At 38.1% G+C, this 251,077-nt stretch overlaps 5 protein-coding genes and 3 long non-coding RNA genes across 22 annotated transcripts in view; 3 read left to right on the forward strand and 5 right to left on the reverse strand.

Annotated features, from left to right (window-relative positions):
• Nucleotides 1–6,576, reverse strand: part of LOC5576730 — a 14,407-nt gene extending 7,831 nt beyond the window's left edge. The window contains exons 1-3 of the mRNA XM_001656189.2: nt 6,014–6,576; nt 5,815–5,948; nt 5,486–5,746 (exon numbers count right to left, since the gene is read on the reverse strand). Coding sequence (XP_001656239.2) covers nt 5,486–5,746; nt 5,815–5,948; nt 6,014–6,258 — 640 coding nt within the window. The 5' untranslated portion in view covers nt 6,259–6,576. The remainder of the gene's footprint in view (nt 1–5,485; nt 5,747–5,814; nt 5,949–6,013) is intronic.
• Nucleotides 6,577–10,114: 3,538 nt separating this feature from the next.
• On the forward strand, nt 10,115–102,026 carry LOC5568540 (syntaxin-binding protein 5). Of its 9 annotated transcripts, none has more exons than XM_021851930.1 (24): nt 10,115–10,307; nt 10,790–11,248; nt 56,578–56,675; nt 56,805–56,993; nt 57,070–57,204; nt 59,185–59,248; nt 61,474–61,681; nt 61,757–61,832; nt 61,893–62,053; nt 62,120–62,582; nt 65,931–66,009; nt 66,072–66,188; nt 67,764–67,906; nt 67,976–68,162; nt 75,998–76,346; nt 78,792–78,908; nt 78,990–79,112; nt 79,807–79,932; nt 79,992–80,186; nt 80,264–80,372; nt 80,648–80,734; nt 100,320–100,415; nt 100,903–101,027; nt 101,296–101,922. In XM_021851930.1, the coding sequence occupies exons 2-24, from the start codon at nt 11,105–11,107 to the stop codon at nt 101,556–101,558; spliced, it is 3,654 nt and encodes a 1,217-aa protein (XP_021707622.1). In that variant the 5' UTR covers nt 10,115–10,307; nt 10,790–11,104; the 3' UTR covers nt 101,559–101,922. The 9 variants fall into 9 exon arrangements, with proteins under 9 accessions (XP_021707622.1, XP_021707626.1, XP_021707653.1 ...); XM_021851934.1 differs by having other exon boundaries at nt 10,911–11,248; XM_021851961.1 differs by lacking the exon at nt 75,998–76,346 and adding an exon at nt 77,875–78,097 and having other exon boundaries at nt 10,116–10,307; nt 10,911–11,248.
• Nucleotides 102,027–107,938: 5,912 nt separating this feature from the next.
• On the reverse strand, nt 107,939–137,815 carry LOC5568539 (protein phosphatase PTC7 homolog). 3 transcript variants are annotated; one of them, XM_001652319.2, is made up of 6 exons: nt 137,698–137,815; nt 137,400–137,634; nt 120,608–120,787; nt 110,489–110,802; nt 108,136–108,274; nt 107,939–108,073 (listed from the first exon to the last, which is right to left on the reverse strand). In XM_001652319.2, the coding sequence occupies exons 2-6, from the start codon at nt 137,602–137,604 to the stop codon at nt 108,024–108,026; spliced, it is 888 nt and encodes a 295-aa protein (XP_001652369.2). In that variant the 5' UTR covers nt 137,605–137,634; nt 137,698–137,815; the 3' UTR covers nt 107,939–108,023. The 3 variants fall into 3 exon arrangements, with proteins under 3 accessions (XP_001652369.2, XP_021707675.1, XP_021707677.1); XM_021851983.1 differs by having other exon boundaries at nt 137,702–137,814; XM_021851985.1 differs by having other exon boundaries at nt 137,400–137,772.
• Nucleotides 137,816–140,288: 2,473 nt separating this feature from the next.
• On the reverse strand, nt 140,289–140,839 carry LOC110678730. Its single transcript, XR_002501890.1, has 2 exons — nt 140,623–140,839; nt 140,289–140,549 (listed from the first exon to the last, which is right to left on the reverse strand). It is a non-coding gene; the product is annotated as an uncharacterized LOC110678730 (long non-coding RNA).
• Nucleotides 140,840–149,092: 8,253 nt separating this feature from the next.
• LOC5568538 (transcription elongation factor SPT6) lies at nt 149,093–172,065 on the forward strand. 2 transcript variants are annotated; one of them, XM_021851995.1, is made up of 10 exons: nt 149,093–149,428; nt 149,531–149,615; nt 159,718–159,920; nt 160,125–160,244; nt 160,306–160,478; nt 160,549–162,209; nt 164,068–166,422; nt 166,499–166,632; nt 171,322–171,683; nt 171,744–172,065. In XM_021851995.1, exons 1-10 carry the CDS (start codon nt 149,390–149,392, stop codon nt 171,952–171,954), a joined length of 5,343 nt encoding a protein of 1,780 aa, XP_021707687.1. In that variant the 5' UTR covers nt 149,093–149,389; the 3' UTR covers nt 171,955–172,065. The 2 variants fall into 2 exon arrangements, with proteins under 2 accessions (XP_021707687.1, XP_001652370.2); XM_001652320.2 differs by having other exon boundaries at nt 149,534–149,615; nt 171,744–172,018.
• Nucleotides 172,066–177,176: 5,111 nt separating this feature from the next.
• LOC5568537 (contactin) lies at nt 177,177–207,636 on the reverse strand. 4 transcript variants are annotated; one of them, XR_002501895.1, is made up of 7 exons: nt 207,425–207,636; nt 206,096–207,154; nt 187,495–189,761; nt 184,150–184,552; nt 183,992–184,086; nt 177,725–177,831; nt 177,177–177,402 (listed from the first exon to the last, which is right to left on the reverse strand). XR_002501895.1 is itself a non-coding variant. In XM_021852008.1 (7 exons), the coding sequence occupies exons 1-6, from the start codon at nt 207,429–207,431 to the stop codon at nt 177,725–177,727; spliced, it is 3,927 nt and encodes a 1,308-aa protein (XP_021707700.1). In that variant the 5' UTR covers nt 207,432–207,635; the 3' UTR covers nt 177,177–177,402. The 4 variants fall into 4 exon arrangements, 3 of the variants coding, with proteins under 3 accessions (XP_021707700.1, XP_021707706.1, XP_001652371.2); XM_021852008.1 differs by having other exon boundaries at nt 184,003–184,086; nt 207,425–207,635; XM_021852014.1 differs by having other exon boundaries at nt 177,205–177,831.
• Nucleotides 207,637–208,453: 817 nt separating this feature from the next.
• On the reverse strand, nt 208,454–209,331 carry LOC110674535. The gene is made up of 2 exons (XR_002498961.1): nt 208,625–209,331; nt 208,454–208,559 (listed from the first exon to the last, which is right to left on the reverse strand). It is a non-coding gene; the product is annotated as an uncharacterized LOC110674535 (long non-coding RNA).
• Nucleotides 209,332–224,066: 14,735 nt separating this feature from the next.
• LOC110678740 lies at nt 224,067–239,014 on the forward strand. The gene is made up of 2 exons (XR_002501897.1): nt 224,067–224,582; nt 238,841–239,014. It is a non-coding gene; the product is annotated as an uncharacterized LOC110678740 (long non-coding RNA).
• Nucleotides 239,015–251,077: the final 12,063 nt, after the last annotated feature.

Genomic DNA, 251,077 nt, shown 5'->3' on the forward strand with positions numbered 1-251,077 from the left:
TATCAGTGTTCTGCAAATTTGATGGCCTTAAATATGAGTCTATTTTAAGATCATAAAATGTTTGGGTCATCGCAATAAATTTCAAGTTATAATTGAAAATGTATTTTTTCTGTATTCTACGCAGTTTTGTGAATATATTGTAGTTCTTTGAACAAACAGCGATCAACGATGTTCAGGAAATTTGTTTCTCATGAACATACGAAGAATTTAAAATTACAAAACTGATGAGTCATTGCGATAAATATGAAATTACTGTAGAAAACCTGTATTTTCCTGAATTTTTCACTATTTTGTGAAAATATTGTAGTTTTTCCAACAGAAATTCTTTTTCAGTGTTCTAAAAATTTGATGATCTTAAATATGAGTCTATTTTAAGATCATAAAATGCTTGGATCATCGCGATAAATTTCAAGTTATAATTGAAAATGTATTTTTTCTGTATTCTACGCAGTTTTGTGAATATATTGTAGTTCTTTGAACAAACAGCGATCAACGATGTTCAGGAAATTGGTTTCTCATGAACATACGAATAATTTAAAATTACAAAACTGATGAGTCATTGCGATTAATATGAAATTACTGTAGAAAACCTGTATTTTCCTGATTTTTTCACTATTTTGTGAAAATATTGTAGTTTTTCCAACAGAAATTCATTATCAGTGTTCTGAAAATTTGATGGCCTTAAATATGAGTCTATTTTATGATCATAAAATGTTTGGGTCATCGCGATATTTCAAGTTTTAATTGAAAATGTATTTTTTCTGTATTCTACGCAGTTTTGTGAATATATTGTAGTTCTTTGAACAAACAGCGATCAACGATGTTCAGGAAATTTGTTTCTCATGAACATACGAAGAATTTAAAATTACAAAACTGATGAATCATTGCGATACATATGAAATTACTGTAGAAAACCTGTATTTTCCTGATTTTTTCACTATTTTGTGAAAATATTGTAGTTTTTCCAACAGAAATTTATTATCAGTGTTCTGCAAATTTGATGGCCTTAAATATGAGTATATTTTAAGATCATAAAATGTTTGGGTCATCGCGATAAATTTCAAGTTATAGTTGAAAATGCATTTTTTCTGTATTCCTCGCAGTTTTGTGAATATAGTGTAGTTATTTGAACAGCTAACAATCAAAAATTCAATGCCAATTGTTTGGTTACACTAAAACGATCATCATACAATAAAAAATCTATAGGTTATTGCGATAAATTCTATGTTATCTACAAATTACTAGCGGTTAGAAATTTTTTTAGGACTTGCTCCGGTGTTTTAAGTACTACAAATCAAACAGTAGTTTCCAAAAATATTTCAAAAACCTGACATGAATCTAGCAGCCCATACATTTCTGTAGGTGCCAAAATTTTGTAAATCGGACTTAGGACAGCCGAGATATAGTGGGTTGAATTTAGCGTTCCAACTGATTTTGAGGCTTAGTCGTCCGTGTAAGTGACGAATATCTTAGGCGGACAAGTGTTAACAAAAGTGCTGGAGACACAAAATTGCTCAAATTAATATTTATGCTGCAAATAAACTCAAAACGTGAGTGTCCAAAGTAGCTTCGTCCGTCGGTATCATTAAATCATATTTATAGCAAAATGATAACTGAATATGTTATACAGCAATAATATTAAATAACAAAATCATTTCAAGTTACTAATAGTAGGATGATCAAAAAATGTGTTATCCATTATGACTAAATGCGATAACTGAACTTGTTATAAGTGTGTTATCAGTGATAACTGAATCTGTTATCAATTTAATTTGTTTGAAGGAAATTTTTGTTATAATTTTGTTATATTGGCTTTTAATTTAACCCAGTTGATAAAACATTTAGTTATCAAATCAATTATTACTGGATAACTCAATTTGTTATCATATAGGTATGCGCCTTTGGGAAAATGTACCAGTTATGGCCATAGTGGTTCCCTATTTGGCCGTATGTGACATTTTGATAAATTTCACATTTTAAGTCTTTTTGAATGCTTTAACATCAAGATATATCTTAAATCTAACTACTAAAACAAACAAAATTTTTCAAAATTTGACGACATTGAAATATTTACTTATGGCGAAATAGGGAACCACTTACCTCAGTTGTCCATTAATAATGTAATAATCACTTAAATCGTTTTCAAGATCACCAAGCAGGGATTTTTCCAACAAATTCTTCAAATAGTGTACCATCAGTTTTTTCAACATTGCATCTTCAACAAATCTTTCAGAAAACCTCTCAGAAATTCTTCAAGGATTTAATGAAAAAATCACAGCTCAAATTATTTAGGATTTCCTTTGAAAATAAACATTAAACTACTTTTCCAGGTTACTTTAAGGACTCCTCCTTATAAACCACAAGACATAAACAATTAAACAAGATTAAATTAAGAAAATGTTCTAAGCGCTTTCTCAGAAAAGTTCACCACATATGATCTGTATTTTTTCATAGAAAGTTCCTTAAGTGTTTCTTAAGATTTATCTAAAAATCAATTTGGAGATAAATACCACAAAAATCCCTACCTAAGAAATTTTTTAAAAGTTATAAAATTCTCATCAAGTTTCTTGGAATACGTTCAATTGTTCTTCCAAAAAACTCTTCCGCGAAATACTTAAAAATTCCTGAGTAATTTGTTCGGCAAATTATACTATTGCTTCCCCTGGGATGTCGTCCTGAGGATCATCCGAAAAATTTACTAGATAACAATCCAAGAATTTCCCAGAGATTTTATAATGTTATTATAAGCGATACTTGTGGGGATATTTTAAAAGAAATTTTTCAACAGAATTCGATCTTGAACTTCTTGAAAAATAAATTCTCCAGAAATTCCATCAAGTATTCTCTCAGGATTTAACAATTCCTCCATATTTTTTCCAAATATTTATTCAATGATTTTTTTCATAAATAATATAAAAAAATCTATCGAATCTCTATTTTAGTACAAAAACTTCATCAGGAATACCTCATAATTTTTTAAAAGATTTCTTCACATATTACTATTTGAATCACTTCATATTCATATTCAATTTAGATTAAATTTATAGACTTTTGGAGAACTTCAAAAAAAAAAACTTTTGAATAATTGCATCAAAAATTTAATGTGGAATAAAAATAATAAATTATTGTTGAAAAATTCAAGAATTCATCAAGAATTTCTTAAACTTTTTGACGAAATACCTGTACTAGTGAAATTGCAAACTTAAAGTTTATATACAAGGAAATCATATATTTTATTTGATTGCTTTTATATGTACAAGCATAAACATCATTATTAACATTTTTAGTCAATATACGACACTAAGACATAAGGTACAGTGGGGGAAGTGTATCAGTGGGGTAAGTGGATCATTTGTCTATATTGAGCATAAATACTTCAATATGTTGAATGTTTTCGCAGCATTGCTTCGTTTTAGGTTATGTTCTTACGTCCACAATGATACTAATGCAAAACTGATACTACACCAACACTAACACAAGAAAACTTGTTGGCTGCATAAATCAATTAATTTCAAAAATGTTTTCCGTCAATCATAAATTTATTGTATCTCTGCCTTAAATCAAATTCCACTAGATTTTTCAACGCATGGTGAACATTTCAGTTCTAATTGTATGAATCAAAATGAAAAATATGTGAATTTTATAAATAAATACAGATATATTGGACATGGTACACTTACCCCCACTTTTTAATGGAGTGGGGAAAGTGGATCAAGTTCTTCTTCTTCTTTCTGGCGTTACGTCCCCACTGGGACAGAGCCTGCTTCTCAGATTAGTGTTCTTATGAGCACTTCCACAGTTATTAACTGAGAGCTTTCTTTGCCGATTGACCATTTTTGCATGTGTATATCGTGTGGCAGGTACGAAGATACTCTATGCCCTGGGAATCGAGAAAATTTCCTTTACGAAAAGATCCTCGACCAGCGGGATTCGAACCCACGACCCTCAGCATGGTCTTGCTGAATAGCTGCGCGTTTACCTCTACGGCTATCTGGGCCCGCAGTGGATCAAGTATTATTACCATCTATTGGCAGACTGCTTACGATAATTTGAATAAGTTTGAATACTCGCAAATATTGTTTTGTTTTTACTGTTTCTCATTACTAGCTTAAATTTGTCTAATTGACTGTAGATAATTTGAATAAATCCACCTAAAATTTATTTTAATCTTTCTGGTATAAGAAAATATAAAAGAATGAATATTGCAAAATTCTAACAAAACTTTTCGTGGTTTATTAAAGCTGAGTTGCAAAAGAGCAAAATATACAAATTTTCCAATTGAAAACATATTATCATACCATATTTGACCATATGAATTGTTCTAGACAGATGATACAAATACATTCAAAAATAGAATAAGAAGATTTCAGTTTGATAAACAAAAATAAATGTATCTAATATTTTTAAATCTTTTTGAACGAAATGAAACTAAAGATTTTGACTTTTCAGGAATAATATAAAATTTCACAAAATTGATTTTTACCTTAAATAAAATCAATAATTTCCGTTTTTCGTGTTTTGAAGGCCTTGGGACCAAAAGGGCTATTGCTGTTCTCATTTTTTCTTGAAAGTTCAGAAAATTTTACGTCTACTGTCAAATTTTCAGCGATGTATGTTTTTTTAGTTTTTGAGATATATATTTTTGAAAATAAAAAATCAGTCATTTTCCATCGGCACACACTGTAGGTCTAAGCGCATAAGATTATTTATTTTTAAAAATTATCATAACTTTTGAACAGCTCGACCGAATCCAATCTTTTTCCATGGAATTAAAACTTAGAAGCTTTCAGAAAAAAATAAAAATCTTTGAAAAAATATATTTTTTTACATTAAAATAAATGGAAATTTCTGAAAAAACTAGATATTTTATTTTTTGTGATGTAATATAATATTTATATATATTTTTTCCAGATTTTTCAATGATGTTGTTGAAGTTGAAATCTTAAGCTTTAATTCCATAAAAAAAGATTGGAAATCGGTTGAGCTGTTCAAAAGTTATGATAATTTTTAAAAATAAATAATCTAATGCGCTGAGACCTACAGTGTATATATATATATATATATATATATATATATATATATATATATATATATATATATATATATATATATATATATATATATATATATATATATATATATATATATATATATATATATATATATATATATATAAACTATGCGTCGTATGTCAAATATCAACCTATCTGTAACTTTTAAACCAATAGTTTTAACACAACTTTTACAATAGTTTTCAAAAATTGAGGAAATTTGTAGTCCGTCACAGAAAAAATGAAAGGAATCGGTTGAGAAACGGCAGAGATATAGCTCTCTGAAGTTGGCCATCTGTACATCTTGGTCTATCTTTGGGTCTACGACACTGTTATAACTCTTTTCTATGAGTTTGAGCTTTCGAATGATATAAATAGATAAAACTACGAAAATGTCTACTCAATGCCCTACTCACCCTAAACCCTAAACTCACCGTTGTTGAGAAAATCCTGCGAAATTGTTGACAAAGGTGACCGGGGAGATTCTGGCTCGGACACCTGTGTGTACAGCACACAATATTCGGAATCATCATCCAAGAGTTCACCTTCGAAATCTTCCTTCTCTTGCAGATCCATGCTTTCTGCCGGATTCTCCGGATCTTTCATGCCTTCCGGATCATCTCTCATGCTTTCCGCAAATTCCATACATTCCGGTTCTTCTATGGCTTCCGGATGTTTGGATGCTGCTTTCGAGTCTGGAAATGCATAGGAAAAAGCAGAACTATGAAACATATCATCCTGGCAGCAAAGTATGTTTCCTTACCGGCAACAAAGCTCTCGTCCATTAATTCGGTCATATTGTTTTGCTTGAAGCTTTTCAAAAAACAATTGAGGGCCTCAAAATAGGTCCAGGTTGACCGTGTTCCTCCGGACACTCCCATTTTGTTTTTCTCGGCCCTGCAACAAAATCATGTTTATATGAGTCCTATGTTTTTAGTGTTTCAAAATTGAAAATATATTACCTGTATCTTCTGGACAAATTGTGGATTCGGTTGCGCAATTCGGTTGGAGTCAAACGGATGCCATAGCTCCGTAGTTGCTCACACATTTTTAAGTAAATATGTGAGTTCTTGCAAGTTTTGCGCAAGGCGTCCACATTTTCACTCCACACATCGATGACTCTGTTGATTTCATCGGAACTTAGCACTTTTAATGGCTTTTTCTCACTAATCTTCTCGATCTTTTTCGTCACCTTCTGGGAGCTCATGTTCTTCGGCACTAAAGCTAATTAAACTGATTTCAAACAATTAAACTGAATTTAATCGTAATCGTAATTTACGATCTCGCTAGTGCTAGATTGTTTTGGATTTTTGTTTATGTTTACTTTTCACAAACGTCAAACGAATGGAAAATTTTAGTTCACGGTTTCGCTACTGGCTGGAAAAAGCGCTGATGGCACTTCCATTTGCTGTACGTTGGTACAGTACAACGCCCGCAGACCATGATACGGTACTAAGATGCTTGCGTGATACCACCTTGATACTGGGTGACAGACATATGATATCACGGTGTACAGTGGTTTTGGTATCACATGTCTGTCATAAGTATTTGAAATTGTGCTGCAATTCAATTTAAGCGCTTTCTCCACGGATACTACGAGTCAGTTGGATGTCCTTCGGTATGATGCTGACACGCTTGGCGTGGATCGCGCACAGGTTGGTATCCTCAAACAAACCGATCAGTTGGGTCATTCGCTTCCTGCAGGACCATGACGGCCGAGCTCTGGAATTGCAGATTTGTTTCTACTTTTCCCTGTATACCACGACAAAGCAGAAAAAGTTCTTCATGGTGCGGAACTTCTTCGAGTATCAAAAGGAGATCATGCCAATCATCGTGACTGGCAACTTTAACATCGATTTGAGCAAAGAGGAGAACATGGAGCTCGCGGAATTCATGGAGAAGTACCTCAACCTTAAACAGGCTTCGGAACCCACTCAAGCAACCAATCTTAGTGGACCTAACGTTCAACCGGAATATTTGTTTGGGGAGCAGGAGTTATCGCTCATGCTTCTTCTTCCATCGACCGGTTCTATCGGTGTTGAAGTGTTAACCGAACCAACCAAAAAATGACACACAATGTCCATAATAAGTCAGAATTGACATGCAACAAATAGTATGAAAATTGATTGGATTTTTAACAGTAGAAATCTTTCATAAGTTCGTGACGGTCTCAAGCTAGGAAATAGAAGAAGCTAACGTTATCCAACGTCAACTTGGCGGTTCCCGGTCAACCATTTCTTCAATTTTCTTCACATTTCTTTATGTCGAGCTTTAAAGATGCTCATATAACAAATCGATAGCGATCGTCATCGATTCATAAAGAAATTTAACGCTCATTAAGTAGCATCGTGAAATGTTGATACAGATTTTTATCAAAATTTCGAGACCAAAATCTCCTACTTTATCGACTTGCAAAAAATTTTATCGTGAACCAAAACATTTGTGGGGTTCTACACGCACTTTGTCAATTTGTTTATGTTTATGATGAACTTTTTTGTCACTTTTTTAAATTGAGATTTAACTCTAATGATACGGGAAATCGGAGGATACTTACCAACTAAGCCAAACTTTATTTTATAACTAAGGGTGGCAGAAAGTATTCATAAACTATTGATTCATTTTCAGTTCAATACAGGGGAAGAGTTGGCCTCAAGAATAGCCAGAACTTTAACTGCAAGCATGCTTACTGCCGAAAAATATTTGTAATAATACCTACTGGTTAAATAGCATCCTTCTGGTAATACGAAAGCCGATAATCCGTAATGCTTTGGATCTGAAAAGAATGATTTAAAAGAGTCGAGGAGAATCATCATTGGTCTCAAATAGTTCGATCTTTGCAAAATCAAAACATCGAAACCTGTCATACGATATACCAGAATATCTTTACGCTGATTTACGAAATGATATTGAAAAGAGTAATAAAGGTGCCTCGATACCAAGCTTAATTTTTCGTTGTCAATTTATGACGTTACTTTGGCATCATTCGTGACACATTTTCCGATGAATATTCATAAAGGTAACTGAAGTTCCACCGATAAAAGATGATTGAACGAAATTTAGTACCGTTTCGTTGAAGATTTATATCGTATGCTTGATAAAGGAAGTTACTTATGAAGTGTTATGGATCGATGAAGATACATAAATAAACGTAACAAAATTATCAATAAAGTAAAAACGACAGAAATCTATATTATTGGATAAAGATATTTAAAGTAGCGCATACACGCAAAAAAATTGTGCGGTAAAAACTACCATTTTAGGGGGTTAACTTAAGCGCTCGCACCGGCAATTTTCAGCAGACCAGAAATGCGCTTGATTCTACCATGCCTGTAGTCGGAATCAGATTGTTGTAAGTTATTTCTGTCAAATGTACCAGTAATGCGGTGGGGTGTACCGTAAACATAGTAAATTGGTCTGAATTTCCATGGTAGTTTCAAGAATGGGCGTAGTCAGCTAAAATAGTTATTTTTACCACAGATTTTTTTCCCGTGTAGGATGGTTGACCGGGTTGTATCTCGGAAGCAACCTCTTACTTTTTTGTCTTTTTATTTTTCAAAAATCTGAGTCGTTTTAGATTACCGTGTGTGTGAAAATTATTGAGTAGAATTTTTTACGTATACTTTCTCTTATCAAGTGAGGCAGTGCCACCTACACGTTTAGATATAAAACGTATAATATGAGTAAAATATACCAATAAAAATTGGTAAATTTTACCCATATTATTGGTTAAGTGGATTTACCCAAATATGGGTGATTGTGATTACCCATATTTGGATGAAAAAATTGAATTGTTTACAGTCATAGTGCGACGAACAAGATAGAATTCCTTGTTGTAAACAGTTTCTAATAAATTGATTTAGAACCCTGAAAAAAAATATTAATTCCTGTCGGAGGTGAGTAGGTTTAGTCATTTAGTTATTGTTTTGCGCAGCCATAAACAGAGCCTTGACAGAAACTGAAATTAGAACTATGTATTTTTTATTTTCAGTTTTATCAATTATGTGAATATGCTGCCCGAATATATTTTGTCACGGTGCCAAAACAACTGGAAATGTCGGGCCCGCTGAAAGGCTAGATTAAATATAAAACTGGGAGACAGCAATTCTATAGAAGAATGGCATTTCTGTACTGAATCGTCTGGTGGTGGCAGGTTTCGTTTATTTCAAAATCGATGTATCACGATACACTTTCTAACTTTTGGCTGATACTGATATTAGTTCATCTTATTATATCTTTGATTGAAGTTTGGATTCGTGTGTATTATGAATAAAGTTTGGATTCGTGTGGTAATGACAAAATACTATTTCTTTTAAAACCATGAAAATAAATTAAGCGAGTGAAAAAGTCTACTGAACTACGCATTTTTGCGTATTTTTCGAAGAATTGCTTCCGTGCTATAATACCCATATATGGGTACTGGCAGTTTACCTATTTATAGGTAAACCCACTTTACCCATAAAATGAGTGTGTGCACTTTTTGACGATTATGGGTAAACTTTACCCATATTTTGGTAGACTGATCTTTGCGTGTAGAAATCCTTTATAAGAGAGATTCGCGGAAGGTGACACTTCTGTCAAAGTGTGAGCCAATCGAGCAGCGAGTGCTGTCAAAGTGTGAGCCAAACGAACATGCGTTATGTTTGTTTTGAACTTTTCTTGAGAAGTAATGTAATCCGTTTGAAATTATTTCGGTAAAAGTAATTTTGCACGAAGCAAAAATATGAAATATTTTTCTATTTTAAATTTTTGTCAATTCAATTTTTAGTTGCTGATGTTTTTAACTGTTTATTAGCTTGGATATGTAACTCAAAGATCTTTAACGAAACAAAATACACTTTTTAGCAATGAGGAAGTTATGTCCGTGTTACAATATTATTCTCGACGCCGAGCAAAAACAGCACTGCTGGTCTGTTGTCAAATTATTCCATTTTACTTCCGCCTATCTCTCTATAAAGGATCACTAGTGCCACCTAGTGTCAATTTTCAAGTGACATTTCGAGCCTACTGTGATCTGGCTCTAGTACTTCGCAGTGATAAAATATGTGATTGGCGAAATCTGGTGCAGTTTGATATTTTGTTCGTACAAGAGTGTCGTTGGGTGTCAAACAAACATCGGGAGAAACAGAACATTGTTGTGCAAAAATTGTCAACGCAGAACCGGAACGCGATAACGTATAGTGAAATTTCGACCGGAACTGTAAAAGTTATCAATCGTGATCACCAAGAGTGGAACTATTTTGATATTGTGCCAAAAAGGTGATAAACGACGTTTTCTAGTGAGAATCGTGAGCTGGATTTATGCGCCGACATCGGAGAGGTGTTTAATGTGAACAATTTTCTTTGTTATTGATAAGAACCGCTTTGCGCACACGTCATGCTTGGAATTTTGTTCTGTTAAAAGTGGTTTTCGCAATTTGAGGGGAAAAAGGCATCTCTCCGGTAATCGGTGCACATTCCCAGTCCGAACTTGCACACGGTGGAAACACAGCAAAGAACTACACGGCCAACAGCAGCAGTAGGCGACGACGACCTTGACGAGAAAATGTACCTGTACTTGGCTTGCTGTGATCAGAGAAAATTTTGCAAGAGCCATTGTCGGAAATTTCGCGCAAATTTCGTCCGCAGTCCGCTGAAATGTGGTGTTTTTCAAAAAGTTTTTCCGTTCTAATGCATCAGATTCGTTAAACGAAACAAAAAATCATGCTCATTATTCATACCATTACTTGTGATACTCGTAGTTGCTGGATTATGCACCGCTGTCTTGGATGATGAAAAATTATATGCGTTGCTAGTTGTGCCAGAAATGTCATTAACCGTGTTCATAATGTAAATATTATTTGTTGAATCATTCGTTATTAGAGCATTAAAAGTGGAAAAAGTTCACAAAAAAATAGTGTGTGATAGTGAAAAGAGAAAATAATAAGTGTTGAAAACGGTTTTGTACACGTCGACTGAGCTCTATATACCTACATATTACAAAAAAAAAATAAGCAACAACATAAAAGTTAAAAAGCAACAAACAGTGAATTTTCTGAGCTAGTTTTGCTTGTAAAATGAAAAAATTCACTTTCAAAGGAGTTTTAGATGGTTTTCGAAGTTCTACAGTGAATCAGCCCTCTTCTCTTGGACCAACAAGGATCTGCACGGAGCAAGAAATACAAGAAACATTACGACCAGAACATTTTCAACTGCGCAAGGTATTTTTTTTTCTTCTGTATCTCCGACATCCTCTCCCGAAAGGGTGTGGTCTTCTCTATTGTCCTCATCCTACCTACTGGTCCGTGGTGCGTTCGATAATCATAAAACCGCGGCTTTTTTACTAAAATATAATTCTAAGTATACTATATGGTATTTGGGTAAGCGAAACGCAAATCCATTCCACTGAGACGTACAACAATTGTGTTATTAAGAATATTTGCAAGCTTTACTACGATAACACTCTAATCATTTAAATGTTGAAGTTCAGCCTTTCTTGCAAAAAATCGAAACTGAAAGCAAACCTATTGAAGAAAATGTCCCATGTACCATATAAAATTGAATGACTAGTAAAAGTCAGAAAAAGATGATAAATGTTGGAAAATCAATCTCTCCGATCAATGATCTCATTGTCTTCTCACGTTTAAAACTTTGATTACCTACCTACCTAGAGGAACCCTGCCCTTGGGTGATGGGATTGACGGTGATTTATCAAGTGAATACATATTGTTGGTATTGTGAAACTACTCTAATGCTAATATATTGATCGCGAAAATTAATCGTAATTATAACTTATAAAATGTAAGCTAGTCTAATAGTTTTAAGTTATATAATGACATGTGTTTCAATGCTTTAATATATTTTTCACTTGATTTATCACACCTTCAGCCTGATTTGCTGCTGAACAGGAATCGCTAAAGAAATTTCCCGCCGATTCCTTGCAGAAATTTTCTACAGCAACTCCCGTTTGAACTGACATTTCTTTTCAGCTGCGTACTGCAATCAGAAAAAAGAGCTTTCTTGATCGATTCCTTGCAGGAATTTCCCATGCATCAATATAGGCCGAGAAATTACTTGTCAGCAGCGAACCAGGCTTTCAGTATGAGTTTAGTTACTGTCGCATGATCTAACACCAGATAACTACGCGTAATGCTGGAGGGACCGGCAGGGCCTACTACCAGTCTCTACTAACACTCAAATCAATAACAAGACTGGGAAACCAACGATCACCTTCATCAGTAGCACTATTTCTAATAGTAGTATTTAGTTCAATATACATAAATCTTTTTCAGTAGACCAAGAGGCGCAAGAGTGGGTGCGGGTGGTCTCTGCGTCTCACAGGTCATTGAAAATAGACTTTTATGTTAGGTTTACTAACAATGTAGTAATTATTACCTTAGTAATACCGTAAGGTACCGTAATTCAGCGCATCGCCTAAATCCGCGTATTTGGTCCATTTTTTTGTTGAAATTTAAGAAAATTTTTGAAATTTGCCCATACTGCTATTTTTATATGTTGGTAATGCATCATAATTCCAATTAAAATTTTCATTAATAATAATTTACGATTTTTGAGAAATATCCCAAAATGTGAATTACGGCATTCTACGGTATTGCGTTATCTAGTAAGGTAGGTTGTAGCGGTATTAAAGATAGTTTAGAAGTGTTATTGATATATGTATAATAATTAGAAAACTGATGACGCTGTTGTTACTGAAATGTTTAATTTTTTACTGTCTTTTATAATATGATATAATATTGTTGAACAAAATGCTGTAATTTATAGCTTATTTAATTCTCTAAACATTTTTGCACTACTTTGCATTTATCACACCAACACTGGCGACATTAGCGTTCTTTGGGTAGTATTTCTGGTATGTATTAGTAACCTCTATCGTTTTTATTCTAACGATCATAACATAATTATCGTGAGCGTAGTAGTGGAAATAACATAGAATTAGCTTTTGTATTTGTAGTTAAAGTATTATGGTATTAGTTGAGATGTGACACTTTGTTATTGTCTATGAATATACCGCTTTGATGATATCACATATATTTTCTAATTCTCTATTTCTCGGTACACCGGCCACGGGAACGTCCCTCGGACTCAACGGACCAGCGATGGACCGCATCTCAAGCTAAGTAGAAAAAATATACTGCATACTATTTTTGTTTAAACTGAAACAACAACTTAACTTTTCGGTCCCTACATATTCACCCGCCCGATAATACAGCCTTTCCAATCTGGAAACTAACTTGAGACATTATTCAATTGAATTCTCATTTTGAGAAGACCTCAGAACAATAACAATACGACGAACATAAAACACATCGCTGACCATACCGAACACATTTACAGTACATTTCGATTTGATACTTCTCATAATTATCTATAACTTGGAATCGGTACTGCAAGTTGTCAACATAGATAGTCATCTCTCCTAGAAATTGTATTGATTAGCATTCCAGCGCGACCTTTGGAAGATAAGACTTTTTAAAACCAAACACTTGACTCATATTTTGGAATAGATTAGAACAATAGATTGCAACACATCATTGACATTGTTTCATACTAGTAGCGTAAACGACTAAAATACTAGAGAATACATGACATACAAGACCTGAAAAATGACGAGACACTTCAGATAGTTCTTGTTCGCGTATAGATGGAAGCACATTTCATGTTTTTCACTTCAATAACGTTCATTCGGGAAAATGGGTATTCCATCAAATCGCTATCGTTTTAAATTCGACCGCAATCTATATAATTAACATTTTCTGTCTATCATGGTCAAAAGATGCTTGGAGATGACATTTGTGCTACAATTTGTCAACATAGACTACTACAACATAGCTCTGTATGTTATTTCCAAGAAGTGCATTCATTATCAACATATATTTTCATGTCGCTTCTCCATGCGTAAACAAGAATCCAAATTGCTCAGGACTAAAGGCTGACTATACAAACATGACTACGGGAGGGAAACTGAAACAAAAACAATTCAATAAAACTACTTCTGCACAATATTCAAACAAAATAGTGTTAAAGCGGGCAACATAGCCTATTCCGTCTAAATATTGGCAAAAGTAGAGGTAAAATTTGCACTACGGGGTCCAGCACAGACAAAGAAGCTGTCATACAGCTCCAGCTGGAAACCCAAAAAAAAAAAAAAAATTACCTACCTACCTAGAGGAAAGGAGCAACTTCTGTCTGACTCATGGTGAAGTTTCGAACAAACAAGTTGCATTTGAATAAATTTGCTGGTTTGCTGTTGACAAGAAGAGTAATCGCCTATCTCGATGTGTGGAAATTCATTTCAAGAAATGGTCAAGAAAATCAAATTTCTTTGATCGCAGTACATAGTTGAGAAGAAATGTCATTTCAATTGGAGATCGCTGTAGGAAATCTCTTGACCCACTCAGTCAAGTAATGCATTACATGTCTTTACTCTTTTGAGCGAAACAGCATACTTAGCTCTTGGAATGTAGAAGTGAACACACTGCTTGTTTCAATAGTCCTTTGAAATTTGATTTTAATTTTCTTCGAATCAATCGTGTGCGCGAGGGCGTAAGTCGCATGATCGATTTCTCTTCATCGATCCTCTCTGCTGCGAATAAAGGTGACAAGATGCAAGTTTGCATCACTGCCTAGCATCCTGAAATGCAAAGCTGCTAAAAAATTGTTCGTAGAAGAGGGGATCGATGAAGAGAAATCGATGGTGCGTTTTACGCTCTTTTTCTAGCACACGCTTGAAGTACAAATCTCGCGTGTAGTATCATACAGGCGTATCTGCATTGATCGATTTTGTCTTTAGGATAATACCTAAAAATCAAACGATATTTGATATTGAAGAAGGGCAATGAGTGCTTTTTACTGAATCGATAAAATCAGATTAAAACAGTCACCCGTCCGAGTAATCAATTAAAGAGTAAATCGATGAAGAGAAATCGATCACTGCAGTTACGCCCTTATGATACTGACCGCGAGAATTGGAATATAAGCAAGGAGGTGAAATAATCTGAATTTTGAGCAAAGTAACGCACCCAGCGAAGTTTTTTCCTGCCGGTATGATTGTTGGGGTGCTCCCCAAGTAATACTTATGACACACTTGTGGTATACGTACCATTGTACAATTATCTTGAAATGGGTTCCATATACTGATAATTGTCTTCATTCAAGATAGCCTTGGAATAATTTTCTTGACAACTTGTACCATGGTATATGTATCAGATGTCTGTTCAAGGTATAACAATTCAACAGCATTGGCTTTCGTGTTTTTAATGTTTTATGACAGTTACGTGAGTGCTATAATATTTGGTGGCGACATTCAACGTTGCCAAAAAATCTCGATTAATTTTTCAAATCGGCCGTAAGGCTGATACAAATATTAATTTTCTTTTATGTCACCCCCCCCTTCAAAAATCCGAAAATTTTGAAGGGGAGAAAAAAAAAGATTCATAATTTTTTTGACATCAGTTAGGTTTTTTCAATTTTTAAAGTAAAAAACAAGTAAAATAATGATCCAGAGAACGTTTGAAAAAAGTTCAACAATTATCGTTAAAAATAAAAATTCGAAAAAAATACTTTTTTTTTATTTTTATTTTTTTGTTCCTTATTTATTTTTATCCCCCCCCTCGTACCTTCCAAGTGGTCTCGGACATAAAAGAAATTTAATATTTGTATCAGCCTAAGTAACTTTCATCCGGTTTTGAGAAAATTAATTAAAAAGAATCACAACCTTTCTTCTTTCAAAACAGTTTTGAAATGAATCCCCTTTTTTATATTTTTTTTACCGTGTATATCGCTTAAATTTTGCATGCAATCAGCTCGCGTTAAAACACTAGGTGGTTCCTATCATTTCCCACAAAAAATGTATGACAAAATGATAAGCCGTTTCAATCAGTTACTTACGACGTTTTTGTACCAGTGTAAAATCGACTCAAGTAGTGTTTTGTTTTGATTCGTGGTTAAGTCACTTTGTCTCCCATACAACGGAGCGGCGAAAGTAGCGGTTAGCTTGCGAAAGTGGAGAATCTTACTTTCGTCGTTTTGTAAATTCGGAAATTAAGCGTTCTAAAAGTGAAAAATCGATTTGGTTTAGAGCGGAACGTGTAGAATTTCGTCTGCGAAACACGTAGGATTGATAAAGTAAGTTTGTTAACTTTTCTGACTTGAGTCTGTTTGAATAAGTCTTCGAGAAATGATATTTTGTAATTCGCCTCTTGACTTTTTCCTAAACCTTTTAGAGCCAGAATATAAAGTCAAAATTGTGTGGCTACAAAATCATCTTTATTGCACCGTACAATATCTTATTTAAACTACTTGGCGTGGCTGAATGACTCTTACTTGTTACGACTATGATAAAAGATTCATATCTCGATTACTTTTTCAAATCGACGTAAGTAACTTTTATACGGTTTTGAGAAAATTAATTAGAAAAAATCACAATCTATCTTCTAAAACTGTTTTAAAATGAATCACCTTTTTAACATTTTTTTGCCGTGTACTTCGCTCAAAATTTTGCATACACTCAGCTCACGTTCAAAAACTAGGTAGTTTCTATTATTTCCCACAAAAATAATTATAAGAAAATGATAAGCCGTTTCATTCAGTTACTTTCGACGTTTTTCTACCAGTGTAAAATCGGCTCAAGTAGTGTTTTGTTTTGATTCGTGGTTAAGTCACTTTGTCTCTCCATACAGCGGGGCGGCGAAAGTAGTGGTTTAGGTTGCAAAAGTTGAAAATGTTACTTTCGTCGTTTTGTAAATCCGGAAATTAAACGTTCTAAAAGTGAAAAGTTGAGTTGGTACAGAGCGGTACGTGTAGAATTCCGCCTGCTTAACACGTAGGATCGATAAAGTAAGTTTGTATACTCTTTTGACTTGAGTCTGTATGAATAAGTTTTCGAGATATAATACACATTGTGTTCATAAAAGCTGCTTTTAAACTACATGACTTCCACTTGGCTTCTGATAACCATTACAATTGCAATTTATTAATCACCACACCAACAACATCATTAATATTGCGTATTTAGAAAAGAACACTTATTCCTAATGGGAAAATGCAAAACTTTCGATGTTTCTGCGTATATTCTTCAAAACAGCACCTTCAAACTTTGATGATAATAAATCTTAGAGATGTTTAGTAGAATAAATGAAAACCCGGATTTAGTCTGCATTGCAGTCTGCAAAATTTGCAAACAAGTACCTACGATGCTACTCAACAGAGACCAATACCAGAGACCAGAAGCAATACATGACTTTTCAATATGATACCTACTAATAGTTCCCGTGATGTACCTAACAGCTCTTAAATTTAAAGTTTCTACAAAAAAGGGTAAGGAATTATGACTATACCCATTTAAAATATATAATGTGTGCATACGATGGTTTTCTTCAAGTCGTGCCTATTACTGACACGACATGCATATCTGTTAAAGGATACATTTTATTTGCTTAATTATCAGTGATATCCATTGTCTATCGCAGGTGATGGATGATGTTGATGTGACATAAAATGCAGAACTGTATCGCAGTAGGGCTGTACACATCAGCAAATTTTAAGCCTTGACAGTAATTGAAATTTCAAATAGACCGTCAATTGCACAATTTTTAGAAGTTTTATAAACAAAAAATGGGGCCTTCCTTAGCCGAGTGGTTAGAGTCCGCGTCTACAAGGCAAAGCTATGCTGAAGGCTAGGGGTGGGAGAGCTTTTGCTTTTGAGCTAACTCTTGAGTTAGATTCAGAGCAACTCTGAGTAACTCTCGTTGCTTGTTTGGGAGTGCGCATAGCAACCCGTGCGATAGCTTACAATAACAAGTAAATCTATGGCATCAATGACGTGAGTTTACGTAAATAGATTTTTTTTCTCTGATTGTAGATTGATGGAATGGATAGCTGCTGTCAGAAAGACGTTGTCTACGAACTCCCAGAGCAGCAAGTCCACATTTGACGAACGATTATTATGTGTGACATCGAGTTCCAGAGCTTCAGGGAAGGAAGAAAGTTGATAACAGCTGTTACAAAATGTTCTAGTGCTCTACCGAATACTACTAGAAGCTAAAGGACTGAGCCAATACGCGTTATCTGATGTGCTGCAATCGTTATTTAATTTGGGATAGATCAAGCAATTTATGGAGTATAATAACGTGTTGATGGTTCCTGTCGTCAGCTATCCGGACTCTGTTTGTCTTGGAAAGTGCATTTAGAACACCGCTCCAGGACAGCACATATTTCTCGAAGAACGTTTTCCGGCTGCTCCAATGGGTACTGCAAGCTAGTCCATTGTTAAAGGCAAAAGTCCACTAGGAGCAAAACGTTCGAGTTTTTAAATTTACAACAGCATTTATGTTTTTCAGCATAGAGTGGATGCCATCCTTTTAGAGCGCCTAATAAAAAGTTTTTCACGTGAGCGTGAAGTTGAAAACTTGTTCATTATTTATAAATTAATTTGTTTGACTTTATTTAGGATTCTTTTCAGATATGAACAATTTCTTTTTTCGATAATAATATCGATATTTCTTTCTGGAGTTCGCGAAGGCAATGTAAGGTTATTGTCAGACTTTTCTCATTATGTTGGGAAATGTGATTGATGGATTTAATTATTGGCGTTACTGAATTTAAGATTCAGTCACTTCATCAAGAACACCCAAATTATGACTATCGCCGAAATTCATTATTGTGGTCTAGAAATTTTGAATTCGTTCGGTTAAATGCTGCGAAAAAAAAAACGATTTGACATATTGAATAATGCGAACACGTGATGTCGGATGCTTGCTAAATCCTAGTAACCCGAAATAGTTTTGAGTAAAATCTGAGTTACTCAAGCTTACTCTGTGTTCAAAGTGTTGCTCTGAGCACGGCTGTCCCACCCCTAGGCTGAAGGTGTCTGGGTTTGATATGCCACAAGACCTGCTTCAACCGGTCCCTATATGGCCACTTTCCTGAGGGGACCAGGTGCCCGGAGGATTCCCGGAACGTGGCCAATGTGTCCAAAAACGATTGAAATAGTCACCAATATGATTGGTTCATGAAATCTTGAAGATTGATATGTCGCAAGCCCTGCTTCATAACCGGTCCATATATGGCCACTTTCCTGAGGGAACCAGGTACCCGGAAGACTTCCGGTACGTGGCCAAAATCAATTGATATAGTCTTCAACATACTTGATTCGTTAAATCTTGATATGCCGCAAGCCCTGCTTTCATAACCAGTCCGTAAATGGCCACTTCCCCAGGGGAACCAAGTGACCGGAAGACTACCGGAATGCAGCCAAAGTGGCCAGAAAGACCCAAAGTGGTTTAAAGTGACCTCTTCTTGATAAATCATGAAGAATGACATTTTTTTTTTTTTTACTTCATCATTTATTTACAAGGCTCATGCGCCTTCAGGCATTACGGAGCCGTATTCTTTGAAATTTATTTTGACAATTTCATGTTTTGTTCTTAATTATAGTGTTAGCTTTGGGGAACCGTAAAACTCGCGGTTTGGTCGAGGTTAGGGGTAACAATAATATACAGGAAGGGATAGGATAACGGGGCGCCCACCTTGGCGAGCGAGTCCGCTTTCTCATTGCCCGGAATTAAACAATGGGAAGGGACCCATACCAAGGTGATAGTATATGATTGATTCGATAAAGCACTCAGAGTAGATCGTATTTCACTAAGGAAATACGGAGAGTGCTTTACCGGCCTCATTGAACGAATAGCCTCTATAGAACTGAGGCTATCTGTAAAAATGAAGTATTGATCAGAGGGAAGAGAGGCAATTCGCTCTAATGCGTAATGTATAGCCGCCAATTCTGCGACATATACGGAGCAAGGGCTTTGAAGTTTATGGGCGACGCTATGAACCTCATTAAATACACCAAAACCAGTGGAATCATTTATTTTTGACCCGTCGGTGTAAAACTTTTTGTCGCAACTGACATGGCCGAATTTGCTTGCAAACATTTTTGGTATGTGCTCCGAGCGAAGCAGATCTGGAATTCCCACGGATATCTTGCCTCATAGACAGATCAAAAACTACAGTGTTATTGGAGAAGACTGGGAAGCAACTACGATTGGGAACATTCGAAGAAGGGTTAACCTCCAGAGTCATGTACGTGTAGTACAGAGTCATGAATCTTGTTTGAGGATTACGTTCGATTAGCTTTTCAAAATTCTCAATCACCAATGAATTCGACACTACACAGCGTATGAGAAGCCTCAACGACAATTCCGCGAAACGATCTGATAAAGGCAGTACTCCTGCTAATACCTCTAAACTCATAGTATGAGTCGAACTCATGCAGCCTAGTGCAATCCGAATACAGCGATATTGGATACGCTGGAGTTTGATGATGTGTGTTCTCGCGGCGGATTGAAAACAAAAACTACCATATTCGAGGACCGAGAGAATTGTTGTGCGATATAGCTTTATTAGATTTTCCGGATGGGCTCCCCACCACGTTCCTGTGAGCGTACGCATGAAGTTGATTCGTTGCTGGCACTTCTGGTACAGATATTTAATATGCTTTCCCCAGGTGCATTTAGAGTCGAACCAGACCCCTAAGTACATATGTGAAAGGCCTTGAGTGATTTCCTTACCCAAAATTTGAAGCTCAATCTCTGCTGGGATTACGCTTCCTAGAAAAGACAACCAACTCAGTTTTCTCCGGAGAGAATTCGATACCAAGCTTCGCAGCCCAAGTGGATAAATTGTCCAGAGTATCTTGCAATGGTCCTTGCAGATCGTCCGCCTCTGGTCCTGTAACAGAAACAACGGCGTCATCCGCAAGCTGTCTTAGCACGCAATTTCCCATGAGACAATCGTCAATATCTCTTACGTAAAAGTTGTAAAGAAGAGGGCTTAAGCACGAGCCCTTGGGGAGACCCATGAAGCTAATTCTTGAAGTTGTTGAGGATCCATGAGCGAAATTCATTTGCTTCTCAGACAACAAATTATACAAGTAGTTATTTAGGATAGGAGAAAATCCACATTGGTGGAGTTTGTCTGAAAGGACATCTATGCAAACTGCATCAAAAGCCCCCTTAATGTCCAAGAAAACTGAACCCATTTGTTCCTTTTGAGCATAGGCCAGTTGAATTTCTGTAGAAAGCAGCGCAAGACAGTCGCTCGTTCCCTTGCCTCTGCGGAAACCAAATTGAGTATCTGAGAGGAGACCTTTCGATTCAACCCATTTTTCCAGTCGAAAGAGAATCATCTTCTCTAACAACTTTCGAAGACATGACAACATCGCAATAGGACGGTACGAGTTGTGGTCCGATGCAGGCTTTCCTGGCTTTTGGATAGCAATAACTCTCACTTGTCTCCAATCATCCGGAACAATGTTTGCTCTCCAAGAAGGCATTGAATAAGTTCAGCAAGCGCCTCTTCGCGACGTCTGGGAGGTTTTTGAGCAAGTTGAACTTAATCCTGTCCATTCCTGGGGCAGAATTATTACATGAAAGAAGAGCAAGTGAGAATTCCACCATCGAAAAGGGTAGGTCCATTTCGTTTCGTTCGAGTGGATGGTCACGACTTATCGTTTGCACTTGGACGGAGTCCGGGCAAACTTTCTTCGCGAAATCGAGAATCCATCGAGAAGAGCTTTCTCGATCCTCATTTACCGATACCGCGTTGCGCATTCTTCTACCGACCGTCCAGAGAGTTCGCATCGACGTTTCTCGTGTTAGCCCGTTGACGAAATTTCTCCAGTAACCGCGTTTCTTCGCTTTCACGAGGTTCTTGAATTTGTGATCAAGAGAAGAATACCGATCGAAATTATCCCGAGTGCCTCGTTTTCTGTATTCTTTAAACACGACGGATCGTTCACGATAGACTCTGGTGCATTCGTCATCCCACCACGGAGTGGGAGATCGTCTTCGTACCGAAGACCCCGGGACCGGTTTACGCTGAGCTTGTAAAGCACTGTTGATGATCAACGCGGACCAAAACTGGTATTCTTCTCGCAGAGGAAGTGTACATACCGATTGCTCACCTACGGAGATCTTCTCAGCGTATAGTTTCCAGTCGATATGTTTCGTAAGGTCATACGCGACATCGATCTGATGTGTCTGACGCGAGTTATTGGTAACTGAGATTTTGATAGGCAGGTGATCACTACCATGGGGATCTTGGATTACTTTCCACGTGCAATCCAATGATAGTGAATTCGAACAGATTGAGAGGTCTAACATGCTCGGAGGATCTGGAGGTTTAATTCGCGTTGCTTCCCCAGTGTTTAAAATTGCCAAATTGAAGTAGTCACAGAGGTCATAAATAAGGGTTGCGCGGTTGTCGTCTCTCGGTGACCCCCAGGCTGTACCGTGAGAATTGAAATCTCCTAGGATCAACCATGGCGCAGGCATAGCTTCGCATATCACTGCAAGGTCTCTTCGTGACATTCTGGCATTTGGCGGAATGTATATGCTAGCTACACTGAAGCCTTTACCTCGGGCAGTAATATGACATGCAACTACTTCAATACCTGTCATCGGGGGAAGGTCGATTCTATAAAAGGAGTGGAGTTGTTGATTCCCAAGAGCACCCCTCCATAACCATCCCCTCGATCCAGACGAATAGTATTAAAGTCATGGAAAGTAAACATCATTATCCGAAGTAAGCCATATTTCACAAAGGGCAAATACATCACAGCGTGTGCTATGAATTAAAAATTTTAAACGCATCAATATTTTTAAGAATGCTTCTATAATTCCACTGTAGCACTTCGATCATATCTCCGACCTCATTGGCTAAATTATCCATCGAAAGATATGAAAGATTCAAGAATCGGCCATTTGGAAGCCAGTTGCTTCAAAAAGGTTTCACCAAAGAAAGTGCCATGGTAATCAGCTGTCTTGTAGCGGGTGAGATTTCCAACGTTTCGAAGATGATATCCACTATCCCAGAAAGAGTCAGTTTTCCGGAAACATCATTTTGTTCCTGCTGACGAGTTTGATGATTTTCTGGGCGAGAAATTGGTACAACTGGGGTTTTAAATGTTCCTGGAAGTGCCGGAAAGTCTTCAGCTGAGAATTAAAGCCTGGAGGAGCTTTTTTGCTTTTTCCGTCACTTCTTAATTTTACCAGAGGGATTGAAGAGTTTGTTGACCAGGAACGTTATGTAAAGCGTGCTTTTGCGAGTGCCGTTTTGCAACCGCTCGCTTCCTCTTCGTTCCTGTCTCAATTACGGTATATTCTTCTCCACCCTCAGAGTCAGATCCTTGATCATTATCCGGCAGGGACGTGAAGATATTATTACTAGTATTAGAATGGGCCGATGGAGCAACAGTCGGAGCAATCTTTTTCAGCATATCTGCATAAGATCGCCTAGACCGTTGTTTTAGCGAGTTAATTGTATGTTTCTCCCGCTCTATGTACTTCGGGCAAGCGGTAAGCTCGTGAAAAGCTTGACCACAAGTTGTACATTTTGGTTCCGTCTTGCAGGAACCCTCGGCGTGTTGATCACCGCACTTTGCTACAGCGAGGTTTATTGCTGCAGTAGAGTGCAGTGTGGCCCAACTGCCGGCATTTTTCGCAGTGCATTACCGTGGTACATAAAGACGAACAGGTAACCGAAGACGACCTATCACCAGTGCACTTGGTAGAGCGGATCCAGAGAAGGTCACTCGAAAAGAATTTGACGGCTTTTGGAGCCATCTGGATAGGCTTTGTTCATTTGGCTGGCGTCAAGCACTGGAACTAGTGGAACGGCACGATTTTTGAATCCACCAGCTCCAGACATGATATCAGCTCGAGATAAGTTATGTTCGGTGACCACTCCGTAGCACTCGACCTCGTGACTAGGAATATAGACTTTGTACTCCATAGAAAAGAGCTCAAAGGCAGCAATCTTGTTCGCCTGGTCGCGATCACTAACAGTGACACGCAACTTGTCCCGGCTAGGTGAGTCTACCTCGAGGATGCCTCGAAACGACTTTGACAGATCTTTTTCGATTTGTAACTTGTTTAGCGGTTTTCCATTAGCTTTGGGCCGAAAGAAAACCAGAAAGGGGCCCTTAGATCCGGGTGGATAAGCTTTTGCACGGGGGTCGCCGGGTTAGAAGAAAACCTAGAGGATGAGGAACAAGCAGGAGATTGATTCAGACTGGCTTGTGAACCAAAATTGGTATCCATTGGCTTTTGGGATAGGTGCAGTGTATTTTGAACGATTGGGTGAATTGGATTATCTTCGAGTGGAGCAGAACTCGTTTGCGCCTCGATTCCAACTCCGGTAAGCAAGGGAGGAGGTTTGTCGTTTTCGGTAATCTCCATTACCTCCATATCATGGGTTTGGTCTGTTAGGACAGTTGTCTGAACCGGAACTGATTCATCATCCGAAGAAAAAATGTATTCCGGCGAACCCCCGCCAGTATCATTCGGTTCCATTGCTGACGGACTATGTTTGTTTTGCCGCAAAAATAAATAAGAAACAAAAAAAATAAAAACGGTAGCAAAGGCAATAGAAAAGTTATCAAAAACAAAACCTTAAGAATTATAACTATAAAGAGAAATAATCTTCACCAATAACAGAACGGTGACCAGAATTTTTGTTTTTGAGAAAAAAAAAATACAAGAAGAAAAAAAAAATAAATGCTTACAAAAAAAAATTACAAAAAATATTTCAAAAAAAAAAAAAATATTTACAAAAATATTAAAAAAAAAAATATTTACAAAGTTTTTAATAAAAACCAAAAACTTATGAGCTATGAGCCACTGTGATTTGGTTGTAGTGTAGCGACAAAGAGAGAGAAGGGGGTAAGCGAAGAGAATAGAAACGACGTTTGTTTACCCACAGCAACGATGCGATGATGTTTGGTGATCTTTGCCGAGATTATCACACCATGTGCTTTTGGTCCACAGCACAGCAGAACAATGCATCGACCGAGTGCCTTGTCTAGGCAACGTGTTTTTTCGCACTCCCACGAGATGTGTGGACGTAGTCAACGTTGATGACGATGTTGTTTATGCCGGTTGGCTTCCTATAAAGGCACCAGCAAACGGCGATCAGGATCGATGGTGGCCTTGATTTGGTTATCCTCTCTGTTGGCGTTTGGAAAAGAACGTCCCAATTTGATGAATAGTTAACACGTCAGACTAGACTGGCGGTTAACTACTTCCCGTGGTACACTGCGGGACACACGCGACGACTGGAAAAAAACCAACTTTGTGGTGAAAAAATCCAAAAATTTCGCGATGAACGGAGCAACAAAATAGTGCTGTTGCCGTTAAGAGTGCACGACTAGGAATGAAGAATGACATGTCGAAGTCCAGGTTTCTGAAGCACTTTGTAAGTGGATCATCATCCGGGAAAAAACCTACCCCACTGCACCCCGGAATAACTCCGGAACCATGTGGCCAATATCATATTCTGTATGACATATTGAAACTAGAGAAGTGACCGGTTGCATTGGTGGTAAAATTTTAAAAAATCGCTCCAGAAATAACGGAGATATGATTTTTTGAGTCCTTTTACGAATGCTCAAAACGTATCAAGAGAGGATAAGGGTTTAACTGTGGAAGTGCTCATAACAACACTAAGCTGAGAAATAGTCTCTTTCCCAGTAAGGACGTTAATGCCAAGAAGAAGAAAATAAACAAAAAATAATAACAATGGGCCGTATGAATAAAAATGTAGTAAAGTGAGTTTACTACATGATCGGTAGTAAACGCTAGATGTGGAACATGAGTGGAACATGTTTGTGTCATTTCTCTTTCTACACCTTTCGAACATACTACAAACAACGCGTTGCTATGAATAAAGGTAGCATTTACTACAAAGCTACTGGTAGTTAGCTTCAGAGCTTGCTACTCATGCATTGTGATTGTTGAAATGAATGGAATAATTAAAATTTGAGTAAATATCATGGGAATACGATATCAGCTTTGGTATTTCGAACGGTATTTTAAGATTTCCGTAGAAATTTTGATATTTCGAAAGAATTTGAGATTCCGGTAAAGATTTTTTATTTTTTTTTTTTTGAGAGATCTGGTATTCTTTTCTGACGTTAAGTCCCAACTGGGACAGAGCTTAACTCTCAGCTTCAGCTGTTCTTATGAGTACTTACTATGAGCTTTCAATGTCAATTGACCATTTTGCATGTGAATATTGCGTGGCAGATACGAAGATACTCATTACGGATAATTATGCTCAATCTGGCATTACGATAATTATGTCGTTTCTTAGGAATTCTCGGATGTCAGATGGATTTCAGCTAATTATAAAGTAATTCTTAATTTTATGTAAGAATTCTGACATCCCAGATTCTCTGATTTTCTTTGGAATTCTGGAATACCTATAGAAATTCTGGGTTTCCGATAGGCATTCTAGATTTGTTATAACAATTATGGGATTCTGTAAGCTATTCTGGGATTCTTTGGGTAAATCCGATATTTGACCTGGCTATTAATCTTTTGAAATTATTCGGCGTATCTTTAATGAACGGTATTTCTGTAAGAATCTTCTGAGATTTCAGTGAGATTCTTGCAAACTCTGGTCCGAATCTTTGGAATTCTTGTAAACTTTAGATCCCCATTGGATTTCCAGTTCCGTTGGGATTTCAGAAAAATCTTCAATTATAGTATAAACCTTTGAGCGTCTGAATGTAAAAATGTAAAAGAAAATCCTTAATTCAACCACTATTGTGAGAATTTTTATTTCTAAGAAGCCCAGGGATACTACCAGGAAACCTATCGAAATAACGAGAATACCACAGAAATACCAAGAATCCCATATCCATCAGCGGAGTCCGACATGCTGTTTTTTTTTAATTCACAGAGGAAGCTCAAAATTCTACCGCTATTTCTTCAAATTCTCAATACTGGAATCTTGAAAATGTTAGGAACTTTATAATGTCACAATTGCTGTTATCTCAAGATTCATTCATAGGATACAGATTTCTAGCTAAAATTCGAAAATTCTAAGGAAAATCCTTGTTGTCAAATCATTATAAAATTCACATGCACATAAAGGGAATACTGTAAAGTTACATAACCAACATAAATTTCATGATCGATTACGCGATGCATAGCGGGAATGTAGTAATATTCATATTTTCACATAATTTGTCACGTGAATAAGTGACAAATTTGGCATATATGCATGATTTATTGATTTCAAGAGTCACTCTGAATGGAATTTTCTTAACATGCAGCATTAGGGTAACGTATATAACTTGGACATGCATATAATTTGGACAGGCTGGTTGTTCTATGCTCATTTACAATGAGATGATGAGGAATTTATGTACGGAAAATCATGTATTGCATTATTAATACACTATGCTACTTATTAATGACAGCCGTTTTCATAACAAATTACAAATTGGCTTCAAAAATATAAAAATTGTAAATTGTATCAACAGAACACCTGTGAAACCTACGAATGCAAGAGGATGTACGTTTCAAGAACATACATTAAACGCAAGTAATAGCGCTCAGAATAGGCTTTCATAAAAAGTTAAAAGGCGGCAATGATGATAAAATATTTCTAATATTAAAGCTTAGTTCATCTAAAATCTTAACATGAGTACATAAGGCATAAAACAGGTGGTGTCCAAAATAGATTACGGTTTTTGCTCAGTTGATATAATTTGGCCATCTGATGAAACGCACTGGAATGTCGCATGCATGCATACTTGCAGGAGTATTTCGTGAATCTGATGATATTGCTTGCATTAAATGAAATTATTGATTATCACTAATATACACATCCAATAAGCGAAAAAAATGCATAAGTCACATGTAAACTCTTTAAACATTATGATATGATCGTCTTTTTAAGAAACCATAGAATAGATAGTGAGATAAAGCCCCTGTCCAAATTATATTCACATGAGGGTGTCCAAAATATATATTTGATGTCCGAAATGTATAACAGACAGACAATTAAAAAACGCTATTTTGACAGCTAATGCTACAGTTTGTGAGCTTTTTCTCTCCAGAAACTCAAAAAACAATGATACATTAAGCATATAAGTATCAAAACGTAATAAAATATTAGTATCTAAGGCAGTTAATCGATCGCCGTTTCCAGACATATCCTTAGCCTGTCCAAAATACATAATTTACCCTACTCTGTACTTTGAATTTTCTTAAAGTGGCAGCATCAGTCACTGCTCATGTTCGAAAGTAGTAGGTACTACATGTTCGAAAGGGGTTTTTATTCATACCAAAAGTGTAGTAAACTTTGTGGATTTTGTTTTTGAGTAGATGCTACATGTAGTAAAGTTCAACGCTTTTTATTCATACGGCCCAATATGAGAGTGATGCAGATGACTAAAGTCTGCTGATGCGACGTTTTAGGAGCTTTTGATAATGATTGAACATTACTATAAAGAACGCAATTCAATCGATCAACTTTACAAACTTTACATGTTTATCATGTAATAATATAAAATTATAAATCAGTGCATTGATTTATATAGACCAATATTTGATATTATTAGTTCATCTGTTTGTGTGATCCAGGAGAAAGTTTTACTTACTCTTGATGATAATTCTCTGAGCTGAATTATCCTATTTTGAGCACTCTTTTCGAAGTTATTCCATCCAGTTATCTTTTCACTGCTTACAAGCCTGAAATATTATCAATGAAACATGCAACATATATGAAGGTGAGAAAGAGAGAATATAGGAACAGTGATTAGTAATGAGTTTATTATGTAGTTTTGTTAGAATGTAAACAATTCCACTAAATGTCGTTAACTTTATTTAGTGGATTAATTACAGTAAAGCTATATTGTACTTATTAACTTAATAATATTAAGTATAAGATATTATTTTTCCATCATTATTGATATTATCATGGCCAGAATTCCCAGTGAGTAAAAAATGTTATAGTATTTAGAACACCATAGGAGATTGCTAACATTACCTAATCAGAGAACGGCTTTTTGCTGTATTATTTTATGCTATTAACCTCTTCTACCGGCAGCTTCATTTTTTTACCGCTAAAAAAAATATTAAAATCGCGATAACTTTTTTATTTCTCGATATTTTTGCACCATTTTTTCACAATATCTCAAAAAACTCTTCTAGTTTAAGAATCCGTGTCGATATTAATCATTGAAGATCTAGTTTTGAAGACATTCCGATATTCCTTGGGGGACCGACTTTCTCCATATAAAATGTCTTTGGCGGCCATTTTGTTTTTGGTAAATTTATCGAAAAAATAAACGTGTACTATACAATGCCAGATAATAAGGAGCTACTCTGAAAAAAATCATACAAATCGGTTCAGTATTCTTGGAGAAATCTGAAAATTACGATATGAGGTTTTTTAGAGTCTTCAAGATCTTTATTTGTCCAGCGTGGGTACCAGAAACATAAATGCTCATTACTCAAAGACGGCTGCACCAAATTGCTTCATTTTTTCACAACATACTCGCATTAATGTATCATCCCGAGGAGTGAATATCCGAATACGATAAAAAGTCTGTAGCCTGAGAAATTAACGTGGGTTATGGTAAACGCGTCGGTCCCCAAGGAATTTTGGAATATCTCCGGATCCAGATGACCAATTATCTATTTCGACACAGATTCTTAAACTAGAAGAGTTTTTTGAGAACTTGTGAAAAAAACGGTGCAAAAATATTAAGAAACTGAAAAGTTATCACGGTTTGAATATTTTTTTACGGTCAAAAATGAAGCTGCCGGTTGAGGGGTTAATCTCCCTTTTATCCTTTCCGCAACCCGGTGCACGCGCCCTGTTGGGTCTCGAAAAACCTCGTAGAAGATCACAAACCGTCAATGGCATTTCCCATATACCAAAGGCGCGTCCACGTTTATAACCATGGGTAGGACAAACGTTGGTAAACCTTTTGTGTACAGTGAAGCTAGCTACGATTTTTTTAACCCTGGGCTGGAAATTGAAAGTAACTGAATATGAGGAGCTCAAACGTAAAGGGATGTAAAATGACAATAAGGTTGGTTTCGAGTTGAGGAAATTTTACTATTTCCAAGCGTTCTAACAATATTATCAGTTGATTTTACTGCTCAACAGATTAATTATTAGAAGACTAGCTTTTTTTTGTTTCCCATACAATTAGTATGGAATGATAAATTACTGAAAAAACTACAAAGTACATTTTCTTAAAACTAGGTGTTGTCACTAATACCTCTTTGCTTCTAACCCCATCATTTTCATTACCGCAAAACTTTTGAAAACTTTTTCGTCTTTACAGAATTGGTAAATTTTGAGTATTCTGAAATATAGGAAACTTAGAGATCTCTTGCCTGAAAAAGAGACCTAAACCAGACCTAAGAGCCATAAACCAATAAAACAAAACGAAACCTAATGGGAACCAGGATATAAGAGTTCGATTATGCATAGTTTCAGAGCAGATATCAGCTTCCTTGTGATATTAGTATTACTGTATGTGCTCTCCATGATTTTCTATAGAACAGAAATTTAATCAGTTATTTGCTCTATTGTTCAGATATTAGTTCGAAAATTTCTAAAGAAGTTCATTTAGTGACTATTGCTCAAAAACTGTCTCCATGAGTTTCCCTAGGGATTTTTTCCAAGAATTTTGTTAAGCGTACCTCAAGAATTCAACCATAATTTTCCCAAGGATAACCACAGACATTAATGTATCCAAAGATTATTGCAGAAATCATCTGAAATCCTCAGAAAAATCTTTGAGAATTTTTTTAAGAAAGTTCTAATTTCACCAAGGGAATTCTAATTCTAGGGATTTCCTTCAAGATTCTTCCAGATTTCCTCATGTAAGCTTTGAAATCTTTTTTCAGGAATTCTTCCAGGAATGTCGCCAGGTAAATGGCAAGCATTTTTTTCCTGAAACATTAACCCGGGAGGAAATAACCTTTGATAAAACTTGTGTATGCTTTGAAGTCACCCTTAATGAAAAAGGATCTCTGAAATAGCTCCTGGACTCTTGATGTAGTGTTAGTAGATTTCCTAGATAATTTAGTAAGATAATCGAAAAAAAACAATAAAATCTAGGGAAAGTATTCTCCAGGATTTTATAAAGATTTTTTTGAAAAACATTGGACAGAATCCCTATTGAAATTTATATAGGAATGATCGGAGGAATTATTGAAAAAATTGCTATAGTATTAACCAATGGAAAAATATAGTACACTTTTGTAGATTGCATGGGAATTGTTTGAGATATTTTTTAAGAAATGCTTAATAAAACTGCAGAAGTAATACTTGGATGATTTGCTGGAAAAAAATATAGTTAAAAATAGAAGTTCGAAGAACCCCTCAAGAAATTTGAATTCCTGGAAGGAAACGAGGATGCATTCTTGAAAAAATCCACATGAACAATCGGAGGAATTCTTGCAGCGTTTCTTAAAAAGAAACAACCCTAATGCTATTTTTAGAACAATCTGGAATAACCCTGTGTGGGTTTCTTTGGAAGAAATTCTTTAGATACCATGCCCACACAGTTACGGATCACCCACAGTGACGGATCACTTTGGCGTTTAACATCGGATAACTCGCTCAAAACATAAACAGTGACGTAAAACATATTTTTCTCATGTTATACTGTTTGTCTTCTACCATTTGTAATATTAAGCACAACATTCAACCGCTAAATAACGGTGTATTTGACAAATATTTATTTGGTACCACACAGATATCATTATATGGTCGTTTTCTGTAAGAAGTGCCGTCAGCATTCATAAGCTCCCACAGGTGGTAAAATTCAAATGTTATAGCATAAACCATGCTCGTTCGCTTCAATTAAGTATGAATTCATTTTGGAAAACCTTTTTCTTGATTGTTGATTCTAAATACCGAATATTAGCACTTCTAACTAGTGATCCATAATATGGATCAGGAAATGATTGTTTACCACGGTTATGGATCACTTCCAAAGAATGTAGATTTCTGCCATTTTAAGCATTGGATTCGACATTTTCAGACAATCGCACTAAGGATAAAACTAATAAAACATCAAGGTTTGTAAATTTCATTTTTTAGCAGACAAAAATGGGTGGAAAACTTGATGTGGAGCGAAAAACAGTTCATTTCTCAATTACTACAACGCAGTATCACAAAATAAGGGCATTTTACCCTTGTTTACAGCTCTAACACTGCTATTTTTTGCAGTAATATGTGACACATTGTTAACTTTCGCCAAATCATGCAATACAAATGCATTGAGTTTGAAAATCTCTTGATTTTGCGCACTGATCCGTAATATGTCACAATTTGATCCATAATATGAAAATTGATCCCTAATATGGTTTTCAGAAACCGATACAATTTTTAATGTTTATGCAATCCTATGTAAATATTACACTCAAAACAGTTTACTAACCGAAGTTCCAATTTGAAACGATTCAATTCATGCATTTGAATTACAATTTCACGTTTTCCATATCGTTTTATTGAATTTTAAAGGTTGGACTCCACACTGTTTGATCCATAACTGTGGGGTCATGGTATCTTTGGAAGATCTCCTAGAGTAACAACTGCCGAAATCGGTTGAAGGATTAGTGAAAAATATCTGGAGGAAATTCTAGGATAGTTGTAGGAAAAAATATCAAAGTAATACCTGTGAAAATTACTGGAGGTAGTAGCTTTGGAGTTGTCAAGGATTTCATGGAGCAAATTCTGGGGCTATTCAAAAAAGTTGAAATTTAGCGTGACATAATTTGTGTACCATCCCAGAGATCCCTGTAGGAGACCCTAAAGGTATTCTAAATAAAATAACTATGATAATTCCTGAAGTGTTTCCTCGGGGAATCTAAGACGAATTTCTTGAAGAGCCTGTTGAACCCGTTAAAGTATCTGGAGGTTTCTTTGGAGCCTGTACACATTTGCATCAGGATTCAAGGCAAGCAACATTTTGATTAAAATAAATACTTTAGAGACTTTAGAGACAAGCAGGGTTGCCTATATATATTTAATATATATAGGTAGATTCTGTATACAGAATTTGGCCAAAATTATATAGACTTATACAGATTTTTGAGAAAAATGAAAATTTGTATTTTTGAAAACCTTAAAATTTTATCTTTGATGTGTCGATTCCGCAATGTAGTTACAAATGGTTGGTATTTTAATGAATTTCTTGTATAATGTTAACTTCTTTCTTTCTTTTTTTTTTTTAGAAATACAGATAGTTGAACTATAATATACAGATTTAAATGTGGCAACCCTGAAAACAAGAAATAATAATTATAACTATAATTTTTAAGTGACAATAATTGTGCAACCTTCCAGAATTGAATGTTTTTGGGATTTTACATGATTTAAGTACCGTAAAACGGGGTATCTTTGATTATGCGGGTAACTTTGATAATGAGGGACCCACGACATACTAAACGAAATAACATAATTTCTGTCAATCAGTTAAGCAAAACGAATGCAAAAGTATTAGTATGACACTTCATGTTAGAGCTTTTTTCGTTGGAATCGATAACATTTCAATTTTAATATTCGAATATTATAAATTAACGAGATTTTAACATTTTCCAAACTCTCACATACAATCTATTCTACGATCATTATGTGATGAAATTCTGAAGAGTTTTACACCTATCCCAGACAGACCAGTTATAGTAGAACATGAATCCGGTCTTAAATTTCTTATCAAAAATCATTTTTACAAATTGGGGCAATTTTTGTGAACGAAGTCAGAAATTTCCATATAATATGAAACGCCTAGATGCATGCAACGCCCTTCTTGCTCTAAGTAAACCATTCGGTTTTGTTCGTAACTTCCTTTTTTATATACCAAAAATGTTTGATTGATGTGGGATTTATTGTCGAAAAGTGAATATCAATCGATATCTTTTCAAAAATATTATTTTACATCATTTACATTTACATTCATACAGATTAATAATGGTGTTTGTCATGGATATTTGATCTTACAACACTTTTGTAGCTGATTTTTTCCATAATTTCTATTAATTGTTGAACAAAATCTAATCACGTTCTATATTTACATTCTCCAATCAATATCCAATGCACCGATGCACAACAGTAGTTTGGTTGTCGATTTTTATGTGTTTGCACATCCATTATCAAAGTTACCCCAGAACCGAAAATCGTCTTTCGATTATATAAAATATTATCGGTCCATTCAAAATGGATCGTTATGCAACCTTTCAACTGAAATCGATAACTGAGATACCAGTACTTGTTTTAAAAATATAAAATAAAAATATTCTAAATTGAATCCAGAAATAAGGTACACCGGGGCAAGCTGAAACCGCTGGGGTAAGATGAAATGGCAAGGTATCATAGTGAAATTTCATAACGATGAGAAAATCGATTACAGAAACTTTAAATTAATAGATGAAACAAACTTTTAGAGAAAAAGTATCTGCTTACTTTTAATGGCATCCAGTTGAAAACTTTGCATTTCATCTTGCCCCACCCGTTTAAACTTGCCCCGGTGTACCTTATTTAGATTTTCTATAAAACTATCAAAGTTACCCCGTTTTACGGTAATTTTCATTGAAAATTCCTGTGCCTAAACCAAAGTTAAAATCTTGTCAGAATCAAATTGGTGATTCGTTATTATATTTTTGAAAATTTTTGCACTAACAAAATATATAAAACGTAAAGTCAACTACTGTTCTTTTCAATTTTCATCAGCTTTATTGTTATTTTATAAGGCTACAAGAACATACAACATCTGAGTGTTTTATAAAGACAATTCACACCGTCTTCAGCCAAAGGCTGCACAGACTGAACAATCACGAACATCAGGCAACGGACCACACAGAACACCCAGTAGCCCAGTGATGAATTTTTCGTTTGACGAAAAGTTTCCACCGACTGGAGCGGGAATCGAACCCATGCTTCGTGGCACAATACGCCTAAACGACTGACGCCGCTAACCGCAAGGCCACGAAGCCCACATACAACATCTGAGTGTTTCGCATTACAAAATCAATGTAAATGCACATGTTTTTTTTACACGAAGAAATCAGACTACCCAAAAAATAAGTTTTTTAAACTTAAATTTAGGTAAACTGTGTTCATTTTTTACGCACGGTTGCCCTCTCGCAACAGCAATGTTGTCAAAAACAGAGAGAGACGCATCGACCCAGCGTCGAAGTTCAATGGAATTAGTCAAATTTGAGTTCTTTCGAGTTTACCTAACGTTAAGTTGTTTTAACCCATCACGGAGACTTTGAAAGCTAACGCTGGGTAGATTTTTTTGCATTGAGTTGTATTTGTCGCTGTTGTCAAACGAAAACAATTTAATGATAGCAAAATGTCAGTTAACCCAATTTTGGGTAATCGCACGGAAGAGCCGAATTAAGTCAAAAGAAGTCAAAGTTAGGTTGATTTGTGGCTCCGTGTATCTGTACCCCATATTGTAATTTTCTCTTTTCTGAAGATAATTTAATTCAGAACTGCAGAATGTCAACTTCAATATATACTTAACACTGACACTAATGGCTAATGGCACTAAAAAGCAGCACTCAGCATGAAATTAGTTGAACTTGGTATAGCGATTAAGGTCAATTTGACTGCAATTACTAACCGCTTTACTATACAACACACATCCCTTCAGAAACTTCAAATTTGATGGTTTAACCTATAAGATTGGTTAGATTGGTTTTGTTTATATCATTTTGAAAAGTTAGTTAGTCTATGTGCTATACATGATAAAATCCTCTACTCGTTAGTTTGCATTCGCGACTCTTAACCTTAACAAGGTATCATATTGTTCCTACCTAATTCGCATATTTCCCTAAATCAAAGCAGTATAGGCTACCAATCAATCTCTTTCAAATGTGATTGTTCCATTCTGTCGATGTTTTGTAGAATTTGTCCATTTTAGTAACGGTATTGCGGCTTTCATAGGTAGCTTGCGTTTGTCTTAGCTGGTATTGAATGTGATAGGTATCATAAGACACACGCGGCTATTTTTGAGAGTATCAAGCATCTTGTAAAAACACTCACTAAACTTCGAAATAATTTTTTTTTATAACAACTACCGAAAAGTTAAACATTACATATACTTTGCAATTGGATTAGATGGACAAATCGATGTGAAGTTTTGCGAAAAAGTTACACGCCTTCTCAGTGAGAATCTAGTTAGGGCGCTATTTGAATACCTAAAATATTTCAATACCTAAAAATAATGCGCTCTCGGGCTAGGCATTGGATATCAATAGAAAGCGTTGTGTTTGGATGGGAATCTAATTCTTCCGAAAGAGGTGCACTTTGCGAAAAAGAACCACGTGATTATTGAGCTGAAATCGAATTCAGGTTAACTTCTGCGTCCATGAGTCCTCTCATGGCGTAGGGGTAACGCGCCCTAACTAGAGATCAGGGAGTCGTGAGTTCGATTCTCACTGAGAAGACGTGTAACTTTTTCGCAAAACTTCACATCAATTTGTCCATCTAATCCAATTGCAAAGTATATGTAATGTTTAGCTTTTCGGAAGTTGTTAAACTTCCACTCGGCTGGTTAGCCGTAAACTACGATACATAATTAAAAACAAAGTATTTTTATTGTTTTACTATTATGTTAGGCGCCTTTCACAAGTTACATAACGGCTCGAGCGTTACGGCTCATACAAAAAACGTTTTTATGCGAAAAGCGTTACGAAGGAGGTGGGGGAGAGTGTCTAAATCTGGCAATTTTAGCGTTACGTAATAAATGGACGCTGCATTGTAAATTATTGTTATTATATTCTTAATTAAAACACTGTTTTGTAACGAATTAGTTATATATGATTGCTATCTCCAACGAAAGGTTTAGGCAAACTCGTCAAGGGTGAAATCCCTTATATGAAGCAAATAATAATAATCGACAAAAGGAATGAACTCATATCTGCCTTCTAAGAAAGTGGGGTTTAACCCGAGCAGAAAAGCGTTGGAAATAAATACCATATCACGTTATTAAAATGAAATATCAGCATACTATAAATGGATATGGCGTTTTTGAACATTTGTGTTAGAAGACAAACTTAAAACTTTATGCACAGTTTTCTCAATGTCTACTTTTTTCATATGGGACAGTTATGCTTTTATGGGCAGTACAGATCTATCTCGATAAGTTTGGCAATTAATGTTTACTGTACATCCGCAAATTGGCTATGAACTACACTATTAAATTATTTCATCGACCTCAGCAAAACGAATCGCCAAGAACCCAAAAGCTGGGAATACGTCAATTTCCAATACCGAATCTTGTTACTTACAGTCAGTGACAAAAATGATCAGTTGTGAGAGGTTAGTGTGTTTTGCAAATTTGCATTATTTCTAACGATAAACTACTTAGTTGAATAAAACAACCACTCACAACTTACAGTTTTTTTAATTAAATTAAAAAATCTCTGTTACTTACTTTTGTCTTTGAACAGCCCTCTGGAACTCATTGAAAAATGACTGAAATGTAAAGATTTAATTACAGAATCAGATTATCTGCAGTTCGTTCATCCAATTCTGACTACCAGAAGCTAAGATACAGTCTCAAACTTGAACATTTTGTATGGAGAAACAGCATTTGATTACTACTTTCTATCGCTGACCGAGATTTCGGCAATCCATTTTTTATCAAGATATTTGTGGAGGTTATCCCGGTGAAAGTTCTACCGAGATATTGTTTGAAAAGTCATCGTGAACATGTGGGGGATGGAATGGGCAAAATCAAGATTGTTGTGTCCATGTGGTATATGTGGCCTTTAGAAAAATCTTTTGAAAAATAATTGAATTTGATATTCATTCTTCTTCTTCTTGGCATTACGTCCTCATTGGGACAGAGCCTGCTTCTCATCTAGTGTTCTTTGTTCTGATGAGCACTTCTACAGTTATTAACTGAGAGCTTTCTTTGCCAAAGTTGCCATTTTTGCATTCGTATATCGTGTGGCAAGGTACGAGAATACCCTATGCCCAGGGAAGTCAAGGCATGCGACCACGCGAGAAGATCCTGGACCGACCGGGAATCGAACCCAGACACCTTCAGCATGGCTGTGCTTTCGCTTTGTAGCCGTAGGCTCTAACCACTCGGCTAAGGAAGGTCCATATATCCATAATGCCTGCATTAGATTGATCCTACAGATGTATATTTTACAGGTTTTTCGGGGTACCACCTCAAATTTTCTATAAAGCGACCCATTTGTCTTTAAAAATAAGCCCAACTCTAGTAGCATTTCAGGTCTTATAGTTTGATAGTAGGGCTTCGTGGCCTTGCGGTTAGCGGCGTCAGTCGTCTAGGCGTATTGTGCCACGAGGTGAGGGTTCGATTCCCGCTCCAGTCAGTGAAAACTTTTCGTCAAACGAGAAATTCATCACTGGGCTACTGGGTGTTTCGTGTTGTCCGTTGCCTAATGTTAGTGATCGTTCAGTCTGTGCAGCCTATGGCTGAAGACGGTGTAAATTGTCTTTTTTAGTCTGGACTAAACTACGGTAAGGGCTGATTGCTGCTGGATACGCAGTGACCATTTGTAGAGTAGAGGCTTATAAAAGATCTAGATAACTACGATACGGATCGGTAGCCATTTCCAAAACATTAAAGGGTCCTTAAAAATCTAGACTTTCAAACAATTAAATTGTTGCTAAATCGAAGAAGCCCCCTTAAAATTAGGAAAAATGGCGACTTTTAGAACATTTTCCTATTTGCTAGGCGGATACGAGTTAAATGGACCTATCTAAGCCAAAGCTGTAATTTTCGCTTTGTTACATCGTGCCTGCCTGATGCTTTATGCCCAGGGTATCCTGGATCATCCGGGAATCAAACCCAGTCACCTTTGTCGCCGCGGACGTTACCACAAGGCTAAGGAAGGTCCTTTGCTTATAATCATTCTCAAAGCAATATAAAATCGAATACGAAGCAAATTACGAATCATTGTAGTGAAAATCAAAATCACTTAACGGCGTAAATTCCTGCGTATATCGTGATAAACTTGTTATCTTAAATATTTCACGAAATTGCGTTAACTGAAACATTTCATGTTGTTGAGATTCAACAGCCATCCGATCTAAGAATGCGCCGGTCATTATAGGAACCGTCATAAAATATGTTGTTTATCAACAAATAACAATTTTCAAAACGCAAGTTGATAGAAAACTTGCTAAGATTCTAGGTTTGATTTGGTTGTATTTATGACAAAGCATTAAAGGGGATTGGAAAAAGATGGTGAGAGTACGATTTTCCATAAAATTGGAGGAGTTTATTAGAAAATGACTGGGGAAACATTTATATGAGAACGATGAGTATGGTAGGGGAAAAATGAAAGAGTTACTGCTATAACCGGATATTATTCGGTGAAAGAATGTCGTGTCTAAGTCTAAGCAAAAGTCTTGACGTCTTGACCTGAGAGTCTTGACCACACTGAACACAACGCGCAACGACTCCCATTATTTGTCATCAAAATTTGTTCTAGTCAGTAAAGGCGTTCTGCATTTGATTAGTTGAGGTGTAGATTTCGATTCTGAAACAAGTAAGAATTTTCATGTGGGATCACTTTAATGATTGCGAGAAATAAACAAGCAGAAGCCGCAACCACTTTGGCAATAATATGTTGCATGAAGAGTTCTTGTAGCATCAGCTTGGTGACGATCTGAAAAGAATTCTGGGTACCGTGAAAGAAACAGCCGAACGGACTTCAATTATGGTGAGGTATTGGCTGAAACGAATCAAATAAAATATCTAACTCAAACAAACAAACAAGCTTCTGACAAGTCTGGTATATTTTTTTATTGGGTAACTAGATTATAAATTTCTTATTTTGTGTTGCTTGAAGTCAGGAAAGGAATATTTCATTTGAAATGTTTCAAAGCAAATACCACAGTTTACGCTACTTTAAGTGAATACCCCTAATATTAGTACGTAGATTATGCACCTGATATACACCTAATAATTTATGCACATATGTTTTTTTCTCTATTACCATTGCATAACAGCAGTTAGAGAAGTTCATATAGTCGCAATATTTTCGTTTGACGCAAATCTACAATAAAGTTGAATCTTGTGTCTACTTTCAGAATATTTTTGGGAGTATCCATCAGTACCCAGTATCCACCATGCCTTTAATTATGGGAGGTAACGTGATTTGATGAATGAAGTAAGATAGAATAATATTTTTATATTATTATCATAACGCAGTATCGATTATTTAGATATGTAGTATAAATAAAACAATCAATGAAAACGATATCATTATCTTGATTTTTTGAAAACGATATATTCTAAGATTTTTTCGAAAATTGCGTTTACCTTATGAGTAAATTTGTCAACTTTTCGAAACAATGATTTCAATGGGTAAGGATGACCCTACCAAAGATTCATGTTTAACATAAGTTCTGCAAACGATATGAGCAAGGAAAATGCGGTTCCTATTAAAAAAGGCATCGATACTGTTGCAGTCTGTGAGAGTTGCTGCTCGTGCCATGTACCAAACGAGAGAGTGAATGTTTACATTCATAGGGCTCTCCGAATGCGATGTGCCACGAACTGCTATGGTTCGCGAACTGTTATACCTTGGACAGACATCTGATAACAAATACCATGGTACAAGCTGTCAAGAAAATTATTCCAAGGCTATCTTGAATGAAGACAATTATCAGTATAGAAACCCATTTCATATACCACAAGTGTGTCATAAGTATTACACTCTCCGAATATGGTTCGATCGGCTTATTCTGATCGAAATCCAAACACTGCTTTTTCGACTTCTGAGTGTACTTTCTCCAGTAAAACTTTTCAACAGGGAGAGAACTACTCCAATATAAATGAATTAGTTTGGAATTTCATCGCATAATGGCGATGGCTTAGAAAGCGTTACGTTCTTTTTCTTCTTCTCTCTGGCGACATACTGTCCCAAAAAATTGTCTATCATAAATAACACAACATGCAAATGACAATTTCTATGATGATACCTTTCCATTTTTATACCTACCTGCGTTTACGATTGTCACGCTCAATACATCGTGAATATCATGAATGAAACGCCCGAAACGCGCAATGCACTTCGATAACACTGTGGAACACATTTTTGTCTCAAGCATCAAAATACGGCTATTTACTTAATTAAGGGATACTGAATCCATTGCCGTTTTGAAAAATATATCGTAATACGTTTAGTTTTTGAGATGTTGGCTATTGAAAGGCAAAATTTGACTATTTCAACCAACTTGCATGTAACTTTGCCAGCTTGTATGGCAATTTATTGGCTTAATTTGCCACACGTGCCAAAGTTCATGTATATAACTATACTTATCAACAAAGTTCATAATACTTTCGATGCTCAAAAATTATTTTCTGATGGCTTGAAAAATTATTGTTTTTGCCATATAAGAGAAACGAAGATTTTTGTATGAAGACTGCAAGAGTGTTGAAAAAGATCGATTTAATCAAAATTTTATCGTGAAACTTCAACTAAATTATATCTTAAATGAAAGTTTTAGTCCTATTTTGCATGCTTGGTGGATTAGATCACAAAAAAAGTTGGCGCCCAACAAAAAAAGGTTTTTGTTTCGGACATTTTGTATTTTGTAAATGTATTTTCTATTGTACCAATATAATGTATAGTTTTTCATTTTCTCAATAAATTAATTATTTGGCATAAATCTACTCGTGCGATAAATTATTTATATTTCTGTTGTCTGATCAAGTTCCAACTCAGATATTTATTTATTTATACATTTATTCATATACATTTATATATTTTTACAAATTTATTAATATATCTATTTATTTATTGATTCATATATTTATTTATTTATATGTTTATTTATTTATTTTTTCACTTGTTACATTATTATTGCTTCGTGTTAAATTATTATTGTAAAGTTCATGCTTTTCTGTAAATTTTCTCTTTTCTTCAATAACGAATAACAATTGAACTCGAACATGAATTAAAATGGGTCGTACCTATCCTCGGGCAGAAGATCTCAACCAGGAAGAGATCGATTATGAACTCCATATTCGCAATCAACCACAAGAGTAGGTTAGGCTAGCGTAGAATTAAGAGCGGATAGAGGGATAATAAATGAGCGATGAATGTCAATGTAATGCTGTAGTTATGTTGTTGAGTAACGAGGGGAGAATAAATGTAGGCGAAATTTACAGTAAAGTTTATGTTGTTGAGAGTCAAATAGTGAAGAGTCGTCAATGATACTAGTTTGGGCATCCAAATTGAATCTAATTTAGAATGGGATAGTTATATCTTGTCAAAATGTGGTAAAATTTATGCCTGTATATGAACGTTATCGAAATGTGTATCATTCTTATCAAACAGGACAAAATTAAAATTGATCAAAAGCCTAATTTTTCCTTATTTTTTAGCTTGTGTTTTTTGCTAGATTCTGTCTCATTGCTTACCTTTAATAAATTAAAAGTAGCATTGAATACTTTTCAGCACTGTTTCTTTCGATAGGAAAAGTAGGCCGTTCAAGTTCTCAATAAAAAGTTGATTGATTTGCAACGGAATTGCAAAAAATATATTTTACCACAATATTACACAATTAAGTACGGGAATTAATTTTTTGTGCGAGGTGTACTGCCCATAACTGCATAACAGTCACATTCGACATTTTTGACAAATTGGAGTTAATACCGGGGAGAGTCATCAAATAATAAATATTTTCGATCAACTTACTAAAATCTGTGAGTTTTTTCTAGAAAATTCGAAAAAAATACCAGGTTGTTTTGTCACATTGGCAATTGTAACCGCATAACAGTCACATTGAGATTATACATGAGCCTCATAATATAGTAGCAACGAAATTTCTATCAGAATTATTTTCTTACTATTCAGCCAATATGCGGTATGAGTTGTACAAAATTTCTGCCTCAAATAAGCTCTTTTGAATTCTTAATGATTTTTTGAAATTTTAGTTTCGTCCCATACTGCAGTAAAATGCAAACTTGGTATCCCACTTACTCAATGCCTACTTTTGTCGAATGTTTCAAATATGCAGTTATGGGCAGTGTAGTACATTAGAATTCATTGCCTATAAACCTTTCCAATGAGAAATCATACTTAGCTTTCAAGGTGAAACAGCTTGGAATAATAATTCAATAATGTACCAAAACTTTGAAGGCACAAATCTCGTGAAAGAGGCATCGAACTACAGTGCAATTCCTATTTTAGCTTTTTGCACAGGCAGAAAGCTTAAAATAAGAAGATTGTCCTTGTACGTTCATTATTTCAACAGATTAGTGCCTTTGAAATCGTGAGTAGGGGTCCAAGCCGGCCATTGTACCTGCCATGTTTGGATTCCGAGATTTGTCACCTTAAGAGAGGATGAAAAGAGCACTTTAAATAATTTTTAGAAATTATTTAGTTATTTTCAATAACTCTTGCAAACGGCGCTTTCTTCTACAGTAAACTACTTTGTGTAGCATAAAAAAGACATGAGTCTCACGTTACATATATAAGAACAATAAATAAATAAATAAATAATTGACACGTGACTTTGACAATTGAATATTGCTAATATCATCGTTCTCCATGGAAAAAGTAATCGGAAAATGTTTTTCCCGGTGACCTTTTCCAAATTACTATCGGTTGGCAATATTTGCTAATGCGATATGTTGCATGGGAAAGTGCTATGGCGGCGTCCATTTATTACGTAACGCTAAAATTTGAAATTTTCGACCCCCTCCCCCCCCTCCGTAACGCTTTTTGTATGAAAAAATTCAAATTTTTGTATGAGCCGTAACGCTTGAGCCTACTCCCCCCCTCCCCCTGGAGCGTTACGTAATTTATGGATGCCGCCTATAGGCATTTTAATTTTTCCAAAATTTTGACATTTAACAACACTGCTTAGGACCATCTTTGACGATATGCAGGAGAACGGTGTGTGGCGGCGGAGAATGAACTACGAGCTCGCAAGGATCTACGGCGAACCGTGTATCCAGAAGGTTACAAAAGCCGGAAGGGTGCGTTGGGCAGGGCATGTTGCAAGACTATCGGATAACAGCCCTAGTATATATATACTGTATATATATATGTGTAGTATATATATACTGTCGGTAATGCATGTTCTTCAAGTGTAGGTCCATTGAGTTTCTTTTAATTTACGAATTAAAATTTAAAAAGATAAAAAGAAAGTACAAAATGAAACGAAAAAGAAAAAAAAAATGCTAAAGAACTTATATACGATCGCTTATTTATCTGCAATGGTATGACAAAAATTAAATTAAATCACTTGTCATAAAAAGATCTAGTACAGTACCGACTCTTTGGTGAAGTCCATCCAAAGAGTTTAAGTTTGTAACACTTCTGACTCGCATCACCAATAGCACCACTAGTGTGCAGTGCATCTTTCTCTTCAGAGTAAAGATACATTTAAGCTACAGGACCTGACAGCAATCAAGTTGATCACAAGGTTGTGCCTTTGCCCAGGGAAAATTGTTCGACGATCAAATTATTCATTTAAAAGTAACGTGATATACGAAAGATAAGATAAGACGCATGTCGTTTTCGTTTTTACGAATTGGGTGATCCACACATAAACAAATCAACGTCAAGTAAATTGTAATTCGGTCGAACCTGAATCGTGATGGGGTTGGAACTATGATTCAAATCGAGTTTCGCCAGTCCCAACCTAGGTTCGAAAACGAATTTGACATTAGGTTTTTGACCTTATGTCCTGGCTTTAGAGACTTGGCTTAAGCACCATTACTTGCTCTTTGAAACAAAAATAAAACTATCTTTTTCTCGTTAAACAATGTTTTATAAGGAATATAGGAACGAGTAGGCATTCAAACATAGGCAGAATATCTAAATTGATGCTTGAATCTATGACATTTGGTCGAAAGACATTTGGTCGAACGGACATTTCGTCGAAGGGACATTTGGTCGAAAAGGTTTAGTTGCAACAGAAAACATAGAATATTTGGTCGAACCGACATTTCGTGGGAAGAATAGTGGTCGAATCTAAATAGGATGGAAACAAAGTTTTACATTTAGTCGTCGTCGAGAGTAGCATTTGGTCGCCAATACTAGAGTGATTTAATATTTGAAAATGTATCCGCCATTTCATCAACAATCTATACGCGATTAGCAAAATTTTGTTATTCAATTTGATGGACGCTACAACATATTGATCAACCTATTGCGTTTCAGACGTTTCGTGCTGTTTTTTCGTTCAGGCATGTACAGCAATTCGAAATAAGCTGATCTTAAATAGAAGCAAGCCAACTTTTGTCAACTCTATCAACTCGTCTTCCCTTACCCGATACATAGGAGTAGAACAATTTTATTTTTTATAATTCAGAGCTTCTACTGCAAACTCTGTTATTCACCCGAGGTCATCAACGCTGTCAGTAAAGCCATATATTTGCTTGAGGAATGTTATTAAGCTGGAAGTCATAATAAGCCAATTGGCCATAAGTAGAGTAAGCGACACCTTACATTCACTTCGCCATAAAAAAAATTCCTTGAAGCATTTTTTTTCCTGCCGTTTTAATTCTGATTTCCGCATTCAAAAATCTTACCCACGTCCGTAAGCTGCAAGACCCGGCATTCAAAGAAAGATCCCGAGCACTCTCTCCGAATGCTTCCATCAGATGCAGATCATCAGTTCAATACGAAGAACGATGACATTTCAAAAGAATAATAAATAATATAAACTAGTAATAAAATAACTTGTTAAGCAGCTTTTCAAAGAATAATAAATTCACTAGAGCTAAATATTTCAGTCAATGTACAAAAAAACTACTTCTAAAAAGTTCATTTCCATAATTATAGAAATCCTAGATTTTGGCATAACTTCAATTTACAAATAAAAAGATGGATGAAATTTAAAAATAAGACTACATAAAATGTACCATTTTTATTCAACAGCAGTTACCGTGATGCATCAATACCCGGACACCTAAGCAGCTGCAAATGTTTGAACCCTATTTCAAAGATGATTTATTGCGATGCAGTTAATATTTTATTGCTTCACAAACAATTTCAAATTAAATCATTGTAAAAGTAACTAACTTTCCAATAAAAGTTACGATTTTATTATGATAGTCGTTTAAATAATGAGACATGTCTTGTTCTTAAATCCGGACATCTCAAGCGAATGTTGTCTTTAAATCCGGACAATCTTGAATCGAAATCCGGACAAATCTAATTGAGCATGAATTATGTATATAAAATTCACGAAAATCATACTCCAGTTCCATTTCATAGTACATATTAATGAATTTGAACCATTCGTATGACTTAAAAAGCTTCTAAGAGCAGATCATGACTTAAACATGCATTTCGATTACCTGCGATTGGGTGGTTGTGGCCTTAACTGCAGCAACAGTAGATTCACGCAATTTGTCCTCACAATTCGGTGTTTGTTTCACTCAAAATGACTTTTATATGAATCGTTGAAGTTTTCTTCCATGTCTCTTTATGTTTCACATTTTTAAATTGACTCATATGATGAACACAAGGAGTTTAAGGCCCAAGTAAAAATGATGCAAAAGTCAAAACTGAAAAAGCAGTTTTCTCTTTTTAAATAAACAAATTGAAGGAAATAAAAACACACAGCTCTTTTGTTTGACAAATAAAAAGGCAAGCATTATTTTTATCAATTTATTGTTTTAAAAGGAGAAAACTGCTTCTTCAGTTCTGACTTTTGAGCCATTTTTTCTTGCACCTTAAATAGAATGTCCGGATTTTAAACACTTGATCATAATTCCGGACAGATTCTTCTTTCGGCACTAAATACACATTTGGATGGCGAATAACCGGAATGGTCCATTTTTATACAGGGTCTTGTTATATTCAAATGACTTCACACACTATATACATGAAACGCATTATTACAAATCCAACATTGAAGCTGAGCCTGTTAACAGTTTTACCGAAAGAACTTTCGTGGCGAAAATATGACGGGGTACTGAAGCAAGGTGTTTGTTTTTGTTTTTAATTATTTATTTGACAATGGTAACTAGATCAAAAATAATATGAAAATGTTCAAAATATTTTAAACTACCAAGTTTATGAAAATGTTATAACTATAATATTCAATATCATATCGTTCCAATGAAAATATACAGAGTGTCCGGATATTGGTACCATCCGGATTTTGATTCATCACGGTAATGATTAAGATTATTCAAAAATAATACTTTATCTAACCAACTTTGCAAAACTTAGAAAAAATAATCAATTTTACAATTATCTTTCGATAAACCATTTGAAAATAGGCTTTCAACCGTTCAACTAAACGCCATTCGACCAAAACAAATGTTCCAAAGAAATTCGACCAAATGTCCATTCGACCAAATGTCCTTTCGACCAAATGTACTTTCGACCAAATGTCATTCGACCAAACGTCATTCGACCAAATGTCATTCGACGAAATGTCCTAAAGCCTTGATGCTTAGCATGAAGCAAGCTCCAGAATAATACTACTCCGGAAAAAACTACATCAATGAGATTATTATCAGCGCCCTTTCGATTTTGTCAACATTCCGTTTCCAAAATCGAATGATTTTTTTAACCTTCGGGCTGTCGCGCTGTTGTACTTTGTACAACAGTTGTGATTTATATGCTATCATTTTGCAACAAAGATATCTATCGACACCAAACCAAAATGTATTCGTCAAGAATCTTCTTAAAAGCAATACTCGACAGTTTTTAGTTACAGTATGGCCCTTTATAATACGGTAAAATCAACAAATGTACATGAAAGTCGCATAATAATGAACGCACTATATACGGTTCGAGTAAACCACAGTTTGAAATCGGTATATCTCAAAATCCAGATAATACAGAAACTTGGGGTCTTTAGAAAAGTTGTTCTGGAGGTGAAGCGCTATCTGAAGGCACCTCATTTAATTCGGAATTTGACCGCTAGGTGGCACTAGTGAGCATGGCAGTTTTATTTTTGTTTTGTAGATATTTCAGGATCCTGACCATTTAGAAGGATGGCGCTTCGGCAAAGTTGTTTAGTAAGTTAAGGACTGTTATTATTCGAACTAGTTGATTCCAAATTTTGCCACTAGGTGGCGCTAGTGTGCATTAAACTTTTTTTGCAGATATCTCAGGAGCCTGACCACTTAGAAAGATAGTGTCTTCGGCAAAGTAGTTCAATAGCTTAAGGGCTATCATTGTTTGAGTCAAGATATAGGATATTTGGCACCAGGTGGCGCTAGTGAGCAATATTTTTTTGTTTTGCTAATACTGCAGGATCTTGACTTTTTAGACAATTACCTTCGGCAAAGTTGTTCAGAAGCTCAGGGACTATCATTATTTTACAAAATCTCGAACTTTAAGGATTAAACAAAGAAAGAATTTGAGCTACTGAACAACTCTGCCGAAGACGCCATCTTTTTAAGTGAACAGGCTCCTGAGATATTCGCGAAACAAATGTTTAAAGCTCACTAGCGCCGCCTGGTGGCAACATTTTGATTCAACTAGCTCTAACAATGATAGTCCTTGAGTTACCGATCAATTTTATCGAAGACGCCATCTTTCTAAGTGGTCAGGATCATGAGATCTGCGAAACAAAAGTTTCATGCTCACTAGCGCCGCCTAGTGGCAAAATCCCAAATTTATTGGCAAATATAATGATAGCCCTTGAGCTACTGAACAATTTTGCCGAAGACGTCATGTTTCTAAGTGGTCAGACTCCTGGGATATTCGCAAAACTAATGGTGTTGTACAAAGTACAACGCGCGACTACTCGCGTTACAAAAATTCGCGCGACGACCAAAAGGTTAATTTATTAGATTTTGGCATTAAATATCAACAATTCCTACAATTTGACATATGGGTCAAATGTAGAAGTTGTAAGCGAAGTTCAATATTCAATGTATAGAATATGTTGAAAGATCTCACCCATGACCATTGGCAACTGTGGTAATTCGATGTACACCTGTTTGTTCTCAAAAACTGAACATTAACTCTCGACCGCCCGCGCCGTGTATTGAATACAGAACTCATTTGGAAACACTTGTAGAAATCATACTTTCAGTACACAATAGGAATTCTTAATCATTTTCACCCAACACTTTTTCCAGCCGATTAACCAGTGAAAAAAGCATGACCTGGGTAATTGTGGATGTTTTATCACTATAGCGTTAGCGTTAGCGTAGTTACGGTATACTTCGTAGATTGAGTACTAGCAACATTTATGTTTATTTTTGATATTCTCAATCAGACTGCCTTCAAGAACAAGGAAGGGGAGCATTCCAATCTTAACCCTTCCATTACCAACCCCCCTAAACGAGTGTTGGAAAAAAAACACGCTTTGGGCTGTAACTTTTTTGTTTTTTGATATTTTTAAACCAAATTTTGACACAAGAAGCGCATATCCTTCTAGTTTGCGGGCTTGAACAGAATTTTAGGATTGGTTACCTGGTTCCGGAGTTATTTCGGAATCAAAATGGGTGTTTCGAAATGGCCACTTTCGAGAAAGTGAATTTGCAATATGAAATCAGCTGATTTTTTACAATGATTAGCTCTATAACGATGAGGACGGATGTCTACAAGGTCATCATAGTCACTGCATGCCGCGGATCACAATTTCCGGATGTTCCGGGGAACCGGTTCCAGGGCCATTTTTTGGAAGCGAGTAAATACTATCATGCGACACATGATTTTTCAAATAATTGCATTCTATGACTGAGCTGCATAGTTCAGAACCCATTTGGCTACTTTGGAACCGGTATCCTGGTTTCCGAGGAACCGGTTCCGGGGTCAATTATTGAAAATCAGTGAACACTGTCATGCGACACATCAAACTTCGTGATATTGAAAGTCATTACATTCTATGGGTGAGCTGCAACGCCTGGGACCTATTTGGCCACTTTGGAACCGATTTCCAGGATTCCGAGAATCCGGTTCGTGGTCAATCTTCAAAGGTGGCTAAATACTATAATGCGACACATCAAACTTCATGATTTTTCAAATTTCACATACCGTGGCTAGATTGAATAATATAGAGCTCATATGGTCATTTTGGAAGCGTTATCTGGGTTTCTGGGGAATGGTTTGCGGGATCAAAAGATGAGTTTATACTGTCATATGATACATCAAACATTAAAATTTTTAAAGACGGTATATTTTATGAATAAGTTGCAATGTCTGCGACCTATGCGGCCACTTTGAAACCGATATCAGGGTTTCCGAGGAACCGTCTCGAAGGTTAGTAAATATTGTCTGGCGGGTTAATGGATGTCTTATATATATTTTTAATCTTCCATAACTCACTCTTGAGAATTTAAAACGCAGGTCCCATAGGAAAGTTTCTGGTTCAAGTATCATATAGCTGTTTTTTTAAACACTAACAAGGTAATCCTTCCAGTGCACGATTTGCCCTTTGAAGGAAGCACCGCACTAGACAACAGACATGCAACGCACAGTAGCACAGTTGAAATACATTTCTGACGAAAAGTTTTCCGGACTTAAGCAGGAATAAAAGGAGTCAGCGAAGGGGTGTGGACCCCTTGACTCGATGCGGCTAAAAGCTTGGTAACACTAACCGCACGGCCACGAAGCCCACAAATTGTTCCACTTTAGTATTACGAAAGATACTGCACACTGTAACAATACTGCAAAATTTAAAACTCGTAAAATATGCTATTCAACAGTTTTTAGTCGAAAACATGTAACACCCTCAATTAAATTAATTTTAGGAAATTAATTAATTAATGGGTTCTGAACTATGCAGCTCAGTCATAGAATGCAATCATTTGAAAAATTATAAAGTTTGATGTGTCGCATGACAGTAGTGTTCACTGATATTTAATAGTTGACCCCGGAACCGGTTCCTCGGAAACCCGGATACCGGTTCCAAAGGGGCCAAATGGGTTCTGAACTATGCAGCTTAGTCATAGAATGCAATCATTTGAAAAATCATGAAGTTTGATGTGTCGTATGACAGAGTTCACTGATTTTTAATAATTGACCCCGGAACCGGTTCCTCGGAAACCCGGATAACGGTTCCAAAGTGGCCAAATAGGTTCTGAACTATGCAGCTCAGTCATGCAATTATTTGAAAAATCATAAAGTTTGATGTGTCGCATGATTGTATTTACTCGCTTCCAAAAATGGCCCCGGAACCGGTTCCCCGGAACATCCGGAAAATGTGATCCGCGGCATGCAGTGACCATGATGGCCTTGTAGACATCCGTCCTCATCGTTATGGAGCTAATCATTGTAAAAAAATCAGCTGATTTCATATTGCAAATTCACTTTTTCGAAAGTGGCCATTCCGAAACACCCATTTTGATTTCGGAATAACTCCGGAACCAGGTGACCAATCCCAAAATTCTGCCCAAGCCCTCAAACTAGAAGGATATGCGCTTCTTGTGTCAAAATTTGGTTTAAAAATATCAAAAAACAAAAAAGTTACAGCCCAAAACGTGTTTTTTCCAACACTCGTTTAGGGGGGTTGGTAATGGAAGGGTTAAACAAGAAGACCAAAACCATAAATATCGCTATTCCTGGCCACGTCCATCTTTACCGTAACTTGTGATAGAGAAAGGAAATGTTGATGTAGCTCTTCCTTAATCAGAGGCCACCGACGCAGCGACACTCTCATAAGTGCTACGGAGGTGGGGGTTGGGAGAGGTAAAAGGTCCGGATGTTTAACAACTTTATAACAAAATAAATAGATAGTTACCCGACTAAGGGTACATAACAAAATCATATCAGCATATGTTATTATGTTATAAGGTTTTGTCGAACATAGGTTGTTACAATTTTGATGCAGGATGTTGTTAAAATAACTAAAATTATAACAAAAAGTGTATGAATAGTAACATAAACATAACAAAATGTGTTTTAATTCTATCAAAAACATATCAAACCAAGTTATAATGTTTGATACAAAGTATCAAAATTATAATACTGTTCGATATACGATAATATTGTATATTATTGAAATGCATAACTATCTATTTATTTTGTTATAAAGTTGTTAAAAATTAACAAAAAAACATCTTTAAGGGAAATAAAACACATTATGTTATATTTCTGTTTTATTATGTTCTATGGATAACGGAGTCTAAGAAAATTATATCATAAAATGATATGCATATCATATTCTGATAAAATTTTATTATAATTTTGTTACAAGCCTCTAGTCGGGTATGCATTTCAATAATATACAATATTATCGTATATCGAACAGTATTATAATTTTGATACTTTGTATCAAACATTATAACTTGGTTTGATATGTTTTTGATAGAATTAAAACACATTTTGTTATGTTTATGTTACTATTCATACACTTTTTGTTATAATTTTAGTTATTTTAACAACATCCTGCATCAAAATTGTAACAACCTATGTTCGACAAAACCTTATAACATAATAACATATGCTGATATGATTTTGTTATGTACCCTTAGTCGGGTCGCTTTGAATGCTAGCGATAGACCCAGGGCATTAATTGTTTAATTCAGTGGCGACTCGTAACCTCACTTTCTACCTGTTCTACGACACTAATGTTGACTATTTCGGCAAATTTAAATTATAAATCAAAAAGTTAATTATTGAAATCGTCTTTTCTAACAAATCTCTATTCATTACATGCAAATTTGTAGCTGAAATTCAAGAATTTCTATTCGTGGAACAGGTAGATTTGAGGTTAGGGAATCGCCACTGGTTTAATTGTTTTTAATTTAATCTTTTGAATGTCGGCAATCAAAGAGAAATATTTGTCTTATTCAATGTGTATGGTTAATTAGAATTCGCATAGTACTTTCCGTTTTAAATTATTATGTTTACGACGAACCAAGTGTGGCTATCTGCTTATTAATGCTTTAAAAGCAGAACCGATCCCTCCAGGGTCATCGGAAGAAAAAAAGAAACAGAGACAAAAACCGTTACGCAAAAGATCTGCTGTATTTTTATAACGCGCACTTTTGTGTTTCAACTATAAAAGCTCAAAAACGGAGAAAATGTGGAAATAGTGGCAAATTCAAAACATATTTCCTTTCACACGCGAACCACTCGATTATCCGAACCGAAGATGCATATCAAAATTAAAAAAAAAACGAATCGTTCCCGCGGCAGTTATCAAGATTAAACTATTGCTAACAATATTCAGATAATAGTTTGGAACAAACTCACCGGATCTCCAAATTATAGCTGGTAAAGATGACCAATCTATTTCCAACAATGATTTGTATTACCACGTACACAACACTTTTAGGCGCAGGGGGCTTAATGTCACTAACAGGAAATCGAACGTCCCAACGGCACACCACAACACCATCGGAAACCGATCTAGGGGGGCTGGGGGCAAAAAGGCCACCTTAAGATATATAGGTTCAAATCATGGTTGATTAGCACAATTTTTTAATATTATTCCAGTGTAGGGGCAAGCTCACCTCATGTTCTAAATGATGTTATCGATAGATTTCAAAAATATAAGAAACACGGGGCAAGAGTGCCACTCGTATGGGGCAAGAAGACCACCAGAGCAAAATGCCACAAATTTTGTATATTATTATTTCCCCGCCTAAACGATACATTCTAGAGTAAGTAAAGATAAAAACTGAGGGATAAAAGTTGACTTATAGTTAAACAGTAATTTTATGAAATTAATTTAGTTCTCATCTTATTTGACTGTAACAATAATAGTAAAACTTGTCGAAAACCATTTTGAATGTCCAAGATGGTTTGTTTTGATTTTATTTAGTAGGAAACATTGATTTAATGCAATATTAAACAAGAAAAATAAAAGTTCATTTGATTTTATATGAGAAAATTGCGGTGTCCCTCTTGCCACATAAGACATACTGTTTTTATACATGTAAAACATAGTGTCAAAAGAACTTTTTCGAAAAAAATCCCTCACAGCTATATTAAACAATTGTAAATCATCAATACTGTGCGGAAAAATCAATATGTTTTGTATTTATTGGGAGTCAAACCTTGTTTTCCAGTCTTACATTCTTATAATATTTCGCATTTTTCGCGTTGGTGTGTTAAAGACATTTTTTCTAATTTTTTGTACTACACATTTTTAACTGTAATATTTACACAAAGCTCAATTAGTACTCAATGTATTCTTATCCTGCGTCAAACATCAAAACATTGATTTGAACTACGTGAAATTAGAGGTGGCACTTTTGCCCCGGGTGTCACTCTTGCCCCATGTCCCCCTACTCGTCCTTCTTTATACTAGTTATATGATTCAAACTACATTTTTCATCATAAACACATTGCTTATATAATCTTGTCAGTCAAACTTAAATTCACAAGCCGAATCGAAACTTGACGAGCGCGAGAAAAATTGCAGCCAATTGTGGATGTTTTATCACTATGATCATAAACCAAAGGATTGACTAAATCAGGCCTGCCCAACCTTTTTGAACCGCGGGCCAAATTGCAGAAAAAAATTTGTGTCGCGGGCCACATTCTTAAATGCACACAAATTCCCATGAAGTCTGACAAAAGTCTGTAAATGAAGGTCATAAAACCTGACAAAAATCAGTGAATGGAGTCATTTGAAGAAATCGAAAAAAGATAATTGCTGCTAAGCATTCAGATGGATATTGTGAGAATCCCTTTAAAAATTATATAATAATCTAGTCCAGAATATTTTTTGTTCTGAATCCAACCTAATATTATTAGCATGAATCGAAATGTGCCAAAATTCTGAACAAATTTTACGAAAATCTTGGTCAGAATGTGCAAGATTTTACAAGAATCGTGCCTATGATTCTTTCAGAATCTCACACAATAATCATTTTGAAATGCCACCTAGAAATCTTTGAAAATACCAAAAAGTATTTCAAAAGAAACCTGTTCATAATTTTATTATAAAGTGTTCAGGCAAAATGTAACATATCGTTATGTTGTAATCTTGCTTAGGATTCTTGAATATTATGTATTGAATTCGTTGAAAATCTTGGTTATGGAATCCTGGTAAAAATTTTGTGAGAATCTTGCAAATAATCAGGCTGATTTGCTGCTGACAAGAAAACTAATCGTCAAACTCGATACGTGGGAAATTAACTGCATGTAATGAAAACCTTGGTTATGGAATCCTGGTAAAAATTTTGTGAGAATCTTGCAAATAATCAGGCTGATTTGCTGCTGACAAGAAAACTAATCGTCAAACTCGATACGTGGGAAATTAACTGCATGTAATGGGTCAAGAAAATTATATTTCTTTGATCGCAGTACGCAGTTGAGAAGAAATTTTATTTCAAATGGGGCTCTCTTTAGATTTTTTCTTGCCTCATTCAGTCATGGAATTCCTTTACTTTTCTTTAGCAAAACAGCAAACTTAGCTTCATTCGGGAAAGTCGTGTCCAGAATTCTTAAGAAATCTTGTTCAAGTTTTTGTAAAAAGCCTGCCTTTCTTATAATCCTGTCAAGGATGAATGTCGAATTAATGAATATCGACGGAAGTCATGGTAGAAACATTGTTGAAATACCCCGAATTTGAGATTTAGAATTTGAATCAATCATAAAACTAAATATCTACGAACGTTGAAAAAACAAAACAATTTAAATAACTACTAAGCTACAATATTAGGTTGGAATTGAATTGATATCTAAATAGGCTTAGAATGTTCTAACTTCGGGTTGGTAGAATATTCACCGGGCAAAATATGAGAAGAATCTTCGAACCCTCCGCGGGCCGCACAAAATGAGGTCGAGGGCCGAATGCGGCCCGCGGGCCATACGTTGGGCAGCCCTGGACTAAATGGTTATATCAAAGCCAGCAATGCTTCTGAGAAGCTATGCTTTGCTATTGTTTGTCAAGTTTTCTTTTCGATTATTAGCGTTATCAGTAAAATTTGAAAAGGCTCAATTTTCATAATTCTCTAGCATAAAGCATAGAGGATATTCGTTAGCTCTTTCGGGACGGACGACTTTTCACCTTCATGTTCAAATTTCTCTTGCTACCCGGTCAACCAGTGAGTGATTTTTGATATCGATTCGTTTTGAATTGTTGGCGATCGCCATTGCGGGATTAAGATCTATGTAGAAATTGTAACACTGGTTGCACTTATAAGTGTTTTAGAATCTTTTTTACTATTCGTGAGGTGTTAATGTAGCTCGTTGGCCTTAGAGACCTGAAAACAGAAAGAAAGTATATAATCCGTAAAAAAAAAATGGCTGGGACAATTGTGCTGCTTCGTCTCGTAGAAGTTAAATGCATTGCTTTTATCTCGTTCCTAACAAAGCAAACTTATGGGGTAGCAGCATTCTGGGAGATGGCTTTCAGAGTTATGGGGTAGAATCCTGTAGGATCACCGAAAAAGATTTCAGTACAATATACATATACAAGTAGAGATGGTCGTGTCTCACATTTATCTAACCCGAACCCGACCCGAACCCAAGACAATAATTGAAAAGCAAATCCGGAACCCGAATGCATAAGGAAGCTTTCAGGTTGTTACTTTGGTAACCTTTCTCATTAAACCCGTCCCAAACCAGACGGAATCAGACCTGTACCCGATAGTTTTGAAGCCTTCAAATCCGTCCCGAACCCTTCGTTTTCGGGTTCGGGTCGGATTTTGGGTTTGAAAACCCGACCATCTCTATACTTAAGATATTACCAAAGGGGAAAAAAACAAAGAGCAGCACACCCATGGTTGCATTAGATGGGAATTCGATAGTTGAAAGAATATATTTTATAAGGATTTCTGTAGAACACTTATTAGTAATAATATTTCATTTCTCTGGTTTATTTTCAGACATTTCGCCATGGATTTCCTTACTCTCCAACAGCGCTAGCTTACGACCCGGTACAGAAATTACTAGCAATAGGTGACAAATCTGGAACAGTAAGAATGTATCCTTTTGATAAAGAAATGTTTAAACATTTATAAAAAAGAGCTGTTATCATTATTTCTATGAGGGATGTTATTGGGGAGTGATTCGATATATACTTGAATGTATTTCCTTAACTATTGCTTGATAGATTAGGAAGATTTGGTGTTGACGCTCACGTAAAACACGAAGGAGAATCCGCATGTGCTGTGAATCTAATCGAATTTCTGGTGAACGAAGGTAGCCTTGTAACAGCTACTGCCGATGACACTTTACATTTATGGAATTTTCACACAAAAATACCAAAAGTAGTACAAAGTCTGAAATTTCAAAGGGAAAGGTATACTTCGTTCTTCGTTGTCGTACTCGTGTTTGTATATAGTGTGTGGTGTAAATAAAAAAACATATACTTTTAGGATCACACATTTGCACCTACCAGTAGGCACTAAATGGTTGTACGTAGGAACAGAGAAAGGGAACACGCACATAGTTCATGCTGACTCTTTTTCCTTAAGCGGATACATCATTAATTGGAACAAAGCAATTGATCCGTAAGTATCGTTTAACTATTCTATGCAAATTTGTCACTAGCTACCGTGGACGTACCATATTTGACGCGGTTAAGAAAATTCTAAATTCAAACACTTGTCAAATCGTCTAAATCTATCCGATTTTGTTGAAATTTGAATCTATGCTAGCTCAACTATTATAGAATTAGGGAAAAATCAGTAAAAAAATATTAAACGATTTTTTCTTCATGTTTGATTGACTTTTTGTGGAACACATTAGGTTCCTTAATTGACGCATCAATTCTTCAATGTGCCTAATTTGACGCATTATGTTCCTTATTTGACGCACTTACAAATAATTGCTAAAGTTTAAAATATACAACAGTTTCAGTATTCAATAGTTCAATTAATTGAAAGAAAGCGTTTTAGAGAGGACATAAAAGTTAGAACCTTTGGAAAAAGTTTTGAATGACGTCATCCGGTAGTCACTTTAGCTATGTGTTTAGTTAGTGTAGAAAGTAAAACCGGCGATTGAGTTCAATCCATAGTTAAGCATTATTGTTTAGTTTAATGTATCTTCGTCGTGATATTAAACAAGGGAAAGATTTGAAAACTATGTTGCGCTGGAACGGGGAAGGTAGTTGCTAAAATAAGGACAAATTGGTCAAAAACTAGAACGAAAACAATCGGTTCCAAAAATGGCCGTTTGATAATCTTCGTTACTTATAACACGTGAACTACGCCTACTTGTCCCATGTTCTATGTCACCCTTATGGACCGCGGGACAAATATGCGTAGAACCAACGGCAGTATGGGCCTCGAAATAGATCGAGAACCATATATGGGTCATACATTAAGTACGTCATGTTATTAGGGGGAAGGAGGTGTTCTGCAAGATGTGACGAATCATACAAGTTTTTTGAAGGCTCCATATAAAAAGTGTGAAGTAGGGCGAATGGGCGGGGTTTTTGTAGAAAATGGTATGTTTTTGTGACACGTATCTCATGGACACACCCCCTATTGTATAAATTATACGAAACAAATCATTGAAGCTACACCTCACCTCCTGACGCATTTATTGAAGCTTCCTTGAAACATTAGGGGACGTCCATAAACCGCGATAAATTGTACAATTTTCAACCCCTCTCAACCTTGGCCACATTTATTTTATGAAAAGTGCGAATATTTTGTATGAATCGTTGCGTTTCCTTGAACCTCCTCCTCTTCCTAAAAACGTGACGTAATCTATGGATGACCCTTTACATCCGATTACATAAAGCCTCGGATTGTTCTGTGGACGGATTTTTTGAATGCAAGCACCATAAATATTTATTTTCCTATTTTCGATTCAACAAAACATGCTGAACAAAATAGCAAATAATTAGGAACATTGTGTGCCTAACTTGACGCACAAGATTTTCATACAACAATATGTCTTAAAGCTTAAAAGTAGAAAACTTTCGACGTCAATTCATGAATAAAATAATATTACTGACTGTTGTTGATTATATTGCTGTCAAACAGCACAATAATTTCACGAAAATTGATCAACAATAGTTAGCACATTCACTAAGGAATGAAAAAATTGACGCACTTGTCGGATGCATTTTCAAATAAATTTTATTTTTTAACTATTATCAATCAAATATAAACTTTTTTCGATTGGAATCCTTCAATAACATGTAAATAAAGATTAAGCAATACATTTTTGAGTGCTAGTCTGATCTAGAATTAATTTATGATAACATTAATTAGAAAATGCGTCAAGTTTGGACCCGCGTCAAATATGGTACGTTTACGGTATGAACATCCCAATAAAATGTTTTGAAAGAATTGAATTACATAAAGACAATTTGAAGGGATGTAAAAGTTTTGCATGCAACTTTGTGCTTCTAATAGAAGCTTACACGCAGCACGTTAACGCACATTGAATAAAGTACTTTGATAGTTCTTATGATCTTGAAATTATTTGGGCAATTTACTCAACAAAACATATGCAATGATAACATTTTTTGCTTCCAGAATCAGAAAAACACATCCTGGTGCTGTCGTTCACTTGTCTGATAATCCATTAGATCCTAATAAGGTGAGTAAAGTATAACTTACAATAGTTTACGTACATTATTTATTGATGTCATCGGTAATTTTACTAAATAAGGTTGGACTTCTAGTCATTTTTTAAATTGATGTACACTTAATGTTTTTAGCTGGTTCATAAAACGCTGAATTATAATGTTTCTTAATGCTAATGACAATCATTTCTATTTAGGTTAGTATGCCCAATGGACTTTGCCCATCGATTCTACTCCATTACCTCGAATCCCATTACCCCGATTGCCATTAACCCAAATGCCATTACCCCGAATTTCAAATCCCCGAATTTCAAATCAGAGGGCACGTGAATTTTCGGACAATCAATTCTTTAGTTTTACATGATTACAAATGAAAATTCTACAAAAGATTAAGGGAGATGGTGGTTTTTTTTCCCAAGCTGAAAAATCACAAAAAAATATCTACAAGCTGGAAATGCTACAATATCTGCAATGCTCGACTGCCAATGATAATCACAATACTTATTACTGAAACTTATTGCGCTAAAAGATAATTCTGTTAATTGAAAAACTTGAAAACATATTTAAGGAATAGCACAAATGAAGAGTGATTGAACGTTATCACGCTTATGAATGTGCATCCAAATGTAGCTTGGACAAACTCTCGAACAAACGACGAAGGATGTAGATTTAAACGATATAAGAATGTAGCAATCTCGTTTAACCATGCATATTTGAAAAGTAAATCCTACGCTATTTTATGTAAAGAACAAAACACAAAGATTCTTCTTTTGTTCTGATCAGCAGTGCATAATCACAATGCGTAAATACTAACCATTTGTCGTCCAAAACGTCTACCGAACGTATCCTTTGGCACTACCCTTTCCAGTTTTCTGCATCTTTCTTAAGTAGGTGTTCGATCAATCATCCTTTCCCATTCCCCAGCTTTCGCAAGGACGTGGCCAGGACAACTCTCGATTATTGGAGGATGCGTCAATCTTGTCTAAGAGTTAGAGGTTAGTCCCAAATCTCTGACTTTGGTAACGGACGGGAAGGAGGCTACCCTCATACAATTGTCTAGGACTGTACTGCCGTGAATCGCAAGTCAGTCCCATCTGCATTTTCGTCAACATTGAGTTGAGCTCAGTTTTCAACATAACTTCCAAAGCTCTTTCAGCTGCACTAAGAAGATTACATCATTTGTTCGGAAAAATTAGGGAAAAACAGCAAGTCAAATTGTCCCATAATGAAAAGTAATCGCATGTCAGTCCCACTACAGATTTCCGCACCGTGTAGCACAAAAATGAACCGTGTTTCGATCATCTTTATATTTTTATCGAAAAGATATCGTAATAAAAAGCAAATTGTGAAAGTTTCATTTGAATTTGGACTTGTACATTTTTTTTATTTTATCATTATTTATCACTATCTTTGAAAAAAAAGCTCACATTTTGATAAGATGAGATGTCATTATTTTATCGCATAACGATGTTCACACATTGCTCTTGAAAATTATTAATAAAAATAATAGCTGTGTATCATATAAGCTTCGAATAAATAACATGTTAAGTAGTTGATAACTCAATGAATTATAATTTCCAAAAACTTTTTAAACTATCAATATTTTGTTTCTGAAAGTAATTTAATAGCGATATATCCTTAACTGTTTCCATTCCCGTGGTCTCTGCTATGAGTGGTACCGACAGAACGGAAAAGAAATGGAAAGTATTTTTTTTTTCAACAAATATTCTCACTTAAAATGTTTTGTTTTTCAAAAAAAAAAAACAACAAAATGTTATCCTCTAACAAAAGTTAAATTCACGATATTCCCATGTTTTTTATTAAAAATATCAAAATTAGAGTATTTTTCGATTTAGTAGAAAAACTGTCAGTACCAATATATCAATACTATCGGTACTGAACGATAAAAAGCAGTTTTCTTGAATTTAAACGACAAATTGGAAAAAGTATAACCACACAGCTCTTTTATTTCGCAAGTAAAACAGCTGTGTGTTTTTATTTTTTTCGGCGTACTCGTGGCATTCACCGATGTTGCACACAACGGTTACTAGTTTCTAATTTTGTGTTATCCACAGTACTTTGCGCTTAAAAACATTATAAGGCTCCCAGTCAACCTCTTTTAACGTCCACGTTTCGAGTGCCCGTTGAGCGCCGCCGGAAAAGTAAAAGTTGACATCAATAAATAAATGCTGCACTAAGATACAAGCTATAAATGCTCACATTTTGATTTTCATTCCAGTTACTGATAGGATTTGAAACAGGTCAATTAGTTCTGTGGGATATGAGAGGAAAATGCGCAGAACTACGATGGATATCACAGGAGCCTCTTTTATCGTGTTCCTGGCATCACGAAGGAAAACATTTCATCACATCTCATTCTGATGGATCTTTGTGTACGTGGCCTTTAAAACTTTCACCTAAACCTCTAGTGCATGGTTTTCCACATGGTGAGTATATATTAAAATCAAAATTGAACTGTCAAGTATTTTTTAAAACTATTTTTTGGTTTATCTACTTTCTAGCTAAGACAAATAAAGATGGAAAAATAGAAGCATGCAATGCAATTCAAAAAGTGGAAGTTAAAACAAATAGACTTGGGTAAGCATAACAATTTGCCATTGGTTTGCTTACACTCTCTACTCTTTTTTTTTTTTGCAGTGAACAATTTACAATATTCTCTGGTGGCCTACCGACCGAAAAATGTAGTAGTAAGTCTCATTGCATAACAGTATTAGTTCAGGGCAAATCAACCACAGTATTAGAAATGGAACATCCGGTTATTGACTTTATCACGATTTGTGAAAGTCCATGGAGTAGTGGTATGTGATTTTAGTAATTATGTTTATGTTGCTTGTGCAATCAATGATTTTTATTACTGTTCACAGATTTACAGGAACCATATGCCGTTGCGGTCCTACTGCAAAATGATTTAGTATTGATAGATTTGTTAACAACTGGTTATCCAACGTTTGAATCGCCTTATTCTATGGATATACACGAGTCGCCAGTTACTTGTTGTACATATTTAGCGGATTGTCCATCTGATTTAGTTCCAGCCTTTTATTCAGTAGGAAGAAGTGCATCGAACCGTCGATCAGGGTATTCGGAAAGAGAGTGGCCCATCAACGGAGGAGAATGGCAACCAACGTCCTGTAGTTATTCGGAAATAGTGCTGACTGGCCACCAGGACGGGTCTATCAAGTTTTGGGACTCAAGTGCTGGAACGTTACAAGTGCTTTATAAATTAAAAACGTCTAAAATATTCGAAAAATCTAGAGTGAGATCGATGGACGTCAGCGACGACGATCCGTTATCCATATCGGCGATAGCATTATGTGCCGAGTCGAGGTAAGCATCAAAAGACAACGATTATCTGTAAAAGTTGAATGTTTGAATAGGCACAAAGAAACGTGTGAACAAAAGAAGAAACTAAGAGAAACTATTTTTGAGCGTTTGGTGTAACATTGAGCGTTTGGTGTAACATTGAGCGTTATAGCTCTTAATGCATACACTAAGAATATAAGAAATACAAATAGTAAATAACGTGAAAGTCTCGCTTTCATAATCAACTTTAAGGACTATGTATCTAGTTGGTAGCGGTATTTTGAATATTACCGAATATTATCACCATATATGCTAAATAAAAATCATGGAGCACTTATGATGTTCATTGCATTTTACAGAGAGAATGTATCTTATTCAGAAATATGACAAGTAACATAACACTGAGATTTATTTCATAGTACAGCAAAAAAGCGCTCAATTCTAATATCCGGTAGAAATCAAGATCAACACTTATTTGAAAGTATTATTTTCTTGGGCCCCGAGCGGACAGCTAATATGTGAACAGTGCGCTGTGTTCATAAAAATCGTAAGAATGCAGCGCCACACTAAAAACAGATTTCAAAATGCGGCGAGTGGAGGCGCGTCGCGAATCTCACTGGCGCGATCCGGTTTGGTGGCGGTGCGACAATATTTGGTAGTGTGCTAAGGCTACATGCTCATGAGAGCGAGCCATTTGGTATAACGCTGTTTAACATAATAACCATTTGATATATCGGTAAATTGGCATAATGACCATTTATGACAACCAGAATTATTATAAGGGGACGGACCTGGTGTAGTGGTTAGAACACACGCTTCTCACGCCGAGGACCTGGGATCGAATCCCATCCCTGAGATAGTCACTAAAAATTTTCAGTGGCGACTTCCTTCGGAAGGGAAGTAAAGCCGTTGGGCCCGAGATGAACTAGCCCAGGGCTAAAAATCTCGGTAATAAAGATAGAAAAAAAAAACAGAATTATATCCATAACCATATATCCCTTAAAAAACTGTTTTTGATGAGCAAGGTTCCAAATTCTCACTCACTCATTTATAATGGATTTCTCCCTCACAACAATTATCAGCAAAAATCTGCCTTGCGAAATTATCCGTCAACAAAACAGAGTGAAAATAGATAATTGCACACTTCCACAGCTGTGAGAAGTTTATATTCTCTTTCTCCTATCCATGGAGAACTTTTCCTGTATCCATCGCCACAAGCAGCAGTTGCTTTTATGCACCAAATAGCCACTGATTTCGTCAAGTTGATGTGGTGGCATGGTTAGCGTGCACACATCACGGTTGTTTTTAGCAATGTTCTGATTTCGGATCCCGTCGCCGGCATCAGTTTTTGTTTATCCACATAGTGATAATTCTCTGGAGAAGTTAGTGAGCGAAAATATGATGGGTTGAAAAAGAAATTATCCCCTGAGTGGAATGATTTTCACTTATCCTCCATCGTGACTCTAGGGAAAATAAGTGTGAGCGAAAAAAAATGTTCAAGTGAGGAAGCGAAAAAGCATTCTCCCTCTGTGGGAAAAATAGTAGATTTCGCATTATTGATACGAAAATTCAGAAATGTTGATGAGAAAATGTTATGCCTAATGACCATTATACTAAAAAACCGTTATGCCAAATGGTGTCATGTCATATGACTTTCTGCCAAATGACTATACCAAATGATCTAGACCCATGCTCGCTGCTCGTGGCGCTCGTATCGCTTTTGTTCGAGTTTGACGTTTGCGCACTACCGTCATCTGTTTTCCACACTTAACAAATTCCAAACGTCATTTTTACGTGCAAACATACGTGATTTTTTTCCATCGCATTTTTCACCGTGTGATTCACGGTTACGTGAATCATAGGTAGATACCTAGCCCAGAATGAACGCATGAACTTTTGAATTTCGTCTATTCCACCGGCGCTACACGTAAGAGCTTCGTGGATTTTCCGGTAGCCTTTACGAAGCGTTTCAATAGGACCTAGATGGTTTCCATTAAATTTTACTGCAATAAAGACCGACCTTATTTCTTATAGGATTTGGAAGAAAACTATTTCCCGATTAAAAAATTTAAACGAACTTAAAATATTGTGACATTTATTATATTCAATCTGAGCATTTGAAATCCAGTTTCCCAAATTTTGTGAGTTTGGTCGGTTTTGTTTTAGCCTTCGCGTGTTATAATTGGTAAAGATTATAAATCAGGCACACAATATGAAGTAATTGCAGGGATTCTTCGGTATTCAAAGCATATTTACCATGAAATCAATCTTATACAACACCGAATATACGTACAGTATGCAGATGTCAAAATTAATTTGGGTGCATGACAATGACTATTTTTAACATTGGGCGTTAATGTTCGCGGTATCTACTAAGGTTTAAATTGATAATTGTACTAACTGTCATGCCGGTTTGGCTGTGTGTAGCCTCTAATTTTCAAGAGCACAAATATAGAGAACCAGACAACTGATCGTGCTGAAAATTTAACTCACTGGTATCTAGATTTGTGCTTTTGAAAATTCGAGGTTTGGATTCGATGCATCTTCACCTTAAGCACAGAGAAACAGACGTACCACTTAGAACAAATCGCGATCAAAATCATAGTCGCGAAAACTTGTACGCCCAATGCTAAAAACGCTGTAGGTGGACGATGGTCCAACAGGTGGCGGTAGTGTGTAAACGTCAAACACGAACAAAAACGACGCGAACGCTGCGGGTGGTCGATTGACCACCTACCATATATTCGAATCGACCGTTAAAAAGTTGGTCGATGGACAGCATTGAGAGTGTGACGTCTGTATGTCTGTGCCTTAAGATTGGTCAATTTGGTGCTAAAATACATTATCAAATTTCAATGTCAAAATTGGAGTATATTTATTCAAATTGATTTTTGCACGTTACAAAAACGATACGATATTTCCATAAATGGGTAACAAGATGGTATAAAACTAATAATATTTATTAGAATTTCGATTTTACCCCTACGCAATTTTTTTAACTTTTATTGCGAGATTTACAAAGGGTTCATGCACAAATTATGTCACGCTCCAAGGGGGTGGGGTGTGGTCAAGCCAAGTGTGACAAGCCTTACACAATTTTCGTAGGACTCTTACAAAAAACGTGACAAAGGGGGGGAGGGAATCGAAAAAGTTGAAATTTAGCGTGACATAATTTGTGTACCATCCCAAAAACCATTAATCCATTTTTTTAAAATATTATAAAAAAAGCTGGAGGATTTTGTAGAAGTTTGCACATATGACCAATTACATAAATTGACGAAACGAATATAAAATTAGTGCAACCGAGTTCAAGTTCAAAAGAGAACGGTATTTTATCCTATTTATTTAATTACTTTTTTTATATCTTTACAGGAAACTGTGTATAGCCACGAATAGTGGGCACGTAGCGTTATTTAAATTTAAAAGAGCGGAAAGCACTGGAGATATTGCCGTATGCATAGCCTAATCTGCTTTGATAAATTTCAAACTCTGATCATTTTTCGCCTGTTTCAGGTGCTCGAAATTCCTATTTCTTATGAAAACGCGGTGGATAACGATGGCAGTCCCGAGTGTGAATTTATTCCAAAGACACTGCCAAAGCAAACCGATTCTGTAGAATGCGAAAAGAAGGTAAATTTATGATTGCTCCCTGTATGCACATTACACACTGTGCACAGTTATGAACATAACAATGGACACATCTGCGCAAAAATATGACTCAATAAAATGTATGTTTTTTGTATTGTTCAAATGTTTTTGACAATTTTTAATTTTATTATTGTTTTTATTAACTTCCTGAACAAAATATGTACCGACAAAGTCGTAAATTTATCCAACGAAACTTATAATTAGTACGAGTGCTCTAAAAATCGAGTTTTGCATCGAGCTCCGCAATAGTAGTTTACGCAATAAGTTGCAGTATGATGATTTTTACACCACGAGTCGTACATTTGTCGTACGAGTGCTGTAAAAATCGAGTTTTACAACGAGTTACGTACAACATTTTTTGCAAATAAATAATTACTATTTTCAATTTCGAAAAAAAAGTAACTTAAACGGTCACGTTATGAACAAGTGTCGCGTATTAGTAGTTTACGAGTCGTACATTATATATAATTACGACGAGTGCTGTAAAAATCGAGTTTTGCAATTTCGTTGAAGACCACTTGACGGTATCAGATATCATATTGTGGTGCGTTCATCATTATCTTGCAAGTTTTGAAAATTGTTGTGTAATGATTCATAACCTTACTCAAAACAGTTGCGTAAAAGAAAAGCGTTGCGTAATGACTATAACGGCTCTGCACACCTCAGTGCAGGAAAGTAGGCCGTTACATGACAGATTGGCGTGAAAAGAGTTTTTTTTTTTCAATTTCTAATCATAATAGACTGTTTTTCATCACGCTAATCTGTCATGGAACAGCCTACTTTCCTGCACTGAAGTATGCAGTGTGGCAATAGTCATTATGCAACTGCAACCAGTGCTGTAATGATTCATTACGCAACGCTTTCTCACTACGCAACTGTTTTGAGTTGCGTAATGAATCATTACATCATTACATTATCATTCAAAAATTTCAAAATAATGGTGAATGCAGTCCGATATATTTTCTGATACCCTCAAGTAGTCTTCTACGAAATTTCAAAAAATGTTGTACGTGACACGTTGCAGAACTCGATTTTTACAGCACTCGTAGTAATTATCCTACTCGGCAAGCCTCGTAGGATAAATTTACGACTCGTGCTGTAAAAATCATCATTCTGCAACTTGTTCCGTAAACTACTATTACGCAACTAGTTTCAGCTGAGCAATGAACTCTTGCTGTAAAAACTACTATTTTGCAACTTGTTGCGTAAACTCAAAACAGTTTAGTAATGAGTCTTTACGTTCAGACGGTCAACACAAGTCGAGTCTAGACTAGTACTAGTACGAATACGGGCTTGTATTTGAGGTCGTAACACACATGTCTGGCTACAAAGATCTAGTTGGAATTAAATAGCACAGTTCTAAATTTGGGTCCTAATTTTCTTCCAGAGTTTACACTAACACGCTCAAGTTATTATTATCCGTAGAAACTTTTCATTTTTACAAGAAAAAAACATAATTTTATTGGTCACTGCGCGCATTGGTATTCACTCGTCTAGTTTTTTCCACCATTGAAGATAGGCCAGCAAAGCTCAACTCTCTCTCATAAATTATTACAGTACAACGGAATGCTGAAAGTGAAAAGTGGACCACAACGGAAACCACCCGGTTTCCAAGCTCAATTAGTATGCATAACCCCCTGGACCCATGGTACCCATCCCGGTCAAATTACTGCCCTAACCATTAATTCCAGTTATGGATTGTAAGTCTTGACTCAAAATTTGCGAACATTGATAATCGATTTGAAAATGATTTTTTTTTATGTATTCAGAATGGCATACGGAAATGAATATGGCTTGGCTGTGGTAGATATTGTCCAGAAAATATGTTTACTCAATCTCTCTACTCAAGAGATATACGGCTCGTTAGATATGTACATAAAAACGCCACGAAGTCCCAAGCGGTTAGAAAGCGTCCAATCGAAAGAAGACCAATTGAGATCCCCTAGCATAGATCAGGTAAGCTCTTTTGATCTCGTTGAAAACGTGCATGCAGTACCTACTTGTCGACGAATAAATTGCCGAGCTGTGACTCAATTCTACCTTCAAAACAGTATTGTGCTACAACTTTGTCTTATGATCTTCATTATAAAACAATCATTCCATGTATGCGTTTATCAATCCCCTCAACTAGTGTCGGATTCAATCTTTGTTGGGGCTGTGCAGGGGTACAAAGTGGTCAAGTTTGGGGGCTTAGATGTCAGCTTCCAGCTTGCTCTGATTGACTAGTAATTTTCACCGCAGCTTGTGAATTTCCCCAGTTGAAAACATAAATTCAAAATATTTTAGATGTAAATTTTCAATTTTGAAATTGTTTATCGGCATATCGGTCTATTTTGCTCGAAGTAAGAGGGAGCATGGAGGAGAAAGCAATGAATACTAGATGGATAGGTACCGTAAGGGCTGTCTTGGTAGTGTCATTCTCAAAACACACCCAAGCCGTTCCCATAGGGGACGTTAGCCACAAGGAAGTGACGTTTCAAGTAATACTGTTTCATATGGTATGCCCTCTTCAACATCTAATCCAATTTCTCTCGCCGTTCCCTTACGGTATCTATCCATCTAGTATTCATTGCTTTCTCCTCCATGCTCCCTCTTACTTCGAGCAGAATAGACCGATATGCCGATAAACAATTTCAATATAAAATTATCACGGTCGATACCTTTGTAGGTAAATTTTCAAGATATCACAAAACTCCAGTTTTACGATAAATAGGGTGCAGGCAGAGTTACTTGAACACTTCAATGTTTCACTTTTGCATGGGGAGTTTTTCTCGGCCGAATTGTTTGGAAATAAAAAGCGTTTCAATCCGACACATATGGTGGCTTTATAGCTTTCAAAAAACCTCACTGCCGAAGTGAATCAAAAGTGCCAAGAATAGGATCCGGCTCCCTAATTTAAAAAAATAAATAAAATTGATAAGAGTAAAAAAAAAATCTGCAAAATTGTTCGAATTTGTTGACGTTAAACTTTGTAGAGCATAATTCTAGTGAATTTAAAATTTAGAAAATATATCAAAATCTATATTTTATATTTTTTAAAAACGAATTATTTAAGATAAATTAAAAGTTTGCATCAAAAATGCTGTAAATTTTGTACTGATTAGATTCAAAATTATGTTTCTGTTGTAAATTTTAGGTTAATCGGGGCACTATCACAGCGTAACAAAAATGACATTTTTGAGTGTCTCAATTATTTAATTAGGGGAAATTGGGGTAGTTTGGCCACCTTAAGGAAAAGTCGATAAAAGCGCTGAAATAATAACGAGTTTTTCGAATGTTTGCATGAATCCCAACAATTTTTAGATGAATACACTAGATCCACATGATTTTCTTTGTCTTATGAAGTTCACGAATGAATGATTGATTTTTCAAAATTTGTAATTTTTCTAGTCGATTTTTTACTGATGGGGTTGACATGAGCACCCCATTTTTTATTGCAAAATTATCTCATATAATCTAACAATTCAATTATTTTGATACTACACTTGAAAGTTATTAGTATTTATAAACACTCCGTGCAAGAAGATATATGTTTTTAAGAACATTCTAACAGTCAAACATCGTCATTCTGAAATGATGATGATGATGATGATGATGAGCCATTCGGGGCAATATGGGCAGTTTTTTTGAACATCATTTATTTCTTTTTCTTTGAGAACACTGACTTATAACATGCCCATTGATTCATTTCCTCATCAGCTTTGGGGTTGCATGTTATTTCAGATGAATTTTCAAGAATTTATGCAGTTTTCAAAGGTTGCTCATTCCACCCCATTGGCCAAACCGCCCCGACTACCCCCTATGTGTCTCTAGTAGATTTGAGGTCGCTGAATCTGACGCCGTTTTCAGAAATGTCTCTGCACGTCAGTGTTGTGAAAAACTCAATTTCTCATAACTCACGCTTGAGATTTTTCATGCGTGAGTTATCAATCACGCAACTCAGCAGTCAAAAAATCATGGATGAGTTGGCTCACCTTTTTGACTCATTGTTTCGTATTTCCACAGTTTACTAACACACGGCAATAATTTCTTGTTAGTCTGGTAAAATTATAGTAATCCTTTCTAACGTAAACAACAACATTCGGGTTTCAAGAGTTTTTGACGGGTTTTGCGACTGAATCATTTTTTACGGTTTGAGTTGATTGAGTGATTTTGCATCCAAATCTCAAGCGTGAGATTTGCGCAGCAGATCTCTAATAAGTTTGCTCTCACGGGAGAGTGTATTGGTTGAGATTTGAGTGTGAGTCTATCAACACTGCTGCACGTCACAATTTTTAGCTACAGGTCGCCAAAGTTGTATAAAACACTAGTTTAATTGATGTTTACATCAAATTTAAAGTATGATTTGTCAAACTTTTTTTGTGATCTAATCCAGCAAGCATATAAAATAGGACTTCAACTTTCATTTCAGATAAAATTTGGTTGAAATTAGGAAATTATTCAATTAGGTTATCGGTTCAAATCGGTTTTTTAAGCTCAAATGAAGGATGGCCCATAATGCCCCGTATGACCATACTGCCCCGCCTTCTCCTAACTCTAACCAAAGCCTTTCGTTTGAATAACGATCAATGCATATTTATGTTCAGTGCACGAGGTTGTACAGTTGCATTGACAAATAAATAAGGCAGAAGCAAAGGTTTTGGCCAGGCTAATAGTAAACATTTTTGAAAAATATACGAGAAGCAATGTACATGTACTGCAATTGTGCCAAATACAAACTTTCAATGCCTTTTGTGTATGAAAAATATCGGAACTGAGAAAATTTTCATTTTTGTATTGAAAATCGCGTTGTTTCCAGCCACATTCTTAACTATTGTTCCTAAATTGTCCAATCCCATTGATTTCTTATGAGAGTGGCCAAATTAGGAATACCGTGGCCAAATTGGGAGTATAGGAGTTAAGACTATAAGGAAAATTATGTTTTTTCTTTTGTATCTTTGAATCAATTGGGACGATTGAATGAATGTGGCTATACCATGTGAATGTGTTCTAATAAACATGAAATGTTTTATGTTTATTTTCTGTGTAAAACGGATACACGTGGCATGTACTATGTACTGTGGCTACAAGTGGCGCTATAATCATAACCGGTGCTTCTACCCTACATAAATACATGAATAAAAGTTCACTCTTGTCGTCGGTTGTCCGATATTTCGCGCTAAACCATTTACGTGTTTCATCATTTCGCGTAGCATTCCGCGGTTTGTATCATTTTGCGATTCACCGTTTTGTGGTTTGTTTTGCGGCGCTCATTTTAAATCCTAATCCAGCGGCGGCGGTAACGCGCAGATAATATGCGCGCAATTCAAAAGCAATGTCAAAAGTAGGCAAAAATGTTCGTCCTTCTTCTTCTTCTTGGCATTACTTCTTGGCACTGGGACAGAGCCTGCTTCTCAGCTTAGTGTTCTTATAAGCACTTCCATGGTTTTTAACTGAGAGCTTTCTTTGCAAAAGTTGCCATTTTCGCATTCGTATATCGTGTGGCAAGTACGATGATACTGTATGCCCAGGGAAGTCAAGAAAATTTCCATTACAAAAAGATCCTGGACCGACCGGGAATCGAACCCAGACACCTTAAGCATGGCTTTGCTTTGTAGCCGCGGACTTTAACCACTCGGCTTAGAAAGGTCCCATGCCCCCGTGTTCGTTCTTCAAGGACGCGAAATTTCCAAATTTGTTAAATCTGGAACATTTGGTGATTCTTATTATCACTACTACAGTATATCGACATTTTTTAGATAATCGCATTCCGTGAACTTTTCTTGAAAAGCTCAATACCATTTGGCGTTATGCGATTTCGCGCTTTACTGTTTCTCTTAGGTTCTTGAGCTATTATTTCTACATGGAAAAAAAATCTGTGGTAAAAAGTACTATTATAGCTGACTATGCCCGGACAAAATGTCGAAGAATAGCAATTTCATGTACTACACACAGAATAAGCTTTGATGTATAGGTACAATAAATAACGTATAGAACAGTCCTGCATGAAAGGTAGTTACTAAAAAAAATACTCATACATGTTTTCAAAAAGAATGCAATACCTCAATAAGCCCATAATACCCTCCCCTTGGTTATGCGACCTTGCCGCGATGGGAGGGCATAATCCATTAGCCCATATGATGGAAACCAAAGGCGTAACCTGTAGTGGTGGTATCACATTTTGGCATTTTTTGCTTAAAGCCGCGTCATAATTCATATGGCATAGACGCAATAATATCTCGGATGTGATCCAACGGACATTCTGCGTCATTGATAGAATTGATGCCCATTTCAAATAATTAATCTATTCGAAGTGGACATTAATACTATTGGTGACGTTCAGTTTGCCTTTTGCTAACCAGAATGATCCGTAGCCACTCTTACTATTAGCTAGCTAGATACATCGTTATCATATACGACGTAGGGAATGCTTAGGAACTCTTAGGAAAATGACTAGTAGATTCACTGAGTAGAAATAAGTGGCGACAATCTTATTTTAATATGGTTTTTACATTGCCATAATAAGAAATACCTCTTTTGTAACAGCGGTATAAATAATCTAATTCCAGCTTCATTTTCGCAAAATTTACAAGTAGAAAGTAGGCGTTGTGAAGCATTGCATTTGCCACCGAAAAGTGAATCTTGTAGGAGACTGTAATAGAAGCCTAAGGTAACTTTACTCTTCAATATTCACTATAAAAATGACTATGGAAAGTAAGACGCTGAGATCGATCATTAGGGTACACTTGCTAGTTTCGAAAAATTGTTGAACAGACAAGGAAAGCGACTTTTTTCAACAAAAAATGAAATTAACTAGAACTACTATTAAACAGCCTAATTTTGTTAAGACTTGACGACACTTGACATTTAAGACTCTAATCTTACGTAAAAGACAATAGTAATCAGAATAGCACTTGTATGACAAATTATTCAAAACCATTTCGACTAGACAGTATTAGTAATTTCAAACAAATTCTACACTACTATTTCAAACAAATTCTAATTGAGCTGCTGATTTTCATAATGCTTCCTTTTCTCAGAAGCAAGGGAATATGGGTACTTTTCAAAAACTACCACGTCACAATACTAATAAAAAAACAGTGTTCATGTGGGCGCCATTGCCTAGTCCGTCTGAGTATTGGTCCTGGTAGAGGGGAAACTTGGCAAAAGCCAGACCGAGGGTTCAGCCTTGACAAGTTAAGCTGTCAGGCAGCTCCAACTGAATACCATACAAAAAAAATACCTCAATAAGCCCATAATAGCTTACCAATACGTCATGATTGTAGTTTAAGTTGTTTGGAAGTTAAATTTTCGATTCCATTACAAAACCTGAATGAGGTGTGGTCGTAACCAGATTCTCTGATTTTGTGTAATATAATACCAAAATTGTTATGCTGTAAATAAGCGTTAGCGTTTCTGCTTTGAATATAAGAATAAGAATATTGTATCAAAATTATAGTTGTTCTTTTGTCAAAAATATATACAACTAATTTATATGAGTATATTTTACGTTTGCACAGAGCTTCTGTGTACTGTAAGGGCATTTTGACTTCTTCGTCATGTCTTTTATAAGATTTTATAACATTCTCCCGAAAATTATTTCCCATCATCCCGTTTCCTAGAATGCACCATTCCTCAGAAAGCTATATGCATATCCTTTTTTATTTTTCCTTCGCGTGAGTCACTGATGTGACAGGCTAAGGTCTGATGTGATATAATAAATTCATAGCCTTCTTTCAGTAAATTTTCATAAAATGTACAAACGATATGTTTATTTCTGCCAACCGATTCTGTTTTTGCACGGGGAATGCGTACCGTGCAAAAAAAGTAACACTATTTCTCAACGTTTCACGCATAAAAAAGGTTTTGGCGGAAAAAATGTATGGAAACTTTTTTTGCACGGCCGTGTAAAAAAAAAATCCGTGCAAAAACAGAATCGGGTGTATAGTGATGAACCCTTCTTTCAGTCTTATCTTACTAATGATATAGGGTCTATGTACCAATAGCCGCATAGCTAAGAACAAATATTCGTATAAAATCGAAAAATAACGCTAGCGTCATTATTTTTACATCATCTGAAAGCTTTTTATCTTGGTTTTGTGGGAAAAATATGAAAACTACAAAAACTCATATGTTTGTATTTATTATCGCTTGTGCCACTATAGGAGTACATGTGCCTATAGTAGCACTATTTCTAATTTCTGTTCCTATAGTAGCACTAGCATCACGGCGTTGGCATAATACTAATCAAAACCGTATTTTTACAAAGCTTTTATATTTTTCCTTCAAAGTGTGGTTCAAAAGCTTTCGTTTGATGTAAAAAAAGTTCTTAATTCATTAATTATTTCGTATAATAAAAAATAGTTCCTCTCAGTAGTGCTACGCTCTTAAAAATAATGAAAATCACTGCGGACGTAATTCACATTATGATTGAATGAAACATGATGTAAGTGATAAGATGACGTAAAAATGGGTTCTGAAAGATGTATTGAAAGAAAAATTTAATTCTACATGATGAAGGACATGAAAACGATGCCGCTATGATTGAAATTCCCCGAATCAGACACCATCGTATTTAAAATGTGACTCAAATCCACGTCACTTGGCTCGCTTCTTTTATGTGCATCCAGAAGACGCAAAATCACATGATTTTTTCGGAGTGTGTACTATAGGAACAATAGGTTTACTATAGGCGCAAGGGAGCAAAACAAATTATTTCGATCATCGCAAATTTTAAGCAAAACTAATTATTTCGATCATTTTTTGAACAAAATCAAGCTGTGTATCAATGGCACTTAGATAAATAGCTTCTGACCTTCAAGTCAAAAAATATTTTGAAAAGATTTATAGCAAAACGGCCGTAAAAAGCCACTAGTGTGACTATAGGGGACTGTCCACTAAGGGAATACTGACCCTAGGCAACAATGATGACTTTTCAGCTTTCAGAGTGATAAAACTCAGTCTTAATAGTTTATATTGACTTGAAAAAGTATCACTGTATGCGCTAACATGCTTAAAGTATGCTGATACTTTTTCAGCTGTGTCAGTGCAAAACCAACTGATTTTCTTTGATTCGAAATCGTGAGATGAATTAGCAACAATCATCAACGACGCGTACAAATTTCAATTACGGCCTACTTCGCCTCAAGTCTTTTGTCTCGATCTCTCCGTATCTCGATGGTCCCTTCGACATCGAGATTTGGAGAGTCGATTGTATGTACTACATCGAAAGAAGGGTGTAGTTCTATTTTGTGCTGAACAGTGATGAGTTATACATTCTCCAAAAAAAAGTATTGGATATTGTGTTTCTCCCCTAGACTGATCAATCAGCCTTCATAAGTGCCAATAAAAGTGAAACTTCTGTGATAGTTCATTTTCGAATGAAATTTGAAATGTGTATATAATTAACACCAATGCTAACCTTCTCATGTACTTGTAAACAACTTTTTTTAGAACTTTTGAAGTTGGTGTATAAAATTCTAAATAATGGTTCATTCTGGGTATTGTTTTTCTGGGGAATGAGATTCTGGGGAACAGTTTTCGAGAGAATGGGGGATGGGGAAATGGGGAATGTTATAGAATCCCTTTATACACAAAAGAAAAATCTGGCTAGTTTTCAGTGAAACGATAGTCATATACACGGGGTTAAAGCACTACACGCTTTGAATCATCAATGTTGTTTTAAAATCCTTTCAATAATGTGTGCACTTATAGGCCAGTCTAATAAAGATTCCTATGGTACCAAATGTTGCTTGAAAATAATAGTTGGCAGTCTCACTTATACGTTAATCTAAATTTCCGTTGGTAAACAGCATTCAAATGACCCTGAACCGGAGTGCCACACTAGTCAAAGTAAGGATGTACCTTCGACTGAAAGTGCAGTTGAAGTTGGAGAAGAGGCAAGCGAATGTAAACCGATCTCCAAAGATGATGATTCCGTCAATTCTCAACGCGCAGGCAGCCCAAGCCAAACGATTCAGGAGAAGAGTGTCAACGTCTTAGAAGTCAAACACGTTATAGAAGAATCTCCTATAGTAGAACCTCCTATTCCACCAGTACGCACAAAGAAACTGGCTAGGGAGCAATCAGAACGAAACACTAAAGTTAGAAGAAAGACACTCTTAGAATCTTTCAGCATCTCAGACTGGGTGCGAAAATTTAGTAAGTACCTTGTAGTTATCGTTTATGCTACTAACATTACTAACCATGGTGCAGGTGTTTTATAGTGACAATATAATCCGCTTATAATGGTCAACATCACATTCAGATTGTGTTATTAAGATCAAACACAATCCACATCGTAAGCAATGGAAATAGGCGCAGCTCATCGACATCATCGAGTAAATAATACATTTAAGTATTTGGCTTGAGCCGTTTCCTATCATATTTCATTGAATATCATTCATATTTCTTCATCTATTATTATTCACATTAACAGATCCCATATCGATAGTAGGGTGCTAATGGAATGATTGTGCAAAAAGTGACTATTGAATGTTGAAATCAGTTAGGGTGTAAACTGCCCATAAACGCATAATTGTCCCATGTGCATAGGAAACCCAGCAAAGATGGGACTGACATGCATTTATGGGCAGTAAAGGCTTACTTTATTGAGCATATCGGAACGACAATGTGGAGGGCGCATCGAATTTCTAAAGTAAAAAATGTTATTTTAGAGCTAACATTTGAAAATGTTTGAAATATTGCGCATTTCTTTCACCACTGAGCTATTGCACAAGTTTTTACAAGTGCGAGAACGTTAATAAAAGTGCGCGATTGCATCAAATCGAATCGGTGTCTTCAGCGGGGTTAATCGTCGCAGTCCAAAGAATAAGTGCTCTGAGCACACCAACATGATTCGATGCAATTACGCACTTTTATTCGCATTTTCACACTTATGAAGCCGCACTTTGCAGTCCAGTAGTGAAAGAAATACACAATATGGTTTTGTTTTTTTTCGTTTATGTTGCATTACATAATAATGTAGGTATTTGATTTGGCTACAGTATTGGACAATTCATTTGCAACTATATCGTACTGAACATACGCCAGGAGAAGTGGATGAACTTGTCATTCATTTTCCTGTCAATTTTCATACAAAATCTACTTTTTCTCTGCTATAAATTCACTCTGGGTGAACCACTTCCCCTGGCCTATTTTTTCGACTATGGGCAAATATCAACGTACATATACATGCAAAAATTACATATGTGACAAAGAAAGCTCTTAATTACCAACTGTGGAAGAGCTACTAACTAAGATGAAAACCTAATTTTGTTCTATGAGTCGATATCAAGCCAAGGGATATCGACGCATGGAGGTTTCAATGCATGCAATAAGCTAGATATCCTTAAACAATCCCAGTACAATTACCAAGCCACTTACTTGGCCTTCTAAGCTCAGGCAAGTTCCTCGCCAATTAGGAGATATGTAACATCCGTCCTAATTATTCTAGATTTCCATTGCCTAAAAGTGCAATAAAATTTTAGTAGTTGTAACGAATATGAACGTATTTAATTCGTATTCGGCTCTAGCATAAAACTATTTGATCCTTGGTTAATCTTAAGGTATTGATCGTAAAGATGACTTGAATCACTCTAATGTTTCGATCAGCTACTATGTACTTTGTATAAGACAACAAATGAACATTCAGACCACCAAAAAAGCAAACCGTTTTGTATGTGCGCAGATTAATGGTTTATGCGGCTCTAGTACTGTAGTCACCGGTGGTAGCAATGGAGGGACTAGCTGTGCAACTACTCCAAACTCCGTTAACTCTTCTATGCCTTCTTCACTGCAAGAACGAGGGATGAGTATAACCAGTGCCGGAAGCCCAAGTAAAAAAACAGGAACGGGAAGTTCTTCGACAATAACCGGTGCACCAGACACCGTTAGGAAATCTAGATCTCAAGGTATGGTAGAACTTTTTGAACATACATTCAATTTTATATGTTTTGTAAGTACTCGTAAAAAAGTTATCTTTTTTTTTCTTCAATACTGAGTTTGCCTAATTTTTAAATATTTTATACTCTAAACCAAGATAGGCATAGATCCTACGTCGTAGAATATAAGAACCAAAAGTGTAGGCGATTGTACATATTGCATACTACTTAATTAGCGCATATTTTTGTATTCTTATTCACTATCGTATACGATTTTGTTTATTCTGGGTTTTGAACATTTGAGAAATTATCTCTAATTTCAATGTCGATAGTTTACTAGTTGTGTTTTAACAGTGCACTTTAGCGAATGCTGGTTGTTCGATTATGTTTTTTTTTTAAGAACTGATAGTTTTGCTTGACAAACATGTCATGAGCAGCAGTTTCGAGCATTGGACGTTTCAGTGGAAAGTTATTTCACACTAGCTTATCATGTTGTTTTTTGTACATATACGATTTCGTTTATGTGTTTGTTGAAATCTTAATTTATTTAACTGGAATTTTATTTTTATTAAACAACATTTTTTGTGCATTTTCATTATGATTTTTCCTCATTCTAGGCTGTTATAAACATTTCCATCGCTTATTTTGGGTTGCTTATTCTATGTACGTTTAGCACGTGATGAAACAATATATACACGATCATTTGAATTCTTTTTAATTACAGACAAGTTGGACAATTCTTTCTCTAGATCGAGATCGTCGTCCATGTCAAGTTTAGAAAATGCTAGTACAGAGGCTGTGACTTGTTTGGCATTTGCCGATAGTTATATTAAGAAAAGTGGTAAGTTTTACATTCGCTATTATTTTGATTAATTGTCTCATAATCTGTGTTTTCTTATTTGTCTTTATCGAACATCAATAGACCCATCATTAGCACTTCCTACGATGTGGCTTGGTACTAGCTTAGGGGCTGTACTAACAGTGTCATTGAATATACCGGACCAGGAAGCCAGGAAATCAGAAGCTGTGCAAGCTGCTTTGGCAGGTAATTTTTATACTTCAAAAAATCCATGAAAAAGTTTAGACGTTTTGGTGAATTCCGGCGCGTGTTTTCTTCGAAGAAAAAAAAACAAATTCTTGCTGGTGAATAATGAAAGAAAACTTCTTCTTCTCGAAGAAATTGTTCGTCGGAATTCGCCTAAATGTTTCAGAGTTTTGTAATATGAAGAAAAAATATGGGAAACAATATTGGATAAATAGGTTTTTGAGGAATGGTGCATTCTGGGGATTGAAATTCTGGAAAAAGGTTTTCGGGGGAATGTAATACAATCATTATTATTTAATATTTATTTTTTTGTGACAAATTCCAAGATAGAGTGATGATAACAATTCGAACTTTTATCACAGAGAAACAGATGTCAAACTCTCATCGATGTCTATCGACTCCTTTTTTAACGATCGATTCAAATGTATGGTAGGTGGCCAATCCACCACCTGCAGCGCTCACATAGTTTTTGTTCGTGTTTGGCGTTTACACACTTCCGCTACCTATTGGCCCATCGACCAAACAGTGATTTTAGCATTGTATTAAGTCTATAATAGGTCTTTCACATTATCCAAAATTCTGTTAATTTTTATTGATTGTATGCACAATCCACCGTGCAGTAATCACTGGTTAAGGTACATTTCTCAATACAATATAGTTGATTTAAAGAAACTATTATTTCTTCCATTCATAGGTCCAGTATTTCGACTGAAAGGATCCGTGTTGTCCATGTCACTGTTGGACTGCAATGGCGCACTGATACCCTATGCGTTCGAATCTTGGAAAGATGACGGCAGGGAAGGCAAAGAAAAACGTGATAGTATACCATTTTATAGAAGCCTACTGCTCTTATACTAACTTTTTGTTGCTATTTTGTAGAAACCCCTACCAAACAAACCGCCAATAAGATGAGTCCCACAAACCCGGACAGTACGTTATGTGACCGTCAATTTATAGTGATCGCCAGTGAAAAACAGGCAGGCGTGTTTGCGCTTCCAAGTCAAAATTGCGTTTACAAGAAAAATATCGTTGAAACTGACTTTGTGGTGAAAGCCGAAATAATAAGTATGAAAGGTATGTTTTTGAACAGTTTGAACAAATTGTATCTATATAATACTTATTTTTATTGTTTGTTTTCCATTTCATTACAGACAGTGTTTGTTTAATTTGCTACGCATCCAATGGACACTTGATTGTGTTTACTCTGCCAAGTTTAAAGCTATTGCTTGATATAGATTTCCTTCCACTATCCGAGTTGAGGTGAGTTCACATTTATAAACTAGCATGTTCATAAATCATTTTAGGAACGTTCAATTGTAATATACAATTCTGCAATGTTATTAATATCAAACCAAAAAGATTTTTCCAATTATTTCAAATTTAAGAAGCAATTTCATATGACTTATTCTGCAGTAACCTTGCAAGAATAGTTATGTAGGGGTCTTGGAAATAACTATCTCTAAATACAGTTCAAAATATGATCATAGTCATGATCTAGCAATTGACTATTTGTATTCATGTTTACTTCTCTACAGTTTTCAAACCAAATGTAAACAGGGAATAATCGATCCTATGCTGTCTATCTGGGGACAGCAATTGATTGTCAATGAAGACACCAATCTGTAAGTGTTTTGAATATGCTTCAAGACTTCGCGAAATTGTTTCTATAGAATGTTTCTTGTTTTTATCATTAGTTCCGTTTGTGCTGCGCTTTCAAAGGCTGATATTCTGCATTTAGTAGATACTCATTGAGCCACGTTACCGTTAACATTCATAGCCTCATAAGTACTATAATCAATATTTTACTGCAGAAGAAAATCCATCGTCCTTATATGGATTCGCCATAAAAATAGAATGTGCCTTCTTAACTAGAGGGCTGTGTAAGTTTGCAATGGACTTCATTGTTCGGATTAAATATCATTAATTTCAAAGGCCTGATCCATTTGAAGACATCCTCAAAAACGTGTTTATATTGTTCATAATCTATACGAAAACTTAATGAATAATTATTATCATTATTATTATACTAAATTTTACACATAAAACAAACTTGAAAGATTCCATAAATGCAAATTAAATACATTATATGGACTTTTTTGTACATAGTCAGAGATTCGATGCTGGTTACGGACCCTTTGCGGATTATGTACTCCCTAGAGAAAAACTAAAAATTCATGCTCCAAATACTTTTTTTCATTGAAACAATCACCGAAGTTCTCACATAAAGTGGCCCCTAAATTAACAAGGTATTGGCAATAATTTTATTGTCGACACGTTTCTTTAATATTTTCACCGAGTTTGGTTCGGGTCCGCCACTTGAGAGGCTTTATACAAAATTTGTTTTATGATTCCGATTCAAACGAGTCACTTGACGAGCACAAAACATGCTTCAATTCAGCTGCTATCGTTTGCCGAGATCAAACTGAGAGGAAAAATGAAAGGGATTATTGAAAAGAGGATCAAAATTTCCAGATTTCACCTCAATATTTGCTTCAGCATTGATGTGACACTCAGGCGGCCTCAATATATTGAGGAGTTACATCAATCCATCAATATATTGCTGTCGTCCAGGGGCCGTTTCATGTTCCAGGATCCGTCGTCGTAATCATCGTCATCATCGAAACTTCAACAGCAGTTTTTCTGTTCAAAACTGAAATTTATAAGACGATAATGTGTTCATTGTGTTCCGGTTGGATAATAGAATACAGTGAACGCATTTTCATGTATACTTTCATGATTTTGAACGAAAAAACTGGTTTTGAAAATTCTCAAATTTATGACGGATGCTGTCCCCTTAACAATGCAGTGTAGGCATTTGAGTGAGCTTCTGTGCGTGCCATAAATTCTTTTGATTTTCACTGTGCGCCGTGTGTTGGTGCTGTCTCGCTCTCTCACGGACAACTTCAAAATAGCGCGCAAAGCAAAAGCCTATCGTTTCATGGCATGCATCAACGTATTTTGACAGCTACTGTACTGCCCATAACTGCATATTTGTTACATTCGACATTTTAGACAATTTCAAGTTAATACCGGGCAGACTCATCAAATGATAAATACTTTCGATCAACTTACTGAAATCTTTGAGTTTGTTCTAGAAAATTCGAAAAAAATACCAAGTTGTTTTGTCACATTGCTAAATATAATCGCATAACAGTCACATTGAGATTATACCTGAGCCTCATAATGTAGTAAACAAGGACATTTGTATCAGAATTATTTTCTGACTATTTACCCAGTATGCGAGATGAGTTGTACAAAATTTCAGCCTCAAATAAGCACTTTTGAATTCTTGGAATTTTTTAGAAATTCAAGTTTCTTCCCATACTGCCATGAAATGCACACTTCCATTTACTCAATGCTTACTTTTGTCGAATGTTACAATTATACAATTATGGGCAGTATTAATAGGTACGCTGCATTTTCGTTTATCTTACACAAAAATACGCAGACATATAAAATAGTTATGAAAATCAGTCAGATTTGTACTGAAATCGAAATTATAATTTAATTTATTCAATTCTCGGAACTATTCAGAAAGTGTTGTGATTGAATAGCGTATCTTCTATAGCTGTCAGTATACTTCCAATATATACTTATATACCCTATAATAGGGCATGCATAGGCTAATACGATATGCTTCGCTGTTTCATCCACACCAGCACTATTGCGGCACGGCACACAGGAGACTCTGCGTGCCAGAACCTGTGTAGGTAATGCTTACATATAGCAACAATGTCTTGACAGAATCTGCGTGGAGTGTAAATTCACTTCCGCATAGTTTCTTCTATATCAATCTGACACATTCGATATTGGGCGATGTGTGCATCTTTAGCGGAGTTATCCTATTCCTGCTGCCAAGCTCTGAGCGTTGTCACTTTACACGCGTGCGGTATACGCTTGCTACTCTCAAGCACAAACCCCTATACGTGATTTCTAACTGCTTCAGGTTTCTGCTCGTTCTTTTTCTTCTTGGTATTAGGTCCTCACTGGGACAGAGCCTGCTTCTCAGCTTAGTGTTCAATGAACACTTCCACAGTTATTATCTGAGAGCTTTATTTGCCAAAGTTGCTATTTTCGCATTCGTATATCGTGTGGCAGGTACGATGATACTCTATACCCATGGAAGTCAAGAAAATTTCCGAAAAGATCCTGGACCGACGGGGAATCGAATCCTGGCACGGCACCTTCAGCATGGCTTTGCTTTGTAGCCGCGGACTCTAACCACTCGATTTTTTTTTCTATCTTTATTAACGAGATTTTTAGCCCTGGGCTAGTTCATCTCGGGACCAACGGCTTTACTTCCCTTCCGAAGGAAGTCGTCACTGAAATTTTTTAGTGACTATCTCGGGGATGGGATTCGATCCCAGGTCCTCGGCGTGAGAGGCGTGTGTTCTAACCACTATACCAGGTCTGTCCCCACCACTCGATTAAGGAAGGTTTCTGTTCGTTCTAAGCGCTTTTGGTCAGATTGGTCCCCTATAGAGCTTAGTGACATTTGAACACACGTAGACTAGCATACGCTCGTCATACACAGTTTGTTTTTGTTTCCCTCAAAGAAACTTTCACACGCTTTCCAGACTCATCAAAATGCATATGGAAATATTACCCAATTTGAAAAATTTACACCCGGATTTTGGGTGTTTTTCGAGACAGAGTGCATATTGTTTTCCTCTAAGATTCACAACTACATCTACACTAGAGCACTCATACCATTGGGCGTGATAACCACTACACCTGAATAGCGTCACGCCACCCTCGTCTCTTCTCCCCTTCATTCAGAGACGAATAGAGACATAGTAGTTGGGTTCAGAATGGTTACCACTTCTAGTACTGCATTTTATCCCTTGGAACAGTGCCTGCTTCTCAGTATTTTTGTATTTACAATGGATCATTGAAGGTATTTCTTTCGGCACTCACCGCATAAAAACAGAGGCGCCCCGTATTTGGGATTAATGTTGTGACAGCTGTACTGTCAAACACACCAGACTACGTTAACGCTATCTGTGTATGCTTTTCATGGCGGCCGTTTTGGTTATTTTAATGACCCATTTGACATACCTCAATGAGAAATCTAAGTAAGTGACGAGTTTATGAACTGGACTTAATATCAGTCCCATAAATAAGTGCATGTGTTGGTCAGTACAATTTTCAACACAAGCAATGTTTTCTGGAGGATTTCTATATTATTTAAGCAAAACATGATTTGAATGCCTATGACAGCATTCTAAAGTTTTCTTATCGTTTTTAACTTTTTAGGACACGCGCCTTTCAGGAAAACTTCGTTTGTCGTAAACAGCATGAGCTAGATAAATTTTAGGCTCAGATTAATGTGGTCTCATCAAATCAAAGAAAAACACACTTTGGCTATGATGATGATGTTTTACAAATTAAAAGTCTTTGCCAAATAGTTATTCATGATTAAGATAATTTTTCATTTTAATGCTACTTGCATTTTGTTTTTAAGTGACATGCCATTCTCTGTGTGAGAGGTTTTCCGTAGCTTAGAAGTAACATTATAAAACTGCAATCAGTGACAAAAGATAGTAACCATATGCTGTTTTTCATACAAAATGGTTAAGTTTAGTAATCTGTATGTCAGCTTTTGGCAGTCTGAACTGGCTGAAATTTTGATGTGGCAGGTACGATGATACTCTATGCCCAGGGAAGTCAAGGAAATTTCCATTACGAAAAGATCCTGGACCGACCGGTGTTCGGACTGAATTTTATAGCAGCGGTACCACAGGGCTGTAGTATCAGGGCAAACATTCTTTAAAAATCTTCAGTTTTCTAATCTTCTTACTGATCCCTTTCTTAGCAAGTAGCTTCTTAGGTTAAGTTTCAACTGTAGGTTTAGTTTATAACTCTACAAATTATATTTTAAACTGTTTAACTGTTTGTTTCAATAATGTCATAAACTTTGGCGCACGTGTAAATTATTGTAGAGTCCGTAATATCTTCACTGAACTGGACTGATAATAGATTTACACGGGAAAATTAAGAAATTATCGAGAAATTCAACTAATATAGCATTCACAAAATCGTTCTGCCAAATCCAAATATGTTGTTTTTAGTATAGATCTCAAAAGTCGGGCTTGTCATTTATAGAACTGTCAGTTGAACTGTCAGTGTCAAAAAGATGTATTGCGAAAATATGCAACAGGGCAGCCTGGCCAAGGTGGCTAGGGTTGCTCGCTGTCACATGCCCCCTCCCGTGAACGACTATGACTTCTTTGATCCGTTTTACAGCCTTCCATGACGTCGAGCAACGCCAGCTTTACTGCCGGCCGTCGATGCAACACTCCAGCTGTTCGTACCCATGCTTGTCGAGTTTTGCCATCCGCACCCGGAATTACCTTCTCCACGCGCCCTCTGGTCCACTGATTCCGCACATCTCCGTTTACGACGAGTACTAGATCGCCTACTGATATGTCTCTCACGTTCTCAAACCATTTGGACCGCCGCGATATTACCGGCAAGTACTCTTTGAGCCATCGCCTCCAAAATCCGTCGGCCAAATGTTGTGCCAACTTCCAGCTACTTCTGAGGGTCATTCGATACTCTGTCGGCAGCACAGGCAACTGCTTGACCCCATTAGAACTCCCTAGTAAAAAATGGTTAGGTGTTAGGGATTCCTGATCCGCAGAATCCATGGGGATGTATGTTAACGGTCGTGAATTAACTATGCCTTCGGCTTCGATAATAACTGTTTCCAATGTTTCGTCATCTGGTTTCCTGGTAGCTTCAGCTATCGTTCCTATAGCTACCTTCACTGCACGCACCATACGCTCCCACACTCCGCCCATATGAGGAGCACCGGGTGGATTGAAAGACCACTTGGTATTTGTGTTGGTGAAAACCGCGGCTAAAGTCTGGTTGTGTTCTTCTATTTGTTTTTTAAGTTTATTGTGTGCTCCGTGGAAGTTCGTCCCATTATCGCTGAATATTTCAGCGGGAGCTCCTCGGCGCGTAACAAATCTTCGGATCGCTAGAACACATGACTCTGTAGACATGGTATGGACGACTTCCAGGTGAACTGCACGAATACTGAGGCATGTGAATAAGGCAATCCACCTCTTTACGTTGCTTCGTCCCTGTTTTACTAGTATTGGACCAAAGTAATCGAGGCCCACGAAAGTAAACGGCCGAACAAATGGGGTTAGGCGCACTTTTGGTAACGGAGCCATCGCTGGTGATTTTGGAGTTGCCTTCCATATTCTACATCTCATGCAGTTTTTAGCTGCTTTCGCTACCAACGCACGCATTTGCGGGATGTGGTAGCGCTGGCGCATCTCGTTGACTACCGTTTCTCGATTTGCGTGTTGATAACGACGATGAAACCAATCTGCAATCAGGTGCGTGATAGTAGAGTTTTGTGGGAGTATTACGGGGAATTTCATCTCGTAGGGCACGTACGCAGATAGCTCGAGCCGACTCCGCATACGAAGTACACCGTGCTTATCCATAAACGGACAAAGTTTGTAAATTTGACTCGTTTTTGGGACCACTGTGCAGCTGTCCTCACCAAGTTGTTTTACTTCGGCCGTGTAGTACCCTTTCTGGGCTAGCTTCCACAGGCTTCGTTCGGCCAGGATCAGTTCAAACTGAGTGAGGTGCCCTAGTTCCAACGGGGCTCCTTGTCGTCTTCGTTTGAGATTGTCGAGAAAGCGGTGAACGTATCCGAATGTTCGATGGAGCCTTTCCCAACGACTAAAACGGAGCAGATCAACTATTGGTTCGGGTTCAGAAACATGGAAATGACAAGTTCTGATTTCTTCAGTTGTAAGGGTGGATTCTTGCTGTTGTTGCGGCCACATATCTTCTGATTCTTGTAAGAATTCCGGGCCTCGGAACCACACACTATTGCCGCTAAGATCGGGTCCTACACCCCACTTTGTTGCAAGGTCAGCCACGTTTGTTTTTGAGGGAATCCAGCGCCATTCTGCAGCTTCCGTTGTAGATAGAATTTCTGCAACACGAAACCCCACGAACTGATGATATCTGCGATGATCGGAATTTATCCACGCCAGGACAGTTCGGGAATCAGTCCAGAACACTCGTTTCGTTACTTGGAATCCATGCATAGCGATGACACTATTCAATAGCCGCGTGCCCAACACAGCAGCCTGCAGCTCCAGACGGGGAATTGATAGCATTTTTAACGGAGCTACTTTTGATTTAGCTGATACTAATATTACATCTGCTCCAGAAGTAGTTTCCACGCGAAAGTATATTACACTAGAGAATGCAGACACCTTCATCATGGCTTTGTAGCCGCGGACTCTAACCACACGGCTAAGGAAGGCCTCTTTCTAATGAATCTATATAAAACATCATCATACCTGATGAAGTCCTGTGCAAAAAATAGTGTTCTCATCCTAAAACATGCAAAACTGTTTTGTCCATATCTCTGCAATTATACGGTTTAACTCTTTATGGCTCATTCAAAACCAAAAATTTCACTTCAAGTAATAATTTAGTAAACAAAAATAAAAAATAAACTATTGTTTTAACTCATTGCCTACCTGTTTCAATTAGACATGTAATCGCAGAGGTACACACTCAATCTGTTCGGTAAAAATAACTGGGTTTTAGAACTACCGAAAAAGTCAGTAAACTAAAAATAAATGTCAGAAATCGAAAAACAGAGATCTTTCACTGAAATTTTGCAGAGAGTTTTCTTTTTATATCATATATTGGTAAAAAATAAAACATGGTGAAATTTGCTTTTAAATTACGCGTGGCGACAGTTTTCATTTTACTGACTTTTTCGGTAGTTCCAAAACCCAGTAAAATTTTACCGACCCCAGTAATTTAATCTAAGTGTGTATATAAGGACTGTTCATTTTATAAAGTGGACACTTTGTGCATGCTGCATCTTTTTAATTTATCAATGAAATTTCAATCGGTTTTCTGTACATCGTTCGACTAGTATTGTACAATGTTGTAATAATAAAATATCCTCTAAAATAATTTAATTGCACACGAATATAGAACGATTTTTTGAGGTTATCAAAATCAATGATTGTTATAAATTGGCTGGAAAATTCTACAATCTATATTTTTTTATTTTCAAAAAAGGCTTGTTCTGCGAAAGCAACATCAATCAGAAGCTTGATGAAAAAAATCAAGTTATTTTTGGAGCAACAATTTTACTGATACATATAATAAAATCATTTTTCTCCAATATTTTTGGAGAAAAATATTTTAAATTTGAAGGGAACTAATATGAGAGCAATTCTCGCTGAAACCAGGCCGCCATCGGCACCCATCGTTAGAATTCTAATTTTATGTCACTGATCGCTAGCTTTTTATAAAACTTAAGGGTGGTCCTTTTTGTTTTCTCAAATTGGTGGACCCCTCGTACGCCAGCTAGCTAAACAGTTTGCAAAAAAGCACATTTTTTGATAAATCTTGGGTATTTCTTTACGTGATATGTCTCATATTTCCCTTCGTTTTTTCACCATAAGCGCACCGCTCGTTTTGAATTCTGAGATCACCATCAGAAAGCTGAGGAAAAATTGCGTAAGATAGGCTACAGAAACTAGGTGTGCAATGGTATTTACCCTATGAAATGAACGATTTTCTAAAACATGTTCCACGATTTTGACGTATATGGCGAGTGTAATCAATGCAAACATCATTTTTTGTACAAAAAAGATACAAGTTTTCAATAGTTGGTGTATTTTACGAGTCGAGTGAAGAATAGGAGTATTATTTAGAGTGATAAAATCTGGCGGCCATCTTGGATTTTGACTAGTAGAATGAATTTTTCACCTTGATAGCACTCAGCATGTCGAATTTAGAGGTTACCAATAACAACAAGGTTACGTATACTGTTCGCGACAGCGAAGTGGTTGCAACCCTTTCCCAACGTCCCTGACTTCAACCCTGTACAGCGCACGACAAACATCCCCTTTGTTTCCCTTTCCTTTTCCCATCCTTTCCTGTTAATGAACGCGACCACACCAACACCAACGAAAGCCATGGCGGTACAGTCATCCAAAAAAGCAACGAACTTTGCTTTGTGCAACCACTATAAACCGACGACGCTGAGTGGTGGACCAATCAGGAAGGAGTTTGTTTTCAATGATTTTTTTTTCTACCCGTCAAGAGTATAAATAGACTTGCATTGTCGAAAACTGGTGAGAAGTATTTTGCAATTTATGCAGTGAAGAGCAATAAACAAGTAAAAGTATTTAGTGTGAAGTGTATCACTAATCAAGCCGAGCCCTGAGGGATGCAGCTACCGCTGCTCGTCTAGTCGCTGCTGCAGTTGAGATCCGCTGCTATTCGTTCCATTTGCCCAGCCGCCGATCGCATCCATTGGAATTAGCCAACATTTTGGAGAGCCTTTCTGCCTTCGTGTGCTTTGCTGTTTTGGCCGTGGCAGCTATCAGGTGTTATTCGTTCTCGTTACCTTCCTTTTATGAGTTGTTAAGAAATAGTAGTTCTTATCAGAACTGATTAGCAAGGAGGTAAACGTTGAAGATTCACTGGTAGTTTTGTCCAACTCGGCTATAATTCCAGCAGAAGGTTCTCTGAAGTGTTTGGTACGTGGGGATTGGAAGTGGATCGGCTACCGGCTGCTGGCGGCTCCTGTTGTTCCCGAATCTGTATTCATGTTGGCGTGTGATGCCAACATAGTGGTCCGTCCGAACCGGATGAAGAACATCGAACAAGAACTACAGTCCAAGTGAAGTGAAAAATGAACTGAAGTACTGTGCAAAAAACTTTGGATTTGTGAACTGGAATCCTTTTGCAACTGACAGTGGAAAAATGATCAAGTGCGAAAAGTAAAGATTCGAGAAACTGTGAACAGAAAGTGAGTGAATTTCGAGAAGAAAACTGGTGGCGTCCTTTCGTTCGAGCAGTGTCATCATCGTAAGTTTGTGTTCGTTGCTCTACCGTAGCAGCATTTTCCTGTCCGATGACACTTCCACGTACACCAGAAACAGCAAAGAAAGTGAAAATGGAGGAGGTGAAGGCGCTCGTCCATCAACGCGGCCAAGTGAAAGGCAGCGTAACCACCATCGTCAGAGCGTTGGAAAAGGCGGAAGATGATCCGAGCCAGGTGAGTCTTCCGATTCTGCGAGTGTATTCGAAAAAGCTTGAAAGCTTTTACAACACGTATGTTAGTTTGCACAAGGAAATTTTAGCTTGCACTCCATCCGGAAAGCTTGATGAGCAGGATGAGAAACTTTCCGAATTTGAAGATCTCCACACCGACGCTTTGATTCGTGTAGAGATTCTGATTGAAGCAATTACAAAACCTCTTTCCGCTACTGTACCAACTCTGTCGCAACAAAACTCTCCTCAGGTGATTGTTCAGCAGCAGCCGCTTCGAGCGCCCATTCCAACCTTTGATGGGCGCTACGAAAATTGGCCGCGCTTCAAAATGATGTTCCAAGACATCGTTGACAAGTGTTCCGATTCCGATGCAATTAAATTGCATCACCTTGATAAAGCGCTAGTTGGTTCAGCCGCAGGTATTATTGACGCGAAAACTCTAGCGGACAATAATTACCACCATGCTTGGGAAATCCTGACCGAGCGGTTTGAAAATAAACGGGTAATCATTGATACGCACATTGGGGGCCTTTTGTCGCTGAAACGTATGAACAAGGAGTCTTATTGTGAGTTACGTGACTTGTTGGATACGTGCACGCGACATGTCGAAGGTCTCAAGTACATGGGTCAAGAAATCGATGATACGTCTGGGTTGATTATTACAAAAATTCTTACTTCTTGTCTGGACTCAGTTACTCGGAAGTATTGGGAACGGTCTCTCACTCACGGAGAGTTGCCCGACTTGGATGAAACTTTGAAATTTCTCAAGGATCAGTGTCGTGTTCTGGAGCGATGCGAAACTGATCAATCAGCCGTCGCGAAGTCTACTGTCGGTAAATCCTCTCAGCCTGCGTCGAAATTTGTTAATGTTAAAGTACATGCGTCTACTTCTGGAGAAACCAATGAATCGTGTCAGTTCTGCTGTGGTAATCATTTCAATTACCAATGTTCCGATTTTCGCAAGTTGTCGATGCCAGACCGAATTGCAAAGGTGAAGGAATCTCGAGTGTGTTTCAATTGCCTTCGCCGTGGGCATCGGTCGTTAAATTGTCAGTCTAAGAGTACTTGCTCCAAGTGTCACAAACGCCATCATTCGCTGCTCCACGAAGACAAGCAAAAACTCGATTCTTCTGAGCACGTGGATTCAAAATCGCAGGAGCAGAATGTTCCAATCCAAGCCGTGGCATCTCCTCCGCCACAACCGTCGGTCCCAGTGAGTTCCGTGTCAACGAATGTTTCTTCAGCTTCTTGTTCAGCTGTTCTTCCGAATGTGTTGCTTCTGACTGCCGTTGTGAACCTCATGGATAAAAATGGCAGTGCCGTTCGTTGTCGAGCGTTTTTGGATTGCGGCGCACAGACAAATCTCTTGTCTGCCGCGATGTTCCAGAAATTGGGAATCGACAGTACGCCTGTCAACGCTGATATTGTCGGCGTAAGTGGCGCGCGTAGTAAATCTACCCGATTGGTAGAGGTTAACGTCCGTTCGGTGAATACCGAATACAGTTCGATTTTGAAATGTCTGGTCACGTCTAAAATTACGAATGTTCTACCGTGCAAAGCCGTTAATGTTTCTGAATGGAAAATTCCTTCAGGATTTCCGTTGGCTGATCCAAAGTTTGGGACTCCAGCCGAGATAGACCTGTTGATAGGTGTTACTGAGTTCTTCCGTCTTCTGAAACCAGGTCATTTGGTAATTGGTGACGGTCTGCCCGAATTGCGTGAAACTGAGTTGGGTTGGGTCGTCGCTGGAGAGATCCAAGACGAATCTTCGGCAATCATTAACTCGCAACAAGTGAGTTCCGTAACAATAGAGACCCTCAACGACGCTATTAAACGGTTTTGGGAAATTGAAGAGGTAAACGCTCAATCCTCTTCTACTACGGAAGAACAAGAATGTGAGGAACTCTTCCGTAAGTCTTATCAGAGGGATTCCGCTGGTAGATTTGTAGTGAAGTTTCCATTTCGAAGCAACTTACACCAGCTCGAAGATAATAGGTCGTTGGCTCTCCGTCGTTTTCTTTTCCTTGAAAGACGCCTACGTAAACAGCCGAACCTGCAAGTTCAATACTCATCCTTCATTGATGAATATGAGCACTTGGGACATTGCAAAGAAATTCGCGAGTCCGAAGATCGTCCTGACATGATAAAATATTACATGCCGCATCATGCCGTGCTCCGTCCGGACAGTTCGAGCACCAAATTAAGGGTTGTCTTCGATGCATCAGCAAAGTCAAGCCCTTCAGCAATGTCACTCAACGATGTGCTTCAAGTTGGTGCGACTGTTCAGAGCGATTTATTCAGTATCTTGCTTAGATTTCGAATGCATCGTTTTGTCTTCACTGCTGACATCACAAAGATGTACAGACAGGTTCGTGTCCATCCGGATCAAACTTCAGTCCAGCGTATTTTTTGGCGTACCAATCCTGCAGAGAGGCTTAGAATTCTCGAGCTGCAAACAGTCACATATGGTACGGCTGCAGCTCCCTTTCTGGCCACCCGTTCATTGGTCCAGTTGTGTGAGGACGAAGGGTCTGATTTTCCACTAGCAGCTCGCATCATCCTTGAGGATTGTTATGTAGACGACATTATTTCTGGTGCTGACACAATCGAAGAAGCTGTTGATTGCTGTCGACAGCTTCAAGTTCTTCTCGGAAAGGGTGGTTTTCCAGTACACAAGTGGTGTGCTAATAATGAGTTGACCCTAGGTGAAATTCCCGAGTCTAAGCGAGAAAAATTGTTGCAACTCGACCAGCTATCTGCCAATGAGGTCATAAAAACTCTCGGTTTAATATGGGATCCATCAAGCGATGAATTTCTCTACGCAGTTGATCAGTCCCCTGCTGAACCTACATTGGTGACCAAAAGACAGGTTTTTTCAAAATGTGCAAAGCTGTTCGATCCTGTAGGTTTTCTGTCTCCTATCGTTGTTTTGGCAAAACAATTGATGCAACGTACATGGTCAGCTAAAATTGATTGGGATTCTCCATTAGAAGGAGATTTACTGGCTGACTGGCTACGTTTTAGTGAATGTTTGGCAGGTGTGAATGAAATAAAAGTCCCAAGGCCGGTTTTGTGTTTCCCATACATCACCTTGGAGCTACACGGCTTCGCGGATGCCTCTGGTTTAGCTTACGGGGCATGTATTTACATTCGCTGTGTAAATGCTGAAAATGAATGCAATGTGCGATTGCTATGCAGCAAAAGTAAAATTTCTCCTCTACAAGATGTGACGATTGCACGAAAGGAACTTTGCGCTGCACTATTATTTTCACGTTTGGTTCGCAATGTATTTCCTATTCTCCGTGTTGCTGTTTCTGCTGTTCACTTGTGGTCAGATAGTCAAATAGTGCTGGCGTGGTTGCGTAAGCCACCCAACATGCTTCAGCCATTTGTGCGAAATCGAGTCGTTGAGATTGTCAACGAAAACCAGCATACTCAGTGGAGCTATGTTCGCTCTAAAGATAACCCCGCAGATGTGGTTTCCCGGGGTCAATCTCCAGATCTTCTAAAGAACAACGTGCTGTGGTGGAATGGTCCGCCGTTTCTTCACTTAGTGAAGTATGAATCAACCGTTATCGAAGAAATTAATGACTTCGAATTGCCAGAAATCAAATCTTCTGCATTAGTTGTGGTTGATGTTCTTAATGTCGATGATCTTCCGCTTTTCAAGCGCTTCAGTTCGTTTAGAAAGCTTCAGCGCGTTCTGGCTTATGTCCAGCGTTTTATCAGGAATTGTCGTGAGAAGGTCGTTGAGAACCGCATCAAAGAATTTTCACCTACAATATCTGAGCTCAGAATCGCATTACATACCATTGTGATTCTTATTCAACACGAGGCTTTGTTTGATGAAGTTCAGCGTGTGGAGCATGGGGAACCATGCAAAGTTGTTGGTATGCTGGGTCCGTTTCTCCAAGATGGTGCATTGAGAGTAGGAGGCAGGCTTCAAAACTCTCGATTGCCGGTGCAGATGAAACACCAGTACATTCTTCCAAAACATTACATCACTGATCTCATTATTCGTGCTTATCATGAGGAAAATATGCACGTAGGGCCGTCAGGTCTGTTGTCCACATTACGTCAACGTTTTTGGCTATTGGGATCCAGATCTGCTGTTCGTAAAATCACAAGACGTTGCGTCCGCTGCTTCCGCTCGAAGCCCAAGGGTGTTAAACAATACATGGGCAATTTGCCACCAGCCCGAGTAACTTGTGCAGCTCCTTTTGAGGTTACCGGTGTAGATTATGCTGGTCCCTTTTTGGTGAAACAAGGCACAAGAAAACCTGTTGTTATAAAGGCATACATATCTGTTTTTGTATGTTTAGTAACTAAAGCAATACATCTCGAACTTGTTTCGGACATGTCTGCAGCTGCTTTCGTAGCAGCTTTACAAAGGTTCGTCAGTCGAAGGGGGGTTCCTCGTGAAATACATTCCGACAACGGATCAAATTTCCGTGGTGCCAAGGCAGAACTGCATAGTTTGTTTTTGCTGTTTAATGATCAAGTCGCTGTCAATGATATTGGTTCCTATTGTCAATCGAAGGAGATTGAATGGAACTTTATTCCGCCTGAGGCTCCAGAGTTTGGGGGCCTCTGGGAGGCGGCAGTAAAGAGTACGAAACACCACCTGAAACGTATTTTGGGGGAAACTCCATTAACTTTTGAAGAGTTCGGTACGTTGTTGGCGCAAGTGGAGGCCATTCTTAATTCACGTCCACTGTTCTCCCTCTCCGATGACCCTTCAGATGGTGAAGTGATAACACCATCCCACTTCCTGATTGGGCGGCCGATGAATGCCATTCCAGAACCTTCTTATGACTCGGTTGGGGTGAATCGTTTAAGCCGTTTGCAGCATTTGCAACTAATGAGGGACCACTTTTGGAAATCGTGGGTGCGGGATTATTTGGTCAGCCTACAACCGAGAGGCAAAAACTATTTCCGGGTTCAAAATGTTGTTCCGGGGCAAGTTGTTCTACTGGAAGACAAGAATCTACCTCCGCAACAATGGAAGATGGCCAGAATTGTCACAGTGTACCCTGGAAGTGACAAACTTGTGAGAGCAGTAGATGTTCGCGTGGGTGAATCAGTGTTTCGACGACCTATTAACAAGCTTTCTCTACTACCAATAGAAGACAATCGGTCATCCGACCAGGATTCTGCTACCGGAGAGTAGAAATTACGCGTCCCGTGCGCGGCGGGAGTATGTTCGCGACAGCGAAGTGGTTGCAACCCTTTCCCAACGTCCCTGACTTCAACCCTGTACAGCGCACGACAAACATCCCCTTTGTTTCCCTTTCCTTTTCCCATCCTTTCCTGTTAATGAACGCGACCACACCAACACCAACGAAAGCCATGGCGGTACAGTCATCCAAAAAAGCAACGAACTTTGCTTTGTGCAACCACTATAAACCGACGACGCTGAGTGGTGGACCAATCAGGAAGGAGTTTGTTTTCAATGATTTTTTTTTTCTACCCGTCAAGAGTATAAATAGACTTGCATTGTCGAAAACTGGTGAGAAGTATTTTGCAATTTATGCAGTGAAGAGCAATAAACAAGTAAAAGTATTTAGTATGAAGTGTATCACTAATCAAGCCGAGCCCTGAGGGATGCAGCTACCGCTGCTCGTCTAGTCGCTGCTGCAGTTGAGATCCGCTGCTATTCGTTCCATTTGCCCAGCCGCCGATCGCATCCATTGGAATTAGCCAACATTTTGGAGAGCCTTTCTGCCTTCGTGTGCTTTGCTGTTTTGGCCGTGGCAGCTATCAGGTGTTATTCGTTCTCGTTACCTTCCTTTTATGAGTTGTTAAGAAATAGTAGTTCTTATCAGAACTGATTAGCAAGGAGGTAAACGTTGAAGATTCACTGGTAGTTTTGTCCAACTCGGCTATAATTCCAGCAGAAGGTTCTCTGAAGTGTTTGGTACGTGGTGATTGGAAGTGGATCGGCTACCGGCTGCTGGCGGCTCCTGTTGTTCCCGAATCTGTATTCATGTTGGCGTGTGATGCCAACATATACTCTTCTTCTTATTATTCTTCATTTTCCTGACGTTACGTCCCTAGTGGAACCGAGCCTGATACTCAGCTTTATTAGTTATAAATACAGGTTATTAAATAGGAATTTTCTTTTATAATACGATTTTTAATAACAGAATAATTCTTCGACATATCTTTGAATTCAGTTATTATGAATAAATAAATTTAATGAATAAAAACCGTCCAAAAACATTGATTGAAATAAACAAATATTTTTTTTTACCATATGCTTTTTTTGTCATCGAATGAAGTTTATAAATTGTGCGATGGGACATTAGTAAGTTTTGTGGTAATATCTGTAGTTTTAACGTAAAACATTGCCAAAAGTGCATTAATTTAGAATGGAAATCTTAAATTTTTAAGCAAAAAAAATCCTTGATTTTCTGAATCATAAAGTATTGTTTTTACTAACACCCAACATGCATGTGAAAAATAGCGAAATTGAAAGGTGAGAAGCAGGCTTTGTTCTAATGTGGACGTAATGCCGAAACGCAGGTGAATCATTTTGAGTTTGGAAAATCTGGTGGCCATCTTGGATTTCGACGCCATCTTAGTTTTTAGCAGTAGAATGATTTTTTACCATCTCAGCGCTCTTCATGTTTAATTAATTAAAGATCTCCGTTAAAAAACGAACAGATTCTTTATTTCTTATCTTATTTTAGCTGTTCAACAGATTGTTCATTTCTATCAATGGTTTTAATTTGGTCTAAAAATGAAAGAATTAATGTTATTTTTCAACTCGCAGATATGCAGAACAATCATTCAGGTGGCAAATAAGCGTTAAAAAATTCTACTTGTTAATTTATTTTTGAAGCTTAGGGGCTGGCTCTATTCCAGTAGGGACGTAACGTCAGGAAAAAGAAGAACAAAAAGAATAGTAAGTGTAACGGTGGCATTAAAATTCAACATGTTGAGTGTTATCAAGGTGAAAACTCATTCTACTACTTAAAACCAAAATGGCGTCAAAATCCAAGATGGCCGCCAGATTTTTTCACTCAAAATAATACTCCTATTCTTCATCTGACTCGAAAAATACACCAACTATTGAAAACTTGTATCTTTGTTGTACCGTAAAACGGGGTAACTTTGATAATGCGGGTAACTTTGATAGTGCGAGACCCACAACATATTAAACGAAATAACGAAGTTTCTGTTAATCAGTTAAGCAAAACGAATGCAAATGTAAAGAGTATTAGTATGGCACTTCATGTCAAAGCTATTTTCATTGGAATCAAGTGCATTTGAGGCTTTTTATACGAATATTAAAAATTGACACAATTTTAGCATTTTCGAAACGCTTACAAACAATCTGTTCTACGATCACTATTTGATGTGGTTTTGAATAGTTGGCCACTTATCTTTGACAGCCTAGTTATCATAGAACTTGAATACGGTCTCAAATCTCTTAGCGAATAGCATTTTCACAAACTGGGATCATTTTTGTAATCTAAGTCAGAAATTTCCATATAACGTTAAACGCCTAGAGGTATGCAATGCCCTACAAATGTTCGTTATTCATTCAATTTTGTTCGATTCATACTCCATTATCAAAGTTACCCCAAAACAGAAAACCAACTTTCGATTACATGAAAAATTATATATCCATTCATAATAAATCTTTTGAAAATCTATCGACTGCAATCGATAGCTAGGATGCCAGTACTTGTTTTAAAAATATAAATTATTATTCTTTGAAACAGCATGCATAAATATTCAAGTTTTCTTCGAAAAAACTATCAAAGTTACCCCGTTTTACGGTACCAAAAATGATGTTTGCATTGATTGCACCCGCCATATACGTCAAAATCGTGGAACATGTTTTAGAAAATCGTTCATTTCATAGGGTAAATACCATTGCACACCTAGTTTCTGTAGCTTATCTTACGCATTTTTTCCTCAGCTTTCTGATGGTGATCTCAGAATTCAAAACGAGCGGTGCGCTAATGATGAAAAAACGATTTTTCTAACAAAATTCAAGATGGCGGCCAAATTTAAAATGGCCGCCGGATTTTTTTTAACTTCAAATGAAAGCTATATCCTTTCTCTATACGATGCCATTAAGTTTGGTATGTGTTCCAAGGGAAATATGAGACATATCACGTGAAGAAATACCCAAGATTTATCAAAAAATGGGCTTTTTTGCAAACTGTTTAGCTAGCTGGCGTACGAAGGGTCCACCAATTTGAGAAAACAAAAAGGACCACCCTTAAGTTTTATCGAAAGCTAGCGATCAGTGACATAAAATTGGAATTCTAACGATGGGTGCCGATGGCGGCCTGGTTTCAGCGAGAATTGCTCATGAGTAGATTTTTTTTGGTTTAAAGCACGTCCTGACGGAAGTGCTAATATAGAATTAATATTCAAAATAGTTTACGCCTTCATAGAGTCACTTAATTAGTCTCCACGTTACATTTAAATCACAATAGAAAAACAATTGCTTCATTTTTAGAAGACCTTTCAAAGCACAATGACAATCATTGAAATTGGCCACACTGCTGTAATACAATCAATTTTATTTTGCACATATTATGTTATTCTGAGATTACCAATTGAAATATTCGGAGAAAAACGTTTACAATTTGCTGTAGATCGATAAATATGCGTACATGATTTTAAAAGTATGAGACTTTTTAGTAAAACGATCATAAAATGTAAAATTTATACTTAAGACTGTGGTTTAAACTCACGATTTAGCTCTCGTTTATACAAATATAGTTTCTTTAGTAATCCAAACTAGTTTTGAACACGCTTTTTACTTTTCTCTTTTGCTGGGAGTGAAAGGATGGTGTATCAACAAATTTGAACATATATAGATAAATCACTAATGTTACCTAATGTCAGTGAATGGTGGAATGTGATTCATTTTTTTAAGCTACGCCTTTAGTAGAATAGTAAAGGATACAAACATACAATTTGTTCATGAAAATGAGGATTTTTGTTTTGCGAAAAATAGTGTTAAACTTTGACTATCAGCTTTTCTTAAGAGTTTTTGGAAAAACTATTTAGCTCTTCAACCAAAAGCATTTTCTAAGATCTTATGTTTTCATAGCATTGTAGAATAATAGTTGAACGATGCACAGAAAACCGATTACGATTTTATCAACAAATAAAAAAGATATAGCATAAACAAAGTGTCCACTTTATGAAATGAACAGTCCTTACAAATACTTGTTTGTTTTTAAGGGTGAAATTCTTGCACGGGAGTATGGGTGAAGTGCCCATTCAAAATACCTGTCAGACTTATAATATTAATGTCATCCACAAAGTTGTTCAAAATAGTGCATTATATTTCGTGAACTTGAAAACTTTTCATGTTTTTGTTACCCTGATGGCAAGTAACATCAAAATTTAATTCTTATGAAAAGCAACCATTTTGTCGAAAACATCCCATCTTCGTAGCCAAATATTTATTTCCTCATAGTCAATTGGTATGTTTGTCTCACTTCGCTATAACTAATACTGTAAAAAGCTCATATGAATAACCTTGTTGAATTAGTCACATTATCTTACTACACATCTACATATACATGAAAGCTCTGATTATTCATCTCAGGATCCAATATTTGTTTTATTTTAGAGTAGTATACATTTCATTTCGATTTTGAAAATTCAAGTATTTTTATAACGTTATAGCTTTAAAGCAGGAAGAGCATCAATTTTCGACCCATTGATACGATTTTGTCCTATTTTGTAAGAAAATCCGAAAATTAGCACAGAATTCTTGTGGGTCGAAAATTTTTGCTTTGCCTAGGAGTATTTGTATTGATTTTTTAACAGTCAACTCTTAATAACTCGATGTTTTAATATTGAGTTACAGAATCATAATAAAAGTTGGTTCTCATAACTACATCGATAGTTAAACCGCAATCGCAATAGGTTACATAACTTGATATTCCGTTCAATATTGAATTATGGATAGTTGACTGTATTTACAATCTAATTTAAATGTGTGACCTTCAAATGTAATGCATACTATTTCTGCTCTAGAAACCTACGTCGGATTTCTCTTTTAGATAGCAATAGCAGGGCGAGATGAATAATGGGGTTATTTCCGTAAGCGATGTAGGTAAAAATAATCTAAAGTTTCATCCTATTTTCATTTTTATTTAGCATATCGAAAACATTCAGCTTTAGTAACAAGGGTCATGGACTGTACTTGGTAACACCCACCGAATTACAGAAGTTTACAGTCTGCCAGGAGTTTTGGTAAGATTCGTTTTACGAGGATACTTCCCCTCGTGGATATACTAAACGGTGGTAGCGTGTAGAACTTTCACTCGTAAATCTAAAATCTTCATCTGTTATCTTTGATCTGCTCTACACCACGCTGTGAACTAAAAAACTAGTGAACCGGATTATTAGTTACAGGAGACACGTCAACTAGAACATGTAATTTTATTACTTTATCTTCCACACAGTCCGAAATATATAATATATGTGGATATGTCTATTATGTCATATGACCCTTATTTTACACATGGTTAGAAAGCATGTCAAAACAACTGAACTAGTACTAATACACTGTGACCAGTAATCCGGATCCTGTTTTGATAGTTGGAATTGTGCTGCCTATAATATTAATTCATATTCACAAGTTTCGTCATCTACTATACACCATTTTTTCCCGGCTGAAATTATTTTTTTTCCGCATAATAATGTTGGTTCTGTTTGTGTCTTGACTTACGTAAACTAGCAATCAGTACAATGAAATGCTTGGAGAGTTGTATGTGGCACATGAAATGCCGGAAGCACCGAAGGAAAGTTTCTTCAAAGGACTTTTTGGTGGCGGTATGCGGAATCTGGATCGCGAAGAACTATGTAAGTATATTTATTAGGCTGAAAATAAATCCAAGCCACTCTTCAAATTTTCGGAGGTGCAAATCCGGAGGACCAAACCAATGCGAGTAAATTTTCCGGCATAAATGAATGTTTAGTTCTTCAGATTTGTGCTTTTGAAAATGCCCAGTCGTGTCTTCGTTTTATATTCAGCTCAAAATGAAACAACATGTTTAATTAAAAATCTATTACGGATTTCAAGCGTAATGCAAAATAACCAATCATTCCTAATTGTACAAAACATTTCTAGTTGGAGAGTCGAGTGGGAAGGCAAATAAATCCGTGGCTAAGCACATACCGGGTCCAAATGCAAACTTGCAGGACTTGGACCGTCGAGCAACTTCGGCGTCATCCGAAGTCAGCAGAGCACATCAGCTAATGTTGGAGCGAGGTGACAAGCTGAGTCAACTAGAGGAAAGAACTGAACGTATGGCTAGTGAAGCGCAACAGTTTTCCAGTTCGGCGCACTTATTAATGAACAAATACAAAGACAAAAAGTGGTACCAACTGTAATTATTGTAATACCTACTGCAAAGTCTTTGAAAGGTCTCTTCAGTCCTATACATGCGTCAGTATAGCTTTAGTGAAAATTGTTTCAATGTTATTACTGTTATGTTATTGATCGAGAAATGAATAAACAATAATAGATTGTAAAAATCTTCCATGGCAATTTAAGGTATTGCCACGAATATACTATAATTCACTATTTTGCTATTGGAATGCTGTAATGAATCTAATTTGTAAGTTTTTGCATAACGGTGAAATTCCAATATTGTAGAATGATCATGCTGCTGCTATTATTACTAAACTGTTAAAAATGATCTTTTTTGGATAAACAAAAAAGTTGAAAGAATAGATCCAAATAAGTGTGACATTATTACAATGACAGACGATGTAAATAATCCATTTTGATGATAAGTACTTGTAAATATGTTACATACATTAGGAATAAAAAATTAAGCATTTGAAGATTTTTATAAATCGTCATTTTGTTTTTATTTATCGGATATCACAATTACGTTTCGCAATTCCGGTGCATATCAGCCTAGTTTTTATCGAAAAATGAACAACATAAAGGCCTAGAAAAGTACCAACATACACAATACTAAAAAGTGCTATTTTACAGCACTGTTTGATAATGGTACTAAAAAGTAGTACTTTTTAGTTCTTTTTTGGGATTTTGTCAAATTAGTATCCTAGTGCTTCCATTGAGTTGCTTTGGATTTCTCAATGGCTTAATGAACTAGCTCCGACTCAGGTGGGGGATTCTGAGTTGAATAAGATCTATGATCCTAGAAATAATCTAACTATAATGACAATTTTCGTAATTGTAAAAAATATTGTATGCAACTCGTGTCAAAACCCGTGTTTCTATGATTTGTGCTGGAAAAAATATTCATTTGAAAATTGTAGCATAAATAACTGTTTTATAAATTTCCTTATTGGGATGGTACACAAACTATGTCACGCTAAATTTCAACTTTTTTGACCCCTCCCCCCCTTTGTCACGTTTTTTGTATGAGTCCTCCGAATTTTTTGTAAGGCTTGTCACGTTTGGCTTGACACCCCCCCCCCCCCCCTGGGGCATGACATGATTTGTGCATGACCCAATTTTTTAAAACCTGCTTCGTCTATAAGGTGTCCCTTGTCGGATGCAATCGTTCCTCCAATTAAACACTCTAACTTTGATTTGTGTACCGGCATATCTGATCTCAAAATAATAGGGAGAAAAAAGAAAAAAAAGCAATGAACCGTAAGAGAACGGCGAGATAAATTGGATTAACTGCCACCCACCGCTATTTCTCAGCTGTTTCTAATGGGTTGAACCTGGCTGACGCATAGTTTTAGCTTATTACTTACCAAATTTCACCTGAATCTATTGAAATACAGCGGAGAAATTACGGGAGGCGTAAAGTGAGAGGCAGCGTCTAATAGGAAATAGGATACCTGACTGTGATACTGTTTTATATGGTATGCCCTCTTCAACATCTAATCCAATTTCTATCGAAAGCTTTTGATTCATTCTTTAAAAGTTTTGTAAAAATACGTTTTGCCTACGCCGCTACTGCTGCTATATGAACAGAAATTAACGTTCATAATTAAATAATCAAAACTACAAAAGCATTTTTTTTTGTTCAAACTGATAATTGTTCGATGAAAATGTGTTCACTGTGTCCCAGCCGACTGACTCCAGTAGTCTCTATCTTAAGGAGCTGATTAATTCAAATGAACGACGTGGTGTCCCATATAGCTTCTCTGTCGCAATTTATTACCTAATAAAGTATCGACGGGGTTTTGGTCTAATGATTATCGCTGGTGCTTCATAAGCAGAAGGTCATGGGTCCAATCCAAGTCCCGTCCCTTTCGTGGTACCCTAATTGTCTTGTAGTTGTTGTGTCTTTCACACCAAATGTTGACGTGGCCTTCCAGCAAAATGAATTACCGATATGAGTTCAGCAAATGACATTTTACCGAAATATTTGCAATGATATCATTGTTTGCTGAATATTCAGTATGTTCCTTAGATTGCTGAAACGTTCAGGAGTTTTTTTTTCTGATACCCATTCGCGGTCTTTGACAGGTGTTTTACTGAAGTTTCAGCAATCTAAGGAACATATTGAATATTCAGCAAACAATGATATCATTGTTGATATTTCGGTAAAATGTCATTTGCTGAACTCAATCCAGTAATTCGTTTTGCTGGCAGGCCAACCCGGTCAACCAGTCAGTGATTTTCGTTAGCGATAGAAATATCGATTCGTTTTGCGATCGTCATCGCTGGACAAAGATCTATAGGGGTAATCGGGGCAATATGGGCCACCTAAGGAAAACGCCATGGAATGCATATAAAAACAGCAAAAACTATCGTTTAAATGCAAGTGACTTATATTTTAAACTGTTTTCTTCCATGTTATGTCGATGATTAATGTTAACATTAACTTGCAAATTATTTTAGGAACGTTTTTGAAAACCATGGCTTTCTGCGTGTTCACCAACCATATGGGGCATTATGAGTCACCCAACGGGGCAGTATGAGCCACCTCATTTAATCATATGATTTTTTTTTTTAACAATGTAGAGAAGAGCAAATGATAAACAGTAAAATATTGTAAAGGAAATTTGAGTAGCTTTGTTTGAAATTATTAGTTCTAACGGCTTATTTTAATAGATACATAACACATAGTAAATATACCATGTAATTCTAGTATTAAATTGCAACACTTAATTCAACCTATTTTCTAGCTAATTGTTTCTCTTATAATGGTGCACCAAGATGAATATACAGTAAAAAAAACATAATCTAGTATATTTCAGAGATGCATTTTGAACGCTCATGTTCTGTGAGCGTTCACAAATGTTCCTTTGATTGCTCTCGTGTTCATGTTCAGTTTTTGAACAAACACAAGGATTACTAGACTGATCACGAATCCGTGTTCCCCAAATTGTTTGACAAGCTCGCATTTGACCTTACAGTCCCACGATTCCACTATACAATCTACCCAAGAATCTACCCCCTTTTCTACCATGATTTTAGTATAGCGTGGATCTGTTGATTAGGTCATTGCTGCGCCTCAACAGGGGAATTGTATGCACTTATAGAGGCAACTGAAACTTGGGATGAATGATCAAAAATTACACATATAGATAGAAGATCACCTCGGAACACGCAAATATAGAAACTTACCCTGTATTTTCGTTCTTTGCCATAACGGTTCGGAAAACAAGAAGACTGTTTTGTTAGATCCGACGTGGATCGTGGAATCGCAGGGGTAGTAACTATATTCAGAAGCTTGTTGAGTTGCTGTCGCAAACAGAGTCAATCAATATTCGAATAGTGGATGTGCATCATTTGTTGCGCAATAAATTTCAAATATTCTGGTTAATAATTCAACGAGCAATATAAAAAGACAAGCTTTAAAAATACAATGTATGCTTATTTATGAATAAGTCATAATTATCTGCAGACCGGTGTTCTATTTTGCGCTTGAAGTAATGCGTAAATGATCGATCGGATAATCCTGCTCACATCAGAATATGAGTTTAAAAGAGATGTTTTCAGGACTGCCCTGGTTTATTAGTACGACCTAGAAAAAAGAATCAGATTGATTAATAGCTATTCACTTATTAAATACAGTTTTTAACTTGACACGAATAAAACTACTATGAATTATAATGCTTCTGCTTTTGCATCCTATTTGTATCTGCCATATATCGAGGAGAATAACGAATGACGGTAATGGTTGCCACGCGATGATCAGAGTCCTGTGATCAAACAAGCAATTTGTTTGAACTTGAACACAGCTCTCGTGAGCACAGGTTTTGAACAGAACATGAACAGAACGAATATTGATTGACTCTGTTTGCGACAGCAACTCAACAAGCTTCTGAATATAGTTACTACCCCTGCGATTCCACGATCCACGTCGGATCTAACAAAACTGTCTTCTGGTTTTCCGAACCGTTATGGCAAAGAACGAAAATACAGGGTAAGTTTCTATATTTGCGTGTTCCGAGGTGATCTTCTATCTATATGTGTAATTTTTGATCATTCATCCCAAGTTTCAGTTGCCTCTATAAGTGCATACAATTCCCCTGTTGAGGCGCAGCAATGACCTAATCAACAGATCCACGCTATACTAAAATCAGGGTAGAAAAGGGGGTAGATTCTTGGGTAGATTGTATAGTGGAATCGTGGGACTGTAAGGTCAAATGCGAGCTTGTCAAACAATTTGGGGAACACGGATTCGTGATCAGTCTAGTAATCCTTGTGTTTGTTCAAAAACTGAACATGAACACGAGAGCAATCAAAGGAACATTTGTGAACGCTCACAGAACATGAGCGTTCAAAATGCATCTCTGCTGGGAAGTCGAGAAAATTTCCAACCCGAAAAGATCCTCGACCAGTGGGATCGAACCCACGACCCTCAGCTTGGTCTTGCTGAATAGCTGCGCGTTTACCGTCACGGCTATCTGGGCCCCGGGGTATACCGTAACTACGCTAACGCTATTGTTCAGTATTATCAGAAGTTTGAATGGATTGATAAAATTTACAAGAATAATAAATATAATTGTCTTAAAGACTTAATTGAAAACTGCCAAAGTTATAAGCTTTTTATGACAAACGACAAATTTGTACATTTTTGTAAATATTTCGAGTACTAAAACGAATATTTTTACGGTTTTTATTATGGTGGCTATTCGAAGCATCCTCTAGCAGATCATAATGACACTAGACATTAAAACACTGTTTTTGACCTTAAATCCGGGTGGCTCATATTGCCCCCATTGCCCCTAAAGAAATTGTCACACTGGTTGCTCGGGAAGTCAGAATTTGGTGTTATCACACTCATACTATTCGTTCATAGCAAACGCTAGAAACAGACGGAGTAGAAGCCGTTTCCCTCCCTACGCTTCCATTATTCCATCATTATCGCACACCTTTCCTTACGTCTGGTACATAGGCAGTCTGCTAACCAAAAAGCAAACCTCTCTGCCATGCCTTTCCCCCAACCCATACAGTCCAGCATGAACTGGTGTAGATGAAGTCGGACTCTAGGTCTACAGTGAACCAGTATACGTGCAACATCGATTCCTCCCCCTTCCTCTCATAAGTCTGCATTCTGACGTGGCAGGCGCCATTGTTGCCTAAAAATTGAATATCACCATCACTTATACACTGAGGGTGTCTGTTAGTCCCAAGCAGTCATCTGGCGATACTGTAAAATTCAATTTCAAACATTTTGACGGATTTCAATAAAATAAAATGAAACGAAATTTTTACTCTTTCATTTCGCGCTCGTTGCTTTTAATCGGGTAACGAAACGAATGAGCGGCACAAAGAACGAAGCCTCGCAGTTGTTCGTCACCGTGATCTGGAGAGTGAATTACAAAAGGCCGAAATCACATGAAGCCGAACTTTTAAAACCAATTCTATTGGCAACCATAAACAATATCTGACATTTTTACAGTAGAGTAAAGCGGTACAAGATGACCAAGTAACAAAAAAATGGAAAAAGAGTTCACTCAGCTTAAATAGTTTTAGTGCTATGGAGTGAATGTGTCACCTAAGAATGGAGTTTGGAGTGTGTCACCCATGTATTTTTTCCAAAAATGGAACTTTTTTCTAGCTAATCTAGGTTTGTAAATACTTCTAAAAGGTCTAAAAAGTCTAAATCTAAAAGTGACAAAAAACCAATTTTGAGAAAATCGACAATCTTTTTCAACAATTTTTCATTCCATACTACAGTCGACTCTCCACATCTCGATGTTCTACATCTCGATATCTCTCCCTATGTCGATGATTTCATAAGTCCCTTCAGTCTGCATACATTTTCACTCTCCATATCTCGATATCCTCCTTATCTCGATATCTCCATATGTGTTTCTGTTGATTTTTCGTTCTAAATTTTCTCCCCGTTTTGTGACAAAACAAATTAGGAGCACAAAATGACGTTTGTTTGTGTATTACTTTCTTGGAGTGTTTTTCAATCTAGTATTCATCAAAAATTTGTTCTTTGTCTCGATCTCCCCCTATCTCGATGGTCCCTTCGATATCGAGATGTGAGGAGGCGACTGTATTTGTATGAAGGCCAACACAACAAGCCAATCTTCTACGAATATTTTTTTTGTTTTCTGTTGATCTCAAAAGTTACCTAAAAGTACCAATTTTTCTAGTATACTCAACTCAAAACCCACAAAATCGTCACATGCACCCCTTTGCGTTGGGGCCCTCAAATTTCAACTCTAATTCGGCCTTTTGTGATCCGGGCTTCTGTGATAATCCACGCCACGGACCTTCCCTATTATTATTATACTTATTTGTAAGATATCAATGTTCCAACTTTTGGTATTCAATGTTAGGAAGTGATATTGAGAAAAAAGAGCAAACATAATGCGGTGATTCCATAAGGTACCTATTATATATTTTAAAAGAACGATGCGATGAAGTTTACTTTAATCTATCTATGACGTTATGCATTATATCACAACAGATGCCAAAACAACTGTGATGTCGTCTGGCTTTCCACCTGCAAATGGAAATGTATTTTATAATGGCATTGTTCACACATTTGCTTACATTAATGCTTACCCATAGTGTTAATGTTGTTACGTCGCGCATTTATAGAAAATGGCGACATGAAGTCGCTATCGAAGGATAACGATCGGGCAATCAACGCGATCGAGTTAGCACACATTTGAAGCTTCACCGGATCGGCCTCGCCTTCGACCTGTAAAGGTAATTTGTATATATTATTGATGAAAAAATGACATAATTATTGTGGTGAAATCAATTCCCGAATTGCAGGGCTGGTAGCGACCTCTCTCATCCTTGCCCTCTTTCTCATGGTAGCTCCAGAGCTTCATTGATTTTCGACGAACTTCTGACAAACCGAATCAGATGAATACTGATGAATCCTCTAATCCACATCCCAACATTAAACGGGGTATACTTTGGGATTTTTTGTATTTTTATTTTATTTTTGAAACAAAAATTACTTTAAGTGTGGCTTTATCTTTGAAACGTTTTTGTATTTTTTAAAAATGTTTGTAAAACTGAATTATTTTATAACCAACAAATGCTTGAGTCTCAAGGGTAAAGAGTATCATCGTGCTTGTCACACGATATAGGGGGAGATACCCCAGTACCGGACACTTAAGCCACTAAATTCATAATTCGAAAAATATTGATTTGATGGGCTCGTGTTACACATTTATGATAAATATTATCATTTTTATAGTGTACAAAAACAAATTTGAAAATATAAATATGAATTTTGACATTGAGTTTTGAAGATGTATTTTAGTACCGAATTGATCGATCTTGAAAGGTGGCACCCAATACCGGACACGATCTGGAAATGCCTCGAATTCTGTAAATTTGAACATCATTGAATGTCTACACTATAGAAATAGTTTCAATTCAATGCATTTGCAACATTTACAAACATAATTTGAGTTTTTCTTAGATTGCAAGATGCCTATCAAAAACCTCTCTCATATATGATGAAAAATAGCACATTTTACGATGCTGTTATAAATGTTCATTCTTCTTAATTTTATTGCATGTTTGATACCATGGTCGACGGAACCCATGACAAATGAAAGTATTTTGAGACACTGATGCAATAATTACAAAGATATCATATAACAAATCAAGCTGTCCGAAACTGAGGGACAGGAGGTGCCTAACCAAAATTGTAATTTGTCCATATTTACTTCAATCATGGTACAAAATACATTCATACTATCAAATTAGGATTGTGTTCGATCATGCTTGCGGGATCCAAAGTATTTTTTCGTATTCAAAATAATTACTAAATAGGCTCAAAATTAAGAAGATACGTCAATTTTTTAAAGATTTTCAAACTTTTCTACTTTTTTTAGAAAGGGATGCATATTTCAAGGATGTGTTATTCTACGCAAACATTAGTAAACATAATAGCTTTCTTTTCTACTAATACACCATCTTGATTGGACCATGATTTCTCAATGTTTCGACTATGTCCGGTATTGGGTGCTGTCCGGCACTGGGGGATCTCCCCCTACGAATGGCAACTTTGGCAAAGAAAGCTCTCAGTTAACGTTCAACGCTCCGTCATCGTAATCATCGTCATCATCGAAACTTCAAAAGTTTTTCTGTTCAAAACTAAAAATTATTCGATGAAAATGTGTTCATTGTGTTTCGGATGCTGAATAGAATACAGTGAACATAAGTTCCTTTGAGGAATTCCCAAAAGATTTTTTAATACGTTTTCTGAAATTATTTGTGAGAGAAACCGTGGATGAATTCTTGAAGTAATCCATATGAAAATGACTGGAATAAATGGAAAAATCTGCGAAGGAGAATATCTTAGTAGAACTTCCTATAGTAACATAATAAAAATAATGGGGATTTTCTTGGAAGAACTCCTGCAAGATCTGATAACATTACCGAAATCGATGGAAGAACCAACGGAAAAACCATTGGGGTAGAAATCGTTGAACAATCTATAAAAAAAATGTTCAGTGTAATTCCTGTCAAAATTATTTGTAATGGTAATAGATTCCCTGCAGCCTATTTTGAAGAAATTTTTTTTGAAAATTCCTCGAACAATAGCAGGCGGAATTTCTGGACGAAAACCTGAGAGGATTGTTAACAATATTTTAGAATAAATCTTTAGGAAAATTGGTAAAAGAATTCGTAAAGCTGTCCCTTGAGAAATCTGGGGACCAATTTTCTGAAAACCTTTGGAATAATCGCGTAATATCATGTGAATGTTTCTCTGGAGCCTGCTAATTGAAAAAAGAGACTTGCCTTAAAATAGTGACCAAGTCTCGAGCAATACAACACCTCCTACCTGCCCTGGAATTGTAACTTATCTTTCTACCGTATTTGAAATAAAGGATTGAATTATGCCGGATTAACCAGGTCTATATGCTGGCTGCTTCGACGAAGTACATACCTCACTGAGTGTATCGACCAATAGCTTCATAGGAACGTTATCGAACACTCCATCCGTTGCAACTAGTATGATGTCTCCTTTTTCCACCGGGAAATTCATTGTATCTGCAGACTCCGGTCTATCGCTGAGTACATTATCCAATCCCGGAGGCGGCAGCGAAAGCTGAAACGGTGTGTTAAAATAGTGCTGCTGCTCTTCGCTGCGGTGAACAATTTGACCACCGCGAACTACTATAAAACCGCTATCCCCTATGTTCGCCGTGTACAACGTGCTGTTCTCGCGATTTAGAATTAGTACACACGCTGTGCTGCTACCTATGGACGACGAAAAAGAAACAAATGTACATCTAGTTCGACTCGACGCATTTTTTTAACCCGTAAATACTCAAGATGATGTCCCTTTGCTGGTGTTAAGACTTGCTAATATTATAGGAATTTTTTTTTTAATGAAGGGGATTAGTTGTACAAATAGGTGCATGATATCTCCTTTTTCTGCACCATCCCTCCTTTTTAGCAGCCGTGGCTTTTTGTTATCTTAATCGAAATTCTTCAGTATTTTGCCTATTTTTTATAAATTTATTTATCAGAATAATTTTTACTGATCACAGGTAATCAATCGGCAAAGAAAGCTTTCAGTTAATAGCTGTTGAAGTGCTCATAAGAACACTCAGCTGAGCAGCAGGCTCTGTCCCAGTTGGGACGTAACATCAGAAGGAAGAAGAAGGTCATTTGAAGTACTCCTGAGTTGAGGTCTTCAATGTCTACAAGCTCTACCACAATGACTACATTTCTCGCCTAACTTCTGATCTCGCCCTAAAAGCCATTGGTAATCATGTGTGTAGCTCGTTGTTTCTATGAATTTGAATGGAGTTACACGTTGTTCAACAACGCAATTATGAAGAAAGGATCATTCTCTAACTGCCAGTGGTGTTGGTTTCGATGATTGTTCATTCATTTTCTCAGAAACAACGAGCTACACATGGCTTTTAGGGCGTTATCCCAGATTATGCGAGATTTATAACTCAGAAGGTTTACATTTATCGATGTCCACAACATCTTAAAATGAAGTAGATCTGTCGGTGTTATTATTAAATCATTCAGTATTGGACAAAACATTTGCAACTTTTTCGATTTTATAAAATGACCAACTTTGACAAGCTAGATCTTAGTTATTTATGGAGCGATTCGAATGAAATTTTCACAGAACATCAGATATAACTTGACATATTTGAATAATTTTTCATATTTAAATAATTTAACATATTTGAATAATTTTCCCAATCACGACTTTATAAGTAATAACGGTTTAACTAAAGTGTATTTTTCGACGAAAAATTCAAAACTATTTATCTCAAAATCTGATAACTCTACACAAAAACAAAAACTGTCTTCAGCAAATTTGTTCATCTCGTTAAAATCTACAACTTTGCTCAAGATATTATGGAGTTATTGCTTCAATATGTTTAGTTATGTCATTTATGAAAAATCGTCAAAAAATTCACTTTAGTCAAATCGTTACTGCTTTTGAACTTGTGATTGGAAAAATCACTCAAAAAAAATGTTAAAATTCAAGTTATGTCTGATGTTCTGCCAAAATTTCATTCAAATCGGTCCATAAATAACTGAGATATAGCTTACCAAAGTTGGTCATTTTGTATGGAAAATTTAAAAAGTTGCAAATGTTTTGTCAAATACTGTATATGCTATGGAATTGAGGTTTTCATGAACTACATACTGTACAGTAATTTCGAGTTGCTCTGCACTACACACGCGGAAATTTCAAACGTTTCAACTGCAGAATGGTCTAAATGGCTTTTATTGATCTATACATTCAATGAATGCTATCTAGCTATGTTTCGAGACAAGCGAATATCTACAATGAATTCTGAAATTACTCGTAGAAATTGAAATATATGTAAATGCACAAAATTTGGGAAACAAACTAAAAAAAATATATTAAATGTCTATTGGACACCATACAACGGTTCAGAGCGTTTCCACGGTGCCCCAACAAACCGTTATTATGCAAAAAAATTGTCCATCAAATCTGAGCACAGGGCTCGATTTCTAAGGTCATTCTGCACCTCTGGGCCAATTTAAAAAAAAATCCCTAGGAGGAATCTCGAGAAGTCTTGATTTGAAGTTTTTGACTTAAAAATTCAATATAATCCTTATTACAATTTGGCAATAGCATTGCAAAAACCTACTAAAACGCTAAAAAAGTTGGACACAGTGTTCTCAACTAGTATAAAACTGTTACCATTGTTATAATTAGAAATCTTTACAACTGACTTGACATACCAGAATGGCTTAGGTATGTTTTTACATGGCTTAAACCAGTAAGCTTAGTTCAATAAAATGAAATCTAAGAAATAAATTCAAATATACAATTGATATTACGTTCGATAAACGTGAAACATTCAATGCTGAATATTATTAATTTACAGCTTATTTTTCGACTTTAACACTAAGCGACAAGCCCACCAAAGTCTGCCGTATTCGTTTTGCTTAATAAAATTTGTTTCTTTGTACATCTGGTACCACTCTTGATGCTTACGTCTAGTTTTCCACCGAGTATTACCCTCACCATTTTGCGTAAAAATATTCTATTAAACATTCTAGCCACAATAGGATTATAACTAAACGGGAAGCATGATTGTCGTATGTCACAAGTGTTCGAAGATTAACAAAGTTTTTAACAACTTCAAACAAGAAAGAATGCACGACGAACGTCAATCCAAAATTGTCAACGAACAACTTTGTCTTCATTCCGTTTGCTCCCCTTTCTCAAACGAAGGAGGCGTTTATTGTATATTCGCTTGCTATGCACAAAACGGCGAATGTCATCCCAGAATTGCTTGTATTGACGATTTAACCCGTACTCCTCAAGCTTCAACAATAGCTCTGTTGGTAAGCGCGTGACGTTGACGATTCAGAGATCGTTTGTTCAATTCCGGACACGTTTTGTTTTTTGTTTTATTTTTTCAAAAAGGCTCATAATCTATCGACGCCACGGTTCATATTTTCAGTCGGCTCAGAGCTCCCGAACGAAGATTCGACTATAACGAAGGAGGCTTATCTGTTCGTCATGACGCCGAGCCTTTGTGGCGGACCACTGCAGCAAATCGTCATCCAACGTTTTTTTAGTTTCGTCGACGACTTGTTTCATTTGACGGTGACGATTGTCTACCCTGATTACATATATATTAACATCACGAGGACTTACACTTTATATACCTGCAACCATACACTTCGTTTTAATTTTTTCGTCAATCTGATTATTGATTTATAGATCGCGTTCCACTCAGTAACAAAAATCTAGCTGTTGTAGGCAATATCAAAGACTTAAAAATAAGACTTAAAGCTGATTAAGCTGACAAATACAATCAAGTGTCAGAATTGTAAACAAGAAGCCTGTTCTATTTTGGAAAAAAAAAATACGTGGAATGTAACGAGTTGAGTTTCAGAATTTACTGTTCAATATTGCGTTTTGTCGCATATACTCCTCCATTTTGCAGACGATGACTTTATTGAAATCGATCGCAGTACAGTAAAGCAGGGTTTCACTATTTTACAGATGGACAACTAGGATAAATTTGTAATGCCATGTACTCTACCCAATCGTATAAGGTAACCCGGGGCAAGTGAGAATCCGGGGTAAGTGGGGCGTTTCGTCATAGCGCAACTAGGAAAAGTTTTTCATGGGGGTATTTCTAGAAAGTTGAAGATACAATGACAAGGAATGTATTTAGTAATTGTAATTGTAATTGCTCAATCCACACCCTGGCAGACAATTATCCGCCCATCTAGACACGGGCTGGGTGAGGACCTACCAAGCCTCCCCCGTTAACATGTCCTATACCGTTTAGCACACCGGGATCTTCCACAAGCAGGCGCCGGAATTAAAGCGGTCCCACAAGCTTCAGATACATTAAATAGATATAGTCCCTCTGGCACTAAACCGAATAGCGGCCTTCATATCATCACTAGCACTGCCTATCCCGCACGCCAAACAAAATGCCGGAAGTAGCGTGCCGTGTAGAACATCCGATGTTCTACACAGCACATCACCTCCGACACCATGCTCAACGTACAGCAAAGACATCGCTAATAAAAAGCGGAATGCGTCATTCGATTCAGTGCCAGAGGGACTATAAATGTAACGAAGAGGAAATGAAAAGATAGTAGAGATGGTTTGGTTGTTGGATTGCTGAAACGAGAAGAAATAAAGTCATTACGTTAAAACGTGGTTTTTATAGTTGAATAAATGTATCGATAGTTTCTCATCTGTTTCTTTTCCGTGTCGTAGTTGCGTCGATTCTATCCACCTCGAGTTTTGTCGTCTCCGCTCGAGCAATGAGGACCGCGATGAAATGAAAATATAAAAATATGACCATTAGTGTTTATCTATTATTTAATGTGGTTCTCATTTGCTTTTAAATACCTAAGTAACATGTGAACTCTGCCTCTATCAGAAAATTCTAATGAATTATATTTTATTCTCCTGCACTTTCCCTAACACAAAGTATTCCTATTTAGTAAGACATTTACAAGTGCAAAAGCGCAAATAAAAGTGTGGGACCTCATCGAATCATGTTGATGCCCTCAGAGCACTCATTCTTCGATTTGCGAAAAATGAGTCCGCTGAAAACACCGACCCGACTCGACGCAATCGCGCACCTCTACCAACGCCTCCGCACATGTAAAAACTTCTGCGATAAACCTGTGGTGTGAAAGAAATGCGCAATATTATTTTAATTTCAATCCCAACTGCATGACCCGTAGGCTCTATGCGTATGATTGTTCATTATTTTAGCTAAATATACCAGTTATTCCTGTACATCAGAAGAATAGAAAAACGATTAAGAATATCTTGCAGCGTAAAGTTTAAGTGATCAAATATTAATCCTTTCTTCGAACCTAATTTCATTATACATTGGGTTATGCTATGCTTCGCGTGTGATACGAACAATTAGATTTATCAATATAATGCATTAGCATCCAAACAAATACCCTAGAAAATTTTCTTATTGTCCGACAAACATTTCAAAACAATTACGAACTGCAAAAATTCAACGGTAACTTTACTCAACAAAGCTTTCATTCGATCACCCTTAAAATACACAGTCATCAGTAGACCATGCACTATAATATCCTCCTAATATAACGCAGAGCTAAAAATCCTCTCTTGCGTTACCCAATCTGAACAAGAAAACATTTTCAAATACTTCCCATAATTTGTGCACGGCAAAACAGATTCCACTTTCTACGTAATGTAACCTAGTATGAACAGCTGCCCAACTCTCCAGACCTGCGCCCTCCAAGATCCAAGGTGCTGCTGCCTTACGTTCAAAACTTCTTTCCTCAAAGTCTGTCTATCAATTCGATCAATTCCGAACTCTATTGCATACTACCATACCAATCATACCCTATTCCTGACAAGACACAGAGTCATAACCCCAATGTGATGGATTTACCCACACTGAGGCAAAAATCTCGCATGATTTTCATAAGATCACACTAATGAACGCGTTTTTTATTATTTTTTTGTTGGTTCATAAGACACTTGTGTATTTCATTCGACGAGATTGAGATTCATAAGACAAGTGTAATTTTTTCATAACAATCAATTGTCAATGTCATAAGAACGCTTATGAACCCCATTACTCATCATTGTGAAGAACCACGTGAGGCAAATTTTCTCATTTCACTATCAGAAATTCAATATGGCTTCCGAAATGGACGTGTTTGCTGATTTGTCGTTGGCTGACTCCGTTTCTAATGCATCAAAGGGTAAATATTTTCTATTTATCATCAATTCCGCTGTAACTAACACTTTCTTTCGAACAGATTAAGTAATTGGATCCAAACAATAAGATTTGGGAATGAAAATTCAAAACAATTTGTATGACGCGTAAGAAATCACAAACCCCCCTCATCCATTAATCCGCCCCTAACGTAAACCTGCAACAATTCAGGCGTTCTTCACAACTTTTCTCAATAATGTTTCGCTGCTATGATATACTTCTTTGCGTTCAAAATAGGTTAACCAACTAGAGAAAATCGAATTTTCATCCATTTTGTCGTATCGCAAATCGATTCTAATGCTTACAGTAAAGTGCTTTGATCGAATGGCGGCGTGACAAAATGGATGAAAATTTGATTTTTGCAAGTTGGTTAACCTATTTTTCAACGCGGATTAGTATTATTCATTCATTGAAATTTATAATCTAAAGCTCAAATTACACAAGACAGTCTTATGGAACCAAAAATGGTTCAGAACGTAATTCATAAGACTATCTATGGATTTTGTTATCAAGTCAATGATGGTTCATAAGATCATCTTACGAAATTCCTTCGAAGTGTATTATGGAAACAACATCTGCCGAAAACCATACGATGGTCTTATGAATTTCAAAGATTTTTCTTGTGTCGTAATTCCATAAGCAAATCTTATGACAGTCTTACGTTTGCTTTCCTCAGTGGCAGTAAATCCACAACCTTGTCCTAACCCCTCTTACGTTTCGCTATCCTCGAAAGTCACCCATATTGATGCTTGGCAAAAATATCAGTATTCAATCCACAAATCCCAAATTACACCACATTACGTTGGTCCGTTTGGCGTCGCCGGTGGATACCTGTTCTGACATTCGTTTCTTTTAAACTCCATTTCAACCATGTCCCTCCACGTTATCAATACGAATGTTGACGAATCACGATAATCTGAAGATCGTGACCAGAACGGAGGTAGGATAAATCACTAGAGACCAACTACCACCAATGACAAGGAATGTATTTAGTACTAAACATATTGTTATTTTTATTACCATGTGGTCCATGTAACAGTTGTCAGTTCAGCGTCATTTTCAACTTGCATGACAAATTGTGACACGTTTCACGTCTTGCATTGACTCGCAAAAAATAAATGTGTTTTAAATTGGATTTCCAACAGAAAGCTATAATTTTTAGTATTATTACAAGCTGCTAACGATAAACCAGTATTTTGTTTTCATTTCATATGAAATTTTCGATGGTCTATCTTATCCCAAAATATATTTGTACCTGGGGTAAGTGGGACCTTTCAAAACAAAAACCAGAATCAAAACTTTTCGTACACGTTTCATACATTTTGCTTGAGAGTAGCACTAAAACATTCAAAAAAATGATTTTTATCAAAAAAAGATCAACCTCAAATCACGTAATTGCATAAGAGGGAGAAGAAAAGTGTAATTATTCTTTATTTTTTAATTTTTTTTTTTTTACATACGACTTCAAAATTGAACAAACACACAGCTGAAATTTGAAATGCATCATGAGAACGATTATTTTTCTATGTTATTTGAACTTTATTTGTTATTTCTACCAAATTAAGTAGTGATGGAAAACAATTCCATCCCATAAGGTGGTTTTCTGCCATGCATATAAATAATAACAAAACATATTTATAATTTCGTCAATTATTGATTGTTGTTGTTTAATTAACAACTTATAAATGATATATTTTAAACATGTTGAATTCCTCTTTACGCTTTTATTGAGGAATTTTCAGTTAATATTAAATGTGAGGTGACATACTATTAAATAAAGGGTTTCTTCCTAAAACGTAACGTATTTTATGGTTGATCCCTTATGTACATCAAATTTGTACTTAAAATTAAAAATCTATGACTTATCAATCCTATTATTGTAATGGTTGGCTTACTGATGTGGATTGACGCATAAAACTGGATGTGTCCCACTTACCCCGCTTAGCGAGGTAGCTGCGTCCATTGGCCTATTCTAAAACTTTCTTCCAAGGTTTTCACAATTTCGAAATTATTCGATTAGTTTCATGCACACACCAGCAAATATGTTGCCAAAACGTGATTGTGTTGTTGGATTTGAAAAATATTGACATTTGAAAATTTTATTGAACAATTTGTTTGAACTATCGTTTTTTTCGTTCCCACTTGCCCCGCGGTACCTTATATAGAGAAAAAAGCAAGTTTAGATATGTTGGTGCTGAAGCAGTGCTTGATGGAGATGTAGATGATTTTGTTGAAGAACCACATAACACTTGTGACGTATGATAATAATGATAACACACGTGTACTGGCTGTGAATATCTTCTTTTACAGATTACATAACCAGCTTAGGGACCCACAACTTGCAAAGGGAAATGACATTTCTAAACTGTTGCTTGATAATGGCTTATCTGATTTCATAGATCCATTATTTCGTTAACAACTTCGCCGAAACACCTCGCGATCCTTTATCGCACAACACTGAAAAGTACTTCGAAAACTAAATCAATTTTTAATAATAATGCAAACAGAACAACGATGAATGCAAGCATACCTAAATGAAACACCATTTGCCCTGTACAACACGCTTATTCTTGGCTCTCTAGGCACATTTATTTAAGAACAGGAGCGAAAACTATTGAGCGAATTAAATAGGCAAATTTCAGTGAGAATGCCGGAAGAAAAAGTTGCATCATTCAGGTGGAGGTTAGCGGCCCCGTGACAGATATCCGCATATGTTCATTCTGATATTGACGTGAGCGTACCAGAGCTACCAAATCATTCCAGATTTGAAACAAATAGTTGATACTAACTCTAATAAAGTATTCACATGGCTTATATTCCAACTATTATTGTGCTACATTTATTCTCAAATCCTTTTTCTTCAAAAAACAACATTGTTAATTGTTGATTTATTTGTTTGGCATTTCAATCGATTCAACATAGAAAACAACAATCAATTAAATTTAAACTAGTAAACTATGAAAAAATATACTTAAGCCACTCTGGTTAGTGTAGTCCAGTGTTTGGATTTCGATCCGAATAAGCCGATCGAACCATATTCGGAGAGTGTAACAGTTCGCGAACCATAACAATAACATCGAATATAACAATAATATCGAACCATAACCATAACATGACACATCGCATTTGGAGAGCCCTATGAATGTAAATATTCATTCTCTCGTTTGGTACGTGGCACGAGAGCGTTCAAAAGCAGCAACCCGATGTGGGGTATTTAGAGGTGCGGGCGAACATCAAATTAGTATATGTGATAACATCAGTTTTGAAGAGGTAGTTGTGCTATGCCAACTTCGGCGAGCCGAAAGTTCACGAAGTAGCCGAAGATGACGTCACGTTGCGAAAGCTGCGAACAAAATTTTTCGCAGCCTTGTCGTCACCATCAGCTGATCGTATTGTTTACATCTTTTTCGTGACTAATACAAGCAAACACATACTAAGAGCCGGACCTGTTATATATGACATTGGCAGCAACCCTCACAGACTGCAACAGTATCGAGCCATTCGGATGATTTATGTTTTGCATGAAGTTGGTAATACCTTTCATATTTTCTGGTAACGCAGCCTTTAACAACCTCATTATAATCTATTGGACCATTGACCACCCCTTTGGTTGCAAACATAGCACAGAAAATAAAAAAAATATTCGCCTCTGTTTCTTGATCAGAATGAGAGTGGGTCAGGGAATGTTACAAGTGTTGACACACAGTGATCGGCTCCATACAGTGGGTGGTATGTGTTTGTCTTGTTTTCGTTTATGGCTCGTTATCTTCAACTAATACAGGCTGATAAGTAGAATGAAATTATGGCTCGTGTGTCAATGATCGTTAAATTTTTCAAAGCCTGGTGTAGTCAGTTGTAAATGTCTAATTATAACAATGGTAACAATTTTATACTAGTTGAGAACAGTTTGCCCAACTTTTTGAGCGTTTTTGTAGGTTTTTTAAGTGTTATTGCAAAATTTTAATAAGGATAATATTGAAATTTTTAGTCAAAAACTTCAAAACAAGAATTCGTTAATAGATTTTATTATTTCGCACTCTTCACTGATCAGAATTTGAGATCAGTAGAAACCATTTATGATAAGTAATTTTATAAAAAAAATTGGATGTGTTTGAAAAATAACTAAAAAAACAAAGTTTTAGCTGCCAGAAAAAGGAGATATTATGCGGACGAGGGAGATACCATGTACTTATTAGCGCAACTAATGTATTTCATTTTGGAGAAATTTGTATTTTAAAATATTTTAAGTTATAGCATTGTTAGTCAAATGAAAACGTCCTATATATTTACGGGTTAATATTCAAACTACATACCTGAAATTGATCGCTTATTTTCTAACAGTTCACAATAGCTGTGAGAAAGCAGACTAACTGGACTTGTGGGATTGAAGTTTGTACATTGCACTAATCGTTCGCAGGTCTTCATTAGAAACGATGCAAATTCACCGGGGTCGATCCCATAGCTACGCCATCCTCCAACGCCGTCAGCAACGCCTAATAATGAAATAAAAAAAAACTATTTAGTTAACTTTCCTAATGCATTAAGACAAAGTTGCACATTATAGATTAACCTTCGTTGTGTATTGGGGACATTGTTGGCTACAACACTGAAAGCTTCTTTCTTCTTTCTTTCTGGCGTTACGACCCCACTGGGACAGAGCCTGCTTCTCAGCTTAGTGTTCTTATAAGCACTTCCACATTTATTAACTGAGAGCTTACTATGCCAATGACCATTTTTGCATGTGTATTTCGTGTGGCAGGTACGAAGATACTCTATGTCCTGGGAAGTCGAGAAAATTTCCAACCCGAAAAGATCCTCGACCGATGGGATTCGAACCCACGACCCTCAGCTTGGTCTTGCTGAATAGTTGCGCGTTTACCGCTACGGCTGTCTGGGCCCACTGAAAGCTCTGAAACCAGTTTATTTTTTTAAGATTTCTTCAGAGATTTCTCCAGAGATTACTCAAAGATAGTAGTAGGTAGTAGATTATACCATTTGATTCCACTAGAGTTTGTATCCTTTGACAGATACGCATATTTCGTCTTCAACTCGTGTGCTAGACTCGACTTGAAGAAATCCATCGTATTCACACATTTCATAAGTAGTTGTATATCAGTTTTCAGGTGAAACATGCTTGAGAGTGATTTATTCATCTTAAAAATGTTGGTTCGGTTTACTTTTCAATTTATTTTATGAAATGAAAGGAGAAATCAGTGGCAGACTACCCTGGCAAATTTATATATTTATTTCCAATTTTTATAAATTAAAGCTGAAACTACGGAACCGTGCCTTGTTTTGAACAAAAATTGGGAAAATTTACCACGCAACCTTAATTTAGGGGACCTTCCACAGACGAGTGGTTAGAGTTCGCGGCTACAAAGCAAAGCCATGCTGAAGGTGTCTGGGTTCGATTTCCGGTCGGTCCAAGATCTTTTCGTAATGGAAATTTCCTTGTCTTCCCTGGGCATAGAGTATCGTCGTACCTGTCACACGATATACGAATGCGAAAATGGCAACTTTTCAAAGATAGCTCTCAGTTATTAACTGTGGAAGTGCTCATAAGAACGCTGAGCTGAGAAGCAGGCTCTGACCCCGTTTGGGACGCAATACAAGATATGGTACCTCAGAACTTTATTTAGAGTACTCAAACTTGAAAGAAAATTGAAGAACCTTATCAAAGCAAAGAAGCGTAGTTATTGGCGGCGTTTTATTGATGGCCTCTCACGAGAAACTGACGACGCTTTGGAGAGTGGCTCGCAACATGCGAAACCGCTCATCATATATATAAAATCCCAGAGTTGTCTGTCTGTCAGTAACGCTTTGAAATGTTTCGCCGAAAAGTTTCATTGAGCACTACAACAGAAATTCTAGAGCATTACAACAGTAAATTTGATTGTTAGAACATTACAATTTCAAAATGTAGAGCATTACAACATGTATTTGACAGAATGTTCTCGAATTTTATGGAACACATGTCATCGTTATCCGTAGATTATTCTAGAATTTATCATAATTGTTGTTTTCATTTTTAGGAACTTCTGTTAAAAAAAGTTGAACAAAGTCAAGTGCAGATATAAGCTTATATATTTCAAAAATTTCATGTTGCGTTGTAAAGCTACACATTGCAAAGCGAAAGAAATCAACAAAAGAGCAGTTTTCCAGAATGTATTGATATTACACACATGATGTGTTGGTTGAAACGCTCGATTTTGCTTGAATCGTTCTCAATTCTGTGTGACTTCGATTAAACGTGTTGTTCGGTGATCAAATCGTAAATAAACCAACTTTAAGCAAATTGTAGTTCGGTCGAACTTGGATTGGGTTGGGATTAAATATGTGATTCAGAAGGGTTTCAATAGTTACAACCTATAAACACGAGTTTGACAGGTAGAAAAGCAATATACACATGAATCAGATTATTGTTTGCCAAATCGAGTTTTTATTTTAATTACAGTTAAAATAAAAACATACTAAAAACAAAATTTCATAGTTACTAGGATGGTCCCCCATAATAGCTTTCCAAAGCATTCCTGTTCTATGAGTCGATATTTCCATGCGTTATAACAACTATGATTTTGAAAGAAAACAATAACAACTATTCAGTAGAAAATTCGAGAATGTTATTCTCTCTCATTCATAGAATGTTCTGGAATTTTCGAAATGTTTCACAATTGAAGGAACGCTACAACAGCATTAGAGCTGTAAGTATTCTAGAGTAGAACATTACAACAGCATTAAGGCCACGTGTACAATAGAGTAAGGTCAGAGCATAAATTTAGGCGATTTCGCGGTCATTATTATCATGCGTGACACTGTCGGCTCATGTTAAATAAAATAATAACCATTATCCTTTACTTCTAACGTTACACCTCCACTGGAACGAAGTATGTTTCTCAGCTTATTATTTTTAGAGCACTTTCATAGTTATCAACAGAGAAATTTATTAATCCATGTTGTCATTTTGCAGTTAAACATAAACATTTTCAATCTTTGGAAGAGCTGCTATGTATATAAGCTTTCCGCAGTAAAATTTTGTTAGAGCGTGGCTAGCCACGCTGGGTAAGCTAGTCTTTAAATGATAGTGATGAATACTCCAACCGTTAGATATTCAACTTCGCAAAAAGGGTCTGTCTAAACTCAGTTCCAGCTCAACCGCCCAGAGAAGCAGGCTCCTTAACATGTTACAAAATAAAGACGAAGGCAGCGTACAGTTTGTAAGAAGGGTCGGAGCAGCCACAGAGCTCTGTGGTTACCAGGATAACGAGGAAATCTGTAATGCGTAGGGTATATGTATTAGTCTTCGCCATGCTTTAGTTTTCGCCCCCTTCATACAAATTAAGATTTTTTGGTATGAAGGGGCGAAGACTAGACTAGACTAGATTTTTACCCTACAATAACCAAGAGTGCACTGGACAGTCGAGTTCGTAAGCTAGCTCATAGGAACTGGGTTCGACTAGGATCCCTTAAAGATCTGATTGACGCGGTTCAGGATTATGAAATAGAGAGATTGAACGAAGAGGAACTCATGAGAACACAACAACGTAATTCAACATCACCATCTGGAGCGGCAGTCATTGCAGCAATCGAGAGATATTCTGCCCATAACTGCATATTTGTAACATTCGACAAAAGTAGGCATTGAGTAAATGGAACACCAAGTGTGCATTTTATGGTAGTATGGGAAGAAACTAAAACTTCTAAAAAATACCAGGAACTCAAAAGTGCTTATTTGAGGCTGAAATTTTGCACATCATATTGTATATTGGGTGAATAGTCAGAAAATAATTCTGCTCGAAATTTCTTTGCTACTACATTACGAGGTTAATGCATAATCTCAATGTGACTGTTATGCGGTGACAATTACCAATGTGACGAAACAACTTGATATATTTTTCTAATTTTCTAGAACAAAATATCAGATTTTAGTAAGTTGATCGAAAGTATACATCATTTGTTAACTCTCCACGGCGTTAACTCGAAATTGTCAAAATTGTCGAATGTGACTGATATGCAGTTATGGGCAGTATTCTAATCTGACGAATTTTCGACGAAAAGGATTTAATGGTATGAATAATATTGTTTACTTACAAATGATTTAGTTGAGAGTAAGTTATGATTAATACTAGGTGGCAGACCAAGCTGGAACCATAACGGTAGACGTGGCGCACACAGAGGAAAAAGAGTAGGAAAATCGAGAGCGACGCCGCGCTTCTCTACCGCTGTCCAGACGCGCCAATGCTGGAGATGTAGTAGCGTGTATCATTCACCTTCGGAGTGTCCTGTGATTGGCAAGGTTTGCCACAAATGTCAAACAAAATGCCACATTGCTCGTATGTGTACCAGCGATGTTGGACATCGAGGCATAAAAAGACGACTTCAAAGCGACCCTGTAACGAATTCCCGATCAAACGAAACTCGACGAATTTCTATGGTGAACCAACGTGATGAGGAATTAGATGAAAAAAAAAAAGAAAATGTATTTTCCGACACTGATTCCAATAATTAGAATAGAAATTCATTAATGAACATTTGTTTGTTTTATTTATTTTACAAAAATGTATGAACAACGTAGTTTATTCGTTAAAATACCTTTAATAAACATTCATTTCAGAATCGCACACACATTCTTAATTATTGGTAATATATGATGAAATGAATTGTAGATTCCAAAGTTAACTGAAAATATGGGTCCAATGAACATCTCGAAAGTGGACAAGAAAGGTATTCAGAGAGAAGATGAGTCAGTTATCGTTTTCGTTTTTTCACAGTTGCTGGAATTGGAGTAAATGCTTTATAGATTCAGGAGCTCAAGTTAATACCGTTACAAAATCGGTGTTTGATTCAATTTTGGCAAACGAACCTGCGAATAAATTAATATATGATTCACGGAAAAAAATATGCTGTTGATGAAACCAGTGCTTTATTGGGATATAATACAGCGCTACGCTATAGTGTTATAGCCATTGGATTTGACGAACCCATTTTTTTTTTTTTTTTTTTTTTTTTTTTTTTTTTTTTTTTTTTTTTTTTTTTTTTTAATTAGTATCATTCCAAACATTACATTCATTTCTTATATCTAGGTGTTCTGTGTTATTTGACAACACTATCATCCTAATTTGGTAAAACAAATTTAAGATTTTATTAACATTTTGTTAACAACATATTACATTTCATTTGCCGTAGCAGTTCAGTTTTTTTACAGGTGAGTTGATTTCACCTGCTTATAAGAGAAAAAAACGTTTTTAATATATTTAACCTAACTTAACCTAAACATATAACGCATTAATCGTGGCAATAGAAGATTGTAACGATTTTTGCCTGAAATTATTAATGATTGTATTTGACATTTGTTCCAATGTTTCAACATTGGATCTTCTATGTAACTCATTGGTACTATACCAGGGAGGAAGCTTCAGAATCATTTTCAAAATTTTATTTTGAATTCTCTGCAGAGCTTTCTTCCTGGTATTACAACAGCTAGTCCATATTGGTACAGCATACAACATGGCTGGCCTGAAAATTTGTTTGAATATCAACAGCTTGTTCTTAAGACAAAGTTTTGATTTTCTATTAATAAGGGGATAGAGACATTTTACATATTTATTACATTTGGCTTGAATGCCCTCAATGTGATTTTTGAAAGTTAAATTCTTATCTAGCATGAGCCCTAGATACTTAACTTCATCTGACCAATTTATTGGAACCCCTCTCATCGTGACAACATGTCTACTTGAAGGTTCAAATAAAGAGCTTTTGGTTTATGTGGGAATATTATTAGTTGAGTTTTGGAAGCATTAGGAGAAATCTTCCATTTTTGCAAGTATGAAGAAAAAATATCCAAACTTTTTTGCAATCGACTACAGATGACACGCAGGCTTCGTCCTTTGGCGGAGAGGCCTGTGTCATCCGCAAACAAAGATTTTTGACATCCCTGAGGTAGCTCAGGTAAGTCAGATGTGAAAATATTGTATAATATTGGTCCCAAAATGCTGCCTTGAGGAACACCAGCTCTTACAGGAAGTCTTTCAGATCTGGAGTTCTGATAATTAACCTGAAGTGTACGATTTGACAGATAACTTTGAATTATTCTAACAATGTATGTTGAAAAATTAAAGTTTTTTAATTTTACAATCAAACCTTCATGCCAAACACTGTCGAATGCTTTTTCTATGTCTAGAAGAGCAAGACCAGTAGAATAGCCTTCAGATTTGTTGGAACGGATCAAATTTGTTACACGTAAAAGTTGATGAGTGGTCGAATGTCCATGGCGGAATCCGAACTGTTCATTGGCAAAAATTGAATTTTCGTTGATGTGGGCCATCATTCTGTGCAAAATAACCTTTTCAAAAAGTTTACTGATGGAGGAAAGCAAACTGATTGGACGATAGCTAGAAGCTTCTGCAGGATTTTTGTCTGGTTTTAAAATTGGAACAACCTTAGCATTTTTCCATTTGTCAGGAAAATATGCTAATTGAAAACATTTGTTATATATATCAACTAAAAATGATAAGCTACTTTCTGGAAGTTTCTTGATGAGGATGTAGAAAATTCCATCATCGCCAGGAGCTTTCATGTTTTTGAATTTTTTAATAATAGTTCTCACTTCTTCCAAATCAGTCTCCCAGGCATTTTCGAAAACGTTCTCTTGATTGAGAATATTTTCGAACTCCTGAGTAACTTCATTTTCAATTGGACTAGTAAGTCCTAAATTAAAATTGTGCGCACTTTCAAACTGCATAGCAAGTTTTTGAGCATTTTCGCAATTAGTTAGTAATAATTTGTTTTCCTCTTTCAATGCCGGTATTGGCTTCTGAGGTTTTTTCAAGATTTTCGATAATTTCCAAAAGGGCTTAGAGCCAGGGTCCAATTGAGAAATTTTATTTTCGAAATTTTTGTTTCCTAATTGAGCAAAACGTTTCTTGATTTCTTTCTGCAAATCCTGCCATATAATTTTCATAGCAGGATCGCGAGTGCGTTGAAATTGCCTTCTCACGTTTTTAAGACGGATCAAGAGTTTAAGATCATCGTCTATAATCACGGATTCAAATTTTACTTCACATTTTGGAATTGCAATGCTCCGGGCTTCAACAATGGAATTTGTTAAAGTTTCAAGAGCATTGTCAATATCAAGTTTAGTTTCTAAAGAAATGTTAACATTAAGATTGGAGTCAACATACGTTTTATATATATTCCAGTCGGCTCGTAAATAATTGTAAGTGGAGCTGATAGGATTGAGAATCGCTTCTTGGGATATTTGAAATGTAACAGGGACATGATCAGAATCAAAATCAGCATGAGTAATCAGTTGGCTACAAAGATGACTAGAGTCGGTTAAGACCAAATCAATCGTAGATGGATTTCTAGAAGAGGAAAAACATGTGGGGCTATCAGGGTATTGAATTGAGAAATATCCTGAAGAGCACTCATCAAATAAAATTCTGCCGTTGGAATTACTTTGAGAATTATTCCATGACCGATGTTTGGCATTAAAGTCACCAATGACAAAAAAATTTGACTTATTGCGAGTCAATTTTCGCAAGTCAGTTTGGAGCAAATTAACTTGCTGTCCAGAGCATTGAAAAGGCAAATAGGCAGCTATGAAAGTATATTTACCAAACTGTGTTTCAACAGAAACACCTAAAGTTTCATAAACTTTAGTTTCAAATGACGAAAACAGTTGATGTTTTATACGCCTATGAATGATGATTGCAACTCCCCCACATGCCCCATCAAGTCGATCATTACGATAAACAAAAAAGTTAGGATCTCTTTTGAGTTTAGATCCAGGTTTTAAATACGTTTCGGTAATAACTGCTATATGCAAGAGCATTCCAATTTAAAATATTTAAATTATTATTTGGATCCATTAGAAAAACGTAATCCAATAACAATTTGATTTGTAAATTTTACACCTACTTGGACTGCTTCAGTCATAGTGGTGGCTTTGAACATTGCATCAATCATTAGATTCAATTGTTCAGTTAGAAAATTAAAATCAGAGGCAGACATGTCATGTGATTTCCCATTGGAATTTCCGGTAGACGAAGAAGCGGAGTTACCTGTGGCGGTAGGGTTTTTTCCATTTGATTTGAAACAAGTAGAATGGGTACCCATGGATCGAACAGGGGAGGAGTTCGAATTTCCTGCTACGATATCGGCAAAGGATTTACCGTGGGTAGATACATTCGAAATAGAAAGATTCGAACGGCTACCCGTCGGATTAAAATTAGTTTGTGAATGAGCATGATTATGATCTTCCTGATGGGTATGATTCATGATCAAGCGATCGTTAACTGAAAAATGAGCATTGTTCGATACTCTACCAGGCAAATTCCGGAAACGACCGTTATCGTAACGGATATTATCTTTCATCTGCCTGGCACGAGCCTCAATGACCTTTTTGCGTGAAGGACAATTCCAAAAATTGGACTTATGGTTAGCCCCGCAATTACAACATATGAATTTGGTGGTATCTTCCTTCACTGGACAGACGTCTTTGGCGTGAGAAGAACCTCCGCAAATCATGCATTTAGCATCCATGCGACAATTTTTTGTACCATGACCCCACTTTTGGCACCGACGGCACTGAGTGGGGTTCTGGTAATTTCCTCCAGGTTTCTGGAAATGTTCCCATGTCACACGGACATCAAACAAAAGTTTTTGCTTTTTCTAAAGCTTTAATATTATTTAGTTCTTTTTTGTTAAAGTGAACTAAATAATATTCACAGTTCGATGAGAAACGTAGTGGTGTTCAGACGTGTCGAATTTTACCTCCGCTCGTGCCGGTAGTGTTATTTTTTCACTCAGAATAGTGATAGGATGTGAGTTTTTATGAAGAAAAGTTGTGTGCCATCAGATGTCCTAATTGATTCGAAAGTGATTTGCTTATTTACTTTCTAAATTTATTTAAAACGTTGGATTAGTTGAGTCAAAATCTCAATCATGTTGGAAAAAAAAAACATTTTCAACCGCGTGCTCTCACGGCTGTTCTCTTGCGTACGGTGGTGTGTGTGAATTGGGTGTATAGCGAAAAACCGAAGAATATCCGAAAGCGGATAGAAGTGTGTGACGCCTAAATCGTGATTTGAATTTGTTGAAGGAACACGGCGCTTTTTCAGGGAAACGCGGCTAATGGCGGAAAGTTGTCAACAGAAATCCGGTGAGTTTGTTCCAATGTGAAAATATCATATTCTAGGTTTTGTATCTTTTCGTGCGGATACAACATACTTGGGGTTGAAATTCTTGTGGTGAGGCTGCCATGGCAACGAATGAACGCAGCACCGCGCAGGCGTAAGATTATTGAACGGGTACACACTGACTGCTCTTCTATGCTTATTGCTTAGGCGGCATCCACAAATTACGTAACGCTCTAGGGGGAGGGGGGTAGTAGGCTCAAGCGTTACGGTCCATACAAAAATTTGAAATTTTTCATACAAAAAGCGTTACGGAGGGGGGGGGAGGGGGTCAAAAATTTCAAATTTTAGCGTTACGTAATAAATGGATGCCGCCTTATCTGTCCCATGTTCCACGTAAACCTTACGTTCCGCGGGACAAATATGCGTAGAACGGCAGCTGAGTAGGTATGAGTGAGAAGCTGATGTCCTAATTATCATGCTGGTTCTCTAGCTCTGTAAAGGGTTTTGTGAATATTGGAGTATGAAGTAATATGCGAGAGGTATAGTGGGAGAGGGGGAGGAAAATGGATAGGAAAAACACAGTGTCACAGCCTTTCTAACCTTTTTTTTCTCTCGCACATGTTGTTTCGCTTGGGTATGTGTAGAAAGCATGTGAGTTGGAATGGGCATGGAACGGGTGCTGATCTTACGTACGAGGGTTGTATTGGTGCGATTAATGCAGCAAATGCTGCGTGTGACATATCATGTTGCGCATGTTAGGCAATGAGAATATATACCGAGGTGTGGAAGATGACATTTAGTGTGCGTGACATCCGTGTACGGTGCAAAATGTTTCACAACTACAAGCGAACGAGCTCCAATTAGAGGCCGTATAAATTAGTGACGTAGTTATTATTGTTTACGTTTTTTCTCATCACTAATCCATAGCCATCACCTCTTCTTCCACACCTTGGTATATATTCTCATTACATGTTATGCTAGGCTTTCAGGTGTTTATGAACTTGCAGGATGATGTATGTGTTTATGAATTGGTTTGCTTGTTTCTTCTCATGGAATATTCGCGTAACTTTTCAGAATGACCTATGAAACAATAAGAGATTCTCTCCTCTCTTGCTATCTTGCAATTATACCAGTGCAATAATAAAATAGATCGAAAGACGATGTGCTTGGCTAGCGTTTCATACTAAAAATTCAACAGAAGAGGTTTATGCCTGAGCCACATTGATTAAGGATAAAATAAACAAAGAGAGCCTATTGAGTTGTTTTGAAAAGTTATGCGAGAGTTCATTTAATGATATTTCAAGCTAGATAATTGAGCCAACCTTTTTTCTTACAGTTTGTGCCGACAACATGCCAGAAACAAACCAATAAAAGATAGATAAATATTTTTATTCAAAAGATTTGCTGCTAGAGGCTGGATCATCTGTATAGAAAACACCAATAAACAAATAAGTTATGCGACGAAAGGAGCTTCATTTCTACATGAACATAGATTATCATTTTTTAATTTGAGAATTGTAATTAGCAAACACAACTAATCATTTGCAAAACAAATCATTTCATATATATTTATATCTAAATCATCAAAAGCAATCATTAAAATGTTGTATACCATAATGATCATTTTTTCAGATAATCAAATCATAGCTAATTGAGACCCCGGTTAACGGAACTCTTGAATTATCAAGTTTGACCAAAAGAAAATGCTTCTACTCTAAATATCGCTTAAATTGATTATCAAGGTGTCCTGGATTACATGGAGCTTAAACTTTTCAATTTCATTTTTGCGAATGTTTTAGTAAGAGCGATGAAAAAAAAAAAAAAAGTTCTCGTTGACACGTATAAACTTTCTTATCTCTACCAGATGTTCCCACAGCGACATTCTTCCTGTATAGTTGTTTATCTGTAGTGTTTTAGAACATCTTATGTGTATTCACAAACAAATCAGTCATAGGATTCACAACAGTTATTTTCAATAATCCCATGCTCTATTGTTCAGTTTATGTTGTATTCTAGCACGCAAAGTGCTTATATATGTTTGACTTATTTTCCTATTTCAGTGGTTGAACTTCAAGGAGTATCATGGAGTCTACATATCGGAGACGCTAATCAAATAACTGCGCTTTAATTTTCAGCATATCGGTCTTTTCTAAAAAATATATTTGGTTATTTTTTCAGAGCGTACCTCATGAGATTGAATTCATCATATCCAACTTATTAAATAATTTTAACATATATATCAATTATATATAAATATTTAATCTTATACAATATATTGGGAATTGGGAGGGTGCATCAGGGCATCATTGAAGTTACAGCTGAACGATGGAGTGGAGTACCAACTGGAGCCTAGGAGAATGCGCCGTATCATCCTTGTAGATGGGTGCATATCTACAACAATTGCAATGGATGTGACACGCCCTTCTCATAACAAACCATCTCGTGGAAAGCTGGACAAGTATTGCAATTCTCTTTATTCTATTTGTTGGATTGTATTGTTTGAAGGAGAATCTGTTTTAAATCGCGGGTTTCACGGCTACTTAAGGGGCCGCCACACTCCCCTTTGGCCCCTCTGGTTTATGAATTCAAATTATTTACATACATAATCTATCTCCTTACATAAATTGTCATTGTATTATTTTCAGGCTTGTTGGAATTATCTGTGATTATGTATTTAATATTAATCAACTTTCAGTCATCGATTCTAGGTCAAATCATCGAGTTATTGCATGTTTTTTTTTATATTTTTTATATTTTAAATGATTGTATTTATTTTTATTACATAACAATCATTTAATTGAATCATATAACATGGGTGAAATTGGGAGGGTGCATCAGGGCATCATTGAAGTTACAGCTGGAAAATGGAGTGGAGTGCCAGCCGGAGTCCAGGGTTGAAGAAACCGTAACATCCTTGTAGATGGGTTCTTCTATCCCAACAGTTGTAATGGATTTGACGCGCCCTTCTTATAACAAACCATCCCGTGGATAACTTGACAGGTATTGTAAATTTCATTATACTTTCCGTTGGATCATATTATTGGAAGGAGATTCTCTATTTCCCGCGGGTTTCACGTAAGTGTCTCTGCCTACGACTCCGCCACACCCCATTTTGGCCCTTCATACAATGGTATGTTGAATTCAGATTGATAATGAAAATAATGACTGTACTGTTAAGTGGAACCGCATGCAGAGCAAGACTCAAGCTAGGATGGTGGCTACCTACATATATACATACATACAAACACGTCGGAACACTTCAGGAACATGACTATGGAACAACTATCAAAATCCAATAGCCCGTTCTCAAGCCATTTCGTGACATACAAACACCATTCCACATTTGTTTATCATTATAAGTGTACCTTAACCTAACACCAATAATTTCTGAGTCTTTTTTTGCATATTTACATTTACGCGAATGGAATTATTCTTAATATTTTACAGCGATCTATCAAGAAAAGTAAGATAAAGCATCACACGCTATGTCTGAACCAGACGATCATAGGAGTCGAGTGTGCATCGGATTTTTTCTTGCTAGAGATCAGTGGTTGATCCATATTTTGATAGTCGTGAGGTTTTAAAATGATCTATCGGCGATTTTTTTCCATACATTTTGTATGGGCTGAAATGCGCCGAAAAACGAGGTTTTCATGGGCTTTAGTATAAAAAATAGCTGAAAAGTGTAAAAAAAAATCAAAATTTCACCGATAGAATATTTTGAAACCTTCCGATTGTGGAAGTACGGATCGGTTACTGGTCTCTGGCGAGGGGGAATCCGATGTTCATTCGATTTTTGTAGTCGTCTGGTTCAGACATAGCGAGTATCAGTGCTTGGTTTTTGCCTACCTTTCTACATATCAAAAACGATAAATAATTAACAAAGTTTTGTTTTGCAGTTCATTTTATGCCTATATATCATAACAACATTTTATTGTAATGTTATTTTATGTTATATTGTGTAGCGTTGTACTGTATCTACTGTTCATAGGTAATAAATAGGTATACAAATAATTCCTTTGGCTCATAAAATAGCAGATAATTTTTATTCCTTATAGCTGCTAGTCCAGTGGTGGTGCACGAATTACTTATTTAAAATTGGTTTGTTAGACTAATTCATTGGCATAATTTCCAGAAGCATCATGGAGTCATCGGAGATACTAACATAATCACTGCTATTAATATTTCAGCCGTTCTATTCCGGAAATTGTAATTCGTCCTTATTTTGGAGACTACCTAACGAGGTTCAATTCATCACAATTAGAGAATGGAAATTCTGAAACATCTATATTCATATCATATACAACTATAAATTCCATTTAATATACTTTATTATAATTATTTCATTTATTATATGCTGGGTATTGAGAGGGTGCATAAGGGCGTCAGAGAAGTCATAGATGGACGATGTAGTAGGGTGTCAGCCGGAATCTAGGAGAATGTGCCGTAACATCCTTGCACTACATGTTGCTACTTATAAATTACTTTAATGTAATTGTCTTTGTTTACTACAGTAGGCTACAGCGGATGAAACGAAGCGGCGGATGTAATATTATTTTGTTTGTCCTCCCTAAACATATGGAAGCTGGAATTTTGTTTTTGATGTATCCGGAAACTTTATTAACAAATTGCTGATTTTTTATTTTTATTTAAATTATTTGTTTATTTTTACCATTCTTCCCTAGACCAGCCTAATATCATCAGTAGCACAAATATTCAAAAAAAATGTATGCCGATATAATGCTGCATGCTGTTTCACTGCGTCATATTTTATTGTTACTTTCATTTTATTTTCATATTTTATTATCATATTATTATATATATTATAATCTTATGTACTATATAACATATCACTATAATTGAATTTCTCATGTTTTGGGGAGGGAGGGAGCATCAGGGCATCATTGAATTTACAACTGGACAATGAAGTGGAGTGCCAATCGGAGTCAGGAGGAAAAGTGTTAGTCGTTCGCGTCTAGTACTTCTCTCTCCAACAGTTGTGAAAGATTTGACGCGCCCTTCTTCTAACAAACCTTTCCGTGGAAAGCTCGACAAGTATTGCAAATTCTAATACTCAATCTGTTGGATCATATGGCTGGAAGGAGATTCTCTATTTCCCGCGGGTTTCGCGTAAGTGTTTCTACTTACGGGTCCGCCACCCCCCTTTTGGCCCTTCATACAGCGATATGTTGAATGCAGATTGGTAATAAAATTTGACCTTACTGTTGAGTGGAGCCGCATGCAGAGCAAGACTCAAGCAAGGATTGGTGGCTACCTACATACATACATACAAGTGAACTAAATAATATTCTTGAGAAAGCCCTTTCCGAACAATACCAGATTGGGTTCTCTTTTTCATAATGATTACTTGGACTGGGGAAAATCCAAGTAAATCATTTATTCCATTTTTGATCTCTTCAGGTGATTTATAGTCACTTGAGAGACCTTTCAAGACAACTTTGAACAAACGTTCAGTTTTGTCGTCATAAGTAGAAAATTTGTGCTTCTTCTCTTCAAGATGTCTGAGAAGAAGCTCACGATCTTTAAGAGTTTCCGGCAAAACGCGACAGTCTCCTTTCTTTGCGATTTGGAAGGAAACCTTGATTCCCCTAATGGAGTTCAAGATCTCCTGCCTAAATCCCCCAAATTCGGAACAACTGACCACGATAGGCGGCACTCTTTGCTTCCTCACTTGAATCAAAGAGCCTGGGCTAGAGGCTGCTTCGATTTGGTGTTCGGAAAATTTGTCTAGAGCATCGAACTGATTGCTCATTTCGATACAATTATTCATTTCACCCTTGGAAGAAAGTTCGCATTCCGGGGAAGCGTCCTTTCTTTCATTCTTGCCACGTGTAGTGACAGTTTTAAAACCCACTTTTTTGGAAGGAAGTAGTGAATTCAGAGATTCACCCTTCCTTTTGTTTGTTGTTGATACCATGTTTAATTAATAAACGAAAGAAGACGTGACCTTCGAAAGGTTTTTTCCCAAGACGGTGTCCAAGAAGGATTACCACCGCTAGCTTTCGCCAACGGGTCCAACGAAAAATCGAAGGCACGGGTCCAAACAAGGATCGTAAAGGGATCAATAGTAGAAAAAATAGTACTGAAAAGTACTGTTTTAGTAGCACTGAAAAGTACCGTTTTTAATTTTAGCACTGAAAAGTACTGTTTTTGTAGCACTGAAAAGTACTGTTTTATTGCTTTAGGTAGTTTTTAAGAAAACTTCCAAGAGCAGAGAGAATTCGTGTACGCACAGCACGAAGGTACGATGCGCACTGATTTGACGAACCCATAAAAGATGTTGGTGCATGGCCATGTGAACTAGCGCTATCGGACTATATGGATATAAGTTTTGCTATGAATTATCGCACAATATTTTTTGACATGAAGGCCAGGAAATATTTATCTAAGAACCATAGATACATAGCTGGATTTTGTTCAAAAAATGATCGAAACAAATAGTTTTGCTTAACATTTAGGCTCCCTTACACCTATAGTTAACCTATTGTTCCTATAGTAGCACTACTAAGAGAAAGTATTTTTTGTTAAACAAAATAATTGATAAAATAAGAACATTTTTTGATCTTCGAAAGATTTTGATCCACACTTTGAGGCGAAAATATAAAAGTTTTGTAAAAATACAGTTCTAATTAGTATTTTGCCAAGGCCTTGAGGATAGTGCTACTATAGTTCCTATAGCGATAATTAATACAAAAATGTGAGTTTTTCTAGTTTTCATATTTTTCCACAAAACCAAGATGAAAAGTTTTCAGATGATGTAAAAATAATACTGCTAGCTTTAATTTTCGATTTTATACGAATATTTGTTCTTAGCTATGCGGCTAAGAATATCGAACATCTAAGTACATCGACCCTACTTCTTCTTTTATTGATGAATAATATTTTGGTAGGAATAATCGAAGAAGTTATTGTGTATTTCTTTCACTACAGGACTGCGAAGTGCGGCCTCATAAGTGCGAAAGTGAGAATAAAAGTGCGAGATTGCAATTGCATTGAATCCTGTTGGTGTCGTCCTATAATCACATTAAACGCCATTGAGCCTCAAATAAAAATTGGTAAAAAAAAACAGAACTTTTATAAAAATGTTGTTAAATGTCTCAATTTCTCACGAATAAATTATATCAACTTTATATAACTTTTCAGATATGTTTTTATAATATTTTCAATCAAATCTATGTGTTTTATACAATTAAGCATATTGTCTTTCATATTCTGCATAGCTTTGGGAACATTTCAGAGATTTTTTTTTTATATCTTTATTTACGAGAGTTTTAGCCCTGGGCTAGTTCATCTCGGGACCAACGGCTTTACTTCCCTTCCGAAGGAAGACGTCACTGACATTTTTTGTAGTGACTATCTCGGGGATGGGATTCGATCCCAGGTCCTCGGCGTGAGAGGCGTGTGTTCTAACCACTACACCAGGTCCGTCCCCATTTCAGAGATTGAAATTTTGATATTTTGACCTAGATGTGCGTGGAATGTGTCAGTAGTCGAATGGTGCCGAAACCGTAAATTACCCTAATACAATGTAATTCATAAATAATGAAATATTCTACCAATGGGTCGAAAGTTAGATCCCTTACCCTATTGAAAAAGATTTTGCTGATCACATGAATTTGTTGGCCTGTCTCAAGGCATGATAAAAAAATTGATTTTCCCTGACTTTAGCACGCAAAAAGTGTCATTTTAAACACGGTATTCAGAAAAAATCCGCATGCAATCTACGACAATCACTAGAGTTAATGTCTTCTAAATAAACTTAAATAAAATGCAAATCATATAAACTTTTTGGTTTTTTTTTCTGTTGGGATGCGGAGGAGAAAGAGGGAGACGAAGGGAGTGCGTCTCAAGGTGTCTTTCAGGTGATCTCACAGAGAGACAGAGAAGCAGAAATCATTATGATGGATTGGTACTGCGTACAAACATTATTATTTTTTGAACTACTCACCGATTATGTCTGCCTTCTTGGTGGAAGTTATGAACCAGGCATCGTCGCCGAATTTCCCTGGCTTGAATTTGGAACGCAAAATGTTTTTCGGGAAACCGCACGCGACGGAAACCAAATGATAGGAGGGCTTTTCGATGTTTGCTTCTATCAAAGTTGAGAAACTACTACGCAGAGTTCTGCTCCATAAACGGGCTGCCCAATTCATAGCTTTCCCCGGATGTGGATTCGAATTTCACTGCAATTAGAAACACTGGCGGATAGAAACAATTTCGCACGACGTAAAATACTCAATGCCAACCTACGTAATTTTGAAAAAAATCCTTATTTTTAACTTTTATATGCGTGATAAATTTGTCACCTAATTGCTATCCTTCATTGTTTACACGGTAACGTGAAAGAACTCTTTTTGGGTTGAACAACACTTATATAAAATTTTGAATACTTTTGGGTAATACAAGATGCAAATGCTAAACTACACGGAACCGCACAGGCCCATAGACCAATCCAGTTGCCTGCGTAGTAGTGCAATGTTGACAAAATTTTCTTTGTTTGCTGTGAGAACTGTCACAACATTGCTTTTGTTTGCTGTGAGAATCCAAATATAAACAGAATTGCTGCAAAACAACTACTTCCTTGTTGGCCTGCTGTTGACCGAAAGCTCAATAACGTCAAACAAACATCGATACCTTTTCATTCTGAGGAAATCGACTTGTGTAAGATTGATTGTGCGTTGGTGTTCGTGGCAGTTTGCTTGGGGACCTCTATGGCACGGGACGACTTTTAGCGTAGTCAACATCTCCATGTGTCTACCCATTTTCGGATAATTTGAATCGAGAGTGCAATTAGAATGCGAAGTTTTGTTTAATGTTTGTGATCCATAATCGAGCAAGATTCACAATCAAATCACTGATTGCTTGCTTGGAGGCTTGCAGGATGCCTTTTTATGTTTGCTCTCCTTCCAAAACCATCGAAATGTTGAATGTGCTTCAACTTTTTGGCACATTATTAGCTGATTTAACAATATCAAAAATTGATAATCAAACTATAGCAAACTACCTAGTTTTTGAACGCGAGCTGATTGTATGCTAAATTTAAGTGATGTACACGGCGAAAAAATGTTAAAAAGGTGATTCATTTTAAAATGGTTTTAGAAGACAGGTTGTGATTCTTCTTAATTAATTTTCTCAAAACCGTATGAAAGTTACTTACGTCGATTTCAAAAAGTAATCGAGAAGTGGTGTCTATCTCTGGGATATACGGATGAAACGATTCCATTGGTCTATATTATGTATCCGGTAGAAATCAAGACCAACATTTATTTTTAATTATTGTTTTCTCGGGCCCCGTGCGTCGCAGCTAATATGTGAATAGTGCGCTGTGTTCATAAAAATCGTAAGAATGCAGCGCCACACTAAAAAACTGATTTCAAAATGCGGCGAGTTAAGGCGCGTCGAGTCTCACTGGCGCGATCCGGTTTGGTGGCGGTGCGACAATATCAAAAGGCTTGCAAGAGGTTCACCTTCAAGCGGAACAGTTTACCTAATGCTGGTTCAGTTTGCAATCACCATACAACGAAATTATTTTTATGCCCGTTATCTACGCTCAAGAAAGCTTTCGCTCTCGGACATCGGGTTCTCATCTAATCAGCGTATATTTGTGAACAAGAATTTGGAACCAGCGGCGAGGGAGCTTCGTTCAAAAGCCTTGCAAATGAAGAAGAGAGGAAAACTAGCTGGAGTCTATACGGGGATGGGGATTGTTTACGTCAAGAAAACTGCCAACGACCAAGAGAAGCCTATACTATCGGAGAATGACCTACACGCTCTGCTGTAACCTATCCTTAAGTTAAACCCCCCCTGCATTTTATTGAGCTTAAGACCAACGAAGCTGTCTTCCACAATTATGACATTTGAAAATAATGTACAGCGGGGATTCGCTGGTTGGAACACGACTGCCTTCCATCTAGTGAATTCGATCCGTTAGTTGGAACAACTGACAGCTGGTGAAAATGCTCCACACTAACGCATCTGGAGAGGAAATCGTCACTAAACGCACATATACATACGCATTTGTTCTATATATATGGAGACTGCAATGCGACGGTACTCAGACGTCAAAGTCAGTTTGACATTTTCTGTTGACATTTGAGAGCTTTTTAGTTGGAATATTTTCCAACCAGCGAACATCCAACCATCGAGTCATTCCATGTAGCGGACCCCCAACGAGCGAATCCCCACTGTACAAAAACAAAAATTTAAAATAAAAAAAAATGTTCGGGATACCTTGGTGGATTTTTTTTTTTGGGAAACACGTCAAATGAAAGCTAAAAACCTATTGACTGTTTAACGATAAACTTGCGACGATCGACGCGCCACCATATTTTATATAACGGAGGTTATTAGAACTAACTTGGAGGTGATGATTTGGAGGTTATTTGGCAATTTGGAGGTTAAAATCCCCTCCAAACACTAGCGATTTTGCGGTGGGATGTTGACGTTTGATGACGAATATTTTCGAATGGTGAAAGATTTAGCGATGCCTATTTTTTGTGATAAACCTTTCCCATGTACACGCCGTGAGCCATGAACGGAAACAAGACAGGCACACACCTGGGAGGGAGGCACCGATACTACTCACGAAATTGGATACAATTGTTTTCCAAATTGCAAGATAACTCCACACTCTGGAAAAAATCTAAACTATATAGTTTAAAAGTCACTCAATATCGATATTTGCCTGGTTGGGCCTGAGTCTTGTATAGGTACGGGCTATACAGGCTTGATTATCCTTAACATAAGTTGGCGCTAGTATAAATCTATCGTGTCGATATTTTTATAGCATGCGAATTAATGCCCTGATACTGTCACAAACATGAAAAAAATAATAAAGTTAAAAATAAAACACCCATTTATTTTATTGAACAACAAATCAATGAATCGTACTTAATACACGTACAAGAACTGAGTAGCTCATTTTCGATTTCTTTCTTAGTAATCAGCAGCGTGGCATCCGGATCCGAGATGACGGATTCGTTCATGATCCTGCGTTGGACTAGTTCCTGGACTTCCCATGCACATTTTGCAATTTTACATTCGTGATCAGTTGGATTCCATTGGAGGCGGTTGCGGCAGATATTTTACCAACCCGGTGCTTGCGAGCGTTTCGAAAAACAAACGAAAAATAAGACTGCGAAGGGAACATCCACTTGCACCACATTTCTTACCTGTAAAACAGTTTTTGGTGATTGCCCGTTCGATCTATCCACCGCTCCTGCTGGAAAGCTTTCCACTTTTAATATCTCAACTGAGATTGAACAGTAAATCGATTTCCAGACAAATTAATGATACCTTTTCTAACTTGACTACGAGCTCAACCGTTTTCACCGACATTTTTTTGTAAACACTCGCGGCGACCAACATACACAGATCAAAATAGTGTTGTTGAAGTCAAGCATAGTATAGTTTATTATTCCAAAAACGTATAGTGGTTATCACGCCCAATGGTATGGGTGCCCTAATGTAGATGTAGTTGTGAACCTTAGAGGAAAACAATATGCACTCTGTCTCGAAAAACACCCAGAATCCGGGTGTAAATTTTTCAAATTGGGTAATTTTCCCATATGCATTTTGATGAGTCTGGAAAGCGTGTGCAAGTTTCTTTGAGGAAAACAAAAACAAACTGTGTATGACGAGCGTATGCTAGTCTACGTGTGTTCAAATGTCACTAAGCTCTATACCATGTAAACTGAGCCTAGTGTATCTTTCAAGAATGGTGAAAATGTTTGATATTTAAACCTTCTATGATTTCTAGTTTGCCAACGACAATCAAGGCAGGCTTAGTGAAAATCGCTAGTTTTCAATTGTTGTGTGCCTTCGATCTTTCTGGACAAACATGCGTTTAATTTTAAGTTTTAATGAAAACAGTAAAAAAGCCTCATTCCAATACGTTACATTCAATAAGAATTAACGGTTCTCTCGTGACGTTACTTTTGAATGTGCATGAATTGATTCTAATTCGATTTTTGCTACTTTTGATGAAATGCAAAAATATGCTTAGGCTAATTGGGTCCTAAAATTTTTAATGAAATCTTGTTTTTATTTAATAACACGAAAGAGCATGTTACTCTAACTACTTTAGCAATTTTTCCCGCTCAAATAATGGCTATATCATGTTTAAACTTTAATTTAAAAATTTAGTCCATAAATGAACCTTGACACTTTTGATCATGTTTGACGTTCGCTTAGTCGACAAAAACACCACAGGGGTTTTAGTTCGACCACTGGGGTTGTTTGTATCTGACATTTCGTAAGGGACACGGAAAACAAAATACACCTAAAATTTGAGTTTAAGCCAAAGGTTGTGACAAAATCGAAAAAAAAATGTATTTGGGCTTAAACCAACGGAAAACATTAGAAAATTGAGTACACATGTGTTTTTGGCCTAAACTTAAGCGTTTGGCACTAAAATTGGGACAGGGCTTTAGGACCCTATTACACGCTTTTATCATGTTTGTCCATTGTTTAAGATCCGGGCTCACAGTGACAGTTCGTGACAGCAAAATCTCGGCTCACTGTGACGTAGAGAAATAGTTGCTGCTCTTGAACGCTCTCGTTCCACGTACCAAACGAGAGAGTGAATGTTTACATTCATAGGGCTCTCCGAATGTGAAGTGCCACGAACTGTTATGGTTCGCGAACTGTAAAGCGGGGGCCACAATGGTCCGTCAACTTCGACTTCGACTTCAGCGTTAACGCATCCGTCAATGTACTAAAAACGTTGACGGATGCGTTAATGCAACACATGCGCACAATACTGCGTTGCGTCGTGCGTTGTTATTATTGTTGAATTGCGTCATTCTCATCGTAGTCTTGTTTACCTACATCAAGTTGTGATCAATTTTTCCTCGGAGTTGAACTTTTGTGTGATGTTGACTGCATTTCTAGCGAATCTTGCCATTTTTTTTGTTTTGAATCTTCCGTCACGCGTTGGCTGCTGCGTCAACTTTGGAGATTTTCAAAGTTTAGCACAGCGTCAGCGTTTTTAGTACATGCGTGCGTTAGACGCAACGCATCATTGTGGGGTGCTGCATTGAATATCATTACTTTAAACTTAGCTGTCAGTTAAAGCTGACGGTGAAGTCGACGCTAACGGACCATTGTGGCCGCAGCTTAACACTCTCCGAATATGGTTCGATCGGCTTATACGGATCGAAATCCAAACACTGCAGAACAGCAATGCTGTCATAATGGTAAATCCCATATACGGTGGCGCCGCTGTTTCAATGCGGTGGTTGCCGGAAGAGTGACCTTCAATGATCCATTTCGATTGACTGGAGAAACTTGCGACGATCGACGCGCCACCATAATTCATATAACGGAGGGTATTAGAACTAACTTGGAGGTGATAATTTCGCAATTTGGTGGTTAAAATCACCTCCAAACACTAGCGATATTGCGGTGGGATGTTGACGTTTGATGACGAATAGCGGAATCATTCCTTGACCGTTCCCCGTGGTTCCCCTGTTGCAATTTTTGCAATGCACTTTTTTCTACTTGCGGTTCCAGGCCCATGACAACCATATATCGATACACAGTGTTCTTCGTAGCCAGGATGTCCCGGGCGATAAGTGAATATCGCCCACTGTCAGTTGCAAGAACTGTGAAAATAAAGACCATTGTTTTGTTTAATTGGGTCCTAAAATGTTTAATAAAATCTTGTTTTTATTTAATGACACAAAAGAGCATGTTACTGCAACTATTTTAGCAATTTTTCCCGCTCAAATAACGGTTACATCATATTTAAACTTTAATTTAAAAATTTGGTCCATAAATGAACCTTGACACTTTTGATCATGTTTGACGTTCGTCTAATCGACAAAAGCACCACAGGGCTTTTAGTTTTAACACTGGGGTTGTTCCTATCTGACATTTTAGAAGGGACACGGAAAGCAAAATACACCCAAAATTTGAGTTTAAGCCAAGGAGTGTGACAAAATCTAAAAAAATGGTTTTTGGACTTAAACAAAAGAAAAACATTAAAAAATTGAGTAAACATGTGTTTTTAGTCTAAACTTAAGCGTTTGGCATTAATATTGGAACAGGCCCTTAGGACCCTATTTCCCACAAAAATAATAATAACAAAATGATAAGCCGTTTCATTCAGTTACTTTCGACGTTTTTCTACCAGTGTAAAATCGGCTCAAGTAGTGTTTTGTTTTGATTCGTGGTTAAGTCACTTTGTCTCCCATACAATAGAGCGGCGAAAGTAGCGGTTAGGTTGCGAAAGTGGAGAATCTTACTTTCGTCGTTTTGCAAATCCGGAAATTAAACGTTCTAAAAGTGAAAAAACAAGTTGGTTTAGAGCGGAACGTGTAGAATTTCGTCTGCAAAACACGTAGGATTGATAAAGTAAGTTTGTTAACTTTTCTGACTTGAGTCTGTTTGAATAAGTCTTCGAGACTTGATAAAATGATCTGGCAAACTTTCTCCTACTACGAACGGTACACCGCTTACGATGAGATTGTTAGCACGCATGCTTCGGTCAACGGCAGCTAGGCACTCAGTTTTATTTGTGTTGACGGTATTCAGTACTTCGGTTGTGGTTTTCAAGGATTCCTTGGGCATGTTCTCAAGTTCCGAAGGGATGTCCGAACGCAGTTTGTTCATTTCGGATTGAAATGAGTGTTCGAAACGTCGAATCTCTTCATTAGTAGTTTGTTGATAGGTAGCAAACTGCGATTTCATCAATTTAGCCAGATCAGACACACTCATATCACAGACAAACAGACATAACACTCTAATTATTTTTATCGTACAGCAGAATAGCGCCCAATTCTAATATTTGGTAGTTGGCCGACTGGCCACTCGTGGCGCTCGCATCACTTTTATTCCAGTTTGACGTTTGCTCACTACCGACACCTAGTTCACGGTTGACCAAATAAAGTATTTCTAGCATTGGGCGTAAATGTTCACGTGACTATGTTTTAAATTGATAATAGTGTTGCGACCCCTCGGTGCTGCATCGCTCTTCTATTGTCTACGAACCGTGCCCCTTACGAAGGCAGAACGGGCGCTCATGAAGCGTAGATAAGGCCGAGATGACAGCGATACAATAGATAAGAGAAAAATTGAAAGTCATTGCTGTTGAATTGAAGTTTTGTACATGCAGTAAATTGAAGTTGTAAACGGGCTATTATAGTTGAAATACTAAGAAAAATTACTCTAACTAGTGGTGATATCATAGTAAGAATGAAACAATTAACTTAAAACTAAATTTGTTCCTAATTGATTTGCTATTAGTAGATTTCATGCAGTTAAACTACGTTGACACGTTGAATCGCATTCCCCCTGATTTACCTATTGAGCAGCAGGTAAAGGACAGATTTCATGCTTAAACGTAGCCACTCAATTAAAACCCTTACTTTAGACCTCGCAGCATAAGAAAAGACTGGGAAACTAGACTTCAGGAGCGAGACCCCACGTAAAAGCGAGCTAGGAGTGACTAAACGTAAGTCCATGTAGTTAGTTTCATTATAGAATCATTATATCACCCAATGAATTTTAGGATATTAAAATACCCTCATAATAAAGGTTATTGGACATCTCGGAATCAACACTCTCTTTTCGCTGGGAAACGCAACAAATAGGGTCCTAAAGCCTTGTCCCAATTTTAGTGCCAAACGCTTAAGTTTAGGCCAAAAACACATGTTTACTCAATTTTCTAATGTTTTCCGTTGGTTTAAGCCCAAAAAACATTTTTTTAGATTTTGTCACATCCTTTGGCTTAAACTCAAATTTTGGGTGTATTTTGTTTTCCGTGTCCCTTACGAAATGTCAGATAGGAACAACCCCAGTGGTCGAACTAAAACCCCTGTGGTGTTTTTGTCGACTAAGCAAACGTCAAACATGATCAAAAGTGTCAAGGTTCATTTATGAACCAAATTTTTAAATTAAAGTTTAAACATGTTATAGCCATTATTTGAGCGGGAAAAATTGCTAAAGTAGTTACAATAACATGCTCTTTCGTGTTATTAAATAAAAACAAGATTTCATTAACAATTTTAGGACCCAATTCTACTAGCTGTTACGTCTGTTTGTCTGTGCTCATATCATCGGCCGCGGAGCCAGGAAGTTTGGTCGTAGATTGACCTCGAAGCGTACGACGATCGTCTGCCATGATTGCTCGATACCAGCCGCCCGTTTAACAGAAACTTTGGATGCTGTCTGCGTTCCCGGATAAAAAATATAATACAAAAACAATATAGCGTATTGCAACAGTACCATTCAATATATTGGAAATATAATACAGTATATTGTACAATGACAATACAATTACAGTACAATATATTGTTTTGAACAGTTCACTGTATTGTATATGAGATTTTGGCAATATAATGTATGGGTGGTTAAGTATCGTAACAATACAAATATAGATATTTTCTCATACAAACATTTTGAAAATACAATACGATATATTGTTCATGTATTGTCTTGATTAGCAATTCGTGTATTGTTGTACAATACAAAAACAATTCAACGAACTGTATCATGATTGCATTCGTCGTTACAGCTAATGTCAAGTGACTTCTAAAAAACTACTTATTTTTACTTTTTGAATATTTTTCACCCAACATTTCTTGCTTTCTGAACTTGTTTTGTTTATTTCTTTCAGCAAAGCTACATAGAAAAAAGCAACAGTTGTTTTACTCGAAAATAGGAATTTGACCAAAATTGTAAGGTATAAAACCAATTAAAAACAATACAATGTTCTGTTACAATATATTATATTGTTTTTGAATGGTTTATCCAAACAAGAATAATATTGCTTCGACATTCAATTACAATACGCTGTATTGTATCCAATACGTTATATTGTACATTAATGGTTTATTCCATTCACTGAATGATACGTTTTTATCCGGGTTATGGCTTCCCACGAAAAATTGTAGAAATCACAAATTTGTTTTCTCAATTTCGGCAGTAAACTGATCAACAACTTGACAATCTTCACAGTAAAATGCAATAACTATATCTCTAATTTACGGATCACAGTGAAAACCGATTTATACGTGGGAAATAACCGTGGTTTCGAAGATAAGCGTCTGCACTATACTTTTACGTGTACACCATTTCTGCCACGAACACAAACACAACAACAATACACAAATTGCTAATAAAGACAATACATGAACAATATATAGTATTGTATTTTCAAAATGTATGTATGAGAAAATATCTATATTTGTATTGTTACGATACTTAATCACCCATACATTATATTGGAAAAATCTCATATGCAATACAGTGAACTGTTCAAAACAATATATTGTAGTGTAATTGTATTGTCATTTCATAATAGATTGTATTGTATTTTCAATATATTGCATGGTACTGTTATAATACGTTATATTGTTTTTGTATTGTATTTTTTATCCGGATGATGCTCCTGCCGAAAGCTCATATGACGTCAAGAGCTACGGTTATACCATAAAAAACATCATTAAATATTACAACCATAGTCTTATTGGTTATGTTATAAGTTTACTATAGTTCATGGAATGTACGCTGAACATAGTGTTAATGGATAAACATAAGGTATCGTTCAACTATTACGTAACGCAACAGGGGGAGAGAGGGGATCTTGCATAGTGTTACGGTCCACACAAAAATTTAAAATTGTCCATACAAAAGCTGTTACGTGGGGGGAGGGAGGGGGTCTAAAATTGGCCAATTTTGCGTTACATAATATTTGAATGAACCCTGATAGGTATGTTCTTGTTATATTTTCGAATGTTTCGAGTATGGTAAATTCCTATGCGGGATGAAGGTGTCCAAAATGTATATTTGGTGTCCGAAATGTATAATAGACAGGCCGCTGAAAAACGCTATTTGGGGTCATCCAAATATGACGTCCATCATTTGGGGGAGAGGAGGGGGTTGTTCTACGAAAGTGTGACAGTGCATGTATTAGCTATTGGAAAAAGCTAGACAGGGGGGGGGGGGGGTAAGAAATCCCGAAAAACGATGGACGTCATATTTGAATCGTCCCTTTTGGAAGCTAATGCTACAGTTTGTAAGCTTTTTCTCACCAGAAACTCAAAGTACAATAGGACATTGGGCACATCAGTAACATAACACAATAAAATATTAGTATAGTATCTAATGCAGTTAATCGATCGCCGTTTTCAGACATATCCTTAAGCCCCAAACACAATGTGAACGGCAGCACGGTACAACGGCAAAACGGAAAACCTATCTTGATCTACACTCTGCTTTTCAAATCCATATTGAATCCGATGGACCGATGCACGAGTTTACTATTTGACGTCTGAGCGGTGCCGTGTTGCTTACGTTACCATGGCAACGAGTGAATTCGGTACCGCTCAAACGTCAAGTTAGTGAACTCATGCATTGGTCCATGAACCGAAGCACGAGATCACTAATCTGACGTTTGAGCAGTGCCGAATTCACTCGTTGCCATGGTCACGTAAATAACACGGCACCGCTCAAACGTCAAATAGTGAACTCGTGCATCGGTCCATTGAGTCGACGTTGATCAAAACATTGATATGTCATTAAAGTCGGTGTTGCCGTTTTGTCGTTCTTGCCGTAAAGCCCCAAGCACAATGTGAGCGGCAGCGCGGTACAGCGGCAAAACGGCAAGCCCATCTTGAGCTACACTTTACTTGTCAAGTCAATGTTGAAAAGGATTTAGTCAACACTGAATTGATAAGTAAAGTGTAGATCAAGATGGGCATGCCGTTTTGCCGTTGTACCGCGTTGCCGTTCACATTGTGCTTGGGGCCTAATGTCGTTGCATTGTGTTCGACCCTTTAGCCTGTCCAAAATTCATAATTTACCCTATGGACCAATGCACGCGTTCACTAATTAGACGTTTGAGCGGTGCCGAATTCATTGGTTTCCATGGTCACATAAATATTGTGCATTCAGATTAACTTTAGACCGAAGTTCATAAGAGAAATGAAATATCACCGAAAGTTCGCCGAAGTTCGGCGTCGGCTTTCTACCGAAGTGCTACGCCGACAAAGGCAATCCTTATGCGTCGGCGAAGCACCAAATTAGAATGCCGACGCTGAACTTCGCCGAAGTTTTGACTGCCGAATTTCTAATTGTCACTCGAATTGTCAATAATACGGCACCGCTAAAACGTCAAATAGTGAATCCGTGCATAGGTCCATTCGTCTCTGGCCAGCAGTTAAAAAATTAGAGCCCTATTGTGGGTAGGTAAATAAATAGTAAACTCAAAATTTACACTGAAACAAGCGTTGTAGTAATGAGAACCATGAACGTGTTTTTAAATTTACTATTCCAACCACGATTGAGCTATCATGAACGCTTTTTATTTGCGTTTCGTTCCCTCTCAATCCAACCGCGTCGATAGCCGAGCGGCTAGCGTTCGCGCTTGGCAATCACCAGATCCTCGGTTCGATTCTGGTCTGCTGCAAGTTTTTAACCATGATATAGTAATTTTTACTATACAAATGGTGCCATGGTAAAATTGAATGCACAAAATATTCTAAATAAATGCGAATTTAGTCTGCACAAATCAAGTGGCGTTGTGTATTTAATTTAACCCTCTGATATAGTATTTTCAACCGCAAAGCTGTTCTCAGTGTAGGTATATTTTTAACCGTGCATGTTCGCCTAATTTTTAGGTACATATTTTCAGTGTGTTGAGCATAAACGTCAGACAGAGTGGAGCATGAAAAATTTTGACGAGCGGAGCGACAACAGCAGCAGCGCATTTTCTTATGTGAATCGATTTCATTCGCAGAAAGTGCGTGCAAGTGGTGTGTGAATTGAAAAGTAAATGTGGCGTTTATAAATCCAAATTTTGATCAAGCAATCGATCGAATTCTACTCCAATCAACTTTGCGCTTTCGGGAGCGGTTGGAAAAAAAGTGAGTTTAGTTTGTATTTCGCTTGAAACTTGAGTGCTTCTGTGTTCGTCGTCAGCTCCCGACAACAAAAATGGCCGATTTCTTGGATTCCGAAGCGGAGGAAAGCGAGGTGAGTAACACTTTCTTCGGTCTTTTCGCTATTAGAAGTGGCCAGGAGTGTACAGATCTCTGAAAAATCGCCGTTTCCCATTTGTTTCTTCGACATTAACAGGAGGAGGAGGAGGACTTGGAACCCCATGAGCGCAAGAAGCTGAAGAAACTAAAGGCTGTAAGCGACAGTGAAGAAGAGGAGGAAGGTAAGTTTTTATTTCCTACTTTGGGATTGCGATTCGGATTGTGACTTCCAGGAGAAATTCAGAAGCATTACGTAGTCTTCCAGTTTGGAGGGGCTTCGGCAATTTTTCTATTTTGTAAAGTATTATCGTATGGATAGTTACTTGAGAAGGTCACTATGGTGTTCCTTCTGGGTTTTACTTTTTAATTTTAATGATTCGTATTGAAACGTCATCAATACATCATTAATGTGCCTGCATTTAGAAGTAAAATGGGTAAGAGCACCAGTTTTCTATCCATCACTAGCAGGGCTGAAAAGCAGTTTATAGACTTTGTCCCAATTTAATGCAAGTCTTTAAAATGTCTCTATTTTCCCAGCAAATCCAACTATTAAAAGATTTTTTTCACTAATTCTTTCACCGATTTCTCCTGTAGTGACGCTAACAGATCTTTCAAAAATTTCTATTGTTCTTTCAAGAAAATCTTCAAAGATTCATTTTACAGTTTTCGAATAAATTCGTTGAGGGATTTTTCCAGGAAACCCTACAAGAATTCTTCAAGGAGTTCCTGTGCCGATTATTCCTGCGCCTTCACAAAATCATCAACGGGTTTTCTCAGGAATTGCTACAAAATTTCCCCAAGGAATCTTTTAAGAGCTCTTCCAGGAATTCCTCCATATCAGATTTTTTCTTCTAGAAACTTCAACATCTCTTCAACGAATTACCCGAGCAGTTCTTCCAAACTTGTTTCGAATCATTTTTCAAATCAAATCTTCATGGCTTCTTCCAAATTTAATTTAAAGTTTCGCGTCTGGATTGCGTTCGATGATTTTAGAGATTTTTTTTCGGACTATCCTGCAGGGTTTTATCCAGGGATTCGATTGAATATTATTACAATAAATTTCTGCAATATTTTCAGAACATCCGCCATGACTTCCTCCGGAATTAGGAAGTTCTTTCAGAGATCTTTTCGTAAGTTTATCAGAAATTTCTACAGAAGTTTCTTCAGAGATTACTATATAATTTGTTTTAGAAATAGTTCCAAGTTTTTTAGGGCATTTCTATATTTCTAAAAATACTCCTTGCCAATTCCCTGGATACATACCTGAACACTTTTAGGTGACACTTACAAAGACATTCTTGGATAAATTCGTTGAATGGATGGACCTATGGATTTTTTTCAAAAATAACTTTGATAACTTCCTAAAAAATCTTAAATTGAGTTAATGGAGTAATTTCTAAGTAAATCATTTCCAGAGAAATTCCTTGATGAAATCTCTAAAAAAAGCACGTTCATTTTGGAGGAAATCAATTCCTGGAAGACTTAGGATTTAGTTGAGAAATTTGTAAAATATTTTTTGGAGGATTTTCTGAAAAAAGATAACGGCCCTCCCCTTGGTTATGCGACCTTGCCGCGATGGGAGGGCATAATCCATTAGCCCATATGATGGAAACCAAAGGCGTAACCTGTAGTGGTGGTATCACATTTTGGCACTTTTTGCTTAAAGCCGCGTCATAATTCATATGGCATAGACGCAATAATATCTCGGATGTGATCCAACGGACATTCTGCGTCATTGATAGAATTGATGCCCATTTCAAATAATTAATCTATTCGAAGTGGACATTAATACTATTGGTGACGTTCAGTTTGCCTTTTGCTAACCAGAATGATCCGTAGCCACTCTTACTATTAGCTAGTTCGATACATCGTTATCATATACGACGTAGGGAATACATAGGAACTCTTAGGAAAATGACTAGTAGATTCACTGAGTAGAAATAAGTGGCGACAATCTTATTTTAATATGGTTTTTACATTGCCATAATAAGAAATACCTCTTTTGTAACAGCGGTATAAATAATCTAATTCCAGCTTCATTTTCGCAAAATTTACAAGTAGAAAGTAGGCGTTGTGAAGCATTGCATTTGCCACCGAAAAGTGAATCATGTAGGAGACTGTAATAGAAGCCAAAGGTAACTTTACTCTTCAATATTCACTATAAAATGACTATGGAAAGTAAGACGCTGAGATCGATCATTAGGGTACACTTGCTAGTTTCGAAAAATTGTTGAACAGACAAGGAAAGCGACTTTTTTCTTTAAGGATATATGAACGTAATGACTTATAAACACTTTTAACAACAAAAAATAAAATTAACTAGAACTACTACTAAACAGCCTAATTTTGTTAAAACTTGACGACAATTGACATTTAAGACTCTAATCTTACGTAAAAGACAGGAGTAATCAGAATAGCACTTGAATGACAAATTATTCAAAACCATTTCGACTAGACAGTATTAGTAATGACACTACTACACAACTATTTCAAACAAATTCTGATGGAGCTGCTGATTTTCACAATGCTTCCTTTTCTCAGAAGCAAGAGAATATGGGCACTTTTCAAAAACTACCACGTCACAATACTAATAAAAAAACAGTGTTCATGTGGGCGCCATTGCCTAGTCCGTCTGAGTATTGGTCCTGGTAGAGGGGAAACTTGGCAAAAGCCAGACCGAGGGTTCAGCCTTGACAAGTTAAGCTGTCAGGCAGCTCCAACTGAATACCATACAAAAAAAAAAAAATTGTAAAATATTTTTTGGAGGATTTTCTGAAAAAAGATAATGGTTAAGTTAAATCTGAAACGGTGAAGCAATTTCTGGAGTTCAAGTTTATAAAATTCCATAATTAGGAACTAGCAATTCTTAAATGTATTTTGAACGAAATTCATGAAGGATTTCCATGGAAAAGTCTTTTAACAATCAATAAATGAATTCCTGAATAAATCTTCGGAATATGTAACACCTGAAGGAAACTCCCTCCCCTTGATTGTGTGACCTTGTCGCGATGGGAGGGCATAATCCAAATCCATTACACCATTAGTAGATGGAAACCAAAGGCATAACCTTTACTTATGGTGTCATATTTTGGTATCTATGCTCTCGGATGAGATCCAACGGAACGTTCTGCGTCCATTGATGTCCATTTTAAATAATCAACCCATTCGAAGTGGACAGTAATGCTAAATAAAACAGACAGAACTGCTATTTGGATTTATTATTGAATCCATTGTGGAAAAATTAAGCGTTTTACGCAGCAATCGAATATTCCCTATGCGTCCATAAAGATGAAAGACCCAACTACTATGCATACGAGGAAGCCTTTGAATACAATCAGCAGACTATGAAACAAATAAAGGTAGATTAAATAGTGTATCTTGGCAAGAAATAATCAGAAATGAAGGAAATGTCGAAACTGCTGCATACATCTATATATAAATAAAAATGGAGTGGTGTTTGTATGTCACGAAATGGCTTAAGAACGGGACAACCGATTTGCACAATTCTTTCACTGTTGTGTTCTTGAAGGGTTCCGACGTGTTCGTGTGGCGAAAAAGTTTAGGGAAGTTCTCGGAAAGTTTGGTAAATCGGGCGAGTACTAATATGTCATTTTGTATGGGAGGTTCCATGACATTTTTCAACAGCCTACTTGATGGCAAGACGAAGTTTGCTGGGACCACTAGTATTAAATAAAATTATACTAGTACCAGTAATCAAAAAAATATACCAGTACTAGTAATCATAAAACAAGAAATTTCTTCCAAGAAAACACAGTCAGTGACGCTTTTGAAGAATTTAATTCAAAAACTGAACTTGAAAAGTCCTGTCCAACTTCTAAAAGCAAAACTAAAATTTGAAAATTTTCCATCCGTTATGACACCTTGATGAAAATGTGGGTGACAACTCAGATAAAATCTGCAATATATGTGCCAATTTTTTCCAAGAAATCTATACAGTAATGTCCCGATTTTGTCAGCCCCATGCTGAATTTAGGGTTGACAAATTCGGAAAAGAGCTAAAATCGGGAAAAATAATTTCGACTGATTTCAAGTTTTATTTTAACTTAAGGACTTGGTTTTAATATAAACATTGTGTTTTTAACTTTAATTTTCTATGTACCGTGATGCAAGGCAACATTGATCAGTTTCACGAATAATTATTGAAAATTTCAGATTTCAAAATTTTGGTCTTTAGATTATTGTATGGACGTGGCCAAGGTCATAATTGACTTTATGCACCCAATATTGCCAGTATAGACGAGCTTACTCTGATTAAAATAAATATCAATTTTAAGGCTGACAAAATCGGGTAAAAAGGATGCTAAAATCGGGGGTAGACAAAATCGGGTCAAAAAAGGTGCTTATATCGAGGGTAGATAAAATCGGGGGTAGACAAAATCGGGGGCTGACAAAATCGGGTCATTACTGTACTACATTGTTGGAAGAAGATCCTAATCGCAATCAGATGCAAGAAATTTTAGACGCTCTAATGAATAATGAAAAGCTCTTTCATCATTATTAGAATTACTGACACACAACAGGGTTTCTTTAAAGGTCGCTCAACCTCAACAAATTTACTTCAATCATTAAATGCAATGGACAATGGAAACAACGTTGAAGCTTATTAAACAGACTTTAGCCAGGCATTTAAAAAAATGGAATCAGGCCAGGACTGCTGAAATGATTTGAATCGTATTTAACTGACCGCCAGTAAATCATAGGATTTAATGGAAACACATCAAAACCAATTGTAGTCTTTTTGGGTGTCCCTTAAGACTATCATTTGGGATCTCCTTTTTTATTATGTACGTAAACGTCAATTCCTTCATTTTCAATAAACTCGAAAATTTGGTGTATGGTCACTAAAAACTCACTATTTGAAACAAAAAGTCACTAATGTAACTTTTTTTTCTGAAAAAAAAATGGTCGATAAAGTACTAGTTTCGTGATTTGATGATAAAGAAATCAAAAGCAAACTCAAATAGCAAAAGACAGATCTTTGTTATTCCAGAGACATGGTGTTATTTGGATATCAAAATGTTGAGAAAGATCCCTGGCTAACTTTCCTTAAGAATGATGGTGAAAATTTCATCGTCATTTCCAATAGAACATGTGAAAGTTTTACCAAGAAACAATTTTGGAGAAGATTCTGGCAAAACATAGGAAACTATTTTGGATTGAATTTTCAGGCCGAGACGTTTGAAAAATGGCAAAAAGCAGAACCAATATTCGACAGACTTGCTGAATAAATTACTAGTGAACTTTCTCAAATAATCTTTGTCTATGGAATGAATTTTTAACCTACCTTCGGAAACAACCGCAATAAAACTTCGCCAGAAGGTCAGTTATTACACTAGAAATTCCAACAAATTAGCCATACATACATTTCTCGGCACGTTCAACCTTAACCATATTTTTGCTTCTTCCCTTCCTTCCGAATCCGTCAGAATCTTTTGAAATTCATACATGCTTTTTTTTGGAAATCCACCAAAATTTTGTGTACCGCCGAAAATTTTCCCATGAATCATTCCTAATGTGTCCAAGTTCAAGTAATCCATTCTATACCTCATCCGATTTTTTTTTATTTAGTTTTTAGTCAGTTAGTCCCCAAGTAACAGGAATTTCGCAAAAAAAAAAATATGAGTTTGTCATCCAGAGTTGACAAATTTTGATATACTTCTACCGACATTAATCGGAGATTTTGAAACAGTAGACTATATCAAACTTATATTCGTCTGATAATAAATCTCGTTTGATCCCGGACAGAAATATCCCAAACAGGGTAACGACTTACATCGTTTTGAAATGCTAACAGCTTTTCGAACATGCAGTTCCTCCCACTGGCCGCCGAGCGGCGACACTGATGTTTGCATTCCGCTCACTGATCAAGCAACGCTCGTTTCTCAAACTTCCAACACAAGCGCATGGAAGAATGGTAGTCGAGAACTGTCAAAAGATATGGAAAATACAGTAACTCAAATTCACTTTCGTACGGGTCACTGTTTTGATATCAAGTTGGTATGAAACTGTTAAATGATCTATGGACTTCGATATACTTTATCAATAACGGAGGTCATAGGTGTTATCTATTGTTCGGCAATCATAAACTGTATCAATTTGCTTAAATCTTTGGAATAGTGGAAAAGTATTGGATATGTGTCTAAAATTGACCCCATATTTTCCTAGTTCGTAAGCTAACACTACCAAAAATTCAAAACATACAACTTCAATTAAAACTATTTTTTATTCATAGGTTAGGTATTGCTGAGGTTCTTGTACGTGGTTCAGATGTAGTGACGACATTTAACAATTAATAAGCGGCCACGTATCAGAAGTAGCTTAAGAATTGAAGAAAACAATAGACCACTTTTTCAATTTTTTGCTGAACAATCCATAGGGGTCGGGTGTCCCTTAGTGGAAGTCCCTATAGTCGCAACTAGTGGCTTTTATCACGGCCGTTATTGCTATAAAATCTTTTCAAAATATTTTTTGACAGAAGGTCCAGGAGCATATTTATCTTAGACAATGAAAAACACAGCTGATTTGTCAAAAAAATGATCGAAAGTAATTAGTTTTTGCTAAATTGAGCTCCCCTTGCGCCTAAGTAACCTATTGTTTCTATAGTAGCACTACTGAGAGAAACTATTTTTTATTATACGAAATAATTGATGAATTAAGAACTATTTTTACATCAAACGAAAGCTTTTGATCGACACTTTATAGGAAAAATATAGAAGTTTTGTAAAATAACGGTTTTGATTAGTATTTTGCCAACGCCGTGATGCTGGTGCTACTATAGGAACAGAAATTAGAAATACTGCTACTATACGCACATGTATTCCTATAGTGGCACAAGCGAAAATAAATACAAACATTTGATTTTTTGCAGTTTTCATATTTTTCCCACAAAACCAAGATAAAAAGCTTTTCGATGATGTAAAAATAATGACGCTAGCGTTATTTTTCGATTTTATACGAATATTTGTTCTTAGCTATGCGGCTATTGGTACATCGACCCTAAGTCGAAGAATAATTTACATCTTTTTCATTATCACTTCCTTAAGAACGGTTACTGCGAATACTGAACAAGTTTCAAAAACCTTGAATCAGTTTTAGAGTAGCTACGAGTGGATATCGGCATCTTATACTTTAGAATCTTGATTTATAACAAATCCAAAACCAAAAAAAAAAATCAATTTCTCTCAAATGAATATTTTTAATCCATAGTTAATGTTCCTATCAAAGCATTGCGTAATTATTCTTTTTATATTACATTCTACTACATAGCATTATTATAGAGATTGACAGAATACCTATTATTGCCGTAACCGCAACACATACGTTATTTGAAAAGATAAAAACTATAGGTTGTACTTCAAGAAAAAAAATATATAAATTCTCTCTGCTCATTCAAGTTATGGTGCAAAATAGGGTCCTATTTTGAGTATAATTTAAATATGAATTCAAAGATAATTGAATTTTGATATAATATTAATTATGTACATGTATGCACAGCATAGTGTAGGATAGTTTGTTGTAAAACAAAGTTCGTGGTACAAATTCTTTTCATAGATAAGTTCAAAATTTACCTTAACCTGTTGATTAGAATGGAAATTTGGTTTACTGTTACGCAAATTTGCGTATGAGAAATTAGAACACTGTTTGAGAACCACTGTCTATACCGCAGCTATATATGCAGAACAATACTGTCACGAAGCATATCGTAGATCTAGTGTGGAGATGTCTTTCGGCTAGGATGGAAGTAATTGTCTTCCTGAGTAGGTTACCGAATTTGTAAGTTTAATGTATATTTGTATAAATAATTTTAATAAATATGATATTTTAGCCTTTTAGCTGGCTTGATTAAAAATAACATTTTAGAAGACTTTTAGAGTGATGACATAACAATTTTCTGAACTCAAAAGGAATAAAAATTCCCTATGATTTCTGTAAACTGAATACAATTCAATCAACACTCTTTCAATGCTTACGAATATAGTTTATAAATTTGACCCAACAACAAAAATGAAAGTTATTGCTCGAATTATTGGGTTTTGTTGCAAAAATCATTAGAAAAAATGGTATTTCTCATAATTCAATACCTTTTCATTATACCAAAGACGAATGTAAATGGACGTATTTTATGATTGGCAAACAATTGATGACACCTTTGACCTTCAATATGGAGAAAATATTTTAACTCAATACATAATTTAATAGTTTTTTACTGACTTGGTGTGAAAACTGTGTCCTGTAGAACTATGAAATTGGGCCACTGTAAAGAAAAACGTAAATTAATTGCAATTAAGAACCTGGAGCGGAAAAGTTTTTTTTTTATTAACGACACTTTACACCACAGGGGTGCATTTGTGTCAGTGAAAATAGTAGTGATTACAAATAAAGCGTAATGTGAATAGTGTCGAGTGCTCGACACTGAAGAAGTCTGTAAGTCACAGACGAAATAGGCCTATCTGTCAAGATAAGCAACACATATTAGAGGTACCGTAATCCGGGATAACATTGATCAGTTTTTAGGATATTTCTTAAATATTTCATTCAAAAATGCAAATGTTGTGAGTTTTATATTTTTAAAACATGTACTGCCACCCATAGCTCGAGACTGTATACTGTGTTCTATTTTTTGAAAGATTTAAGCAACAAAAATGTTTTATGTGATTTTTGCATTTAGCTGATATGGGGTAACATTGATCATCCATGTAAACAACGTTCGGTAATATTGAAAATGTCGTTACTTACTTAAATCATGGCCCCTGAAACCGAATATGATGTCCAAACGCTAACATCTCATTTACTTTTTGAGTTATTTTAAAATTAAAAACACCTCGATCAGCGAAATACGCCTAAAGGTAGGCAATTTCCTAAGGGAATTCTACATTCTTAACAGTAATTCGTTAATGTTGCCTAATTGAACATACTTATAAAAGTTTTGACAACGGAATCGTTTTTGGCGATGCCATTTTTAGTGAGAACCGCATTTTCCTTGCTCATATCGCTTGCAGAACCCATGTGAGACATGAATCTTTGGTAGTATCATCCTTAACCATTGAAATCATTGTTTCGCAAACTTGATAAATTTAAGCATAAAGTTAACGCAATTTTTGCAAAAATCTTAATTTGCAATAGCTCATAAGTATAAGAAAGAGAAGCAACATTCATGCTTTGGAAATGTTTCATCAATAAATGATGATACCAGCTTATTACGAGATGAGTCATTCCGATCAATGTTACCCCGCTGATCAATGATACCCCGGATTACGGTATTTGCTCGTGTTAAAGTTATTTGAAGTGTTAAAGTTCAATTAGTAGTTTTAAACATACTCTAATAATCCCTCCCCTAAATTTAATAAAAAAGTGTAGTAACATTTTGTGTTTAGTTCATCTTCCGTGGTGCTTTCTTTGCTTCAGGATTTCGTTTTTATTACCACTGAAAAAGAGCCATTTATTGCCATATCAGTTTTGAATATCGCCCTATTACTGCTGTCCACTATATTTTAAATTTCATGCCAAATGTGGATTGGCTGATATCTATGGTTAAAAGTAACGTATTTTCAATTCTTCAAGTTATTTTTTTTGACTAATACTTGTAGTTTTGAAGTCACTTTTTAGTCCTGGTCACTAAAACGCCAAATTTGACAAATAATTTATGGAGGAGAGAATCTAGAAGGCATCTCTAAAGTGATTCCTGAAGGTATTCTTAGAGAAATTCCTGGTTTGAATCTTAAAGGAAACCTGAACGACAGTTGTGTAGGAAATTTTAAGACACATTTGTTGCTGGTTGAATTCGTGAAGACGATCTAAACGGGAATCCTAAAGGAAGTCATAGAGAAAAATCAATTGATAACCTCCTTCTCACAGAACTGGAGTTACTTTAGAAAGAATCTAGGTTAAATTCTTGGAGGTATCTAAATCGATTTTTTTTGGAAGAATTACGAAGAAAATCCGTAAAAAAAACACTAAATGAACTCCTGAAGAGATTTTCGTCTGAAGAATCTGAAGAAATTTGCTAGTTTTCGAGTTCCCGTTGTTTGCTGGGGTCCTATAGAAACACCACATTAGTTTTCGTTGCCTATACTAATTAACAGAGCAAAATTGCTGAGTTGCATCATAGTAATTTAAATTTGATAACTGATGATAATAGTGTTCATAAGAACTTGTGGTAATGTAGAGCCATGAAGATACAATTGGGCATTGCCAGAAATCTAACATTGAGAGATAAGTCGGGAATGTTGAACAAGTCCATTTGTTTTTCTCACCCCCCACTAGACGACGAGGAACGGCTTCGTGAAGAGCTCAAAGATCTCATCGACGACAATCCGATCGAGGAAGATGACGACAGCGGCGGAGAAGACTCGGACGGTGGCCACCCAAAGCGGAAGAAAAGCGACGACGAAGACGAGCTCGACGATCGATTGGAAGACGAAGATTACGATCTGATCGAGGAAAATTTGGGTGTGAAAGTCGAAAGGGTAAGCTAACGAGCAATCCAAGTAGCTCGCTTTTTCGCCTTTCTAAACTTATAGGGCTATTCTACGCTCAATGTAAGGCATGTCAACTTTATAATAGCCCTATATTAGCAAGCAGGGCGAAATAATATGCTATTTGGTTATTTGGGAATGCCTGTTTGGAGAAAATGGAGGACCTTGCGTTAAACATAGTTTCATTATTTTTAGAAACGGTTCAAACGGTTGAAGAAAATCACTGATGAGGGAAGCGACGATGATGAGGCTGTAGATGATGGGCTCAACAGAGAAGTGATTGCCGAACAGCTTTTTGAAGGTTCCGGTGATGAGGTATGTTCTTGATATTGGAATATCATTGAGTTTTATTCTGATATCAGCGTTGCTCTTCTAGGATGAAGAACATCATTCGGAACGGGAAAGCACTCGTGACCTTCAGATGACCGCGGTGGATAATCCTGACGATGAAGAAGAGGAAGAATCCGATGCTGACGATTTCATTGTCGATGATGATGGTGTTCCTATAAGCGACAAGCGCAAGAAGAAAAAACACATTTTCACAGACGCGTAAGTAATTGTTGTAGTTTTACGACGACATAAAGAAGTCTAATTTAAATATTCTTTGGTTTTGTTTCAGATCGCTGCAAGAAGGTCAAGACATTTTCGGTGTGGACTTCGATTACGAAGAGTTTGAAAAGTATGACGACGATGAGTACGAGGACGAATCCGAGGTTGATGATGAATACGAAGAAGAAGGAGGCGAAGAACGCGCCAAACGGCCGAAAAAACCGGCTCGCAAGAAGACAGCCAAGAAGACCATTTTCGACATATTCGAACCGAGTGAACTCAAGAGAGGTCATTTTACTGATCTGGATAATGAAATCAGAAAAATTGATATTCCGGAACGAATGCAACTACGAGATGTTCCCATTACTCCGGTAGCGGAAGGTTCCAATGAATTGGAAGATGAAGCTGAATGGATTTACAAACAGGCCTTCTGTAAACCTCCTGTGTCCACTCAGGAAACATACACGCGCAAGTCATCGTCTGCGATTCCAAAAATCAAACAAGCACTCGATTTCATGCGGAATCAACACTTGGAGGTACCGTTCATTGCCTTTTACCGGAAGGAATACGTGCAACCGGATCTGAACATCAACGATCTATGGAAGGTCTACAAGTACGATGCCAAATGGTGTCAGCTGACAGTTAGGCGGAATAACTTGATGAAACTGTTTGAAAACATGCGGAACCATCAGCTGGACAAGGTAATGGAAAACCCGGACGCGGCCATTCCAGAAGAGATCCGCATTATGAAAGATGAAGATTTTGATCGATTGAGGTCAGCTCAAACGCCGGAAGAGCTGAGAGACGTGCACAATCACTTCCTTTTGTATTATGCCCACGAAATTCCCGCCATGCAGGAGAAGATGAAGCGCAAAGAACGGGAACGAATACGTCAGGAGAAGCTGGAAGCCCGCCGGAAGGCACTCGAGTCCACCGAAGAAGGCGTCGAAAGTATCGATATGGAAAATTTGGACATCGAAGAAGAGCCTTACGCGGAGGAACATGTAAAGCTCAAGGTAGATTCCGGTCCTTACGCGATGTGCCGTAAGAGCGGTCTCAGTGGATTGGCCAAACGATTTGGTTTGACGCCAGAAAAGTTTGCAGAAAACGCCCGAGATAGCTACCAACGTCACGAGGTTGACCAGGAAGCTTGCGACCCGGCAGACATTGCTAAAGAATACGTTAACAATAGGTTCACCACGGTGGAGGATGTTCTTCACGCTGCCAAATTCATGGTGGCAAGACAGTTGGCTAAGGAACCTTTGCTTAGAAAATGTGTCCGCGAGTTTTACTACGAACGTGCCAAGCTTAGCGTTCGACCGACCAAAAAAGGAATGAAAGAAATCGACGAGAACCATCAGTGCTATCCCATGAAGTACATCAAAGACAAACATGTGCGCGATCTCACAGCAGACCAATTTTTGAAGCTACACATGGGACAGGAGGATCAACTCCTCACGGTGACCATCTCGGAACGTATCGAGGGCACAACAACATCGGACATCATCGACGAAATGAAAGCCCTCTATCAAAAGGACGAGTTTGCCAAAAACGTCCAAGAATGGAACACACTGCGCTCGGAATGTGTCGAATTGGCTTTCACCAAAATGATCCTACCCGATTTGAGGCGCGAATTGCAAGCCATTCTGCTGGAAGAAGCCAAGGAATGCGTTCTAAAAATATGCTGCAGAAAGTTGTACAACTGGATCAAAGTGGCGCCGTTCAGCCCAGGTAAGAAATCCATTTTGGTCAGACGTTTCAGAATCTCGTAATATATTCACAGGAATGGTTCCTCAACGAAAATAGTTAGGAAGTAATTGACACATAGGGTGCAGAGCTACTTGGGCACTTCCATGATTCGAACCCACGACTCTGCTAGACAAGTGCTCGGATAGGCAAACAGTTTCAACGCTAAATAAATCGCACTCGCTCTGCGCGCATGTGTATAATATACATGATATGGATGAATATGGTTTATGAGAAGGAACTGCGTGAGTTGTTGGGATTTGAATGCGAAACCTTCTGAGCTATTCGGTCATCAAGTGGCTCGGTAGCTTAGTTGATAAAGAACTCGTCTAGCATATAAGAGTCGAGGGTTTCAATCTCACCTAAACACGTGGATTTTTTCATAGTTTATCCATTTTTACCACGCGTAATAAGTTAATTAATTTAAGTTAGAAAGTAGATTTTTCGTCATCACCATGACAAAGGTAGAAAAAAAAATGCTGTTTTGTTAGTGTTTTTCTCCTTGAAAAACTTTTCCTAAATCAAGACCAACAATTCAAAAGGCCTCAAGTCCAAAATGTAAACAAATCGGTTTTCTGCTGATTTCAGTGTATAAGAGCCTATTCTTACTAAAACATACATTAGTCATTTAAAAATATACATAAAAGTTGAAAAAATAACATTTTTCTAAAAGGCCCCATCTCATTTTCCGCTAACCAGGTTATTCATCGCAAATGCAGCCTTTTCTCAAAAAGGCCTCATTTCTATATCTGACGGAAACCGAGTTGAGGCCTGTTAAACAAACATCAAAATTGCAATGTAGATTGCGAAAAACGTTCCAAATTCACTAAGTAGATGCAGGTTATACTACGGAGCGACTGCTCCTTGTATTATTTTATACAGTGGTTGTCTAAACGGCGAACATTATCGGGTTCCTGTAGACTGATGTATTTTGTATCATACTACCTAATAATACCTGTGTCAGCCTGTCTGTACTTCACAAATTATCAACAAAAACACGATTTGGTTTCAATTGAATGAAAAACAACGTTCAATTGCAATATTATTTCAATTGAACCAACATTTTCTCGACGACAAACTCGCGTAGCACATACATAATGTTCATGGATGACGAAGGGTTCAATCAATCACATATTTAATCGACCGCACGAATCTTCTCTTGCTGTAGGGATCTCCATGTACTTTACTTCACCACTTAACACTCTTCTACACTTCAAATTTCTTATTTCATCATCAATTTTGAATGATTTTCAAAAGGCCACATCAGAAGATGATGAAAAAACAAGCCACAACTAGAAGGCCTCAACACATTTTAGAGTAAACAAAGGCGTCAACTCACAGGCCTCATCAGCGTCGGCCGGCGTCTATGGCCACAAATGAAAAGGGCTGCACAGCTTTTGGTGAAATAAAAGCCTCATTTCCTTTGACTCGTTTTTTAGCAGGATTTTTTGCTAAAATGATAGTAATGAATATTCATAGCTATAAATCAGTTTATCCATCGGGGGATGAAATAACATACAATGCTTAAATTCATAATTTAAATTTGATTTATTGTTTGACAAAACAAGATTGCATTTTTCTCATTGTTTACTTTTTAGATGAGGCCTTTTGAATTGTTAGTCTTGAAATGAGCTATGAAGGAAGGTTCCCCGGATTCTCACTTGCCCCGGGGTACCTTAATCGAGATTTGTATTTTTTTATATGATTGTGGTACCGTTTTGTTGTAATCTGCTGGTCGGGAAGAAAGTATGGGTGAGGACCCTTCAAATATTATCAGATTCTGGCCACCGTCTGTTTATCTCTCGTGTAATTCCTAATTTATTTCTTGCTTTCCATTCCACAGCATTCGAAGTTGATGACGACGATTATGATTGGGAAACGTCTCGCGGAATTCGCGTTATGGGCGTGGCCTACGTCCCTGATTATTCGCAATCGGCTTTTGCTGCTATCACCGCTCCGGATGGTGAAATAACGGACTATCTCCGCATCCCGCATTTGATGAAGCGAAAGAATACCTTCCGAGAGGAGGAGAAATCGCTCAAAGAAGGCGACCTTCAGGCGATCACAGAATTCATCCGAAACAAGAAACCCCACGTGATCGTGGTAGGTGGAGAATCGAGAGAAGCATTGATGGTGCAGAAAGATTTCCAAGAGTGCGTGAAGACACTGGTTGATGAAGATCAATTTCCGGAAATTCAGGTTGAAATCATGGACAACGAATTGGCCAAGATCTATGCAAATTCCAACAAAGGAACGGCTGATTTCCGCGAGTATCCCTTTGTCCTTCGGCAGGCCATTTCCTTGGCAAGGCGAATGCAGGATCCGTTGGTGGAGTTCTCCCAGCTGTGCAATGCTGATGAGGAAATTCTATGCTTACGGTACCATATGCTGCAGGAACAACTAAATAAGGAAGATTTGCTAGAAAACTTGTACCTCGAATTCATCAATCGTACTAATGAAGTTGGAGTGGACATCAACCTTACGGTTCAGAACTCGATCACCTTGAATTTAGTGCAGTTCATTTGCGGTTTGGGACCGAGGAAAGGACAAGCCCTAATAAAGGTGCTGAAGCAAACCAATCAACGGCTGGAAAATCGTACTCAGCTAGTTACAGCTTGTCACATGGGCCCAAAGGTTTTCATCAATTGTTCAGGCTTCATTAAGATCGATACCAATTCCCTTGGAGATAGTACTGAAGCCTACGTGGAGGTATTGGATGGATCGCGTGTGCATCCGGAAACGTATGAATGGGCCCGTAAAATGGCGGTGGATGCTTTAGAATACGATGACGAAGACGCCAATCCTGCTGGAGCTTTGGAGGAAATTCTGGAATCACCCGAACGCCTGAAGGATCTTGATCTGGATGCGTTTGCCGTGGAACTGGAACGTCAAGGTTTCGGCAACAAGAGTATAACACTGTATGATATTCGTGCAGAGTTAAACTCCCGGTATAAAGATCTGCGTACTCCGTATCGCTCTTGCACGGCGGAAGAGTTGTTTGATTACCTGACTAAGGAAACTCCTGAATCTTTGTATGTTGGTAAAATGATGCTGGCAACTGTCGCTGGTATAAGTCACCGTAAACCTCAAGGCGATCAACTGGATCAGGCGAATCCGGTGCGAAACGATGAAACCGGACTTTGGCAATGTCCTTTCTGTATGCAGAACGAGTTCCCAGAATTGTCGGAGGTTTGGAACCATTTCGATGCTGGAGAATGTCCTGGTCAGGCGACCGGTGTTCGGTTACGATTCGACAATGGCTTGACGGGATTCATCCATATAAAAAATATTTCCGATAAACATGTGAAGAATCCTGAAGAACGAGTACAGATGGGACAAACAATTCATGTGAGGATAACCAAGATAGACGTCGAACGGTTCACATTGGATTGTTCTTCGAAAAGTTCTGATTTGGCCGATAAAAATAACGAATGGAGACCCAGGAAAGATCCAAATTACGATCAAGAAGCTGAAGACAGAGATAACAAAAAGGAAACTGATACGAAAAAGCAGAAACAAAGGCAGCAGTATATAAAAAGGGTAATTGTACATCCATCTTTCCATAATATATCGTATGCGGAAGCTTTGAAACTGCTAGACCAGTTGGATCAAGGTGAAGTGATTGTACGGCCATCTAGTAAAGGTGCGGACCATTTGACGGCAACGTGGAAAGTCACAAAGGACATCTACCAGCATATCGATGTGCGTGAAGAGGGTAAGGAAAACGTTTTCAGTTTAGGACAGTCATTATGGATCGGCAATGAGGAATTCGAAGACTTGGATGAAATCATTGCTCGGTATATAAATCCGATGGCCGCCTATGCCCGTGACCTGTTGAATTATAAATACTACAAGGACACTGATGGGGGCATGAAGGACAAGGCAGAGGAAATCCTCAAAGAAGAGAAAAAGAAAAATCCAAACAAAATCCACTATGTTGTCTCCGTGGCGAAAAACTATCCAGGAAAGTTTCTTCTTTCGTACTTACCGCGAACCAAGTTCAAACATGAGTACATAACCATCACACCAGAAGGGTACCGGTTCAGGAGTCAAAACTTAGATTCAGTGAACTCTCTACTCAAATGGTTCAAAGAACACTTCCGCGACCCCATTCCGATGGCCACTCCGACCAGCACGCCGCGAGGTAGTTCATCGACTTCGCGCACACCGTACACCTCAGCATCACCCAAGTACAGCAGTATGTATCAACAAATGGTACCCATCGCGCAAAATCAATACTTACATATATCTTTGTTTCTTTTTTTCATTTTCAGACGACGCTATTACAAAACTAGCTCAAAATATGCCAACACACATGCTGAATTCGCTATCGCAGGCAACAAGTCACACACCGCGATACGATTACACTCCGGGTGACTTTGGAAGTACCAGCAATTATGTGACCACGGTAAGATTGACAAGGTTGAAGGCTAAAGTCACTTTATTTCATTTTAATCTATACGTAACGAATTCTCCAGAGAGTTCAGAAATACATTCAGAGACTTTTCCAGCGATCCCTCCAGATTCCTTCAGATTCATCCAGGAGTTCGTAATTTATCAAGGGATGCTTGAAAGAATTACTTCAGAATTTACTGCAGAAAACCATCCAGCAGTCCAACGCTGTTATGTGCAGTAACTTCCACGTGGACTTTTCCAAATTTTCTACCGTGTTTCCTTTAGATATTCTTCCAGTAATTCTACTGATTCCTCCAGTTGTTAATTGTTCAAAATGAATAACAGAAACCTTTCTTATGTTTTGGCCAAATCAGGCAATTATAGTTCATTGCATTTCTTGCTATTTCCTGTGTCCGATCACGGACACTTGACAGATGGGTAGTTACTACATTCCAGCACTCGGCATCCGCACACATTATCTCTTTTATATTGTCGGGGGACGTGTCCCCTCCGCATGTAGTGAGCATGTGACCTCCCGCAACAATGAAACGGGGGCAATCGAACACGACATGCTCCGCTGTTTCCTCCACACCAGCACAATTGGGGCACGCAGGAGATTCTGAGTGCCCGAACCTATGAAGATACTGTCTATAGCAGCCATGTCCTGACAAACTGCGTCAGGTGGAAGTTCACTTCCCCATGGTTTCTTCCATACCAATCTGACACATTTGGTATTAGCCGATGGGTCCATCTACCCTTAGTGGAGTTATCCCATTCCTGCTGCCAGCTTCTGAGCGTTTCCTCTTTACTTCCTTTGGTTGAAGCATTGAACATCTTCCTTGATGATGAGCCCGATGGGCGTCATCCCGGCTATGATGCACACGGCCTCTTTAGATACCGTCCGGTATGCACTTGCTACTCTTAAGCACATTATCCTGTACGTGCTTTCCAACCGCTTTAGGTTTCTGCTCGTTCTAAGCGCTTCTGACCTGATTGGTCATCCATACCTTAGTATTGATAGCGCCACGCTTGCCAGTAGCTTGCGTTTGCTGGCAATTACAGCAGAGCTGTTAGACATCATCCTCGAAAGCGCCGCTATAGCCGTAGATGCCCTTTTACAGGCATATTCAACGTGGCTAGCGAAGCTGAGCTTGTGATCGATCATTACCCCAAGATGCCTAAGGGATCGCTTGGACTCTATGGTGCAATCACCTACCGAGATAAGCGCCCGTTGCTCGGACTTGCGGTTGTTGACCACCACCACCTCAGTCTTGTGACGGGCCAGTCCTAGTTTCCTAGACTTCATCCATTCCTCACCTATGGAAATAGAGTGCGCTGCTGTCAACTCTACTTCCTCCATCGATTCACCATAGACCACTAGGGTGATATCATCGGCGAAGCCAACAATCTTAAAACCCGTCGGAAGGGGCAGCCTCAGTACGTCATCGTACATCGCATTCCATAACAGCGGGCCCAGGATTGAACCTTGAGGTACTCCCGCGGTAATTCGAACGCTTTTCTACCCTCCTCTGTGTCATACAGTAGAATCTTACCATCAAAATAGCTTTCTAGAAGCTTACACAACTGCACCGGTACATTGAGGCGGTGAAGCGCGTGTGCTATTGGTTCCCAGCTTGCGCTGTTGAACGCATTCTTCACATCCAGAGTGACAACCGCGCAGTAACGGATGCCGCTCCTTTTATGCTCCATTGCCACCTCAGCTGTCTGAACGACCGACTGGATGGCGTCCAGAGTAGATTTACCTTTTCTGAATCCAGACTGGTTGTTGGACAGGCCGTCCGCACTCTCCGTATACGGTACTAGCTTGTTGAGAATCAACCTCTCCAATAACTTGCCCGTCGTATCTAGTAGACAGATAGGTCTATACGCCGACGGGTCACCTGGTGGTTTCCCCGCCTTTGGTAGTAGCACCAATTTCTGTCCGGGAAGATTCCTTGATCAATGCAGCGTTGCATCGTGGTTCTGAACATGTCTGGATCCGCGTTCACTGCCGCTTTTAATGCAACATTCGGGATACGTTCGGGTCCCGGTGCCTTGTTTGACGCGAATGATTTCACGACTTCTGCCAGCTCTTCATTCGTCACTCTCGCCACTTCTTCTCCTTCATCTGCCGCATACGGCGCTGGGGGCCATGGGATGGTGCGGGAAGAGTACATCGATTATCGATCGCAGCAACTCGGGCGACTTCTCTTGGGGCGCTATGGCACCTTTGGTCTTAGCCATTACCACTCTGTAGGCGTCACCCCATGGACTAGAATTGGCACTCTCGCATAGACTATCAAAGCATGCCCGTTTTCGATTCTTGATTTCCTTTTTGAGAGCCAACTTTGCCTCTCTGAATGCTGCACCGCGTTCTTCTCTTTGTGCTTCTGTGCGTGCGCGTTGCATTCTTCGTCTAGCCCGAAGGCAGATTGCTCGTAGATTTGCAATTGATTCGCACCACCAGTACACCGGCGGCCTGTTCTCTCTAGGAGGGGCCTTTCTCGGCATGGAAGCATCACACGCTCGTGGTATCACAGCAACTAGCTCTTCACCGTTTAGGTCCAGAGTGTTCCGTTCGCGCCTCAGGGCTTCAGTGAATACTTCGCCGTCGAAGCGCGTTGTTTTCCATCCTCGGGCTTGGGTCGAGTTACATCGCGCTGCCTTCCGCCCGCCTGGTATCATACTATAGCGAATCGATTGATGATCGCTATGAGTATAACCGTCATCAACGCGCCAGTTCATGGTACCTAAAAGGTTAGGACTACAAAACGTCACGTCGATAATCGATTCTGCACCATTTCTGCGGAAGGTACTCACTGTACCCACATTTACCAGTTCTACATTTAATGCGGCCAGGGAATCCAGCAATAGCTGGCCTCTTTGATTGGTGCAGCGGCTATTTCACTCCACTGCCCATTAGTGTGGGACAAAATTTAAATTCTCGCTCCAGTCCACTTTTTGGATTGCATTTAGGTCCCATAGCAGCTGTGCAAAATTTCAGCTCGATCGGAGAAACTATATATTTGCGCCAGCCGTTCAAATTTTGTATGGGATTTACTATGGGAAAACTTACTTTTGCAAAGAAAAATCGCCAGAGGTCGCCCATTGATCTCTATAAAAATTCTGAACACAGACCTCGATAGGTATTTTTACGATGAAGAATATTGCCGAAGACCGTGAAACAATCCGACACTTGTCAAAGAAGTTATCCAATGAAAACCTATTGGCAACGCGACGTTGATTAACACGTAAAGGAATAACAATAATAACAAAATCGGGCAAAATTTTCGAATAGTCTATGCTTAATAACTTTTTACACAAGCATCGGATTGCTTTGCGGTCTTCGGCAATATTGTTCATCGTAGAAATACCTATCGAGATCTGTGTTCAGAATTTTTATAGAGGTCAATGGGCGGCCTCTGGCGATTTTTCTTTACAAAAGTAAGTTTTCCCATAATAAATCCCATACAAACTTTGAACGGCTGGCGCAAATATATAGTTTCTCCGATCGAGCTGAAATTTTGCACAGTTTTTATGGGACCTAAACTGCCGTGAATCGCAAGTCAGTCCCATCTGTAAAAAGTAGGCATTGAGAAAATGGGGTGTGAAGTTTGCAAACTTGTTTTCCATACAAATATTCAAAAAATTCCAGAGGAATGAAAGATGTTCAAATCTTAATGAAACTTTCACAATTTGGTTTTCACTACGATATCTTTATGAGAAAAATATAAACAAAATCAGAACACGGTTCATTTTTGTGTTACACAATGCGGAATTCTGTAGTGGGACTGATATGCGGTTACTTTTCATTATGGGACAATTTGACTTGCTGTTTTTTCCTACTTTTTCCGAACAAATCTTATTATCTCATTAGGGCAGCTGAAAGAGCATTGGAAGATATGTTGAAAACTGAACTCAACTCATTTTTGACGAAAATGCAGATGGGACTGACTTGCGATTCACGGCAGTAAATGCAATCCAAAAAGTGAACTGGAGCGAGAATCTAAATTTTTCATATAACCGTGTCCCAGGCTACTGCCCATGCGTTAAAGTCGCCAAAGCAGCTGCTGGGCTGCGTCACAGTGGTTAGAATTTAACTGTGTTACTTCCGTTTTGGCTGCTTTGGTACTCCGCTTGTGCCCGGACATTTGGGTCCGTCCGTTAATTGTCAGGCTGCATTGTAACGAAGCACGATAAACTGATACTCAGCTTTTAACTGCTGAGATATCATTAAATTTGTTTGTCGTCAATCGGCTGTGCTAATCTCGGTTAAAATAAGTCGAGATTCGGCATTCTAAATTAAGGTGTGTTTATTAAAGCATGAATGTTGCGATGAAAAATGAAATGAAATGTTGAATGAAAAAATAGAACAGTTATGCTGTTGTGGATTTTTTGAATAGAAAATAAAAAAAACTGGAAATATCTATTGAACAATTTCCGAAGGAATCTCTGGTGTATTTCCAGAAGGTATGCTTAGAGAAATTTCTGTTTCAAATTTTAAAGAAATTCTAAACAAACATTTGAGAAACAATCACCATAAGAATCTATAGATACTTTGAGACCTTGACCTTTTTGGACACTTTTTTCGAGCACAAACTTTATAGCTTCTTTTTCAAAGACGCATAGCCGTTACCAGCTCTGACTGAGAACATAGATATCATTGAACGATTTTTTCACTTGCTTGTTTGTCCACTTCTAGCCGTATACTCCCAGCGGTCAAACACCGTACATGACACCATACCAACAGACGCCACATTCTTCTCAAACGCCGAGGTATGGATCGTCCACACCGTCGCAACACTCAAATGGTTCGTTCGTACATCCGGGATCTGTGAACATGCCTCATCGCAGCCGAGGTGGACACAACGACCGTTCTGGTAGTTCACCCTTCAACAACCCTGCCTCAGTATCTCCATATTCCAACGAAAGCGCCAATATGGGTCGCTATGGTTCCATGCAGCAAGAGAAACGAAACTGGGAAAAGGCGACAGACTCGTGGATGTCCAAAGGACGAGGGGGCGGAAATCATAATCGAGATGGTGGCCGAAACACACCCAGAGGGTAATTTGGAGCACAATCATTTCTAGTCCATCGCAATAAATCCACTTTTCTTCTTTCTAGCGGAGGTCAATCCGGTCGAGGGGACTTTAGGCCACGTAACAAATTCTCCAACGATTCCTTCGGTTCGTCGAATCCTCAACACTCGAGAGGCAACAACTCGGCACCAAGTCCCCGTCCCATGTCGAATGCTTCGCAAAAACCCAACAACTCTCCACCACAAGGAGGTACGCTGGCGAGTCTGGGAGATTCCACACCCCTGTGGGATGAATAAGCAGCGATTAGTGAAAATGTATTGCATAATACATAAAACAATAAATTAAGAAACAAAAACGTCAGAAGGCCGCAATGATCGCTGAAGGAAATAATAATCATTAACTTATAAGTTGTGCGTATGTCAATTGTACGATGACATTCTTCTCTTTCTTCGAACGAGACCTACTTACTAGTTTTCAAACCCGAACCCGAACCTAACGGGTTTGTATTAAAAATTAAGATGTTAGTTTGAGCCTTAAAGCTGAGTCTACGTAATTTGTGGACGGAGCTCGTGGTAAGTATCTCAGTGGTTGCCAAAGTGTGGCCCGCGGGTTGCACGTGTCGTCTGAATCTCCTGAATGTGACAAACTTCGTACAATTTTTCGTTAGGAGGCCGCACTAACCCTGAATAACACACTGATCTATTTGGATAACTAAATTCGATCATTACAGGCGATTGAAAAATTAGCCTGAGCATCACTGTATCATTAAAATTCAAACATTCACTTTATTTCAGCTGAACTATCAAACCTCGGCGCGGTTGAACTGAACTTGGATTGTTCTTTTCTCTTCCGCAAACTAGAATCAAGTTTCGAAATCCTCAGATTATGCACAACCCGAGCAAAGCTGAATATCAAAATAATAATAAATCTTGTTACCTTATTATAATCATTTGATAACTGATTGTGTTATCATCTGGGCTGAATTGGCTGGTAGCAAGTCACTTTTTAGTGACTTGGTCACTTTTTTCTGTCGACTCGAGTGAAGTGACTCTCCATTTGATTTGTCACTTCACTATACTGCCCCTCATTGCATAACAGTTCCATGTTGTCCATGACTACAATAATAATAGCCCTTGAGCTACTGAACAGCTTCGCCGAAGACCCCATCGTTCTAAGTGGTCAGGATCCAGAGATATCCGGAAAACAAAAATTCTATGCTCATTAGCGCCCCTGGTGCAAAATCTCGAATCTCTTGGCTTTTATAATGATGGCCCTTGAGTTACTGAATAACTTTGCCGAAGACGCCATCTTTTTAAGTCGTCAGGATCCTAAGCTATCCACAAAACAAAAATTCTATGCTCACTAGCGCCGCCTGGTGGCAAAATCTCGAATTTCTTGGCTAGAATAATGATAGTCCTTGAGCTACTGAACAACATGTCCGAAGACGCCATGTTTCTAAGTGGTCAGGATCCTGAGATATCCGCAAAAAAAAAGTTGCATGCACACTCGTACTGACTGGTGGCGCAATTTCACTTAAGCAGTGTTGTCAGCTACGACAAAATTTTGAACCCTTCATGAAAAACTGGATCACAGTTGAAGAGTATTGCTATGTTGCTAAGCATTTTATTTTTTTATTCCGCTCGTGTCTTATGGTTTTGATCTTTTCTTTATTCTTCTTAAACAGTGTTGCCAGCCACATGTACATTTGTGATTCGGCCGATTGTATGGCACGCAACACTTCCTTCAACTATGGTGAACATTCGGTATCGTTATCTTTAAAATTTTCTGGTATTTGCATATCACACCCCCATAAAATTGTCTCTTTTGATAACAATCGAGCAGTGTTGCCATCTATTACCAAAATATTAAAACTTGAACGGCCATTTTGGAAAGTTCTCAACCCATGCTTCAACTTTGCCGAATATCTCGAATCAAGATTTCCACATCTAGACGTTGCATTTTTCAAAAACATAATCATAACCCTGATTTTTTTGTACGACCGATTCTTTTTACGACCCCCCGTTAACGGTCGTAAAAAGAGGTTGGGGTGTAATATCTGAATCTTTGGGCAAATATCTGAATTAATTTTTAATGAAATTCTCAGTGTAAATAATTAAAAATGTATGCAGTATTACTAGTGACATTACACGAGGTATTAAAACAAATATTCTTAGATAAATGCATGCGATTACCGTAAAACGGGGTGAATAGAAACAGTGGGGCGAATAGAAACAAAGCGACCTTCAGTTAAAAACGCGACTATTATGTAATGATAAACTTTAAAAACCTACTGAAATATTGTTTTTTTCCATTAGTTCAATAACAACATAGGGAGTCGATACCAGTTATGGACCCTTTGCGTATTATGGACCCCTCACAGAAAAACATAAAATTAACACTCAAAGCAACCTTATTCCTATGAAAATCCACCGGGGGAACTTCGATTGCATTGTTAGTCAGCAGTTTCAGGCAAAATATTTGGTTTGAGGCGCATAAATACATATATTTGAACAGTTTTGTAAATGAAACCACACAAGAGGGTCCATAATACGCATTTCCAGGTGGGTCCATAATAGGCACGTCGGCAGCGAGCCGGATTACATGGGAATCAAATGGAGGGTCCATAATACGCAACGTCAAATTTGTAAACAATCCTATTATGGACCCCGGGAGGGTCTATAATAGGCATTCGGACAACAGTTTTCCAAATTCTGGGAAAATCGTATAATTTTGTATGTTGCATGGGTGTACTGTAAAGTAAAGACATTGAACTTGTTATTAGACTCCACAAAACGTAAATCCGCCTGAGATATAATTGCGGAAAGTCGTCGAGAATGAATTTCAGCTACTAAGGGGTCCATTACTAGCATTGACACCCTAGTATCGCTAGCCTATTTTCAAATTAAAAATTTTGCTACATTTCTCATTAAAAAATTGAGAAGAAAATATTGAAATCTTAATCATTTTTGATAGCTCGAAACATCCGCCATTTTGGCTGATTTCAAAAATGATCAAAAATTGAACTAAGTTTCAAAAATTTTAATTTTTTTCTTCGCCAAGTAAATACATGTTGATATTTCTTCAAGATGCACTCAAAATGTGTTTTAATTTTCCATTAATGAAAAATGTATTGATGTTTACTTAACAGTGTTTCTATTCGCCCCATTGCAGGGTGAATAGAAACATACAACATTTTTATAAATCTTTGTACGATATAATTTTTATTTTTCAACAGCAATTAGGGTCTTAGCAAAGGAGGGCGTGACCCATATTTAAGGCTAATAAAATTGGTTTTTACCCACACGGTTTAATTTGTACACATTCGAACATGTCGGAAAGTGTTTCTATTCGCCCCATTTTACGGTACCAATTCTTTTTCTCCGTGTGGGAACGTCTTGGATATTGTTGAAGAATTTGCAATGATGTTGGTTGGTTACGAGGGCCATTTCGGATATTCAGTAGGTTGCTATTCTGTTTAGTCGGATAAAACATAAACTCACTTTATTCGACATGTGTTACACTTAGGAGCTGATTCGAAAGTACGACGTAAATATAAATTGCTTCTTTTTTTTTTGATTTCGTATAATAATCGCGACCATAACTACACAAAAAGGAAAAATAATATAAAATGCTTGCATTATTTAATGGATGGAATAAGTTCTCTTTGAAGATTCAATTGTTGTGGGCAAAAATCGTCATTGTTCGAGCCTTTTGAGAATTGAGCAGATAAGACGTCAACCAATTTAGTGTTATGTTCTTTACTAAACAGCTATTTTTTATACGTAAAAGCAAGTTATATGTATTGCTAGCAATGTATTCATTGATTCGTTCGTTTGTGAGATTACATATGTCCTTTTAGCTGCTAAATTGGCATAAAATGCTAATCTATATTGCAATATAGGGTAACCGTCCTATTATGGAGGACTTAAGCACGGTGTTGACATTTAAATCGTATTTCAGTGTCCAAAACCTAAATATTATAATATTTTACAATGCAAAGTGTTAAAACTATCCTTTATCGAGAGTATAGTAAAGTAAAAAAGTAAATTTTGGAATCAAACATACATTTTTTTAACATAAATCTGAAGCTCTTCCGCTGTCCTATTATTGCGGTATCTCGTCCTATTATTGCGGTAGTGCCGTCCTATTATTGCTGTATACAAGAAATCATAGATTTTATTACATTCAGTATACATGCAATGTCACACAATGTTCTAGCATTAAAACTATGCTCCCTCCAGGTTAATGACACTGCACGGTACTGTCAGTTTGTGTGACTTTGGACATATCTATAAAGAAAACTAATTCATTACTTTACGTCACGATCCGAAAACAAATCAACAGAATCGAATGATTTTCTGGTGGTTTCGTCTCTTCTTCCGTCGTAGCTGGACAATGTTAATGTAAATAGACAAGGTTCTTCCATCTGAGACCAGACTAGTCGCTATATAAGAAATGTATTTGTTGACTCAAGTATAACCACAATTAACAATATTTTTTCACTAGTTTTCACCAATCCAATGCAATTTTTAAAGATTGCTTCCTTGCGATCATCTTTTATCTTAGTTTTTCATCGCATATTTGGCATGTGTTACGAATTTCAATCAGTTTACGTGATTTTTCGGTAAAACATCGATTTTATTTACAATATATTTGTAAATAAGAGCAACTATAGGGTAAAAATGAACATAAACCTTTTGTTTGACTAAATAAATGTATGTATAACTCAAAATTATGTCCCTTATTAGTATCCTAATAATATAATTGAAATATCGATTTTTTGAATGAGATTTACAGATACCGCAATAATACGCAAAAAGCTATTTTCATTGTCCTATTATTGCGGTATATGCTTTTTCTCAAATATATAAAACTTTTATTCAAAATTCAATATCTATCATGTAACTACATCCATACTGAACTGATATACCCGCTACATACAATTGTTTTGGTTCTACACTTAAACATTTAAGCTTATGAAAACCCGCCCGTAGATAGAGAGACTGGTTAAAAATATAGGCTTTTCTTGATGCATCATTTGAAACTGTTCTTCCAACGATCAAAATCGTTTAATTTTCAAAGCTTTTATCTGGTACAGCTTGGGAATACTATAGGCTTTCATCATCATCGATAATATCCATAGGAAATAGAGTTTTCGATTGATAATGAGGGTTTAACTCTTATACCGCAATAATAGGGAATACCGCAATAATGGGCAAATTACCCTAGTGTTTTTCGTTTCAAATTTTACAAATAAATGTTATTGTGACTTCTGAAATACACATGTGTTTAACGAGTTACTTAAATTTTTCTTGATTAACAGAATAGGTCCCTAAATGAATAGTTTTTAAGCTGTGCACCTAACATTACCCAAGTAACAATTTCAGCTATATAACAGTTTATTCAGCTAGAGTATACTCATTTCAGCTGACTAAGCTGCTACTCAGCTACTAATGTTACTTGGGTAGTTACATTACCCGCCTAACGTATGAAATTGCAGTTTGTTATATGTTTATGAAAATTTTCGCCATTTAATGAGTCTTGGCTCGAACAATGAAAATTTTTTTAATCCTAAAATTAAGCTTAACACAGATCTTAATGAATCACGATTCAAAACAACGGTTCATTGTTAAGTTTATGTCACTGTACATGTGCAACCTAGATGTTTAAGTCTGCTTCGAGTATAATAGTGCCGGAATGTAAAGTAATAGCAACTTGGAAGTTGCGTCACAACTTTTGTTTCGCTGAAAAAAAAAAACAAATAATATGTACAAAACAATTTGAACATGTACACCATATAGAGCTTTGTGCATTGCCGTTCTGCAAGCTTTGTTCAACCGTTTTGTTAGGAAATGAAACTGAAAATTGCAATACGGATTCTCATTTGTATCTAAATTATTGTTGGGGAATGGCGAAACGACTTTTCTATTAAATCTAGTTCATTAGACGATAATCTGCGTTGTTGTGCAATATCTTATCTATATGCCAAATGCTTTCTTTTATGATGCCTATGCTCATAATGGTCTCATTTAGTTTTTAAAGTTATTTGATTCAAAAAGCTAGTACCTAGTAGTAGCATTTGAAAAATTTGTACATTATGAAGGCTACCGTCAATGTCCACCAGGATTCAGCTCGTAGCAAATTGGCATCGTTGTACGGAGTTTGAGTGATTCCTGAAAAGCAAATAAAAAATAAGATATACCTAACTTATAACAAAACATCTTATAACAAATTGGCTGTTAGGGAAACTTCAATTAACACTAATTATGGCAAATTCATGCGCCGATTAAACCGAAGGACATTTATTTGATTGTGTTCTGGTTGATAAGGGTTGGCAGCTGCGTCTTGATGTTCAGATCGTCGAATAGGCGTAAAATACAGGTTAACTCCTTGCAGCTTTCCGTACATGCATCCTATTCGGATGGAGTAATTGATAATACCACCTGCGTACCGGTTCGTGCAATCGTGTGAGTCTACAAATATGTACTACAAATTGCGTAATATTCGCTTCCAGGTTAGTTTCTGGTCGACAGTTTCTTTGAGGTATCGTAGAATACGGTTAGACTCCAACCAGACAGCTTATGAAAGGAAGCCAGCAGCTTGTGAAAGCGCTGAAGCTGAACATGGCCCTGGGTCCGGACGGAATCCCCAACGTTGCACTCAAAGCAGCAGTCTGTGCGTATCCAGATATGATAAGGAAGGTTATACAGAAATGCCTGGACGAAGGTCAATTTCCAGAAATATGGAAAATTCAGAAACTGGTACTGTTGCCGAAGCCAGGAAAACCGCCTGGGGATCCAGAATCATATAGGCCTCGGTAAACTCTTTGGACAGGTTATCCTCAGCAGGATGATGAAATCCACAGAGAACGAGAACGGGCTATCAGAAAGGCAGTTTAGATTCCAGAAAGGAAGGTCGACGGTGGACGCAATTCGGACAGTGCTGGAGAGGGCCGAGATAGCATTTTGTTTATTTTTTCGGAGTAGGGAAAAACCCGTTTGAGTTGAGCTGTCAACTAATGCTCTCTCTCAAATAGGCACAAAACCTACCCATCTTTTCAATGAAGCAAAAGTATAGAGGAGATCGTTACTGTGCCGTGGTCACGATAGATGTGAAGAACGCGTTCAACAGTGCCAGCTGGGAGGCCATTCCCATTGCGGGTTCCCGACTACTTGTGCCAGGTTTTGAAGAGCTACCTCCAAAACCGTTTACTGAGGTATGACACCCGAAGGAGTTAAGAATACCGGCTGGAGTCCCACTAGGTTCCATAATGGGACCAACGCTGTGGAATGCGATGTACGACGGGGTCCTATCGCTGCAGCTACCCAATGGGGTCGAGATCGTCGACATCGCCGATGACGTCGTCCTAACGGTAATAGGTGAGACGCAGGAGGAAGTAGAAGTGCTGGCAACGGAGGCAATTGGTCTGGTCGAAGATTGGATGGAGGGAGTCAAGCTGAAGATATCCCACCACAAAACGGAGGTGCTGCACGGTGAGATCACTGTCGGGGGGGCATGCCATAGCATCACAGCGAAAGCTGAAACACCTGTGCGTAATGCTAGACGATCGGCTGAACTTCAACAGTCACGTCGAATATGCATGCGAGAAGGGGGCGAAGGCGAGCAATGCGCTCACAAGACTTATACCCAACTTAGGTGGTCCTAGAAGCAGTAAGAGGCGTCTTCTGGCTGTCGTATCAACATCACTACTAGCGCACCATACGCTAGCCTGGAACGCGGCGCTACAGACCAAGCGGAATCAGGATAAGTTAAACAGCACGTTCCGACTCATCACCATGCGAGTGGTGAGCGCGTACAGGACTATATCGTCGGAGGAGGCGGCATGCGTAATCGCCGGAATGATCCCGATCTGCATCATCCTGCCCGAAGACATCGACTGCTATCAGCGAAGAGAAACCAGGCAGTCGAGGAAGTTGGTAAGAATTCTTTCGCTGGCTAAGTGGCAGCAAGAATGAGATGCCTCCGAGAAAGGAAGGTGGATCCTCAGGCTCATCCCGAATCTATCGGACTGGGTGAACAGGAAGCACGCTGATACAGTTCTTGTCAGGTCACGGCTGTCTCAAGCAGTATCTGCATCGATTCGGCCATGCATCTTCACCAGTCTGTCCTGAGTATATGGAGAATGAAGAAACGCCAGAACATGTTGTCTTCGACTGCCCGAGGTTTAACATAGAACGAAACACAGTGGCGGCTGCTTTTGGTGAATACTTCAGCGTAGAAGGTGTGGTACACGGAATGATAAGCGATCCCTATCTTTGGAATATGATGACCAACATGGTGGTGCAAATGACGAGCAGAAAAATGGAGTCAAGCGCACCAACAAAACACAGTAGCATCTATCAAAAAAGTCTAAATGGCCCAGGTGTGTGGCCGGCCCCAAAATGTGAGTGACGTTGAAGAGACAAATTGCAGCCAGATCGAATAGAGCAAGAGGTGACGAAAAGGCGCAGAGGCATGAACAAGCTCTCCGCTCCCTGAAGTACCATGAGGTATTTCCAGCGGGGCCCAAGCCAAAGAAAATTGGCGTGGTTTAGAGTTGTTTTCCCCTTTTTTTCTCTGTTACCGCACTCGAGACGTGCACCCGCAGTAGACCGTGAGTAAGTGAGAACCACATAGCCTAAACCCGCGAAAATTCTACAAAAAAGACAGCTTATGAACTAGTTTTCTTGTCAATCGAAACTGCTGCTGCAACATCAGGGCGAGTGTACGTACAACTGCCTATCAACTAGACTGGTACACTTGTAGTAATTGGGCAGCGGGATATCATTCTCTGAATGTAGGTTGCCTGAATCCAACGGAACGCTAGATAATTTTGTATCTTCTAGGCTGACCTTGATCAGGAGTTTCTGAATATAGCTTTTCCAGCTCAACACAACATGTTTCTCCGAACGCATGACTTAGATTCTAAGAAACAAATTGAAGTCCCCAAAAGATTCATTCGTTTAAGTAGATGAAAAAACCGAATTTAGTACTATACCATTTAATTCCACTAGAGTTTGTATCCTTTGACAGATGCGCGTATTTCGACCTCAACTGTAAGGCCGTCTTCAGTGTCGTGTACTAGACTCGACAAGTCGAGTCTAGTACACGACACTGAAGACGGCCTTACAGTTGAGGTCGAAATACGCGCATCTGTCAAAGGATACAAACTCTAGTGGAATTAAATGGTATAGTACTAAATTCGGTTTTTTCATCTACTTATAGGTATTCTACTAAACAGCTCGAAGATTTATTATCATTCGTTTAGTTAACCCTCTCTTTCCCATGGTAGGACAGGTGAACCACCGATTTTACACGAACGTTAGCTAAACCGAAGTGGTACGATTAGCTCAATAATCACCCCTATTCTTGTTTACGTTCGAATGCGCTTTCGATCGAAAACCAATTTGCATTCTCGTTTACGCCAGCAAAATCAAGTGGGCCGTGGATTCGAACGAATAGGATTCGATCGAAAGTTGGATCCACCGTAAACGAGAATAGGGGTGAATGATTGGAAAGAATTTTTGCGCTCATTTGTCTCATCAAACATTGAAATAAGTGACCTAATGGTCCAACTATTGAAAAACAGTCAACCAACTCTTGATAAACAATCAAACATTTTTATAGTGATTTTGAATAATTTAGTGTACCGTACACCCCCGTTAATTTGAACGGTACCTCATGCAAACCATCGGGGTTCTTTTTTCAATTTGAGTCACCCTAGAAACGTGTTTCTGGTCACCTCTTTCACTGTTTTGTTTTGATTCTGCGTTAGACAGCGTTCCATTCCACTTCACTCTGTTCCATGAGCTAAATGACGTTTGAACCATTTTTAATCTGAACGATGTGCAAATTAGCGGGGTACAAATTAAAAAGTGTTCAGATTAAATGTGGTCAAACCCGGTATTTGCAAAAAATTTTGTTTAAGCACTTTTTTTTTAGAAACGCCATTTTGACAGTTAAATTGTCATACAGAGCTGTGAGAAAGAAAGGGTTAACATCTATGAGGATAACACTGAATCAACAATTTTACGTTTTTCGTTGTGCACTTGATCCGCCCATCTAGCTCACTGCGTACCACACCTTCTCATCCGGATCCGAAACTAACACCATCTTTGCAGGGTTGCTGTCCAGCATTCTTGCAACATGCCCTGCCCATCATACCCTTCCAGCTTTGATCACCTTCTGGATATTGGGTTCACCGTAGAGCCGCCGAAGATCGTCCTAAGCACCAGGCGTTCGAAAACCCCAAGAGGACAACTTCCACAGATGAAGCGCCTCTGTATTTCATGGCTATAATTATTTACAGACTTAAGCAAGGGTCCAAGGTGGGCGAACTCGTCGTCCACCTCAAACGTATCTCCGTCTATGGGGTTAATTACAGAGGGATTGACTGAATTCGGCGTACAGACTACTGTCACGCATCCTGTTTAACCTTCCAGTCGTCGCGCGGTTCGCCACCGTCAGAGCAACCTCGCCGCCGTTGTAAACGAAAAGCGAGGTTTTTTGACCAGTGTTGTACAAAATATAACAGCGCGACTACTGAAGTGTTAACAGACTGCGACCGCTCGAGGGGTCCTTCGTCGGCGAATACCAGGCTGATTTTCGTGAGGGCCGCTCGACAACGGACCAGATGTTTACCCTGCAAATGATCTTAGATAAATCCCGGGAGTATAACTTGCCGTCCCACCATCTGTTTATTGATTTCAAGGCAGTGTACGATTAAGTGAAATAAGCTGTGGCAGATAATGCCTGAACTTGGTTTTCTGGCGAAACTAATTAGGCTGATACGTGCAACGCTAAATGGTTCGAAATTAAGTGTTCGGGGATTACAGATGAGGTGTCAACCTCGTTTGTGACGTTAGACGGATTAAACCAAGAAGGCGCACTTTCAAATTTTCTGTTCAACATTGCACTCGAGGGTGCTATTAGGAGATCTGACGTGCAGAGATGGCGGACGATATTGACCTTATTGGAATCGATCGAAAGTCAGTGGAGGACGCTGTCTTGCCTCTGAAGAAGGAGAAAGCAAGGATAGGCCTGACCATTATTTCTACCAAAACTAAGTACATGGTTGCGGGCCCTGAAACTTGCAAACGGAAACAAGATTTGCCCTGTGTAAAACCCTGTTTTTTCCGGTGGCCCTCTACGGGCACGAAGCGTGGATGTTGAAAGAAGCAGTCGGTGCAGACAAATGGCCAGTTTCTCCATCTTAATTGAATTCAGCTCGGATGCCATCCTTTTTCCAGTAGGAAGCCGGATCCTATTCCTGGCACTTTTGATTCATTTCGGCAGTGGGTTTTTGTGAAAGCTATTGAGCTCATATTTTGCCACAATATGCGTCGTATTAAAGAGCTTCTTATTGAAAAGTTTCAGATAATTTTGCCGAGAAGAACCCTCCATGCCAAAGTGAATCATGGAAGTGTTCAAATAGCGCTGCTCCCTAGCTCTCTTAAAGTGGGGCTGGTTGGTTTCCATCGTCCGCAGTACATACTGATGTAGACATTTCTGCTGTTGTCTGGGCCTCCATTACCTGCGCTCTCAGTGCCATTCAATTGTTCATCTTACCGCTGCTTCCACCTTTCGACCATCTCACCTTCGTTCGTCAAGTTGCTCATATCCTTATCCCTGCACATCTCGGCTCGCGAAGTCTATGCAGGATACGTTGAGCTGATAGAACTACTTGGGCACTCCATAATTCAATTTGATATTGAGGTTTTCTTTTCTCGGTTGAATTGTTTTAAGTTTTGTAATGAGAAGCACTCCTTAATGTCGCATATTGAATCAAAAGTGCTAAGTACAGTAATGACCCGATTTTGTCAGCCCCCGATTTTGTCTATTCCAGATTTTATCTACACCCGATTTTGACAACCTTTTTGACCCGATTTTGTCAGCCTAAAAATTACATTATTTTAATGAAGAAATATTGGGTACAACCATAATGTACAATGTCAAGTATGACCTTAGCCACGCCTATATGATCATCTAAAGTCTAAATTCACTTTGTATCGCAGTTATCACGGAACGGGTTAGGGATCTTGTAAATATTACGGTTCATACAAAAATAAAAAAACGCTATAATCATTAACAACATAATAAGACGTTTTCCCCATTTTGTCAACCCTGAATGCAACAAAAGGCTGAAAAAATCGGGACATAACTGTATAAGATACGGCTTCATTTTAATTTGTGCTTAAATGAAATAGTTGCTTGCAATCTGTCTTCCTGCCAAACGACTTTATGCTAAATGGGGTACGATCGTTACACGATGGCATAAATGTGAATATACCGATAGACAAAAGAAAAACAAAATTCTTCTGAAGAAACACGCACTTGCTACATACCCATCTGAAACTTGATAGGCGGGCTGGACATCCTTCCATCTCCTCCATTGCTGTATGCCAGAACACGCAGATTGTACGATTTTCCTGTGAATTGTTCGACAGAGTTATTATACATCGAAAACGCTTATTATCTGGTTGTCAACTTACCTGGTGTAAGATTGTCGATGATTTTTTCAAGCTTTTGACCTATTGGGACCACGGTGTCGTTGGCAGTAGTCATGTCCTGATCGGTTTCCCAGATTCTTATCTTATATCCCTGAACTGGTTCTTCGTCTTGGGAAGGCGCAATGTAGCGCCAAACAACACGAATCGTAGACGGATTGATGCCAAATATATTCACCGATGACGGCGGTTTCTGCGGTGCATTTCGATATGTTCTCTCGAGATATCGTTCGCTTTCGGGTCCTTCTCCGGCAGCGTTGTAGGCCATAACTTTCACAAAGTAGTAGGTATCGGGTTCAAGACCCACAATAAGGGCCCATGGGCGCGTAGTTCGTGACAGGAAGTATACAGCATCCTCTTCCTTGTGCTCTTTTTTCCAGTATTTCAGCTGAAAATGCATTAGTTGATCGTCAATTTAGAGTATGCTTTTATAAATTTAATTCTTTGTATTCTGGGATTAATATGACCCCATAGCCCTTTCATGGGCTGTACTTATTTTTGTTAGTGAAAAGAAATGTGATTTTACACACGTTAGTACGATCGATTTTTTCCGTTGAATTCAAATGTTTTAAAAACAGTTCTAACGTATTTTATTTAAATAGTAAATTATCGGTGCCTTGGTGTCATATTTGCTTCACATTAATATCGCGATAACTTCGCAAAATTCAAACGAATTTTGGATTTTCAAACCGTTTTGTAAAAAAATTAGTTCACTTTCAATAAACAATATAAGTAAATTAAAATGGGGAATTGTGTGGCGCACGGAGGGATTGTTATGGAAAAAATGTTTGAAATTCTGACACTGGAGGCTTATTTCATATATAAATATATTTCCCGAAGTCCTAATTCCTCCAGGTATTCATCCAGTAATTCTTTCATTGACTTTCTTGGGATTTTCTACATAATTTCCATCGAGCACATTTTCAAGAAGGGCCCAGATAGCCGTAGCAATAAACGCGCAGCTATTGAGCATGTCACTATGCTGAATGGTTCGAATGCCGAGGGTCGAGGATCTTTTCGTAAAGGAAATTTTCTTGATTCGCAGGGCGTAGAATAGCTTTGTACCTTTCACACGATATACCGTAAGGACGCCATTCACCGCTCATTTAACAGCATTTCAACACATTAAATTCTGTCAAAAATCGGTTTTTCGATATTTTGCACAACTTTTTGCGCTAGACGCAAGATAAAACATTTGTTTTTGTTGGAAAGAAGTTGAAATGTGAACAATGTATAATGGTACCGAATAACATGTATGCCAATGATACATGTGTAGGGCGCCATTCATCGCTCATCCTAAGTATGAGGCTCTATATACACAACTAGTTGGAATTAATTCAGTTTCATTAGCTGGTTGTTATCTTTGTAAGTACAACAACATATTAAAGCGTGGCAGCTAAGAAGCATTTTTCGATCTGCCATAATAAAATCAGTGTTCAACTCATGTTTACCGCCTTAAACAGCCTAATATTATTTTTTATAAATAGTATATAAAATTAAATCATATGAATTTCATTCTGATACAATCCATTCTGGTATACTAACACATGTTGATGACTTTTATTGCGAAAATTTGTTCAGATTTTTCAAAATAATTCAATGAGCGGTGATAAAAAAGATATTTACGTTACTGCTAATGTCAAGTGACTTCTACAAAACTACTTATTTTTACTTTTTGAATATTTTTCACCATCATTTAGGGTCATGCACAAATTACGTCACGCTCCGAGGGGGGGGGGGGGGGGTCAAGCCAAGCGTGACAAGCCATACAAAAATTTCAGGGAACTCATACGAAAAACGTGACAAAGGAGGGGGAGGGGATCAAAAAAGTTGAAATTTAGCGTGACATAATTTGTGTACCATCCATTTCTTGCTTTCTGAACTTGTTTTGTTTACTTCTTTTAGCCAAGCTACACAGAAAAAAGCTACAGTTGTTTTACACGAAATAGGAATTTGACAAAAATTGTAAGGTATAAAACCAACAAAAAAACAATACAGTGTTCTGTTACAATATATTATATTGTTTTTTGAATTGTATATTCAAACAAGAATGATGTTGCTTCGACATTGTATTGTAATTACGCTGTATTGTATCCAATACGTTATATTGTACATTAATGGTTTATTCCATTCACTGAATGATACGTTTTTATCCGGGCATCTAGATTACTTTCTTCTGCAATTAATCGTGTTATTCAAACCTTTTAATTTCTAATTTTATTAAGCGCTCGCACCGGCAATTTTCAGCAGACCAGAAATGCGCTTGATTGTCTGTAGTCGAAATCAGATTGTTGTAAATTATTTCTGTCAAATGTACCAGTGATGTGGTTGGATGTATCGTAAACATAGTAAATTGGTCTGAAATTCTGGTAGTTTCAAGAATGGGATTAGTCAGCTAAAATAGTAATTTTTACCACAGATTTTTTTCCCGTGGGGAGATTTAACTCTTGAGGAATCCCAGGACGAAGTTGTTGAGGAATTTCTGAAAAAAAAATCTTGATTGATCTCTTCGAATGATCCCTGGAGAAGTTTTTGAATTAATCCTTGAAAGAAACCGAGGATTTATTTTTTAAAGAAGCCATACAAAAATGTTTGGAGTAATTAGAGTGCGCAAGGATTTAATTGAGCAGTTTCTGGAGTGATTCCCTTGAACATCCCATGAAAAATCTCTAGAAGAATTTCGTGGAGAATTGTTAGAGAAATCTCTAGATGAATTTTGTAAGGACTGCAGGAGTAGTCTAAGAAATATTACAGAATCAATCTTTGGAGAAATCACTAGAAGATTTTCTAAAGCTTTTTTTTCGAGGAATATGAGAAAAAGCTCCTGAATAATCTGTTGAATAATCATGTAGTAGCATCTGTAGGTTTTTCTGTAGCTTCTAGAATGTTGCACGAAGTCTCCGAAAAACGACCTGCTACCAGCCCTGCAATGTTCGCGTAAGTTACTCTGAAAGATTATCTGCAGCCTCTTGAATTTAGCACCACTGCTAGCAAAAACATTAAATAATCAGCCTTTGATTTTTTTAGTTTGATTGAATTTTCTCTCCAAACATCCGATCAAATTTTGCGAAGATATGGTGCAGAACCACTTGGGCACTTCCATGATTCACTTTGGCATGGGGGGTTTTCTCGGCCGTATTTTCTGAAACTATGAAATAAGAAGCGCATTAGTACGACGCATGTTGTGACCAAATATGAGCTCTGTAGCTTTCAAAAAAACCACTGCCGAAGTGAATCAAAAGTGCCAAGAATAGGATCCGGCTCTCTATCACCCCAAGGCACAACAAAACTTTTTCTAAGTACAGACAGAGGAAGATCTATGAAACTTACCCTGTGTCCAATTAGCTTTCCTCTGATGGCGTCTCGTGTCTGTGAAACCGGAATCCAGGTGACATTCAGTGCGGTCGAGTTATAGCTTCTGGCAACGGTTTGCTGCGGAGCAACTTGCGGCATATCTTCGGCAGAATATATGGTCGCGATGTCACTTATCGGTCCCTCCCCGAGATCGTTGATGGCTTGTACCTTCACCTCGTATTTGGTGTAATATTTGTCGAATGGAATGTGCACGACAGCTCTTCCTACATTTCCTTGCCGTTTCAGAACTTCCGAGGCCCACTCGCGTTGATTGGGAAGCCGGTAGAACACCTTGTAGTGTATGTCAATGCTGTTTTGTTCCTCTGGAAGCAGCGGATCCCAAGTAATAGTCAGGTCTCCAATCTTTCCTCCTCCTCCGCCAACATTGCGTGGAGCAATATATGGCTTATCCTTCTGAGTGTTGTAAAGTGGAGATGGCAAACTTGGGACACCGATGCCCAGATCGTTAACTGCCACTACGCTGAACTCGTAACCACAACCTGGAGTAAGATTGGTAACAGTTGCACGGCGTCTTCCGTTGTAGCGATCGATTTCCTGTGCAAAAACGTTCTGCGATACATTAACCCATGTCTTGTTCCAAGTCGTCCGTCCCAGAATGTTGTAGTACAGTATGGGTCTTCCATTATCACTTCCATCAATCCATTCCAGTGAGGCATCGGTTTTCTTGATGTCGATTACCTTAACAGCCCCTGGTGCACCAGGTGGTCCTTGTATGAATACCAACGTTTTCGATACTATTCTATTGACTGCGGATTTGGCGATGCATTCGTATTCACCAGCATCCAGCAGGGTTAGATTATGCACTTCTAAACTATTGTAATTTGCTATAAATCTTGCGTTGTACGCTGGCATATTGTCATAGGTGTTTATGATGCGGCCGTTATGGGCCCACAAAAAGGCAACATCTAGTACTTCATCGTACGTTACTTCACATCGCAGGTACAGAAGTTCATCAATTTGTTTGATAACTTTCGGAGGTAGTTGTTCGGTGAACCTTAGTTCCTGTAGAACAATGAGACGGGCTTTCGACTCTGCTACACCTTGTGAATTACTGGCCACGCAGGTGTAGACCCCTTCATCATCACGAGAAGTTGGGGAGATGAACAAGGTACCGGTTGGAAGCATGCGCCGGTGGCCTCCCGTTCCAATGACATTGCCGTCCTTTTTCCATACAATTTTCGGTCGGGGCGCAGCCTCTGGTTCACACTCAATTGTGGTGTTCCCATTATAGATCGAATATATCTCGGACTCCAAGGGTTTCTTCTTGAATGATGGCTTCATGGATAGCACACGCAATTGTGCTGAAGAGTACACGCCTTTCAGTTGATTTGTCGCCTTACATTGATACATCCCGTTATCATCTTCCGGATCTAAGAAATTTATCTTCAGAACATTGTCCTGTATCACAAATTTGTCTTTATTGAACTTTCTATTTTCTGGGTCCATTAATTCCGCGTTCTTGTACCACGTGTAGTTGACATCTGGAATGGCAGAGGCCTCACAAAGGAATGTTACAGAGCTTTGATAATCCTTGATCTTATCCTTAAGGGGGATTGTGAAATTTGGTTGCATTTGCACGCTGACCAGGACACTTTTGGATATTGATTTTCGATCATTTTTGATGGTGCAAATATACTCGCCATTGTCATTGGCAGTAGAATTTTTAATAACTAGCACGCGATTATAGTTTTCAAGATAGGAGAAGCGAGGTAGATTTCCATTTCTACGTGTCCAGTTGTAAGAAGGCACAGGATAGCCGAAGGCCATACATTCAAGTCTCAAATCTTTCCCAGCAACTGGTGCTTCGGGGAACTTCTTAGGGAAGTTGTTGGCAAAAATCAAATCTTGATAGTGAGGATGAGCAACTACTTGCAAATTGAAGAATGGCCCATTTCTGCCGGTGTCGCTTACTGTGCTTTGCACGTTGCAGGAATAATTGGCCCGATCCTTTATCTCCAACGATGAGAAGTACAACGATCCATCGTGACTGACGAAAACTCGCTGATCCTCCTCGACAAAGTTGGGGAAGAAATCACGTGACCAGTAGTAACGTACATCCGGATAATGCTGAGGTGGATCACAGTACAGGGACTTTCCCCAATTCATTTCACCGGTTTCCGACGAACGCTGTAGATTGAACTCGAGGATGTAACCAAAATTAAGTTCAACGCTCTCTGATATGATTCGTCCAAAGATGTTTTCTGCCACGCAATGGTATGTTCCTATAAGGAGAAATAAGAAAAACGATTCAAAATTATACAGGTTGTCTACTCTTTTACAAAAATGAAATTCCCTGATATTTCCAGCTTTTCCAGGTTTTTAAATAAATATTCCAGGTTAAAAAAATTCTTCAAAATACATAAATGATTGATGAACTTTCATTTTAGATGACTTAAAAAAATGACTTAAAAAAATGTCGTTTCCCCAAAGATGGGATTCAGATTTATGGACACCAAATTTCTCTGGACGCCGTTTAGTATATTTTCACACATGATTTTTTTTTGTCTTTATTTATGTGATATTTAACACATCCGATCCGGCTAGTTCTTCACTCGTCAGAGAGAGCCAGACGGACTCCTCGCCAAAAAGAAATAAAATGTTAGACCAAAGGGGCCTACCTTCGAGCCCAACCACGGGGTCTCGCCTATCGTTTAATTACAGAGGTAATTTTTTTTTGTACCAGTTATGGACTTAGTGGTTCCCTATTTCGCCATACGTGATTATTTTAATGTCTTCTAATTTTGAATATGTTTATGTGTTGTAGTAGTTAGATTTCAAAAACATTCAAAAAGATTTAAATTGTGAAAGTTATCAAAATTTCACATATGTCCAAATAGGGAACCACTATGGCCATAACTGGTACACTTCCCCTACAAATTAAAATAAACGCAAAGAATCACAAACACATTTTCTTCAGTGTGGAGGTTTTCTAGTTCATTTGTTCTTCTACCTCCCACTAGGTGGCCTATGAATGTTGCGTGCAAGCTTGAAATGTTTCGTTGCCCATTTGATCCGTATGAAAAGTGAAGAAGTTTTCCACATGGAGGCTGCCGAGAATCTGGGGAGAAATACAGCGGAGGCGACTGGTGTTCGATGGAGGGAGCAGATCCGGAAAGCAGCTCTTCGAGGGGGACGACTATTATCGCCGCGGGAAATTTGTTGGAGAAATAAACCACCGCATCGAAATCAATCGCTAGACTCAGAGCAGGGTGATCCGCGTCGATCGAACGTTCCATCGAGTCAATCCAGTACGGTGAGACCATCTTATTTGTTCTGGTTCTGTCAAAGAGCCTACCGGTCGTTCCCCTAGCACCTTGGAAACTGGTTCGTTCGGGTAAAAGAGGCCGCGTAGAGGTACCGACAAACTTCGTTGAAAGCAGCAGCGGTGGGTAGTCCAGGTAAGTCCTAATGCTGTAGCTTTGTTTGGAGTGTCTTTTTTAAATTTTCCTTTTTTAAGACTGAACCAGCGTTCGTCGGTAGAGGGGAACGCGATACAGGTAATTCGGTAATTCCCCGGTTGATTCGATCAGATTGGCTTTTAGAACACAGCCACAGACGTGGGACTTACCACCAGAGTTGCGGTGCTCGGGGAGCACAAAGTGGATAACCGCCGTTCCTTTAAAGTTGGAGGAGGGGTGTTTCGTACAATCGAGCTTTAGAGATGATTATTTTTCGCTCAATTAGCTAAACAGATTCATGTCCGATGTTTCCACTATTCCTTTCCTGCTCTTCGGTATCATGGGTGTCATGCGAGTGTCTGTTTCGATGGAGAGGGTCTTACAACCTGAGTGCGGTTCCGGTTGCCAAGCCTACTTCGCCTCAGATGATCAGATATTGTTGTAAAGTTTAGCGTCCTTAAGGAAACTAATTAAGGCAGTTTCACTGGCACGGTCGTGCTGCAAGGTTGATTGGACGCTTCCCAATCCATACATTTGTCGGATGTGTTCCAGTGTTAGACAATTATTTAGGAAATGTTCGAAGTAATTATGTTCTTGGCATGTTCCGCAGAATTTTCGGAAATTGCGTCCTTTGCCCATATCATGGGAGACTCTAGTGTGTCCTGTTCGAAAGCGGGAAAGAACAATTTGTTCTCTTCTATCTTTACGGTCTTCCCAGTGTTCGGTGCAACATTTGATTTTCCTGGTGAAAAGAGATCGTTCTAGGTGCCATTGTTTGCTCCAAGCTTCCTCCGTCTTTTTCTTCAGCCATAACTTGATGTCCGCACACGGTACCTTGTTAGTGAGGGGTGTGCTATCCCTACCGGAGTTAGCGCATCGGTCTGCATTCTCGTTCCCGGCGATACCGCAGTGGCCGGGTATCCACATTAGGGTGGTGTTTGGGTGTGTATCCAATGCATTTTGGATTGCTTGGATCCAAGGGTGGCGATTGTTCTCCGATTGGGTGGCCAGAATGACACTCGCCGAATCGGTGGCTATCAAAACCGGACCAATTATGTCATGTTGGTGTGTTATGGCCTGGAAAATGGCTGCTGCCTCTGCCGTGAAAACGGAACACTGTTCTGGAAGACACCGACTCCACACCAACCGATTCCAACTTTTCCAATAGACTTGGAACCGTCGGTATATCGAATGTTGAAGATTGTGTATTTTGTACGGACACGGTTGAGAAAATGTGCCTGTACCCGCTCGCTGTTGTATCCGCTCCTGAATCTCATCTTGATATAATTATCTACCATTGGTGCTTTAGCGTACCAACTTCTAGCTCCGTTCCGGTAGCGCTCAAATACCGGAGGAAGGGTGATCCCGATTATCGATCGAAGGATCTTGTTGGCTTGGGTTAACAAAGGGGTCTCCGAGCCATCATCGCTAGTTTTTTTCTAAGTAACTAGCGACTCTGCTTCCCAGTACCACGGCGGCTTTGTAGCGAAAAGGGAGCACTCCAGCCTCCACGCATGCCGAGTCCGCCGGTGTCGATGATAGGTGTTTTGATATTATCCTTACAGCATTGTTGTATGTAGGTGCGAGTACCGAGACTAACTCGGCAAAGTTTCTACTTGTTGCTTCTAGTCCGTAGAATAACCTACTACAGATACGGGGCCTCCGCTACCCGGTAGCGTGACTTCCGATCGCTTGTCGTCCTTTTACCCGATATTGCCTTTAGCAAATTTAATTGTGTTTTGCAGGCATTTTTAACGTTGTTTAAGTGTGGCTGAAAATTGAGTTTGCGGTCAAAGGTAACTCCCAATATTTTCCAAGAGTTTTTGAGTGGAATCGGGCTACCGTGAACCATCACTGGCTGTTTTGGCGGCTGGTGCTTGTCAAGGCATATGTGAAGTCTTGCGCACTTGTTGGCGGAGATGTCAAAACCGACGTTACTAGCCCATTTAGCGACCGCGTTGACTGCAGCTTGTAGTTTACGTCTTATTATTTTAGGATACTGACCGGTGACTATAATAAGGATATCGTCGGCATAGACGAGTATGTATACCCCTTTTGGCAGTACCTCGAATACTCCGTTCATCCCGATTAGGAACAGGGTCACGGCAATTACGGAGCCTTGTGGCACTCCGGTTTCTTCGTTCGTTTTTCGGGAGCGGTGGTTTCCGATAATAACCTGGAAGCTACGATTTGACAGAAATTTTTTTTAAGAACTGGGCGAGATTTCCAGAGACTCCCCAATCCAACAAACGTCTTAAAATTCCCGGCGTCCAAGCTCTGTTATAGGCTTTGGCCAAAACAAGTGAGGCAATCTCGACGTGTTCTCGTTTTTCCATGGCTCGGTCAAGAATGTCATTTAACGCGACAAAATATGTACCTGTTCCGAAACCCGGCCGAAAAGCATGTTGCCGGTTATCTAGCAGTCCTTTTTCCTCAATGTATTCGGTGAGTCTTCTGTTGACCATTCGTTCCATAACCTTGGCCAAACAACTGGTTAAAGCAATCGGCCGATAACTGCTCTTGTCTGTATTTATTCCGGAAGCTTTCGGGATCGCCCAGACAACCAGAATGTACGTATAACCAAATCACGTTTTGCGTTATGCGACGCTTATATGTGCAAAGTTTCACGTATAAGATGTCGCGAAAGTGCCTTATACGTGCAAAAGTGGAGGCGATATACGTACATATTTTATATGATGAAACACAACATGCAATGCGAGTATGCAGATTTTCTTGCGAAATAGTATGTACTCTTATGCGACTTAATTTATTATAACAAAGTTTATTTGACAGCTGCTACGGATTGACCCGATCGACGGGGATGAGTTCGAGGTGGTGGACGAGTTTGTCTACCTCGGATCATTGATAACGTCGGATAACAACTGCAGCAGAGAAATTCGAAGACGTATCATTGCAGGAAGTCGTGCTTACTACGGACTTCACAAGACCTTGCGGTCTAGTAAACTTCACTTCCGTACTAAGTGTACCATGTACAAGACGCTGATAAGACCGGTAGTCCTCTACGGGCATGAGACGTGGACAATGCTCGAAGAGGACCTGCAAGCGCTAGGAGTTTTTGAACGACGTGTGCTTAGGACGATCTTCGGCGGAGTATGTGAGAACGGCGTATGGAGGAGAAGAATGAACCACGAGCTTGCGTAACTCTACGGTGAACCCAGTATCCAGAAAGTCGCCAAAGCTGGAAGGGTACGATGGGCGGGACACGTTGTGAGAATGCCGGACAACAATCCCGCAAAAATGGTGTTCACCTCAAATCCGGCCGGTACAAAACGAAGGGGAGCGCAACGAGCTAGGTGGTTTGACCAAGTGGAGCAGGATCTTGGAAGTGTGGGGCGATCGAGAAATTGGAGGTTAGCAGCCATGGACCGAATTAATTGGCGTAACATTGTGGCGCAGGTCATGTCTTGAAGGACGTAGACCCAGCAAAAGTAAAGTAAGTACGGATTAACCCGACTTACTTTGTAAAAGTATACGGGACGAAACGGAATGTACATATGAACTCATAAAATAGCGTTTCATGCGAGAAAACTCATCGATCAAACGATTTCATCCACCATGTAGTGCGGGAGTGATACAGTTTGTACAAATAAACAACTTTGTTTGAATACTGCTATGCGACTTCTGGTTGTCTGGGCAGAACCACCAGACTTTTTTTTCCAATTGGTTGGCAACGAGCCAGCCGTCCTTTCTTCGTTGATGCGATCCAAAAACATTCTTTTTCCCATATGAGGTAGTTTTTTGATCATCGGGTATTCATCCGGTCCTGCGGATTTACCATTCGCTTTCCCAAGGGCGAAGTTAAGTTCGGTCAATGTGAAAGGTTGGTTGAAGCGTTTTCCAGGGTTCTGAGGGATGTAGATATTGTCCAAAATCATATTAGAGGATCCGTGTTTCTTCGTGAAACCTGCTGGGTATCGGTTGAAGGAAGATAGATCACCGAAATAGTCCGCTAGTGCATCGGCGACTGCGACTGGGTCTCGGGTGATCGATCCGTCTATCATCAAGCCCATTCCTTTGGCCCGTCTTTTGCCCTGGATTGCGTTGACTCGTTTTCATAATTCAGCCGAAGATTACTGGTCGTTGATTTCGTCTAGAAAATTGACCCAGGATTTCTCCTTGGCCTCTCGGATCGTTTTTTGACATTTGAGATGCTCAAATCTATACTTATTCATAGCCGGTTCCCTATCTGAATGGCCGACCGGGATACGCCTGGCTACCCTGAGGGCCTTTCTTCTCGCTTTCACTGCAGCTTTGGTTTTATCCGTCCACCAATGTAATGCTCGACGGCCGGGGGTAGCACTTGTTCTCGGGATGGTGGCGAGGGTTACATCAAAAACGAGTTTGGTGAGCTCTTCCATAGTAGTTGACTTAAAGGAATCCAAACTGTTTTCGATATTTTCCTGGAAGGAGATCCAGTCGGCCTGTTCATAGAGCCATCGGGGTCGTCTGGATATTTCGGGTGGTGAGTCCGCTAGATTGATCCATATTGGGAGATGGTCGCTTTCCGAGAGGTCGTCATCGATGACCCAGTGCAGCCGATTGATGATGCTTCGGGAGACCAAGGATACGTCGATCGCAGATTCAATCCTTTTTTGGACGAAAGTCATAGATCCGTCGTTAAGTATACATAGACTTCTTTCACCTGCTGCTTCCGCTATAGTCAAACCCCTGACGTTGTTGCTTCTGCTACCCCAAGCTGTATGGTGACCATTACCGTCTTCTAGCACCAATATCGGTCCCGTAATGCCATCTAAGGTCTTGTTCAGAAGTTGTAGGTTGTCTATAGACCCAAAGGATGGGCGTCTGGTCAGGGAGCTCTGTGAGCAAGAATTTTCAACCATTGGGGGATGAGTAAGAGCGAAAGGTTCTGTGCTGGGATTTTCGTCCGGAAGGAGGAAAGGTGTACCAAATACATGGTGTCACGACATGAAAGTTTAATTCTTCATTTGAACAGACAGTTCTTCAAGAATATGTTTAAGTCTTTTTTTCGGAATTCTTCAAAGAAGTAGAACCCTTCAGAAGTTTGATTTGAGATTTTCCACGGACTTACTAAGATATTCCTCAAGGAATTTCGTTTTAGCTACCTTTATGAGTTCAATCTGGATTTTTTTCTAAAATCAGTAATCTTACCAAAAATTGTTTCGGTTTTCAAGGAAGTTCCAAGTTCTCCAGAAATTCGTCCATTGATTGAATTGATTTAATTGAATAAATTTCTGCGACATTTCCGTTTAGAGCAATTCAAGAATTCAAAATTCCTTCAGGAATTCTACTAATTTGAAAAAAAAACCCAAGTAAGTATTTGTAGATTTTTTCCTACTATTCATCAAGGGATGTCTCCAGGGAATTTCTCAGATTTTTTGGAGAAAACTATGAAAAAATCCGCTATCAATATCACTTTGATTTGACAACCAATAGCAGTGATGTGACATCGCACTCTAGATCAGTGACCAACATACAGGTTCAATCCATTGGCAGCACTATAAAAATATCGTACTGATAATTTGCTATTTTAATTGCTTAATTTAAATCTAAACTTAACCCATCAGGGATGGTACACAAATTATGTCACGCTAAATTTCAACTTTTTTGACAACCTCCCCCCCCCCCTTTGTCACACTTTTTGTATGAGTCCTCCGAAAATTTTGTAAGGCTTGTCACGCGTGGCTTGACCCCCTCCCCCCCCCCTTGGAGCGTGACGTAATTTGTGCATGACCCCTCAGTGATATCCATAGTCTATCGCCATCAATGCACTGGTGATGGAGTAGACAACATGATGTTGATGTGATATGGAATGATACGATTTATATTGCTGGGTGCGTTTGAAATGCAAATATCAAATGCGGGAACACCAAACGCGGTAATATTTTTAACAAGGAAGGCGAAGTCAAAGATTGATTTTCTATGCTAGGTTGGCGGAGATATGAATCATGGTTGCTAAGTATCCTTTGGTAATTTTGTTTTACCGCATTCGAAACGCAGTTGGGCTTGATCACGGTGTACTAAATTAAGAAGGTGATATATTCCGAAAACTGACAGCTACTTGACGACGTCATTCCTATCCACCTCGAACAAATTTTCGAAAAAAATGATCTAGTGGTCCGGAAGGTATATGGACCTATGCACGAATTCACCATTTGACGTTTTAGCAGTGCCGTGTTATTTATGTGACCATGGCAACCAGTGAATTCGGCACCGCTCAAACGTCAATTTAGTGAACTCGTGCATCGGTCCATGGTACGACATGAGTGACGTCACATGTTTACAATCAAACTTGATATTTACATCAGTAAAGAGCATTCCTTGCTTAGCGCTTGCACGAGACGGTTGACAGGTTCCCGGTCTCATCGCACGGCACAAAGCTGCAAAGTTTATTTGGCCTTTTTCTCCCACCCCCCGTGTGGGTTTTTGGTCTAGTTTCGACTGTAATAATTATCTAATTAGTGCATTTAAGTGCTTAGGCGATCGCGCTTTGCGAAGGAAGCGAACTAGTGTAACTAGTATCGTTCCACCGCAAACAAAAAAAAGTTATCACCACCGGCACAACGGTGATTGACTTTTTTTTCCCGCACCGAGAGCAACATCGAAGCAGAAGGCGATTCGGTCAGTCTGCTACCTACGGTGCTTGGACGTTCTGCTGCTATACGGATAAGTATCAATTTGTATATCTATTGAATTGCTACTTGCTCTACATTTCCGAACAAACAAGTTCAAGGTTGTTTTTCACTTCACCTCTGTCTCTCTCCCGGTGCAAGTTTTGCCCGTATAGGGGAGGCTTGTACAAAATAGCCCACTGATCGGATAAGTTTTTTTTTCATATTTTTTTTTCTTCTTTAATTAGTATTATTTTTTTGCCCGTATAGGGGAGGTGTGTACAAAATAGTCCACATTTTTTTTATTTTTTGTTGATTTGGTTGCGGTTGGATTTATTCCCACATGGACGATTCGGATGGAGGCGATACGCCTCCAAAAGATCTCGTTGCTCGAACGCGGTTTTACCAACCGTCTTCGGCTGGGCCTTGGGTTGTCTATTTCCGGCGCAAAAACAAGATTTTGAACGTGCTCTCGATCTCTCGAGAGCTGACGCGTAAATATCCAGGGACCGTTATTCACCAAGTGAAGCAATCCAAGCTGCGTGTAACTGCACCTAGTTACAAAGCAGCGAATGAGATTGCTCAGCATGAGGCTTTTGCTGTGGAATATTTTACCTATATTCCGGCACGAGAAGTCGAGGTGGAAGGGAAAATCATCAACGCGAGTCTGACATGTGAAGACATTAAGACTGGCTAAGGTGTTTTTGATAACCGGTCAATTCCTGATGTGGCTATACTAGATTGCAAACAATTGCAATCAGTTTCCATGGAAGGAAATAAGAAAGTTTTTTCGCCATCAGCCTCGTTTCGAGTGACTTTTCCTGGTTCCGTCCTCCCGAAATTTGTTTGCATTGATAGTGTTTTTTACCCAGTGCGTCTTTACGTGCCGAAGGTATTCAATTGTACCAACTGCAAGTAGCTTGGCCACAGTGCTAGCTTTTGCGACAACAAGCCCCGTTGTGGCAAATGCAACCAAGCTCATTTAGAAGATGCTTGCACACAGGAAGCTGAAAAATGCAGCTACTGTAGCAAGGATTTGCATGATTTGCAAAAATGCCCGGCATACAAAAAGCGCATTCGAAATGAGAGTCGCTCAATTGTGAAGCGCTCCAAGAAGACGTATGCGGAAATGGTGAAAGCTTTGAATCCGCCTGCAAAAGAGTCTTCATACGCCATCCCAGTTGGTAACTCTTTTCAAGAGTTGTCTTCCGATGAAGCGAACGACGACGAAACCGATGGGGGAGATTCTTCGAAGGTACACGCACCCGGTAAAAGAAAGTCTCCATCTTCTCCGGGACTGCGCCGTAAGGTATTGAAATCTTCCCTCAGAAGTTTGCCTAATTCCAAAGGAGGTGGGGCAAATTTGAAAATCCCGAAGAAACAGGACTTTGATGCTTCCGTGCCGTGTTGCAGCAAAGATCTGCCGCCCCCGCCTCCACAGATAAAATACACTTCGAAAAGAAGCTCTAGACAAGAAAGCAAAAGAAATGCTACTGAAGTCCCTCGCTCTTCCTCGAAAACGCCCCGGGCTAAGCGAGGACTGATAACTTTTAGGGCCCTGGTGGATCGCATATGTAATGCTCTCGGAGTTTCAGACTCATTCAGAGGCATACTCGACCTTTTTCTCCCCGCAATAGAAGAATATCTCCGGGAATTGACTATCTCGTGGCCCCTCCTTGCTTCGATCATATCTTTCGATGGCTAATTCATCAAGTGAGGTACAAGATATGATCACCGTGCTACAGTGGAACTGTCGTAGTCTAAAACCTTAATTAGACACATTTAAGTATTGTGAAGCAAAAACGATTGTGATATATTTGCACTCTGTGAAACATGGCTTTCTTCTGAAGATGAACTTAACTTCTACGACTTTAACATTATACGCCAGGATCGAGATGATAATTACGGGGGTGTGCTTTTAGGGATCAAAAAGTGCCATTCATTCTACAGAATCCCCATCCCGACTCATCCAGGCATAGAAATCGTTGCTTGCCAAATAAACGTAAAGGGTAAAGATCTTTGCGTAGCTTCTGTTTATATTCCTCCAAGAGTTTCAATAAACCGCCGTCATCTTTGGAATGCAGTCTCTATGCTCTCATTCCCGGTTTTAATACTGGGTGATATGAACTCCCATGGTACTGGATGGGGCGAATCTTATGACGATTATAGAGCGGCTATTTTCTATGACTTATGCGACGATTTCCACTTGAACATTTTAAACACAGGTGAAGTGACACGTATTTCATCCGACGGTAAAGAAAGCCGCCTTGACCTGTCTTTGGGTTCAAGTTCACTATCATTCGATTGCATGTGGAAGGTTATCGATGATCCCATGGTAGTGATCACTTGCCCATAATAACCTCTATCAAAAATAATTGTGAAAGGTCAGAACAGTCAATTCAGGTTCCTTTTGACCTCACTAGGAATATAGATTGGCAAAAATTTGCATCAGCGGTAACTTTCGGTATCGAATCATTCAACACTCTCCCACCGTTGGATGAGTATCGATTCCTAACAGAATTTATTTATAAAAGTGCATTAGAATCCCAAAAGCAACGAGTTCCAAGTGCATCCTTCAAAAGACGACCAGCCACACCTGGTTGGGATGATGAATGCACTCAGTTGTATCGAGAAAAATCTAATGCCTTTAAAGCTTTTCGTAGATACGGTACCTCAGAACTTTATTTAGAGTACTCGAAGCTCGAAAAAAGACTGAAGAATCTTATTAAAGCGAAGAAGCGTAGCTATTGGCGACATTTCATCGATGGCCTCTCACGAGAAACTTCAATGACGACGCTTTGGAGAGTGGCTCGCAACATGCGAAACCGCTCATCCTCAAATGAGAGTGACGAATACTCCAATCGTTGGATATTCAACTTCGCAAAAAAGGTCTGTCCAGACTCAGTTCCAGCACAACCGCCATTTTGGGAAACCCAGAGAGACGATGCGTTGGACAGACCATTCACTATGCTGGAATTTTCTATGGCTCTTCTTACATCAAACAACTCTTCTCCGGGACGCGATATGATTAAGTTCAATCTTCTTAAAAATCTCCCTGATATCGCTAAAAGACGATTGCTTGACCTGTTCAACTCATTCATGGAACACAACATTGTTCCACCTGAATGGAGACAGGTCAAAGTAATAGCTATTCAAAAGCCTGGGAAACCAGCGTCTGATCATAATTCGTACCGCCCGATCGCTATGTTATCATGTTTAAGGAAATTGTTAGAAAAAATGATCCTATCCCGACTCGATCACTGGGTCGAATCAAACAACATGCTTTCCAGTACTCAATTTGGCTTTCGCAAGGGCAAAGGAACAAACGATTGTCTAGCGTTGCTTTCATCAGATATTCAACTAGCTTTTGCGGACAAGGAGCAATTGGCTTCGGTTTTCTTGGATATTAAGGGCGCTTTTGATTCAGTTTCCATAGAGATATTGTCAGAAAGCCTGCACAATAGTGGACTACCTGGAATATTGAATAATTTCTTGTACAATCTGTTGTCAGAAAAACACATGAGCTTCACTCTCGGTCAACTGACAACTTCCAGAATTAGCTATATGGGTCTTCCCCAAGGCTCATGTCTAAGTCCCTTGCTTTATAATTTTTATGTTAAAGATATTGACAACTGTTTGGAAGAACCATGCACGCTTAGACAACTTGCAGATGATGATGTGGTCTCTATGAAGGGCCCACGAGCGGAAATCTTGCAAAGACCATTGCAAAATTCCCTTGATAATCTATCCACTTGGGCTAGAAATTTAGGGATCGAGTTTGCGCCGCAAAAAACTCAACTGGTTGTATTTTCAAGGAAGCGGAATCCTGCCCAACTAAAGCTTAAGCTTTTGGGAACAGACATCGACCAATCTTTGACTTCAAAATACCTTGGGGTCTGGTTTGATTCAAAAGGCACTTGGCGAACCCATACTAGGTATTTAACGGAAAAATGCCAACAAAGGATCAATTTTCAACGAACAATTACCGGAACATGGTGGGGTGCTCACCCGGAAGACCTCATTAAACTCTATAAAACAACAATTCAATGGTATAGAACGACTAGAAATCAGCGACGGCGAAAATGACAAGAACATTAGAATTGTTACACTCGAAAATTGTGTGAAAATAGTTCTGGAGCAACCACCTTCGAATATCATCAATATTATCACCAAAACCGGCCAAATTCAGTTACATTCCTGTAATGATGCAATGGCAAAGCAGTGGAAGGTAGCACTGCAGTCGATTGCTTTTAAAGATAAACAGTCTTCAAGCAGTGTTCTTCTCTCTTTCTGTTTTCTCTCAGCAGCAAACAGCCACCATATTAAATTGGAACGAATTCAATATCGTTGTTTGCGTATCGCCCTAGGTTGTATGCATTCGACTCACAATGCGAGCCTGGAGGTGCTGGCAGGGGTTTTACCACTACAGGACCGATTCTGGGAGCTCTCGCTAAGAATACTTATTAAGTGTGGGGTGAGCAACACACTCGTTATCGAAAACTTCGAAGAAATGCTCTTCTTCTTCTTCTTCTTTCTCGTGTGAGCTGTCTCTTGACTGCTCGGAAATAGGGCTAGTAGCTAAGACTATATGCCCTCCGTTTATTTTAACGTCCTTAGACGGTTCCTTCACAGATCCAATTTGGTCCTTCTTATGAATTCCGCTACTTCGTTGAGAAGGTCGAGCTTACCGGTTTTGAACAGTTCAGTGAGGTTGCGGAACTTATTATCGAACGAAAACTGCATTCTAATTCTGCCAAAACGGGGACAATGGAGTATCAAGTGCTCCGATGTTTCTGGTTCGCCGCACAATTCGCAATCAGCATCATCCGATATCTTCATACGGTGTAGCCAATATTTCGAGTAGTCGTGGGTGGTCATTAATCGATTGATTAACTTGACGTTACTTCCTTTCATATCCACATTTTTGTACCATGCTGCTTTGTAGAACTTTGGATGACGCTCGTAGAATTTATTACCTTTTTCTTCCGAATATGCATCATACCATTGATTAGTTTTTCTTTCCAATGAGATTTTTGCATTCAAAAAAGCATCTTTCAGTGAAATTTTGTGGCTTACAGCAACATTTGAAGTAACGCCAGCTTTAGCTAATTGATCTGCAATTTCATTTCCACTAATCGATACATGACTTGGAATCCATTGTACAGATGTCTTCCATTTGTAGCATTTATCCAGTATGTCGACCAGGATTGCTTCGTCTGACTTTGATTCTTTGGCATTTGCTAACATGAGGCAAGCTGATCTAGAGTCTGTGTAGATCACATAGTTCTGAAGTTGATCTTCTTCAATTATTTGCGTTGCTATCGATATAGCAATTACTTCCGCCGATGTAACACTTGTTTCCATGGCAAGCTTGTAGCTCACTCTTTTTTTAGTGTTTTCTACAAAGACTCCTATGCCACATATCAGACCGTCCTTAGAAGCATCAGTGAAAATTTTCCCTCTTCCTTTGTTCTGCCCATTCATCACGTAGAGTGCCATTTGTTTCAGCTTCCTAGGGTCGTTGTCTCTTTTCGCTGACTGCAAGTCTTCTAAGTATGGTTGAATTGAAACTTCGCAACCAACCACTGCTGTAAGCGGGCTGATTGCCTCGAAAAGCCCTTTATTGATCCAGTAGGTTTTCTCCAGATAAGAGTACGCATCCCATTTGTCTTTGTCATCTGGTAGAATTACACTTCTTAACTGTTCGGCGATCACATCATTTCTGGAGAAGTGACGAGCGATTTCACGTAAGGCGATATAATCGTACCTGAACTCCAGTGGTTCCTGTCCACTTAACGCTGCTAAAGCGTTGAGCGGCGTCGATTTGGTTGCTCCTACAATTTTCCGTAGACATTGGTTGTTGATCGTTGATATTATTCGCCTGTTCGTAGCTTTTGCGTTGTTGTACACTGAACAACCATACTCGATGACGCTTCTGCATAATGCCACATATATGCGGCGTAGTGTCTCCGGGTGAGCCCCACTTTTAGTACCGCTAGAAATGCTCAAACTGAATACTCAGTCAAAATTCATGAGAGTTTATCTCTACTACATGTCATCTGACATAAGTCTTCCATGTTAAAACCCTCCACGTGTACACTTCACCAATGACAGTTCCTCTGTTGAATACGATCTGTCCATGAAACAAGCTATTCATGGAATCCCAGATCAACTTCGATGTATAACGATTCCACGTATTTTTAACGCAAAGCACCAGAATGTCGATTCCTACAGGAGATATTTCACTGACGGGTCCCGCATCAATGGATCCACTGGCTTCGGTGTCTTCAATGAAAACTCTTACGCCTTCCGAAAACTTCAGGAACCTTGCACGGTTTACGTTGCTGAGCTGGCAGCAATCAACTTCGCATTGGGGATGATCTCAAACATGCCCGCAGACCACTTCTTCATCTTTTCGGATAGCCTCAGTTCTATTGAGGCACTTCGATCGATGAAACATGTTAAGCATGCATCTTACTTTCTTACAAAAATAAGAGAGCAGATGTGTGCACTGGTCGAAAGATTATATAAGATTACTTTTGTATGAGTCCCCTCACATTGCTTAATTTATGGCAATGAGAAGGCGGACTCTCTCGCAAAGGTGGGCGCTGAGGAAGGTGAGATTTATGATAGACAAATTTCACACGATGATTTTTTTTCATTTAGTACGTCAAAGTTCTCTTCACGGTTGGCAAAGCGATTGGCTAAATGGCCAACTGGGACGGTGGTTACATTCCATAATTCCTAAAGTTTCCTTGCGAGCGTGGTGGAAAGGTTTGGATGTAGGTCGAGATTTCATTCGCGTGATGTTAAGACTTATGTCCAACCATTACTCGCTAGGTACACATTTGCACAGGATTAACCTCGCGCTGAGCAATGTTTGTAATAGGTGTGGTTATGGTTATGATCAGTGCTGGGAATGGTAATAGTAGTAGGCTTGAATTTCGCGAAAATCACGTGGCTTTCCCAGTACAGTAGTTCAAAAACGTGAATCTCATCAAGTAGCCTATATAGACCAATGCACGAGTTCACTATTTGACGTTTGAGCGGTGCCGTGTTATTTATGTGGCCATGGAAACGAGTGAATTTGGCACCGCTTGAACGTCAAATTAGTGAACTCGTGCATCTGTCCATTGGGTGCATGAAATTCATTCATTCGTGAGTGTCATTGAATGCTCTAAATGCGGGAAATGCAGCGGGAAATAGAACATTTTTCTACAGTAATTTTGGGTTGCCCTTAGCAACGGGTGTTTTGCAATTTTCAAGGCTCTTTGCCTACAGCAGCGGTAGGCGTGAGTTTCACTGGCTTCGCTGACTGCGATTGGCTCTGCTTGGCTACTGTAGAGTGAATTTCAGATTTTTTCCCAACCCTGGTTATGATGACATCGATCACGTAGTTTGGAAATGCCCGGATATGGACGCCTCCAGAGCGCAACTTTTGGATACCCTTGCGGCCCGAGGTAGACAACCCTATGTTCCTGTCAGAGATGTGTTGGGCACCCGCGATCTCATTTACATGGTCGCAATTTACGATTTTCTTCGCTTGTCCAGTATAAAAGTTTAATTCTCCTGTGTTCTCTTCTCCAGTTTTTTTTCTGTGTTTTGTCCCCTGTATGTTGGATTGAGGATCCTGACCATCCGGCAGACGAATACCGACAAGAAATTGGTACCAACGCCACTACACGTTCATCGCGATACCACGATATACCTCCCGGATGTGCTGCAGAAAACCCTAAACCCAATCCTCACTATGTCCTTCCTTCCAAAAATTGTGACCATTAACCTCGAGTTGCCACGAGTACCCTCCATCCCATACTAATCTTAGTACAAAAAAGTGAATGATTTGTAAACAATACAAAAAATGAATTTCGGCTCCGTAAAGCGTTAAACGCGATTGAGCCTAAAATAAATGAAATAGAAAAAAATCAGTAAAGAGCCTGCCTTGTTATTTTTCATGCCGTGGGCTTGATTTGCACGTCAAACGCAAACAGCAATGGACCAATGCACGAGTTCACTATCTGACGTTTTAGCGGTGCCGTGTTATTTTTGGGACCATGGCAACCAATGAATTCAGCACCGCTCAAACGTCAATCTAGTGAACTCGTGCATCGGTCCATGAGCGGTGCCGAATTCACTCGTTGCCATGTCACGTAAATAACACGGCACCGCTAAACGTCAAAAAGTGAACTCGTGCATCGGTCCATGGACCTATGCACGAGTTCACTGATTTGACGTTTGAGCGGTGCCGAATTCACTAGTTGTCATGGTCACATAAATAACACGGCACCGCTGAAACGTCAAATAGTGAACCCGTGCATTGGTCCATTGATAGTGTCAGCGAGCAACTCTGAAACGCACTAGTTAAAAAAGGACTAAAATTGTCAACTAGCATTTTGATAGTGGCGCAGCTGAACATATTCTACCATGTAGGTACTGATGCTTCAAAATGTTTTCCCTGAGAATTCCACGTTGAATAAAATTCCCTGATAATTCCTGTTTTTACTTTCAGGTCGTTGACACCTTGGGAAAGGAAGCTTGTGTCCTTACCTTGATCCTGTATCTGCTGCGGGTCGTGTATGATGAGATTGCCTCCGCTGGTCGTGTACCTCGTGTTCCTCAGCGGGTCCAGCTTCACAACGGTGATATTGTCGTTGGTGTAGATTTCCTTGAACCAGGAATAGGTCGGCGTCGGAAAACCCCCGGCCAGGCAGCTGAGCATAACGTCCTTGGTGATCTTGGCCTTCCCCGTGTCGTACGTCGTTTCGCGCGGTTGCTTGATAAAGTACGGTCCCCGGGGGATTTTATTGATGTCGGTGATGTCCACCCCGTAATCGTACTGCCGTTGGTCATCCGCTAACAGGTTTATATTGTCCGCACTGTACAGCTGTTGCGATTCGCAGATGAAGAGATTCAAGTCTTCCGGATTGACCGGCAGGAATTGCCACTTTTCTCCGCCCGCATTGAAAGAGTACACCAAGTTGTTCCGATTCTCGTTATATCCGCTGATGAAATTCCTCCTGGAGTCGTACTTTTCCAGTGCTTTTTTGTTGAAAATGGCATCATAGCTTTCGTCGTCGGCGGCCTCAAAAGTGAACGCATCTTCGATTGTGACCAGTTGCGTTTTGTCCGCATTGATCCAGTTATTTGGAGAAGCCTGGCGGGCAGATATGTAGAATCTATTGTTCCTATTGCTATCCACATCCAACAGTTTCAGTATAAATGAATGCTTTTCGATGTTATCGACGCTTATCAAATCTCCCTGATATGCTTGGCAGATTTTCTGTGCGTTAATGTAATCCTTCCGGGGAGATTTGTAGATGCGAATACAGGAACTTCTGTACACGGACCAATGCTCCGGACAGTAGCTTTCCTCCGGGGCTTGAAAGGTGCCAAACTTTTCTATCTGCTTGTAGCGATTGGCGCTTCCATAAAATGAGTCATCGCTTCCAGTTCCCCCTCCAAAAGGCTGAAATTGCTGCAAAGGTTGATTCTGGCCGTAGTTTTGACCAGCATTTGGGTTGTATTTCACATTCTGGCCGACGACGGTTCCGATTAATGAGCCAACAAGCAACAGAAAGTAAACGGCAGGTAGCATCATTCGTTGAACTGCAAAAGAAGCAAAAACAAAAGCCAATCAACATTCCATTCTTCTTTTTGGGTGTGGCAAGTGGCAGTTTCAAGTTGTTAATCACTATGGCTCGCTTTTCGTCCGCAATCGGGAAAGCATTTTGAACATTCGAATCACAACCAACACAAGCTATTTTTATCATTCTTGATATGCATCTATTAGGACCAAAAATGTTTTCAATTTGCCTCTTTTAATGTTTGGAAACAACAAGTGGATTTTTGGGGTGGCGCTCCGAAAGAATAACTTACCATCCATCAAACCGGTCTCAACACAACATAACTCAAAAACAAAGGAATAAATTCTAGATCAGCACCTTTCTCACATATGTTCAACCGTATTTTGATGCATTAATACTGTCCTAAACTATGCTAAATTTTAAAATAAACTAATCGAAGCAAAGGGAGTCAACGTTGCCATCCCCAAATTGCACTCGATTTGATGCACGATATGATGACAAATTCCGTGAGTCGTGAGAAAAACGGCGAAGATGGGCGAATTCCAGCAGTGTTGCCATTTGTAATGTGTTATGCAACATCAAATGACATCTTTGCAGCAGATGATCACACGGAACGCGAAAAATCTTCCTAAATTTTATACCAGTTTATTTCACGGCAAAAATGGACTATTCGTTGGAACCCAGTGTTGGTATAGCCAACTTTCGTTCGTTGCACTAAACCTGTAGCCCACTTATTGTGCATCCGAGTAATCGCTGCAACGTCGCTCAACTGGCGCGTCGCTGGACTGTTCACGGTCGTTTGCGAATACCCTTTAATGGGTAAAAATTCACCCATTTCCGCTAGAAGTGTCTCTCCACATTTAAAGAGTAAACACGGTTTACACTCAGAAACACGGATAGTCACAGAATGACTAAATTTTAGTTATTTATGACTATTGTCTATCTGCCTCTCTTTCATCCTGCAGGAAATTTTTTTCCTATTTGTCAATTCGCCTGGGTTGAAGCATCGCTAAGCTTCAACCCAGTCGAAATGACAGTTAGGCTAAAAAATCACAGCAGAATGAAAGAGAGGCAGATAGAAAATAGTCATTAATGCATAAACTTTAGTAATTCTGTGACTATTTTTATTTCTGAGTGTACTCTTTAAAGGGTAAAAGCGGTTTCTGTCAATGGATGGGTATTTTTTACCCTTTTTGTAAATCTCGCTCGCGGCACAAAAAGGGTAAAATTTTACCCATTTTGAGGATGGTCAATGGAGCTATTAAGAAAAATGATAATTTTGGGATTGTTTTCGTGTTACTTCTATAAGAAAGTTCCGTTAAACAATGTTTCTATGCAATTTATTCTAAAATATAAGTCTAATTCAGCAATTTTTTGAAATACATTCATATCCGCTGGGCAACTCTCGGAACAAATCTTGGTGCAGCCTAGAAGTGCAGAGAAACAGAATTAATTCCAATTATTGCAATAAATTTACAACATCATCACTTACCTTTCAAATTAAGTCTCCTGTGGGAAAAACAGAATAGTTTAAATCTTTTCAATTATAAATACACACATGCGGATTGACGAGTTGATTAATCATAACTATTTTTCACCCATTAATGGGAACGCTATTGTATTTTTAAAATGGGTAAATTTTTACCCCTCTCGAGATTTTAAATCCAGCTTTTTACGAGCGCTAATGGCCGCCACAAAGAAGCTTACTTTCTAGTAGGGACTAGGCGATCTGACATTTGGCTTGGGTCGTTTGATAGCAAATCGATAAGATCGATCAAAAACTTATCGATAGCTGTCAAACGACCCTACCCAAATGTCAGATCGTTTGATCCCTACCAGAAAGCGAGCCTGATTGTGGCGGCCATTAGCGCTCGTAAAAAGCAGGATTCCCCCATTTTCTGACAGATCTGATCGCTATTCGACAATGGGTATTTTTTCACCCATTAAAGGGTATTCACAAACAACCGTGTTGAGTGCTCTGCAGTTTAGTGCTCCAGCGACGCATTGAAATAGCCTGTTTCGCTCAAGCACTAACATGAAAAGGTCGCCAGCGACCAGCGACGTTTTGGTCGCGCGAAATAGTTGAGCGAAGTTAGTGTTCGTTCTTGCTTATGTCTGCACTGACAATAGTGAAAGACTTTCACTAATCGGGCTGAGTATTGAGCTGTCAAATAACATGGAACAAAAGAAAAGCAGAGCGACCAACATTGATAAATTGCGTCTTATGTCAGAAAATGACGTTCGCCTTCGTTTTAGGTGGGCTATAGCCCAACTAACGGGAGCCCAATTAAAACGTAGCCCACTTAAAGATAGTGCAACGAACGAAATTCGACTGTATTACCCATTGCCTTTTATTTCCTGGGAATGGATCGCGGTTCCCTTGCGAAAATATTTGGAAAATCAAAATCGATAGTCTGCAAATTAAAAGACCGGCGCAACACAAAACGAAATCAAGAAGGACAACTTCACCGAGGGCTCCGGACGAGAGAAAGAAAAACACGTTTGTACTCGTAGGTAGTCAAACTCAAAGTGAAGTATTTATTGTCAAAAACGGAAATACAGAAACGCATAGAAATGAAGTGTTGCCAGAAGGGCTGTATGCATGGTGTAGTCGGTTGCGTTATTGAACACGGTTAACACCCCCCTTCAAGCCGATACACCTAGCAATTCACGTAATTTTTCAAATTGTACTCTAGTAAGACCTTTGGTCATAATGTCCGCCTTTTGTTCTTCTGATGCTACATATTTCAAACGAACTGTTCTTCTCTGCACTTCATCTTGTACGAAACGGTAGCGCACGTCGATGTGCTTCAAGCGTTTCGTCATCTTGTCGTCTTCCGCCACGGTGATACAAGCTTGATTATCTTCGTGGATAACCGTAGGACCGTCAACTTCTTGCTGGAACCCAACTAACAATTCAGAGCCACAAACAAGCATGCATGTTTAATTATTGTTCAATAATGGTAATGGCAGCTGAATAAAAAAAATGCTCTATAAAGAGTTGAGAAGTTGCTTTTTTAACACAAATTTAGATCAATGTTCAACGTTATGCATTAGAATGAACAAAAGTTGAATCGTCACTTATTAAACGTTTCCAAAGATTCTCATTCGACTAGCCAAGATTGTTCTACAAATGAGCTGAACAAGACATGTTTCCCCCAATTAAAAAGCCAATATTCCACTAAACAAATGTATATGTATAAAAGGATATTCAGAAGACGAACTAACGTTTTACTTGCGTCGCACTTCAGCTATTCCCACACGTTTAACATAAGCATGAATAAGAGCTGAATAAGTATCTTATAAAATCCTAATTCAGCTTCAGTATATTATAAGAACAGTTGATCCAATAGAGGCCAAAATGACGATTAACAAACACATTATGCAGCAATAAATAAGCCTTGTAAAAGCGATCGCACTATAGCTAAATTTCATTAAACGGACAAAATATCCGAAATTCGTGTTGAGTTCCGAATGCATTTCAAAGCTCATAAATTATGCTTTCTTAAAACTTTTGAAATAGCTGTTCAGAAAATAAACATGGTCAGTCTCCAGAAATTAAGAATTATTGTGAAAAACAAAAATAAACATTGAAGCTAAGTATTCCGAGTAGGAGCAAAGTACTGACAAACAAAGCGTGATATTGACTTGATTGACATAAGAGATAAAATATCTGAAGACAATATCAAAATTTTGTTTCTGGAACTTATAAACCTATGAAAAATTTGATGTACGCAGATCTAATGAATAGCTCGCAGCTATTGGTAAAATCTTGCAGAATCTAAATATGACATGCCAATTTTGTTCTAGTAGTTTATTTTAGATATCATTTCCAGATATTTTATATCATATATCTCTCAAGTTAATATCACTTTTAGCTATCCATATTATATTTTCTATTGCTAAGCTTTTTTCGCCGGCTCGGGATGTTTTTCCGTACAAGAAAAGTGGAAATTTCTTTGACAGAATTTATTAAATAAATTTCTATAGCGAGCTACATTTGAAATGACATTTCTTCACAACTGAATAAATACTGCGATCTAAGAAAAATGATTTACTTGGCCATTTCTGAAAATAAAAATCCCGCGCATCAAGATATTCGAATATTTTTCTATTCAGGTGGGTTCTGAGGACTAACCCTTCAAATAACTCAAATATATTCGTACAGAGAACTTTTTCTTCAATGCATGTGTAATAGGTTTATGAAAAATACAAATAAAAAAATAATCAAACCATAATTCATAAAATTATTTTAGTTGTTCGGATAGGAATTCAAAAACGGTCCTGATAGCAGCAATCATGCAGCTTCAAAGCTGTAATATATTAGAATCAGTAAATTTCAATTCAGTTTAATACAAATTCATCTTACATTTTCGTTTTCTTCCTTTTCTTCTCCTTATCCGAAACAGGTTTCTTCTGACTGACTGTATGAACCTAGATTTAACAAATTAACTTTTAATGTGATTCTCTTTTAGTCAAACGTGTTACTTACTTTTAATCAATACTGTTTTCTGACTACTGACTATCTGTACTGACTAATCGCTGCGGTAACGATTTGAGCTGAAATTGATTTTATTAGCACATAGCATAGAAATGTTCACGTCTGTCAATTTACCTAGTTCCAATAACAAATCACTTCAACTTTATATCAATTCTGATTGAAAAACTGTCTTACTAACTAAATTCAAATTTTAATTCACTTTGTGTCTTAACTATTATAAATTTCACGGGTAAGAATAAGTGTTCGGTATTTCACGTTTCTTTACTATTTATGCTCCATGTGACAGGTTGACACGCTGTTTGCTAGCTGACATCTATGCTCACCCGGCTGGCTAATGACAGTTGCGGGCGGTACTGAACTCACGTCTATACCCTCTTGTGCCGTAACATCCCCCCGCCCGTGTAGTTCCGGACCGTCCGATGTCCGAAGGTCTAGAGGCGCTAACTTTACTGCAGGCCGACTCACCAAACCATTCTTCGTTTGAACAACTGCACGCCGAACTTGTCCATCCTCAGCCTTAGTCACGTTCATAACCAGACCTCTTAACCATCCATTCCGCTTACCCTCATCAACGAGGAGTACGAGATCTCCCGGTTCTAGCGGCTTCACTGGCTCGAACCACTTGGTTCGTCTCGTAATAGTGGGCAAGTATTCACGTACCCACCGACTCCAAAACTGATCCACCAAATACTGCGCTAAACGCCAACTGTCCCGTAGACTGCTTCCAACGGTATTCAATGAAGTTACTGGTTGACTGATACCCTTGGTTCCGAGAAGTAAAAAATGATTTGGTGTTAAGGCCTCTTGTTCCGCTGCCTCTAGCGGAATGTAGGTCAATGGCCTGGAGTTTATAACTGCCTCTGCTTCTGTGGCCACTGTCTGCAGCACTTCGTCACTTGGATGATGCGGGTGCTCTGCGATCGCTGCCATAGCCGTTTTTACTGAGCGCACCATACGCTCCCAAGAACCACCCATATGGGGGGCTGACGGCGGGTTGAACTCCCAACTGGTAGCCGAATTTGTAAAGGTCACAGAGCAATCTTCGTGGATATCTTGAATCTGCTTCGCCAACAGGTTGCTGGCTCCTACAAAGTTGGTGCCATTGTCACTGTAGAAAGCTGCTGGAGAACCACGGCGAGCCACGAACCGTCTTATTGCCATTATGCACGACGGGGTAGACAAACTATGCACCAACTCCACATGTACGGCACGTATAGTCAGACACGTGAACAACGCCACCCATCTTTTCAATAAACTGCGTCCATGTTTGACTTGTATTGGTCCGAAATAGTCGACTCCAGTGTGTGTAAATGGACGAACGAGTGCCGTAACTCTTGCCGCTGGTAAAGGTGCCATCATGGGTGCTTGTGGCACAGCTTTTCTGACTCGACAGACCATACACTGCCTCGATACCTGACGGATTAGGTTTCGCAAGCCTGGTATCCAAAATCGTTGTCGCATCTCGTTACAAACTGTCTCTCCGTTTCCGTGTAGAAATCGTCGGTGGTAGTCCTCGACTAAAAGATACGTTGCAGGATGCTTCTTCTGTAGTATGATGGGATACTTCATATCTCCAGAGAGTGATTGGGCTGAACTGAGCCTGCTGTTCATGCGGATGACCCCGGATTCGTCCATGAAGGGAGACAGTCGATATAGTGCACTAGACTTTGGAATTGATACTGGATTGTCAAGCTTCGATAAATTGCGTTGCAAGATAGTAAACTCATCCGGAAACATTTCCGTTTGTATCTGTCGCCACAAAAGATTTTCCAGATTGTCTCAACTCCTTTTGTGTTAAAGCTTCTGATTTGGATACCTTCTTGCCTTTAAATCTTTGTACTGCCCGCAAAACAAATGCTGATGTTCTGAGCAGTCGATTCCATTTAGAAAGTCTCGAAACTTCGATCAGCGGTTGAGGCATGCTGCCATGGAAAAGAAATACTTCTCGTAGTTCAAGATCTGTCTCCACTTTCCGAGAATGTTCCTTAGGCCATTGTTCCGGTGGATTGTACAGGAAGTCTGGTGCATTATACCACGGGTTATTTGGGTCAAAGCTTGGCCCGTCTTTCCACTTTGTAGCCGCGTCCGCCACGTTCAGCTTGGAAGGCACATAGCGCCACTCATCGACACTTGTCGTGGTCAGAATCTTCCCCACTCGAAAGGCCACAAATTGATGATATCTTCGGCTATCGGATCGCAGCCAACACAGAACAGTAGACGAATCAGACCAGAGATAGCGCTTACTTATTTTTATGTCTAGAGATGTCAACACTGATTCTAACAACCTTGTTCCGATCATCGCTGATTGTAGCTCAAGGCGTGACACGGAAAGTGGTTTCAACGGGGCAACCTTCGTTTTAGCGGCCACAAGTGCACAGCGGGTGCCGCCGTTATCGACAAAACGAAGATACATAACTGCTCCACAGGCTACTTCACTCGCATCCACGAACAAATGGGCTTCTACATTGTCGAGTGCTGAACTGTTCACTCCCTTGAAGAAACAACGGGGTACTGCTACTTCGTCCAGACGCTGCATATACTGACACCAACTAATCCATTTATCTTGCAATTCCTCCGACATTGGTTCATCCCAATCAGTACCGGATCTCCATATCTGTTGCATGAGGATTTTGCCATGTACGACAAAATGGGAAATCAATCCCAATGGATCAAATAAGGACATGACAGTTCGCAGAACTTGGCGTTTAGTCGGTATCGTTGAACTGGTGATTAACGTTCTGATATCTTCTTTAATACTACTCAGATCGAAGGTGAAAACATCCTCTGATGGCTTCCAGACTAGACCCAATACTCTTTCTGACTCTGTAGACTTATCTAAATTCATGGAAACTGTTTTTGGCGCTTCGTATTCACCGACTCTCTTTAAAACTTGAACAGAATTGGAGCAGAAATTACGGATTTCAAACCCTGCTTGAGAATGGATATACTTCACTTCGTTGATTAGTTTTACCGCCTCCTCTTCGGTATCCACGCTGTCCAAGAAATCGTCAACGTAGTGGTTATCGATCACTGCTTTTGTCGCCCTAGGATAGGTCTCGGCAAACTTCTTCGCATTTTCGTTTTTCACGTACTGTGCCAGACAAGGAGAACAGGTTGCCCCGAAAGTGGCAACATCCATCACATAGATCTGTGGATTTAATTCTGGGTTACGCCTGAAGAGGAAACGTTGTGACTGTTTGTCTTCATTACGAATGCGTATCTGATGAAACATCTCCTTGATATCACCAACAATGGCGATGTTTCTTTGTCTGAAGCGTAACAGAACTGCCATCAGGCCAACAAGGAGATCTGGACCTTTGAGCAACATGTCATTAAACGAAACTCCTCCAGCACGAGCTTTTGCATCCCAGATCAGCCGTACCTTGGTCGGCTTTTTTGGGTTCTGTACAACGACCAATGGTAAATACCAGACCTTATCAGAATCAGCAAACTGAAGTTCTTCCGGTGTAATGCAATGTGCATATCCTTTGGCTTCGTAGTGTGCAATCTGTTCTTTCACCTTCGCTTCAAGAATCGGATCTTTACCTAACCGCTTCTCCAACGAGATTAGCCGTCGCACTGCCATTGGGTAACTATCTGGAAAACGGATGTAGTCAAACTTCCACAATAGTCCCGTTTCGAACGCGCCTTCTACTCGTCGAGTCGTTGCTTCCATTATCTTCCTCGCCCGTTTATCTTCTTCAGATTCAGGCTTTACTGTCACACTGGATTCCTCAACAGCGAAGAATTGCTTCATCCATTGATGTAGTTCTCTGTTTGCGGATTCACCATGCAGATGAAGATTCAACTGTTCTATGACATTACCAATGTCGGAACTCTTCCCGAAGATACACCAACCAAGGCGCGTCTTAGCAGCTACTGGCTCGTTGTCGCTTCCCTCGCGTATTCTCAGCGAAGTAAGGAGTCGAACATGTTCAATTCCGATGATGATTCCTGGACTTGCATCTGTATAGCTACGAACTGGCAAACCTTTCAAGTGATTATAGGAACGTTGCAACTCTTCGTAGCACATAGATTGACTCGGCAAGCGGAGATGTTGTACTGTTCGCACGTTGTGGAGTTTGAACTTCTTGCCTTCACTGCCAATCACGATGCTGACACGCTGTGACTCGTTTTCCTCTCTCGATATATTCCCTGTCCAACTCAAACAGAAGCCATCGATTGGCCCTTTTATGTCTAGGGTCGACGCAATGCTAGCTTCAAGAAGTGTGGATGAAGACCCGTCGTCCAAGAAAGCGTATGTTGTAATCTGCCGACCGTTGCCGAAGATTGTGACCGGCAAATACCGGAACAGCGAATACGCAACCGAATTGTGTAGATTTTGGTGCACTACAGTTTTCGGATTTGGGGAACCCGACGCTTCGGCAATTTCTGTCTTATTCAGGGAACGTCTCCCAGAAGAATGTAGAAGTTTATGGTGGAATACTTTACATCCCTCTACGCCGCATTCTTTCCTGCTGCGACAAGGCCATTTACGATGAGGTACGAGGCAGCTTCGACACAGGTTTTTCTGTTTTACTGTCTTCCACCTACCGTCGATATCGAGTGCCTTAAACTGAAAACAATCCACGATTTCGTGACTGCTTCTGTCGCAGTACAAACATGTCTTATCTGCGGACTCCTTCAATAGCTTTACTTTTTCGGTAACTGATGACGGCTTTTCCTCCTTCAGATTCGGCTCCGCATGCAGATACAGTTTTGGCTTCTCTTTTCCAGCTTTATTTGGTTTTGTACCAGTGACGAATGTGTCCGTAGGAAGCGTGACATCTGAAGCCATCACTACTATCTCAGACATGAATGCGCTAAATGTCGCCAGGTTGACATAAGTGCATCTACTTTTGTGGTAGGACCACTGCATTTTGAGCTGAGGAGGCAATTTCTCAACTAACTCATGAAGCAGTGTTGCATTCCACAGATGATCAACGAGATTGGCGATTGTCATATGATCGACAACATTTTGTACAGCAAGACCAAAGGTGATTTGTGATTGCAAGTTGTCGGACTTTGGAGGAGAAACGGCGCGCAATTTCTGAAGAAGCGAGTGAATCAGGATTTCCGGTCGACCATACAACCTTCGCAATATATCGATTACAAACGGTACAGACTGTGGAAGTAGTAGCCGACTTTTTACCGCTTCTAACGCATTCCCTTTCAGGCAACGCTGCAACCGGGCCAAATTTTCGGAATCACTAAAACCACAGGCATCCGTTGAGTTACAGAATGAGCTGTAGAATATCGGCCAATCTTGTGGGTCACCGGAAAAGTTAGGCAGTTCTCGTGGCTGTCGTGTCTACCTATCTCAAGTGATATTCCCTATGACTCCGTTACCTTTTACTTGTTCGTACCTATGGGATTTCTGAGCTATAAATACTGGCTGTCTTGAGTGCAGAAGAGAGACTTCCCGGACTGTGGACAGATTAACATATTATTTTATTCTTTATTTGCAGGATATAAAAGTAGTGACGAGGATCATGGAAACGTGTGTTGGCGATTATCGTTTTTCTTTGAGGGGCGAGTTTGCCAATTTTATTTATTTGAATATGTTGAAATTGCCAATTTGAGTTGAACTAAATTGTTCTTTAGAGCTGACGAAATTGTCGTATATTGTGAACATAGTTGTTCTTTTGTGAAGCGATATATTATATTGAGGTGAACGAAATTGTTCTTTAGTGAAGTTGTCAATTGTAATGTTGAGCAATATGAATCCAATGATTTGAATGTTTTGTTGTAGTCATGAAATAAGTACCATGAACACAAAATTGTGGTATTTTTAGGTATATTTTCGATTGTTCCTTGTATGAGTTGTTATAACGTGAAGGTGGCTTTTTAAAGAGTTATTAGAAAGTTTCTAAAGGGGAAAGGACTGTCATGTCTACCTATCTCAAGTGATATTCCCTATGACTCCGGTACCTTTTACTTGTTCGTACCTATGGGATTTCTGAGCTATAAATACTGGCTGTCTTGAGTGCAGAAGAGAGACTTCCCGGACTGTGGACAGATTAACATATTATTTTATTCTTTATTTGTAGGATATAAAAGTGGCATTACTTGCCTCGCAGCTAGCTGTTCACTGGATGGTACTCGTCGCACTGGTACTGTAGACGGTTGAGGGTAGCCCAGAGAAGGATTGCCACAATTCGCTGAATTGGATGCCGGTTGGCATGTTGGCATCTCGATCTGGGTAGATGCGATACTCACTGAAGGCGGCACAGAGTTGTTGAAATTGATTGAAGCTCCACCTCTGTTGACGAACATCGCTCCAACTCGTGGCGGAACTGCAGTTGTACTTCCAAGCGCTGATTGTGTTCTTCCCGCAGCAGTACAGATCAGATTATTATTGATCCACGTTGAATTGGGTCCTAAAATTTTTAATGAAATCTTGTTTTTATTTAATAACACGAAAAAGCATGTTATTGTTACTACTTCAGCAATTTTTCCCGCTCAAATATTGGCTATAACATGTTTAAACTTTAATTTAAAAATTTGGTTCATAAATGAACCTTGACACTTTTGATCATGTTTGACATTCGCTTAGTCGACAAAAACACCACAGGGGTTTTAGTTCGACCACTGGGGTTGTTCCTATCTGACATTTCGTAAGGGACACGGAAAACAAAATGCACCCAAAATTTGAGTTTAAGCCAAAGGATGTGACAAAATCTAAAAAATGTTTTTTTGGGCTTAAACCAACGGAAAACATTGAAAAATTGAGTAAACATGTGTTTTTGGCCTAAACATAACCGTTTGGCACTAAAATAAGGACAGGGCTTTAGGACCCTATTGCAACCTGAACTCAGCATTTGTACACTCGAAACGGGTGCTGACGAAACGGGATTCTGGGAGGAATACGGGTTTATTCCAACAGGGCAAGATGTTGATGGCACTGATGAAATGATGGTCGGATTCGTACGCAAATTTGTTCCCACTTGTCGACTACTCGAGTGGTTCCATGTTGGAGTGAAAGCAGGCACCACAAAGGCTTCTTCCAAATGCGAACGGTTGGCGTCGTGTAACGGGAAACCACCAAGGAGTCTTGAACTCAACGCTAACTCTGGAGCAACACTCGGAACAGGAGCAGAATTGTTGCCCGAAACGACTGGATGTTCATAATAGGTACACTGTGGGGAACTCCTTACAAACGATTCACTCGAGGAAATAATGGGTACATTGTTCGCAATTGAATTTCTAATGCTCCCAAAACCCATAGAATGACCAGGGTTATTACCACACCATGGTGTCTTACTTGTAACAGTTGGAACATTGTAGGATGAGGTAACTAATTCAAAGGGTGGAACGTCAGACGGTTGGTGGGGGTAATTGAGCGATGGAGGGGCACTTTTATTTTTCAATTGAGCAACGCTAGGACGCGTCACAGTGAAGGAATTTATTCCCACTGGGGAATCATATTGGGTCAGCACCGGTGTACTTACCAGCGGCTGCTGAATAGGTATTTCCGTGTGAGAAACAAATTTACCGTTTGCATCGTCACACATCGCTCCTTCTAACTCCGCTGAATTCGGCGTGGACGTTGACGCTGGAGTAGGGACAATTACCACCGGAATATTTATCGATGTCAACCCAGATGCAGTTATGGTTGGGGCTGTTATGGGGATGGATGTTGGAATCGTCGACTGTTGAGCTCCATGTTGGATTACCGTCGATGGCGAAATGCTGCTGGATGGCGCTACTGTCACCTGTTGTGATGCGCCGACTTCCTGTCCACTAAGCCACGACTGTACTTTCTCCCGACTGGCTCGACTGCTAAGCCTCGATCTCCTACTGACACCATCATCCGCACCGTCCGCTTCTGCGAGGAGTAATGCGTATTTCTGTTTCAGAAAATTCTCCTCTTCTTCGGCGATTTTCTTCCTCGCCGCCACCTGAGCTGCTTCCTCTTCCAGAATCCTCATCCTGCGGTTCGGATCTGCTATGGAATCTGTCACGCCCGCGCAACCGAAGTGCATCCATGTCTCACACTTATCGCAGCCAACGAGGTTATCCACAGTATCCGGTCGGTCACACTTGGCACAATGTTTTCCAGGCTTACTCTCCATCTTCAGTGCAGAAAATCTTTGAAGAATGTTCGGATAGGAATTCAAAAACGGTCCTGATAGCAGCAATCATGCAGCTTCAATGCTGTAATATATTAGAATCAGTAAATTTCAATTCAGTTTAATACAAATTCATCTTACATTTTCGTTTTCTTCCTTTTCTTCTCCTTATCCGAAACAGGTTTCTTCTGACTGACTGTATGAACCTAGATTTAACAAATTAACTTTTAATGTGATTCTCTTTTAGTCAAACGTGTTACTTACTTTTAATCAATACTGTTTTCTGACTACTGACTATCTGTACTGACTAATCGCTGCGGTAACGATTTGAGCTGAAATTGATTTTATTAGCACATAGCATAGAAATGTTCACGTCTGTCAATAGACCATTTCCGTCAGACCTTACGCCCTATTTTTATATTTTTCTTCGAAAGACGATTATTTTTAATGATTATTGACGCTTTCAGATCTTATTTATATGCACTCCTGATTTTAATATAAATTTTTGAAAACTTGAGAATTCACCACATTATGAGTAGTGCGGCACAGTTGTTTCAACCCTGTGGGTAAACAAAGTGGAGAGTTTTCCATAACTTTCATTCTCACCCCTGCGTTGAGTGTTTGTAGACATAACGAAATGTCAATGTCAATTGACTGTTTAACGATAAACTTGCGACGATCGACGCGCCACCATATTTCGTATAACGGAGGTTATTAGAACTAACTTGGAGTTGATGATTTGGAGGTTATTTGGAAATTTGGAGGTTAAACTCACCTCCAAACACTAGCGATTTGGCGGTGGGATGTTGACGTTTGATCACGAATTCAAGAATCAAACACACGGACTACACGACAAAACGGACAAATCTGAGACCCACAACGGATACCTAGCAATTACCGTTTGATATCTGCTGCTTATATCGGCAAACTGGTCCGGAACCATATGACCAATGGAGCTTACATACTTCCCCGTTTTACCACTCTCAGGTCTCCCCGAAAAATCCTCCACGACCACAACAAATATCCCCTTCGTCTTCCCGGCGGAAGTTTCTGCCGTACTCCAGAATAGTTCATGAAAAGGGTTCTGCTCCTCTTCGGCTCTGTGCCCTTCGGCAAACTGGGGACGAAGATTTCACCGTGCAACGCATACTGTTTCGATTACTCGATTCCAATGGAAGCTGCAGGAATCCAAACAGAATAATGTGCCAATTAGAGATTTCTTGCGATCTCGAAGAAGGTGATCTTCTGGATTTCAGCAAAATCTTCTTCGCCACCCTTAGCAAACCACAAAATCGGAGAAAGCGGAGCACCACAGCAACCACAAGCGATGGAGATGAAAAGGATACCCACCGTTGTCGTGAAAAATTTCGTCGTGCTGGCTCTTTTTTACCATCAAATTAGTAGAACCACGACGATGGAAAGCGTCCGGGGAGTCTTGAGACAAATAAAAACGGGGCAATAATATCATTTGCGTACACAATTACTCTTATAATTGCGGAGGGGGAACCGAAACTAAAAACATTTACGACCAGCAGCAGCTCCAAGATGGTTTCCGGATGATTTTGTTGATTTCAGCCACGGTGGTAGTGGCGGATGAAAACGTAAATAAAGGTATCTGTCATGATTGACCCGAATCAGCTGATCAAATATTCACCACAACGTGGAGACAAAATCATAGGAGAAAAAGGGGTCTGATAAAAATCGGAGAGAAATTAAGTGTATGGGACCGTGGGGTGTAAAGTCGTGCCGCCAGTTTTTCATTGTTTTTCAATAGTTAGGGGCTTCAAAACATATGGGTTCCTTGGGAAAGTTTGTTCAGTAAATTACCAGAAAGCATATAAGCAATTAAAAAAAAAATCACGGAAATGGTCTATTTACCTAGTTCCAATAACAAATCACTTCAACTTTATATCAATTCTGATTGAAAAACTGTCTTTATTCTTTATTTGGTTAAATCCAACTGACTTTATCTAAGTCTTATTGAATATCTTAATCTAAGGTTACATTCAAATTCACAACACGTTTCATTTCACGAAATAAATCAACAAATTGGTAGTAAAGACATAAACAAAGATAACTATTCAAGTATTTCATTGAAGCAATAAACGGAGATAATTGGGAATGATTCATTTGCTAGGTTTCCACGTATTGTTTTTCCGAATAAATTCTCTAAACCGCACATTTCTGGGCCATGTCATAGGATTTAAGGCGCACATTTTATAATCTAAAGGCAAAACTACTTTGAAGAAAAAAAAACAAAATTAGAATAAGATTTTCGTTTCGACACCAATTTTGTTACATCGATGTTTTCGGGATCTGAGAGCCTAATCGCACGGGAAACCAAACATTGTATATCGTGCTCTGTAGTGCTGCTATCGATATTCGTCAGCAACAGAGAGAAATTGCCTCCGTCGTCTGTGTGCTGACTTTCAACGTCATTTGTATTATCCTCGTCCTCGTATGCCGTACCATTGAGTAGCGTTGATACTGATGTGGTAGGGTGTTTCAACTCACAGTTGGTTGGTGAACTCGTAGGAATAGTTTTTGTGATCGTAGCAATTGTGTCCATGATACCAGCTACTGCGATCTTCAATTTGTTTACGTCATCTTCGATCGTCTGCGGAGTTGTGGTTTTGGATGAGTTACCGTTCTTCGTGCACATGTAGTCATCCATACAGCACTCGCACATCCAGAGAACATTTCGTGATAGATCGTTTATGGTCTTCCACTGCATGCCTCGTAGACCAACACAGCGGCAATGGAATGAGCCTGAACAGTTTCCTTTACACACGATGAAACATTCGTCGTCAGCGTCGATCCTCTGAGAGCATTTTTGGCACATATTTATACTATCCATAGCAGAAACGAGAATGGCTACCACGAAACTTATCAAAAGTTATTGCTATGACACAAGATAACTACTTTTCTGTCACGATATTCTTGTTTGTTGCGTTTCGATTGATCGCAGAACTACACCGATTAAATACACAATTTTACTAACTAAATTCAAATTTTACTATTCAATTCAATTTTACTAACTAAATTCAAATTTTAATTCACTTTGTGTCTTAACTATTATAAATTTCACGGGCAAGAATAAGTGTTCGGTACTTCACGTTTCTTTACTATTTATGCTCCATGTGACAGGTTGACACGCTGTTTGCTAGCTGACATCTATGCTCACCCGGCTGGCTAATGACAGTTGCGGGCGGTACTGAACTCACATCTATACCCTCTTGTGCCGTTTGATTTGATTTGATTTGATTTATTGTGACTGTAGGCATTTGCCCATTATCTTAAACTAATTACAATGTTCTTCCGTCAATACAACTAAAAATTAAATCTTATTACATACTTAATTTGTTCTTTGGACATTTCGACATTTAAACAATCACGGTTTGCATTATAAAATGACATCATACGATATATAGGTTCATTCCTAGCATAGTTTTGAACTCTATTTGGAATTTAAAACGGCCTTGTTAACCTTAAATTTGTTCTACCCTCATATAATGAGATCTGCCCTGCTAAATATTGAGAATTATATCTACCATCAATTATATCTTTTAGGAACAAAGCGTCAGCCGTTTTTCTTATAATTTCGAGCGAATCAATTCCAACAAGCATGCATAATGTTTTATAATCCGGCATAACGTCTCTCCACCCAAGGTTCCGAAGTGCAAACCTGACAAACTTTTTCTGTACACTTTCGATTCTTGTCTTGTGCGTTTCGTAATATGGCTGCCAAACTATCCCAGCATACTCAATAATCGAACGGACTAATCCAACGTAGAGAGAAATTATTGTGTACGGATCATCGAATTCCTGTCCAAGCCGTCTAATCATTCCAAACATGGCATTAGCTTTTGAGATTACCTTGTCAATATGTTTAGTGAAGGATAGTTCACTATCGAGGTCCACGCCCAAGTCATTCACACAAAACGATCGATGTATGACATCGGCACTCATTCGATAGTCATAGTGGATTGTATTAAGCTTTCTAGAGAAAGACACCACGTTGCATTTAGATACATTAACCTTTAGACCAAACTGCATACAAAAGTTGGAGAACAGCTCAACATTTCGTTGTAGATTCCGACAATCCTTCAAACAACTTATACACAGCAAAAAAAAATGTAATACGCATCGACGTAACTCATCCGATGTATTGAAAATCCGATGTAATCACTAATTTCAGGTGTACAATAACATAGATTTGATGTTATATTACATCGCCCCAAAATTACACGGAAACATCATTACCAATTTTCAACACATTGCTGTTGTGTAATATTCACATCTGAAAATGTTGAATATTACACAGAAACAGCTGCAACCAAGTCGTTCCAGCTTACATTAGTGATATTACACAAATTCGATGTCATATCACATTTAGCATCAATGCTATAATACATCTCGCAACACTGCTCACATGTTGTTTTGGTCGGCGGTTGATGGCCGCCATTAGTTCGCGATCGCGTTTTATTTTGTGGGTTAACAGGAGTTTCCGACGCGTACAATTCCTGAAAAATAGTGAAATCATCACGTCGGCCAGAGTACAAGTCAACGAAGGAACAATTATTGCTGCCTTGTGATCCTTCCCGGCATAATCGTCTCAATAAACCGGTCGGGAGAATTCAATCTGCCGACGTTTGTCGTCGTCCAGCAAAATCATGGAATCAGCCATACCAAAAGAAGTCTGGTGGCTCATTTTAAAAATCTACCCATTGATGGAGTTTGGATTGAGCTGGAGACGCTTGTAAACTGGATACGGCACGAACATATACCATTCCAATCGGTGTTCAATAACTTGCTCGCTGCAGCGGACCGGGCTTCTAATGATGAGCCTAAATGGTATCTCAGCTTCGGAACATCAGGTAACTATGTGTTAACGGCCCGGAATAACTACTTATTAAGGGGACACGGGAGACCGTGTTATTTTTCCTATCTTTCGTCTCACTCTAACAATAATCATCAAAACTTTGTGGAAGCAAATCTCGAGTTTTAGTGAACCGATGAAGCTGAAAATTTATCGGGTTGTGCACTACATATATAGAATCATACTGATACATTTTTGCATCGATATATGGAGTGGTTCTTGGGATTTGCTTCTTGAAATGGATAGGGTGATTATGATGACGTCCCGTGCGGCCCCGTGAGAATTTTCGAAAATTATGTTTTTAGTGGTTACTTGGGTTGAATAGGGTCTCGGGTTAGGGGCCTTCCTTAGACGAGTGATTAGAGTCTGCGTCTACAAAGCAAAGCCATGCTGAAGGTGACCGGGTTCGATTCCCGGTCGGTCCAGGATCTTTTCGTAATGGAAATCTCCTTGACTTCCCTGAGCATAAAGTATCATCGTACCTGCCACACGTCATATACGAATGCGAAAATGGCAACTTAGGCAAAGAAAGCTCTCAGTTAATAACTGTGGAAGTGCTCTTAGAACACTATGCTGAGTAGCCGGCTCTGTCCCAGTGGGGACGTTAATGAGCCTCTGTACGTAGGGTCTCGGAGAATGATTGAGAAGTGTCGTCAGACAGTTAAGTACATCGTGTTACGAAGTGTGGGTTCGATTCCCGCTTCAGCTTTTGAAACTTTTCATAAGGAATCTTTGTCGGCTGTGCCATTGCATATCCGTTGTCTAGCTTTAAGTTACAAACTGTGCAACTAAATGGCTAAAGATGGTGTCCGTGTCTGTCTACACTTGTTCCAGGGAGCGATAATTTTAGATATTTGATCTCTGTATTTTGTAGTGCCGCTTAGAGGTTGTATAAACTGCAAAACAATGGCAATGTTGTAATTACAACAATCAGATTTTTAGGGCTTGAGAATCCATCATTCAATCATCACTAACCATTCAAAAATAATAATCAGTTTTTTTAATCAAATTAAAAAAAAATCAATATAAATTATTTCATTGCATATACTAGCAAGTGAAGTGCAATTGATAGATTTTCATGAGCTCTACTTTGATTTTGGGAGAGAAAACTTGACTAGAAAATATGCAAAACGGTGATGGTTATTTTTCTCTTAATCTATTTCAAGTAATTATATTCATACTACTGCATAATACAGTAATAATTCATCTAGGTATACTCCGGGGTAATATAATTCAAAACTAGTGAGAAAATTTAAAACTGTGGGTGGGTTATGAGCACAATCAGACACTTGAATGTGCAATATGGGTTAGTATATGGGAATACCATTGACGGTTCTATGAGGTTTTCAAGACCCAAGAGGGCGCGTGAACTGGGTTGCAGATAAGAACAATGATATCAATGGCATCTACTTGAAATAATATAACAAAATGCCGTTATATAATTAAGTAATACTATGCGATCTCTTATGGTATTGCATTACTTTAAAGTGTTACACTCAATGGGAATTCTGGCTTTGATAATACTCGTAGAATAAGTCCAACTATCTTATCAGTTAATAAAATATAAGATTCTATAACATTCCCCAGAAAACCATTCCCCCGAAAACCATTCCCCAGAATTCCGTTTCCCAGAACGAGCCATTCCCCAGAATCTCATTCCCCAGAATGTAACATTCCCCAGAATTTCATTCCCCAGAATGCACCATTCCCCAGAATGCACCATTCCCCAGAAAGCTATATGAATATCCATTTTCTATTTTCTTTTTTTAATTTTTGGTTTGCGTGAGTCATTTAACAACACAAAACAAATAAGTAAATAGGGGATTTGAAGCATAATGAACACACGGGGCGAAATGGACACCCCCTTATTCTCTGGGAATATGCATATTTCAGCAAAATTTTATAAACTGTACGAAATATGTATTGTATATGAACTCTTTGACGGTATACAAGTTTATGCTTTGCTTCATTTGTGCTCTGAAATTCTACTATATTTTTTCTCAGCTAAAATTAGTTCATACGCAAAGCGGTGGAAGAATTAAATTTTAGAGCAAAGTAACTAACCTAGAGAAGTTTCTTCTTGTTAATGTGATAAGTGGGAAGCACTTTTACATGTCAGTACGTTTTGACACCCATTAATAATTTAGTTTTTACTAAATTCCACAAAAGTGTTCATTTTACCCGGATACCTTTTTATCAGTCGTGTTTTGGACCCAATTTTCTATCTCGTTTTTCTGACATTTAATAAGATTTTTTTCTCACCATGAATGGATCCAGCACGTCATACTAATTACGAACTTGGAAACCAGCCGAGAGTAACTGAAAAATTGCCATTCTATGTAAAATAAGCATTTGCCTAATGTGTCCATTATGCCCCATAATCCCCTTATTCATGATTATTTTGCATATTATAATAATACACCCTTCTTTCAGTAAATTCCCATAAAATATACAAACTATATGTTTATTTTTGCCTATATAGTGATGCACCTTTCTTCCAGTCTTATCTTATTAATTATATAGGCAAAATATATAGGGGCCCAGACAGCCGTAGCGGTAAACGCGCAGCTATTCAGCATGACCATGCTGAGGGTCGTGGGTTCGAATCCCGCTGGTCGAGGATCTTTTCGTAAAGGAAATTTTCTCGATTCCCTGGGCATAGAGTATCTTCGTACCTGCCACACGATATACACATGCAAAACTGGTCAATCGGCAAAGAAAGCTCTCAGTTAATAACTGTGGAAGTGCTCATAAGAACACTAATCTGAGAAGCAGGCTTTGTCCCAGTGAGGACGTAACGCCAGAAAGAAGAAGGCAAAATATATCGATGGAGAGCCCATATAGCATAAGGGCATTTGGTATAAAGTCATTTGCCATCCAGCCATACTTATGCTCCTTCTTTTCAAAAAGGATGTTCTTCATGTTATGCCAAATGGTCATTGGCCAAATGACCATGATGTCAAATGGTCCTTGATCATTTAATCAATCATGTCAAATGCCTTCTTGTCATTTGGTATCCTTACGGAACATTTTGCCTATATCGTTAACAGGATAAGACTGAAAGAAGGGTGCATCACTATTTTGTGCAAAATTAAACAAATCATTTGTTTGTTTTTTGAACTTGACGTAAAGAAGGGCGTATCATTTTAATGTGCATAATATTACGTTTTTATTTTGCCGAATTTACGTAATAGTTATATCGGAAACGTATAATATGAAACTACGAACGTCTTTATTCCATTCGGGGTGGCCTCAAAAGGTAAGCTATGATGCACCTTCCTAGAACATTGATGAAAAGCTGGATACATCACTATATTTGGTAAAAATTGGACATACATGAGAAATTATACATTTGGAAACTACTATACCGAAAGAAGGGTGTAGCTCTATTATGTGCAGAATAGTGATGAGTTCCATATTCTTTTGATTAAATATTGGATATTCTGTTTGCCTATAGACTGATCTATCAGTCTTCATAAGTGCCAATAAAAGTGAAACTACTGTGATAGTTCATTTGCAAATGAAATTTGAATTATGCGTAAAGTGTTCATAATTAGCAGCATGAATGCTAATCTTCTCATGTACTTGTAAACAACTTTGTATGAAGTTTCATTTTCAAGTATTTTTAACTAAATTGTTTCAAAACTGTAGAGTAGGTATATACTTTTCTGGGGAATGGTCCATTCTGGGGATTGGTTTTCTGGGGAATGGTTCATTCTGGGGAGTGAAATTCTGGGGAATGGTACATTCTGGGGAATGAGATTCTGGGGAATGGAATTCTGGGGAACGGGTTTCGGGGGAATGGTTTTCTGGGGAATGTTATAGAATCAAAATATAATAGTAAATAATAAGCACAAAGTAGCTATACTGCAGTAATAAATTAAATAGCATCAATTTTATATACTTCACAAAGTATTGAAGACAATAAATTAATGGAAATAAATAAAATTGGTCATTCAGGTATGACAATGAGTGATTCTTACCTAATAGGGGTACTAGAAGATCACGTGAATAAATTATTTATGATTTTTGGAAACGGGAAAAATCGATGGGAATGAAATTCATATTGCACCATTTCTCCCAAAGGCACAACACCTAGGTACTCTTCTTTTCGAAACAAATTATATTTATACATCGGTGTTACGATCGAAATGACTACGCTGTAAAATCATTATTTTGTAATTACTCTTCTTCTTCTTCTTCTTTCTGGCGTTACGTCCCTACTGGGACAGAGCCTGCTTCTCAGCTTAGTGTTCTTATGGGCACTTCCACAGTTATTAACTGAGAGCTTACTATGCCGATGACCATTTTTGCATGCGTATATCGTGTGGCAGGTACGATTATACTCTATGCCCTGGGAAGTCGAGAAAATTTCCAACCCGAAAAGATCCTCGACCGGTGGGATTCGAACCCACGACCCTCAGCTTGGTCTTGCTGAATAGCTGTGCGTTTACCGCTACGGCTATCTGAGCCCCTTTGTAATTACTCATGAGAACTGTTATGCGTTCATTCACAAATTTCATAACGCCAAAAATTACCATTTTTGACACCCACCCGCCTCCTCGTGTCGCTTTTTGTATGAAAATTCTACGAATTTTGTATAAGCTGTAACATTTTGAGAATAATTTTACAATTGCACAAATTTGAAGAACCGAACAACGGTGTACGCTGGTCATCATCACAATCGATCATGTTTTCATTTTGAGCGAATGCCTAGTTCTTCTGATTTAAGGACTTGTACATTTGAGGTTGACTTCGATTCATCTTCACGTAAATTAAGACAATGACATGACTATTCAGAACCATCCAACGTTAAACCGTCTAATACATTCAATTCTCTCTTGAGAATTTCGACTTTTTGTCATTTAATTTTATACTAACTGACCTGAACGCGCTACATACAAAAGTAATTCATTTTATTTTATTATTTTTCTATTGAATTTTTATAGTTTTTCGGGATTCGTTTACGTTTCATATTATTTTTACAATATTGTACTATTTGAAATATTTAGTTTATTTAACGAAATGTGTTTTGGTTTGCTATCAAATTTCATTTTGCAGCGCTAGGTATTTTCATTACTGTGCCAAGTCTACATCAATTCCCTATTGACTGTTTAACGATAAACTTGTGACGATCGACGCGCCACCATATTTCATATAACGGAGGTTATTAGAACTAACTTGGAGGTAATGATTTGGAGGTTATTTGGCAATTTAGAGGTTAAAATCACCTCCAAACACTAGCGATTTTGCGGTGGGATGTTGACGTTTAATCACGAATACCCTATCCCAACGCTCCCTATTCTTTCCAATGGTGTTCATGTTCATGTTCCTCCCTCATCCTGGCTCTGGACTGACTTCAACTCTTGCTGCCCCACCAAACGCTGCAAAATTAAATTGAAATAGTATCCTTAACAAACCGTTTTTAGAAAACGGGGATGAATCAGCCTCGGGCTGAATTTCCCCTTAATAAAGAGTCAATCAATCAATCGTTTTTAGAAAATTCAATAGCCTTTTATATTTGAATACCTAATGATTTTAGATGAAGGTCAAGGACACATTTTACTGAAAATATTTCAAAATGGATCATTAAAATAGCCAAAACGGCCGCTATGGAAAGCATAGATAGCGCCACCGTAGTCTTGTGTGTTTGACAGAACAGCAATGCTGTCACAACGTTAAATCCCATATACAGTGGCGCCTTAGTTTCGATGCGGTGAGCACTTGCAAAAACTACCTTCAATGATCCATTGTTGAAAGTTTCTCGTGAAGCTCCAAGTTGTCTGGAATATGAGACAAATGTGAGCATGTGTGTGAAATGTTGGGAATATCTTATTAAGTTATTACCTTTCTGTTACCTGAGCTGATTTGAAAAATACTTGGTAGTTCAAGAATGATTTTTGATTTGAAGAAAAAGTAAAATATAATTAGTAAATTGGATAATGCTATACCTATATTATTTTTCAAGTCGAGTCTATCTGTCAAAGGATACAAACTCTAGTGGAATTAAATGGTATAGTACTAAATTCGGTTTTTTCATCTACCTATATTTTTTGATTTTTGTTTTGAATACCGTTGGGGTGACTTGCAAATTACATGCTGAATTACTATACTATTTCACTATAAAGCTAAGTATACTGTTTTGATCAAGAAAAGTAAAGAAATTCCTTGGCTGAATTTTAATAATTTTTTTCTCAACTGCGTACTGCGATCAAAGACAATTTCTGGGAAGAAATGTTTCACGCGTCGAGATAGGCGATTACTTTTCTTGTCAATAGCAAACCAGCCTTAAAAAATAAAGATAATAAAAATTTGGTCATAAATCGGTCCTACAATACTTGTGACCTAAGATTCAAGTAGTGGGCACCATAAAGCTATTATTGTAATTAATTTCTCCGATCTAACATAATTCTTGTAAGAGTCTCGAAAACTGGACTAAAGTTTAAAATCGTGGCCGTGAAACATTAGGTAGATTTAATTTACAATAGTTATATTCTACATGGTGTTAATCAATATCAATAATCAATAATATCCCGCATTATATTTACAAAATTGTATCAACAACTTTCAATTTAAAATATAAAAAAAACTGTGCCTATGCGGGATGACTTGCAACACACAATTTCCAAGCAATTTAGAGTTCTATAAAAGTGTAACAGGTCTACTTTATAATCAAAAGATGATGATGATGATGATGATAATTTATCCATCAAGTACAAACATCCGGTAAAAATATTGTTCAGTATAGATATAGGACCTTGATGATTATGGGTTGACATGGGTTATCTATGGATTAATAAGTAAAGCTAATTCTAATTCAGCAACACAATATATAAATATATTTAAACATAAAGAGGAATAGAAATAGATTTGAAAAAAATATTGATATTCAATAACTCAAAAATAGATTTAAAATATATTTTTACTTATGTTCATCATTCCTCCCACACTGCTTTGGAAATAAAATGTACAGTTAGTAATAAGAATGTTAGTATTTAGTCCAGTATAACAAACAAATTTTCAATAAGGGAAGATCCTACAAGCACCCAAGGCCGGACAAAGTCGGAAAATTTAAAAATAATGATCCAATCAAGATGGTGTATTAGAAGAAAAGAAAACTATAATGGAGAGTAATGTTTGCGTAGAATAACACATCCTTGAAATAAGTATTCCTTTTTCAAAAAGTAGCGATGCTTAAAAATCGTGAAAAAGTTGACGTATCTCCTTAAATTTGAGTGTAATTAGTAATTATTTTGATTATGTCAAAATAATTTGGATCACGCAAGTATGATCTAATACAACCATGATTTGAAAGTATGAATGTATTTTGTATAATATTTAAACTGAAACTGAAGGCTGATTTGTTGCTGACAAGGAAATATTGATTGATTTGTTACATTATATTTTTGTAATTTTTGCACCAGTATCTCAAAATACATTAATATTTCATGGATTTTATCGATCACGAAATCAAAGGTGTAATAAAAATAATAAGATGATCATTTAGCACAACACGGTAAAATGTGTCATTTAACGTCGTATATGGAAAAGGTTTTTGATGGACATCTTGCAAACTAAGTAAAAGTCGAATTGTTCTTTTAAATGTTGCAAATGCATTGAATTGGCTATGAAATATTATGCATCCGGTAGAAATCAAGACCAGATTTTTTTTTTCAAATTCATTTTTTATCGGGTCCTGAGCGTCGCGACTATTATGTGAATAGTGCGCTGTGTTCATAAAAATCGTAAGAATGCAGCGCCACACTAAAAAACTGATATCAAAATCCGGCGAGTAGAGGCGCGTCGCGAGTCTCAATGGCGCGATCCGGTTTGGTGGCGGTACGACAATACTATTCCTAGAGAAAAAAAACATTCGAATGTGTAAAAATTTATAAAAATCGTGCCATTTTCATATTGTGTCCAGTATTGGGAGCCATAACAGATTGGCGAATGCGGTACTAGAATATTTACATCATCAAAATGTGATGTCGAAATTCATATTAATATTTTCCAATTTATTTTGTATTTATTTTTTATTGTAAAATAATAATATTAATCATAAATAAGTAACAGGATTAAATAAACCTTATATATTTTTTAATTATGAATTTAGTGGCCTATGCTACGTTTAGACTAGAGCTGATATTACGTAATATAGGCTATCTTGATATCAAGCGTGATACTTCTTATTTCCAGTGAAAACTAGATGAAAGGTTTTTGTTATCAAGGAGAGCGTGTATTACATAATATCAGCTCTATTCTGACCGTAGAATTAAGTGTCCGGTAATGGGGGATCACCTCCTAATGAAATTATGTTTTAGGAGACAAAAATAACTTTTTTAAGTTTATTTTTCATGACATATAAATATTATAACCTCGAAAACGAGGTTTAAAAAACCTGAAAAGAAATGTTTAATAACTGATACTTCTGAGTTATACAGTGAAACCTCCATAAGTCATGGAACCATACTAAAAACAAAATTTAATGGTTACTATGATAGTCCCCTCAATCCACATTCCAAAGCATATCTGTCCCATTAAGTACTCGATATTTCCATGAGTCGATGGTTCCTTCAGATATCGTCTCATGGAGATTTGACCGTAATACAGATTTTTTGAAAAAAAAAAATCGATTGATTTTCAAGGTTGAAATCACACTGCAAATTTTTAAAAGAACAAATCTGTAGAAACAGGCAGCCATTTAATCTGAAAACTTGATTGATTAGTATCTACTTGGTGATCAGTTTTCAGCTCGAGCCGCTTATTGGTATTTTGATTAGTGCTCTTGATGTTTTGAAGTATGGCTTTGGTTTATCTTCGCCTTAATCATATAATAAAATATGCTCAAGACAAACAATCAGTTATGCGGCTTATACAACCCATAAAATTAAATGGTCTACACACTCAATCTGTTCGGTAAAAATAACTGAGTTTTTGAACTACCGAAAAAGTCAGTAAACCAAAAAAAAAAATGTCAGAAATCGAAAAACAGATTTTTCACTGAAGAGAGCTTTCTTTTTATATCATACATTGATAAATAATAAAACATGGTGAAATTTGCTTTTCAATTACGCGTGGCGACAGTTTTCATTTTACTGACTTTGCCTGTAGTTCCATAACCCAGTAAAATTTTACCGATCCCAGTAATTTAATCTAACTGTGTAGAATTTTTCTCAAAATCGACAGGGAGGTCAGGGAATTTATTGTCGCACTGCCACCAAACCGGATCGCGCCAGTGTGACTCGCGACGTGCCTCAACTCGTCGCATTTTGAAAGTAGTTTTTTAGTGTGGCGCTGCATTCTTACGATTTTTATGAACACAGCGCACTATTCACACATTAGCTGCGACGCTCGGGGCGCGAGAGAACAAGAATTTGAAATCAGTGTTGATCTTGATTTCTACCGAATGCATAATATTAATCAAAATTTGGTTGATAGCCTGCGCTAAGACTATGAAACAGCTTTGTGTGGCGGGCTATTTTCTAAAATGCACAAATATTTGTATGAAAATTGACGAAAGTCAGTAAATGAAGCAAACTTATTTTGAAGACATCGACTGATTGCTGAAAAACATCCTGCTGTAGATTGTGAGAGTCTTTGTCGAATTCATGCAATATTTGTTTACAGGATTTTATTATCTTTATTAAAGAGACTTTCAGCCGTTGGCTGGTTCGTCTTTAGATATCGAGGTTTACAGGATGTTTTGAAACTCTACCCTCTTCCTTCAATATTTCTCCCAATTTTAATTTCGCGATCCTGCTTTGAAATCTTTTTGAATGCTGTCCACAATTTTAAAAGAAATCTGCTCATATTATAAACTCGCCTAAGATTCTTTTAAAATCCTACCTAAGGTTACACTGTATCCTTGCCCATTATTTTTGAAAATTAATATTGAATACGTTCAAAATCTTGACCAGAAGTCTATGGAATTTTATTGAAGATTCTATGAGAATCCTTCTCATGTTATCCATGAAAGTCGTGTTCAGATTTCTTTGAGAATTCTGATCAAGATTTTGTGCAAAACTGGTATTTTACATGTATAGGTAGCACTCCCAGGAGTTGGTAAAATTCATTTTCAGAGTAAATTCCCGGAGAAGTTTCTAAGGATATCACCGGAAGAATCCTTGAATTCCACGGAGGAATTTCTGCAAAAATTATAGTAGAAATTATTGTAAAAATCCCCGGAGAAATTCCTGGTTCAAATCCCTAGATAAATTTCTAAAGGATGTCTCCGGAAAAATTCTCTGAAAAAATCCCCGAAAGAATTTCTGGAAAAAATCCACAGAGGAATTTCTTAATGAATTTCTGGATGGAAACCCTAGAGAAAATCCTGGAGAAAATCTTCGGAGGAATTGCTGCATACTGCAAATCTCCAGAGATATTCCTGGAAGAAATATTCGGATAAATTATCTGAAAAAGTCTCCGAAGGAATTTCTGGAGAAAATCCTCGAAGGAACTTCTTAATGAATTTCTATACGAAATTCTCAGAGGAAATCCCCGGAGGAGCTCTTGGAAAAATCCCGGAGGAATTTCTGGACGAAATCCACGGAAAAAATTCTAAAGGAAATACATACCGAAGAAATTCCTGGGGAAAATCCTGCAGTAAATCCCCGGATGAATGCCTGAAAGAAGTTCCTAGAGAAAATACTCGGAATAAATGTTGGGGGATATCCCTGGAGGAATCCTTGAAATCCCCAGAGGACTTTGTGGAGGAAATTTCTGGTGCAATATACAAAGAGATCCAAAGGGAGTCTTGGGGAATATCCCAAAAAATCCTTTAAATTCCCGGAGGAAATCCCGGAGGAATTGCTTTTTGAAATTCTCGGAGAAATTTCAGGAGGTAATCCCCGGAAGAATTTTTGTGGGAACTCCGGGGATTCTATGAAAAAATCACCGGAGAAATTTCTAAATGATATCCTCGGAGGAATTCCTAGAGGAAATCCCGGAGTAATTTCTGGAGCAAATCTCCAAAAGAATTGCTATTGGATAATTTCTGAAGAAAATCCCCGGAAGAGTTCTTGGGGGAAAATGCCCGGAGGAATTTTTGAACAAAAAAAATCCGGAGAATTTTATGGAGCAAATCGCCAGAGGAGTTTCTGGATATACTCGGAGGATCTCCTGGATGATATCCCCAGAAGTATTTCTAATGTAAATCCTCGGAGGAATTGCTGTTTAAAATCCCCTTAAAAATTCCGGAAGAACAACCTGGAGGAGTTGTTGGGGGAAATCCCCAGAATAATTCTTGGAAAAACAATCTCCGGAAAAATTTCTGGAGAAAATTTACGGGGGAATATCTGGAGCAGCTCGCCAGAGAAGTTTCTGGACGAAATCCCCAGAAGAATTCCCAGGAGGAGTTTCGGGAGAAAATTCTCGGAGTTGCGTCTTGAGGAAATCCCCGGGACAATTTCTGGAGGAAATCCCCGGTAGAATTTCTGGACAAAATTCCCCGAGGAATTTCTGAACAAAATCTCCGGAGTATTAGCTATTGACGATCACCTGAGCAATTTCTGGAGAAAATTCTCGGAGGAGTTTCTGGGAATATTGCCAGAAGTCCACGGAGTAATTCCTGCAGAAATTCTAGGAGAAATTCCTGCAAAAAATCCCCGGAGAAATTCCTGGTTTAAAGCCCAAGTAAAAATGGTGCAAAAGTCAAATCTAAAAAGCAGTTTCTCTTAAAAACACACAGCTCTTTCATTTGCCAAATAAAAAGGCTGCATGTTCTTAATTTCATCAATTTACTGTTTTAAAAGGAGAAAACTGCTTTTTCAGTTCTGACTTTTGAGCCATTTTTTCTTTTACCTTCAATCCCAAGATAAATTCCTGAAGGATGTCTCCGGAAAAATTCTCTGAAAAAATCCCCGAAAGAAAATCCTCAGGGGAATATCTTAATGAATTTCTGGACGAAATCCCCAGAGGAATTGCTATCGGAAATCCTCTGAGGAATTCCTGTAGGAAATCCAAGAGGAAATTTCTGGAAAAATTCCTGGTGCAAATCCCCAGAGACATTCCTGAAAGAAATATTAATAAATTCTCTGGAAAAGCCTCCAAAGGAATTTCAGGAGAAAATCCTCGAAGATACTTCTTAACGAATTTCTATACGAAATCCCTGGAGGAGCTCTTGGAAAAATTTCTGGACGAAATTCACGGAGAAATTTCTGAAGGAAATACATACCCGAAGGGATTCTTGGGGTGAATCCACAAAGAAATTCCTGCAGCAAATCCCCGGAGGTATTTCTGCAGTAAATCCCCGGATGAATGCCTGAAAGAAATTCCTGGAGAAAATCCTCGAAATAAATGTTAGGGGATATCCCTGGAGGAATCTTTGAAATCCCCAGAGGACTTCCTGGAGGAAATCTCCGGAGAAATTCCTGGTGCAATCTCCAAAAAGCTTCTTGGAGAAATTCCTGTTTTAAATTCTCTGAAAAATCTAAAGAATTTCTGGAGAAAATCCACAAATGAATTTGTTAATTGAATCCTTGGAGGTATTTATTGATGAAATATTCGGAAATATTTAGAGTAAATCTCCGGAAGAATTTCTAGATGAAATCTCCGAAGAAATTGCTGATAGAAATTCTTTTTAAAATTTCTGGAGAAAAGCTTCACAGAGAATACCGTCGGAGCTCTGCCGGGAATACTTTCCGAGTTCTACCGGATTTTTTTTTCAAGCTCCGCCGCCAATTCTGTCGAGATTCATCCGGGATTTCCTTTGCAATTAATCCGTGTACTCCTTCAGAGTTCAGGAATCTTCAGGTTTGATAAATTCTGCTGTTCAATTCACTATTTGTTTGGTTTTGTTGATCACATTCGAAATGAATAAAAAAATACAACAACCGGTGCATGCGCGTGCGGTTTGTTCTATTTTTACTGGTCTATTTATTTCTAACAGGTCCCCAAGTAACCAGATAGCACTTTAATTCGCCCTCCGTGCTAATATAGGGCTATAACAGAGCTGACAAGCCCTATATTAGCCGAATAACAGCTCTATAAGCCCCAAAAGGCGAATTAGCGGGCTAGTGGTTACTTGGGTTCATTTTTGGTATATGTTTGGACCAAAAAATGGACCACCGATGAAGTTGCCCTAAGTCACTATTTAATTTGTGTTAAAATCTATCACAATTTTTGGCACCACTTTTTGCTACCAGTTCTGTTAACGATGAAAACTTGACCAATTCTGAATTGCTTAAAGCATTCCTAAATAATTTGAGGGATATAAAAGTTTTCAGTTTTTTTTTCATCAATGTGTTTTACAAAGTAAACGAAATAACCGACACCATTGATAGCAACAAAGACAGATACACCCGATTCTGTTTTTTTGCACGGGGGAATACGCACCGTACAAGATCAAATTTAGTTCATGATTTCAAAAATCATGCCAAAAAAGTAATACCATTTCTCGACGTTTCATGCAAAACAAATTTTTGGCGGAAAAATGTATGTAAACTTTTTTTGCACGGTCTTGTAAAAAAAAAAATCCATACACAAACAGAATCAGGTGTATGTTCAATATTAATGACAGAGCGAACTTGCATGTAATGCTCTCTTGCGGATGAAGCAAGCATTATAAATACTTTAAAAATCAACGGAAATATATTTTCATTAGCAATCGTATATCACACAATTTGAACTATTAAGGGGACTTCTCAGATAGAAAAAAACATGCATATCGTTGAGTCCAACTTTCAGATTATTACAAAATTATGTTTTTTAGAGTTTTCAAGAGTATCATACGGGTAGAGCGGTATGTATACCAGAAAAATAAATGCTCAAAACCAATTTGATTCATTTTCTCATAATAGTTTCTTATCCCATTCAAGTTTTGAAAAACAAAGGGCCCATTCACATATTTCATAACACTGAAAGGGGTGGGGTGGTGTCTTCAAGATGTCATACAAAATTCGGAAAATATCATTACAAAATGCGTTTTGAGGGGTGGGTTGGTTGTTGAAAATGGCCACTTTTGACGTTATGAAATTTGAGAATAAACCCTAACCGAATATGACAACAGATATTTTTTTCGATCAATGTTCATCAGATTTGTGTCTTTGAAGTTTTGATATGAGATTGAACTAGAATTACAAACTGTTTCATCTTAATTAAGTTATGGATACGCGCCAGGCTCTCCAGAAATGAAAAACATTATGTTTCTAGCGTGATGAATAATTATATTAAATACAATTTATTAAATATCACATTTTAAACTTAAAAAATTACCAGACAGTACATTTTACTAACATTTCATTTTACTTTTTTGTACAGGCTCAACAGACTTGTACGAACTGTTCACAATGGTTCACAGTCTACTCAGGAAGTCATCACACAAGATCGAGCGTCTTCTCGCATTCATCACTCTGGGTGTCGATACGAAGGTCTATTACTGTTAAAAACAATAAAATATAATAAATAAATAAAATTTAATACTATTTGTTCAAACATGCTTTATTCTTATTATCAAATTCTTTTCAATGGCTGATCAAATTACTTGTTATCCATTTTTTGAATATGTAAAAAATACTAATAGGTAACTGTTGTTTCGGAGTCAAAAGCGTTTTACACCATAAATCACAGATTTAAATGGATAAAAAGGTAATTTGATCAACCATTGAGCAGAATTTGCAATCGTTTTGTTGCTTAAATCGTTTTGATTACATAGCTTTCATATTACATCGCATCGATTACATCGTATCGTGTACGTTGAATATATTACATCGGAGCAATTACATCGATCGGATTTATTACACCAATTGCCCGCGCGTACGTCGGGCTGTGTAATATTCTACAACCGAGGGAATGACTTGGTTGCAGCAGTTTCGATGTAATATTCAACAACTTTTTTTGCTGTGTAGGAATGAATATTTTGACATCATCGGCGTAAATGAGGATGTAGACTCCATCGAGGTAGCTAGGCAATTCATTCATGACAAGGATGAAGAGCAAAGGGCCCAAATGGCTACCTTGAGGCACCCCGGAATCAACAGAAAATGATTTCGATCTCGTTTGGTGTAGCTCAACGTATTGGGTCCGATTTTCCAAATAAGTACGAAGCCAGCTGAGGATTCGATCTTCAATGCCGTGTTTTCCCAAAACTGATAGAATGGCATTAATGTTAATAACATCGAACGCTTTAGACATGTCTGTATATATTGTGTCCACTTGTAGTCCATCCATCATCCACTGGGAAGTTCGAGACACAAATTCAGCCAGATTCGTGGTCGTAGAGCGCTTTTTCAAGAACCCATGTTGACATGATGAAATACGCGGTTCAATCCATGAATAAAGCTGGTCATAGATTAGGCTTTCAAACATTTTCGGTATTGCGGATAGAATGGCTTTTCCACGGTAATTTTCCACAGGCAACTTGGAACCCTTTTTATGAACCGGAACAATATGCGAGATCTTCCACAGCGCCGGGAAATAGCCACAAGAAAGAGACAAATTAAACAATTTGTGTAAAGGAAGTGCAAACGCTTCGACGCAACTTTTGATACAAATATTCGGAATACCATCGGGACCGCAAGCTTTGGAAACATCCAACGTTTGCATTTTTAAACACACTTCGTCCAATGACAGTGCTATTTCAGGTAAACGCTCTTCCGCACGGGGATATACAGGTACTTGAATCTCATTTCGTTCGGAGTAAACCGCATTGAAATATTCGGCAAACAATTCAGCTGCACGTTCGATGCAATCAGCATTCATCGATTTGTACGTGACACTAACTGGGATTCTAGTATCACGTCGTTTTTTGCTGACATATTTCCAAAACACTTTTGGATTAGCCTGAATGTTTAATTGCAATTCATCCATATATGCCTCATACTGGGAACGTTGCTTCGTTTTAAACTCTCGCAATGCTTGTCTGTACGCATCCTCATCACGGATCGATTTGCTCCGCCGGAACTTGTTGTGCAGCTTGTTCTTAATCTTTAACAGTTGTACAGTTTCGGAGTCGTAACATTAGTTAATGAATCAGTTTTGAACAAACTAAAACTTATTATGAAATCAGATTAATCATTTCAGACTGATTTTACTTTGTGTAAATAAACATTATTTTGACCAACATCGACATAGATTTTCTCACTGTGCGCTAAAAATAGCCGACTGAACTCAGCTTGGATCAGCACTAAACAGTAGCTGAATAATATGCTTGTTCAGTTGTAGATCAGCGTGCCATGTGTTGATTAGACGTTGTCGAATAGAAGCTCAAACATGGTCAATATTCAGCTATGAGAAGTTTATATTTTGCACTGGACGGTACAATCATCAATTCTAGGATGGGCAGATGGCAAGGCTTAACCAAAGACAAATTAAAGACCTCCATGTCCCTTGCAGTTGCCCAAAATTTTATGGCTCATAAGGTAATCTAGAATGCTGTGAAAAGTGTACTGCGATCTGTCAAACTTGGGTACCTTTTGCACTACCGAGGGACCAAATGCAGAACTAGAAGTGGTACCTAATCTGAGCCCGAGTGTGACGGACCTGGCTTAACGCTGACGATTGGAAGATCTCGAGTTCGAATCCAGTATCCAGGCGATTTTTAAATAAGATTGTTATACTATCATAAAAATTGTGCACACTATATTTATAAAGTGCCTAGAAAAATCTTTTTTTTTGTTTTTATTAGTTTTTAATTATTTTTGGACCAGCCGTATAAAAGCTGAACTAAATGCTTGTTAAACGTTTTTAAAGCTGAAAAATAAAGTTGGTATTCAACGACATGCTTTAAAGTTTCTCCAAATTTGTGTGAACAATACTTGAACAAAGGTTGGCCATGGAAATTATTAAGATGTTATAAAACATGATGCTGGATAAAACTGCCATAATGGTGTTTGTTAAATGAGTGAATGTTAGTTGGGAAGTCCTTTAGCAGCATCCTCAACCAGATCGCCTCCTTTACCGCGCCGCTCAAAGAGATGAATTCGGCCTCAGCAGACGAAAGGGCCACTGTCTTCTGCTTTTGCGCTGTCCAAGATACGGTCGACTTGTAAACCTGGAAAACGAATCCGGATTGGGATTTACGATCCCCTGTGTCGCCGGCCCAGTCCGAGTCGGCATATTTTTTTTTTTTTTTTTTAATTTCTTTATTAGTATCATTTCAAACATTACATTCATTATTTATTATATCTAGGTGTTCTGTGTTATTAGACAACACTATCATCCTAATTTGGTAAAACAAATCTAAGATTTTATTAACATTTTGTTAACAAGAATATTACATTTCATTTGCAGTAGCAGTTCAGATTTTTTACAGGTGAGTTGATTTCACCTGCTTATAAGAGAAAAAAAAAACGCTTTGAATATACTTAACCTAACTTAACCTAAACATATAACGCATTAATCGTGGCAATAGAAGATTGTAACGATTTTTGCCTGAAATTATTGATTATTTTATTTGACATTTGTTCCAATGTTTCAACATTAGATATTCTATGTAACACATTGGTACTATACCAGGGAGGAAGCCTCAGAATCATTTTCAAAATTTTATTTTGAATTCTCTGCAGAGCTTTCTTTCTGGTATTACAACACCTAGTCCATATTGGTACAGCATACAACATGGCTGGCCTGAAAATTTGTTTGAATATCAAAAGCTTGTTCTTAAGACAAAGTTTTGATTTTCTATTAATAAGGGGATAGAGACATTTTACATATTTATTACATTTGGCTTGAATGCCCTCAATGTGATTTTTGAAAGTTAAATTCTTATCTAGCATGAGCCCTAGATACTCGTGCCTATTCTGCGCGGCGTGTGAGGTGACACGAGTCGAATGAGGTGACAATTGTCGACTCGCTCCCATTTGTTTAACATTAGTCGTCTCACGTCACTCGCGGTGAGAGCGAGTCGTCTCGACTCACACGCCGCGCAGAATAAGCACAACTTAACTTCATCTGACCAATTTATTGGAACCCCTCTCATCGTGACAACATGTCTACTTGAAGGTTTCAAATAAAGAGTTTTGGTTTATTTGGGAATATTATTAGTTGAGTTTTGGAAGCATTAGGAGAAATCTCCCATTTTTGCAAGTATGAAGAAAAAATATCCAAACTTTTTTTGCAATCGACTACAGATGACACGCAGGCTTCGTCCTTTGGAGGAGAGGCCTGTGTCATCCGCAAACAAAGATTTTTGACATCCCTGAGGTAACTCAGGTAAGTCAGATGTGAAAATATTGTATAATATTGGTCCCAAAATGCTGCCTTGGGGAACACCAGCTCTTACAGGAAGTCTTTCAGATCTGGAGTTCTGATAATTAACCTGAAGTGTACGATTTGACAGATAACTTTGAATTATTCTAACAATGTATGTTGGAAAATTAAAGTTTTTCAATTTTACAATCAAACCTTCATGCCAAACACTGTCGAATGCTTTTTCTATGTCTAGAAGAGCAAGACCAGTAGAGTAGCCTTCAGATTTGTTGGAACGGATCAAATTTGTTACACGTAAAAGTTGATGAGTGGTCGAATGTCCATGGCGGAATCCGAACTGTTCATTGGCAAAAATTGAATTTTCGTTGATGTGGGCCATCATTCTGTTCAAAATAACCTTTTCAAAAAGTTTACTGATGGAGGAAAGCAAACTGATTGGACGATAGCTAGAAGCTTCTGCAGGATTTTTGTCTGGTTTTAAAATTGGAACAACCTTAGCATTTTTCCATTTGTCAGGAAAATATGCTAATTGAAAACATTTGTTAAATATATCAACTAAAAATGATAAGCTACTTTCTGGAAGTTTCTTGATGAGGATGTAGAAAATTCCATCATCGCCAGGAGCTTTCATGTTTTTAAATTTTTTAATAATAGTTCTCACTTCTTCCAAATCAGTCTCCCAGGCATTTTCGAAAACGTTCTCTTGATTGAGAATATTTTCGAACTCCTGAGTAACTTGATTTTCAATTGGACTAGTAAGTCCTAAATTAAAATTGTGCGCACTTTCAAACTGCATAGCAAGTTTTTGAGCTTTTTCGCAATTAGTTAGTAATAATTTGTTTTCCTCTTTCAATGCCGGTATTGGTTTCTGAGGTTTTTTCAAGATTTTAAGTAATTTCCAAAAGGGCTTAGAGCCGGGGTCCAATTGAGAAATTTTATTTTCAAATTTTTTTTTTTTTTTTTTTCTTAAATCTGCAAAACGTTTCTTGATTTCTTTCTGCAAATCCTGCCATATAATTTTCATAGCAGGATCGCGAGTGCGTTGAAATTGCCTTCTCCTCACGTTTTTAAGACGGATCAAAAGTTTAAGATCATCGTCTATAATCACGGATTCAAATTTTACTTCACATTTTGGAATTGCAATGTTCCTGGCTTCAACAATGGAATTTGTTAAAGTTTCAAGAGCATTGTCAATATCAAGTTTAGTTTCTAAAGAAATGTTAACATCAAGATTAGAGTCAACATACGTTTCATATATATTCCAGTCGGCTCGTAAATAATTGAAAGTGGAGCTGATAGGATTGAGAATCGCTTCATGCGATATTTGAAATGTAACAGGGACATGATCAGAATCAAAATCAGCATGAGTAACTAATTGGCTACAAAGATGACTAGAGTCGGTTAAGACCAAGTCAATCGTAGATGGATTTCTAGAAGAGGAAAAACATGTAGGGCTATCAGGGTATTGAATTGAGAAATATCCTGAAGAGCACTCATCAAATAAAATTCTGCCGTTGGAATTACTTTGAGAATTATTCCATGACCGATGTTTGGCATTAAAGTCACCAATGACAAAAAAATTTGACTTATTGCGAGTCAATTTTCGCAAGTCAGTTTGGAGCAAATTAACTTGCTGTCCAGAGCATTGAAAAGGCAAATAGGCAGCTATGAAAGTATATTTACCAAACTGTGTTTCAACAGAAACACCTAAAGTTTTAAAAACTTTAGTTTCAAATGACGAAAACAGTTGATGTTTTATACGCCTATGAAAGATGATTGCAACTCCCCCACATGCCCCATCAAGTCGATCATTACGATAAACAAAAAAGTTAGGATCTTTTTTTAGTTTGGATCCAGGTTTTAAATAAGTTTCGGTAATAACTGCTATATGCACGTTATTAGCTGTAAGAAAATTAAACAGCTCGTCCTCTTTACCATTCAGAGAACGAGCATTCCAATTTAAAATATTTAAATTATTATTTGGATCCATTAGAAAAACGTAATCCAATAACTATTTGATTTGTAAATTTTACACCTACTTGGACTGCTTCAGTCATAGTGGTGGCCTTGAACATTGCATCAATCATTAGATTCAATTGTTCAGTTAGAAAATTAAAATCAGAGGCAGACATACCATCTGATGATTTCCCATTGGAATTTTCGGTAGACGAAGAAGTATGGTAGGAGTTACCTGTGGCGGTAGGGTTTTTTCCATTTGATTTGAAACAAGTAGAATGGGTACTCATGGAACAAATAGGGGAAGAGTTCAAATTACCTGCTACGATATCGGCAAAGGATTTACCGTGGGTAGATACATTCGAAATTGAAAGATTCGAACGGCTACCCGACGGATTAAAATTTGTTTGTGAATGAGCATGATTATGATCTTCCTGGTGGGTATGATTCATGATCAAGCGATCGTTAACTGAAAAATGAGCATTGTTCGATACTCTACCAGGCAAATTCCGGAAACGACCGTTATCGTAACGGATATTATCCTTCATCTGCCTGGCACGAGCCTCAACGACTCTTGTGAAATGCATTCCCAAAAGTTAGCTTTGTGAGGGCCCTTGCAATTGGCGCATTCAAACTTTCTGGTATCTTCTTTCACAGGACAGTCGTCCTTAGCGTGAGAAGAACCTCCGCAAATCATGCATTTAGCATCCATGCGACAATTTTTTGTACCATGACCCCACTTTTGGCACCGACGGCACTGAGTGGGGTTCTGGTAATTTCCACCAGGTTTCTGGAAATGTTCCCATGTCACACGGACATCGAACAAAAGTTTTGCTTTTTCTAAAGCTTTAATATTATTTAGTTCTTTTTTGTTAAAGTGAACTAAATAATATTCTTGAGAAAGCCCTTTCCGAACAAAGCCAGATTGGGTTCTCTTTTTCATAATGATTACTTGGACTGGGGAAAATCCAAGTAAATCATTTATTCCATTTTTGATCTCTTCAGGTGACTTATAGTCACTTGAGAGACCTTTCAAGACAACTTTGAACAAACGTTCAGTTTTATCATCATAAGTGAAAAATTTGTGCTTCTTCTCTTCAAGATGTCTGAGAAGAAGTTCGCGATCTTTAAGAGTTTCCGGCAAAACGCGACAGTCTCCTTTCTTTGCGATTTGGAAGGAAACCTTGATTCCCCTAATGGAGTTCAAGATCTCCTGCCTAAATCCCCCAAATTCGGAACAACTGACCACGATAGGCGGCACTCTTTGCTTCCTCACTTGAATCAAAGAGCCTGGGCTAGAGGCTGCTTCGATTTGGTGTTCGGAAAATTTGTCTAGAGCATCGAACTGATTGCTCATTTCGATACAATTATTCATTTCACCCTTGGAAGAAAGTTCGCATTCCGGGGAAGCGTCCTTTCTTCCATTCTTGCCACGTGTAGTGACAGTTTTAAAACCCACTTTTTTGGAAGGAAGTAGTGAATTCAGAGATTCACCCTTCCTTTTGTTAGTTGTTGATACCATGTTTAGTTAATAAGCGAGAAAGACGTGACCTTCGAGAGGTTTTTTCCCTAGACGGTGTCCAAGAAGGATTACCACCGCTAGCTTTCGCCAACGGGTCCAACGAAAAATCGAAGGCACGGGTCCAAACAAGGACCGTAAAGGGATCAATAGTAGAAAAAATAGTACTGAAAAGTACTGTTTTAGTAGCACTGAAAAGTACCGTTTTTAATTTTAGCACTGAAAAGTACTGTTTGTGTAGCACTGAAAAGTACTGTTTTATTGCTTTAGGTAGTTTTTAAGAAAACTTCCAAGAGCAGAGAGAATTCGTGTACGCACAGCACGAAGGTACGATGCGCACTGCCGAGTCGGCATATCCTTCTACCAATGCACTGCCTTCGATGCGTCTGAAGACCAGTTTGTAATCGAGGGTTCCTTTTATGTACCACAGTATACGCTTTGCATGGTTCCAATGTTCGTCACTGGCGCAGCTTTGAAAGGCACTGTAGTAGTTGACAGCTGCTGAGATATCGGGGCGTGACGTAACTGCTACATAACTCAGGCAGCCGATGAGTTCACGGTAGGGCTTGGTAGTGCACTTGCTTTGGTTGGTACATTTCTCCAGCTTCAAGTTAGCCTCCAATGGTGTCTGTTTCGGTTTACAATCGGCCATACCAAATCGGTCCAAAAGTCGCTGCAGGTATCGCCTCTGATCGATCTCCATGATGCCTTCATCCTGTCGCCGCACGATTGTCAATCCCAGAAACGTACGCACCTCCCCAATATCGGTAATTTCGAATTCGGCCTTCAACTTTCCCTTTAGCTTGGCGATTACGTTCAGTGAATGACAAGCAAGAAGTATGTCGTCCACATAAATAATTAGGAATACCGATTGGCCAGCGATTGTTGCAATATACAGACAGTTGTCGATCTCGCTGCGCCGGAATCCAAAGGTCGTAATGAATTCATGGAATCGGGAATTCCAGGCTCGAGAGGCCTGTTTAAGCCCGTATAAAGACTTCTGTAACTTCGCTACCAGGCCGCCAGAATCGAATTCTTTCGGTAAGCGCATGTAGAGTTCTTGATCCAAGTGGCCATTTAAGAACGCGTCTTTACATCAAGTTGATGCAGATGCATTCGCTCTTGGTTTGCAATGGCCAGTAACACCCGCAGAGTTGTCAACCCAGCCACGGGGGAATAGGTGCTGTCATAATCAAATCCCTTGCGCTGGGAAAACCCTCGCACAACTAATCGCGCTTTATAGCGATCGATTCCTCCTACATCATTATGCTTGATCTTAAAGATCCATTTACTATCGATAAGATTCTTACCTGGTGGTAGCGAAGTCAGAATCCACGTCTTATTTTTGATTAGGGAGGCCATCTCGTCCGCGATGGCAGCTTGCCATTCCGGCCAATCGATCCGCTTGCGGAGCTCTTCCACAGAACTCGGGATATCCTCGACGAAGTTTTCGGCACACAACGAGGTTTCGGCTAATTCATAGCAGTCGAACCACGCCGGCTGTCGCCGAACTCGATCACTCCTCCTCACATCCGCTGGTTGTTGGTTTTCCTGTTCCGAATCCGAATCTTCTTCCAAACCAGCCGCATCCACTGGTTCCACCGTATTCCGGTTCACCAAATCGTCACACACAAGTTCAACCACTTTAGGAACACTTTTCTTCTCTTCCAATTTCTTGTCACAGTACAGGGAGTTCTCATCAAACACTATGTCCCTTCCGACCACGATCTTCTTCTTCTCGGCATCCCATAGGCGATAGCCATTCACAGTATATCCCACATGGTATAACTTTTTGCACTTCGGATCTAACTTTGCTCTTCGCTCTTTCGGAATGTGGAGATACGCTGTGCTTCCGAAAATCCTCAGCTTCGATACGTCCGGCTTGCGACCATTCCAGAGCTCGAACGGCGTTTTGTTTTCGACCACAGTTGACGTTGGGCAGCGGTTCGTTATGTACGTGGCGGTGTAGGTTGCTTCACCCCACATTTCTTTCCCAAAACCACTCTCCACCAGAAGCGCCCCGGCCCGTTCCATCAGCGTACGATTTAGGCGCTCCGCCACGCCATTCTGTTGTGGCGTGTACGGCACTGTTAGTTGCATTTCGATCCCTTTTTCCCGGCAAAACGCACGCATCTCTTCGTTAACGTATTCGCCGCCATTGTTCGTTCGGAGCTTCGCGATCTGCGTACCGAAATGCGACGTCACTAGCGCTTCGTATTCGCGAAAACGATCGATCACTTCATCTTTTGTTGCCATTAAGTAAATAACAGAAAAATGCGAGAAATCGTCTGTAAATGAGACAAAGAACCGTTTTCCGTTCCACGTATGAGGCGTAATCGGTCCACAAACGTCACTGTGGATCAGTTCTAGAACCCGCGACGAACGCCGTTCATCCACCGATCCAAACGGTAGCCTCTCGATTTTTCCGGACAAGCACGGTTCACACACCACCGCGTCCGCGTCGAAATTTGTCAGCGTCAATCCATTCACCATGTCGAAGCGCACTAGTTCGCGAAGGCTGTCGCAGCCTACGTGGCCGTATCGTTGATGCCATAACACAGTATTTCGTGACACTTTTCCCGTCACTAGAGCCGATTCCATTTCACTTCGCTTACAGAAGATGTTTAACTCATACAGCTTGCCTTGCAACTGCCCATCAGCCACCACAGTGTCGTTTCGCAGAATCTCAGCCTTTTCACCATCAAAACACACTCGCAGTCCCGACTTCGCAATTCGTTTCACTGAAAATAAGTTGCAGCTCAGGCGGGGCAAGTACAAAACGTTCTTTGCCTCGCACTTTTTCACCGTCTCGCCCACCACAGCGTACATCGTGACGTCACCACAATACTCGGCAGACACTTTCTGTCCATTCGCGACGACGATTTCGACCGGCGGGTCGAGCTTTCGCAAAAGTATTTCGCATCACACAGCATGTGTTCGGTCGCGCCGGAGTCAAGAAACCAACCAACACGCACAAACTCATCGTTTTCGGCTGTCAGAAAAGCAATTTCGGGTTTGTCCTCTTCTTTTCCCACGTTCGCTTTTTGACTGTTCACATCTCTCTTCGCGTTCGGGTTGTTTTGGTGATTCGCTTTCGGCTGTACGTTCGCGCGATCGAGCTGACGACACTCGGCCTTTCGGTGGCCCACTTTCCCACACTGGTAGCATTTCATTTTTTTTTCTGTCCATGTTTGCTCGCCATCGCCACGCCGCTCTCACTACCACAAGCATCGTCTACTGCACACACATTTCTTCGCTTCATATCGACATCTAACAGGCGCTTTTTCACAAAATCCATGGTGATGTCTCCCGGGAGCGTCTCGATGGCTGTGACGACGGAGTCAAATGACGCCGGCAGCGTTACCAGCAAATGGTCCGCCATGCTCGTGCCTGCTCCCTCGACATATTTCAATGTCAGGAGCTGTTTGCGTAGAAATAATTGTCCGGCGACCCCGCGTCGTTCCAAAGACGCTTCTCAACTTGTCCCAAATCAGTTTCGGCGTAGGACAATCTTTTATTAGTTCTAACTGATTGTCACTGATTGCCTGAACAATTATTGACTTGCACTTCTTCTCTTTCACTCTCCACTCGGCGATCTTCCTTTCTTTTTCGGCACGCACCACCGCCGTATCGCTTGCCTCAACGCGAAACTCGTCGATTTCCGCCACTTCCGCTGGAGACATTCGAGCAAATCGTGCATGTCCAAAACCGTCTCCAAGCGGAATTTCCAATTGTGGAAACCACTTCCGTCGAACGCGATAATCTTCGTCTTGTCATCCATTGCTGGGCCCGTAACCTAAAAGACCGGCGCAACACAAAACGAAACCAAGAAGGACAACTTCACCGAGAGCTCCGGACGAGAGAAAGAAAAACACGTTTGTACTCGTAGGTAGTCAAACTCAAAGTGAAGTATTTATTGTCAAAAACGGAAATACAGAAACGCATAGAAATGAAGTGTTGCCAGAAGGGCTGTATGCATGGTGTAGTCGGTTGCGTTATTGAACACGGTTAACACAAATGGATCCGAAAATATGAACGAGATGGTATGGTACCTTCGCCCGGAAGCAACGGAAGGCAGTTTATTGTCGGTTTGGAATAGACCATCAGCAATGGCTTTTGGAACTGTACTACAACGAACATGTTCTTTTAAGTGATAAAGCTCGGGACCGCTTTCAGAGGCATTTCAACTCGACTATTAGCGCTGCATCTGTCATCCGGATACTCCACCCTGCAGGACTAACATGGAAAAAATTGAGAGACTAGGGATACCATCTGATCAGTTGAGAAAATCAGGACATTTCATGTATTTTCAGTAAGATGTACAAAACTCACCGGATTTGTTAAACAATTTTAGCCAAAAAAAGCTGAAAATCAGGACATGTCCTGCTAAATCAGGACGGATGATAACCCTATGAGAGACGAGCAATACAGATTCGTAAAGCAGACATTCTGAAATACGCTGACGAGTTGGATTCCATAAAATGGCAGTTTCATCAACTTATTTTCCTGAACCAAGTATCGTTTGACTCAAGAGACATGCTTCGGAATCATGGGTATGGTGTTAAAGGGCAAAAAGTTCTCTACCGTGAAGAATGGATCATTAAAATAACCAAAACGGCCGCTATGGAAAGCATAGATAGCGCCACCGTAGCCTTGTGTGTTTGACAGAACAGCAATGCTGTCATAATGTTAAATCCCATATACAGTGGCGCCTTTGTTTTGATGCGGTGAGCACTGGCAAAAACTACCTTCAATGATCCATTTAATCGAAAACCTCGAGAATCTTACCTTTGCTTCTTGGGTCAATCAGGGATGTAGGAATCATTTCGGACCGAGGGGACTTTTACCCGTAAAAAGTTTTTCGACTGTTTGGT

This window comes from Aedes aegypti, chromosome 1, assembly GCF_002204515.2.
Source record: "Aedes aegypti strain LVP_AGWG chromosome 1, AaegL5.0 Primary Assembly, whole genome shotgun sequence".
Classification (NCBI taxonomy): Eukaryota; Metazoa; Arthropoda; class Insecta; order Diptera; family Culicidae; genus Aedes; species Aedes aegypti.

What these genes read in the sequence shown, in the direction of transcription:
- LOC5568540 (XM_021851930.1), top strand. Translation starts at nt 11,105, where the DNA reads ATGAAAAAATTCACTTTCAAAGGAGTTTTAGATGGTTTTCGAAGTTCT. An exon ending in CTTCCACTATCCGAGTTGAG is followed by an intron (nt 80,373 to 80,647) that starts GTGAGTTCACAT and finishes ACTTCTCTACAG; the next exon opens with TTTTCAAACCAAATGTAAAC. An exon ending in GTCAATGAAGACACCAATCT is followed by an intron (nt 80,735 to 100,319) that starts GTAAGTGTTTTG and finishes ATTTTTATTTAG; the next exon opens with CATATCGAAAACATTCAGCT.
- LOC5568538 (XM_021851995.1), top strand. Translation starts at nt 149,390, where the DNA reads ATGGCCGATTTCTTGGATTCCGAAGCGGAGGAAAGCGAG. An exon ending in TGGGTGTGAAAGTCGAAAGG is followed by an intron (nt 159,921 to 160,124) that starts GTAAGCTAACGA and finishes CATTATTTTTAG; the next exon opens with AAACGGTTCAAACGGTTGAA. An exon ending in AGCATCACCCAAGTACAGCA is followed by an intron (nt 166,423 to 166,498) that starts GTATGTATCAAC and finishes TTTCATTTTCAG; the next exon opens with ACGACGCTATTACAAAACTA.
- LOC5568539 (XM_001652319.2), bottom strand. Translation starts at nt 137,604, where the DNA reads ATGAATTGGGCAGCCCGTTTATGGAGCAGAACTCTGCGTAGTAGTTTC. An exon ending in CAAGAAGGCAGACATAATCG is followed by an intron (nt 120,788 to 137,399) that starts GTGAGTAGTTCA and finishes TTTCATTATTAG; the next exon opens with GCGTTGCTGACGGCGTTGGA. An exon ending in TAACAACATTAACACTATGG is followed by an intron (nt 108,074 to 108,135) that starts GTAAGCATTAAT and finishes TTCCATTTGCAG; the next exon opens with GTGGAAAGCCAGACGACATC.
- LOC5568537 (XM_021852008.1), bottom strand. An exon ending in GCAGCAGATACAGGATCAAG is followed by an intron (nt 189,762 to 206,095) that starts GTAAGGACACAA and finishes TTCTCCTTATAG; the next exon opens with GAACATACCATTGCGTGGCA. An exon ending in GAAAGCTAATTGGACACAGG is followed by an intron (nt 184,553 to 187,494) that starts GTAAGTTTCATA and finishes ATGCATTTTCAG; the next exon opens with CTGAAATACTGGAAAAAAGA.